Source organism: Panthera leo, chromosome D3 (genome assembly GCF_018350215.1).
Source record: "Panthera leo isolate Ple1 chromosome D3, P.leo_Ple1_pat1.1, whole genome shotgun sequence".
Classification (NCBI taxonomy): Eukaryota; Metazoa; Chordata; class Mammalia; order Carnivora; family Felidae; genus Panthera; species Panthera leo.
In genome coordinates this window covers 27,243,655-27,532,012 of record NC_056690.1, presented here as the reverse complement: position 1 = coordinate 27,532,012, position 288,358 = coordinate 27,243,655, and the positions used below count along the sequence as shown (strand labels likewise).

The window sequence follows — 288,358 nt, the reverse complement described above, 5'->3', positions numbered from 1 at the left end:
TCTAAAATAGGAGTGACAGTCATTCCAGTACCATCCTCAAGGGGTGCTTGTGAAGACAGAGAGAAGTATTATTCGCCTAAGGTCCTCGCAAGGTGCTTGTCCTGTTATCACTAAATGTGTGGAGGCCTGGCCCCGCATTACTGGGTCACGACCTCACTCATCAGGCCTGAGCCTCCATGCAGCTCTGAGGTCCATGCTAGGACCACAGTCACCACAGCTGTCACCCCCCCCCCCCCCATTGCCACAGCCAACCCCAAACTCTGTCTTTTGTGTCTGGTGTAAGAAAGTGGTCCAGGTTCATTCTTCTGCATGTCGCTGTCCAGTTTTCCCAGCACCGCTTGCTCAAGAGACTGTCTTTATTCTGTTGGGTGTTCTTTCCTGCTTTGTCACGGATTAGTTGGCCATACGTTTGTGGGTCCATTTCTGGGTTCTCTATTCTGTTCCATTGATCTGAGTGTTTTTGTGCCAGTACCAGTCAGCCTCTACCATGGGCATTCTTTTCTCAGTTCTATGTTGTGTGCCTGCCTTTTGTTTTCCTTAAAGCACAGATGTCTAGGGGCTGAATGTCTCTACTGGGGACATGGGATACGCAGTCGTGCTGTGGTGTCCCTGCCCTCCTGGCACGTTCATTGTACAGTCTCTCAGGTTCTTCCAAAGAACACAAACCCCCCCACACTCCATGCTCCCCCACATGTCCCAAGCACTTAACTGGAAATTGTCCATTTAATCCAAACTTGTAAAGTGAGTTTAGTCACCTCTGCATGCAGCCTGCCTGAAGAGAGGTTAGTAAATTCCTTGTCCAAAGCCAGGCAGAAAAGCCTGTTTAGCCCCATAGTCACTGAAGACATGGGATAAGTCATCAAGACAACTTCCTAAGGAACAGAACTCACACTTGAATCCTTAGTGGTCACTTCCTACGTCATTCCTTCAATGAACATATATCATTCTAAACAGACTCAAAGTTTTCCATCGAATGCAAGATGGTTCACTCCACAACTAACCGAAGCGGGCAAGCCGAACCATAATCCCAGAATGAGGTGAGCACCAAGAACTTCTGGGCATCACAGCTTCGGGGGCAGCACCAGGGAGCGGCTGATACCAGCCTGCACAGCACGGTATAAAGATGCTGCCCTGCCCAGTGCAAGATAGGGACCTCTTTGGCCAGGATGCCCCACCACTGAGATTCCTGGGACAGTGCAGACTGTGCCCAGGGCCCTGCAAGAAAGGCAGAGAGACACGGGGATGGTGAGGCTGTTGTGCCCTCAGATAAGAAGGAAATGGCCGGGCCTCCCCTGACTCATGGACAGCAGATCACCTGGACAGAGAGGGAGGAGGAGGGGAGGTGGGTTCTTAGGCTGTGATGGACATGCCCCTGGAGCTCTGCTTCCTGAGGAACCCACGTGCCCTATTCAATGGGACCTGCAGATCCTTCTCCTACCCTTGGAGGGAGCCCCATCTGAGATCTGAGACAGGACTGTGCCCCAGCGGCTCTAGCAGGGCAGGCCTACTACACCCCCTGCTGCCTGAGCGCCAGAGGCACCTACACAAAGGGGACCCTGGAGAGACAGAACTGCACCCCATGCTCTGTCCGCTGCCCCCTCTTCACAGTCAGGGGTCTCCTTACTGCCCACGAGCTTCCTCTTCAGGCTGTAGCCTCTTTTCCGTGGTGAAGCCCTGACCTCTGTGAAATGGCCTCCGTGGTGCAGAGCCCTGTAGAAGGGGGCCAGAGGGAAGCCGCGCTCAGACAGCACTTGTTCCAGATTGAGGACATTGGAAGGACAAAGGACAGTGATGGACTGGCCAAGACCAACCAGCTTCCCACTATGGCAGTCATGAGGGGTGGACGATCTTCACCTCACCCTGCGGTTCCTCCCACACTGTCATCCCTGATTGGGGGGAGGGGACAATGCAGGGATGTGTCCTCAGGGACAGAGAGACAGCTCTCAGTGTATTTCATGGGTGTTCCACTCTGGCAGATGTGAGCCCTCCTTGTAACAAGCCGGTTACCCTCAGCCTAAGATCGGACCCAGGGATCAACTGGGGCTACTGTTTGGGGGTGTACATATAGAACCAAGAGACTGGGAGTGAGCAAGAGTTTCGAGGGGAGAGCTTTTTCCCTAGGCAAGCTGGTCCTAGGAACTAAGGACAGAGTGATCTTCTGACCAAGAGCCCCAGACAGTGAGGATGGCTGAGTCAGCAGACCACACTCAGGACTTTAGAAATGGAGGTGCAGCAACACACCCAGTTCCAGGGGACCAGAAGAGAAAGGATGGCCATGCGTGACCCCCCCCCCCCCCCCCCCCCGCCCCATCCCACAGACACATCCCTGGAACTCAGCAGGCACCCACTAAGCAACAGTGACAAGGAAGGCTCTGGGCAGTGAATAGGTGCAGGCAGCCCATGGGTTTTAATCTCACTTCCTTGTGAGCCCTGAGCACAATGCAGGCCCCAAGCCACTGCCTCGTGCTGGGCAGTAATACTCAACCTCATCTCCAGGCTCAAGCTGCAGAGAGAGAGATGCTGGGTGGCCTAACCTGGAGCCTAAGAATCTCTCTGAGATCCCTTAAAATCTGTTATAATTCTGTGGGTCAGGAGTTTGGGAACATGGCCCAGGTGTTTCTACAACCAGGCTGCTCCCCGGTTGCCAACACTGTTGTTGTTTCCAGTGGAAGTGATGGTAGCCATCTGTCCTGGGCTCTTGGATACAGAGGGTGGCTGAGTCAGCCCTGCCTGGGCCACACACCCTGGCAGGGGAAGGCACAGGTAGAACAGAAAGCCAGGTGAGTGATGGAGTGGAACAGAGCTGAGAGGTCCCCCACAAATCTTCCACCCAGGGCAGGTCGGCTGTCACCTATGCAGACTGAGGAGGACAAGGGCGAAAGGAACACAGGACACGGTGCAGATACTCAAAAGACTTCTGCCCCCGCTGAGATTCCAGTGCCGCCCCCCCCCCCCACCCTGCACCGAGTGTCTCTTATTCTCTCCCTGGGTACCTATGAAGGGAGGGGTTTCTACATTCAAATAGTACTTGCTCCCAGACGCTCCTGGGCAATATTATCTGTGTCAGAATAATGCCCACCCCCCAAGATACTCATGTTCTAATCTTTGGAATCTGCCCAGATGTTGCCTTGTATGGGGAAAGGTAATTAAAGTTGTAAACTGGGGTGTGAGAGCAACCTGGCTGCCATATCTGCCACCCCATTGATCACCAGGGTTGACTCAGCTGGTCTGGCTGGCTGGACAGATGTCCCCTTCCTCCCTCACAACTCCATATGCATTCCTCCTCAAGCTGCACACCCGGTCCAAGAGGACGACCTTCCCTAATAGAGAAGAACCGTTCTTTGGTCAAGGCCTTACAAGTAGCTGCAATTTTCCTGTTAGAACCTCTCAATAAGCTCTCCAGGTCCCTTCATAGGAGAACTTGGGTGGTCAAGCTTCCAAGACTCCAGACATATCCAAATGAGGCACTGCATGTGGCAATCTGCCTTTCTTAAAAAAGAAATGAAAAAAGCTGCAGATGGAACTAAGGCTGCTAATCAGCTAACAAAATAGGGGGGAGGATCCTGGATTAGCTAAGTGATCCCAATGTCATCACAAGAGTCGTTAAAAGTAGAAGTGGGAGGGGCACCTGGGTGGCTCAGTCAGTTAAGTGTCCGACTTCAGCTCGGGTCATGATCTCGCAGTTTGTGGGTTCAAGCCCCACATTGGGCTCTGTGCTCACCGCTCAGAGCCTGGAGGCTGCTTTTGGATTCTGTGTCTCCCTCACTCTCTGCCCCTCCCCCACTTGCGCGCGCTCTCTCTCTCTCTCTCTCTCTCTCTCTCAAAAATAAATGAACATTAAAAAAATTTTTTAAGAAGTAGAAGTGGGGAAGAGGAGTCACCATTAGACAGGATGGGGGAATGAGCTAATCAGCCATTGCCAGCTTTGAAGTTGGTAGGAGCCATGGGGTAAGGAACAGCCTCTGGAAGCCAGAAAACACAAGAGACGCATTCTCTGCCAGCACTTCCAGAAAGGAATACACTGCTGACATGCTTAATTTAGCCCAGTGTGAGGCCCAGGTCAGCCCTATAACCTACAAAATGAAGATACCACATTTATGAGGTCTGAAGGCGCTAACTTTGTGGTAATTTGTTACAGTAATAGAAAGCTGACACAGCAATTCCCACATCAACAGGCTGAAAATCATGAACATTTCAATAGATACGGAATAAGCATTTGGCAAAATTCAACATCCATTCATGCTAAAGACTCAATAAATAAGAATTAATACTGTCAACTTGATGAAGGACACTTAAAGAATCTATAGTTTATGAAATAAATATCATAACAAATACCAGGGTCATCCCTCTAGATTTCCTTATGCTAGATATTGGTGCTATTTTCTTCTGTGTCTCACCATCTCCTCAATGCTGTTTAACATTCTGATATTTTGTCCAGCTCTTTGAGTTGTGCTCAGTGGGAGGTTTGATATATATATATTTATTAACTTTTGCCAGAGGAAGTTCATTTTTCTTACATATTGCATTGCTACTTAGGCCAAACCCATTCCCAAAAGACCTTTAATTAGTTCAACACCTACTCCGTAATACGTAATAGGAAACTCAGGCACAGTGATATATAAGTGGGATTTATAAGCTCTTGGAACAGTGAGGCTTTCTCCTAGAAATATTAACTACCAGCCTCCTTCACCTAATTTATAAAGTGCTAGTAAGCTAATAAAGTCAGATAGCACCTTAATCACAAAACTATTTCCATGTATCTTAGAAAACCAACAACTTCTTTTAGTCAGTAGATTAAGAAACTTAAGACCAGACTATATTTTTAAAGTAACAAGACCCTCTGTTAAGTTTCTCTAGATCCACATGTGAGTGAAAACATTTGGTATCTATCTTCCTCTGACTGACTTATTTCACTTAATACCCTCCAGTTCCATCCACGTTGCTGCAAATGGCCAGATTTCATTCTTTCTCATTGCCAAGTAGTATTCCATTGGAACAGAAGACCATGGGGGAGGGGAAGGGGAAAAAATGTTACAAAGAGTGAGAGGCAAACCATAAAAGAGACTCTTAAATACTGAGAACTGAGGGTTGATGGGGGGGGGGTGGGGGAGAGGGGAAAGTGGGTGATGGGCATTGAGGAGGGCACTTGTTGGGATGAGCACTAGGTGTTGTATGGAAACCAATTTGACAAGTTACATTAAAAATATAATAAAGTAACAAGACCCAATTTCAATGATTGTAACATGAATACCTTTATTACATCATTTTAAATTTATAAATCTTGAAATTTGTATATACTGTTATAAATAAATGATTTGTCTTGTACTTATGGGAAATGTTCAGAAAGTTTTAATAACTACTTTGAATTTGTTCTTTCCATTTTATATAGATCTCTAGAAATGTATTATCCTAAGTCAAAATCTAGCATCAGAAAAAAACATGTTACCTTAATTTATCTTTAATTATAGACCCATCCTCTATATTCTATTTATCATTATTGCCAATCCTGCTAGGTAAGCTATTACTTGGATTACAATATATTTCAAAATGACTTTTGTTTTAATTTTATTTCTTAGAAAACTGGTTCAAATTGCAAACCTAAACTGATTAACTTATGATCAAAGAAATTCTATTGTTTTTAAACATATCCTTTTTTGTTATGTCTGAAACAAATCAACTCCTTACTGCTCCCCAAAATATGATTCTATGTAGGAATATTTAAAAAAAAACAACAACAAATTTTCACATATTTCCTGAATCTATTTAAAGATAGTTTTAAGGGAAGAGAGAGAAAAAAAGTATCTGTTTTCGAGAAAGACACAATAGCTTCATTTTAACAAATTACTCAGGACCCTTTTGATTACAGTCCAGTTAACAATAATGTCCCACTTAGAACATGCACAAGAGAATGAATTAGTCAGAAGTGCTAATAGAGCTCTTCATTTTGCTTCTTTGTGGAAAAAGTGACAAAACATTTTGATGTTCCTAAGCTGTCAACTCTTAAAGCAAAAGGCTCTCCTCATTACATCTCTACCAGAGATACATTTCAAATTTCCACCCCAGTCCAAAGAGTAATCGATACTACATACATGTTATTTCTTTCATACAAAATTTTAATTAACACAAATCCCCATTTAATTTTGCCTTTTTTTTTTTTAGAGCTTTGCTGTTCTTTAAGAACTAAGTGTTTCAAAAAGCTTTATTTTCCAAGTACAATCTACCTGTGCACGTGACTAACATCCAGCCACTACACTGAGTACAGTAACTTGCTCAGAACACCAAGTGTTCAGGCATGGTCAATCATAAAGTCACTGTAACACATTTCAAAGGTGGATTGCAAGACAAAACCCTCACAGCCCATTTTCCTGCCTGGAAAATAGAAGGGTCATGTTCAGTCAGTGGTAGTATTGCCCAAAGCATGCGCCACTCTGAACCCTCATGTCTAACCAATAATGATTATAATTTAAAACTGCATCGAGGAAAGTATCTCAGAAGGACAGCTTAAAAAGGAAAAATAAGTTCACAAATGGTGGCTTTCAACAAGTCGTCAGGCTCTCTTCTGTGGGTCACAGGTAAAAGAGACGGCTTGCTAGGGAATAGTGTGGTTCTTGGTGGATACTCTGGCCCACAAGGTAAGCCAGTTTATGGGCATAGTGACAAGGAGCAGGGACTCGAATGACACCCTTTAGTGGGAAGAAGAACAACAACAAAAAAAATTAAGCTTCTCTCTACTTTCCCTAAATGTAACTTTTCAGAGATACCAATTCAAAGGTTCAGAAAGTATAGATTTAATTTCGAACAGTTTTACAGATCTATAGGAAAATCCATATCAAAAAAAGTACTTACTGACAAATTATAATACATGTGGCATAGTCTGTAAGTTAGACACTGTATTCCATCTGGGGTGAAGTGAACGGTGTCATGGATAACATTATAGTGAGTGGGAGTGACAGTACCATCTTTCACAGACTGGCTCACGATAAAAAAGTCATACCTGGAATCACACAACACAGGAATACAGCATGTCAGCTTATTTTCAGAAAGAAAAAACAACGTAGCAAACCTAGTATCTGACGTGACGTGAATGGACAGAAATCCATTCTATGGACAAGAGTTTCCTTTACATTTAGAAGCCTGCCTGACTGTTGAGCAATGATTGGGGAAAGCAAGTCTACAAAGGGCAGTGCAACCATCAATACAAGCAAACAAGTAATAATGCTCTCATGATTTCTACAAAAGCATCTGTGCTGATGCCCAGATGCAGAAACTTGAAGTTGGCATGTTGGATACGATCGTAGGGACACTGAATTTAGAGTTCCAGGGATGAACACCTTCTCCTCTTCCCAGAAAGTCACCAGAATCCATTCAAAGTCCCCAATGATAGAAATGGCAAGGTTCATCAACTTCTTGTAGCTCACGGGTTTTTATGTGTACTATGTTCTGCTTGGTGTTGATCTTACTTTCTTTCCACTTGCTTTTCTCTTCATTCTTTTCCTGCCCTCTCCTAGATTGATCGATGTTTGTCCTTCCTTAATCTTACTATGTTTCTCCCTGTCTGATGCTATGAAGGTCCTGTTTGTTTCCCATCCAGGGTTCTGCATAGTTCTTTCATTTGGCAGAATGGATGAGTCTCCATTTGACCAGGAGTCCTGCCATCCTTCCCAACAACTGAAGAATCTCAGAATGGTAAGCATATTTAAATTCTAGGAGAAGACAACTGAAGACAGAAACCTCTATAATCCCATGTGTATCTGTTTATATAATTTTTTCACCATCTTTAGGTCAATTCTTTCTTCTCCAAACCATGCAAACCTTTTTTTAGAAGAAAAAAAATAACGTTTCTGTTTGAATAAAAGGGAACATTTATTTAAATAAATAAAGGGATGGCTTACCATTGCCTCTTGGTCACCTCCACATCAATAACCGTTCCTGGAAGTGGATTTTGAAGTCTTCCTTGATACTCAGCAAAAAATCTGGTATTTATTCGTTTCTTCACCACAACGACAGTTAGTCGGACCCTTAAGAGTTACGATTGGTGTCACTAGGTGTGCCCCATAATCTCAGAAGCATTCAGAGGTTGAAACACCACAAAAAAAGACTGCTCCCCACACACCCCAATTTTACGGTCCTAGTTCTGTGTGCCCGACTCAAGCAGTAAAAGAGGTTCCTATTCACAGCCACCCACATCATAGGGGGAGGAACTTCTTCACAAGGTCAGGACCCCTCCTACCTATGCTGGGCACCAGGATTCACCCACAAACAGATGAGGCCAGAGGAGGCAGTTGAGAGGAATTCTCCAGCCCTCGACTGACACAACTCCAGAAGAAAGGAGTTGCATAAACACGAACCATCGACGAGCTACGTTCATGGATTTTAATGTATATCTGAGGTTAAGAAGCCCCCGCTACATGAAGGGTGGCAGGGAGATTAGGAAAAAGGAAAGTTCATGGGGGCTCCAAAGGAAGAACACAATCTGGAATGTTCCAGTTCTGCTCTGCACTCTTGGCTTGGGTGTGGAGCAGAATGTCAAAAAATCTGCATTTTACAACTTATATACTTAGACTCGTCGCCGTAAACAGATTTTAAGGAGGACCGAATCTGTGGTACTTCGTGTTCAATCAGTGCTTGAAGCTGACCGTCCCCCACTCCATCCCGATACACAATGATGGATTGTGGCAGAAATAGATTATGTTTATACCAGAGCTTCAGGGCAGCTGAAAGGAAACGAGAAACACAGATAAATAGACAGTAACTGGGAACAAACTGGCCACCGCTATTTGTAACAACTCCTAGGTTCAGTTTTTCAACACTGTAGCCTCCAGGACACTTTCACAGCTTTTAGGCCTTCAGGCTAGCTCAGGGTTTCTCAACAGCACCACTACTGAAATTCTGAGCCAGGTAATTCTTTGTGGTGGTGACGGTAGGTGTGTTGCTGTCTTCTGCATCATTCCTGGTCTCTACCCACTAACTAGATGCCAGTAGCACTTCCATCCCAGTTGTGACAACCAAGAGTGTCTTTAGGCATTGCCAAAAATCTCCTGGGGGATAATCTCTCCACTAATGGCCAACTAGTATATACAACTATAAAGTCAGGCACTCCAACCTCCAGGGGACACTGACCTTCCAAGCAGGCTTTCAGCCCACTCACAAGCTCCTGCCCCGCTTCTTGGAAGACACACTGAGAGAACCACCTGTTTGGAGAAACATAAGCCATTAGTTTGGCAAATAGGATTCTTAAGATTTCATCATTTTGATGCTGAGTTAATCTAGGACTTCCAAAAAAAAAAAAAAAAAAGTCACTATCAGTAGCTGAGGATCCATTTGAGGATCCATTCTTTTATTTCCCTGCAGAGATCAAAGCATTAGTCTCTTCTGGTATCTTAGGCATTTAATAATATTCTGAATGGACACAAATAGTGATATAGAATGGAAGCATTGATTAACATTGCTACAAATTATTCATACTTTCAAAGTGCTGACTATTGCTATCTCACCCACTGGTGGACACTACAAAATAAATAGACTGTTTTCCTGGAGATTCCTGCTTCCAGGCTGATGCCTTAAACAATGGTTCATCCATAATAATCTGCTTTGAAGGAGCAATCTGCTTTGGAATGGTAATAGCTACTCGACTGTGTCCCAATAGATCAATAGTTGTCTCAACGTTACTGTTTTTTCTTTTGTAAATATTTTGAGAGAGAGAGGCAGAGAGAGGCAGAGAGAGGCAGAGAGAGGCAGAGAGAGGCAGAGAGAGGCAGAGAGAGGCAGAGAGAGGCAGAGAGAGGCAGAGAGAGGCAGAGAGAGGCAGAGAGAGGCAGAGAGATAATCCTAATCAAGTTCCCCATTCACGAACCATGAGATAATGATCTGAGCCAAAATCAAGAGTCAGATAATTAACCAACCGAGCCACCCAGGCACCTCTGGTCTCAGTATTCTATCCCCTGTGATTTAATTAGTTCAAAGTATTACAATAACTTGACATGATACAACGTATTTGTTTGTCTGCCTCTTTTTCGGTATTTACATTCTATGAGAAGAGATGATGCTTTTGGGCACTACATTTTCACTGCTCTTTTCACAGCATTTGAACATAGCAAGTGCTCAAAAAGCTCTCTGAACCAGGGACACTGGGTGGCTCTGTCGGTTGAGCATCTGACTCCTGGTTTTGGTTCAGATCATGATCTCACAGTTCATGGTTTCAAGCCCCGTGTCAGGCTCTGCACTGACAGCATGGAGCCTGCCTGGGATTCTCTCTCCCTCTCTCTCTGCCCCTCCTCTGCTCACTTTCTGTCTCTCTCAAAATAAAATTTTGAAAATTATCTATGAACTGAATGAAAGCTTAATTTCCTCCCCATTATTTTCAAATTCCCTTCCCCACACAAAAAAAACAAAACAATGTTACCGTATGGAAATAGAGTATGACTGGGAAAAAAATGGTCATTTATGAAAATAAAGATGGATCCTCAAAAGAAAACTCTCGAATTATACCTAGTGGGTCACATTCATCATTAAACATAGCAGTGATTTGTGACGGTCATACATGTCCTAATGCTCAGGAAACTATAAAGTGTGTGCAAACTCATCTAAAGGTGGATTCTATTCTAAGCCCAGAAAACAGAAGTGTTCCTGGAGCAAAGGAGAAGCATGGGGTATGGAAGCAGGTCTTCTTTGGCAGGTGCATTATATATGAACGTATGAAGACAACATCCCATATCTATGGGTTACTGGTTGCATTCCTAGTCGGTCTTCCCCATGTACACCCTCAGTTCTTTCCCGTGGCTGATAGTCCCCATGCAGAGACCCACTGATAAGAGCCTTTGGTAGGCAGAATCCTACCTGTCCTAATCCCCAGGACTGTGACTATCAGGAGATATTGCCCCGTGATTATGTCCTGTGACACAGTTGACTTTATGATAAGGAGATTTTCCAGATGGACTGTATCTAATCTCATGAGCCCCTTTAAAAGCAGAGAGTTTTCTCTGGCTGATGGCTGAGGAGAAGGAGAGGTTTGAAGCAGAACAAGGACTCAAGGTGCCCTGGGGGATCAGGGCGTGCAAGAAGGAATGTGGATGAAATGCTAGGAATGGAGACTGGCCGGCAGGTGGCAGCCAGCAAGAAAATGAGGACCTCTGTCCTTGGTCTACAAAAAAAATGAATTCTGCCCAAAGGACGTGCCCTTGGATTCTCCAGACCAGAATGTGGCTTGGCTGACACTTTAACCTCTGCCCTATGAGGACCTGAGAGCCATGTGGTGCCAGATGGCTGACCCACGGACCTGCGTGCAGACACATGAGTGTCATCTTAAACTGCCATATTGGTCATCATTTGTTACACAGCTATAGAAAAATCATACAGAGGCTTCCACACAAAATGTTTTTGGAGCATAACCTTGCCAGAAGAGGAGCAGTACAAGGTGGCTAAGAACACATTGTCTGTGGACCTTGCTAACGAGCATTAGTTACGCCCACTCTCCTGCTTGTCCAGCCAGCTGCCAACTGAACCATGTCTGCCAGAGCCCACTCACTGCGTTAATTCCTGATTGACGCTGGACACGAAGCCTGCAATGGACTTCCGTCGATTTACAATATCGTGGAAACAGTCAATACCGACGAACATTGCATTCCGTAACTGAAAGGTTTAAGAAGGGAGTCCATTGAGTTAGGACAAAACGTGAGCAAAATTAAGCAATTACATGTTAAAGAGAGTCAAATACAGTCTTAGCGAAATCAATGAAACAACTCAAATAAAGAGAAGGCAAAGAAATCCAACATACTCCTGTTTCCACCTTCCAGAGGGCTCCTCCCATCTTGCAGTTCATCTGCTGGGCAATCTTTGTAGCAATGGTCATCAGTGTCTGGGGTTTGTCTAAGGTCCGTGCCACCACACACTGGCTTGGGATGGGGCAATTGACGCACAGGTATTTTTTAATGCCATCATACAGGTCTTTCCTGTCACTGGACAGCACACAAAGGACCTTGAAAGAAAGCAAAGATGAAACTGTCCAAGATGCAACCACAGTGACAGGAGAAATGGACAGGAGAAATATCAAGGAAGATATTTAGGTGGAACACTGATAAAGCAGAGTCCATTTATTCAATAGCTGATCTGTGAAAGGTCTGGAATCCTGTTACATTAAATAATTGTAAAGTGTGTAGAAGAGAGTCTGGGAGCCAGGCACAGGTGATACACATCGATTGTTTGAACTTGCAAAGTCTGTACATCCTGGTTATTCTGTTTCTAGGAGTTTATCATGAAGTTATCAAGGAAGGGTTAAAACACAGATTGAAGCATACCATTCTCAGGACAGTCACCACTTCCAGTTGCAGACTATGTGAGAAGCACTTGCCAAGCATTGTACTCAACTCAATTAATTCCTCAACAACCTACTGAGATGAATACTAGTATCCCCATCTTAACTCCAAGCAAACACGCTCAGGAGTTATGGGAACCACCAGATTCGCAGGCAGCAGAGCAAGGTTTCCTACATGTGCTCAAACCTCCAGCAGGACACAGAGCCATGAGGAAGAGCCATTACTGCTTGCTGCTTTCTGACTATAATGAGAAAATCCCCAATATATTATTTTTACCATGATGATGCCTTCAGCAAGATTTTTTTTGGCAAATATCCTTAATCAGATTAGGGAAATTATTGTTTTAATGTTTATTTTGACAGAGACAGAGAACAGGGGAGGGGCAGAGAGAGGGAGACCCAGAATCCAAAGCTGTCTCCATGCTCTGAGCTGTCAGCACAGAACCCGACATGGGGCTCGAACTCCTGAACCGTGAGATCATGACCTGAGTCAAAGTTGGATGCTCAACTGACTGAGCCACGCAGGCACCCCAGGAAATTCTTATTCTAGATTAAATGAGTTTTTCTTCTCACATAAGAAATGTGGAATTCTATCAAATGCATTATCTGCATTTTTTTTCAGTTGCAATCATTTTTCCTATAATTCACAATACTAACCAGCTAATTACTTCTCTTTCTAAAAACTGAATTTCAAGTTTTCAGATCTACTAGCACCCCCCTGGACCATGGTGTTCTCCTAATATTTTTTTTTAGCCTCCAAGGAATCTTAATCATGAACTCTCCTTGTTCTTAATGTTGTCAAGCCTCTTTTGGCCTCTTTTCTTCACACTTGATAACCTCAAGTTTTAATATTCTTGGCTTCAGATTTGTTGTTCTGTTTAGTTTCTGCTTTTTGTTATTTCCTCCTACTTTATTTTGGTTCATTCTGTTCTTAGCGCATTAAAATTTAGACTTCATTCCCAATGCATTCACCGAGGGCCAGGAGTCCCCCATTGTTATTAGTTTGCTGTTTTATACAGGTCTTGATACATACTACTTATATGGTCTAAGTTTTTTTTGTTTTTTTTTTTTTAACTTCCATTAATATTCTTCTTTTTTTAAGAAAAAAAAAAAAAACAACGTTTATTTTGAGGAGAGTGTGTGGGAGGGGAAGAGAGAGAGAGAATCCCAAGCAGGCTCTGTCTGCATTGTCAGCATGGAGCCTGATGCAGAGCTCAGACTCACAAACCTTGAGATCATGACCTGAGCCAAAATCAATTGGATGTTTAACCAACTGAGCCACCCAGGTGCCCTTCCGTTGATATTATTCTAATATAATTGCTACTTACAAGTAATTCTTCGGTTTTTAAATGTACGTGGACTAATGATTTCTACTTGCAGTGGACTGTAGTCACTGTGTGTGTTCGATAGTAATGTCAGTCCTTCATTATTGGTTTAGGATTTCTCCATGTCCATTGGGATCACTTAAGTATAAAGCTGAACTAACTTACAGATATGTTTTGAAAAGCACCTAATCTTTTGGGTACAGATTATACACACACACACACACACACACACACACACACACACCTTTCCTTCTTTATATGTATATATTTATATATTATCTGGTAAGTCAGGCTTTTAAATATGAGTTTAAAATCTTCTACATTCTAATTTTTATGTGATGATTTCTGAGTTTTCTGAGAGTGGTCAGCTAACATTGTCTCCTACAACCAGCTTCTGGAGTAGCATGGACCTGTCTCCTCCTGAGGAGAACTTGTTCAAGCTTATGAAAATATAGGGGCATGCCTGTTTATGGCCTTGTTAAACTGGCTGAGCTCTAAAGTTAACGGCAATAAAAAGGAATGAAATCCTGCCATTCTCAACTATGTGGATGGAACTAGAGGGTATTATGCTAAGTGAAGTCAGAGAAAGACAAACATCATATGACTTCACTCATATGAGAACATTAAGATACAAAACAGATGAACATAAGGGAAGGGAAACAAAAATAATATAAAAACAGGGAGGGGGACAAAAACATAAGAGACTCTTAAATATGGAGAACAAACAGGGTTGCTGGAGGGGTTGTGGGGGGGGGATGGGCTAAATGGGTAAGGGGCATTAAGGAATCTACTCCTGAAATCATTGTGGCACTATATGCTAACTAACTTGGATGCAAATTTAAAAAAATAAATAAAAAATTAAAAAAAAGATTTACAGAGTTAAGATAGGAGAGAAGTAGAGAGATGATCCCATCAAGTGGGGATGCTTTCTCCCAAAGTGTCTGCCCACCCTCTGAAAGGTTGGAGACTATGAACAGACAGCCTGAGAGAGAGAGAGGAGGACAGAAATTGAAGGCAATGCCCTGTCGAGGAAAGAGTACTAGAGATAGATTTTGAGTCTCTACCACTCAAAACTAAACAGATGAGCTTTAGAACACTACATATTAAGGCATGAAGCCACGGGAATGTTCAAGCTGATAGTTGTACCAATGTGCGCACCGACCATTTTGGAAAAGTGATAAGTAGCATCTAATGACAAGGGAACATTCTACTCCAAGGTAAATTGCCAACAGAAATGCATGTGCACAAAAGACATGTACTAAAGTATGCAAAACAGTACTCTAGATCATAGCAAAACTAGAGACATCCCACATGTCCATCAAGAATAGAATGGGTTAAGTGGAAAAAAAATGGGATACTACTAGGGCAAGAGAGCAAATAAACCACAGCTATATCCCACTAAAGGCAAAGCTCAAGGTTGAACAAAAAGAAAAACAGACCAAAAAGACTATGTAGGGACACCTGGGTGGCTCAGTCGGCTAAGCGTCTGACCTCAACTCAGATCATGGTCTCGCGGTTCATGAGTTCAAGCCCCGCTTCGGGCTCTATGCTGTCAGTTCAGAGGCCGGAGCCTGCTTCAGATTCTGTGTCTCCCTCTCACTCTGTCTCTCTCTCTCTCTCTCTCTCTCTCTCTCTCTCTCCCAAAAATAAACATTAAAAAAAGGACTAAATGGTGGACTCTTTAGGGGCAAAATTCAAACACACACAACACGAAGCTCTGGTGACAGCAGTCGGGGGTGGGTAGTAGATGCATTAGGAGAACAGTAAGCATAAAGGAAACAGTCTACTTCACAGGAGGGTAAAAGATCATAATCCATTAAATAAGAATCCATGAGTCCATGTTTACATAACTAAATAAATACATACTAGCACGAGTCAAGAAGAATGGAAAGGTCTTCCTAATAGAAAAACAACTAACAAACACAGAAGAGATGCCAAAAGCATAAAAAGCACTGACTGGGGAGCACCATAATAAGCACTATTTCAGGCACAAATCATCAATGGATGCTAAAACTGGGGAGTGAAACTTCACCGAGAAACAGGAAATGTGCATAGTCTCAAAACGTCTCCCCCCAATTAACTGATCAATTACAAAGGGGGTGGAAATTGTCACTTTAAAAATGGGGAAAACTACCAGACCTCATCTTGAATCAAATGATCCAAATTAAAATTACAAGTCAACACCACATGCTCCCAAACATGATGAGTTGAAAACAAGATGGCGTCGCTTCTGTGGTAATCCTGCAAGAGCACGTGACCTGACTCCAGCTGCAAAGAAACGGGCAAAGTCATACTGAGGACTGTTCTACAAAATAACTGACCAGCGTACTTTCAGAATGTCAAGGCCATAGATCTCAAAGGCAGACCAAAGAAATTTTCCAGATTAAAAGTAGACTAAAAAGACATGGCCATCAGATGCGTCAGGTGACTCGGGGCACTTTGGGTGGCTCAGTTGGTTAAATGTCTGACTCTTGATTTGGGCTCAGGTCATGATCTCACGGTTCATGGGATCAAACCTCATGTCAGGCTCAGCACTAGCAGCAAGGAGCCTGCTTGAGATTCTCTCTCTTTCTCTCTGTCCCTCCCCCGGTTGTGTTCTTTCTGGAAAATAAATACATTAATTTAAAACAAAATAAATTCTTAAATGCCTCAGGTGATCCTAGAAGGACCCAATAATTTGGTTTCCTATAAAGGAGATGGTTGGTAGAATCGGAATTAGGCGGGTAGATGGATGAATGGCTCAGGAAAACACACATACTGTTAATAATGACACACATGCATAAATGGACATATGTGTGTATGTTCTGTACATAAGGAGAGGGAGAGAATGATTTGCAGAAAAGGGGGTAGGTAGATGGAAAGGAGAGGGAGAGAGAGCAATTATATGGATGTGTTAGAATGTATTATTTGTGGAATCCAGATGATGGCTGTAGAGAGCTTAGTACTGTCTTTGCAACTCTTCCTGTAAGTCTGAAATTGCATTAAAATATAAAGTTAAAAGAACTTAAGGTTCTAAATATTCATGAGAACAGAAACTGGAAGTTTCAGATTGATGTGTAATGGTTATTTGGAAAAGGAACACAGTAAGGTTCTCTGTTTAAAATAATGGGGACAGTGTTCCCAGTTGGCACTTTTTACTGCAAATGTTTAATTTCCAGGAACCGGTTATTACAGGCAAGTGAATGTATTTTTATTCTTTTAGCCTTAAGTTTTTAACAAAATCCTAGATTTGTTTTTCACAGGAAGGAAATCAAACCAAAGAAATCCCCATAGCTTGAACACACTTTTATTTCCTGTTACTGCTGTACTCTTCCAACTCACACATTTATAGGAATTTAATTATTCAAACACTTGTGCTTCCTCATCATGCCTTGTTTAAACCAGTGAGCTATAGGGGGTTATCTGTATACACCATAAGGAGAATATATTCCCAAACTATCTGCGAATTGTTGGTAGTGTTACCACCAGTCCATATTGCATATCTGTGACGTTAAAATTTTATTTTAGATGTAATATAAATCTGTAGCTTGATGTCCTCTGGCCCCCCACCTTACTGCCACACAGCTTTGAGATTTGTTAGCCGCATGGCTTCACCCCTGTTCACATACATGAATTCCCTCTCTACTCGATCTATGGAGATTTCCATTTGCACTCAAAGACCATTTTACACATAATTGTCAATCCTTGTGTTATGTGGTCATCCCCAGTTGTGTGGCATGCATAAGAAGGACTGTAGACATGCTCCCCCCAACTCCATCTGACAGAATACCTTACAATATTGAAGGAGCTACCTTGAGTAGAAGATACTGTTCCAAAAAAGCAAAGTTAGGACAAATGACTCAAAGTGGGACAAGATCCCATTCAAGGGATAAAGACATCTTTTAAGACATTCCCACAATTAAAAAGGCAGTCTTGAGCTTTTCAGGCAGATGCTAAATGAGCAAAGAAATTCCTGTTTAGAGGATTTAAACAACTACCAAGGTTCTTCAACTCTGATTCTAACAAATGGAAACACTATGCTTTGCTGATTTCCAGTGAAGTCTTCCAGCTGAGGATCTAAGGCTGCAACACCGAAGAACAGAACAAAACACAGCACTCAACAAGGAACAGGAGGCAATACACAAAATTTAAGTACAATAGGATTTCAAAAATAAGACCTTTCATTTAAGAATGCGTATGGCTCATACAAGGTAGGCTTCAGAGTAGCCTAAAAGCCTCCTTAGTAGAAACTAAAAAGAGAAAAGTCTACCCTTTCTGTAAAGGACAATAGGAGAAACATCCTGGTTTCATGATCAAGAAACAAAGATCCCTTTAAAGATCATCCTGGAGAAGGAAGGAGGAATGCAAGATGGATTAGGAGAAAGAACCCCAGGAACGAAGAAGAAAAAAGTTGCCTTCGTAATTCAGATACAACATAATGACAACTTAGTCTAAGGCACTGGATGGAGAAAAGGTAAGGAAAAGTCCTCAGAAAAATGCCAAGCTAGAGAACACATGCTGGACTAGAATGAGATCATGGACTTCAAAGGGTACAGCTGGGGGTGGAGACAGGATGAATGTGATTACCATAATTCACCTTACTTTACATTTATATGGTGGTTTTCAGTTTGCGAGATGTTTATTCGTTTTTTAATGATTGAGACAGAGAGAGAGAGAGGGAGAAAGAGAGCGAGCGTGTGCACACAAGTGGGGGAGGGGCAGAGAGAGAGAGGAAGAGAGAGAATCCCAAGCAGGCTCAGAGCTGTCAGTGTAGAGCCCAACATGGGGTTCAATCCCATGAACTGTGGGATCACAATCTAAGCCAAAACCAGGAGTCAGACACTTAACTGACTGAACCATCCAGGCGCCTCTGTGAGATTTTAAAAAATAATAATTCCAAGTTCTCAAGCCTGAAAGAATTAGCATAACATGGTAACATTACCTAGTGGCTAAAACCCAACATTACCTAGTGGCTAAAACCAAAAGGCTGTATTCAGCTACATGAGAGGGGTAAATTTATATTTGTTTGCTAGTTTTGGAAACCACTGGCAACATTTCAAATTTAAAAATACATACAAATGCAGTTTTAGGATAGTCACTAAGTAGTGTGCATATGTATATATATAAATATATATATATACACATATATAATAGACACTTACCATCTGTGTTTTGGATGACACATGGTTTTCTAAGATGGTTGTATAGGATTGGACTGTATCATTTACTTCAAGCCTAGAAAATAAGTATATATACTCTATTCAAAAGGTGACAAATAGTGAACATGTAACATTTTATGCAACCAATGAAGCATGATGTAAGATAAAACAAGATACTATGTTAAGTACTTCAGTTGAAAGTTTGTTCTTAAAAATAAGGTCAATTTTTAGCTTCCTCAACATGTATCCCAATAGCCACAAACCATATATCACAAAAGCCTATTTTAATACCTGTTGACTAGGATAGACTTTTTTGTTTACAAACTTTCATTTTGATGAAGTGACTGATTCCTATAACTTAGTATCTTCTGATTTCAATTTTAGATTGATAACTGCTTTTAAATTTTTTTTTAATGTTTATTTTTTGAGAGAGAGAGAGAGAGAGAGAGAGAGAGAGAGACACACACAGAGTGTGAGCGGGGGAGGGGCAGAGAGAGGGAGACACCGAATCCGAAGCAGGCTCCAGGCTCCAAGCTGTCAGCACAGAGCCTGACGTGGGGCTCAAACTCACTAGCTGTAAGATCATGACCTGAGCCGAAGTCAGACACTTAACTGACTGAGCCACCCAGGCACCCCTTGCTGACAACTAATTTTTAAATTGGATATAATTTCTGCCATACTTACATTTTTGCGTCTCTCATAGCTATGCCCATGGTGGGTGTAACTTTCCGTAGGCTCTGTAGCAAGGACAAGGCTGCTCCATAATTTCTCCTAGGATATAGCACTAGCCAATGATCTAGTGACTTCACATTGAGTAAAGGTCCACTTCTAGTTTCTTTTGACCAATCTGCAAATTGTGGATGGGAGTTGAACTGGAAGAGAATTCCAAGACAGACAGACAGACAGACAGACATATATACATATATATTTTTTTAATGAAGTTTTATACATCATCGAAGAGCCTTTCCATCGTAAATCTGTGCTACTTCGTATTGAAACACTACAGTTTTAAACTTCAGTCATAACTGAATGATATCTTTTTCCTTAAGATAGAGGTTAGTAATACTGGAATTCCATCATGGGTCATTCTGGGCTGTTTTGGTTCTAGGTAGTTGACTCGTAAGGATGCATTTGGAAGATAATTTTGCCATGAGCAATGTCCACAGTACTAATAAAGATAAAACACAGTTTACTACATGCCAACCACGTTACATGCATTCTCATTGAACATCTGCTTACTGTCTCATAGAGAAAGGACAGGTAACCCAAGAAGAGAGAGTAGTCCCAGGTATTGACCTGAGTGAGTTCCTCTGCATTATTATTCACCTGACCTCAAATAACTAAATGAGTAAGTGAAACATGGCCACTTTGAAATGGTCTTACCGCTCTGCTTCCTTGAAGAATTCTTACTTCTTTCATAATTCTTCCTGAGAAGGACACGAAGTTGGGGTCAAATTTCAAATCCCAAAGTTGGAGTTCCCTTTGTGCACTCTTATTTCTGAAAGTTAAAATTTCCAAAAATCAATCCAAACGAAATAAGCAAAGGCAATGATCCACTTATAAAATTCTCCTCTAATCTAAAGATATCTTCTATTGTCCTCTGTGCTGACATGGTACAAAGAAGGTCCCTGGTACCCCGAAATCATGATGTCTTTGCTCTCACATTTGTGCAGGGTCTTAGGATCTTTCTATATCATTCTCCCCCTCCAGACTTCCCCTAACTTTGCATTGACAGAAAAAAATAGAGTTGTTTCCCCCAAGATATCGTCTTTGTCCCAACTGTCACATTTTAGTTGGAGAATCTGAGATGCCAGGGGTTCTACGCAGTCTCCGCTTCAGGACACACACACACACACACACACACACACACACACACACAGAAAAATAACACTTACTTTTGTACAATATTCATGAATCTTCGTAATTCATGCTGCCTTTTTTCTGGATCCAACCTTGTATGCATAGCCAAGTCTCTCATCACTCTGTAGTCTTTACGCATTTCATCTGTTAGACCTTTACAAAAAAAAAAGTTTAGAAAAGATATAGCTAAAGAAGCAAGAATAGATTTACACGAGAGAAGCCTTGACCACTGTATCTGCAAGAGGAAGAACCAGCAGAGAGAATGCAGCTCTGGGCCATATGGAGTATTATGAAAAGCCAGTACTTCTACATCCTAACACCTGGGGCTTAAAAGGGGTGGACTTCTCTGAAGACTGCATAAATCTGTAGTACCTGTCAGGTAGCATAGCTCAGGAACCAGCATTATAGGCTCATGGGGTGTGTCCTGTTGGCTCTTTTTCCATTTGCCTTTGCTGACCAAAAGTGGTTGAGTTAGGTCAGTAACCACTAGACCATGTTGCTGCTCAACAGAAACAAGAAAGAACACTGGTGTAACTATAAGTGAAGCCTCAGCAAAGTCACATAAATATGTATAGAAGTGCATTTTGGGGTCACCAACAGAGGCCTGGGGGTGTGCTGGTGATACGGTTTCCTCAAGTTTAAGAACGCATTAAAGATACCCTTAATATTCTCTTAGTTAGACGTCCCACAGATGGCCTCTTTTTTTCCCTCTATCAACACACGTAGCCAAGGAGAGAGGGATTCTTACAGACATTATATTGGGGGTCATTGTACCATCCTTTCACTACATATATGTAAACATATGACAGTCTCTTAGGATCTGTATTTCTCACTACAGCACTGTCTTAAAGATTCCTCAAACATACTTGAGAACTTTCAAGAGGATTCCCAAATGAAGGGGTGGACAACAAACCCAGTCAACTTTTTAGAGTTGCAATTCCACATCTATTCCCAACATGCCTCCTGCATCATTTCCCCTAAACTCTCAGTCCCTGCTTCCAGGAGGAAGAGATATTTGCCAAGACATCCTACCCCTGGGTTGCAATTTCCATGCCACAAACTGCCTTTACTCTCTAACACACAGCAATGGTTCTTCATAGATCCTTCCATGCCGATCAGCAAGGTCCTCATCAGTAAGAAGTTAGCCACATGAATTCTGGTGTTATCTGCCTGCTAAACATCCTGAGAACTCCAAAGGAGTTCCTACCTGAGACAAAACTTCACATCCAGTGTTCATGGCTCTTTTTCTCTTAAGCTGAACTATTGCTTTTAATTCTTATGATCTCATTGCAGACTATATATGGTTTTTTTTCCACCCTTACAGTGGTCTTTAGTTATTTGAAAGACAGCTGGGATTCACCCCCACTTTCCTGGTTCTAGAGTCTTAAGGCCCAAGCTTGTGCAGGTATCTACATGTGTGTAGAATCATGGCATCGTTTTAGGGCCTCATCTATCAAAGCCTTTGGACGAGCTATTCTTCCTGTCAAAAACTTTGGGAAACACACCTCTTATTTCCCATAGCTGCCATGCAACATCCTAGAAGGATCTCCTCCTCCAACATCAACTTCTGCACCTAAACAGGAGTTCTGTGGTCCTTCTTTGCAGCATTATGAAATCTTTTTTGAAGGCCAGGATTGTACTTTCCTTCTAAGGGCTCATCGATGGATTCCAGGATTTTTCTAGATCTCATGACAACAGGACAACTAAATTGCCATCTGTCATTAGACTGAGTTCCCACCAGGGCATCCCAAGACGACTCAAGTCGTTTCGAATATTTCAGCCCGTCTGGTTTTTTTCCTCAATTAAACCTGCTGAAACCACAATCTTATGTTTCTTTTACATCCAAGGCTCCTGCCTATCAACTCGTGCCAAGAAGGTAGTTTGTCTTCATGTGACAAATCCTCTAATTATTCCCAAACCCACTGCTCTGTGATGCCAGCATGTGTGAATTTACTACAACCTATATATATTTGAACTTCTATGTGCTAGTCATGGTGTAAGACAGAAGAGGTATTTACAAGGAGCAAAACCAACATTGTCCTGCCCTGGTGGAACTCTGTCTACAGAGAGGGGAGAGATTCGTAAAATAACCACTCAAATACAGAATTCCAAATTGGGATAGATGCTATGAAATGCAAGAGCACAACAGAACAGGGGGACCCCACAGAGGCCTGAGGTTTCAGGTTGGTGTGGGGGTGGGGTGGATGTACTCTGGATACCCAGCATGGCTCTTCTCAATCAATGACATTTAAGGTCAAATTTGGAGAATGAACAAGCAAATATCAGCCTGGTATCTCCATCTACCACCTCCATCAGAGCCTAAGTCAACCCAAAAATCCCTAATCTCCTCACACCGACTCCCCCGTTGTAGTAAATAACTCTGGCATCCACTCACTTCCTACCTCTCCCACCCTAATTCCGGTCACCATTATCATTGACCTAAAGTGACTTAGCCACCTCCTCACTGATGACTCTGCCTCCCTTTTTACCCACATACAGCCCATTCCTTGTAATTAGACACATATCTGTAAAATAAAATATATCACTTCATCCATCTGTATAACACCTCACAATATCTGATTTGTCTCCGTGGACAGAACTTTATACAACGTGGCCCCCACTTCATCCTCTGATTTCATATCCTACAACCCAAGGATGTCCTCCCCGCAACCATGTGCACTTCTTCACAGAATAATCTAGCCTTGTTTGGGATCTGGATACATCTTGCCCATCTGGAAAGTGGGGCCTTTTCTCTTCTCCCTCATTTGCACACAGCTTGCTCCTTTCAGACATTCACATACCAGCTTCTCAGAGCTTTCCATGACCTCCCACTCTGAACCACCAGACACTGTCCATAATACCTCTCAATTTTAATTATCTGGATATATCCCTCATAATCCTTAGAATAGTCTTGTCTGCTGTCTCTCTTCCTGCCATAAGGATGCAAGTTCCTTAAGAACAGACAACTCAGTGGTCTTACCAATGTATACCCAAGATGTGTAATGGGCACTCATTAAGTGCTTTTTTGGATTGAATGAACAAGAACTAAGTATGAAGCACAAGTGAGGATAATGTAATAGCACCATCCCCTTGAAGGGATGCCAGAGGGCTGTGTAGCCTTGGTGGTTCCAAGTAGCCATGGTTTGGATTCCAGTATAAAAATACAAGCTGTTTTTAAAAAAATATTTATAAGTTCTTTCCATTTGCTACAGATATCTGTAATTCCTTTTTCTCATCTGCCAAAGCTAGAAGACTAATCTCGTCAACTACTGTATCTTTGTGCACCAAACTAAGTTTACTTATGTCTTTGTGAACAAAGATTGAGGAATCCATGAGTTCTGAGATTCAGCACACAGCTGGCATCCTTCCAGATGGTAATTAGTCATTTGTTTCTTCTTTTCAAACCAAATTCTATAGGGCTCAAACTTCTATATAAGGAAAGTGTTCATATATGAAGTCTTGCCATATTCTATTTTCTACCCAATGATCCATCAACATGTTTCAAACTACCATAGCCTCTTCTTAGGCCCACGGTAGAGGCCATATTGGAGCCATTCTAATCATGTGACATTACCCTGTATATGAGGCACTCGAATGCATGGATAATAGATCTGTCAAGTTACAATACCTCTAAGGAGAAATTTTATAATAGATTATTATATATGTTATAGGTTAAAATAGTATGTTATATTATTATAACCTAACATATAAGACTCTATATTGCACATGTATTTTTATGAGACATATTTGACTACATAATAAGAAAAAAATGAGATTTAAATACATTGAAAGACAGGAGATTTCCTACCTCCTTGTAGTAGTCTACAAAGGTGATTTCCTCACCACCTGATTTCTTAAACGTACTTCTGGGAGTCTCCTCCCAATTAATAGCATCCACTCGATAAGTTCTATTGTTATACCTGTGGAATGGTCACAACATATAGTATTATTCCTAACATATTTATGGCATGGGATCATGTAAGAAGTGAGAAGCTTTAAATCCTACAAGAAATTTCAGGATATATCCACTTTAGTAAATTCATATGACATATAATTCACCTATGTAAGGGTACAATCCAATGGTTTTAGTATATTCACAGAGTTGTAAATCCTATACATTTGCCTACCCACCTTATTTCACATGAATTGAATGATACAGTATGTGACCTTTCCTGACAGCCTTCTTCCACTTAGTGTACTATTTTTCAAGGTTTATCTATGCCGTAGCATGTATTGGTATTTCATTCATTTTTGTTGCCAAATGACACACTATTTTATGGATATACATTTTTATTTTTCCATTTAGCAGTTGGTGAACATTTGAGTTGTTAACACCTTTGAGCTATTATGAATAATGAGGTTATGGACATTCATGTATCAATTCTGGTAGACATAGGTTTTCATTTCTCTTGGGTATAAAACTAGGAATAGATTTCTGGCTCATATGGTGACATTATATTTAGCATATTGAGAAAGGACCATCCTGTTTTCCAAAGAGACCACACCATTTTTACTTCTACCAGCAGTATGTGACTGTTGGTTCCAACTTTTTCACATCGTTGCCAACACTTAATCTCTGCCTTTTCAAATTAAGCCATCATAGTATGAACAGGTATTTGCTTGTGGTTTGACTTTGCATTTCCCTGATGGCCAATAATATTGAGTTTCTTTTCATGTGATTATTGGCCATTTGTGTATTTTCTTTGGAGGCTTGTCTATTCAGATCCTTTGCCCATTTTTTGAAAGTTGGGTTGAAAAAATAAATAAAAGTTAGGTTCTCTTTTAATTATTGACTTGTAAACATTTCTTACATATGGAGATGCAAGTTATTTAGGAGATATGTGATTTCAAATGTTCTCTCATTCTCTCCTTTTTTTTCTTTCTTTTTCTTTTTCTTTTTTTTTTTACTTTAAAGAAAGAAAGTTTTTAATTTGGTGAAGTCCAATTTATATTTTCCTTCTGTCATCCCTTCTCTGTTGGCATTTTATTTTATAAGGTTTTGCCTAACTCAAAGTCAAGAAAATTTACTCCTAGATTTTCTTCTAGGAATTTTATAGTTTTAACTCTTACATTTAGGTCTATTTTGAGTTAATTTTGGGGATAAATTGGAGTTAATTTTGTATCTTCTGTGAGGAAGGGCCAGGTGGATATCCAGTGGTCCCAGCAATATTTGAGGAAAAGAGTATTCCTTCCCCAAGAAAGCAGTCTTGACATTTGTTGAAAAAAAATCATGGACTGTAAATGTGAGGGTTAACTCCAGGATTCTCAGTTCTATTCCATTGATTTTTAGGTCTATCTTCATACCAGTACCCACTGTCCTGATTCCTAGAGCTTTGTAGTAAATTTTGAAATTGGGAAGAATAAAGTTGAGGACTCCTAAGATGATGCTGGCCAAGCAGTTTTACATCCACGCTCTTCAGCTTAAAATGTCTGGTCTAGAGGAAGATTAAAACACTTCCGTCAAGCGGAAATTTGCTAATGGATTATAATTAAGCCCTGATTTTTAAAAATAGTTAGGCACAAAGCAAGAGAAAAGAAATTTGGAAGGAGCATATTCTGTTACATGTGAGAGAGGGTTCAGAGCAGGTGACTGGATCAACATCAGGAATCACAAGAACAGCAAAATCTACAACTGAAACTTATCTTTTTCTCATGCTGTATAGCCAGATGAGAAAAGCATGGATGGATTCTCACCATTTCCATGCTATTTCTGCTTCTGATCTTTAATGTTTAGTGATTTGAAAACTATAGGACCATCTCTTATGGGGGGAAAAGTTCTCAGTGATTGGATAGGTTTTTAAAAAGCAGACTTACAGGACATGTGGGTGTCACAGTTGGTTAAGTGTCCGACTTCAGCTCAGGTCATGATCTCATGGTTCGTGGGTTCAAGCCCCACATCAGGCTCTGTGCTGACAGTGCAGAGCCTGGAATCTGCTTCGGATTCTGTCTGTCTCTCTCTCTCTCTTTCTGCCCCTCCCCCACTCTGTTTTTCTCTCCAAACAAACAAACAAACAAACAAACATTAAAAAATTAATTAAAAAAAATCACTTACTTTGTAAAAACAATTGATCCAACTAATTCTTTAGAAATTTCCTTAGCATCTTTCCTTTGGGATTTGTTATCAACATGCATTATTAGATCATAAGCAGTTTGCATTCGGAGCAGTTTATGGTTCACATCAGCACAGAGGGTAATGCTGGTTTCATACTCAAGAATAGAAGTACTATATCCAGGCCAGATTACCAGCCTGCAAACAGAATACATTAGATGTAAGGGTCAAAGTCCAAGCTCTGAACAAAGAAGCAAGTGTCCCAGGGTTGGAACTTGGGGTCTAAAACTGGTGCTTAGGAGTCAAGCAGTTTCAATTTCTTATTTTTAGTAAGAACTGATCTTTTAAAGGACCTTTCCAATAGAGATTTACCTGATGTGCTAGTTATAACTCTTACACCCTCTTTGTTAAACCATATTGTTATCACCCACAGGCTCACATACCTATATCCACACACGTACATACGTATGTGAGAATATATAGGATATAGGTGTATAAATTATAAACATATACACAATATATATACATACATACATGTAGCTATAATTACTATGAGTGGGAGAGAGCCAAAGCATAAGAGACTGTTAAAAACTGAGAACAAACTGAGGGTTGATGGGGGGTGGGAGGGAGGGCAGGGTGGGTGATGGGTATTGAGGAGGGCACCTTTTGGGATGAGCACTGGGTGTTGTATGGAAACCAATTTGACAGTAAATTTCATATATTAAAAAATAAAAAAATAAAAATAAAAAAAAAGAAAGTATTTAAGAGAAATTTATTATCCAAATTTTAGAAGATTTAGACTTCTTATGAGGTTTATATAACTACCGAATACCTCAAGGTTTATGCTTATCACTCTAGGATTGTAAGAGTGAATCTTTTCACTTCGATTCAAATTTACATTAAAATCTAACTTAATCGTTCATGGCCAGTGGGTACCACTGAAAAGACCATCACTTGTAAATCCTACTGCTTCAAATGAGAGTAACTTTCTCAAATGCTTCTATGGTCAGGTCTGTAGAATGTGAAACTTTCCACTGTGTACTTATGATTGAGGAACTCCGTGGCCTCATTCTCGTTGTAATAGTTGCGACCAACTTGCTTCAAATCCATCATCTTCAAAATTCTAGAAATTGGAAGAATGGATTTCATTGAAACCACAGTGAATATTATTAAGCATTTACTAACAAACACGGAGATACACTGGGGGAAAGAAATCTACAAGTGACTTTGTTTTACAAACAATTAACAGGAAGTGCCTGATACAACAAGTAAATGACATTGTAAGGTAGATATTAAAGCCCCTTGAACCTCCATTTTCCCCTCCTTTACATAATCTACAACAAAAGGTCATGGGAAGGTCATCAGAAGGTCCTTCATCCCCAGAAATGAACTGAAACCTCTTTTGCAGACTATGTGCCTCCAATTTTCATTTTCACTATTTGTGCATCACCATAAGTGTAGAACACCAAACAAATGTAGGGGTGCCTGCTTGGCTGAGTCAGTTAAGTACCAGACTTTGGCTCAGGGCATGATCTTGCACTGAGGGCTCAAGCCCCACACTGGGCTCTGTGCTGACAGCTCAGAGCCTGGATCCTGCTTCGGATTCTGTGTCTCTCTCTCTCTGCCCCTCCCCCCTCGTGCTCTATCTCTCTTACAAAAATAAACAAACACTTGGAAAAGAAAACAAATGCACATTTACCCCAGGGAGAAAGAGGCATCGCTGTGCACAGTTGACATCTGCCCCTCCCTAGACAGGGAGCAGGCATGTGATGTGGGGTAGGCAGGAAGAACAATGTCAACAATAAGCCACAGAACTCAAACAAAACTCAAATCTAGGTGAGGTTCAAGTGCTGATTCATCTCAAAGATCGCTTGCCCTCCCAGAACATGAGGAGACATCGAGAACACAAATTCTAGGACCAAACACCTATGTGCAGTGCCACTGACACACTAACATGCAACCAAATCTCAAGGAAACGAAATCTTACAAACACACTTTCTAAAGAGAATGTTGTAATAACGTAAGCAGTCCAGTGAGGTGGGTTTGAGTTCACTGCAGAATTCAATGGTGACCTTCACAATCTTTTTGCCCCATCGGCTGACCAGTTCTGTTTTCTGAGGTAAAGAAAAAACAAAAAGGTCTGGTGCTCCTTCCAAGGAGAGTATGCTCATTACTAGACCACAAATCAACAGGTCACTTGGATGTCTGGCAGGAGCAATCTTAACCCCCAGAGGCACATGCAGGTAGAAAATAGGATTTAGGAGACCCAAATGGGGGTCAGAATTAAATATTTACAATGATTTTTTTTTTAACTTAAACAAGCTCCTGTAAATTATGCACTTGGTAAATATAGAAGTTTATTGAAGTGGGGTGTCTGGGTGGCTCAGTCGGTTAAATGTCTGACTTGAGCTCAGGTCATGATCTCACAATTTGTGTGCTCTAGCCCTATACTGGGCTTTGTGCTGACAGCTCAGAGCCTGGAGCCAGCTTCAGATTCTGTGTCTCCCTCTCTCTGCCCCTCCCCTGCTCACACTCTGCCTGTCTCTGCCTGTCTCTCTCTCTCTCTCTCTCTCTCTCAAAAATAAACATTGGAAAAAAAAATTTTTAAGTTTATTGAAGAGGGTCACCTGGGTGGCTCAAGCAGTTAAGCCTCTGACTTTTCATTTCAGCTCAGGTTATGATCTCATGGTTCAGGGGTTTGAGCCCCACTTCAGGCTCTGTGCTGTGTCAAACCTGCTTGAGATTCTTTCTCTCTGCCCCTCCCCCAATTGCTCACTCTCAAAAATATTAAATTAAGGAAAAGAAATGGAATATTAAGTCCTTCCAGTTCTGTGTGTGCATGTGCATGCATGTGTGATGTATTGGAACAAGAAATAAAAACTTATTCAATACTTCATCAGCATTTGAGCCCTATTTGCCATTGAAAAGGTAAAAAATATATATTTTGCTCCTAAATTTATTTTAACCACCAAAATGAGGCATGAGGGAACATCAGTGATAGCCAAAAATGGCATGTGGGTTTTGTTACAAATCCTATGGGCAAGAGATCTTCAAGAGGTCTCCATGAACCATTGTATAAAAATGGTATATTTGCTATAATACAGGGAGAATGTGAGAGAAAGAAAGAACAAAGGTCAAGAAAATGTCCACTAACAGGAGTGCCTGCATGGCTCAGTTGGTTAAGTGCCCAACTCTTGACTTCAGCTCAGGTCATGATCTCGTGCTTTGTGGATTCAAGCCCTGTGGCCCTGCACAGTCAGTGCAGAGCCTGCTTGGGATTCTCTCTCCCTTGCTCTCTGCTCCTCCCCTACATGTGCTTTCTCTTTCTCAAAATAAGTGAATAAACTTAAAGAAAAAGAAAATATCCAATAACATTACTTCACCTGCTTTTGTAGTTTATGAGGCAGTAATAAAGAGTTCCCATCAAATATGTGACACTCTCCAATTACATGTTTATGCTGGCAAAGCAAATCTGTACGAACTTTTCCATCTTCAATCTCTGGCATGTAATCAATGTTATACTTATACGTGAGGAGTTCAGGGCGAGAGGTCACTCGGAAATGGTTGGTGAATAGCTTTACCACTCTACCTTGCGTTCCTGAAAAAAACAAGCCACATGTCAATAATGAAACAAGTTGACCAATCGCTCCCAAAACAATGTAGACACCAGGATCTTGAGAGCTTAAGTTAGGTCAAACAAAGACATGAACAAGTAATGAACACTTACACACACCTGATGCCCAGAATATGTACCAGCCTTTTAAAGGAATCCTCACACAAACATACATTTAGAGTTAAAATAGAAGATTAAAATATTAAATTAACAATAACAAGAGATCAAAAGAAAACTTCTTGTAACACAAAGCTTCTAAATGGGGAGGGTGAGTGGGGAGCCACTGTTTGTAATAGTGTTTAGCATAAAAAAAAAAGGCTCAACACAACCAAAGAACTGGGTCATTTGATTTTAGTTGCTATAAAAGGAAAAGAAAACTGGAGAATACATCCAGGTCCCAAAATAGGTCTCTATTTCTGCAAAGGTGGAGGTTATTACAACATGAGAAGGTGGGAAGGTACCTCCACTCACAGTGATGGGGTGAAGCTCTAAGACTCTCAAATACAAATGAACCTCAGAACAAGATCAACACGAACAATTCCATAACATTAGGTTGTTAAAGGCCAGCACACCTGTTGTGGAGTCTTTCACATGTTCCAAGTACTGTCGGGTATTCACCACCTGGTCTTGAAAAATGGCTCCAATACCTCTTTTCCCCTTCAGTGACAATGCCTGCAATCCAGCCCCCAGCTGAAGTTCTTCTGCACAGAAACAAATGCAAAAACCATGAATTTTATATAAAAAACAAATGGAAACGTAAACAAAGGACAATGTTAAGTACAACTTAAGTTGAGGTTGTTGGAGGTAGAAAACAGGGTTGTCAAAGGATCCAAACAACAGTAGTTCAGTAATGATCACCAGAAAAGGTGAATGTTACCCAGAAGCCTTTCCCAACAAGACCCCATTCCATGTCAGCGGCTACCCTAGCACCACGTTCATTGCTGCTATGGTGTTTGCCTCCTTTCATCCGGTATTTGCTCAGAGTGCAAGCTTCTTCAAATCAGAAACTTTGTCCTTTCTCTAACTTCTTTATAGGCTAATCACCTGATACCAGAGTGCCCTCTAGTGGGCATCATAAAATGCTGACTAAATAAACAGCCCTTTCAAAAAAAAAAAAAAAAAAAAAATGCATGAGAGGTGTTTGAGTGACCTCAGTGGATGAAGCTGAGGACTCTTGGTTTCAGCTCAGGTCATTATTTCACAGTTCCTGAATTTGAGCCCTGCATCAGAGCTCTGTGCTGACAGCATGGAGTCTGCTTGGGATTCTCTCTCTGCTCCTCCCCTGCTCTGGCTCTCTCCCTCTCTCTACATAAACAAACTAAAAAAAAAAAAATTGTTTATCAAAAGCCAGTTTCATGATTTTTTTTTAAAAAAACAACTGATCGATTTTTTTTTTAACAGCAACTGGGAAAGGCTCTCATGTTATTTTTATCACATTGTAATATTCATCTAACTATTTTAAAGGTCAATATTTGGAGCACAGTGCAAGGCAATCTTTCACATATTATGAAAGAAACCTCCATAAATGGGTAATACAGTCCATGCTTTGGGTTGCACAAACTGGTTTTCTTCAAAATGTTACTTCTGGAAGCTATTATCCCCAGCTTATGATGCTCTTATAAAAACACAGTCTGAATTTCCATAATAGAAAAACTTATTTCATTTTACACATAAAAATCATTTAAAAACTTATCAAACTCTCAATTCCTGACACACCCAGCAATCAAATTTATCATATTCAAACTTCAGTGAAAGAAAACAGCAAGCATCATTCATTAGTACTTGCTACATAACAATATACTTTACATAAAATATTAATAACCCCTGAGATGTGACAGGTGATAAAAATAGGTGTCTTAATATTGTATATTCATGTTTATAACTTCATCTTATGGGGTCTGGAATTTGTCTCAGTTTATTATAAACGTATTTATAACAGAGGATACCAAAAGCAGAGGCAACAGGAGCAAAAATAGACAAGTGGGAATTCAAACTAAATACTTTCTGTACAGCAAATGAATCAATCAACAGAATGAAAGGCAACTTATGGAATGGGAGAAAGTATTTGCAAACCATGTATCTGATAAGGGGTTAATTTAAAATACAATAAGGAACTTCTGCCACTCAATAGCCAAATACCTAATAACCTAATTTTTTTTTTTTTTAATGGGGAAAGGACCTGAATCGGCATCTCTCCAAAGAGGACATATAAATGGCAAACAGATATATGAAAAGATGCTCAAGGTCATTCATCAGAGAAATGCAAATCAAAACCACAATGAGCTATCACTTTCCATCCGTAAGTATGGCAATTATATCACACACACACACAAAGCACACGTGCACACACACAAAGCATGCATGCACACAAAGTATGCATGCACACAAAGTATGCATGCACACAAAGTATGCATGCACACAAAGTATGCATGCACACACGAAGAACCTCCCCCCCCCCAAAAAAAAAAGACAGCAAGTGTTAGTGAAGATGTCAAAAAACCTGAACCCTCTTAGAATACAAAATGATATAGCTGCTATGGAAAACAGTATGGAGATTCCCCAAACACTTAAAGGTAGAACCACCAATCCAGCAATCCCACTTCTGGAGGATTCTTTCAAAGAATTGAAATTAGAATCTTAAAGAGCCATGTTTGCTGCAGCCCTTGTTAAAACTAGCCAAGCCCTGGAAACAACCTGAATGCCCATCAACGACTGAATGGATAAAGTTAATACAGTATATACACACAGTGGAATATGATTCAGCCTTAAAAAGGAAATCCTGCAATAGGAGGCATGATCTTGAGGACATCATGCTAAGTGAAATAAGCCAGTCCTCGAAGGACAGATCCTGCATAATTCCACTGGTAGAAGACATCTAAAATAGTCAAAGTCACAGAAGCAGGTAGTAGAATGGTGCAATTCGGCGAGGGGAATGAGGAGTTGCTACTCAACAGGTGGAAAATTTCCCTTATGCAAGTTCTAGATAGCTGCCGTGTAACATTGTGCCACTAGTTCACAGTACTGTATTGTACACTTAAAAATATGTTACAGGGTAGATCTCATATTAACTCTTCTCACCATAATTAGTAAGAATTTAAAACTAAAATAGCAGCAAATCAGAGAATCAGATTTGAGGTGTAATTATATGAGCCAAATCCTTGGCAATCAGTATTAGGCTGCATGCACACCTGCATAATGATAACCTTTCACCTATGAAAATAAAATGAAGGTAAATGCTGAGATGCCCGATGAGCTGCCCAAGCATTCCATACAGTGGTTTACAGTAAGGTTTCTAGAGTTCTTAATTAACTTGGAGTTATTGTATACACATGCACTGTCTAAATCTGAAAAGCAATTCTTTTGAACAATTGGCTAGTCTGATTGATAATAGTCTCCATTTCTTTTTCCTAAACCTTAAAATAGAAGGGGACTAAAACACTGACAGGTAATTCATTGCAGAAATGAAAAATAGTTGCAAGCTGTACACTCTTCGCATCCTGCCAAAACATACTGAGGTTCTCTGCCTAGAGTTTTATGGCTGTGGTACACCCTCATGTATTAAACACCCCCCCCCCCCGCCCCCATATCCCTCTCTTTCCCTCTTTACTTGGAGGCTGAGGTGTTCTTCTTGGTCTTCTTCGTCGTGCAGGCTTGACCACTGGACTTTCCAGTGGCTGGAGGCCAGGCTGAATTTGACCAGTTTGCTGGGTCTGTATGTTTTAGGAGATAGAAATAAAGAGTGATAGTAACGGTGTTTGTTCATCATCCCTAAATGGCTTGCCTGCCAGGTGCCAGGCACTGCCAGGGCATGAAGCATGTTCCCTTGTAAAGGCTCACATGCCAGTGACAGAAAATAAAAGTCATGATTTCTCTAGGTTAGTGTGTTAATTGCTAAGGAATTGAAGAAATGTAGAACCAAGCAAAGTACAGAAAACTGGGTATTACCAGAAGGTGGGATGTGAGGGGGCTGGTTGAATTCACGGGGGACAAAGACCCTCAGTGAGAAGTTGCCAATGAATCAAAAACTGGAAAGAGGAGAGTGAGTTACAAGGTTATACGAGCCATAGGTAGAGGAAAGAGCAAATTTTCTACTGTAGAAACGTTCAAGAAAGAACAAGGTGGCCGATGTGACTGCTGCAAGGTGAGCACGAGGTAGAGAAGCTTAGGTCAGAGAGGTGGTGGGAGAGAGGCCATTTTTTTCAATGTTTATTTTTGAGAGAGAGAGGGAGGGAGAGAACAAGCAGGGGAGGGTCAGAGAGAGAGAGAGAGAGAGAGAGAGAGAGGAAGACAGAGGATCCAAAGCGGGCTCTGCACGGTCACACTTGGGGCTCAAACCTACAAACCGTGAGATCATGATTTGAGCTGAAGTCGGGGCTTAATGGAATGAGCCACAGGTGCACCCCAGGAGGGAAGCCATCTCAGATGTGCCTCTGACTAAGAAAATGGGAACCTTTACAGGATGTCAGGCAGAGGAACTGCATGGACCGATTTATATGGTTCTGTGTGCTGGGAAACAGGCAGAAGGAACGACCAGGGTGGAAGCAAGAAGACCAGTTTGGAGACCACTTGCCACGTGCAGCAAGGGATGCTGGTGGCTTGGACCAGAAGGTAATAACAGAGGTGGTGACACATTGTCAGATGGCAGATATTTTTTGGAAAATTGGGAGAGGACAGTGTTTCCTGGATGTTGGTGTGCAGGAAGAGTTTGGGGTCAAGAGAGGAATCTAGGGCATATTTGCATATGAGAAAACGCGTGAGAAGGAAGCAGTAGCTGAGGAAGATAAAGCATCTTTTGCACCAAAGAGAGTGAACAGGCCATTGTGCTCACCGCTGTGGCGGCTCCCGGCGGCGGAGGCGCGGCGGCTCCCGGCGGCGGAGGCGCGGCGGCTCCCGGCGGCGGAGGCGCGGCGGCTCCCGGCGGCGGAGGCGCGGCGGCTCCCGGCGGCGGAGGCGCGGCGGCTCCCGGCGGCGGGGCGGGTTGAGAGGGCGCCCGACCTCGCGCGCGGCCTCGGGCTCGGGTCCTGGCCCGACCTGACATTACTGTCCTGAAGGGGACAGACCCTGGAAGGGGACACAGTTATGTTAGACTTCTCTAGGTAGTTGTCTGGTCACCTTCTACAAACCAGGACTTTGAAGAAGGCATCAGGTTGCTAACTACACGTGTTTTCCAATCACACCAAAAAGACTGCTAGCTGCCAACTTGTCAGAGAAGGATCCTGTGGTAAAAGGGAACCTGGTAAAATATTCTTAGAGATGTGCAGAAAATTATTGACTAGGATTTTTTTCCCCCACACCAAGTGACAGGTCACTGTGGGTTACCCTGCTTGCTTGTAGGAGTCCAGTGCGCACGGAATTCACACCTACCGCCTACCCCCTGGCGCGCGCGCGCACACACACACACACACACACACCCACACACCCACACACACCACACCCCACACCCACAGGCACACACACCCAGGGCCACCGCCACCTGAATGGGTCACCCTTCCCTGACTCCGCTGACACAACTCACCTTCCTTCCTTCCTCCTGAAGTATTAGTCTGATCTGTGGGGTGTTAGTTGCCTTCTTTCATGCCCTGTAGCCTAGGGTTCCTCTTTCAGCCCCGCAGCGCCTGAGCGCTGACATCCGCTGGGTCAGAGGGGCAAAGCTCCTCTCTGAAAGGGTCAGCCTTTCCCGGGACTGGCCCTGTACCTCGCCACGGCCACCGAAGGGCAGTAGGTCTAGCCTGGCCTCCTTGCGGGACGCTCCCACAGTCAGCAAGGCCCGACCAGCCCCCACCCTCATTTCTATTTCAACCCTGCCGGCCCAACCCCTTCAGGCACCGCCTCCATCCGGGCCCAAATGAGGCCTACCTAGTAGTGCACCTGGCGGTTTCAAAGGTGCTCTGAGTCTCAGGGGGATGGGCGTGAGTGGTTCTGCCCGCACTCCTGCCCCACCCTACCTCCCCTACCAACCATCCCCCCCTTAACCTGCCAGGTGACTTCACCAAACGAGGTGCACATGGAGCTCCAGAAACTTAGGCCCTTACCACTTAATATTTTAACCAGTTCCCCACTGCTTCCAATAAAACTACATTGTAACCACTGTGACTATCTTTGGATCCAAATCTAGGCTCCTCCATCATCGTCTCCTTGGCCTAGATCCCTACAAGTGGGTTTGCAGTGATTTGTAAGCTTTTAAGTATTGGGGTAATTAAAAAATTTTTTTTTGTTGTTGTTGAATCAGGCTTTTTTGTCCATTGCTTCCAAGTTTCTATCATTCTTTGACTTTGCCACTTAAAATTGTTTTTTAATTCACTAATTCTTTAATTTTTGTAATTGCATTGTCTTGCATTTAAATCCTTGATGCACACACTGGATACCCATTTCATTGTTTAACTTTTTAATTTTAATTCTAGTTAGCATAACAGCATTCCATTAGTTTCCACTGGACAGTCATTTTAATTCAGAGAGAGTTATCTGACACCATTTCTAAAATAATCCTAACCTTGCCCCTGCTTTGAAGTCCCATGGTAATTCTGCAGAAACCTGTGTGTTCCTTTGGCTCTAATTCCAAACTCAGTTCTGCTTTGTCTGGTGTACCAGTAACATGATGTTTTGTTCCTTGACCTTGAAAGTATTCTAAAGACTAGAAAAGCCTAAATTGGCTAAGCACTTGAACATCCCTGGCTGTTCCTTCAAATGAGTTTTTGAGTCAGTGCATTAAGTTCCAGAATATAATAAATGCTGTTGCCTGGTGACTCTGAGGTTGGATTGAATTTAGACATCGATTTAGTTCTTCTGAGTTGCAGAGTCTTCACTAAGGTTTTCCCGGAAAATCCTTGTGCTCGTAAGTGATTCCAAGGAAGATGTTTGGGGGTATCCAGGTTGCTGTATAGAGAGCACCCTAGAAACTGGCTCAGGTGCCCTCTGAGGGGGCATGTGTACCCCCCATGGTGGGGGCCATGTGTACTGAGTGTTCTGGTTTCAGATTCTGGTTTGTCTGGTGGAGGGTAACCTGAGAGAGGGTGTAGGGAGAAGAAGAGGAGAAAACTCTGGAAGAGCAAATTGGATGAGACTCCCAGACATCACTTATGGACTTGGTGTCCTGCCCTGAGTCCAGCCCAGTCCTTGGGTATAGCAGGTTCTTAGTATTAAGCACACCTGAGATGCATCCTTCAGTAAGGAGCTGCCTCTTCATGGCACTTGGGACTCTTCCCAGTAAGTCTTCTCTCATGCCTTTCAGAAAAGTTGTACCATATTCTGCCCACTGGCATTAACGGGTCATGCACTGAATTTGTTCCTGAGCTCCATAGAGTCTACATCACTAATTATGACTGGTCTTTCACCAACAGAATAGAAGGGCCTCAGGGAAAGGATCTGTTCTTTCTCTGCTCTTTCTCCAATGGAGATAACAGTACCCGACCAAGACTAGGCACTCAATTCATATGTTAAGAGAGAATCGATGGATGCATTAATGATTACATTTAATGATGAATCCCTGGGAAGTCTGACTGACTTATAACTCTTTTTTTTTTCTTTAAAGTTTATTTATTTTTGACAGAGAGAGAGAAAGAGAGACAGAGAGAGAGAGACAGACAGAGCATGAGTGGGGGAGGGGCAGAGAGAGGGAGACACAGAATCTGAAGCAGATTCCAGGCTCCAAGCTCTCAGCACAGAGCCTAATGCAGGGCTCAAACTCACGGACCGCGAAATCATGACCTGAGCCAAAGTCGGATGCTCAACTGACTGAGCCACCCAGGCGCCCCTGACTTATAACTCTTATAAACAGCCCCAAATGCCACAGAGTTGATCTGATTATCATTACCTTCCTGATGACATGCAGGAATCTGCCAGTGTTCTTTCTGGGCAAAAAAAAAAAAAAAAAAAAGGAAAGGAGGGCAGTGGGAGAGAAGGTGGTATTTAAGTTGGAAAACTGGGGATACACAGTCAAAAAGCAGTAGATAACTAAATGTAATTTGGATATACAGTTTGTACATATACTGGATCTACACACACATTCTTGCATGAACTTACGTATGTATGTATTTATTTACACCTGAAATGAGAAGACACAATCACACACCAAAATAAACCTAATGGAAGAGGCTGACAAAATGGAAGGTGAAAAAACTAAGGTGGTTCTTTAAGAAATCAAGATAGCAGCTAAGCGGCTAAACCACCAAGAAGCCTAATGAAGACAAAAAGAAAGCGCCGAGAATCTTTGCAAAGATAATGAAGAAATGATCACAGAGAGGGAAAGGATGAGAAGAGGAATAATTAACAGGCCTCTGCAAAGTAATGGAGAAACCTGGGTAAAAGGGATGGTTGTCTACACCACCTTGCATAAAATCACATCAATTGCTCCCTCTCTGCTTCCTTCATGTTTCCCTCCCACACCTTGTTCCCACGCCTCTGCTTCCAGGAGATAGATCACATGCTACACGTTCCTACCCAAAGAAATAAATAACCACGAAAGAACACACATCCATTTCTGGAGGTGATGAATATGTTTAGTACCTTCGTTATAGTGATGGTATTACAGGTGAGTGCATAGGAGAAAATTCATCAAGATGTATACAATCAATGTGTGCAATTTGTTGTAAAAAGAGGGAGACAGAGAACATAAAGGTAATGCAGCAAATGTTAACAGTTGGTGAATCTCAGTTAACAACTGATGAATTGAGTTGATCAATATCAAGATGCTTTGTGCTGTGCTTGAATTCCTCCGCCCACCACCCCCACAGGTTTCAAATTGTATCAAAATGAAGAGGCCTAGAAGCTGTGAAGAAAGCATTTGTGCATTCCTACTTAGCGATGCACAATGTAACTCTGTCAACTGAGAGAAGAGGCAGAGCTGAAATAAAAACAAAGTTATTTATTTGGGGTCTCAGAATTGCAGTTTGGGAAAGACACATTTGGGCAGCAACCAAAATAGTGCCTCTACCCTCCCCACCCCCATCCAGGGAATAAAAGGAAAAGGTTTTTGAAGACAAAAGGGAATGCTTGTATATGTCATTTACTAAGAATTCTGATGACTAAGATTGGTGTTGGTGGCAGGAAACAAAACTTGGTGACCGTAACTGGTTTCTAAGGCTATCACTAAGCGGGGTCTCTTACTATAGCAAGCTGCAGGTGTTTGGGCCGAGTCCCTGGAAGAGTTGCAGTTTGGCCCGGTTCCAACATTTGTGGTTCTCCTACCGGTGAGGATGTGCATAAGGCCCATCTCCTTACTGGCCTCTGGCTCCATTTGAAAACCTGTTGACATAAGTGACTATTTTATTTCGCCTTTCACAATGTAATATATTGAAGAAGATAATATTAAGAGGCCAAAAGTGAAGCTTGGGCTTATGTCCGTGTTGTGTTGAAAGCAGGCAACCCAAACCCTAAAGCCCTTAATGCAGTGGCTGGCACACAGCAGGTCCTCAATATATGGTTCTAATATAATGGGGGGGGGGGGGTTGGCTACCAAGCAACCATTTCACATTCTCTGGGCTTCCCAGGGACTCTCATTGGAGATAGTGGGGTGGTGGGATTGTGACTGAGACTCCCGTTGCCCAGAAAGAAGCAGGCGTAGGTCTCAGGCCAGGCCAATAGGATGCTCCCTTCTTGGAACGGGAACCTCCAACAGCTGGAGCTCCTTCCACCTGAGTGGTGGCACCCTAACCACTCTGTCCTTGCCAGGCGACTATTCCCAAGGGTCTCTCTTTCTGGAGCTACCTTGCTTTCAACCCAGTCCTCCAGGCCCCCCTTGGACTCTGGGAATGCCCATTATCCTTCCAGCTTATTTTCTTTTCCCTAAGGTAGTCAAAATCATCTTCTCTGGCTTATGGCACTGACAAATGGAGAAAAGGGGACTCTGAATCCCCTCAGCAAGAGGGCGTGCTCTGAGCTGTGACAGGAGGGCTGAAACCCAGGGGGCTCTTGAGGGCAGGATGCAAGTCCTTTAAGTGGACTTCAAGGCCTAAACAGGACCTTGGAAGACTGCCAACCCTTCTTGTTCATGCCACTCCAGCCCCACTGGCCCCCTAGCTGTTTGTCATACCCAGTGGCACACTCCTACCTCAGGGCCTTTGCACTTGCTGTTCCCTTTGCCTGGAATGCTCTTCCTCCAGAAATCCCCCAATATACTCTTCTCTTCTTTGCTCAAATGGCATCTCCTCATGGGACCTCCCTCAAGCACCCTACTTCAAAAATACAAACCCCACCTGTCTCCTTTGCCTACTTCATTTTTCTCCAGAAACTTCCAACATACCACATCATCTGCTTATTTATTTTTCTGTCTACGTCCTACGCCCTGTGAGGGCAGGCTTTTGCCCATCTTGCTGACTTCTGTACCCTCAGTACAGTAACCTGGCATGTGGTGGGTGCTCAATAAATGTTTGTAAACCCGAGTTGCGGTCTGGGTGGACGCGGTCAGGAACTTGGTGGAATAAGCGTTGGTCGCAAAGAGTCTTGGAGATCCTGGCTGACAAGTGCCCTATCGGGGTCCTGGAAGGATCCCACTCTGCCACTCTCCCAGTGACCTGCGTGTGGGGGAGGGAGCCACGTAAGGCCTGGCCAATCTGGGTGGAGAGCCACTGTATCTTGGAAGACTCAATAATAATAATAATAATAATAATAATAATGACAGCTTTTATGGTTGCTGGTCTTTTTTCCTAGGTCTGTGTTAAGTGCTTTACATTCACTATCTCTTTTATGTTTGGTATCATTCTGATGAGGTGGTCCTATTACATCCATTTTATACACATAAATGTATTTTAATGTTTATTTATTTTAGAGACAGAGCACAAGCGGTGTCGGGGCAGAGAAAGAGGGAGACAGAATTGGAAACAGGTTCCAGGCTCTGAGCAGTCAGCACAGAGCCCAACGCAGGGCTCGAACCCACGAATCATGAGATCATGACCTGAGCCGAAATCGGATACTCAAGCGACTGAGCCACCCAGGCGCCCCTATTACATCCATTTTAAAGATGAGAACCCTGAGGCTTGCAGCCTGTCAATAACAGGCCCCACCGCCTCAGGCTACTTCCCTGCAGCCTGGCAAGGAGCGGATCTGGGAATGAACGATGCATTTCCGCCCTGCCCAATAGAGGGGAAGTGGGACCAGGGTCGCCGGGCATGGGAGGTGGGGCTTCCCGTGGAGGCGGGGCTGCTGGTGGTAGGGGCCCAGAGCGAAGGTTGGCCGAGGACCTTCCCGCCAGGGGCCAGGCTGCGCCGTGGCAGCGGGGGCGGCTGCGGGGTGGAGCCTGATGTCACCGGGAGCTCGGCACCGCCCCGCTGGGGCTGCAGCTGCGGAGCAGGAGAGCCGGCACCGCCGCCACCTGGGCTGGGAAAGCAGCACGTGCGGCCATGGCCTCTGGCACCGTGGCTAAGCGGGAGCAAGGTGCGGGGGCGGCGGGAGGGTAGCCCCGGCCCCGCCGCAGCGCTCGGCTGACCGGCTGACCGGCTGCTCCCTCATCTGGTCCCACAGAGGCGCACACTAGACAGAGGCTGCTGCGCACCATCAAGAAGGAGGTGGGTGCCTGAGGCGGGGGCGGGGGCGCGATCCTGGGGGAGGGGGCTTCCAAGCCACGCGGGGAAGGGTCTCTGAAGGAGAGGTGGCCGGTGGCGGCGGCGGGGACGGCCATTTTCGGTTTGGGGCTCACCTGGCTGGGTATTTACCTCCCCAGGGAACTGGAGGCGGGTGAGTTTGGGGGTTGGAGTATAGGGGGACTCTGGATGTTTTTATGCTGTGTGCAGGGGCGGGTGCAGCGGGAGGGCCCCCCCCCCCCCACCACCGGGTGTGGGGCACCCCTGGATATGTCTGGGTAGGACCTCCTCTTGTGGAGGAGCCGGTGGTTGCATCTCAGGAAGGTGAGGCAAGCGCCTGGGGGTGCTGACTGGGCGTATTGGGTGGTGGGGGGCTGAATGGAGCTGCAGAAGGAAGACCAGACTTCGGAAGGGGGGAAAGGTTCACTGTGGAAAAATGCCCCTCATCCCAGATCTCCTCTTTCCCGCAAATTCTCAGTGCTTGGAGCCACCCCCAGGAGCCAAGAGACTCCCCCTGCCCCCCCATCCCTGAAAGCCCCTGGCAAGTGGGTGACTCCATTTGTGGGCTTGTCCCCTGCTGTTTTGGCAGGTGGGTTTCCCTTACCCCGTACCCCACTCCCACATGCAGTAGAGTGAGAAGCGAGCAAGGTTCAACTGTCCCTCTGCTCCTTCCCTCTCCTTGGGGCCAACTGGGAACCCAGTCCAGCCTTTAGTTTGTAGCCCTGGACTGCCCGCAGAGGGGAGAATCCATAGTGGTTGGTTCCCGGGAAGCGTTTAGATGCTTGGACTGTGTGTGTGCGTGTGTGTAAAGCATGCACATGCCTATGTGGGCGAGGACATGTGGCTGTGAGTGCCTCTGAGCATGTCTGTGCATCGGTCTGGAGATATCCAAGTATATCTTCTTATTGCGTGTACATGGGTCTGTGTGTTTACGTGTTTTCGTGAGTATGAGGTGTATCTGTGTGATGCATGAGTCTCTGTGTACATGGGTGAGGCCGTGACCGTGTATGTGTGATTGTATGTGTGTCTATCGCCTTCCTTATGTCACTTCACATCCTGGGACCCCGTCACTGCTGAGCTGCCTCACCCCTGTATCTTGAGTCCTCAGCCTGAGACCACAAATGCCCTCAGACCTTGGGGGCTGGCCTCATATCTGTGCCTGTGTATGTGTGTTGAGGGTGTCCGCATGTGGTGTCAGCACTGAGCACCAAGAAGCCCCTCCCCGCCTGGTGGCAGACAGCCACCAAAGGACAGGCTTGAAGCCTGGACCTGTTGCTGCCCCTCCCTGCTCAGAAAGCTCGGGCATATGTCTGCGTATAGGTGTCTATGTGTGGCATGTCCTGCGTTGTTGAAAGAATCAGCTCCAGGGCTGACTGTACATTCTAGCATTTCTTTTTTTTTTTTTTTTTAATGTTTATTTAGTTTTGAGACAGAGAGGGACAGAGCACAAATGGGGGAGGGTCAGAGAGAGAGGGAGACATAGAATCTGAAGCAGGCTCCAGGCACTGAGACGTCAGCACAGAGCCCAACGCGAGGCTGGAACTCACAGACCGTGAGATCATGACCTGAGCCCCAGTCGGACGCTTAACCGACTGAGCCACCCAGGCACTCCTCATTCTAGCATTTCTGAATAAGGTGGGATGTGTGGAATTCCTCAGAAAGGCCCAGATGTTTTCAGTTTAGCCCTCTTAGAGGCCCTGTGGGGACCTGAAGAAAGGTCTATGTAGATGGACAACCTTCCAACAAAACATACAGACCTACAGTATTCTGATGACTGTGTTAGGGGAGGGTGTCTCTAGCACCTCCCCCAAATGCCTTCAGGTTAAAAACCTGCAGACTCTTTGTTCATTGTTTAACCAACCTAGCTGCAATATGTGCTCTGCAGATGTTTGCAACTGGAATGGCTGTGTTTTCAAGGAAATGGTTGGCTGTTCAACTGGGAGTGGGGGCCACAGGCAGAAGAATGTGTGAACAAGGCATCTGCCTCTGGGCAGGGCTCCAGCTGGGACCCTGGCCCCAGCTCTGCCAGCAGCTCCCTCGATGCCCTGGACAAGTCCTTTCCCCTCTCAAGGACTCAGTTTCCACATGTGGAGAAGGAGCGTCCTTGGAGGTCCCACCCATGTCAGTCTAGTTTGGATTATTGGCCGAGGGGTGGGGGTGGGGTGGGGTGGGTATATTTGCCCCTGGTGACCAGAGGTGTGGGCCTGCATCCTCTCTCCTGGGAGCAGCCGAGTTTGGGGCATGGAATGAGCTTTCTGCCTGACATGAGGCCAAGGCCAACGCCTGAACAGAGGGACCTGTGTGGCATCCCACTTGGTGCTTCAGGGGGGCAGGGACAGAACCTTGCAAATTTGGGCAAAAGGCTTCTAGTGCCCATTGACTCCAGATCTGCAGTCAGAAGGCACGGCTTACAGTAGTGAGTTGGTGGCTGATTCTGAATTCTGTATTTCTTGGGGTACATCGTTTCAGGAATCAGAACTTCCATTTCCTGGGGGCTACTCTGTGCCGTACCTTGTGTGTACAGGTCACTTTCTGAGGTGAGTGTGATTGTCCCCACTTTACAGACAGAGAACCCGAGCTTGGAGGGGAGGCGTGAGTTGCTCAAGAGCACACAGCCGACAGGGTGAGGAGCCAGGGACTTCACCCCCAGGTCTGTCTGACATCAGAGCCAGGCTTTTACCTGTCATAACCCAAATGTGTCCATCCACGTCTACACAGCACTGCAATGTCAGCATGTGTGGTGCCATGATTTCCATCGCATGGATCGCCTCCACTGTTGTCAACATGTTGCACGACAGTGGTCCATTTTTAGTAGTATATATTTTTCAGTTCCTTTGTTTAGTTTTGAGCGAGAGAGCATGCATGTGTGTGAGCAGCAAAGGGGCAGAGAGAGAGGGGAGAAAGAATGCTGTGCTGTCAGCACAGAGCCTGATGTAGGACTTGATCCCATGAACTATGAGGTCATGACCTGAGCTCAGATCCAGACTTGGACGCTGAACCAACTGAGCCACCCAGGCACCCTGACAACAGTGGTGCATTTTATATGGACACTAACTCATCATTTTCAGGCAAAGTTTGTAATTTGCAGTAGTGTTCAGCCTTGGTGTTATACGTTCTATGAGTTTTAACAAATGTGTAATGATGTGAACCACCTTTGTGGTATCGTGTCAAAGAGTTTCACTGCCTTAAAAGTCCTCTGTGCTGTGCCCCTTTATCCCTACATTCACCCCAACCCTTACCTCCATAGTCTTGCTCTCTCCAGAGTGTCATATAGTTAGAATCATACAGTGGATATCTTTGAATGTTTAGAAAATTAAATTCCCCTGTAATTGAATGTAGGCATTCAAGATATTCTTTGCCCTTTGTTTTGTTTTGTTGCTCATCAGTGGAGGATCTGATGATATATGCCTTCCATGAAAAAAAGCATGATTTCTCTAGATGTGTGTCACCTAATGGGGACATCATGAACCACTACATAGCACTCTCATTGGGATCATGCTCCTGTGTGATATGCGGTGGGTCTAGATAGACTCTCTAGCAATGGAAGGAGACAGGCTCAAGAGGTTAGAACTTTATCAAACTGGAATGCCAAATCCTTCTTCCTTAACTTCCCATTGGAAATAAGGCCAGGGAGAGTCGGTTTGCTATGGTTTGGCCATGCTGCAGAGTACAATAGCTATAGACCACACTTTGTGAGGGGGTGTTTCGTCCTAAAACTGAACAGTGTGTACTGAAGGGCTGGGGAAGTTCTGTTATCAGCTGTTATCAGAGATTTTTTTTTATCTGAATGCTATAGCTGTATGGTAGGGCAAACACCTAATTACCAAAAATCTGCTCTCCTTATTGTGCTGTGAATCACCTCCTCCCCTCTGAATCTCCAGGCTCCTATCCCATTCCTTAGCTCAGGATGGTCTATACGCAGCAACTCCTCAGCTTGCCCCTGAGTATCATATTTTCATGGTGCTCCCCATACATATGTAATTAAATTTCTTTTTTCCTGCTTATCTGTCATATGGTAATTTAATTATGAGACCAGCCAAATAATGTTGAAGGGAAGAAGGAAATTTTTTTCCTCCCCAATAATATGGTCTTATGAAATATTACAGGAAAAGAATAATATCTTAAAAGCGTTCAAAGGAAAAAAATAACTATCAGCAAAGGAGCAGAACCTAATTTGTATTAGATTTCATTATAGCAATAATACAAGAAGTCAGTAAAGCAAATTTCCAAAGTAGCCAATGAAAACAAGTTTGAATCTGATGTATATTTGAATCTAAACAACTAAAATACCCACCAATAACAGGATGATCAGATGAGACACATTAAAGTCATATTACATGCTATTAGTCAGCAGTTAAATATAATGCCGTCTCTAAGAGATTTTATTAGTGAAAAAGCAAGTTACAGAAATATATATGTCAATCATGGCTCAACTGGAGAAAGAGAATCAGTAAGAAATATATAATAAGAGATTTATTGCAAGGACTTGGCTTATGCAATTTTCAGGGCTGGCTAGGCAAGCCGGAAAATCATAGGGCAGGCCCTCAGGAAGGGAACTGTCTGCAACTGTCAGGCACAAACTGAAACTGCTTCCTGTAGACAGAATTTCTTCTTCAGGGAAGATGCAGGACTTCTGTTCTCACGACCTTTCAAATAACTCAATCAGGTCCACCCAGATTATCTAGGATAATCTTCCTTCCTGAAAATCAACTGGTTATGGACTTTAATCACATCTACAAAACACCCTCAAAGCAACACCTAGGTAAGTGTTGATGGAATAACTTGGAACTATATAGCCTAGCCAAATTAATGCATAGAACTGACTATCACAATCACATATATATGAATGTGTATTTACATTTGTATTATTATATAGATGTACTGTTAACACTCTGTGTGTGTGTGTACATAGAGAGTTCAGGAAGGATGCACACCAAACTGATAACAATGAAACAGTGAAAACTGGCAAGTTGAAAAGGGGAGTGGTGTAGGGAAAAGAGGAGATTCACTTTTTCTTCTTTATAGTTCTAGTGAGGGGGGTATTGATAATGAGGGAGACACATGTGTATAGGGGCAGGAGGCATATGAGAAATTGCTGTACCTTCTGTTTAATTTTTCTGTGGACCCAAAATTACTCTAAAAAATAAATTCTATTCTTTCTTTTTAAGATTTTATTTTTAAGCAATCTCTATACCCACGTTGGGCTCAAACTTACAGCCCTGAGATCAAGAGTCACATGCTCCACCGACTGAGCCAGCCAGATGCCCCTCTACTTTTTTTTTAATGTCACATTACCTACAAAACAACAACAACAACAACAACCAGCAATCAGCTTAGTAGCAGAGATCTCATCAGCAAAAATAAATGCCAAAAGGTAGTGGGAAAATATCTCTTATGTACCTAAAGAACTCCTAACCTAGAATTCTATACATAATAAAGTATCATTCAAGAAGAAAGAAAATTCAACATGTATTCAGTTCTGAAAAAATAAGAGTTTACTCCTCACTGACATTTGTGAAGAAATGTCACTACTGAAGAATATACATCAGCCATAAAACTGATTCAAAGAAGGAAGGAAGGAAATTCACATTTGAAAAACACAGTTAAACCAAATGAAGTACTGAGTGTGAAAAAAATAACCACAATAATTTCCATGGATGTATTCAGAAAAATCAGAATTAAAATTCTAGATAATGAGGAAAGCTGATGGCAAGGTGTTTCAACTTGAAATAAAAAATTATTTGGGGCAACTGGTTGACTCAGTCTGTTAAGCATCCGACTCTGGGCTTTGGCTCAGGTCATGATCTTGCAATTTGTGAGATCAACCCCACGTTTGGCTCTATGTTGACAGAGAGGAGCCTGCTTGGGATTCTCTCTCTCCCTCCCGCTCTGCCCCTCCCTAACTCATGCTCACTCGTGTGCACTCTCTGTCTCTCTCCTTCTCAAAATAAATACACTTTAAAAAATTATAAATATTTTTGTTGCTTTTGGAAGAGATCAGAATTAATAATTAACCTTAGAACTTGATGGAGAAATGTAAAACTAAGTTACATGTTAAAAATTTAAGAGCACCTTTTAAAGGAAGCCATGAGAATTTAGAAAAACAAAAGGAGCAAAGAATAAAAGTAGAAAAAGCAAGTGGGGATAAAAGCCTGGTAAACAGATAACGTAAGGGGCACCTTGGTGGCTCAGTCAGTTAAGCCTCCGACTTCGGTTCAGGTCATGATCTTGCGGTTTGTGGGTTGGAGCCCCACATCGGGCTCTGAGCTGACAGCCCAGAGCCTGGAGCCTGCTTCGGATTCTGTGTCTCCTTCTCTCTCTGCCTCTCCCCAACTTGTGCTCTGTCTCTATCAAAAATAAATGTACATAAATTTTTTTTAAAAAAACAGATGACATAAAATAGGATAAGTTCTAAGGAAATTAGTAATCTTTTGAAAATTTATCTTTAGAACACTATCTATCAAAACCTATAGAGTCATTAACCAAGTACTTAAGTGAAAAGTCATAGTTTGAAATGCATTTATTATAAAACAAAAAGCAGTCAACTTAAGAAGTCAGAAAAGAATTTCAAAAGTTGGAAGAAGGAAATAAAGGCAATGGAGAAATTAAATAAACAATGATCAAAGAATTTTAAAATAGAGTTAAGCTGCAAAATCAAAACCTGCTTCTTAAAAGAGTGGCAAATAGAAAAAAGCTTTAAAAGCCTTCCTAAGGAAAAAAATAGAGTAGGCACAAATTAATGTTAGGAATGGAAAAGGGCCATAAGTACAGATAAAGAACAGATTTTTTTAAATTAAAAAAACACATGAAAATGTTAGGACATTTTAAAAATTAATAATATAAACACATTTTTAGAAAAATTTTCAAGTTGGCTGAAGAAGAAATTAAAACCTGATTCACCCGATAGTATCAATAAAATTGAACTGGTTGTTAAACATTTCAATCTCTTAAAGGCACTAGGACCCAGATAAGTCACAGGAGAGATTCATCAATCTTTCATGAAACAGGTTATTTCTGGTTGGTTGTGAAGAGGGAGTAGGAGGACCCTAAGCTTGCCTCCCCCACTGGATACAACTAGACAATACTCACAGCAGTGCAACTAACCCAGATAATGACCTGAAGACTGGCAGAACAATCTCCACAACTACAGGTAGAGAAGAGGCCACATTGAAGAAGGTTGGAAGAGTGAAGACATGGTCTAGGAGCAAAACAGACCAAAGCCATACTTGGTGGAGAGGGAGCTGGTGGTGCAGACAAGGGTGTAAAACAGACTCTCACACTGGGGAGCCAACCGGCGAGGGGGACAAATCTCCATAACATTGCCTTTGAAAGAGAGAGGGGCCGAATTTCATGAGCTCTTACAACCAGGAGGGTCTTAAAACCTGGAGTTTTAAAAATTAGCAGGCTCCAGCCTTGGGCTCAGGGAGAGAGAGCACAATCAACAGCCCATGCAGATATAACATAGAAGCAGCAGTTTGAAAAACGCAGGGTGCAGACAGGAGGAAGAGTGATTTGCTCATATCCGAGTGTGGCCCAGAGAGACAAGGATCATGGAAAGACCCCTCCAAGAACAAAGGAGCAGGCAGGTGCCATTTCCCTCCCCTGCCCCCAGCATAAACAATGGCCATCTGTGGGGAACAGTGCTATGCTTATCCTACATAACTTGTCTGCACCGAGCCCTCAACCCCTCAGCTCTCCAGATCTTCCCTTCCCAGTCATGCAGGGCCCCTCCCCTGGAAGATCGGCCCAAACCCTGTCTACCCCATCTCTGGACCCACAGGTCTTGCAGGGCCTCGGTTCCTGCAGCAGCAGGGGCACGTCTCATTTTGCAAGGAGACAACTGCACACCTTGTTAAAATGCATTCCACTCCTGCTGGGGACCAAATACTGCTCACAATAGGCAAAGACAGACTTTGCAGACAACTGGACTGAAGAAAAAAGGAGGCCAAGACCCAACAGAAGAGCACATAGGCAACACACATAGGAGGCATTCCCTGACGCCCCAGGCCCTAGGGAAGAAGGGACACTGAACTGCAGGGCACTTCAGTACCTCTTCTTCATAAGGCTATTATTGTTAAGAGTAAGAGAAGTCGCTGATTTTCCTAACACGGAAGAATAGACACAATGAAGAGGAAAAAGTGAGAAGGCAAAGAAATATCTCCCAAATGAAAGGACAGAACAAAACCACAGTAAGATATCTAAGCAAACTGGATATAAATAATATGTCTGATAGAGAATTTAATGATTGTAAAGATACTCCCTGGACTTGAGAAAAGAGCATAGGACATCAGTAAGACCCCTTCACGCAGAGATAAACAGCCAATCAGAAGGCAAGAACACAATAAATGAAAATAAAAATACACTTGGTAGAATAAATAACAGGGTAGGTGAAGCAGAGGAATTAATTAATGACCTAGAAGGCAGAAGTAATGGAAAGTAATGAGCGAAGGAGAGGAAAGAAAATTATGCAAATTGAGGACCGTCTTAGGGAACTCAGCGATTCCATTAAGCATAAAAACATTTGCATTATCGTGTTCTCAGAAGAAGAAAAGGGGGCAGAATTTTATTTGAGGAAATAATAGCTGAAAACTTCCCTAATCTGGGTAAGGAAATAGACATCCAGATTCAGAAGGCATAAAGATCCCCCCACAAATTCAACCCAAGGATGTCCACACCTAGACACATAGTAATTAAAATGTCAACAATCTGGGTCACCTGGGTGGTTCAGTCAGTTACGCATCTAACTTCAGCTCAGGTCATAATCTCATGGTTTGTGAGTTCAAGCCCCATATTGGGCTCTGTGTTGACAGCTCAGAGCCTGGAGCCTGCTTCAGATTCTGTATCTCCTTCTCTCTGCCCCTCCCCCACCCATGCTAGCTCGCTCTCTCTCTCTCTCTGTCTGAAAAATATGTAAACTTAAAATTTAAACATAAATAAACAGTAAAAAAAATTTAATAAAAAATTCTAAAAAAGAATGAAATCTTGGCATATGCAACAATGTGGATACATGGATGAAGCTAGAGTGTATTATGCTAAGCAAATCAAATCAGAGAAAAACAAATATCGTATGATTTCACTCGTATGTGGAAGTTAAGAAACAAAAAAGCTGAACATAGGGGAAGGGGGTGGGGAAAGAGGCAAACCATAAGAGACTTTCAACTATAGAGAAAAAATTGAAGGTTGATGGAGGGAGGTGGGTGGCAGATAGGCTAAATGGGTGATGGGTATTAAGGAGGGCACTTGTGATGAGTACTGGATATTGTATGTAAGTGATGAATCACTAAATTCTACCCCTGGGGAAAAAAAGAGAATGGGTTTAAACTTAAGTGACCATCAACTTAATATAGACTGCTATATACAGAAGATGTTATATCCAAACCAAGAATCAAAACCCAGTGATAGACACGCAAATAAAGAGAACGGAATCCAAATATATCACTAAAGAAAGCCAACAAACCATGAAAGAGAGCAAGAGAAGAAAAGATTGGAGAAAATCTATGGAAACAACCACAAAACACTTAACAAAATGGCAGTCAGTACATATCTATCAATAATTACTTTGAATGTAAGTGGACTAAATGGTCCAATCAAACGACATTGGGTGACAGACATCCATGTATATGCTGCCTACAAGAGACTCATTTCAGACCAAAAGGCATCTGCAGATCCAAAGTGAGGGGATGGAGAAACATTTGTCATGCAAATGGAAGTCAAAAGAAACCTGGAGTAGTAATACTTACATCAGACAAAAGTGACTTTAAAACAAAAACTGTACCAAGAGACAAAAACATTGTATAATAAAGGGGACAATCCAACAAGAGGATATAACAATTGTATTTATGCATTCAAATACATAAATCAGCTAATAAAAAACATAAAGGAAATAATCGATAGTAATACAGTAATTGTAAGGAACTTTAACACCCCCCACTTACATCGATGGACGGATAATCCAAACAGAAAATCAAGAAGGAAACAGTGGCTTTGAATGACACGCTGGACCAGATGGATTTAACAGACATATTCAGAACATTCCATCCTAAAGCAGCAGAATACACATACTTTTCAAGTGCACACAGAACATTCTCCAGAATAGAACACATATTCGGCCACAAAACAAGCCTCAACAAATTCAAAAATATCAGGCATCTTTTCTGACCACAACGCTATAGGGGCGCCTGGGTGGCTCAGTCGGTTGAGCAGCCGACTTCGGCTCAGGTCATGATCTCCTGGTCTGTGAGTTCGAGCCCCGCGTTGGGCTCTGTGCTGACAGCTCAGAGCCTGGAGCCTGTTTCAGATTCTGTGTCTCCCTCTCTCTGACCCTCCCCCGTTCATGCTCTGTCTCTCTCTGACTCAAAAATGAAAAATGTTAAAAAAAGATTTTTTAAAAAAAGTATGGACTTTGAGACCACTGTACCTGGGTTCCTATCCCAGCTCTACCTCTTACTACCTGTGTGATTTGGGGCAAGTTACTTAGCTTCTATCGGTCACATTTTCCACTTGTCAAAGGGAGAAGATAGTACTTCACTCATGGAGTTCTTAGGATTAAATTATTTAATATGTGTGAAATTATTTAAAACACGTGAAATTCAATAAGGGCTATTATTATTAGAAATATTTTCACCATTGAATGGGACTTAAATGTTTTTAATGTTTACTTATGTTTATTTAATGTTTTTTTTATGTTTATCATGACCTGAGCTGAAGTCAGATGCTTAACCAGCTGAGCCACCCAGGCACCCCACCTGTTTGATTTTTTTAAAGACTCTAATCACTCTCTCCAGCCAATTAGTTACTAAATTATTTCCCTCCTTTTAAAGTCCTACTCCATAAGCTGTCCATTCTGGTTGTTGCTGCTGTTTTATCCTTTCCATATGTTGAGCGTGACCTTCAAGATCTCCTTTTTCCTCTTCTGTTTAATGTGTTCTCCCAAATTCCAACACTTCCATTAAGGAAATCTCTATTTTTCTTTTCTCCAGCATTTTCCATCTTGTCTTCTGCTGTTTCCTGAGCCATGTTTTTAGGTATTGCTATACTACAGAAAAGGAGAAATTCACCTTATTATATAAAAAGGAATTTAGGGGCACCTGAGTGGCTCAGTCCGGTGAGCATCTAACTCTTGATTTCCACTCAGGTCATGATCCCAGGTTCGTGGGGTTTAGCCCCACATCCGGCTCCACACTGAGCAAAGAGACTGCTTAAGATTCTCTCTCTCTCTCTTTCTCTCTCTCTCCCTCTGCCCCCTCCCCTGCGCTTTCTCTCTAAAATAAAATTAAAAATTTTTTTAGAAACTTAATGAAAGCCAATGATAAAGTACTTCAAAGAGTTTTACCATCAGCATTATGAACCCCAAGTCCATAAAAACCTGAGCTCTCTTGCTTCCAAGCCAATCCCAATGTACAAGAACTTATCAACCTTCGGCTGTATCACAGTTGCTAATGTCCCATTGGACCAAGTAAGTCACATAGCCAAACCCAGAGTCAGTGTGGGAGGGAACCATGACAAATCATAAATTCTGGGAGCCATGATTCATTGGAGACCATCACTATAAGAGCCTACCACCCTACCATAATATGTACATGCATCTTAACAATATGTTTCTTCTGCAACACTACATTCATGGTCAGTTCTTTCTGCTGCCTTTTCTTCAGTTTCTTTCTTAATTACTCGTGTTTCAGTTTTAGAGCTTCTTCACAATGACCAATCAATTTATTAAATCTTTACATTTCAGTTTAGAAAAGGAAAACTGAGGGACTCCATAATGCTCTGTGACAGATTATTATACAAGTTAGGAGAAACAGCTATACTGTGTTAATTTGAACAACGAAAAAAGGAAATGGCAAAAAGCTTAAGATAGGGCAGGGGAAAAGATGCAAAAAGATACCTCATGTCTCAGTGAGAACACAGGCATCTGAGCAGACCCTATGGGATCTACAGAATACATTTCAGCCATGATGTCTGCCATATTTGAATGAGATAATTTCTAGAGCTATGGAAAGATAAACAGGACCACCTAAGTTATGACTAACATTTGAGTGTCCTCTGAGTACCTCTGAGTAGGCAGGGATGAATGACACAGAGCTTCTCTGAGGAGCTCATGGTCAAGTGTAGGAAACAGATTATCATAGAACTAAAATACACAGTTAAAACAAAAACATCTTATAAATATTAATGGGCAAATTTTTTTAATAAAAAAATAAAATTCCCTTTATTTATATCAAACTCAGTTTGGCTAATGTGAGAGAATAGGTATTAGAAAAGGAGAAGGGGTGGGAAGCAAAAGAGAAGGGAGGAGAAGAGGAAACAAATGGAGCACAGGGGCTGCTGGGGAAGGACTGGGGAACAGAAGGAAATGGAATCTACATGGTGATAGAAGATAAAAGGAATGCTTTGTCTGCTTCGTTTTATCTAGACTGAAGGTGGAGAAGAAGTAGACTAGATAAAATTTTAAGTTCTAAACTATATTCTTGAATTCCCAATACCCATCCTCTCCTCATACAAAAGGCATTTTCTGAAGTATGGAGAATCCTATCCTGACACAGTAGACACCATTCTCAAATTGAAGGCCAGAGGGTCTTCCTGAATTGAAAGGAAGAGCCTTTAGAGACTTCCTTAATTAGAAGCCATGCCACTTCTAGGCCATGTGACAGCTTCACCTGGAGAAGTGTAGAGTTCTGAAACCAATCTTTCAGAGCCTTTCAGGCTTTGATAACTCAAAAATAGGCGATGAGCTCATTTTGGAAATGCTACATTCCTTTTATGAAATGATACAGAAAAACTGGTGGAAAATAACTAACAGTGGTATTTTTGATTGACATTCTAGACCCGCACAAACATTAGTAATCTAGATAACGAGATTAATAAAATTATCTGGAATCAATAATCTATAATTAAGAAACTAGATAAAATCAAATCCCAGGGTACATATTTTACTATAGAATTTATTCGCACTTCACAGTGCCTGATTTAGGAGCAATTGTAGAAATTTACTTGTGTTTTGAGATGAAAAACACACATTGATGTTGTGCTAGAGAAATACTTTGTAAAGATGGGCAGGAAGAGGCCCTGTGTTTGGATGTGTACATTATAGAGTACTTGTGAACACCTTCACCCTACCATTTCCTCTTAAATGTTTAGAACAGCTGAGCCATTCTCTCCATAACATAGACATGGTTCAACAAATGGAATTCTCAGGTCAGTTCCTCTATCTACAGACTTTAAATGTGATACAGAAGCCGCTAGCTTTATAGGACACCAGCGATGGACTCAAGATGTAGCTATAATTAGGACTTGGAAACACAGACGAAAGAGAGAAGGAATCTTCCGTTTCCTTTACCATAACTTTGAAAATAGAAACGGGTGCCATCTTGTGGTTATTTTAATAAGGTCGGTCTTAAACAATGACTTTCTGGAGAGGCAACTTAACAAAATCTCCTATTTCTTGCTCCTTGAAAATACGGTTAAAATTATCTTTCTTAAACTCTTGGACTTGGTACTCTTACAATCTGGAGATTTCATTAAAATGCTAGACCTACCCACATAAAAACACCATCACAATAATATTAGGTGACTACCAACCATGAAAAACATGGCAAGCAATTTTCGTAATTCTTCACAACCGCTCAAGACCTGCCTCTCGGTTGCGAGCATGTTAAAAGGTAGGTAAAGGTTTTCGTAAAAACTGTGACATGAACACAGGGGTCCCTCCATCCTGGGAACTGTGGGTGGAATAGATCCAAGATAAATACCGACTTTTCAGCCCACTTATTTACTTCTAACTTGTTACAAGAAGAATATATGTTATGTTTGTAGTTAACAAAACGAGTCACTAAACCAGGGGTACAAGGTTCACCTTACCCGAGAACTGTGTTACTGGATGCTCCCCGGAAAGGTGACACCACATTTGTGTGTGTGTGTGTGTGTGTGTGCGCGCGTAAGTCTTGTAGAAGAGGCACGCATCTTACCGTTAAGTAGTGTTTGTGTACTAACTTTCTGGGAGCATCAGGCATGCCACAGACAAATTTGGGGCTGGATGGGCTATGAGTCAAAACACGTGCTCCCCAATGGAAGCCTCCGGTATCCCGGCGCAAGCGGCCAGAACTCAAACAGACTTCCGCAGAATTTCTCCAGGAAACCGTTGTGTGGGGCGGAGACGGACGCTCGGTCCAGTGGCTGGTTTCTAATCTGCTGTCACGTTTGAGATTCTGGTCTTTCCTTCCCGGAAATGAGCCTTCGTCCCTGCAAGGTGGCGCCAGAGGCCTGGCCGGAGGCGGAGGCGCCGGCGGAGCGGGAGCCCAGGTCGGAGGCGAGGCGGGAACCCACGTCAGGGCCGGGCTCAGAGCTGCTCCGGGCCTCTAAGCACGAGTCAGAGCAGTTCTTCAGTGGAAGACAGGAACCCGAGATGACCTGGGCTTCGGGGCAGTTGCCAGAGCCCGCTGGGGCGCCCCATTCACATCCGGTGTCAGTGAGGGGGGATTCCTCGCTGCCCGCATCACCGTCGGAAAACCAGGTGTCCGAGAGACCCCGTTGCCACACCGACTGCCTGGAGGCGCCCCTCTCCTGCCTCTTCCGAAGGCTGGGATGCGAAGTGGGCGCGCACCCCTGGATCTTCCTGCTGGTGCCCATGGTACTGACGGCCACTCTGGGCACCGGTTTGATTTACCTGCCCAAGGATGTAGAAGAAAACCTCGAGGAGCAGTACACCCCAATAGGGAGCCCAGCCAAGGCCAAGCGGCGCTTTGTGCAGGAACGCTTCACTGCCAACGACTCTTACCGCTTCTCCATCTCCAGGAAGAGCACCGAGGTCAATTTCGCTTGTATTCGAGCAGTCTCCAACACCACCTCCCTGCTAGAACCAGCAATCTTATCAGAAGTTAGTAAAGTGGATGACGTGATCCAGGATCTGTATGCGATGGGGGAAAACGGAACCCAGATCCACTACAATCAGGTGTGTGCCAAGCACCAGGGTCTCTGCGTGTCTTCCAACCCACTCCTGTATGCCTGGCAGATGAACAGACACCTCGACCTGAGAAATGTCACTTTCCCAATCTACAACCACACCGGTCAGCCCATCTACCTGGCTGGCACCATTGGAGGAACCTTCTTAGGCGAGAGGATGGGAATGAACCAGTTACTCCTGGAAGCCAAAGCCATGAGGCTGCTCTACTACCTGAAAACTGAGGATGAAGAGGACAATGAGCATAGTAAGAAATGGTTGACCCATTTCCTGAACCAATTTAGCAACATTGAAAAGAGTCTGGTCTGGAAGAGGATCCAGGTATCTGGTGGCTGAGTTTTATAGGGAGACCAGGAGAAGGTGGGAGGGGTAAGAACACGTTTCCCAAGTAGTAGCACTCCTGGATTATTTGTTGGAGTCCTTGACTTGCAGCTGGGAGTGCTCTACTCTGTTTGGCACTTAATCCAACTTCCTTAATCTCACACACCAAAGGATGCCACACAGCATAAATCCTTAATAATATTCTGGTGGAAAACACAAATCCTACATCCTTAAGGTAGGTCTGCTCAGTGCAGACGTTGATCATCAGGTTTTCCAGTCAAATTACTTTAAAATCCTTACTCTTAAAGTCTTTGCTATTTGGGGGAACCCTCTGAAATGTGTTTGGGGTTCATTGGAATAAAAGCAACAAACTTTTAAGAAGTTCCATGGTATTATTGAAAAGAGAATTAGCTCACCGTTTACCAAGTAAGTTATATAGCCTAGTGCCAGGCACATGCTAGCTATTCTGTAACTAATAGTTGTGAATAAGCCTGGTCAAAGTGAGACAAGTATTGGAAAAATACCAGATCCTTCTGAAATACCGATGAAATTAAAATAGTAAAAGACAACGACCTACTAAAATTTTAGAAAAAGCCACAATTTCTGTAATTATGCATGGTTTCACAGTCTTAGGTAGACCTCAGGTTTTGTGTATTCAGGAGGTTTAAACCTTGGGTTTCTGAAAGAAACTTTGGAAAGCGTGCCACAGATTTGTGGGAAGAAGTACACCTATGTTAATCTTCTTTATTCTAAAATCACGATTCACATATTTTGATCTTTTACTAAATCTTAACATGTTTCAATCAGTAAGCTATATTGTTTCAATAGGGTTTGTAGCTCACACAAATATTGAAATGAAAAGTTATTTACTTGACTAAATTTTTGTGGCAGGTGGTCTACTTTACATCAATTTCTACACAACTGGAACTTGAAGCAACTTTGATGACAGTGATCCCTTTGTTTCACTTGGCATACCTTCTAATCATATTATTTGCAATCATATCATGCTATAGGTAAAATCGTTTCATTGTGTCTTAACTCTTTTTAACAGATATTTTTGGGTGGCAAAATACAGATAATTGATATAACATATGCCATTCTAATCATTTTTAAGTGTATATTTCAGTGGCATCTTGTATCCTGCAGCTTTGCTCAATTTGTTTATTAACTCTATTAGTTTTATTGTGGTTTCTTGGGAATTTTCATATATGAAATCATGTAATCTGTGAAAAGGGATAGTTATACTTCTTCATTTCCAATTTGGATTCCTTTTATTTCCATTTCTTATTTAAAATTCCTCTGGATAGCACTTCCACTTCAATGTCAAGTGTCATTGGTGAAAGTGGGCATCTTTATCTTGTCCCTGATTTTGAAGGGAAATCTTCCAGCTTTCACTTTGGATTATATTGTTAGGTATTCAGTTCTTATAATGGTGCCTATCATTTTGAGGAAGTTCCTTTCTATTCCTTGTTTTTTGAGGGTTTTTTTTTTAATCATAATTGGGTGTTGGATTTTGTCAAATGCCTTTTTTGCATCTATTGAGATGATCGTGTAGATTTTATCCTTTGTTCTATTAGTGTGATATGTTACTTGATTGATTTTTCCCATGTTGAACCACTTTTGCATTCCTGGGATAAATCCTAGTTGGTAATGATGTATAATCTTTTTAACGTGCTATTGAATTGGGTTTGCAGAATATTCTTAAGGACATTTGAATCTACATTCATAAGATATTGATCTATAGTTTTCTTCTTGTAATCTTTGTCTGGGATTGGTATCAGTATAATGTTGGTCTCATCGAATGAGTTAGAGAGTGTTTCTTCCTTTTCAACTTTTTGGAAGGACTTGAGAAGGATTGGTGTTACTACTTCTTTACATGTTTAGTAAAATTTACCAGTGAAGCCATCTGGTCTTGGACTTTTCTTTTTGGGTGGTTTTTGATTACTGATTCAGTCTTTTTACTTATTCAATGTCTGTTGAGATTTTCTCTTTCATCTTGAGTCAGTTTAGGTCATTTATGTGTTTCTAGATATTTGTGCATTTCATATAGTTTGTTGGCATAAGTTTATAGCATTCTTTATTTTTTTAATGTTTATTTATTTTTGAGAGAGAGTGCAGGAGAGGGAGAGAGGTGGCAGGGGGTGGGGGCAGAGGATCCAAAGTGGGCTCTGCACTGACAGCAGTGAGCCCCATGCAGGGCTCAAAACCATCAATCGTGAGATCATGACCTGAGACAAAGTCGGAGCTCAACCAACTGAGCCACCCAGACAACCCTATAGTGTTCTTTTATAATCCTTCATATTTCTCTAAGGTTAGTAGTAATGTCTTCAATTTCATATCTGATTTAGTTATTTCTGTCTTCTTTTTTCTTTGTCACTCTAGATAAGAGTTTTTCAGTTTGTTGATCTTTTTAAATAATCAATTTTTGGCTTTGTTGGTTCTCTGCATTGTTTTTCTAGTCTCAATTGCATATATCTCTATTCTAATCTTTTCATTTCCTTCCTTGTTAGCTTTGGGTTTTGATTTGTTTTATTTTGTTTCTATTTCTGCGATATGTCTAGTACCGTAAGGTGATTGAAGACCTTTTTTTTTCTTTTTTAATGTAGTATAAATTTACCTATGAGCACTGGTGTTGCTATATCCTGTAAGTTATGTTTTGCTGTGTCTTTATTTTCATTTGTTGCTAAGTATTTTCTAATTTCCCTTGTGATTTATTCTTTGACCCACTGGTTATTTGATAGTGAGTTGCTTAATTTCCATACATTTTGAATTATCCAGTTTTCCCTCTATTATTGATTTGTAGCTCCATTCCATTGTTGGTTAAAAAGATACATTGGGTAATTTCAATATTTTTACATTTTCAGACTTGTTTTGTGACCTAACATATGCTCTATTCCAGAGAATGTTTCATGTTCGCTTGAGAATAATGTATATTCTTCTGTCATTGGGTTGAGTGTTGTATATATCTCTGTAAGGTCTAATTTATTTAGTGTTGTCCATTTCTTCTGTTTCCTTACAGATTATTGGCCTAGATGTTTTATACATTATTGAAAGTGGCATATTGAATTCTCCATCTATTTCTGTCTACAAGTCTGTTAGTATTTGTTTCATTTTTGAGTCTCTATTGGCAGTGCATGTATGTTTGTAGATGAATCTTCTTGATGAATTGTTCTTTTCATCAATATAAAATGCCCTTCTTTGTCTCTTTTAACAGTTTTTAAAATAAAATCTCTTTCGTCTTACAGAAGTATATTCAATCCTGCCCTCCTTTGGTTATATTTATATGGAATATCTTTCTCCATCCTTTAGCTTTCAATCTATTTATGTCTTTGGATCTATAATGAGTCTCTTGTAGACAGCATATAGTTGAATCATGTTATTTTATCCCTTCTGTCAATTTCTACCCTTTTCTTCAAGAGTTTAATCCATTTACATTTAAAGTAACTGCTGACAAGGAAGGACTTCTGATATTTTGCTATTTGTATTCTGTGTGTCACACAGTTTTTTTGTCCCTCACGTCATCCATTATCCCTTTTTCTATGTTTAGTTTCTATTTTTCTAATGAGTTGTTTGATTCTCTTCTCATTTCCTTTTGCCATGATTTTGTGAGATTTTCTTTATGGTTACCATGGAGATTCATATAGTTCTAAGTTTAAAACAATCTACATTAAACTGATACCAACTTAACTTCAAAAACACACAAATCTGCTGCTTCTATACACCTCTGTCCCCCACTCTTTATGTTGTTGTTGTCACAAATTATGTCTTTATACACTCTATGCCCAATAACAGAGTTATAATTATTTTTATGTTCTAAATTCTGTAGGTAATAAAATGTAGGATTATAAACCAAAAATATAATAATACTTGCTGTTATATTTGACCAAGACCTATGTTTCCTCATATGACTTAGCATTACTTTTTATTGTTCTTTCTATTCAGCCTGAAGGATTCCTTTTACCATCTCATATAGGGCAGGTCTAGTTAACAAGCCCGCTTAGCTCTTGTTTATCTGGAATGTCTTAATTTCTCCTTCATTTTTGAAGGACAGTTTTGATGAATACAGCATTTTAGTTGATGTTGTTTTTTCTTTAAGCACTATAAATATCCCATTGTCTCCTTGCCTCCATGGTTTCTAATAAGCAATCAGCTTTTACACTTATTAAGGGTCCCTTATATTTGGTGAGTTGCTCCTCTCTCAGTGCTTCCAAGACTGTCTTTGCCTTTGGCTTTCAATGATTTGATTATAATGTTCTCAGTCTGGGTCTTTTTGAATTCATCCTATCTGAACTTCATTAAGCTTCTTGGATTTGTAGCTTCATGTGTTCTACCAAATTTGGGAAGTTCTCAGCCATTATTTCTTTAAATATTCTTCCTGCCTCCTTTTCTCTCTCTCCTGGAACTCCCATAACGTATATGTTGATCTACTGGCTGGTAGGCCCACAGATCTCTGAGGTTCTTCTCACTTTTCTTCATCCTTTTTTCTTTATGTCTCTTAGACTCCATACATTTCAATTGTCCTATTTTCAGTTCACTGATTCTTCTGCCTATTAGACCTGCTGTTGAATGCGTCTAGTGTTTTTGGGTTTGTGTTCTGTCATTTCAGTTATTGTATTTTTCAGTTCCAGAATTTCTGTTTGGTTCCTTTAAAAAATTTCTACATCTTTATATTATTATTTTGCTCATACATTGTTTTTCTTATTTCCTTGTCAGAGCTCTTCTTTAGCTCTGTAAGCATATTTAGAAAAGTGCTTATAGTCTTTGTCTAGTAAGTCCTAGCTCTGTCTTTCCTCAAGGATGATTTCTATGTATTTTGTTTCACACATAGTTTGAACCACACCCTCCTCTATCTTTATATACCTTGTGATTTGTTATTGGTGGTGTGGTGGTTGTGTAGAAAACTGGACATTTGGCTAACTGGAAATCAGATTCCACCTTCCCCAGGGTTTTCTGTTGTTTTCCTATGTGTTTATTTAAGATTAGTGGTCCATTTTCTTTGTGATTTTCCGAAACTATTATGGAAAGACTGTAATTATTGTTTTTTGTGGTCACTGAAGTTTCTGTACCTTAGCTAGTGTTTTGACATAGATTTCCTTGGATGCCAGGAGCTCTCCCAGTGTTTGCAAAATGGTTCTGTGCCTGGAACCTCCAACACTTACCAAGGCTTACACTGAAACCTAGGGATCAGCCCTAGGTGACAGCTTAGGGTCTTCTTAGGTCTTTTCTGAGCATACATCTTGCCCTGGGTAATTTTCTAAATTCCCCAGTATAACTGAGAGCTTTTTAGTATCCTAAATTCCCAGAGAAATGCTCCTCATCTTTTTCCATAGGCAGTCTTTTGTATTTTTGAGCTATAATCTTTTGCTCTATGCACATGAGGTTTGTTCATTCAACTTGTAGTGTTTCCAGCTTTCTCACCCTGAGTTTTGAGTTAGACAAAACAGAGGAGTGCCTTGCATCAGTCCTTCAGGTAGCCCCCAAATAAGTTAGAACAGACATATAAAATATTTTAGGAATAATCTCTGCTCTGCTTCCTCCAAAAACAGGGAAATGGCTCCACCATGGTAACATGAGCTGTTACCACTTTAAGATCCCTGCTGTCTTAGGGACAGTTTGGGACTGGGGCCACTTTAACACATCTGCCACATTATGATCACTGCCACTTTAAGACGACTATCACACTGGAGAGGGAGACAGGGCATGTAAAATCACTATAAAACATTCCTACTATTTTGAAGTACTCCCCTGATTTTCTTTCATTTAGCACTTGCTTAGTTGCTGTAAGCTTTTGATTGCTTTCCAGAGTTCACAGAATTCTGAAAATATATGCCCGTTTTTCTATATTTCTTTGTCGGGATGAGACTTGGGAAATTCCTACGCCATGTTTTGCTGATATCCAGCACTAAACTCTTATTTTTTAAACTTTCTTTTCTCCCCAACCCCCATTGGCGATAGTGTGCAATCAGATGGAATAGTAAAAACAAATAAAGAAATTATGGCCAGTTTTGTTTGATTTGGCATATGGTTTTTACTTTACATATTGTGCCAACTGCGATTAATTGTTCCATTCGGAAGCAGATATGCTGATAGAATTAAACAAGTCCTTATTTCTGTATAAATTTGAACTAGTACTTTTAACTATATAAAAAATCAATCTCTAATTTAATTGACTTGCGTGTCCCCATCGTTCAGATGTGGGGTTTACCTTGTTAAGCACTTAAAAATTGTTATCTAGGCATTAGGGTTAGTTTGAGCTCTTGTAATCAGAAAGCTAAAATATTGAAAATATCAGCAAACACCAGTATTTAGTTGTAGAAGTAACCCCATAGAATATATTAATTGAGTGATTCTCACAGCAGAGTTCCAGAGAGGACTCTACACCTACTTATTCTGAAGCCACCTATTGAATCAAGTCTCTGGGGTTTCAGTCTGAAAATCTACATTTCAAAAATGTCTTTATTTTTTTTTTAAATTTTTTTTTTCAACGTTTTTTTTTTTTATTTATTTTTGGGACAGAGAGAGACAGAGCATGAACGGGGGAGGGGCAGAGAGAGAGGGAGACACAGAATCGGAAACAGGCTCCAGGCTCCGAGCCATCAGCCCAGAGCCTGACGCGGGGCTCGAACTCACGGACCGCGAGATCGTGACCTGGCTGAAGTCGGACGCTCAACCGACTGCGCCATCCAGGCGCCCCTCAAAAATGTCTTTAATTGATTCTCCTGTATAGGTAGGCTTGGGAACAAATGATATAATTCAACTCTCTAGATTTTCAGGTAGAGAAACATAAGGCCCCAGTAGGTAGAGGCAGTTAACCATGATGGGTACCTCGTTAGAGGTAATAAACTACCTCACAACTTTGTTATTTTGGAAAGAAAGACCACATTCCCTAGAAAACAAAACAAAACAAAACAAAACAAAAAACTAAGAAGGAAGGATGAGAGGGAGGGAGGGAGAAAATAGGGGAGGAAGGATGGGAAGGAAAAAAGACCAAATTCAGTCTTGTTAAAGTCATTAGAGTATAAAAATAATGTTAACCTAGTGTGGAATCTCCAAGGTACCAACAATTGGCTTACAAAACTTTCCTACTAGGTAGTTGGTTCTGAAGATACACATTTATATCAATTAATAATAATTATGGACAGTGGTACAGAAAATCTTATACTGAAGGCAATTAGAAAATGATTTTTTAAATATTTATTTAATTTGAAAGAGAGAGCATGGTTGAGTGAGCAGAGGAGAGGCAGAGAGAGAGGGAGAGAAAGATTCCCAAGCAGGCTCTGTGCTGTCAGAGCAGAGCCCGACACAGGGCTTGAACTCACAAACCAGGAGATCATGACCTGAGCCAAAACCAAGAGTTGGATGTTTAACCGACTGAGCCAGCCGGACACCTCTAGAAAATGATTTATATTTATTTGTCTTTGAAGACTTTATGTTTATGTAACCAGCATATGAAACATATAGGACTCATGAGGTATAAACATAATGCAACTTTATTTTTGTCTCCCTTTGTTCCCTTTAAGTTTTGTGGGTAAGAGCAAGATCTTCCTCTGCCCCATGAAAACTCAGACAGGCTATGTGACTTTTGTGGTCATTAGCAGGTAGGACAAAATCCTCCAGTCAGAGTTAAAATGTCCATGTCCAGGTCCATGTAATAAACAAAATTGGTAACTTGATTTAAAGTTAAGGTGGCCTCCAGCACCCTTTGCTAGAGCATGCTGCATGGGATAGCCCTTAATGGGGAGAAAGGAGCTTACCAGTTCTCTTCTTTTTTTTTTTTTCCTGAGTATAATTTTTTGTCAAGTTAGCTAACATACAGAGGACACAGTGTGCTCTTGGTTTCAGGGTAGATTCCCGTGATTCTTCGCTGACATATAACACCCAGTGCTCATCCCAACAAGTGCCCTCCTCAATGCCCATTACCAATTTTCCCCTCACCTCACCCCCCCAAATCAGCCTCAGTTCTCTGTATTTAAGAGTCTCTTATGGTTTGCCTCCCTCTCTGTTTGAAATGATTTTTTACCCTTCCCTTCCCTAATGGACTTCTGTTAAGTTTCTCAGATTTGACATATGAGTGAAAACATATGATATCTTTCTCTGACTGACTTACTTCACTTAGCATAATACCCTCCAGTTCTATCCACGTTGTTGCAAATGGCAAGATTTCATTCTTTCTCATTGCCAAGTAGTATTCCATTGTATATATAAACCACATCTTCTTTTTTAAATTTTTAAAATTTATTTTTTAAAATTTACATCCAAGTTAGTTAGCATATAGTGCAACAATGATTTCAGAAGTAGATTCTTTAATGCCCTTACCCATTTCGCCCATACCCCCCCCCCACAACTCCTCCTACAACAGTAGCCCTCTGTTTGTTCTCCATATTTAAGAGTCTCTTGTGTTTTGTCCCTCTCCCTGTTTTTGTATTATTTTTGCTTCCCTTCCCTTATGCTCATCTGTTTTGTATATTAAAGTCCTCATATGAGTGAAGTCACACGATATTTGTCTTTCTCTGACTAATTTTGCTTAGCATAATACCCTCTAGTTCCATCCACGTAGTTGCAAATGGCAGTATTTCATTCTTTCTCATTTCCAAGTAGTGTTCCATTGTATACATAAACCACATCTTTTTTTTTGTAATTTTTAACGTTTATTTATTTATTTTTGAGATAGAGAGAGACAGAGCATGAACGGGGAAGAGTCAGAGAGAGGGAGACAGAGAATCTGAAACAGGCTGCAGGCTCTGAGCTGTCAGCACAGAGCCCGATGCGGGGCTCAAATTCACGGACCGTGAGATCATGACCTGAACCGAAGTCGGACGCTTAACCGACCAAGCCACCCAGGCGCCCCACAAAAAAAAAAAAAGAGAAATTTCTAATCTGTCTTTTTAACATCTCTTTTAGCCTGCTCTTGAGGTTCACAGATGATACTTTTGATCCAGAACTTGCAGCAATGATAGGTAAGCCTGTATTAAAAATTCAATAGAGGGGCGCCTGGGTGGCTCAGTCGATTAAGCATCCGACTTGGGCTCAGGTCATGATCTCATGGTTTGTGGGTTCGAGCCCTGTGTCAGGCTCTGCTGACAGCTCGGAGCCTGAAGCCTGCTTTGGATTCTGTGTCTCCCTCTCTCTCTGCCCTTCCCCTGCTCATGCTCTCTCTCTCTCTGTCTCTCAAAAATAAATAAATGTAAAAAATTTAAAAAGTTAAATTAATTTTAAAAAATTCAGTAGAAATGCCACATATTTTCTTGCCTTCAGTCTGTTTTATCTGATTCCTTCTATCCTTCATCTCACCACCCCATTGCTTCCATGTCTGTTGCTTTCATGTCTTCTTTATCTTTCAAGGCTCAACTTGGTTTCATTAAATTTCTGGAGCCTTTGTAGATCTCAGCAAGCAAAACTAACTCTATTTGTTGGTTCATGGCACTTTGTTTTATCACTGTGGCTATTATGATTATCTGTACACACATTTCTTTCTTGTACTATGCATTGTCTTTTATTTAGCAGCATATAATTATCTGACTATTTATTGTATGCCAGGCATTGTCCTGAGAGGTTGGGTTATAATGATGAATAATGCAGACTTGGTGTCTATCTTCATGGACCTAACAGTATCACCTACTAGCAGGCTGTGTTGCCTTTTTAGCATTTGCTACAGTATCCTGCATATGTTCTGAACTCAACAGGTTTATTGATATTAGTTGTTAAAGATTGTTAGAAGCACTAATACCTAAGTGGCTTTTTAAAATGAAATTTAGAATGCCTGAAAGTGGTTTGCTACACTAGCTTACTAGAATGCATGAGAAAAGAGAGCTAAATATTTTGGCGTGTCACATGTTTAGAGAGTAGATGACAATAGAAAAGTATCAAGAGACAGCATGCAGGATGTGAAAGAGCTGAGTCAGAGCAGGATAGTAGTCTTGGCTCTGCCTTGAACCAGTTGTCTAGATGTTGAGCAAGTCCTTTAACTTCACTGTTTTCAGAGCGATAATACATTTTTCTTACAGCTCTAAAATTTCATGATCTGCTGAGCAGAATGTAGTAAATACGATCCTAGCCTTATTTTTAGGAAAAATGAGTTTCTCTTAACTGGCTTTATTTGTTTTCATTTATTGTGTGTGTAGATTTATTTTTGTTTCCTTTTTTTTCAAATGTTAAATAATTTCATACTTAGAGAAAGGTTATAAAAATAGTACAAGAATTTTTGCATACCCCAAACATTAATATTTATGCTTTAAACGTATGCTTTATCATTCTTCCTTTACATACACATACCAGTATTCTTGGGTGTTTTTTGTTTCGTTTTTTTTTTTTTTTTTTTAATTGAGACTAAAACTGGAGACATGATTAACCTCTAAATACTTTGGTGTGTATTTCCTAAATGAAGATGGATACAATTCTACTCTATGTGGACAGATTTCATTAATTGTCTCCCTAATGTCTTATTTAGGAAAAAAAAAAAAAAGAAAAAACTATGTTTTGTTTCTGGTCCAGGATCCAGTCCAGGAACACACACAATTTCTCTCCAGTCATTCTCTCCAGTCTTTCTTTGTCTTTCATGGCTTTTACATTTTTGGAGTTCTTACAAGTCAGTTACATTGTAGAACATCCTTCAATTGCATTTGTCTAGAGTATCCTCATGGTTAGATTCAGGTTATGCCTTTTTGACAGGAATTCTTCAAAGTGTTTCTCAGAGCATGGTGGATATGTGTACCATTCCTGTGATGGGTTTTAGGTTACTTAAAGTGACATATGCCAAATTTCTCTACTATGAAGTGTCATTCTGTCATTCTAACTATGGTGGTTATCAAACAGTGATTTTTCAAATCCCATCATTCCATCTACATTTCTTATTTACAATTCTGTAAGGAGGAGGTCTCTTTTTTGTTTCTTTCTACCAATATGTACTCACGGTGCCTCTAAATGTTTAGTCAGTTATACCAAGCATTACTTAGCTTTTGTGTGGCATATTAACATTTACCGATTTACTTTTATGTGTGTGAAAAGGAGTCATTTAAAACACTAGTAATTTAGGGACACCTGGGTGGCTTAGTCGGTTAAGCATCGAGCCTTGGCTCAGGTCATGACCTCATGGTTCGTGAGTTCGAGCCCCGCGTCAGGCTCTGTGCTGACAGCTCAGAGCCTGGAGCCTGCTTCAGATTCTGTGTCTCCCTCTCTCTGGGCCCCTCCCTGGCTCACGCTCTGTCTCTCACTCTCTCTCAAAAATAAAATAAAAACATTAAAAAAAATTTAAAACACTAGTAACTTAAAATCCATTTTAATTTGGCTTTTATATATTACTTGTTCCTTTAAAAAATTGGTAGTAAAACTTCATTTCACTCAGAACATGCCTAACAATGGATAGTGAGGAGAAGGGTAGTAACTGGCAGGAAAATAAATTTGCCTAGAGTTAAAATTTTACGAAGGGAATGATCCACATATAATATAAAGCCATCTGTCCTCATTTCAAACGCAATTGGAATCTGGGGAGTCTGATAAATTATGTGTTGTCCTTCCTATTAAAAAGACTTTTTCTGTTTTAAAAACAAATACTGAGATTGTGGCATACTGATGAGTATATACATAATTTGTTCCCCAGATGGGCCCTAGGTCTTGAAAAGTATCTTTTACATTTAGGCATCAGATTATTTTCTGCCTTAGGTTATAACTAACATACACATGAGTTTTTAAAATAAAAGCAATTAGCCCATTTGCTATAATGACCTGGTAAAAATTAGTGCATTGTGGAAAATTAGTATCTTACCAATAAAATAGTAAGGAAAGCATACTTTTATCTTTCAGTAATATGGTGAGACACTCAAGTTTTTGTCTTGTATAAAATATCCTTTTAACATATTTGTTAGATTTTGAGTCTGAGGATGGTACAATAAAGTTGGCGTTTTCTCTTTTTCCTTTCTGGCAGTCGGCCAGAGTAACAACAAAGAGAGGGAAAAACTAAAACACATACGCTGTATTCCACTAAACTAGAAGAGAGCTAAAAACCCTAGGCCACAAAATAGGCGGAATGTCTGCCAAAAGCAGCGAGAATAAGCAGGCTGCATGTGGGAGGTGGAGCGAGGATGCCACAGCTATAGAGCTCGGAACCAGCAAGAGATGCTTCACGAAACCGAGAGGCCCACCCTGAGATGCAAAACCAAAATCCCTTGTTTGCAAAAGCAACGTGGGCTTTTAAAGCTGATGGCAGGAGTTTCCCTGTACCTGGTTTGATTCTAAGAAGTTGGGGCGATGAAGCCAAACAGCCTGTTTTTGTTTTTGTTTTTGGCATTTTTCTGTCTCTGTAGCAGTGGGGAAGAGATGTCTTTGCATCCTGAAAACCTCAGGGCTGCTTGTCTCCAGTGGCTGTTGAGAATTAAAAAAAAAAAAAAAAAAAAAGATTCTCATGGAAAACCCTGAATCAAGACAAAGTTTTTCTGGTCAGGAACTGCAGTCACTATGGCCTTCTTCATGAACCTCTTACCAATAGCTTATCCAAAAAACCCCCAACCTCCTTTAAAGATGAATGAACAAAAGGATTTCAGCTGAAGGCCACTCCTACCTTTCCAGAATCAAAAAGGAAGAAAGTAGCAGAAAAACCAAGGACAGATAAAGCATACTCAACAGAAAAAATACTGTAAGGGAGTTGAAAATCATGTCCAACCATTTTGTTAATTTAGAACACTTTTTGGAAGTATTTAGCACTGAGAGCACAAAGCAGTGATAGAAGAGGTCAGGGAGGAGATAGTGTAGCCACATGAGAAAATTCAATGTAAGCTGATTGAGCAGAAAGAAAAATAAGGTAAGAAAATAAAACCATCGCTGCAATGAAGGTGAAATTAGAAGGATCACAAGGGACAGTAGAGACTGGAAAACAAAATAAAGGACAGGGAAGCTAGAAATGGAAAAAGTGGGTGGCATTTATCAAAGTGAATACAAATGTTAAAACACATTAGAGAAAATGATGTGGAAAGCAGAAAAGGAGATTCAGCATATGTGTATTTGAATCTTAGAAGAAGAAATAGAATGAGGCAACAGATACAAAGGTATAACCCAAGGTAATTATTTCTGACATAAAAATAAATACACACACACACACAATTGTAAGAATATACTGAACAGGTTTTTTGTTTGCTACGTAGCGGTGTTTGAAAGAAAAAGGGATAAAGTTTCTTTTTCTGCTGTGGTGAGGCCATATGATGGTACTTAATTGGCTGCATAAATAGAACTAATTGAAATGTAAGCATCGGTTAGATCTTGTAGAAATTAGTTACACTAATTTCATATAATTTGATTACATGGGCAAAATTTGCTTCATGTTAAAGTTTTTATTTTTATTTTTAATTTTTTTAAGTTTTTGTTTTTTAATTTACTCTGTTTTAGGTGACTTACCTTTGAGTCGAAAAAGTGCTTTAAGGAAAAAATTAAGGGAAAGGTCAGCTATCTGTTTATTCAACGAAGTTTCTTGGTATAATTAAAAATTGGCCTCTGGTTTTTTCATTAAGTTTTATTTTAATTCCAGTAATAGCAACATCCAGTGTTATATTAGTTTAAGTTGTACAATATAGTGATTCACCAACTCCATGTTCACCCCGTGCTCATCACGACAAGGGCACTCTTTGATCCCCATCACCTCTTTCACCCCTCCCACCACTCACCTCCTCTTTGGGAACCATCTGTTCTCTGCAGTTAAGAGCCTGTTTCTTGGTTTGTCTCTCCCTTTTTTTTCTCCCTTTGCTCATTCATTATTTCTTAAGTGCTACATGAGTAAAATCATATGGTATTTGTCTTTCCCTGACTTTCCTTAACATACTACTCTAAGGCTCCATCCAGGTCATTGCAAATGGCAAGATTTCATTGTTTTATGGTTGAGTAATATTCCAGTGTGTGTGTGTGTGTGTGTGTGTGTGTGTGTGTATGTATCGATATACATACATACATACATACATACATACATGACTTCTTCGTTCACTATTTGCCCATGGACACTTGTGCTGGCTATTGGAAATAATGCTGCAATAAACACAGGGGTGCGTGTGTCCCATGGAATTCGTGTTTTTGTAATTCTTTTGGGTAGTATCCAGGAGTGCAATTACTGGATCATAGGAGAGTTCTGTTTGTAATTTTTTGAGGAACCTCCATACTGTTTTCCACAGGGTCCGCACCCATTTCCATTTCCACCAACAGTGCAAGAGGTTTCCTCTGTCTCCACATCCTCGCAAACACTTGCTTCTTGTGTCTTGGAGTTTAGCCATTCTGACAGGTGTGATGTGGTATCTCGTTGTAGTTTTGGGGAGGATCTTTTCAGGTGTCTCTTTACCATCTGTATTTTGTCTGTGGAAAAATGTCTGGTTATGTCTTCTGCTCATTTTTAAACTGGGCTTTTATGGAGGGGGAGGGATGCTGACTTGTATCCATATTTTACACATTGTGGATACTAACCCTTTACTGGATTTGCAAAACATTTGCAAATGTGTTCTCCCATCCCAGAGGTTGCCTTTTAGTTGTGACGGTTTCCTTCACTGTGCAAAAGCTTTGTAGTTTGATGTAGTCCCCATAGTTTATTCTTGCTTCATTTCCCTTGGCTCAGGAGACATAACTAGTAAAATGTTGCTACAGCCAAAGTCAGAGAAATGACGGCCTGTGCTCTCTTCATGGATTTTTTTTTATGGTTTCAGGTCTCACACTTAGGTCTTAAATCATTTTGAGTTTATTTCTGTCTATGGTAAAGAAATTGGTCCAGGTTCATTCTTTGGCATGTGGCTTGTCCAGTTTTCCCAACACCATTTGGTGAAGAGACTGCCTTTTCCCCACTGGATAGTCTTTCCTGTTTGTGGAAGATTAACTGCCCATACAGTTGTGGATTTCTTTCTGGGTTTTTGGTTCTATTCCATTGAGCTATGTGGCTATTTTTCACGCCAGTACCCACCATACTGATGGGATTACTACAGCTTTGGAATAAAACTTGAAATCTGAGATTGTGATCCCTCCAGTTTTCCTCTTTTGCAATATTGCTTTGGCCATTCAAGGTATTTTGTGGTTCTATACAACGGTTAGGATTGTTTGTATAGCTCTGTGACAAATGCTATTGGTATGTTGACAGGGACTGCATTACATCGGTAGATTCCTTTGGGCAGTGTACACACTTTAAAAATACGTATTCTTCCCATCTATGAGCATCGGAAGTCTTTCTCTTTCCGTCACCTTCCATTTCTTTGATCAGTGTTTTACGGTTTCCAGAGTACAAGTCTTTCAAAATTTGGACCCTGTTTTAAAACAGCTTTCAGTTCGCTATTTTGCCTCCACCTCTCCTAACCTGTGAAATCTCCAGGAAAGACACAGTCTGAGTTTCCGTAACCAAGTGTGACAGGCAGGGAATTCTCTGAAATGGTTGAAAATTAAATGTATAAAAGTTACCACAATGACTTCTCACCTCACATCTGTCAGAATGGCTCAGTTTCAACACACAGGAAACAACAAGGGTTGCTCAGGGTGTGGAGAAAAACAACCCTTGTGCCCTGTTCATGGGATGTAAATTGGTATCGCCACAGCGAAAGCCAGTATAGACGGGCCTCAACAAATAAAAAAAATACAAATACCATAGGATCCAGTAATTCCACTACTGGGTATTTATTTACCCAAGGGAAATGGAAATACTAATTTGAAAAGATATATGCAACCCTATCTTTATTATAGCATTATTGACAATAGACAAGATATGGAAGCAACCCAAGTGTCCACCAATACATGAACACACCACACACACACACACACACGCGCGCGCGCACACAGACACACACAATGGAATATTACGCAGCTATAAACCAGAATGAGAACTTGCCATCTGCAATATCATGGATATACCTAGATGGTATGAGGCTAAGTGAGATAAGTCAGAGAAACACAAATCCTATATGATTTCACTTCTATGTAGAATCGAAACAAGGGAACAAATGAACAAACAGAGAAAAAGCAGAAACAAACCCATAAATGCAGAGAATTGACTGTTGCCCGAAGGGAGGGGAGTTGGGTGGATGGACAAAATGGGTGAAGCGGAGAGGGAAGTTCAGGGTTCCAGTCACAGAATGAATAAATCACAAGGCTCAAAGGTATAGCATAGGGAATCTAGTCAGTGATATCGTAATAGCATTATACATTAACAGATGGAAGCTACCCTTAAGGCGAGCATGGTGGAAAATCCAGAGTTGTTGCATCACCTATTACATTATGTGTCCGGTAGACCTCCGTTTAAGTAAATATACCAAAGTGAAGGTTTCTATGTTATGAGTGGAAGTACCAACTAGAGATTAAAAGATTAAAAGTTCCCAAGGTCAACTTTGTTCCTACACTGGTCTTGCCTTATTTAGGTCCATAATAACTAGCAAGACCTTCCAAGCCTTCAGGGGCATTCAGCTACCCAAGGAGAGAGACTGCGATCAAAATGGTCCTGGGGGGCGCCTGGGTGGCGCAGTCGGTTAAGCGTCCGACTTCAGCCAGGTCACGATCTCGCGGTCCGTGAGTTCGAGCCCCGCGTCAGGCTCTGGGCTGATGGCTCGGAGCCTGGAGCCTGTTTCCGATTCTGTGTCTCCCTCTCTCTCTCTGCCCCTCCCGCGTTCATGCTCTGTCTCTGTCTGTCCCAAAAATAAATAAAAAACGTTGAAAAAAAAAAAATTAAAAAAAAAAAATGGTCCTGGTAGTTGTGCCTCTATTTCTCTATACACGGCCTGAATATTTTCTTCCCCATGAGCTCCCACTCCTACATCCCTCTTCGGCACGGTTCAGTGCCATTCTCCAACCTTTCAATTCTTTAGCCTAGGAAGGCACAGACTCCTACAACAAGGATGGGCTCAAATGACCGAGGGTAGGAGCCATGTCCTGCTCCTGGAGAACAAGTTAGTTGGGAGTCTCAGTCATCCACACAGTCACCTCAACTTAGGCATGTTATCACCTATCCAGATGAAGCTCCCTTACTGATTTGACAAGTCAGTCCTCCCCCTGCCCAGCCCTACAGGTACATGGGAAGGGCATCACAGATTTAGGAACAGAGGTGGAGTGAGGAGACAGCTTGCCTTGGGCCATACATCTCTGTAGTTCAGAATCTTCACCCCCCACCCCCAATTCCTTGAGAGGATCTAAGCCATCCTCCCTAAGTGGGGGCGGAAGTAGATGATATCCTATTTCTCTTTGCTGTAAACAGACTCTTCCCAGCTGCTCAAATGATTTTCAATCTCTCTCAACAGAAAATCTGAAGTATGCTCGCACCTTCGATGAAACCAACAGACACAAAAGCAGAAACCTGGTCAGGACCCTCTTGAACTCCCTATTTGAATATGCCTTTCTAAACAACTCCCCTAATCCTGGGTCCTTCATTCCTGTCATTCACCTTTATCTCACTTGGCATAAACTCCCATATTCTGACATCTTTTCTAAAACTCTTATTCCTATCCAGCTCAGTGTTGTTCTTCTTGAAACCTGGTCTCCTCTGCTAATTCGATTCTTACCCTCCTTCATTGTATTCATTAGACCCGCTCCCCAGCTTTCTACTATTAAAACATTTGCCTGCAATGTGAAGACAAAATACAAAGAAAGGAAAGAAAGAAAGAAAGAAAGAAAGAAAGAAAGAAAGAAAGAGAAAGAAAAAGAAATAAAGAAAGAAAGAAAGGAAGGAAGGAGGGAGGGAGGGAGGGAAAGAAAGGAAGGAAAGAAAGAAAGAAAGAAAGAGAAGAACCCGAATTTAAATCACATTTCTGTCACTTATCATATCCAAATAGGTCACTTCAATCTCTTTTGAGTTTCAAATTCTCCATGTAAACAACCATTGGGCAAGGAGGTTAAACATAGTTTGAAGTACCAGAGGGTATTTTGATGAATTAATCTCTGAGGTTCCCTCAATCTTGAGATTCTAAGTGCTTTTGATTTGGCCTCTGGAAAAATGGAGAGTACTTAGATGGCAGAAGTGGAAAAATTAATGGTAAAAAAAGAAATACCAAGAAAACCAGAGAAGAAAGTAAAAAGGCAAAAACACACTACAGAAAAGTCATGGGAAAAAACATCTCCAAAAAAAGAAAAAAAGCTTCCTAGAACAAGTCAAGGGTACTAGCCCAAAGGGAAACCAGACTGGGAACTTAGGCAACAGAGAATCATAGAGCAATATCCTCAAAACTGAGGCTGAATTTAATTAACGAAACATGGTCTACAACTAGATATCCTTCCCTTACAGAAAACTCATTTGTCTCAAGAAGAGGGATATCACCACATCTAAGGAGATGCCTGGCTAGAACTTATTATGTAAAAGCCGTGACACCATGGCCATAGCTGACATCCACCCTAAAATCTCTGATGGTAAAAACAAGGAACTAGTTACCACTGCACTAATTACTTTTGTTAGCACTAGTGTTCAAACATATAAGGGCAAATGCTTGGACTAATCTGGTTTCTTAAGAAAACCCTAAATTATCTGTCTTTCTCTGTATGGCTTATTTCACTTAGCATCACACTCTCCAGTTCCATCCATGTTGCTACAAAAGGCCATATTTCATTTTTTCTCATTGCCACGTAGTATTCCATTGTGTATATAAACCACAGTTTCTTTATCCATTCATCAGTTGATGGACATTTAGGCTCTTTCCATAATTTGGCTATTGTTGAGAGTGCCGCTATAAACATTGGGGTACAGGTGCCCCTATGCATCAGTACATATGTGGATCCTGAGAAACATAACAGAAACCCATGGGGGAGGGGAAGGAAAAAAAAAAAAAAAAAAAAAAAAGAGGTTAGAGTGGGAGAGAGCCAAAGCATTAGAGACTGTTAAAAAACTGAGAACAAACTGAGGGTTGATGGGGGTGGGAGGGAGGGCAGGGTGGGAGGGAGGACAGGGTGGGTGATGGGTATTGAGGAGGGCACCTTTTGGGATGAGCACTGGGTGTTGTATGGAAACCAATTTGACAGTAAATTTCATATATTAAAAAATAAAAAAAAAAAAACAAAAAAAAAAAAACCCTAAATTAGAGTTCCGACATCATTACCTTTGACATTCTGAGTTGATCTGCCCTAGGATCTGTGTCTTCATCTCAGTGCTGCTGAGGAACCAGAGAATGGATGTGGAAGCTACACAGGCTGATGGGCAAACCCCCGGGTCAGCTACTCATTAACTGTGGAATCATGGGTCGAGTAATCAACCTCCCTGAAACACAGCTGCCAAAGTAATAAAAAGTAGGCTATAATAACATAGCTACTTTGCAAAGCTATGCAATGACTGTATAACTAAACAGATGTTATGCATAGGATATAGTGTCTCGTCCAGGGTAGAACACTCAACAAATGCTTTTGTTGTCTGCGTTCCCTGAGGAAACACATAATTTTCAGTTCATTCATTTCATTACCTTTCCTTTCATTTTCCGTTTCCTTTCATTTCATTCCTTTATATTTTGAGAGTGAGTGCACACAGAAAGAGGGAAAGATACCACGAGGAGGCTGTCAGTGCATAACCCGACGTTGGGCTTGAACTCACAAACCTGAGTTGAAATCAAGTGTCACACGCTTAACCGACTGAGCCACCCAGGTGCCCCAACAAATGTCATTTTTACAAATCCATAAAAATCCTATCTGGTTATAGAGTCTTCTTCAGCATTCTTATCTGCTCCTAAAGAAGAAAGCAAAATACATGTTAAATCAACAATCGAAATATATAGGAAATTACAAGTGTACGGCTAATGATTTGTTAAAAAGTATTCCTTTGGGACCACACCTGGAAACCACACTACACTGAATGGTAACTATGCCATTGGTAGGCTTAAAACACTAAGAAATCTTACCCTCTCCTCTATATTGACCAAAAGCAAGAATAGGTTTTATCGGAATTTGACACCTACAGGTGAACTGATGTTTACAATGACCATCACTGACCGACTCTATGACGCTGGAGGAAAATGGTATCGTTAGGAGAATGATTATCCTAAGCTGACAATGTGAAACTGAAACTAGCATGATTTTTCTGGACTTCCACTACTAGAGGAGTTAAAAGAGAGTATGTTTATTTTTGCTGTAACGCGACAGAACTTCCCCAGCCCTTCAGTACAGACTGTTCAGTTTTAGGACGAAACACCCCCTCACAAAGTGTGCTCTATAGCTGTTGTACTTTGCAGCATGGCCAAACCGTGTCAAACAGACTCTCCCTGGCCTTATTTCCAATGGGAAGTTAAGGAAGAAGGATTTGGCATTCCAGTTTGATAAAGTTCTAACCTCTTGAGACTGTCTCCTTCCATTGCTAGAGAGTCTATCTAGACCCACCAGACATCACAGAGGAGGACGATCCCAATGTGAGTGCTATGTAGTGGTTCATGATGTCATTTTTCTCAACCCTCCCCATTAGGTGACACATATCTAGAGAAATTATGCTTTTTTTCATGGAAGGCATATATCATCAGATCCTCTACTGATGAGCAACAAAACAAAATAAAGGGCAAAGAATATCTTGAATGCCTACATTCAATTATGGGGATTTTTAATTTTCTAAACATTCAAAGATATCCACTGTATAATTCTAACTATATGACACTCTGGAGAGAGCAAGACTATGGAGGTAAGGGTTGGGGTGAATGTAGGGATAAAGGGGCACAGCACAGAGGACTTTTAAGGCAGTGAACTCTTTGACACGATACCACAAAGGTGGATTCACATCATTACACATTTGTTAAAACTCATAGGATGTATAACACCAAGGCTGAACACTAATGCAAATTAGAGACTTTGCCTGAAAATGATGAGTTAGTGTCCATATAAAATGCACCACTGTTGTCAGGGTGCCTGGGTGGCTCAGTTGGTTCAGCGTCCAAGTCTGGATCTGAGCTCAGGTCATGATCTCACAGTTCATGGGATCAAGTCCTGCATCAGGCTCTGTGCTGACAGCACAGGATTCTTTCTCCCCTCTCTCTCTTCCCCTTTGCTGCTCACACACGTGCATGCTCTGTCGCTCAAAACTAAAGGAACTGAAAAATATATACTACTAAAAATGGACCACTGTCATGCAAGATGTTGACAACAGGGGAGGCTAGGCGTGTACGGGAGCATGGTATGGCATATGGAGACTCTCTGTACTTTCTATTATATTTTGCTGTGAACTTAACACTGCTGTAACAATAAGGCTCATTAAATGTAAAAAACAACAACAACAAAACACGGTGTCCATTGAAGTTACTCTTGCCATATATTAACGCATGATACAGTCACCTTGAAAATTAAGATAGAGATCAAAGTAACACAATAGGGGTACTGTCTCCCATATGGAAGCATATGAAAAACATAAAGCAAAATACAAAAATACAAAAGTTATTTGTATACTTAGGAAAGAAAACAATTGGTGAATAGGATCAAATATCTTATAAACAGGGACTTAGCACTATAGGAATCAAACCTGGGTTTTCCATATAATTAAGAGATTTTATTCTAATTTTAAATCAAAAATCATTATGTTGATTGTATCTAAGAATCATAATGAAAACTTAATCACATCAAAGAAGATTATAATGACCTAATATTGCCCTAGTCTTTTTTGTACAAATACCTACTTCATATGCATGATGAAACTGAAACCAGTACCATCGTAACCGTCATATTACTTGCTAGTAAAATAAAATTTTAAGACACCACCAAATATTAAGTCAGGGCTATAATTCCTATGCAGAACAGGCCAAAGATGAACAGGCCAAATTCCAGCAGGCCAAAGATGGCTACCCTCAGAACATCCTACTTGAATGACTGGCCCTTGGTTGTTCCCTGGGATCGTGGATTTAAGGAGGGTTCCCACCATTCCCTACCTGGTCAAGAGTGGCTCACTGTGCCTAAGTGCTGGTAAAATCAATGTGCTTAAGGCCGTACACTTGATTTCCTTCTGGAAACCTGGAACTTTGGGACATGCTAAGGAGAAGATGCCTATGTGATTAGCATTTGATGAAAACCTTGGGCACGGAGTATCCATAAGCCTCGTACTGGCAGACAACATTTCACTTGCGCTGTCCTAATTTCGTGCTGGAGGAATTAAGCACATCCTGCTAACTCCATAGAGAAAGAATTCCTGGAAGCCTGCGCTTGGTCTCCTCTGGACTTCACCCCATGCACCTTTTCTCTGTGCTAATTGGCCTTTCTAGCCTGTCCCCATACCAAACCACAGGCATGAGTGCAACTATATGCTGAGTCCTGTGAGCTCTTCTAGTGAATAATCAAATCTGGGTGTCGTTGGGGTGCCTCTAACACAACTGCGTTATATGAAATTGTTATTATTTGTGTTGATATCTTACACGTGGTTACAGTCAGAAGGTTATGTCACAGAATACCTTTCCTGGAAACTCCTTTTCTTGGTATTTGGCTGGAAAATTCCTACATTCCTATATATCCATTTGAAGAAAGGTTTCAAAGCAATAGATGAAATCATGATGTCAGAAAGTGTGAAACAAGCAACAATCCTATTTTACCAGAAAAAAAAAGAGAATCCTGGTGACTGCCACTATGTTCTACCATATAAAAGTTCCTCTCAAATATGAAAAATCAGTTAATTTTCTCCAACTCACTAGGACTTAGTTCATTTTTCTGGCCAATAGGAATCAAGAAGTAACAGGGATTGTTCTAGAAAAAACAGAACTATCAGACCCAGTATAAAAACATACTACTGATTACAGGTTTTTTTTTGTTTGTTTCTTTTCCTTAATTTCTTAGAAAATTAAAAATATAGTTCACCTGTTAAAGGCACTTACTGCCAAAATAATCAAAAAGTCATGATTACTGTGTCTTCATTCCTGCTGCTCTCCTCTGTTCATCTGATAAAGTCCTACTCATTCTTCATGTCCAATTTAAATGCCGGCACACAACCTGGAAACCTCTGAATCTTCTGAGAGTTCTCTCTCACCCCCTAACTTTTTATATTCAGGAATCACAAATTTGTATTAACTATACTGTTTCTGTCTCTGCTTTATCTTTCCCCTGCCACTGCCCTAGTCAAACACAAGTTCTTAACTGATGATTTTCACAGGGAAAAAAAAACACCAAATATTAATGTTATTTCTTAAGTGAATAGAAAAAAATTTCAGCAAAACAAATGAGAAAGACACAAGGCCCAGAAAAAAAATTAATGGAATAATTTGAACCCCCTGACGTTTTCAATCTACACAGCTGAAAGTTTCACAATGGACTAATACCAGGCTAAGAAAACAAGAGCTTCCTTTGCCTCCCAGTCTCTTTATGTGGTTTCCTATAACCTATCCTCAATATGAGGGTTCAGCAAACTACAGCCACAGGCCAAATCCAACCTGCCATCTGGTTCTGTAAGTAATGTTTTATTGGGGCCTAGTCCCATGTCTTCACTTACATATTGCTACGGCTGCTTTCACACTACAAGGGCAGAGCTGAGAGACCACATCACCTAAAATATTCATTGGCTCTTTAGGAAAAAGGCTTGGTGATCTGTATTTTATGCCATAACCAGAGTGTCCTCACTCAAATCTAATCTTCTTAGTCTTCTGCTTCAAATTCTCCAAAATCCCTGCATCAAATACTGCTGCCTCCCTCCCTAAGAGCCATTCCATATTCTTCATTCTTGCTAGAGAATCACAACTTTATTTGGACATTACTGTCTCCATACACAAAGAAGGTGGTCTCACCCTGGCTTCAAAAAGAGAAAGGATTATTCTAAGCTAATCACAGTACCTGATTTACCAGGGACCAGTTTAGGAGTGAGTATGTGATGTAACCTAGTCTTTAAAATGCTAGAGGAAGTCTACTGCAAGCCTCTTCCTAGTGAAAAGAAACACCTAAAGAAAAGCAGTCCTTCCCACCCACTGGATGTTGCCATGTGAGAATATGATACCTGGAGCAGTTGCTAATTAGCCACCCCGGAAAGGAGAAATAAAAACACCACCAACTCCAAAACTGAACAAGAGACGACTGGGATCCTGATGACATCACCAAACCATCAAAATTTTTCTGGTTCCTACTGTTTTCATCACTGTTAGAAGTCACCTATTATTTGCCGCCAAAAGCATTCTACCGAAGAAACTTCCCAAGACCTATCGGGTAAGATCTACTCCTCTCTATAGCACTGACAAACTTCCATAAGCTTGTCTTACGTAGGTATTCACCTCATTCCCAACCATTCCCATAGCACACGTTTTCTACCAGCAAAACCCAACCGCTCATAAATCCTGCTAAGTTCACTCATACACCTTCGCCTCTGCACTGTTGTGTATTCAGCCAAACACGTAATCGTGATAGTTTACAAACATTGTCAAACATACAAATGTTGGTCCTGCCAAACATTGTCATTCTGCCTCTCTACCTGGCAAACTGAACTACTCACCCTGCATGCTTACTGTAGATTCTACCCAGTCTTTGAAAACTCTGATTCCTCACCATGAACTTACCGTAACTGGAACAAATGCCAGTACAAAGTAACAATGATAATTATAAGCTCCACGAGACTCTGGCACCTAGTAAGCACGAAAGGGAGTAATACAAATGACAGGGATAACAACAAACTCCTGGGGCGCAGAGACTGGTTTTTGAATGTTTGTATTCTACAACAACAGGATAACACTTAGTAGCTAAAAGGCACTTAAGAGTGACTTGTGAAGTGAACAAATGGGCGTGAATAAAAATGCTTCCTTTGAAAATTATTTTTAAAAACCACAGAAACTTTTCTGTTTCAAAAACCGCAGGGACAGCTCTATTCTGTTATGAGCACCTTCATGATCCAAACGCTGTCTGCTCGATCTTTGCCTTTCCTGTAACTTCAACTAACCTACAGAAGGTCTTTGGTAACATCTACCAAGTTAAAGCTTTCTTCCTACTTTTCAGATTGTACAGTGCACTAGTGTCTGGCTTTGGCTCAGGTCATCATCTCACAGTTTGTGGGTTTGAGCCCCACATCGGGCTCTGTGCTGACAGCTTAGTGCCTGGAGCCTGCTTCGAATTCTGGGTCTCCCTCTCTCTCTGCTCCTCCCTCGCTCATGCTCTGTCTCTCTTTCTCCTTCAAAAATAAAGAAAAACATTAAAAATATTTTTTAAATAGAAAAAATAAAAACCACTGACAAGCCAACAGTTCCAGAAAGAAGGGTGGGAGGTGTCTCTGGGCAAGGCTGTGACAGGCAGGGATGTGGCTCTTCTGAACCCAGAAAATGGGGAGAAGGAAGAGTTGACTTGACTCCTGGATTTCTAGGCAAAGAGCTTCCCTATGCCACTCCACTGGAGCCTGGCTCTCTGGTACTGGGGGGGATGCTCCCCAAAGAGGTGGGCAGAGAAAGGGAAGGAGAGAGGAAGTCGGCTTTGGTGGGACAGGGGCTTGTCGCCATGCCCTCAGGGGTCACCCGTGCTGAACAAAGGGCTCACAAACAGAAGACCTGAACTTGTCCTTTACTGGTTCTGTGCCCTTGGGACATCATTTATTCTCTCTGGGCCAGTTTTCACATCCGTGTGATGGAAATCATGGCACCACACGTGCTGACATTGCAGTGCTGCGTAGATGTGGATGGACACATTTGGGTTATGACAGGTAAAAGCCTGGCTCTGATGTCAGACAGACCTGGGGGTGAAGACCCTGGCTCCACACCCGTCGGCTGTGTGCTCTTGAGCAACTCACGCCTCCCCTCCAAGCTCGGGTTCTCTGTGTGTAAAGTGGGACCATCGCACTCACCTCAGAAAGTTACCTGTACACACAGGGTACGGCACAGAGTAGCCCCCAGGAAATGGACGTTCTGATTCCTGAAACGATGTGCCCCACGAAATACAGAATTCAGAATCAGCCGCCAACCCACTACTGTAAGCTGTGCCTTCTGACTGCAGATCCGGAGTCAATGGGCGCTAGAGGCCTTTTGCCCAAATTTGCAAGGTTCTGTCCCTGCCCCACTGAGGCACCAAGTGGGATGCCACACAGGTCCCTCTGATCAGGGGATGGCCTTGGCCTCCTGTCAGGCAGAAAGCTCATTCGATGCCCCAAACTCGGCTGCTCCCAGGAGAGAGGATGCAGGCCCACACCTCTGGTCACCAGGGGCAAAGTATACCCACCCCACCACCCCAGTCCCCTACCCCGCGGCCAATAATCCAAACTAGACTGATATGGGTGGGATCTCCAAGGACGCTCCTTCTCCACATGTGGAAACTGAGTCCTCGAGAGGGGAAAGGACTTGTCCAGGGTATCGAGGGAGCTGCTGGCAGAGCTGGGGCCAGGGTCCCAGCTGGAGCCCTGCCCAGAGGCAGGTGCCTTGTTCACACATTCTTCTGCCTGTGGCCCCCACTCCCAGTTGAACAGCCAACCATTTCCTTGAAAACACAGCCATTCCAGTTGCAAACATCTGCAGAGCACATATTACAGCTAGGTCGGTTAAACAATGAACAAAGAGTCTGCAGGTTTTTAACCTGAAGGCATTTGGGGGAGGTGCCAGAGACACCCTCCCCTAACACAGTCATCAGAATACTGTAGGTCTGTATGTTTTGTTGGAAGGTGGTCTATCTACATAGAGCTTTCTTCAGGTCCCCACAGGGCCTCTAAGAGGGCTAAACTGAAAACATCTGGGCCTTTCTGAGGAATTCCACACATCCCCCCTTATTGAGAAATGCTAGAATGAGGGGTGACTGGGTGGCTCAGTCGGTTAAGCGTCCGACTGTGGCTCAGGTCATGATCTCACGGTCTGTGAGTTCCAGCCTCGCGTTGGGCTCTGTGCTGACGTCTCAGTGCCTGGACCCTGCTTCAGATTCTATGTCTCCCTCTCTCTCCGACCCTACCCCATTCGTGCTCTGTCCCTCTCTGTCTCAAAACTAAATAAACGTTAAAAAAAAAAGAAAGAAATGCTAGAATGTACAGTCAGCCCTGGAGCTGATTCTTTCAACAACGCGAGACATGCCACACCTAGAGACCTATACGTAGACATATGCCCGAGCTTTCTGAGCAGGCAGGGGCAGCAACAGGTCCAGGCTTCAAGCCTGTCCTTTGGTGGCTGTCTGCCACCAGGCGGGGAGGGGCTTCTTGGTGCTCAGTGCTGACACCACATGTGGACACCCTCAACACACATACACAGCCACAGATATGAGGCCAGCCCCCAAGGTCTGAGGGCATTTGTGGTCTCAGGCTGAGGACTCAAGATACAGGGGTGAGGCAGCTCAGCAGTGACGGGGTCCCAGGATGTGAAGTGACATAAGGAAGGCGATAGACACACATACAATCACACATACATGGTCACAGCCTCACCAATGTACACAGAGACTCATGCATCACACAGATACACCTCATACTCACGAAAACACATAAACACACAGACCCATGTACACGCAGTAAGATATACTTGGATATCTCCAGACCGATGCACAGACATGCTCAGAGGCACTCACAGCTACATGTCCTCACCCACATAGGCATGTGCATGCTTTACACACATGCACACACACATTCCAAGCATCTAAACGCTCCCCGGGAACCAACCACTATGGATTCTCCCCTCTGCGGGCAGTCCAGGGCTACAAACTAAAGGCTGGACTGGGTTCCCAGTTGGCCCCAAGGAGAGGGAAGGAGCAGAGGGACAGTTGAACCTTGCTTGCTCCTCACTCTACTGCATGTGGGGGCAGGGTAGGGGGTAAGGGAAACCCACCTGCCAGAACAGCAGGGGACAAGCCCACAAATGGAGTCACCCACTTGCCAGGGGCTTTCAGGGATGGGGGGCGGGGGGAGTCTCTTGGCTCCTGGGGGTGGCTCCAAGCACTGAGAATTTGCGGGAAAGGGGAGATCTGGGACGAGGGGCATTTTTCCACAGTGAACCTTTCCCCTCCGAAGTCTGGTCTTCCTTCTGCAGCTCCATTCAGCCCCCCACCACCCAATACGCCCTGTCAGCACCCCCAGGCACTTGCCTCACCTTCCTGAGATGCAACCACCGGCTCCTCCACAAGAGGAGGTCCTACCCAGACATATCCAGGGGTGCCCCACACCCAGGGGGCCCTCCCGCTGCACCCGCCCCTCACACAGCATAAAAACATCCAGAGTCCCCCTATACTCCAACCCCCAAACTCACCCGCCTCCAGTTCCACGGGAGGTAAATACCCAGCCAGGTGAGCCCCAAACTGGAAATGGCCGTCCCCGCCGCCGCCACCGGCCACCTCTCCTTTGGAGACCCTTCCCCGGGTGCTTGAAAGCCCCCTCCCACAGGATCGTGACCCCGCCCCCACCTCCAGCACCCACCTCCTTCTGGACGGTGCGCAGCAGCCTCTGTCGAGTGTCTGCCTCTGTGGGAAGACACGAGGGGACAGCCGGTCAGCCAAGCACTGGGGCGGGGGCCTGGGGCTGCCCTCCCGCCGCTCCCGCGGCTGCGCCGGCTTAGCCGAGGTGCTAGAGGCCATGGCCGCATGCTCTGTGTTCTCAGCCCAGACTGCATGGGTGCCCGCTCTCTAGCTCTGCAGCTGCAGCCGTGGGGGCCGGGCCTAGCGCCTGGTGATGTCAGGCCCCGCCGCGCATCCGCCACGCACAGCCGCCCCGCACCTCCAGCCAGCAGCCACCGCACGCCGCCACTGTCGCCACCGCGCAGCCTGGCCCCTGGCAGGAAGGTCCTCAGGGCCTATGCATGCCCTGGGCCCCTACTACCAGCAGCCCTGCCTCCGTGGGAAGCCCCGCCTCCCACGCCTGGCGCCCCAGGTCCCACTCCCCCCCTATTGGGCAGGGCGGAAATGTATCGTTCATTCCCAGATCCGCTCCTTGCCAGGCTGCAGGGAAGTGGCCTGAGGCGGTGGGGCCTGTTACACGCTGCAAGCCTCAGGGTTCTCATCTTTAAAATGGATGTAATAGGGGCGCCTGTGTGGCTCAGTCGGTTGAGTGTCCGACTTCGGCTCAGGTCATGATCTCATGGTTCATGGGTTCAAGCCTTGCATCAGGCTCTGTGCTGACTGCTCAGAGCCTGGAGCCTGTTTCCGATTCTGTCTCCCTCTGTCTCTGCCCCGACTCTGCTTGTGCTCTGTCTGTCTCTAAAATAAATAAACATTAAAATATACGTATATGTATAAAAGGGATGTAATAGGGCCACCTCATCAGAATGATACGAGACATAAAAGAGATAGTGAGGGTTGGAAGATGGCGGCATAGGAGGACACTGGGCTCACCGCGCGTCCTGCTGATCACTTAGATTCCACCTACACCTGCCTAAATAACCCAGAAAACCTCCAGAGCATTAGCAGAATGGAGTCTCTGGAGCCAAGTGCAGATGAGAGGCCCACGGAAGAGGGTAGGAAGGGCGGAGAGGCGGTGCGCGCTCTATGGACTGGCGGGAGGGAGCCGGGGCTGAGGGGCGGCCTGCCGGCCAAGCAGGGCCCCCGAGTCTGGCTGGCAAAAGCGGAGGGGCCGGACGGACTGTGTTCCGACAGCAAGCGCGACTTAGCGTCTGGGAGGTCATAAGTTAACAGCTCTGCTGAGAAAGTGGGAAGGCTGGAGGACAAAGGGAGGGAGAGCTGCTGAGCCCCCGGACGACAGAGCTCAGTTTGTTGGGGAACAAAGGCCCTCGCCAGCGCCATCTCCCTCGCCCAACCCCCAGCCAAAATCCCAAAGGGAAACAGTTCCTGCCAGGGAACTTGCTCGCTCCACGCAAACACCCAACTCTGTGCTTCTGCGGAGCCAAACCTCCGGCAGCAGATCTGACTCCCTCCCACTGCCACAGGGCCCATCCTGAAGTGGATCCCCTAAGGAGAAGCGAGCTAAGCCTTCCCCTCCTGCCCCCGTGCACCTTGCCTACCCACCCCAGCTAATACACCAGATCCCTGGCACCACAAGCCTGGCAGTGTGCAAGTAGCCCAGACGGGCCACGCCACCCCACAGTGAATCCCGCCCCTAGGAGAGGGGAAGAGAAGGCACACACCAGTCTGACTGTGGCCCCAGCAGTGGGCTGGGGGCAGACATCAGGTCTGACTGTGGCTCCACCCACCAGCTCCAGTTATACACCACAGCACAGGGGAAGTGCCCTGCAGGTCCTCACCACTCCAGGGACTATCCAAAATGACCAAACGGAAGAATTCCCCTCAGAAGAATCTCCAGGAAATAACAACAGCTAATGAACTGATCAAAAAGGATTTAAATAATATAACAGAAAGTGAATTTAGAATAATAGTCATAAAATTAATCGCTGGGCTTGAAAACAGTATAGAGGACAGCAGAGAATCTCTTGCTACAGAGATCAAGGGACTAAGGAACAGTCACGAGGAGCTGAAAAACGCTTTAAACGAAATGCAAAACAAAATGGAAACGACGACGGCTCGGATTGAAGAGGCAGAGGAGAGAATAGGTGAACTAGAAGATAAAGTTATGGAAAAAGAGGAAGCTGAGAAAAAGAGAGACAAAAAAATCCAGGAGTATGAGGGGAAAATTAGAGAACTAAGTGATACACTAAAAAGAAATAATATACGCATAATTGGTATCCCAGAGGAGGAAGAGAGAGGGAAAGGTGCTGAAGGGGTACTTGAAGAAATAATAGCTGAGAACTTCCCTGAACTGGGGAAGGAAAAAGGCATTGAAATCCAGGAGGCACAGAGAACTCCCTTCAGACGTAACTTGAATTGATCTTCTGCACGACATATCATAGTGAAACTGGCAAAATACAAGGATAAAGAGAAAATTCTGAAAGCAGCGAGGGATAAACGTGCCCTAACATATAAAGGGAGACCTATAAGTCTCGTGACTGATCTCTCTTCTGAAACTTGGCAGGCCAGAAAGGATTGGCACGAGATCTTCAGTGTGCTAAACAGAAAAAATATGCAGCCGAGAATCCTTTATCCAGCAAGTCTGTCATTTAGAATAGAAGGAGAGATAAAGGTCTTCCCAAACAAACAAAAACTGAAGGAATTTGTCACCACTAAACCAGCCCTACAAGAGATCCTAAGGGGGATCCTGTGAGACAAAGTACCAGAGACATCGCTACAAGCATAAAACATACAGACATCACAGTGACTCTAAACCTGTATCTTTCTATAATAACACTGAGTGTAAATGGATTCAATGCACTGACCAAAAGACATAGGGTATCAGAATGGATAAAAAAAAACAAAATCCATCTATTTGCTGTCTACAAGAGACTCATTTTAGATCTGAGGACACCTTTAGATTGAGAGTGAGGGGATGGAGAACTATTTATCATGCTACTGGAAGCCAAAAGAAAGCTGGAGTAGCCATACTTATATCAGACAAACTAGACTTTAAATTAAAGGCTGTAACAAGAAATGAAGAAGGGCATTATATAATAATTACAGGGTCTATCCATCAGGAAGAGCTAACAATTATAAATGTCTATGCGCCGAATACCGGAGCCCCCAGATACATAAAACAATTACTCATAAACATACGCAACCTTATTGATAAGAATGTGGTAATTGCAGGGGACTTTAACACTCCACTTACAGAAATGGATAGATCCTCTAGACACACGGTCAATAAAGAAACAAGGGCCCTGAATGATACATTGGATCAGATGGACTTGACAGATATATTTAGAACTCTGCATCCCAAAGCAACAGAATATACTTTCTTCTCAAGTGCACATGGAACATTCTCCATGATAGATCATATACTGGGTCACAAAACAGCCCTTCATAAGTTTACAAGAATTGAAATGATACCATGCATACTTTCAGACCACAAGGCTATGAAGCTTGAAATCAACTACAGGAAAAAGTCTGGAAAACCTCAAAAAGCATGGAGGTTAAAGAACAGCTTACTAAAGAATGAGTGGGTCAACCAGGCAATTAGAGAAGAAATTAAAAAATATATGGAAACAAAGGAAAATGAAAATACAACAATGCAGACGCTTTGGGATGCTGCGAAGGCAGTCCTGAGAGGAAAATACATCGCAATCCAGGCCTATCTCAAGAAACAAGAAAAATCCCAAATACAAAATCTAACAGCACACCTAAAGGAAATAGAAGCAGAACAGCAATGGCAGCCTAAACCCAGAAGAAGAAGAGAAATAGTAAAGATCAGAGCAGAAATAAACAATATAGAATCTAAAAAAAACGGTAGAGCAGATCAACGAAACCAAGAGTTGGTTTTTTGAAAAAATACACAAAATTGACAAACCTCTAGCCAGGCTTCTCAAAAAGAAAAGGGAGATGACCCAAATAGATAAAATCATGAATGAAAATGGAATTATTACAACCAATCCCTCAGAGATACAAACAATTATCAGGCAATACTATGAAAAATTATATGCCAACAAATTGGACAACCTGGAAGAAATGGACAAATTCCTAAACACCCACACTCTTCCAAAACTCAATCAGGAGAAAAGAGAAAGCTTGAACAGACCCATAACCAGCGAAGAAATTGAATCGGTTATCAAAAATCTCCCAACAAATAAGAGTCCAGGACCAGATGGCTTCCCAGGGGAGTTCTACCAGACGTTTAAAGGAGGGATAATACCTATCTTTCTCAAGCTATTCCAAGAAATAGAAAGGGAAGGAAAACTTCCAGACTCATTCTATGAAGCCAGTATTACTTTGATTCGTAAACCAGACAGAGACCCAGTAAAAAAAGAGAACTACAGGCAAATATCCCTGATGAATATGGATGCAAAAATTCTCAATAAGATACTAGCAAATAGAATTGAACAGCATATAAAAAGAATTATTCACCATGATCAAGTGGGATTCATTCCTGGGATGCAGGGCTGGTTTAACATTCGCAAATCAATCAATGTGATACATCACATTAATAAAAAAAAGAGAAGAAAAAAATTAAAAAAAGAGAAGAATCATATGATCCTGTCAATCGATGCAGAAAAGGCCTTTGACAAAATCCAGCATCCTTTCTTAATAAAAACCCTTGAGAAATTCGGGATAGAAGGAACATACTTACACATCATAAAAGCCATTTATGAAAAGCCCACAGCTAACATCATCCTCAATGGGGAAAAACTGAGAGCTTTTTCTCTGAGAGCAGGAACACGACAGGGATGCCCACTCTCATCTCTGTTGTTTAACATAGTGTTGGAAGTTCTAGCATCAGCAGACAACAAAAGGAAATCAAAGGCATCAAAATTGGCAAAGATGAAATGAAGCTTTCGCTTTTTGCAGATGACATGATATTATACATGGAAAATCCGATAGACTCCACCAAAAGTCTGCTAGAACTGATACATGAATTCAGCAAAGTTGCAGGATACAAGATCAATGTACAGAAATCAGTTGCATTCTTATACACTAACAATGAAGCAACAGAAAGACAAATAAAGAAACTGATCCCATTCACAATTGCACCAAGAAGCATAAAATACCTACGAGTAAATCTAAGCAAAGATGTAAAAGATCTGTATGCTGAAAACTATAGAAAGCTTATGAAGGTAATTGAAGAAGATATAAAGAAATGGAAAGACATTCCTGCTCATGGATTGGAGGAATAAATATTGTCAAAATGTCAATACTACCCAAAGCTATCTACACATTCAATGCAATCCCAATCAAAATTGCACCAGCATTCTTCTCCAAACTAGAACAAGCAATCCTAAAATTCTTATGGAACCACAAAAGGCCCAGAATAGCCAAAGTAATTTTGAAGAAGAAGACCAAAGCAGAAGGCATCACAATCCCAGACTTTAGCCTCTACTATAAAGCTGTCATCATCAAGACAGCATGGTATTGGCACAAAAACAGACACATAGACCAATGGAATAAAATAGAAACCCCAGAACTAGACCCACAAACGTATGGCCAACTAATCTTTGACAAAGCAGGAAAGAACGTCCAATGGAAAAAAGACAGTCTCTTTAACAAATGGTGCTGGGAGAACTGGACAGCAACATGCAGAAGATTGAAACTAGACCACTTTCTCACACTATTCACAAAAATAAACTCAAAATGGATAAAGGACCTGAATGTGAGACAGGAAAGCATCCAAACCCTAGAGGAGAAAGCAGGAAAAGACCTCTCTGACCTCAGCCGTAGCAATCTCTTACTCGACACATCCCCAAAGGTAAGGGAATTGAAAGCAAAAATGAATTACTGGGACCTTATGAAGATAAAAAGCTTCTGCACAGCAAAGGAAACAACCAACAAAACTTAAAGGCAACCAACGGAATGGGAAAAGATATTTGCAAATGACATATTGGACAAAGGGCTAGTATCCAAAATCTATAAAGAGCTCACCAAACTCCACACCCGAAAAACAAATAACCCAGTGAAGAAATGGGCAGAAAACATGAATAGACACTTCTCTAAAGAAGACATCTGGATGGCCAACAGGCACATGAAAAAATGTCAACGTCACTCCTTATCAGGGAACTACAAATCAAAACCACACTCAGATATCACCTCACACCAGTCAGAGTGGCCAAAATGAACAAATGAGGAGACTATAGATGCTGGAGAGGATGTGGAGAAACGGGAACCCTCTTGCACTGTTGGTGGGAATGCAAATTGGTGCAGCCGCTCTGGAAAGCAGTGTGGAGGTTCCTCAGAAAATTAAAAATAGACCTACCCTATGACCCAGCAATAGCACTGCTAAGAATTTCCCCAAGGGATACAGGAGTACTGATGCATAGGGGCACTTGTACCCCGATGTTTATAGCAGCACTCTCAACAATAGCCAAATTATGGAAAGAGCCTAAATGTCTATCAACTGATGAATGGATAAAGAAATTGTGGTTTATATACACAATAGAATACTACGTGGCAATGAGAAAGAATGAAATATGGCCTTTTTTAGCAACGTGGATGGAACTGGAGAGTGTGATGCTAAGTGAAATAAGCCATACAGAGAAAGACAGATACCATATGGTTTCACTCTTATGTGGATCCTGAGAAACTTAACAGAAACCCATGGGGGAGGGGAAGGAAAAAAAAAAGGTTAGAGTGGGAGAGAGCCAAAGCATAAGAGACTGTTAAAAACTGAGAACAAACTGAGGGTTGATGGGGGGTGGGAGTGAGGGGCTGGTGGGTGACGGGTATTGAGGAGGGCACCTTTTGGGATGAGCACTGGGTGTTGTATGGAAACCAATTTGACAATAAATTTCGTATATTGAAAAAAAAAAGACAAAAAAAAAGAGATAGTGAATGTAAAGCACTTAACAGACACCTAGGAAAAATGACCAGCAACCATAAAAGCTGCCATTTTTATTATTATTATTATTATTATTATTATCATTGAGTCTTCTAAGATACAGTGGCTCTCCACCCAGATTGGCCTGGCCTTATGTTACTCCCTCCCCCACACACAGGTCATTGGGAGAGTGGCAGAGTGGGATCCTTCCAGGACCCCAATAGGGCACTTGTCAGCCAGGATCTCCAACACTCTTTGGGACCAACGCTTATTCCACCAAGTTCCTGACCACGTCCACCCAGACTGCAACACGGGTTTACAAACGTTTATCGAGCACCTACTACATGCCAGGTTACTGTACTGAGGATACGGAAGTGAGCAAGATGGGCAAAAGCCTGCCCTCACAGGGCATAGGACGTAGACAGAAAAATAAATAAGCAGATGATGTGGTATGTTGGAAGTTTCTGGAGAAAAATGAAGTAGGCAAAGGAGACAGGTGGGGTTTGTATTTTTGAAGTAGGGTGCTTGAGGGAGGCCACATGAGGAGATGCCATTTGAGCAAAGAAGAGAAGAGTATATTGGGGGATTTCTGGAGGAAGAGCATTCCAGGCAAAGTGAACAGCAAGTGCAAAGGTCCTAAGGTAGGAGTGTGCCACTGGGTATGACAAATAGCTAGGAGGCCAGTGGGGCTGGAGTGGCATGAACAAGAAGGGTTGGCAGTCTTCCAAGGTCCTGTTAAGGCCTTGGAGTCCACCTAAAGGACTCGCATCCTGCCCTCAAGTGCCCCCTGGCTTTCAGCCCTCCTGTCACAGCACAGAGAATGCCCTCTTGCTGAGGGGATTTAGAGTCCCCTTTTCTCCATTTGTCAGTGCCATAAGCCAGAGAAGATGATTTTGACTAGCTTAGGGGAAAAAAAATTAAGCTGGAACGATAATGGGCACTCCCAGAGTCCAAGGAGTGCCTGGAGGACTGGGTTGAAAGCAAGGTAGCTCCAGAAAGAGACACCCTTGGGAATAGTTGCCTGGCAAGGACAGAGTGGTTAGGGTGCCACCACTCAGGTGGAAGGAGCTCCAGCTGTTGGAGGTTCCTGTTCCAAGGAGGTAGCATCCTACTGGCCTGTCCTGAGACTTATGTCTGCTTTTTGCTGGGGAAGGGGAGTCTCAATCACAACCCACCGCCCCACTATTTCCAGTGAGAGTCCCCGGGGACCCCAGAGTTGTGAAATGGTTGCTTGGTAGCCAACCCCCCCCCCCTCATATCTTAGAACCATATATTTAGGACCTACTGTGTGCCAGCCACTGCATTAAGGGCTTTAGGGTTTGGGTTGCCTGCTTTAAACACAACATGGACATAAGTCCAAGCTTCACTTTTGGCCTCTTAATATTATCTTATTCGATATATTACATTGTGAAAGGTGAAATGAAATAGTCACTTATGTCAACAGGTTTTCAAACGGTGGAGTCCGTTTCCACAGAATATGAATATTAGTTGGGGGGGACCCCAACTTTTAACTGTTCCCTCTGTGGCTGCTGATTCTAGCTGTTGCCTTAGATGTTCTGAGGAAGCTATTACAAATGCTTTCCGGTACAGGTAGCTTGTGTGGCTCCTTCTACAGGATGCTGTATAGGCCAGATTTTGCAGTGATTTGGGCCCAGATGATGAGCCATGTCTTCCACTAGGAGCTGGAGGGATTTCCTTAAAGCTGCAGACTATGAAAATGTTTCATACAGCCTCCTAAGATTGTGAGATTGCTGTTTGAACTGCCTGATGACAACATGCATGTTGGCTACCCCAGATCCAAAACTGCAAACCCAAGCTCCTGTGTCAAATTCTTGGGATTCTTCCCAAGTCCCCAGGCTTCCTAGAATGGGCAGATCCAATCACTTATGCTGTTTACGCTGTCTCAATAGTGCAAAGATGGAAGAATCTTTTGATGGACATCATCAGAAGTAACTTAATGAGGCCTGCTATTCCCACTGAAGATTTCAGTGTGGCCACTGTTGCCTTTCACTGATCCAAGCTTCAGACCAGGAGCCCCCTATGGCTTGTTTCTTCCAGTGGTGTTTGCCAAGCAGGGTGTCCAATTCAGTGAGGTCTCCAGCAGACATTCCAATGCTGTGAGCCTCGATGTGCTGCACTCTTAATGGCTCAACAGGAGTCAAACAGATGCTCTCTAGGAGCCTTCCCTGCTGTCTCTGAGATGGTCTGGTGATGAGAGGAGCTGATCATCCATCTTGACTGACAATCATCTTGATGATTCCCCAGACTGTGGTTTGGCCTTCTAGTGCTTCATAAAGGAAATAATAAAAAACATTTCAGCTTTCATTTTCAAAATTAATTTGTAACGGTGACAGTGATGATAACTAAATAACGTAACAGTTTGTAATGAGTGTCAATATGGTGAATTGTGCTAACTCAGGATCAACAAAACATGGTTCTTACCTTCTCCCTTCCTTCCTATCTAGCATAATCATTCACAAATTTTGGAGTGAATTTAAGATCTGGGAAACTTGGGAGTGATGTCGCCAAAATAACAACGTAGGAGACCTCCATCCCATCACAACGATCAACAGACAGCTATCCATGAAAAAACAAAAAAAAAAAAAATGGCTCTGGAAGAGCCCAAGAGTCCTCCTAAGAAACTTCAGCGACACAGTGGGGCAAAACAAAACAAAAACAAAAACAAAAACAAAAACAAATTGAGAATAACTACACAAAAAGAAAAGAACACTTCATCTTGCCTGCATCATCTCATCCCTCAAGTTGGCACTGCTCAGTGCCAAGAGGGAAGTTCCCAGCTAACAAGAGTCCCACTTACCAGAAAAAGAAGAGCAGGGTGAGTGACCAGTTTCCCTTGCCTTTTGGAAGGTCCCACTTCAGTTTCACCCCACCCAGAGACCAATAGAGCTGACATGTACAGAGGAACAAGAAAGGCGTGCAGGAACTACTCATAGAAGCCACTCAGCAGGACCTACTCTCCAGAAAAACCCAGCAGCTTTTGCCACTGAAGGAATCAATGACCAACTTAGCCTCCATGGAACCCCTGCAGTTTTCATCAGCTTTCACCCCACAGGTGCTGGCATTCGCTGCTACCAGTTTCCTGAGTCTCTTGCCACGACCTCCCCTCTCCTGTTCCCATAAGGGCCTGGCAACTGCAGCGGCAGCCATCCCAGGTCTCTGTGGTTGCACAAGTGTAAGATGCCAGCCAGCCTAGGCCCTTGAGGCTGACCCACCACCAGGTGTGTACTTGGGGTTAGCCCACTCTGCTGTGCACTTGCACACAGCCAGCCTGCCAACTGTCACCGTCCTCCACTGTAGTGTGCATGCCTTGGGGGAAGGCTGTGGAGGCACAGGATAGGACACCAACAGCCAGGGTTTCTGCAAGTGCTTGTGGGCCTGAATTAGGCCCTGTCTTCTGTCACTTGCCTGTGCCACTATCATCACCTGCAGCTAGTCTCTCCAGCTGTGCACCCACACACCGCAGGCTTGATTTCTGTCAACAGTCTAGACTGTTGTGCACCCATGGCGATACCCAGCAGCCACAGTAGCGCATGCCAGTGACCTGTAGTGAGGTCCGTCCTTTCATGCCTACCCTGACCCCACCACTACATTGCATGTCCGAGTGGTACATGACACTACACAGGCACCTACAGCTGGACCCTGAAGCCAAGTATGTCACCACAAGCTCTGGCCACCACCACTACCTGCCTGCTCCCTAACCACGATATGTGGAGGTGCCACTGAGAACCCCAAGTGCCCTTTAAGCCACTATGGACCCCTCGAACGCTTGCCAAGGACCACAGGGTTGTAGATGCTGTGGATCCCAGTGGCCTGAGCAAAAGACCCAGTGTCATCCACACCCTACACTTGGGGTCCTGCATCAACATGCCCCCACTCTGAGGTGAAAGTCTTACCTTATCAAAGTCAGGCCATAAAGTCCAGAAGAGGTGACTACTTCTTCAAATGCACAGATGTACAAAATGCAATAGGAATCACAAAGAATTAGGGAAACATGACTCCGCCAAAAGAATAGAGTAAACTTCCAGTAACTGGCCCCAAAGACATGGAGATCCAAGCATTGTTCAACAAATCATTCAAAGCAGTTGTTCTAAAGATGTTCATGGAGCTATAAGAAAACACATATAAACAATTTAACAATATCAGGAAGACAACACAAGAAGAAACTGAGAAGGTCAACAAAGAGTTAGACACTATTTTTAAATACAGCAATAAGAACTGTGGGACCTGGTAGAATGCAGTAACTGAATAGTTCAGTAGAGAGCTTCACTCTCAGACTTGTCAAAGCAGAATAAAGAATCAGTGAGCTGAAACACAGATCATTTGAAATTATCCAAATAAGGAGGCGTCTGGGTGGCTCAGTCAGTTAAATGTCCGACTTCGACTCAGGTCATGATCTCGCAGTTTGCGAGATCCCCCATCGGGCTCTGTGCTGACGACTCAGAGCCTGGAGCCTGCTTTGGATTCTGTGCCTCCCTCTGTCCCTGCCCCTCTCCTGCTCGTGCTCTGTCTCACTCTGTAACAAATAAACATTAAATTTTTTTTTGAGAAATTATCCCAATAGGAGAGTAAAAGGAAAAAAGAATGGCAAAGAACAAAGAAAACCTATGAAACTTAAGGGCCCCACCAAAAAAACGAAAACATACAAACAAACAAAGAAACAAACAAACAATGTAAGTATCATTGGAGTCCCAGGAGGAGGCGAGAAAAAGGGATAAAAAAGCTTATTCAGAGAAATAGTGGCTAAGAACTTCCCAAACCTGGGGAGAGATTTGGACGTCCAAGTTTATGAAGCTAATGAATCACCACGAAGTTTCAATCCACAATAATCTTCTCCAAGACACATTATACAAAAACTGAATAAATCGAAGTCAAAGAAATAAGTTAAAAAGCAATGGGAGAGAAAACAAAACAAAACAAAGCAAAACAAAACTCCCATACCAGGTAAACCCCATAAAGCTAAAGCAGATTTCTGAGCAGAGAGCTTGCAGGCCAGGAGAGAATGCAGTGATATAGTCAAAGTACTACAGGAAAGAAACTGCCAACCAGCAAGACTTAACTGGCAGAGTTGTCTTCAGAAATGAAGGCAGAATAAAGACTTTCCCTCACAAAGAAAAGTTGAGGGAGCTCACCACCGCTAGACCTGTCTCGTAAGAAATGCTGAGAGGAGTCCTTCACGCTGGAATGAAAGGATGCTTATTACTAACATTAAAACACATGAAAATATAAAACACACTGGTAAAGACAAACATACTCTGATTCAGAATACTCCTACTCCAATATGATGGTGTGTTAACTACTTAATTCTAGTTTAAAGGTGAAAGGACAAAAGTGTTTAAAAAAATAGCTATAGGTACAATAATTTATTAATGAATATACAATATAAAAAGAAGTAAACTTTGACATCAAGAATGTAAAAGGAGGAGGCAAAAGGGTAGGATTTCTGTATGTGATTGAAATTTAATTGTCATCAGTATGAAATAGACTGTTATATAAGTAAGATGCTTCGTGCAAGTCTCATGGTAACCAGAAAGCAAAAACCTACAATAGGTTCACAATAAACAGAAGAGAATCAAAGCATACCACTAAAGAAAAACATCAGTTCAGAAAGGAAGGCAGCAAAAGAGGAAGAAAGGTAGAAGGGAACCACAAAACAGCCAGGAAACAATACGATGGCTTAAGCAAGTCCTTACGTATCAGTAAGTACTCTAAGTGAAAATGTATTGAAAGGATTCCTGGGTGGCTCAGTTGGTTAAGTGCCCAACTCTTGATTTCATCTCAGCTCACGATCCCAGGGTCGTGAGATTGAGCCCCACGTCAGGGGCTCCATGCTCACCATGGAGCCTGTTTGAGAGTCTCTCTCTTTCTCCCTCTACCTCTCTCCCCCCATCTCAAATAAAACTTGTTTAAGAAATCCATTAACTTCTCCCATGAAAAGACATAGAGTGACTGAATGGATAAATATACATAAGACCCAAAGTATGCTTCCTACAGGAGATTTACTTCAGCTTTAATGTCCATAGTCTAAAAGGGAAGGGATGGAAAAAGATATTCCACGCAAGCGGAAACCACAAGAAAGCAGGCAGGGGTAGCTATACTTACATGAGACAAAATAGACTTGAAGCCAAAAATGGTAACAAGGGGCAAAGAAGGTCATTACACAATGATACAGGAGTCAATTGATTAAGAAGATATAACACTCATAAATATATACACACCCAACATGAAGAACACCTACCTATATTAAACAAATACTAATAGACCTGAAGAGAAAAACAAACAATACAATAATGGAAGACTTTAATACCCTACTTTCCACAGAGGATAGGTCATCCAGACAGAAAATCAATGAGTAAATATTGGAAAAGAAGGGAAATAATAAAGATCAAAGCAGAGATAAAGACAGCAGATGGGGCACCTGGGTGGGTCAGTTGGTTAAGCATCTGACTCTTGATCTCATCTCAGATCATGTTCTCGTGGTTCGTGAGACTGAGCCCCATGTCGGGCTCTGACAGTGCGAAGCCTGCTTGGGATTCTCTCCCTCTCTCTCGGCCTAGATAGTTAGATAGATAGATAGGTAGGTAGATAGATAGATAGATAGATCAATAGATTAGATAGATAAACAAACAGCAGACAGACAAACCTGAAAGAAAGAAAGAAAGAAAGAAAGAAAGAAAGAAAGAAAGAAAGAAAAGAGAAGCCAGAAAAGCAATAGAAAAGATGAACAAAACTAAAAGCTGGTTTTTAAAAGAAAGGGTTGAGGAAACTTTGCACTGAAAAGAAAACAAAAGAAGACTCAAACAAACAAAATCAGAAATGAGTTTCTATTTCTTCCTGATTCAGTTTTGGAATATTACATGTTTCTAGGGATTTATCCATTTCTTGAAGGTTGTCCAATTTGTTGGCATATCATTGTTCATGGTATTCTCTTATAATACTTTGTATTACTGTGATGTCTTTTGTGACTTCTCCTATTTGATTTCTGATTTTATTTATTTGGGTCTGTCTCTTTTTTTCTTGATCACAATGGATCTGAAATAACTAAAGCAATCTTGAGAAAGAAAAACAAAGCTGGAGGTGTCACCATTCCAGATTTAAAGATATACTACAAAGCTGTAGTAATCAAAACAAGATGGTCCTAAAAAAGAAAAATAAATAAAAGCAGACAGACTCTAAAGTTAAAAGGAAGAAAAAGAAATAACAATGAGAATATAAAAAGTAAAAAAAAAATAAACACAACAGTATGGTGTTGGCACAAAAAAGACAGACAGATCAATGGAACAGAAAGTGCTCAGAAATAAGTATACACTTATTAGGTCAACTCATCTATGACAAAGGAGGCAAGAATCTAAAATGGGGGAAAAGATAGTCTCTTCAATACATGGTGATGGGAAAACAGGACAGCCAATTGTAAAACAATAAAACTGAGCCACTTACTGAAACTATACACAAAAATGAACTCAAAGTAGATTAAAGATCCAAATGTGAGACCTGAAACCATCAATATCCTAAAAGACCACATAGGCAGTAATTTCTCTAACATCAGTCATATCAACATTTGTTGAGATGTATCTCCTAGAGCAAGGGAAGTAAACATTCAAAAAAGAACAAAATCTTGCCATTACATGGATGAAACTAGAGACTATAATGCTAAGTAAAAGAGAGAAAGACAAATACTCTGATTTTACTCATATTTGGAATTTAAAAAACGAAGCAAATAAGCAAAGGGAAAAACAGAGAGAGACACCAAGAAACGGACTCTTAACTACAGAGAGCTGATGGTTACCCGAAGGGAGGTGGGTGGAGGGGATTGGTGAAATAGGTGATGGGGATTAAGGAAGGCACTTGTTATGATGAACACCGGCTCATTAAAATAAAAACTTTTTATTTTATTCTTTAATGTTTATTTTTGAAGAGAGAGGGAGAGAGAGAGAGAGAGAGAGAGAGAGAGAGGCAGGCAGAGCACAAGCAGGAGAGGAGAGGGGCCGAGAGAGAAGGAGACAGAATCTGAAGCAGACTCCAGGCTCTGATTCGTCAGCACAGAGCCCAGTGCAGGGCTCAAATCCACGAACCCTGAGACCATGACCTGAGCCAAAGTTGGATGCCCAACCAACTGAGCCCAAATAAAAACGTTTTTGAAAAGGCAACTTATGAAATGGGGAGAAAATATTTCCAAACCATAACCAATAAGAGGTTCATATCTAAAAACATATACGGAACTCATACAATGCAATAGCTAGCTAGAAAACTCAATTGAAAGATGGTCAAAAGACCTGAATAGACCTTTTTCCAAGACATAAAAATGGCCAACACATACAGGAAAATGTGTTCAACATCGCGGATTAACAGAGAATGAGACACAATTTTATACTTGTTAGGATGTCTATTATCCAAAAAACAAGAGGAGAGAAGGACACGCTCATATGCCTTTGGTGGGAATGTAAAGTGGTCCTGCTACCACTAAAAACACTATGGAGGTTCCTCAAGAAATTAAAAATAGAACTACATTGGGGCGCCTGGGTGGCTCAGTCATTTGAGCACCCGACTCTTGATTTCAGCTCAGGACATGATCTCAGGGTCCTGGGATGTAGCCTTGCATTGAGCCTGCTTAAAGATTCTCTTTCTCTCCTTCTGCCCCTCCTCCATCTCTCTCTCTCTCTCTCTCATAAAAAAAATATAGAACTACTATATGACCCATCAGCCCCATTTCTGAGTATATTTATCCAAAAGAAATTAAATTATTATTTCAAAGAGATATCTGCACTCCCATGTTCACAACAGCACTATTTGCAATAGCCAAGGTATGGGAAAAAAAACCTGCTTCCATTGATGGACTGAGGGATAAAGTAAATGTTACACACACACACACACACACACACACACACGCACACACACACTATGTATATATATGCACATCCCTGGTTGCCACGGATTAGAGAGTGGGGAAAATGGGTAGAGGTTGATAGAAGCAGATAAGCTTTTGTTATAACATGAACAAGGTTTGAAGATCTAATGTATGACATGGTGGCTATACTTGATAATTCTGTGTCCTATAATTGAAATTTGCTACCAAACTAAAACTTAAGTGTTTTCATATATATATATATATATATATATATATATATATATATATATATAGGGATTGAATATATTAATTGCTCAGCCCATGGAAATCCTCTCAGAATGTATACATATATCAATTCATCACATTGTACACTTTAACACTGAAAAACAAAAAAGGAGCTAAAGTGTAGTCATTCCCATTTTCTGACTTGTGATCCCTACCCTTATCCTTTACATCTTGTTAAAAGCACGTCCTCAGTAAATGATATAAAAGATATATTCTTCACAGAGTAAAAAACTATATTATTTGAATAGATTTTTAAATAAAGTTTACTTATTTATTTTGAGAGAGGGAGCATGAGCAGGGGAGAGGCAGAAAGAGAGTGAGAAAAAGAATCCCAAGCAGGCTCCATGCAGTCAGCCCAGAGTCCCACCCAGGGCTCAAACCCACACACTCTGAGATCATGACCTGAGCTGGAATCAAGAGTTGGATGCCTAACTGAGTGAGCCACCCAGGCACCCCTTTAGATGTGTTTAAAGACCCAAAGAAAACTGTTTTAAAGATGCAACAACCAAAATTTCCATAGACAGTAGATTGGATACAGCATAAATGACAATTAACAAGGAAAATAGAAGAAATAATTGAGAATATAAGAAAGAGACCAAAAACAAAACAACAACAACAAAAAAACAACCATGGATACACGAGAGAGGTTAAGTAACAGGGAAGCTAGATAAGAAAGTCTAAATATATTTAATCTGAGACACTAAATCACAGAATCAAAAAGCCAAATGAATTCAAATTACAAAATATTCATTGTTTATTAAGGTAAATAATAAGACATCAAAACCTAGACACATAATAACATAACTGCAGTAAACCCAAAACCAAGGTGGCTTAGTCAGTTGAGCATCTGACTTAGGCCCAGGTCATGATCTTGTGATCTGTGAGTTTGAGCCCCACGTCGGGGCTGTGTGCTGACAGCTTGGACCTGGGGCCTGCTTCAGATTCTGTGTCTCCCTCTCTCTCTGCCCCTCCCCCACTTGTGCGCGCGCTCTCTCTCTCTCTCTCTCTCTCTCACTCTCTGTCTCTGTCAAAAATATGTAAACACTAAAAAAAAAAAAAGTAAAATCGTAAAAGTAACCGAAGATTGTGCAGGAAAGGGGCATGGTGGGGAATAAATTATGTTCAAAGGAGAAACAGGTAACAGCTAATTTCTCAATAGCAACTAGGAAAGACAAAGGACAGTGGAATGACACTTCCTATATGATCAAAGAAAATAACTACCCACCTAGAACTGTCTATTCAGTGAAAATGAGTAGACAGTAAGAGGAAATAAAAACATTTCTTAAACAGAGATTCATTACCAGGCCATTCTCACTCATGAAAATTCTGAAGTATGTACATAAATGAACAGAAGAAAAATGGTCCCAGATAGAAATTCTGAGATGCAAGGAGAGGAAAAAAATAATTAAACATATAGGTAAATTGAAATGAACATTGGACGTATCATATCAGTTACAAAAATGTTGAGTATTTTTAAAAGACACAAGACAGAATTAAAACACAAAGCAACAACACACATAAGTGCAGAGCGATGTTAAGTGAAGTTAAAGTGTTCAAAATTCCTTGCATTATTATTATCCATAAATAGAGACAAGAAAATCCTCACCAAGATATTAGCATATGGAGAGTAGCAATGTATAAAATAAATGAATGAGGCGGAAGGAACTTCCAGAAGGGCGGGAAGCGCGTGGGGGCCGCCAGGGAGGCCGCCTGGGAGCCCGAAGCAAGATCGTGAGGGGCCAGAGTGTGAAGTGGTGGGCGCTTGGAGAACCGCTGGTGGCCAGATGGCAGGAGAGGAGACTCAAGAGGTGGGGAGAGCGACGACCATGGGAGTTTTAGTGCCCGCTGAGGGGGGCGAGGGAGGGGGAGGTTTACGCCCTGGACTTCCAGGGCCAGGAGTCACGGGGCCACGATGACTCTGGGCATATACAGCGATGGAGGGAGTCAGAAGGATACAGGTGGACAAAGCCCGTGCACCAGTGGCGGTATACTCTGGCCACCTGCACGGACACAGACCTGTATAGACTCGGTAAAAGGCCTAGCGCCATGCACGCACCACAATAGAAGCCCAGGCCTCTGCACACGATCATGGATGGGTGTACACGTAAGCACAGCTGCCCAGAGCCACGCACGCATACAGGCCCCAGAGGCCTCTCCACGCGGTCACGGACACGTGCACATAACCCCGGCTCAGGTACAGGCAGGAAGGGCCGCCAGGACCGGGCACACACCTTAACACAGATGTACACGCCCATGCACTCCCGGGAGCTGTAGGTCACACAGTCCCATGCACACAGCAGAACACGGGCGCACACATCCACGCACACACCAGAACCGGACACGCGGACCCTGGCACACGCCAGGCAGACACACACACACACACACACACACACACACACACACTTGATCGCGCACGCGGGAGGCGCGAAGCTGTGGCCAGAGACTGCAGCCAGAGGCGCCCCCAGGCCCTGCGCAGCGCAGCGAACGGAGGGGAGGGGGATCCGGTGGGGAGTGGGGCAGGGGCCTGAGACGCCAAGCCCAGCGGGAGCCTGCACCTCTGCTCGCCGCGCTCGGGCCTCGCCTCAACACACCTCTTTCCCCCGACGCGCGCCTCCCGGGGGGCCCCTCCCCCGCGCCTGTGCGCTCGCCGGCCCCCCGCCGCGGCCCCGGGGTGCAGCCAGGCGGCCGTGCGTGGACAGCGGGACGGGGTGGAGGTGGGGGTGTGGGGCGGAGATAGGGGCCGGGCCAGGGCCGCGCCGCCCGCGTTGCCTGGCGCCCGCCGCAGCCGCCGCCTGAGCCCGGGATGGGGCGAGAGGCTGCGGCGGACGCCAGCATCTCTTCGCTGGGGGCGGCGGAGCCGCCGCCGCTGCCGCCGCCGCCCCCGCCGCCGCCGCTGCTGCCCCTGCTGCTGAGACGCGGTGGGAGATGGGTGAGTTGACCCTGGCGTCCTGGGGAGCCCGCGCCGCAGCCCCTGCATCCCCGCACTCCTGGCCCTCCGCCTCCATCTCCCGGCTCACGGCGCACCAACCGCCCCCCGACCACGCCGTCACGGCTCGCACAGCCCCCTCCCTCCTGAGCGTGACTCTAGGAGTGGGAGTGGGAGCCCTGGGACCGGGGTTGTGGGCGTCGAGACAGGGAGGTGGGGACGGGATTCCAGGGAGACTACTGGGCTCTGACGCCCCCTTCCCCAACCTGGCTGGCCCCAGGACGTTTCCCAGGCCCCAGAGGGCAAAGCCTCATGCCTTAGATGCCCTCCCTAGGCCTGGGCGGGGGGCGTCCCCGAGGTGCGGGGTTCAAAAGGCGCTTTGTGCGCTGTGCCCCCCACCACCCAAGCCTCAGGCGCAGTTCCAGAACAGGGCGGGTGCGGAGGTTGGGAATGGGGCTTCTTGTGGGGACCAGGTGGAGGGGCATGGGGAGAGCACCCCTAGTTCTTTCCTTGGGGTTGGGGCGGGGGCGGGGCGCGGCGAGGCTCAGGCGCTTTTCACTGCACTGCCCAGGGTGGGGAAGGGAACCTGGCTGGGGGAGGGCCCTATCAATATCTGCAAATAGTGAGTTCTGGAAGCTGGGGTGGGGAGGAGAGCTTGGGTGTAAATGGGAACGGTGGCGTCTGAGCTGGGTGGCGCGCCACGAGAAGCAGAGGTGGGTCTCAGCCAGCCCTAGTAGCGGGAGGTCAGGTGACTCTCCTGGCTCTGGAAGACTCCCTAGAAGGCCTGTGGGCAGGAATACTACCCCAGAGAGACCCCCTCCATGGCGCCCCAGAAGTGGCACTGCCTCATCCCCATAGCACTCCTTGCCACTCCTGGGACACCAGTCCTGACCTGCCTTGATGGGGAGCTGTGGATACTGGCGGGTCACCTCCCCAGGCAGGGCAGGTACTGAAGATCCAGGCCTCCGGGTGCTGAGGAGATAGGCACAGGGTCTTGGGAAAGTTTGGAAGAGGTTCTGGCAGCCCAGGGAGGAGAGAGAAGTTGCTGGAAGAGTTGGCTTGCTCAGCACAGAAGGGAAGGGCACTCTAGGTAGAGGGAATGGCTGGAGCAGAAGCTGTGAGATGTGAGCGCCTTGTAGGGGTGGAGAGTTGTGGAAGGGGGGGGCTGGTCAGGCATGGGAGTGACCCACGTGACGAAGGGAAAGAGGGCCAGGTGGAGGTGAGGTGTCAGGCCATCCCAGCGAGCTGGCACAAGCAAGCTCCCAAGGACAGCGAGGCGCTGACGGGGCGGGCAGTGCTGGCATCTGGCACAGCAGGCCCTCTGGGAGTCTGCCCAGGGTCCCTGCTGTCGTCAGGGCTGCTTGGCCCACATCTGCCGGTGGCTGGACCACCCCAAGCAAGTCCGATTTCTGAGTCTCAGTGTCCACATCTGTCAAATGGGGAGACTCCTCCATAGGGTTGTGGGGAGGTCTGCATGAGGTGATGAGTGTAGGGAGCCCAGCACCTGAGAAAGCCTCGGGAAATCCTTGGCCGCTGTGCCAGTTTGCGTACCTGGAAAATGGGGCCTTGATGTCAGCTGGTGGGCCAGGCTCACTTTACCCGGTGGCGATGAGGATCCTGTGAGGGCTGGATGTGACGCGGGGAAGCCAGGGGCTGGGGGCACTGCAAGACCGTGTACTCATGCTATTCTGGAAGAAGAGAGAAGCAGTGGGCGGTGGCCGGGGCGGGGTGGTCCTCCTTGTGCTCCCATGGGCACCTTAGCCATTGCATTCAACGGACCCTGCTGTGTTCCCCAAGGCCAAAGCCTCTTTGTTCTCCATGCTGCACGATGCACCCCTTCCTCCTAGTCAGCCCTAGCCCTGCACATGGGGGACCAGGGCTCCCTTCCAGAAGGGTCTTCAGACACTGAGACCAACAAACACAATATCTTCCTGTGAGGGGCACTGTCATGGGCAGCCGGGTGGAGAGGACACAGACCTTAGCCCCAGGAGAATGGAATGTAGTTGGGCAGCAAAACCAGTCGGGTCTCCATGGTCTTGCTTAGCCCTGTGCTGGCTGCTTAAGGGTGTGTGTGGGGGGGGCGGGGGTGGGGGGGTTGGGAGTTGCAATAATTGCACCATGGGACAGTCAAGGGCAGAAGTGAAAAGCAAGGACTCCAGATCCAGTGGCCCAGGTTCAAATCTCAACTCTGCCACTTCTTACTGTGTGAACGTGGACTGGTGATTCTGCCTCTCCGTGCCTCTGTTTCCTTGCTTCTGAAATGGGAACGAGGCACACTAGTGCTATTTGAACAGCTTGGTTCAGTTTCTAGTGGGCATTTACACCCCCTTTTCCAGAATGGGTCTCCCAGTTCACCCCTGCCTCCTGGAAGACTACACAGCCTGCTCCAGTAGGCTATCGTCTTCCTTTTGTGTGTGAGTCCCTATAGGCGGGGGCCTGCCTTTCTGTGTCCGTTGCTTGGGCAGGGGACAATGGTGTGCTGGCAACAGGCCCTCTGGGAGAAAAAGGTACCTGATCAACAGCGTTGGCAGGTTTCCATGGTGCAAATCTTCCAGCAAGGCCCATTTGAGGCTACCAACAGCTTCACCATCTGGCAGTGGGAGCTGGTCCATGCCAGCTTTAGCACCCAGGCATTCAGTAGGTGCTTAATAAATGATGGTTGAATAAGGAGAGAAGGCTCCAAAGACTTGGAGAGCTGCCAGGCCATACTGTAGCTGAGAGAGGGAGGCATCAGACAGGCTGAGGCCAGGACAAGAGACCACTCTGAACAAGTAACCCGTGGTGAAATGGAGGGCAGAGGGGAAGGAGGACTGGTGTCCTCCCTTCCTGGGAACTTCTGCACCTCTGACCCTGCGTCACTTCTGCTCTGGATCCTCTTGACCTTGGCCTGGTTTGGGCTGTCTGCACAGAAGGACCTAGCTGGATCCCAAGCATTAACCTGACAGAGCTCTGAGAAATGGTCCAGACGGGTCTCAAACATCAGATTCTATTCCCTTGCTTATGCTGTTCCCTCTGCCTGAATGTCTGTTCCACCCACCTCTTCCTATGTGCCCTGAAACTCTGTCACCCTTCAAAAGCCTCCTCCACCCCAAATCCCACAGACCCTTCTTCCCTTCTGCTGTTTCTCTGGCCTTACAGCCCCTCTCGTGTGCACCCTGCCTGCCCATAAAAATATTAGTAGCTAACATTGCATCTGTACAGCAACCTGTGATAGAGGTACCATGATAATCCCTTTTGTAGATGGGGGAATGGAGGCTCTGTCTTGTTAACGATCACCCATCCTTTGCCTCTCGGCTTGAGCATCCGTTCGTTGTGCAAGGAGGCTCCTTGCTGTGGGCTGGGCAGAGCACCACTTCTCTTTCTTCAGTGTGTTTGCTGTGGCGTGTTCCACTTGGCCGTGAGTTCCCTATCCTATAGGAGCTCAAATGAATGAATGAATGAATGAATGAAAATGAATGAGTGAGTGAATGACTTTCAGCCCCAGGGAGCATCCCTGTTCTTTTACCCATTCCTCCTCCCTTTTCATCCCTGTGGGAGGAGACAGACCCTTCAGAGGACAGCCTCACACCATGGAGGGATGGTCACAGGGACCCTGCTTAGCCACACCTGCCTGAGGGAAGGGGAAGTGAGGCTTCGGGCGGGGCCGAAAGCAGGCATGGTAGAAGGGTAGTGGACCACCCTCCTGTGGTCTAGAGTGGGACTGACATGGGCCCACAGCCCTGCCTGTAACCCAGGAAGTTAACGGGGTCCCCAAATACTTTTTCTTGCACCGCCCCAAGTGGAAATTCCCCTGTTGGCCCACTTATTTTCGTTTTATCTAGAAAAATAAAGTTGGAAATAATCATTCACACACCCTAATTACTCCGTTGCTTTCTGAATTTAGAGCCGGTTTGGCTCTAGACTTTGGCTCCTGCTGAAGGAGGAATCCCCTGGGAGGGGCAGGGTGAGGGCCAAGGCAGGAGGCCAGGGTCTGCCCTCCAGTTGCCCTCTCCTAGCAGGCTGGGAACTTCCCAGAAGCAGCAGCCCAGATGGGGGTCTGAGCGAGGGAGGGTGGCCAGAGGCAGTCTCCAGGATTCTGGTTGACCGAGACCCATAATGGATGACTTCCCAGGCTGTTCTACCCCACCTCGACCTCTGAGTCATGATAATTTGCTGCTATATCGAGCACTTACTATGTGCTGGGCGCTGGGCCAAGCACTTTGTCTGCATCATCCCAGCTATGCCTGCTAACTTCCCTTGAAGCAGGTACTATTATTCTCCCCATTTGGCAGTTTGAGGGTGCCTGGGGGCCGGGAAGTGGCGGGGCTGGGATTGTATCCAGCCTGTAGGACCCCCAGAGCCTGAAGGGGCCCCTCAGATAGGCCCCTCAGTCACTCAAAAGGGAACGGTCTCTGAAGCCTGGATGCCCGAGACAACCATGTCACTGGTGTCCTGGCCTCCAGGCCACCCTCCTTGTGGCCCTGATTGCCACTCCCTTCTTCCCCATAGTCCTGGGGCTCTGCCTCTGGAAGCCCCGTGTAGCCTCACCTGGGCGGCTTGGGGAAAATACAGATTTCCCAGGCCCTGCCACACCCTGCTGAGTCAGAATCCCACTGCAGGAGAGGGGGCTGGAAACCCAGATTTTAAAATGTTGTCCTGGGGATACAGAGGCCTGTGGACTCCCAGAATCACTGCCCGGCCCAGTGGTGTTCAGGCTGCTTTAAGAGACTCCCTTGCCCTTAACCTAGATCCCTATGACCCTGCCCCCACTTGTGTTCTCAGCCTCTGCCCCCTGCTACCCTAACCCAGCTCTGCACACACCACACCACACTGACCCCCCACGCCCCAATTTGCCTTTATCCAGGCACCTGCTGCCGCTGTTTCCTTCTGGAAACAGGTCCCAGCTGGCCACAGACCCCACAGAGCTTGTGTAATACTCTGGACTGGTCGATCGCGGCCCCGCTCTTGCTAGCCCGGGCCTGGCACACAGCCTGGGGGAATCGTGGTGGGTGAGCGATGGTGGCCGGGGAAGGTGGAACAAGGGAGGGCTGCCCATGACAGGTGGGGCTTCTAGGCTGGGCGCACAGGCACTCTCTGGGGGCCGGCACCTTGCCTAACATGCAAAAGGCAGTTGATGACTGTTTCTTAACTGCTTAATGAATGGTGATGGGTCCTGTGACAGGTGAGAGCCACTTTCGGAAGCAGTGCAGATTGGCCGGTTTAGGCAAAAGATGGAGAAGGTGCCTTCCGGGCCATCTCTGAGGACCGTGAATATTAATGGTCCGAACTCATTTATGGCTCGGATGGGAGTGGGGCTGGTGCTTTCTTGCTTGATTTCATTTCAGTATCTCAGGAGCCCTGGGGGGGGGGTGCTGATGTAATCCTTATTTCGTTCAATGGAAACTGAGCCGTAGACAGGTGACTTTGTAGGGTCACACAGCTGGGAGGGGGTCCTGCAGAACGGAGCCTTGCCTGTTGTGCGAAAAAAAATCAATGAGTCCGTACTCTACAATTTATGAAGCAGTAACACCTTATCTCAGTTGGTTCCAGCTGTGGCTTGGAGGTTTGGCTCTACGTTTTCACCTATGCCCACATCCCAGCGTCAGAAAACCTGCATCCAGGGGCCTTCTGTGTCTGTAAGGGGCGGTGGTGGGAAGAGATCCCGCCTCCGTGCTGGCGGGAGAGAGAAACAAAGAGGCAGTGTTGGGGGCTCTGGCACATAGTAGGTGTTTGGGGACCCCTGTGGTCAGTTCAGGCAGAGCCAGCTCTGGTCCCATCTGGACCTTGGAACAGCCCAGATCAGTCTTCAGTCTTTGAGCCAAGGCCCACAGGGTGTGGGTGACGGGTCCAAGGTCATACCTGCCATAAGGACTAGAGCAGAGGGTGTGAGGCTCCTCCACCATGGCCGAGAGGTCCAGGGGAATGGGTCAGGGGGATTCTGTCTGTGCGGGATGACCTCTGTCAGAGCCAATCAACCACAGAGCCTGGCCCCAAAGGGTCCCCAGGCAAACCCCTCTCAGGGGTGTCCAGGACTGCTGTGGGGCCTGGCGTGTTATTGGTGTCACGGAAGTTCGGGGCCATACCTGAGTAGGGGCAGTGGTCCTGTAGCCACCAGTGGGGGATGTAACAGACTCTGTGGTCTGCCTCCAGGCACTGGCATGTGGGGAGGGCAAAATGCACCAGCACCCCACCCAGACTAGAAATCCAGGTGCTGGCTTCCCCCACACACACCTCCCTCACCCCCGCCCCGCCCCGCCGCTGGGCCTTTGCAGATGCTATCCCTCTGTCTGCAGTGGCCTTCCCCTCCTCTCCTGGAAGGTGCTGGCTCATCCTTTAAGACCCCTCCAGGAAGCCCTGCCTGACTCCCACCCCAAGGGCCAGGCTGATCTGCCCTGCCAGGATTTCCATCTGGCTGCTCCACAGGATGCTGAAAACCTTGAGGGCCTGGTCTGAGATGCCAGTGGAGTGGACAGGGAAAGCAGCTGTAAGGTGCAGCCCAGTTCAGGCGACTGTCCCTGCAGCCCAGAGAGGAGACCAGGCTGGGGAGCCTTGAGGCCAGATAGCTAGCCAAACATGCCCATTTCACAGAGGGAACGTTGAAGGCCCGAGGTCCTTGGGACTGACCTAGAGCACCCTGGGGAGTGGTTGGTAGTCCCTTTGTGGCTTGTAAGAGGAGAGCCCAGGGCTATGTGGCCGTACCCCTGCCCCACTCCGGTCCCCAGCTGGAGCATTTGTCTGCAGGATCCAGGTCAGGTCTGGGGGGGATGGGAAGAAGCCTAGGAGAGCAAAGTCCCCAGGGCTCAGGTCTGCACTCAGTCTTCCCATGTGGAGGACAAAGCTCCTTAGAGAAAATGCTTGCTGTCCTAAAGCTGGCAGGAAATGTACATCGATAGCTCATTCCAGCAAGAAGGTACGCGGGGGGGTGGGGGTTAGGCCTCAGGGCCCTCGCCTTCCCACCTCCACCTGGAAAGCCACCCCACCCCACCCCAGGCTGACCTCTGCCCCTCCCAGCCAGAGGTGGCCCTAGGGCTATTTGCTTCACCTCCATCTTGGTGCCCATGTGGGTGCGTAGCACTGTTGACTGCCTTCCTTACCGACTCCGGCCCCAAAGTGCCTTTCCAGGGGGTCCTCCTACAATGTAGTCAAGTTCGACCTCGTGGAAATGGTCTTTGGAATCACAGCTGAGCCTTGATCCTGGGTGAGGATTCGATCTCCGTCTCCCCCATGTACCTAGTACAGAGCACCCATTCATTCGGTCAGCTGTTATTCAGCCAAGTGCCAGGGCCCAGGCTACGTGCCAGGGGCACAGATCTGCTGACTTGAGGGTGTGACGTGTCTGTGTTTTTGAGCACGTGTTTTGTGCACATCACCTGCACGCACACACAGCGTGAGCATCTCTGTCATATGTGAACTCTGGTCTTTGAGGCTGTGACAGTGTGTAATCCTGCCGGGACTCTGGGCACACCTGGTTGATTCATTCTGCAAGTGTTTAACAGACACCCACTAAGGAAGTACTAGGCTCTGACCCCAAAGAAACATGACCCAAGGTCTCTGTCCTCGGGAAGTGCTATCTTGGAGGCTGTCGCAGTGCGGACTGGTGGGGGCAGAGGCCGGCAGGGCTGGGGGTGGTCAGAAACGTGGTCCTGGAGACACGGGGAAGGGTGTTCCTGCCCAGCTGTGAGGATGATCTCCAGTATCCCCTTCAGCCCAGTGACCTGGGGCCTGGGACAGGCCTCCCCAACCATTTTCATGCCCTAAAGCAGCCCCGAGGGCCGACGGAACCGGAGCTCCAGGTGGTGACCCTTGGGCCCCGACTGCTGGGGGCTGGGAAAGAATACAGGGAATGAAAATGAAGCCTGTTGGCTGGAGAACCTGCCTGGGCTGCAGACCTTTCTAGAGGCGAACTTGGGGACCAGGCACCGGAACACAGCACCTGGAAAGTAGAACCCCGTGATCCAGACCAGAGAAGCGGGATCACGGAACTTAGAGGAGGAAGACGGAGCAGCAGACCTAGAATGTGGGCCTTCTAGAACCTGGAACACTCACGTCGGCCGGAAGCTGGAAGACCCAGTCTGTGCCCCCGGTGGTCAGTGGGGGAAACTGAGGTCCGGCAGGAACGGGGAGGCCTTGAGCATTGGTGAGCTGCAGTGGCACGCACGTGGTCTCTGCTGAGCCAGGACCTCCCCACAGCTGGCTGCTGCCTGACCTCGGGCGAGTCCCGTCCCCTCTCCAAACCTCAGTTTCCCCCTCTGTGAAATGGTCACGTGACGGTGAGACAAGATGGAGTACTTCACCTGGTGCTCAGGCTCTCCCGGCAAGCTAGTGGCACGGCTAAGGCCTGGACCCTGGCCACCTGACTCCTGAATGACTCTGTCCCCTTGTGGTGATGGTCTGGTCACTGCTGTTCCTTTCTCTTCTTTCTCACACTCAGTGGGACATTTGGGCACTTGCGGCCCTCTTCCGGAATGCTCTCGGGATCTAGCAGAGGGAAAAGACTAACTAATCAGAGGAGCAAGAACAGACTGGCGGCTCCATAGGAGGGAGCAGGGGCCCGGTGCCTACAGCCCTGCATGGTGCCCTGTGCCATTTGGTGAGGGCTTCTTGAATGTCCCCCGGTGGAGACGGTCAGGTCCTGAGCCGAGGGTGCCACGGCCCCTCGAAGTCAGGGGTGGGCAGAAGTGGATTGGGAAGGGAAAGGAGAAAGGGCTCATTGTTCCAGCTCCACGGAGGCTCCCCAGGGGCACGTGCTCCAGGCCACCTCTCCTGAAGGAGGTGGATGACCTTGCTCGGGCTCCCAGAGAGCTGGAGCAGTGGGATCTGGGCCAGGAGCAGCCTGGTCACTTCCCCAGATCCCTTGAGGCGGCGCTACCAGCCCCCGCTTTTCTGCCTCCACGAGAGCAGGATTCCAGAGTTGGGGCGGGTGGCATTGGAGCCAGGGTTCCAGCCCATCCTTTGAGGCAGCAGCAGCCGGGCATGGTGCCAGGCACTGAGCACCCAGGTGGGAACCGAGATCCCTTCCTGTTTCCCCTCCTTCCTTGCCTGGTCTCCTCCAGACCATCAGCCATCCTGCTCAGAGCGCTTGGAAGGCTGGAGTCCTTCCCCGTGTCTCCGCTCTCCACCACTTCCCTCCCATTGTGGGGGACCCGTCGAGTTCCTGTACATGAGCCACCTCATCGGGGTGTGCCTTGCCCAGGCAGGACTAGACATTTTTGAACCCCAGAACAGTTCTGAGAGCCCAGCAGTACTGACTGCAGGTGCAGGTGTGTGGATTTGGGGGCGGAGGGGGGGTGTCGTTTATTCATTCAAGAGGCCAAGGTCAGCGCCTCCTTTGCATCAGGCTCTGTGCTGGGGCCCCAGGAGAGTTGGGCAGCACCGCCCAGTGTGGGGTGAGGCAGCTCAGTCCTTCCTCAGCCTGGGGGAAGTGCAGTTCAGCTGAGCCTCCCTGGGCAGGGAGTGAAAGATTACACAGAAACTTGGAGCCTCCTAGAGGATTTGGACTTTATCCTGGGATTAGGTGTTCGAAGCTGAGAGGGGCAGCATCAGATGTGGCTTTCGCTTGGCTCGTGGGACTCAAGCCAGGAGCCCCTTCCCTGGCAAGGCTGCTGCTGTTGTCCAGGTGAGCGTGGATGGTGGCGCAGGCAGCGTGGGACAGTGGCACAGGGGGCCGGGTGGGACGACAAGTACCTGGGCATGGAAGAGACATGCCTGGCGATGGGGAGCATGAGGTCAGCGAGAAGCCAGATTCAGGATGACTGCCGGGCTCCTGGCCTGGGAGACTGGGTGGATGGTCACATCTCGGGTTATCAGCTCAGGTTTCAGGAAGCACTATTTGAGCGAGTTCTTTGTGGCCGGTCTTGCGGCAGAGGGTCCCAGGCAGAATGGGAGCCGACTCTGTGCCCAGGCCTCTGCCCTGCAGCTTGGCCCAGACCCCGCCGGGTCTGCTCCTCTCTCTCCCTTAACCCTACAGGCACTTTAGCCTCTTGAGTGCAGGGCTGCACCTCGCAACTGTGCCCTGTCCACATGGGGGAGCGCCACTCCACTCCTGCTGCCTGGGTCCACGGGGACCACCCTCTGACCCGGCATGCCAACCCTGTTCTTTGATGTGTCTCATCCCCTCACTGTGCAAGGGCATCCCCCCCACGCCTCAAGGCCAGCTCCTGGGACAAAGCCTCTCCCCACTACAGCTTGAATCTGTCACCCTCCTGGCCCTGTGCTAGAGCAGGCTCCTTGAGGACAGGAGAAGGCTGGGGCACACCCTCCCCTCCCCTCCCCCACCTCAGGCCTGTGGGCTAGAGATGGAGCTGAAGCTGCGTGCTCAAGTGGCCCTTTGTACATTGTCCCCCTGGGGGAGGGGGGAGCCTGGTGGGAGGGGCTGGCACTGCCCGACCCCCTGTGCTGATCTCAGGGGCACTGAGGATCCAGGTGGGGAGTGCGGGGTGCGGGGGCGGGGCGGGTTCTCTGGGCCTGGGATCAGGGGAGAACACCCTGCCAGGTTGGGCTCGCACTGGCCGGGCCTGCCGCCCCACACTAGATGGTACTTGGCACTCAGAGTCTGTCATCACTTCTCAGGCAAGGTGTGTCTTCACGCAACAGTTGTTTAGGGAGCGCTGCTCTGGGCCAGGCTTTGTCCTAGGAGGTTGGGGGTGGGGCGCCACCGAGACCAGTGACCTGTGACTGAGGCTTATAGGCTTAAGATGACCCTGCTCTCCTGTTGACATTCTGAGCGCCAGGGTGTGGGTGGGGGAGACAGACCATGAACAGGTAAACAAGGAACCGGCTAGCTTCCGCTGTGAGTGCTGGGGAGCAGAAGACCCAGGCAGGGGACAGCCGCTGTAGCTGGAGGGCCAGGAGGGCCCCTCTGAGCAGGCAGCCACATTCCAGGCCAAGGAGCAGCCAGTGGGAGGACCCTGCGACTGAAAGGTGGGGACTGTGACTGGAGCCCTGTGGACGAGGTCGGGAGGGCAGCAAAGATTCGAGGACCAGCTTGGCGGGGTCTGTGCGCCCAGAGAAGAGTTTGCATTTCATTCTGAGGGAGACTAGTGTGCGGGTGGGATTGAGGGGAGGGGGGAGGTGGCCTGGTGGGGACTTTGCAGTGACAGAATTTGTGGGGCCCAGTGCCAAATGAAAATGTAGGCCCCCAGGGGCGCCTGGGTGTCTCAATGGGTTAAGCATGCGACTCTTGATTTCTGCTCAGGTCAGGAGTCCAGGGTTATGGGATTGAGCCCTGCGTCTGGCTCCACATCGAGCCCGGAGCTTGCTTAAGAATCTCTCTCTCTCCCTCTGCCCCCCTCCCCCACTCTTGTTGTGTGCTTGCGCTCTCTCTCTCTCTCTCTCCCCCAAAGAAAATAAAATAGGGGCACCTGGGTGGCTCACTTGGGTGACCACTTCTGCTCAGGTCATGATATCGAAGTTCGTGAGTTTGAGTTCTGCGTCGGGCTCTGTGCTGACAGCTCAGAGCCTGGAGCCTGCTTCAGATTCCGCGTTTCCCTCTCTCTCTGCCCCTCCCCTGCTCACGCTCAGGCTCTCTCTCTCTCAGAAATAAACATAAAAAAATAAAATAAAATAATGAAAAAAAAAACGAATGAAATGACAACTATATTCAGTTAATCTGAGAAATGCAAAGTTGGTTTAACATGAGCAAATAATGTAATTCCCCACAGTAACAAATACTTTATTTTATTTTTTTATTTTTACTTTTTTAGTTTAATTTTTTATTTTTTAGCATTTACATGCAAATTAGTTAGCATAGAGTGAAACAATGATTTCAGGAGTAGATTCCTTAGTGCCCCTGCCCATTTAGCCCATCCCCCCTCCCACTACCCCTCCAGCAACCCTCAGTTTGTTCTCCATATTGGTGAGTCTCTTCTGTTTTGTCCCCCTCCCTGTTTTTATATTATGTTTGTTTCCCTTCCCTTATGTTCATCTGTTTTGTCTCTTACAGTCCTCATACGAGTGAAGTCATATGATTTTTGTCTTTCTCTGACTGACTAATTTCACGTAGCATAATACCCTCCAGTTCCATCCACGTAGGTGCAAATGGCAAGATTTCATTCTTTTTGATTGCCAAGAAATACTCCGTTGTATCTAGATACCACATCTTCTGTATCCTTTCATCCATCGATGGACATTTGGGCTCCTTTGCATACTTTGGCTATTGTTGATAGTGCTGCTATAGACATGGGGTGCATGTGTCCCTTCGAAACAGCACACCTGTATCTCGTGGATAAATGCCTAGTAGTGCAATTGCTGGGTCGTTGGGTAGTTCTATTTTTCGTGTTTTGAGGAAACTCCATACCGTTTTCCAGAGTGGCTGCACCAGCTTGCAGTGCCACCAACAATGCAAAAGAGATCCTCCTTCTCCACATCCTCGCCAACATCTGTTGTTGCCTGAGTTGTTAATGTGAGCCATTCTGACAGGCGTAAGGTGGTAGCTCGGTGTGGTTTTGATTTGTAGTTCCCTGATGATGAGTGATGTGGAGCATTTTTTCATGTGTCGGTTGGCCATCTGGATGTCTTCTTTGGAGAAGTGTCTACTCATGTCTTTTGCCCATTTCTTCACGGGATTATTTGTTGTTTGGGTGTTGAGTTTGAGACGTTCTTGGTAGATTTTGGATACTAACCCTTTATCTGATATGTCATTTGCAAATACCTTCTCCCCTTCTGTCAGTTGCCTTTTCGTTTTGCTGATTGTTTCCTTCGCTGTGCAGAAGCCTTTTAGTCTGATGAGGTCCCAGTAGTTCATTTTTGCTTTTGTTTCCCTTGCCTCCGGAGACGTGTTGAAGAAGAAGTTGCTGCGGCCAGGATCAAAGAGGTTTTTGCCTGCTTTCAACTCGAGGATTTTGATGGCTTCCTGTCTTGCATTGAGGTCTTCCATCCATTTTGAGTTTATTTTTGTGTATGGCGTAAGCAAGTGGTCCAGGTTCATTCTTCTGCATGTCGCTGTCCAGTTTTCCCAGCACCGCTTGCTGGAGAGACTGTCTTTACGCCGTTGGATATTCTTTCCTGCTCTGTGAAAGATCAGTTGGCCATACGTTGGTGGGTCCATGTCTGGGTTCTGTATTCTGTTCCATTGATCTGAGTGTCTGTTCTGGTGCCAGTACCATACTGTCTTGATGATTACAGCTTTGTAGTATAGGTTGAAGTCTGGGATTGTGATGCCCCCTGCTTTGGTTTTCTTTCTCAAGATTGCTTTGGCTCTTCGGGCCCTTTTCTGGTTCCATACACATTTTAGGATTATATGTTCTAGCTCTGTGAAGAATGCTGGTGTTACTTTGATAGGGATTGCATTGAACATGTAGATTGCTTTGGGTAGTATCGACCTTTTAACAATATTTGTTCTTCCTATCCAGGAGCATGAACTCTTTTTCCATTTTTTTGTGTCTTCTTCCATTTCTTTCATAAGCTTTCTATAGTTTCCAGTGCATACGTTTTCCACCTCTTTGGTTAGATTTATTCCTACGTATTTTGTGGCTTTTTGTGCAACTGTAAATGGGATCGATTCCTTGATTTCTCTTTCTGTTGCTTCATTGTTGGTGTATAGGAATGCAACCGATTTCTGCGCATTGATTTTATATCCTGCAACTTTGCCGAATTCATGAATCCATTAGAGCCTTTTTGTGGTGGCATCTTTGGGTTTTCCATATAGAGTATCGTGTCATCTGCGAAGAGGGAATGTTTGACCTCCTCCTGGCCGATGTGGATGCCTTTTATTTCTTTGTGTTGTCTGATTGCAGAGGCTAAGACTTCCAATGCTATGTTGAGCAACAGTGGCGAGAGTGGACATCCCTGTCTTGTTCCTGACCTTAGGGGGAAACTCTCCCATTTTTCCCCACTGAGGATGATATTAGCGTCGGGTTGTTCATATATGGCTTTTAGGATCTCGAGGTATGCTCCTTCCTTCCCTACTTTCTCGAGGGTTTTTATCAAGAAAGGATGCTGTGTTTTGTCAAATGCTTTCTCTGCGTCTATTGAGAGGGTCCTATGGTTCTTGCCGTTTCTTTTCTTGATGTGATGAATCACGTTAATTGTTTTGCGGATATTGAGCCAGTCCCGCATCCCAGGTATAAATCCCGCTTGGTCGTGGTGAGTAATACTTTTCATGTATTGTTGCATCCGGTTGGCTAATATCTTGTTGAGAATTTTTGCATCCATGTTCCTCAGGAAAAGTGGTCTATAGTTCTCCTTTTTAGTGGGGTCTCTGTCTGGTTTTGGAATCAAGGTAATGCTGGCTTCATAGAAAGAGTTTGCAAGTTTTCCTTCCATTTCTATGTTTTGGAACACTTTCAAGAGAATAGGTGCTAACTCTTCCTTAAATGTTTGGGAGAATTCCCCCTGGAAAGCCATCTGGCCCTGGACTCTTGTTTTTTGGCAGAGTTTTGATTACTAATTCGATTTCCTGACTGGTTATGGGTCTGTTCAAATGTTCTATTTCTTCCTGTTTCAGTGTTGGTAGTGTATATGTTTCTAGGAATTTGTCCATTTCTTTCAGATTACCCATTTTATTGGCATACAATTGCTCATACTATTCTCTTATTATTGTTTTTATTTCTGCTGTGTTGGTTGTGATGTCTCCTCTTTCATTCTTGATTTTATTTATTTTGGTCCTTTCCTTTTTTTCTTTTTTGACCAGACTGGCTAGTGGTTTATCAATTTTGTTAATTCTTTCAAGGCACCAGATTCTGGCTTGATTGATCTGTTCAACTGGTATTTTTGTGGGGTTGTTTGTTTGTTTGTTTGTTTCTTTCGATAGCATTGATTTCTGCTGTAATCCTTATTATTTCCTGCCTTCTGCTGGTTTGGGGTTTTATTTGCTGTTCTTTTTCCAGCTCCTTAAGGCATAAGGTTAGGTTGTATATCTGAGATCTCTCTTCCTTCTTAGGAAGGCCTGGATTGCTATCTATTTTCCTCTTATGACCACCTTTGCTGCGTCCCAGAGGTTTTGGGTTGTGGTGTGATCCCTTTCATTGACTTCCATATACTTTTCAATTTCCTCTTTCACTGCTTGGTTGGCCCATTCATTCTTTTTTTTTTTTTTTTTTTTTTTTTTTAATTTTTTTTTCAACGTTTTTTTATTTATTTTTGGGACAGAGAGAGACAGAGCATGAACGGGGGAGGGGCAGAGAGAGAGGGAGACACAGAATCGGAAACAGGCTCCAGGCTCCGAGCCATCAGCCCAGAGCCTGACGGGGCTCGAACTCACGGACCGCGAGATCGTGACCTGGCTGAAGTCGGACGCTTAACCGACTGCGCCACCCAGGCACCCCGGCCCATTCATTCTTTAGTAGGATGTTCTTCAGTCTCCAAGTATGTGTTACCTTTCCCAATTGTTTCTTGTGGTTGATTTCGAGTTTCATAGTGTTGTGGTCTGAAAATATGCACGGTATGATCTCGATCTTTTTGTACTTACTTAGGGCTGATTTATGTCCCAGTATATGGTCTATTCTGGAGAACGTTCCGTGTGCACTGGAGAAGGATGTATATTCTGCTGGTTTAGGATGAAATGTTCTGAATATATCTGTTAAGTCCATCTGGTCCAGTGTGTCATTCAAAGCCATTGTTTCCTTGTTGATTGTTTTGATGAGATGATCTGTCCATTGCTGTGAGTGGGGTGTTGAAGTCTCCTACTATTATGGTATTACTATCGATGAGTTTCTTTATGTTTGTGATTAATGGATTTACATATTTGGGTGCTGTCACATGTGGCGCATAAATGTTTACAGTTGTTAGGTCTTCTTGGTGGATAGACCCCTTGATTATGACATCATGCCCTTCTGCATCTCTTGCTACAGTCTTCATTTTAAAATCTAGATTGTCTGATATAAGTATGGCTACTCTAGCTTTCTTTTGTTGACCATTAGCATGAAAGATGGTTCTCCATCCCCTTATTTTCAATCTGAAGGTGTCTTTAGGTCTAAACTGGGTCTCCTGGAAACAGCATATAGATGGACCTTGTTTCCTTATCCGTTCTGTTACCCTATGCCTTTTGATTGGAGCATTGAGTCCATTGACATTTAGAGTGAGTACTGAAAGATATGAATTTATTGCCATTATGATGCTTGTACACGTGGAGTTTCTGGTGGTGTTCTCTGATCCTTTCTAATCTTTGTTGCTTTTGGTATATATCTATCTATCTCTATCTATCTATCTATCTATATAGATAGATAGATATATATAGATACATACGCATACATATATATGTATATGTGTATATATATATATATATATATATATATATATGTAATTTTTTTTCATCTTTTCTTCCCTCAGAGAGTCCCCCTTAAAATTCCTTGCAGGGCTGGTTTAGTGGTCACAAATTCCTTTAATTTTTGTTTGTCTGCGAAACATTTTCTCTCTCCTATCTTGAGTGACAGCCTTGCTGGATAAAGAATTCTTGGCTGCATTTATTTTTTATTTTATTTGTTTAATGTTTATTTATTTTTGACAGAGAGAGAGAGAGAGAGAGAGAGAGAGCATGAACGGGGGAGGGGCAGAGAGAGAGGGAGACACAGAATCCGAAGCAGGCTCCAGGCTCTGAGCTGTCAGCACAGAGACTGACGGGGGGCTCAAACTCACAGACCGTGAGATCATGACCAGAGTGGAAATCGGACGCCTAACCGACTGAGCCACCCAGGTGCCCCCGCATATTTTTCTGATTCAGCACACTGAATATATCCCGCCACTGCTTTCTGGCCTGCCAAGTTTTTGTGGGTAGGTCTGCTGCAAACCTGATCTGTCTTCCCTTTTAGGTTAGGGAACTTTTTTTTTCCCCTTGCTGCTTTCATGATTCTCTCCTTGCCTGAGTATTTTGTGAATTTGACTATTATGATATGCCTTGTTGATGGTCGGTTTTTGTTGAATCTAATGGGGGTCCTCTGTGCTTCCTGGATTTTGACGTCTGTGTCTTTCCCCAGCTTTCGTACATGTTTTCCTCTATGATTTGCTCACATTACCCTAATGCCCCTATCTCTCTCTCGTCCGCTTCTGGGACCCCTATGATTCTGATGTTGTTCCTTTTTAATGAGTCACTGGTTTCTCTAATGCTTAAATCGTGCTCTTTTGCCTTAATCTCACTCTTTTTTTTCTGCTTCGTTATTCCTTCTAAGTTTGTCCTCTATATCGTGGATTCTCTGTTCTGCCTTGTCCACCCTTGCCGCCACTGCATCCATCTGTGATTGCAGCTCAGTGATAGTATTTTTAATTTCATTCTGGGTATTTTTTTACTTTTTTTTATCTCTGCAGAAAGGGGTTCTAATCTATTTTGGATCCCAGCTAATATTCTTATCGTGATTCTAAATTCTGGGTCAGACATCTTGCTTCTATCTGTGTTGGTTAAATCCCTGGCTGTCGTTTCTTCATGCTCTTTCTTTTGGGGTAAATTCCTGCTGAATTCTGTGGTTCAGGTTGTGCAGATTGTTGTGTTAGTCCTCCAATCAGTGTTCTAGGTGTGTAGGATGGTTTCATGTTGGCCTGGCTGTATTTCATGGGTGCGAGACACACACAAAACTTCCATGGTGTTCCGCCATCTTGGACCCTCCCCCCATTCACAAATATTTTAAAAACTTATCTCAGGGTGCCTGGGTAGCTCAGTCGGTTAAGCATCCAATTTAGGCTCAGGTCATGATCTGACAGTGAGTTTCAGCTCCACGTGGGGCTCGTATTGGGCTCGCCACTGTCAGCGCAGAGCTTGCTTCAGATCCTGTCTCCCTCTCTCTCTGCCCCTCCCCTGCTGGCTTGCTTGGTCTCTCTCAAAAATAAACAGTTAAAAAAACCTATCTCAATAGATGTGAAATAAACATCTGTTAGCATTCAATAGTCATTCATGACAAAACTTAGAAAACTAGTATTATAAGGGAACTTCCTCAATATACTTGTAGCAGAAAGACCCTAAGTGACCCCATAATATCTGCCCTTTAGCGTTGTCACCTTTTCTTTATAATTCTTTTCTCTTAAGATCTGTGACTTGACTCTAGCTATTGGAATATGGCAAATGTAAAGGACTGTTGCAGACATAATTCAGTTAATTCAGAGTCAACCAAAAGGAGTTTTATGCTAGGCAAACCTGATCTGATCACGTGAACACCCTTTAAGGAGGACTGAGCCTTCTCTGAAGTGACATTCTCCTTTCTGGCCTCCTAAATGAAGCGGCCATATCGAGGAAGTCTACGTGGCACGAACAAGGAACAGCCTTGCTCTAGGCTGAATATTTGTGTCCCCACTCACCGAAACTCATGTGTTAAATCTTAATGTTCAACGTGATAGTATTTAGAAGTGGGCGATTTGGGAAGTGATTAAGTCATAAAGGTGGAGCCCTCATGAATGGGATTAGTGCCCTTATAAAGGAGGGCTGTGAGAGCTCCCTTGGCCTGCGCCAAGCAGCAAGACCAGCGTCCATGAGCCAGGAAGCAGGCCATCGCTGGACACTGAATCTGCCAGTGCCTTCATTTTGGACTTCCCAGCCTCCAGAACTGTGAAAGATAAAATTTTTTTCATAAGCCTATGGCATTTTGTTAGAGCAGCCCAAAAGGACTAAGACAAGTGTCTGGGAATGCTTAAGACCTAAGCCTCCAACTAGCCGACAACTAGCAAAGAGCTGTGGAAATGAGTCCAGTCATACAGTCACAAGGAAATTCTCTTAAAAACAAACGCAATGGGCTTGGAAGCAGATTCTTCCCCATTGAAGCACCCAAATGGGGAAGGGCCGTCTAGCGGACACCTTGGGTACAGCTTTGTGAGAACCTGAACAAAGGACCCAGCTAAGCCATTGCTCAGCTTCTGACCGATAAAAATGTGAGATACATGTGTGTGGCTGTAAGACACTGTGTTGATGGTGATCTGTTGTAAACGGCAAGCGCAAACTAAGAGACTGATAAAAGATATACATTTTTAAAACCCCACTATCTACATAGTTGTAGAAAACTACTTTTACATGTTGCAATTTCAAGAAGACATGAACACTCACTATCCTCACATTTACTCAACGTCATTTTTGTAGTAGGAAAGAAAAAAAAATGAAAGCTCTAGGAATTGGAAAGAACCGAAAATGCCACTATTTATAGATTATATTTCGCTTCATGCCCCAAATCCAAAGGAATCTGCAGATAAAACACTCGAGTAAGAAACAATATATTGTGGGGAATAAGCTTAGACAATTAAAAGACTAGTTGTTTGGAAAAATCAGTATAAGAAATGTCTTTCCTTACAAACTATTAGCAGATTCAATGCAATTCCAATGAGAAACGGCTTTGGAGAGCTTGCCAAGTTGATTAAAGAAGACCTGTGGAGCCCTTCCTTCCTTTCTTCTTTCTCATCCCCAACAGTTTAGTTCCCAGTCCTAGAAACAGAGGCATGGAGTTGTGGGGGTCCAAAGTGAGGTGCTGGAGCTTAGACAGAATGGGGAAGGCATTACGTGTGGGACAGTCACCCTGCACAGTGTTGGAGCTCAAGTGAGAGCATCCCTGAAAAGTGAATGATATAGAATAATGAAGTATCACAGACTGGACAGGGTGGGGAGGCATCTGTACAGGGGAAGAATAGCCCAGCGTGGGTTTTCAGAACCTGCAGGGGGGCAAACCATCTGCAGAAGAGGTGGCCTGGCACAGGGTGTCTGAGAAAGGATATGTGTACATGTCTCAAAGTACTTCCCCACAAAATACTAATTGGAAAGTGGAAAGTTAACATTCCAGGCGAGAAACCTGGCAGATACTACCTCCGCTGGCCAACATTAACATCACCAGTATTGGGACAAATCAAAATTGTAGGTCACATGAGAGGATGCAATGAAAAGAGTAGGTTGTAGTGATACTCTTGCTAAAAATTATGATCTGAATTTTACCGTAAGGAAACCTAAGAAAAATCCACATTGAAAGACATTGCACATTACTGGAATTTAGTCGTCAAAAGGTTAAAAGTCATGAAAGTCAAGGAAAGACAAAGGAACTGTTCTAGAGTGAAAGAGACTAAGACACACAACTGAATTCAATACATGGCTCTGAACAGGACCTTCCTTGGTATTACGTATACTACAGATAAGTGAGCAAACTTAAAAAGAATTATGAGGAATAAATGATAGAATTATACTGAACCCTTGAACAAAAGAGTTTTGATGGGTGCACTGACTACACACAGATTTTTTTCAGTACTGGAAATGTATTTTCTTTTATAATTTTCTTCATGGTATTTTTTTCTGTAGCTTACTTTAAGAATATTGTACGATACATATCATATACAAAAGATCATTGGTAGTAGCAGTGGTTAAGTCTCTGGGGGTCAAAAGTTGTTCATGGCTTTTTGACTGTGGGGGGCAGGGGTCAGAGCCCTTAACCCCATTGTTCAAGCGACAAGTGTATTAGAGTTAATGTTCTGATTGTGAAGGTTGTATGGTAGTTATGTGGAATGTACTGACTTGTAGGATTTAAATGCTACAGGAATCAGGCATCCCGTTAGCAATTTACTTGCAAATGGCTCTGGGGCGGGGGAGGGGCAGTTCTTTTTTTTTTTTGTTTCTCTATTTTTTCTTTTCTCTAACTTTGTTTCCAAAAAGCAAATAAAAAATAACTAACTAAATAAATAGAAAAGGTGAAAAGCCTTATGCAAATTTTATTTCTCCATGTGGAAAGAGCTATGAATCAGTGTTGACAATTAAAATTATAAATAGGTTTTATGGCACTATAAAAAATTGTAATATGTACAAACATTGGCAATAGCCATAGCAGGAATACATCAAACTAATGTCTAAATCTTTAGGCCCACATATAGTGATAAAAATTGGAAAATACAAAAAAGCCATCCATGAACACTACTGAAGTATTAATGACAACTTGTTTGTTTGTGTGCTGTGCAAACAGCAGGGAGTGGAACAGTCTGATGTATGTCAAACCCTCTAGTGCTGCTTTCCACGTACAAAATGTGCTTAAAATTTAATGAGATGCCAAGAAACATAGTTTAAAATATTATACAGATTTTCATTACACACATGTGACACAAAAACATTTTCCTTTAATCAAGATTTTTCCATATAGTGGACAATGTTTTGTAAGCATCCAGTAAATTTTTTCTATTTATTTTTCAAATCATATAATTTTTGTTCAAAATCTGTACATATTCTCGTGACGCTTTCCATACTGGATCTTGATTTAGAATTGAATCATCAGTAGATACTAAAGGAGTTCTACAGGATCCTCGTTCAAATTCGGTAGCAGCTGAAAAGGAAAAGAAAGAAAGAATTATCTTCTTTCTCCAAAATACTTTTCACTACAAGTCCTTAAAAAAAAAGAAAGAAAAGAAAAGAAGAAAAGAAAAAGAAAAAAGAAAGTTGGGGCCTTTATGAAAAGGTGTTAAGAAAATTGAAAAATAACTACGTACAACTGCAATATGAAACCCAAGATTAGTATTAAATATATTTTGCTCAGGGTTGCACACTGAATTAATTGCTATTGTGGATAAATATCAGAGTTTCTGGTTTTTTCATTACAAGGTGAAATTACAAGATGAGGACACAGTCCACCCTGAACAATCAAACTGAAAAATCAAACAGGCATTTCCCAACATTTCTGAACAGGACCTTCCTTGATATACAGATGTAAGTGACAGGTATAAAACACAGCACTACTGGAACATACAGAAGGGACATCCCAGTTTTGCGTCAATATTGTCTGCTTTTTGGTGAAGGTGATATGTAATCTGACACCTGAAGGACAAGGAAAGAGTATGCTAGGTAGAGGGAGGAAGCACATACAAAGAGCTAGAAGTGAGGAAGAACACTTGTGCAATTATGAGTAGTTTAGTTTGAGAAGGTGCTAGAGCAAAGCAGCAGAGTAGGGAAATAGTGAGACAAGGCTGAATAATCTGGCAAGAAGCAAACTGATTTGGGTGTTTTCATTCCATGCTAAGGAATTTAAAGTTTTTCCCAAGGGCAAAAGCAATGACAAAGTCAATGAGTGAAGATTGAAACCCGTTACCTGTCAAGTGACAGCTATATGACCTCTAATTACTTAACCAAGCATTACTAAGACGACTTTGGCTTTTTGGGTCTTCTATCACTAGCGGAAACAACAATTTGATAAAGCACACCTTTTCTGAGACTTGTGCAGGTTGACAGTTCCATAGGGATGGCACCAGTGAAGGAAGATTATCGCCAGAAATAATAACAGATATATAGATTTAGGGAGATTGAAAAAAACTTCTTTAACGTTTATTTATTTTTGAGAGAGAGACAAACCACAAGCGGGCAGGGGCACAGAGAGAGGGAGACACAGAATACGAAGTAGGCTCCAGGCTCCGAGCTTTCAGCACAGAGCCCTGTGTAGGGTCTGAACCCACCTGAGCTGAAATCAGTCGCCCAACCGACTGAGCCACCTGGGTGCCCCTAGACTTTTGGGAGATTTTAAAAGAGCTATGAAACATGAGGACTAAATGAGGAAGAAGTGTGTTCTTCATTATGCTCATGTTTTTACATTTTTTATTAGATATGTACAAAAAAAATGTGAGTGCAGTATCCATTATCCAAACAATGGAAAGGGATGCCGTTTACTATTTATAGTTTATTTCAGAAATCAATGATATCTAACTTCATACATTTTTGGCAACATACCTTCTTCTGGTGCTCTGGTTACTGCTTTCTCCAACTCCTGCTGCATCTGAAATAAGTCAAATATTATTTAGAATGTGTAAGGTAAACAAAAGACATTGTAGGAATTATATATAGCTTACGACATGTGGTCTTGAAACAATACTTGTAGAGATTAAACCGAAGTTAGGGATTGCTTACATAGAAAGACAATCACATGAATAAAATAAATTCCTACCTATTTTATGTTAGTTTTAGATAATTGAGAACAGATACATACATACATACATACATACATACATACATACATACATACACACACACGTATATATGTGTGTATATGTGTGTGTGTGTGTGTGTATACATATATATAATGCCATTTAAGTGAATCTGATAAAAAGTACAATTAATATTGATCTATTGAATGTGTATAATCTCTGAAAGGTGATGTTTGATCTTACTGGTACAAAAAAGTTTAAACAAGAATCATATTGTATACTGAATTATTACTGGGAAATGATTAGAAAACCTGCCATTTATGAAAGTTCAATCAGTTTTTTACCTTAATGAATTGTTCCTTAAAATGGGCTTTCCATTCTTTCACTTTTAGAAAAACAAAATTTGAAGGAATGCTTTTGCTATTAATTTTTCAGGACTGACTCTTAAATACATATAAAATGAAGAATGTGGGACTGTCATACTGTCATGTGGAAATTCTACTGGCAAAATATTGAGTAATAATATTTTGCTATCTGTATTATGACTAAAACACTTATTTCTTTTCATATGGACACAAAGATTTCAGAAAATCTCTTTGAAGAAAGGAAAAATAGAGGGTTACAACAGTTTTCAAACTTAGCTTCTGATTTATAACTTTCTCAATTAGAGACAAGGAAAACAATATGCAATTTTCAATTGTAACTTTGTTTCCTTTCTCCAAATTAGGACCAAGTTTGGAAACACTTGACTTATTAAAGTTATGGTTATCTACTTACTTATGAAATGTGTACGAATATTTCCAACTACAGGTGACCCTTAAATAACACAGAGGTTGCAGTGCAGACAAAAACCTGCATATAATTTTTCATCCCCCCAAAACTTAATTACTAATAGCCTACTCTTGACCAGAAGCCTTACCGGTAACAGAAACAGTCGATCCATACATGTTTTGTACAGTAGAATAAGCCAGGGCAAAAAAATGACATTGAGAAAAACAGAAGGAAGAGGAAATACACTTACAGTACTATACAGTATCCAAAAATAATCCATGTGTAAGTAAAGTAGACCCGCACAGTTCGAAACCATGTTGGTCAATGGTCAACTGTATATTACAACTGTTCCTGTCTAGAATGTTCTTATTTAGATCTTTCTTATATAAGGTAGCCTCTCCCTGAATGCCCCAAACGGGCTCCAAAATAGTGTACTGAACATAATCAACACTGGTGATAAGGATTCCAATGTCTTTACAAATGTAGGTGTGAGGACAAATGTTTTGGCTGACATGTTTCCCAATATTTTCAGAGACTATTTTCCCTAATACCTTTTTTTAATTGAAGTATAGTTGACAGACACTGTTACACTAATTTCAGTATACAAATTCAGATTGGACAATTGTAGACACTATGCTATGCTCACTACCGTACGTGTAGTTACCCTCTGTCACCATACAACATTAATACAATATTATTGAGGATATTTCATATGCTGTATTCTTCATTCCTGTGACTTACCTATTTTATAACTGGAATTTGTACCTCTTCCTCCTCTTCACCTATTTTGTCCTTACTCTCTACCCACCTCCCCCCCTACCAACCACCAATGTGTCCTCTGTAGTTATGATTCTGTTTGTTGACTTGTTTAGTTTTTTTATATTCCACATGTAAGTGAAATCAGATGGTATTTATTTGTCTTTCTCCAATTTATTTCACCTAGCATAATACCCTCTAGGTCTATCAATGTTGTCACAAATGGCAAGATCTCATTCTTTTTGATGGCTGAGGTATATTTCATTGTATACATATTACACATCTTCTTTATCCATTCATCTATCGATGGACACTTAGGTTGCTTCCATATTTTGGTTATTGCAAACAATGTCTCAATAAATATAGGGATGCACACAGCTTTTCAAATTAGTGTTTTCATTTTCTTTGGGTAAATACGCAGTAGTGGAATTAATGAATATCTATTTTTAAGTTTTTGAGGAACCATAACACTTTTTTGACAATAGCATTATATTCTGGCAGTATAAAATGAATGGGACAACTTTACTATACCAGACTTATAAAATTAATAACTCAATACCAGATGATGGGGAAGGCTTTATTCAAACAACTTTATATTACCATTAATAAATACGATATAAAATATAAACCACGTTTTTTACATGACATGACTTAAGGAACTACCAAGGTAATGTTGCATCTTTTCCCCAAAAGCTCTTTTCCTAAATATTTACCTCTGTGACCTTCATGTTTATTTCTAGGTGAAAACTGTGTTTCGATGGTGAAAATAGCTTTCAAGTCCATGAATAAGGACACATGTGTACTTTTATGTATACCTTTCCATTTATCAGAAATATAAGAGGGTGAGAAAATTTTACACAGAAAAACTATATATCAGCAAATTTTAATTTAAAGAACATTTTTAAAGAATTTTTAATTAGAAGGATTTTCTCATTACTGTTAGCATTCAAATATGGCCCATAGAAATCTAAGGTTCGGTTGGGGACACTGCAGGATTGAGGGACAAGGAAGTCACAGCCATAGTCTCCATCTCTCCTTTAGTTAGACAGCTCTACTTCTCTCTGTTTTACACAATACAGTTAATGCAAAAAAAAATTACATTCTATTCTTTGAAAACAAAATTATTTTGAAGGTATAAAAGTCACTAATTTAGTCAAAATCCCGAATTTTGCGTAATAGACAAAAAGGGCTCAGAGAGAGTGTACTTTGCCTGAGGTCATGAAACCAACTAGATGCAGACCAGGAATAAATACACTTCTGGTCTTACCAAGCCTAGAGTTCTATGCCAGTTACTTCCTCATAGTCAGGAAAAATATGTATATTTTAAGTATAACTCAGAGAAAATGAATACATAAAACTTTGTCATGTGGCTCAATAATGTTTAGGTATGAGGCACACAATAGTAGCTCTCTAACTAAATTACAAATTTTAAAGTCATGAATAAAAATAAAGGAACAGAAATTATGTTAACTCCTTTTAGTAGCAGTCAGTTTTTAAGCACAACTTTTTTAAACCACAGGACAGAGAACTTCAGAGAGAGAAGCTTTAGGTGAAGCAAGCAAGCTGAAACTGAGGAAATTCTTCCTGAAAGAATGATTTATTTCTTCCCAAGAAATTTTGGTTTATCAAAATCAATCAACAAATGAGGGAACCCATGGTGTGGTTATTTACAGCAAAATTTAAAAACCAACAGATTTCTCTTTCCCATCTAGCATGCTTCTGTCTAACCTCTCATCATTAGTTGGTATGTACAAAAGACACAATTCACTTTATTTATAATTTAAATCCGGTCAGAAATAATAGGTGAACCTTCACTTCTCACATTTGGACTTATCTCTCTCTCCCTCCCGACAGGAAGGGAGACTTACCTAACGGGTGAAGTTGGGAGAAGGAGCTAAGCAGTGCTTATGTGTTTCTGAATCTCCTCTTTGAAAAGATGTGCCTGCCCACAGTAACATGAATTTGGGTCTGCTCTCAGCTCTGGGGTAAGCACCCGGCCCCCGGGGTGGGGGTCAAGCATTTGTTTCCTCAATTTACAACTGTGTGGGGAAGTGCCCAATTTGGGAGGAAGCCCAATGTGGCTAACATAACCTAAATCATATCCTCCAATTTGTTAGTGTGTATTAGTAATAAAGCTACTAAGTTTCTCTCCATCTCCCTGTCTCCTGTGTTCTGAATTTAGAAAGAGAAGAGCAGTGTTACTTGCCGCCTACCCAGTGTCACCTGTCACAGCTCCACCAAGAAAAATGACTAGACAACACTTACAGAAACATTCTCTTCTTCCTTGGCTTCATAACCAATGTACATTGTTCAAAAGCAACGCCCACTCAAAAGAGAGAAAAAATTGAAAGAAACCATTTTAGAAACAAACATAGAAAGTCAGACAAACTGAGGACACAGAGGAATACCTTCCAAATGAAAGAACATGACAACACCTAAGAAAAAAAAAACTAACAAAACTAAGAAAAAAAACTAAGAAAAAAAAACACAGAGATAAGTGATGTACCTCATAAAGAGTTCAAGGTAAAGGTCATAAAGATGCTCAGTGAACTTGGGAGGAGAATGAATGGATCCAGTGATAACGTCAACAAAGAGGTAGAAAATATAAAAAATAACCAATCAGAGCTGAAGGATACAATAACAGAAATGACAAATACACTAGAGGGAATCAGCAGCAGGTAGAAAGATGCAGAAGAACAGATCAACAATTTGCAAGACAGGGTAGTAGAAATCATCCAAGATGAAAAACAAAAAGAAAAAAGAACTTTAAAAGTGAGACTAGGTTAAGGGACCTGTGGGACAACATCCAGTGTAATAATACTTGCATTCAAGGGGTTCCAGAAAAAGAAAAGAGAAAGGGGCAAAGAACTCATTTGAAGAAATAAAAGCTTAATTTTAAAAATTCAAATATTTTCTTGATTTAGCTATTTATAAAATGCTCTACAATCGTTCATCAAGAGCGATTCAATAAAAATTGAAACAAAGGTGCTATAAGTCAAAAAAAAAGGAAAAAGAAAAAAGAGTGCCATAAGTAAGAAAGCAATTAAAGATGTATTCTCATGTAAGAAAATACAAAAATTTAACTTAAAAGAGAAATTAACCATTTTAGTGTTACAAGTTGATTTAATTCATAAAAAGGACTTACCATGGATTCTTTTTTTTTTTTAAAGTAGCCTCCATGCTTAGTGTAGAGCCCAATGCAGGACTTGAACTCATGACCCTGAGATCAAAACTGAGCTGAGATCAAGAGTTAGATGCTGAAATGACTGAGCCACCCAGGCACCCCCTTGGATTCTTTTAAATAGTAAACATTCATATGTCGTTAAGTGTTTGGAGGACGATCATTTACTGACATACAGGGGTGCAAAAACTGGATGATAGCAAAACCTTCAAATGTTTATGAACCACTGCCAACTGAAAATAAGTCCAAGCATCTAAGTGTACCTGTGGTCAGCAGGCAATAACATTTACTTTCTAAAATCAAATTTAAATGAAAGCTTTTCAAGAAATTTAACATGGGTCAGTTTAGTTATATTTATTGAATACAGTTAATACTAGGTGTCTCTTGTGGCGCACCTGGGTGGCTCAGTTGTTTTCAGTGTCCAAATCTTGATTTTGATTCAGGTCATGATCTCATGGTTTTGAGACTGAGCCCCACATTGGGCTCTGTGCTGAGCATGAAACCTGCTTGGGATTCTCTTTCTCCCTCTGCTTTTGCCCCTCCCCTGCATGCACTCACTCATTCTCTCGCTAAAATAAAATAAAAATAAGTATCTCTTGGAAATGAGACAACAAGGGACTAACATATATATATATATATGTTATATATAACATATATATATATATGTTATATATAACATATATATATATATGTTATATATAACATATATATATATATATATATATATATTTATGTGTGTGTGTGTAATTTACCTCAATTCTTTCTTAGCACATATAATTATGACTTTTACTTCGTATGTATTAGTTACTTAAACAACTCAGAATTTCACCAAATTAAAAGCAACAATTATATCAGATATCTGAACCCCAAAGTAAAACAGATAATATAACTAACCTTCCACAAGGAAGTCTCCCAGTGGTCATATGATGGTCGTGGGGTTAAGGTAGGAATCACCAAGTTTCCTCTTGGAGTAAGGTTTCCATTGAGCACTGAATTATTTTCAAAATGTCCACAATAAGGTGTTTCCAGGCCTGGGCTCATAGTAAGAGTCCTGAGTAAAGTTTGATGCTGCTGTCTCTCCGCAAGAAGTTTTGTATTGCTCTCTGACAGTCTCTCATTAGTCCTGTGAAGATTAAAAAACACAAATACATTTTCTTTTTCCCTAAATCATTCCTAAATGACTTACATCTTTTTAAGTTTCCATAATAGTAAATAGCATTTGCCATTGAACAGTGTTTTAACACTGAACATGTGACAGAGCACACCTACTATCTAAAATTATACTTTTAAAATTGTTCTAAAGAAATACTTATGTTTCCAGGGGGACCCCTAACGAACAATTCAAATGAGGGAAGGGAGAGAAGTGGCTATCAGTGATGTACACGGCTTAATGAATAATACTTGCTGTCTTCTGGAATGGCTGTACCGGCAGGATCCTTCAGGATGCCATTATATATACATACTTATATTTCGTAAACCTGTTTACAGATATAAAAATAAACCATCCCTCAAAGTCATTTTCAAGCATTTGCTTTCACCACTCTTGCACATTTCACTTACTATCTCAAAGAAACTGAGCATTTGACACCGAGGAATCAGTGAGACCAACAAGCTCTAGGGGAGATAGTAGATGGCAGAGGTGTGATCAGAAAGAACTAAAACAGCTACAGAGGCAGTTAGCTTATAACAGTTACCAAGGCACTGGAGGCAGAATCTGCCCTTTCTGTCTTCAGTCTTCCACACACCTCCCTCCCAGCATGGTGCTCTTTTTTGCCACTTTGGGAATTATACTCCCCTTCAGCCCTGTGTGAGTCCTTCTGTATTTCACATATATGCCATTATGTAAAGTAGAAAAAACATAAAGGATAGTTTGTCTCAAGGCCCACTCTAGTAATAATACCAAAGTTCACAATCAAGAGAATAAATGTACCAAGGTGCCAGGATGAGTAGTAGTAGTAGTACTTGAGCTTTTAGGTTAAAGATGTCATCTTCCAAAAATGAACTCATCGACATTTCTATTTAGGGTACTTCTGGCAAGCAATTTTATAATAATATACTTCTAAATGAGAAAGCTTCAAACAATGCACTTAAAGACTAGCAGATCCGATCAATGGAAAATATACAGGGCGGGGGGTGCGGGGGGGGGGTGGGTGGGGGAAGAGGTCCTGTAAAACCAAAAAGAACCAAAAAGAAGAGGAGGGATGCAAACTGTCCTGGACTAACATTTCAAAGGTAAGTTCACTTAGAAACATCATTTTCCAAAATTACACGATCTAGTTGGCTTTCACTTCCTACTCATCTCATGATCTTGGCTCCACAGAAATTATGCTTTAGAGGCAAATTAATAAGCTAAATTTCTTGTCTATGATTCTGTTTTGGCTTACCTGTTCAGCTTATTTCTCAAGGACTTTCTAACTTTTAATTCTTCTAGGTAGAGTTGCCTGTAGGTTTCCAACTCTGTTTTAGTAGATTCTTCTTGAGACGTCTTCATTGTAGAGACCTGAGATTCCAGATCTTTAATTCTAAGTTCCATTTGACTTCTCGTTGAAGCATGAGCATTTTCTCTTAACTGGTCCAAGTTTTCTTGAGCTGCTGCTTGTGCCTAAAGCAAATTAATGGGATAGTTTTAAAATAGCTATAATCTGAATAATTAATTATACCTGTTTCCTTTAGTTCTGAGTCAATGATTCAGAGAGCAATTTTAAATGAAAAAAAAAGCTCAAGTGTAAAATATTTATCATCAATGTCAACTGAATTAAATATGATTTATAAAATTAAAGTTCAATCATTCTTGTATTAGTATTCACGCAATCTGATAATTCATATAATAGAATCAATGACAAAATTTTTAAAGTCGACAATAACCTTAAGAATAATCCAAGTACAGTGCAATTTTTAAATCATAATTTTTCTTTTCCTCTTAATAGCGAGACTAGTCGTTTAAATCATCATTTTTTCTTATCCTCTCGATTTAGTAGGAACAATGATGAAAACTGAACTCGTTAAAGGGAGGAACAAATGCCTCCAGAAGTCTACAAATTACCATAAAGCAAGTAGAGGAAACCCATACAACACATCTATCCAAAATGGAATTTGTAGTGAAATGAATGAAAGCACATTACAGATCAATCAATTAACCTGTAAAAACAGGTTGACTTCGTGTAATTTTTCTACCATGTCCAGTCGTGCTCTTTCTTCAATCTCCCGTTTATACTGTTCCACTTGACTGCGCTCTACCATATTCATTTCCATAAATTGTTTCAATTTTACTACTTCTTGTTGTAACTTCTTGTTATCGCTCTCTAGTTTTTCACGTTCTTCCTCGAAAGCTTTCATTGATAATAACTCTTGTTGAAGAATTTGATTTTTTGCATCCAGGTGTAGACATTTTGAAGATGTAGTTTCCAGTTGTGTTGTAAGGACATCAGCCTGCATGAATAAAACACTATAGTTTGGAAGTGGAGTGAAAAGACTCTAACCCAAAACTACTATCAAATTTTTTTTCAGATTTTAAGTAACCTCTAAGCCCAGTGTGAGGCTTGAACTCACAATCTCAACATCAAGGGTAACTGAACCAACCAGGCACTCAAAATGTTAAATAAACTCATTTGCAATAAAATGTTCCCTGTCTTAGAATGTGGACCCTTAAACAACTCAGAAAATCAAGAGCAAAGTTAAAGCCATCAGGTGTTACTGAAATAGATCTTTGCTATCATTGTCTTTACTACACAACATTTGCACTTGATTCTATACTTTTATTTTTCTATCATTCTTTCATATCTTTCTTTCATAAAATAAGTCCCCTCTTAGGAGAAAGTCTCTTAGCCCTTCCCCGATCTTAACACTCCATAATTTTTAAAGAAGTTTTAGCAATATCATATTGACTTATGTATGCCCGAGTTCAAAAATACGTCCCAAGATAAGACTCTGAAAATAAGACTCTAATTCATGAATCTACAAGTAATGTTTCTAATGCCACGGCCTTTTTTGGAGCTGCAAATGTTTTAATGCTAATTTGAACTGCGTTCCCGGGAGAAATGATTCTCCAGGTTAAGAAATCACATCTCCCAGTATAAAACTTTAATTGGATAATCCACATATTTTTTTGAGACAAAAAAATTAATTCAATACTGTTATCTTGTAATCCTTTGTTACTTTCTAGGAAATAAGAGATCATACTAAACAACAACAACAACAACCACAACAACAACAAAACTGGCTGGAGTTTCAGTGATGCTGAGTTGGGAAGGTCTTCCATTCATTATGTATGATTGGTAAGACAAGGTGAGTGGATGTGGTCGTTTTATAAATTTGTTGATACTTCTGTGAAAATCCTGCCCCTTAAATATATGCTGGCTTCAGTAACTGGTTTCTAGTGAGCAGAATATGCAGAACTGCTGTGATTTTTAACGTTTTATTTATTTTTGAGACAGAGAGAGACAGAGCATGAACGGGGGAGGGGCAGAGAGAGAGGGAGACACAGAATCGGAAGCAGGCTCCAGGCTCTGAGCCATCAGCCCAGAGCCCGACGCGGGGCTCGAACTCATGGACCGCGAGATCGTGACCTGAGCCGAAGTCGGCCGCTTAACCGACTGAGCCACCCAGGCGCCCCACTGCTGTGATTTTTAAGGCCAGCTTGGAAAATGTGATACAGCTTCCATCTCACTTTCTTTCTCTAGGGAAGCTCACCCTTAGAACCCAGCCACCACGTTGTGAGGAATCCCAGGCTACCTAGTGAGTCTTCATGTAGATACTCCAGCTGAGACTAGCCAACGTCCTAGCCAAAGGCCAGCTTCAACAGCCAAACACGTGCATGAACAAGCCTTTAGATGATTCTAGTCTCCAGCTTCCAGTTATGCCAGCTGATGCCAAACGAAGAAGAAATGAGTTGCCCTACTATGCTTTGCCTAAACTAAAGATTGGTGAACAAGATAAATGCTGTTTTGAACTACTAGGCTTTGAGGTGGCTTATTATGCAGCAGTAAATTACTACCACAGATACTGATACTAAAAATGGTGTGCTGCTATTCAAAAAACCTAAAACTAAACTTCCTTTGAACCAGGAGGTAGGTGGAACCTGGAAAGATGTAGAAAAGCATAAGAATGAGACCCAAAAAGGGCCTCCACGAGACTCTTAGTGGAAGCCTGATGGCCTGTGAAGAGGCTGACAGCAAGGGTTTCTAAGCAAGTGAAGAAAATGACACTGGAGGAAAGGGAAGTCATGCTACAAAATACCTGAGAGTAAAACGGATAGGAAAGAGAAACTAAAGAAAGACTATACAACTGAAAGGAACCAGGACTTAGTGGGTTCAAGTATCTGTTTCTCATTTACAGCCTCTCTACATGTGGAACTGTCAAATAATGCTGACATGAAGAAATGGCTTTTGGGTTACGAGAAAATCCAGGGTGCTACCAGGAAAACAGAAAGATTTAAGGTATGCCTCCAATTTCTTTAGGGATCTTAAGAGTATAAGATTTTTTTTTTTTTAAAGTAGGTTCCACACCCGACATGGGGCTTAAAGTCAGCACCCAGAGATCAAGTGTCACATGCTCTACCAACTGAGCCAGCCAGGAGCCCCGAGAGTAGACGAATTTTAAAGGCATCGTCATATAAGAGCTTCACAGGAAACCTGAAGTGAAAAGCTGATCTCAAAAGGACTTGGGAGGGTCGCTTTGCTAAAACACGGCATGAAATCCAGTAATAATTACAGAAAACTAAAAAAAGGTAAGAGATTTATAGTAGCAAACATACTATTTGCTAGCTTGGACTAAAAGAGACCAAATCGTGCAAAATGAAAAGAGGCCTTTGGGTCTTAGAAGTCCCACAGGGAGGAAGCAGGATGAAAAAACAGCTGCAAATACAGGTCATTCCTTATGAAAAGGAAGGAACCAAGAGCTCAAAGAGTAAAGAAAGGGAAGAGACATGGAGAAAGTATTCCGTGGTTAGGACTAAGTCCTAACTTAAGAACTGACAGCATGCATCAGGCTATATTTCAAAACTCTTATGGACTAGGGTGCTTCCCATCTTCTTTTTCTGAATGGGAGAGTCTTCAGCAGTTGACCAGAATGTTGCATTTGTGAGTGGTAAATAACTGTCTCTTTTGTTCTCAAGTCCTCATATTGAGAACACTTGCACTCAAGGGGCTATACTTTAGATACCATAACCCAGGCAGCTTATCCCCACTGCACCTGATTAAGATGGTAAGATCTTGGACTCAAGCCTTGAACCTGATGCCATGATAACTGAAACTTGCAGGAGGTATTGGAGGGGGAGGGGAGTGAATGTATTTTTCAGGTGGGAGGAATACAAACATTTGTGGCCAGTGGGTAAATTATACTGCTTTTTAAAGGTGTCCATAGGTTTCAAATATTAATTCCATAAAAAAAAAAAACCATGGTACAACCTTAGTGACTTGCTCCTAATGAACAGAATATGTGACTATGATGCTGTGTGTATTCCAAGCCTAGGTGACAAAAGGCGATACAGCTTCTGCCTTGCTCTGTATCTCAGGCTGCTTACTTGGAATCTAGCTCCCCATCTAGTGAGGAAGTCTAGGCCACAAAGAGGGTCTAGGTGTGTCAGTTTAAGTGTTTCTGCTGCCTCCTGAACTGCAGTCCCAGGCAACAGCCAGCATCAACAACCAGACGTTAGTGAACAAGTCTTCAAATGGATCCAGCCCCAAACCTTTCAGTTGCCCCACCTGAAGCTGAGTGGGGCAGACACTAGCTGTCCTGGCACACTTCTCCTAACAGATTTGTGAACCAAAGAAATCTAACCTTTGGGGAGTTTGTTAAGAAGAAACAAAAATGATAAATGGAACAGTGGATGAAAAAAAAAGAGATAAGACACATAAACTTGTATAGGAGAAGTTGGTCTCCATTAAAGTAGGTTGTAATAAATGTTAAGATTAATTTATTAACAACCCACAGTGCTAATGAGAAGAAGCAGATAACTAGAAGCAAGATCTAAGAAGTTTTTCTCTCAGTTTTTCCCCAGTTAGGATCATATTAGCTGTTCATTTTCCATATATGGCCTTTATTATGTCGAGGTATGGTTCCTCTAAGCCTACTTTGTTGAGGTGTGCTGCTATTCAAAACATCCATCATGACCATATGGTCCTGTCAATCGATGCAGAAAAGGCCTTTGACAAAATTCAGCACCCTTTCTCAATAAAAACCCTTGAGAAAGTCGGGATAGTGGGAACATACTTAAAGATCATAAAAGCCGTTTATGAAAAGCCCACAGCTAACATCATCCTGAATGGGGAAAAACTGAGAGCTTTTTCCCTGAGATCAGGAACACGACAGGGATGCCCACTCTCACCGCTGTTGTTTAACATAGTGTTGGAAGTTCTAGCATCAGCAATCAGACAACAAAAGGAAATCGAAGGCATCAAAATTGGCAAAGATGAAGTCAAGCTTTCACTTTTTGCAGATGACATGATATTATACATGGAAAATCCGATGGACTCCACCAAAAGTCTGCTAGAACTGATACATGAATTTAGCAGAGTTGCAGGATACAAAATCAATGTACATAAATCAGTTGCATTCTTATACACTAACAATGAAGCAACAGAAAGACAAATAAAGAAACTGATCCCATTCACAATTGCACCAAGAAGCATAAAATATCTAGGAATAAATCTAACCAAAGATGTAAAAGATCTGTATGCTGAAAACTATAGAAACCTTATGAAGGTAATTGAAGAAGATATAAAGAAATGGAAAGACATTCCTGCTCATGGATTGGAAGAATAAATATTGTCAAAATGTCAATACTACCCAAAGCTATCTACACATTCAATGCAATCCCAATCAAAATTGCACCAGCCTTCTTCTCGAAACTAGAACAAGCAATCCTAAAATTCATATGGAACCACAAAAGGCCCAGAATAGCCAAAGTAATTTTGAAGAAGAGGACCAAAGCAGGAGGCATCACAATCCCAGACTTTAGCCTCTACTACAAAGCTGTCATCATCAAGACAGCATGGTATTGGCACAAAAACAGACACATAGACCAATGGAATAGAACAGAAACCCCAGAACTAGACCCACAAACGTATGGCCAACTAATCTTTGACAAAGCAGGAAAGAATATCCAATGGAAAAAAGACAGTCTCTTTAACAAATGGTGCTGGGAGAACTGGACAGCAACATGCAGAAGGTTGAAACTAGACCACTTTCTCACACCATTCACAAAAATAAACTCAAAATGGATAAAGGACCTGAATGTGAGACAGGAAAGCATCCAAACCCTAGAGGAGAAAGCAGGAAAAGACCTCTCTGAACTCAGCTGTAGCAATCTCTTACTCGACACATCCCCAAAGGCAAGGGAATTAAAAGCAAAATTGAATTACTGGGACCTTATGAAGATAAAAAGCTTCTGTACAGCAAACGAAACAACCAACAAAACTAAAAGGCAACCAACGGAATGGGAAAAGATGTTTGCAAATGAAATATCGGACAAAGGGCTAGTATCCAAAATCTATAAAGAGCTCACCAAACTCCACACCCGAAAAACAAATAACCCAGTGAAGAAATGGGCAGAAAACATGAATAGACACTTCTCTAAAGAAGACATCTGGATGGCCAACAGGCACATGAAAAGATGCTCAACGTCACTCCTTATCAGGGAAATACAAATCAAAACCACACTCAGATATCACCTCACGCCAGTCAGAGTGGCCAAAATGAACAAATCAGGAGACTATAGATGCTGGAGAGGATGTGGAGAAACGGGAACCCTCTTGCACTGTTGGTGGGAAGGCAAATTGGTGCAGCCACTCTGGAAAACACTGTGGAGGTTCCTCAGAAAATTAAAAATAGACCTACCCTATGACCCAGCAATAGCACTGCTAGGAATTTCCCCAAGGGATACAGGAGTACTGATGCATAGGGGCACTTGTACCCCAATGTTTATAGCAGCACTCTCAACAATAGCCAAATTATGGAAAGAGCCTAAATGTCCATCAACTGATGAATGGATAAAGAAATTGTGGTTTATATACACAATGGAGTACTACAGGGCAATGAGAAAGAACGAAATATGGCCCTTCGTGGCAATGTGGATGGAACTGGAGAGTGTGATGCTAAGTGAAATAAGCCATACAGAGAAAGACAGATACCATATGTTTTCACTCTTATGTGGATCCTGAGAAACTTGACAGAAACCCATGGGGGAGGGGAAGGGAAAAAAAAAGAGGTTAGAGGGGGAGAGAGCCAAAGCATGAGAGACTCTTCAAAACTGAGAACAAACTGAGGGTTGAGGGGGGGTGGGAGGGAGGGGAGGGTGGGTGATGGGTATTGGGGAGGGCACCTTTTGGGATGAGCACTGGGTGTTGTATGGAAACCATTTTGACAATAAATTTCATATATTGAAAAAAATAAAATAAAAATAAATAAATAAGATGAAAAAGAAAACATCCATCATGAATGGATGTTATAGTTTGTTCTAGTTTGTCAAATTATTTTTCTGCATCTATTGCAATGATATGATTTTATGTTTTTGAAAATTAATATGAGGTATCACATTCATTGATTTGCAAATACTGAACCACCCCTGCAAACCAGGGATAAATCCCATTTGGTTACACTGAATGATTTTTTTTAATGTTTATTTATTTTTGAGAAAAAGCACAAGCAGGGGAGGGACAGAGAGAGATGGAAACACAGAATCTGAAATAGGCTCCAGGGTCCAAGCTGTCAACAGAGCCTGAAACTGGGCTCAAACCGACGGACCATGAGATCGTAACCTGAGCTGAAGTTGGATGCTTACCTGACTAAGCCACCCAGCTGCCCTTGCCCCTGGTGAATGATTTTTTAATGTATTGTTGGATTCAGTTTGCTTATTTTCTTGAAGATTTTTGCATGTCCATCAGAGATGCTGGCCTGTAATTCTCTTTGCGGTGTCTTTATCTGGTTTTGGTATCAGGGTAAAGCTGGCATAGAATGAATTTGGAAATTTCCCTTCCTTTTATGTTTTTCTGGAACAATTTGAAAAGGACAGGTGAAACTTTATCTTTTTTCTTTCTTTCTTTCTTTCTTTCTTTCTTTCTTTCTTTCTTTCTTTCTTTCTTTCTTTCTTTCTTTTTGGTATTAGCTCTTCTTTACATGTTAAAATTTACATCTGAAGTCATCTGGTCCTAGACTTGTGTTTGTTGAGAGTTTTTTGATTCCTGATTCAGTTTCCTTGCTGGTTATTGATGTTTTTTTTTTTTTTTCAAATTTCTATTTCTTCTTGTTTTAGTTTGGTAAGTTATATGTTTCTAGGAATTTATTCATTTCTTCTAAGTTGTCCAATTTGTTGGCATACAGTTTTTCACAATATTCTCTCATAAATGTTTGTATCTCTGTGGTGTTGGTTCTTATTTCTACTCTCACATTTGTGGTTTTATTTATTTTGGTCTTTTCTATTTTCTTGTTGATTACTCTGGCTAACGCCTTATCAGTTTTATTAATTTTCACAAAGAGCCAGCTCTAGGTTTCATTGATCTGTTCTAGTTTTATCTGTTTTTTGTTTGTCTATCATTCATTTCTGCTTTAATCTCTTTTTTTAATTTTATTTTGAGAGAGACCACACATGAGTGGGGGATGGGCAGAGAGAGAGAGAGAGAGAGAGAGAGAGAGAGAGAGAGAGAGAGAATCCCAGACAGGTTCCATGCTGCCAGCAGAGAGCCTAACACGGGGCTCGATCTCACTACTGTGGGATCATGACCTGAGCCAAAATCGAGAGTCAGACACTTAACCAGTGAAGCCACCCAAGGGCCCCCTGCTCTGATCATTATTACTTGCTTTCTTCTGCTGGCTTCAGGCTTCATTTGTCGTTCTTTTTCTAGCTCCTTTAGGTGTAAGGTTAGGTTGTTTGAAATTTTTCTTGCTTCTTGAAGTAGGCTTATATTGCTTTGTACTTCCCTCTTAGGACTACTTTTGCAGCATCTCAAAGGTTTCAGACCATTGTTTTCTCATTTCCATTTGTATACATGTATTTTTTAAAATTTCTTCTTGTATTTCCTGCTTAACCCATTCCAGTGTAGTAGCACGTTATTTAACCTGCCTGTATTGTTTTTTAATAATTAAGGCCTGTTTTTTGTTTGTGATCCATTCTTGAGAATATTCCATGTACACTTGAAAACAACGTGTATTCTGTTTTAGGATGGAACGTTCTGAAAATATCTCTTAAATCCAATCTGGTCCTCTCTGCCATTCAAAGCCATTCTTTCTTTCTTTTTTTTTTTTTTTTAATATATGAAATTTATTGTCACATTTGCTTCCATACAACACCCAGTGCCCATCCCAACAGGTGCCCTCCTCAATACCCATCACCCACCCTCCGCTCCCTCCCACCCCCCATCAGCCCTCAGTTTGTTCTCAGTTTTTAAGAGTGTCTTATGCTTTGGCTCTCTCCCACTCTAACCTCTTTTGTTTTTTCCTTCCCCTCCCCCATGGGTTCCTGTTAAGCTTCTCAGGATCCACAAAAGAGTGAACACATATGGTATCTGTCTTTCTCTGTATGGCTCAAAGCCACTCTTTCTTTGGTGATTTTCTGTTAAGATGTATTTTTTGGTGATTTTTTTAACTAATATCTATTGATGTAAATGGGGTGTTAAATTACCCTAGTACTGTATTATTATCAATTAGTTCTTTTATGTTGGTTATTGTTTTATGTACTTGAGTGCTCTCATGGTGGGTGCATAAATATTTACAATTGTTAGATCTTCCTATTGGAATTATTATGATATAGTGGGTGGGTGCATAAATATTTACAATTGTTAGATCTTCCTATTGGAATTATTATGATATAGTAGCATTCTTTGGCTCTTGCTACAGTCTTTGTTTTTGGTTAAGTTTATTTATTTTGAGAGAGACAGAGTTGGGGAGGGACATAGAAAGGGGGGGAGAAAATTTCAAGCAGCCTCCATGCTGTCACCACCTCCATGCTGGTGTCAAAGCCACCAGCCATAAGATCATGATCTGAGCCAAGACCTAGTCGGTCGCTCAAATGACTGAGGCACCCAGGTGCCCCACAATGTTTGTTTTAAGGACTCTTTTGTCTAACAAAAGTATCGCTTCTTTTTCTTTAAACGTGATAAATTTTTCTCCATCCCCTCGTTTCCATTTTTTTTGAATAGAATTTATTGTCAACTTGGCTAACATACAGGGTGTACAGTGTGCTCTTGGTTTTGGGGGTAGATTCCTGTGGTTCATCACTTATAGACAACACCCAGGGCTCATCCCAACAAGTGCCCTCCTCAATGCCCACCACCCACTTTCCTTTCTCACCCACCGCTCCCCCCATCAACCCTCTATTTGTTCTCTGCATTCAAGAGTCTCCTATGGTTTGCCCCTCTCCTTCTCTGTTTGTAACTACTTTTCCCCTTCCCTTCCCCCACGATCTTCTGTTAAGTTTCTCAAGTTCCACATATGAGCGAAAACTTATGATATCTGTCATTCTGTGACTTATTTCATGTAGCATAATACCTTCCAGTTCCATCCACATTGCAACAGATAGCACGATTTCACCCTTTCTCCTTGCCAGGTAGTATTCCAGTGTATATATACACCACATCTCTTTACCCACTCATCAGTTGATGCGAATTTAGGTTCTTTCCACAATCTGGCTGTTGTTGAAAGCACTGCTTTAGACATTGGAGTACATGTGCCCCTATGAATCAGCACTCCTGTATCCTTTGCATAAATTCCCAGTAGTGCTATTGAGGGGTCATAGGGTAGTTCTATTTTCAGTTGTTTTGAGGAACCTCCGCACTGTTTTCCAGAGCGGCTGCACCAGTTTGCATTACCACCAACAGTGCAAGCATCCCCTCACTTTTAATCTGCAGGTGTCTTTATGTCTAAAATGAGGTTTTTATAGGCAGCATACAGATGGGTCATGTTTTTTAATCCATCCTGTCACCCTAGGTCTTTTGGTTGGAGTGTTTATTGCATTTATATATAAAATAATTATTGACAGGTATCTATTTATTGTCATTTTACTACTTGTTTTGTGGTTGTTTCTGGAGATTTTCTCAAATCCTTTATTGTTTTTCTCTCTTTGATGTCTTTCTAATTTGCTTTAATGATATATTTGGATTTCTTTCTCTTTATTCTTTGCATGTTTATTAGTGGGTGTTGGTATATGATAAGCATCAATTTGTATATCACCTCCTCTGCGTGTAGCAGTCTATATTAAGTTGATGGTCAATGAAGTTAGAACTCATTTTTTTTCTCCTCCCCATGGTTTAGATAAGCTATTATATTGTACATCCTTTTTGGGGGCATTCCTTGACTGATTTTTTTACAGAAATATACATTTTTACTGCTTTTACATTTTCTGCCTTTATACTGTCACTTTTGATCTCTCCTTTCCACTCAGAGTTCCCGATAATATTTCTTACAGGCTGATTTAGTGGTCACAAACTCCTTCCATTTTTGTTTGTCTGAGAAGTTCTTTATCTCTCCTTCTATTATGAATGATAGCCTTACTGGATAGAGTATATTTGGCTGCAGATTTTTCTCATTCAGCACTTTGAATATATCATGGCTTTTCCTTATGCCTTGCAAAGTTTCTATTGAAAAATCTCCTGCTAGCCTTGTGGGTTTCTCCTTGGAAGTTAATGACTTGTTTTGCTGCTTTTAAGATTTGTAGCAGTGGGGCGCCTGCGTGGCTCAGTCGGTTAAGCATGACTTGATCTTAGCTCAAGTCGTGACCACGCAGTTCCTGGGTTCAAGCCTCCAGTGGGCTCTGCACTGACAGCACAGAGAGTGCTTGGGATCCTCTCTATTTCTCTCTCTCTCTCTCTCTCTCTCTCTCTCTCTCTCTCTCTCTGCCCTTCCCCTGCTTGTGTCTGCGTTCTGTCACAGAATAATCAAAAGCAAAAACAAAACAAAACAAATAACAAAACACTAAAAAAAAAGATGTTAGCAGTATATTTTGCAAATTTAATTACAACATGTCTTGGGTGTTGATTTTGATGGAAGTTCTCTGTGTCTCCTAGATCTCAATGTCTGTTTTCTTCTCCACATTAGGGAATTTTTCAGTTATTTTGTCTTCAAATCAATTATCTGTCCCCTTCTCTCTGTCTTCTTCTTCTGGGACTCCTATCATATGAATGTTTTTACATTTGACGGACACACCGAGTTCCTTAAGTCTATTCTTCATTGGATAATTCTTCTTCGTCTTCTTCAGCTTCATTGTTTTCCATTACTTTGTCTTCTAGGTCATTAATTTGCTCCTCTGCTTCTTCCAGCTTGCTGTTCATTTTACTGCACTCTTCATCTCTGATCCTTGAACTCTTTTATGTCTGTGGTAAGGGTCTCACTGATGTCTTCCATTCTTTTCTCAAGTCCACTGAATATCCTTATGATCATGGTTTTAAATTCTCCATTAGGCGTGTTATTTACATCTGTCCCATTTCGGTGTCTGGCCATGGCCTTATCCTGTTCTTTCATTTGGATAAATGCCTCTGTCTTTTCATTTTGTCTAAGTATCTGGCAGCTTCTGTGTCTTAAAGAAGCCAGTTATGTCACCTGCTCCCGAAAGTAATGGACTGAGGAAAAAGACGTCATGTAATGCCTAGGGTCTAGCACTTCAGGGAGTGTCACCAGTGTGTGCTGCATGTGTCCTGCTGTTGTGTTCCGGCTATGCTATCCTTCAGGCCAGTCGTCTGCAGAGGCTCTCCTTGCCTGGTCTGGTGAGTGTTTGGTCCCTGGCCTGAATGTAGTGAGTTTTAACTAGGTGTGCTCTGGTCTGCTTAGGAAATGAGACCTGTCACCACCTCTACTGGAACTGAGGCCAAGGGAAACTCTCTGGTTGGGAGATGTAGTGTGGGCAGGTGTTTGTCCTGGTCTTTTGGGGGAGGGGTCTGCTGTGCTGCAACTCAAGCAAGAGTGATTGAGAAGGGTAGTTCCACCAGAGGGCAAGGGGGTGGTGCTTGGTGTAAGCAAGTTAGGTAGCCAGTGTTAGCAATGCACTGCTTCCTGCAGGTGGCTTTATGTTTGTGGTGAGGGGCAGGAGAAGGAGATGGTGCCAGCCAGCGGCTTTGTTCCTACAGACAGGTCTCTCTGAACTTTGCCTCTGAGGGACGTGCTCTGAGAAGAGCAAATAATCTCCCCACTGTGTGCCCCAGGCACTCTTCAGATCACTGTATCCATGCTGTATGCTCCCACGTTGTTTGCCTGCCCTCTGCCCAAGAGCAGTGCAGTACCTCAGGGCTCTATCCCAGCTAAACCGGATGCCCTTTAAAACTCCAGACTTTAAGCACTACTGGTGGCAAGAACTCACGCAATTCAGTCCCTCTTGTTTTCCAAGCCAGTGGGTATGGGGAAATGTTCTCTTTGTGCGTTCCCCTGTGCGTTCCTCTCTCTCACCCTTATCCACAACCTCGACTCCCTCCCCTCTGCAGCAGCCAGGATCGGTTTCTCTTCTAGACGACATTTCTGCATCAAGGACCTTCTTTGATGTGGCCTCTTCTCTCCCTTTTGTTGTGGAGTTTGTTCTGTCAGTCTTCAGGTCGATTTCTGGGGTATTTAGGGTGAGCTGATTGTTATCTAGTTGTATTCGTGGGATGAGGCAAGCCTAGAGTCCTCCTACTCCTCTGCCATCTTCCTGTGTCTAAGATAGTTTCCTAAGATTCCCTTCACTTACAACAATTCTTACAAGTAGGCAGGAATGCCTCTTTAGAATTTCCCCTCAAGTGAAGGTAGAAGCACAGAGACATATGATTTGAAGCACAATAGTTGAAAAACTACAAAGAGTCAATCTGATATCCAAAATTGGGCCTTTGATCTGATTTCAATTAAAGGGAATAGGCAGCTTTGAGTATTTTTTAATCCATTGAATACTCAATCTTCATTCTCCTTCCCTCAGTGAGGAAATAAAGAGAATGTTATGAAATCATTTTTCATCTTCTCAGTAGCACAACAAATGTACTGTCCTTTAGCACTACTTCAATTAACTGCACATTCTCCTTTACCTTACTCCAACCTTGTTTGTGGGAGGAGGTAAGACCATTTCATCTCTGTGTTGTCCCACAATGCTTCTCCATATCATACAAGTTGGCTTCAAAAATTTTTTGTCATTCAAATTACCAATCTACTATTTGTCTCTGATAAATCAACTTAATACTACCTCACTTTGTACAGCTGAATTATTTGAATGATGTAATGTATATTCCATTAATTATACGCTGAGCTATAACACATAGCTATGCATATCTTTCTATTTAAGTGAAAGAAAGCCATACAGGCTACTGTGTTTTCCAAGAATGTAGGATCTGTGCCAAGAATAGGATTAACACCAGTGTTACACACAAGAACCAGGTCAGAAGAGGATCTCATTGTGAATTGCAAGATGATGGATTAGCAAGATTGCTTAACAGGAAAGAGGAATAGCCCAGAGTTAATCTTTTCCTTCCTAGATGGTGAAAAGTATGGGTGAGTCTATGCATTATAATGAGAGAATAAAATATAATGAAGTAAGTGGTAGACTGAGTCAAGACATCCTATGGCCAAGATTTGATGGAAATGAAAGTTGACAGCACTGACTGAGAGACTAAAAGTTTGCACAGGCAGGGAACATGGGTGGCTCAGTCAGTTGAGCCTCAACCTCTGAGGTCATGATCCCAGGATCATGGGATCAAGACTCCTGTCAGCCTTCACACTAAATGTGAAACCTGTTAAAAATTATCTCTCTTCTCTCTTCTCTCTCTCTCTCTCTCTCTCTCTCTCTCCCACACACACACCCACATCCTGCTTGTGTATGCTCTAAAAAACAATAAAATAAATAAAATAAAAATATAAAAATAAATAAGTAAATAAATAAATAAATAAATAAATAAAGTCTGAACACACTAAAGAAAGAGCATTTTCACTTTTTGAGCCTGACTTCACATCGAGTCATGGGGTCAGCAAGGCATAGGCTGGCGAAAGGGTCCTTCAGGAAGCAAAAATCTCTATAGGAGCAAAGTTACGTTCTACTACGTTGACTTTTTATTATTACATAAGTGACTGGTAATTTGCAAGATAACTAGGAAAAAGTTTTCATAAAATTTGATACGGTACTGGCATAAGGACAGACATATAGACCAATGTATTAACATTGAGAATCTAAAAATAAACTCTCACGTTACAGTGAACTGATTTACCACAAGGGTGCCAGACAATTAAATGGAATGAGAATAGTTACAGTATTGTAACAATTGTAACAAATGGTACTGGGACAAATGGATATCCACATGCAAAGTAATAAAATCAGACCTCTACCCCATAGCATATATACAAAATTAACTTAAAATCTAAGAGCTAAAATGATAAAATTCTTAGACAAAAGCTGACGTGTATATGTTTGTGACTGGATTTGGCAATGATTTCTTAGACATGACACCAAAAGACAAAAGCGGATTAAGTTTACTTCATCAAAATTAAAAACTTCTATGCTTCAAATATCACCATCAAGAAAGTGAAAAGGCAAGTGACTAAATAGGAGAAAATACCTGACAATCCCATATCTGCTAAGGGATTGGTATGTAGGCTATTTAAATAACTCTTCCAATAATGAAAAGACAATCCAATATAAAAACGGGCAAAAGAATGGATTAGTTCTTTCAAGATGATATAGAAATGGATAATAATCACGTTCAAAGGGAGATGTTCGGGGTGCCTGGGTGGCTCAGTCAGTTAAGCTTCTGACTTGGGCTCAGGTCATGATCTCACTGTTCGTGGGTTCGAGCCCCGCATCGGGCTCTGTGCTGACAGCTCGCAGCCTGGAGCCTGTTTCAGATTCTGTGTCTCCCTCTCTCTCTGTCCCTCCCCTGCTCACACTGTCTCTCTCAAAAATAAAAGAGACATGTTCAACATCATTAGTTATAAGAAAATGCAAACCAAAAACCACAAGATGCCATTTCATACCCACTAGAATTGCTATCATAAAAGCAACAGATAATGACAAACATTGGCAAGAACCAGGAAAATGGGAACTCTCAAAAACTGCTGATGAAAATGTAATGTTGCTGCCACTTTGGAAACAGTCTGGCAGTTCCTCAAAAGGTTAAACTAGAAAAACAATTTTTCTAAACATATTTGAGAGAGAGTGCACAAGTGGGGTAGAGGGACAGAGGAGAGGGAGGGAGAGAATCCCAAGCAGGCGCCAGGCTCAGGGCAGAGCCCAATGTAGGGCTCGATTCCACAACCCTGAGATCATGACATGAGCTGAAATCAAGAGCTGGCCACTCAACCGGCTGAGCCACCCAGGTGCCTGCCCCTCCTCAAAAGGTTGAAAAAACAAAAGAAAAACAAACAAACAAAAAAGGTTTATTTAACAGAGTTACCATATGAACCAGCAACTGTATTTATAGGTATATACCCAAGAGAAATCAAAACATGTTCACATAAAAAGTTGTTCATTACACAGAAAATAACCTCAAAATGGATGAAAGACCTCAATGGAAGACAGGAAGCCATCAAAATCCTCGAGGAGAAAGCAGGCAAAACCCTCTTAGATCTTGCCTGCAGCAGCTTCTTATTCAAAACGTCTCCGGAGGCAAGGGAAACAAAGGCACAAATGAACTAGGGGGACCTCATCAAAATAAAAAGCTTCTGCACAGCGAAGGAAACAATCACCAAAACGAAAAGGCAACCGACAGAATGGGAGAAGGTATTTGCAAATGACATATCAGATAAAGGGTTAGTATCCAAAATCTACAAAGAATTTCTCAAACTCAACACCCGAAACACAAGTAATCCAGTGAAGTAACGGGCAAAAGACATGAATAGACACTGCTCGAAAGAAGACATCCGGATGGTCATACAAATCAAAACCACACTGAGATACCACCTTGCGTCTGTCAGAATGGCTCACATTAACAACTCAGGCAACAACAGATGTTGGCGAGGATGCAGAGAAGAGGATCTCTTTTCCATTGTTGGTGGCAATGCAAGCTGGTGCAGCCACTCTGGAAAACAGTATGGAGTTTCCTCCAAAAACCAAAATTAGACCTACCCTACCACCCAGCAATTGCACTACTAGGCATTTATGCAAGGGATACAGGTGTGCTGTTTCAAAGGGACACATGCACCGCCATGTTTATAGCAGCACTCTCAACAATAGCCACAGTATGCAAAGAGCCCAACTGTCCACTGATGGATGAATGGATAAAGAAGATGTGGTATGGGGCGCCTGGGTGGCTCAGTCGGTTAAGCGGCCAACTTCGGCTCAGGTCATGATCTCGCAGTCTGTGAGCTCAAGCCCGGCGTCGGGCTCTGTGCTGACAGCTCAGAGCCTGGAGCCTTTTTCAGATTCTGTGTCTCCCTCTCTCTGACCCTCCCCTGTTCATGCTGTCTCTCCCTGTCTCAAAAATGAATAAAACATTAAAAAAATTAAAAAAAAGAAGATGTGGTATATAGATTCCATGGAGTATTACTCGGCAATCAAAAAGAATGAAATCTTGCCATTTGCAACTACGTGGATGGAACTGGAGGGATTACGCTAAGTGAAATTACTCAGTCGGAGAAAGACAAAATTCATAGGACTTGCCTCGTATGAGGACTTTCAGAGTCAAAACAGATGAACAAAAGGGAACGGAAACAAAAATAATATAAAAACAGGGAGGAGGACAAACAGAGGAGACTCATAAATATGGAGAACAAACTGAGGGTTGCTGGAGGGGTTGTGGGAGAGGGGATGTGCTAAACGGGTAAGGGGCACTAAGGAATCTACTCCGGAAATCATTGCTTCACTAAATGCTAACTAATTTGGATGCAAATTTAAAAAAAATAGAAACTAAAGATACAACAAAAAGAATAACGCCCCCCGCCCACCAAAAGTTTCTCAACCCAGGAAGCCTCTGGTTTGGGGATTCAGGAGATAAGGACCTTCTAGAGAAGTCAGAGCTATGGAATGAGTTGGCTGAAAGCTATCTAAGTATTTGTTTCCCAGGGAAGACTTTAAAGTGGCAGATAATTTCATGCCATAACCCTAATTCCTTTCTATAGGCATCTACAGAAAATCCCTCATTATTCTTTACTAAGCTTCATCAGTATCGGATATTCTTACAAATTTTAGTTTTAGAGACCTTAAAGATTTCTTTAGGACACAGCAGCAGGATGACGCCTGGCACTCTCATTCATAGAAGACTGATCAACAGAGTGTCATGTTACTCGCATGAGAAGTTCCCTAATACAATGTGACTCATTGATAAGAGGTCTAGAAAAGAAAATAATTTTCAATGTCTCTTCAGCCACAAAAAGGACCAGTCAACAGAATGTTCTAGTTCCCCTGACGGGTATAGCTGTCCAATGAAACTTGCATGTATATTATATAGCTTTTGTGACTGACAGAAACGAGTTGGTCAGTGTATCTACCTCATTGCTCCCACTTAGGATTTACAATGTGAGTCCTACAAAGGAGGGTGAGAGTGGGATGACATTAACTGTTCTGCTTGGAAAACATTTGGGGTTTCACTACACATCGATAAATTAGAATCCTGAATGGCACATTAGTCTTTTCTGAGATTGAATTGTGAAATCTCTGAAAGGCTGATCAACTCAAGTGAATGGAAAAAAAAAAGAGCTTCTGAACTTGCAATGGTAGGAGCCCTATGTTTCTAGGTAAGGCCCTGACTGAGCAGCCATTTCTAGTTTTTCACTGGCATTTCTTTTCCTTTACAAAATCCAACAAGGAGAAAAGTCCATTCCTTTGAGAAGGACGTTTGCGTAATGACCTCTAGTCATTGTTGATGAAGAGAATAAATCGCAAATTTGTAATTACAAATTACAACAAATCATCATTAAAATAACCCAACTCAAACTCTCACTGAAGGGATGAGATTACAAGAGGAAGTCAGAATTCAAGATGAAATGATCACTCAAAGATTGGGGACGTTTGAAACACGCAGAGAAATATTACCAGGGACTCGCACATCTGTATGCCAACGTTCACAGCAGCATTATTAACAGTAGCCAAAGGTGGACTAAACCAAATGCTCACTATGGTATATACAAAATGTTGGTTTTTTTAGACTCTCACAATGTTTTTTTTATGAAAATCTCACTATAAACATCATTACTTTATGAATTCAATCAACTTCATCTATATAGAAGAATTACATCACTAGTAGCAAGTAGGAACAATATGAACCTACTGTTTTGATCTGTGAGATTTTTCATATGATCCAAAACATTCTTATGTACCACTAGTGAAATAAGGATTCCTTTTCAGTAGGATAGACATTAAGAGATCGACTTACCAAACTTGTCTTTATCACGTTGCTCTCAAGATCTTGAATTTGGGCCACTTGATGTTTGATGGTTTCTTCTTGCCTGGCATTTTTCACCTGTAGCCTAAAATGCAGATCTTGAGATAATTATGCTCACACATAAATTTAAAACAACACCGTATAATTTCTGAACAAATGAGGGTATTACATAAATTCTTAAAATGGTGTCAAGAGGAAGATTTGGGAATTGTGCCATTTTTCTCATTGTGTTTTGTGGACAAGGTGCAACATTGAGAGATGAGATGCCACAATTCTGCATTTCAAAATAGCTCAAAGCTGGAATTTGTATCCAGCTGAACAATGATATACTGGCATAAGTAATACATTTCCCATACTACACTGCTTATCTGCTTTATAAGTAAACAAGTTATTTTCTGTGAGGTTTAAATTATACTTTTGCATATGATCTTTCATCTCCTCAGCATATCTTACGGCCTCTGCATGTCGTTCCTGTGCTTCTTGCAACTAAAATAAAGAAAAAAATAATTTTAACTTCTGAAAATCTCGTAGAACACCATCACCTGTTTCTGTAACTAAACGTTTTTTTTTTTTTTTTTTGACTTGACTTGACTTGAGAGAGAGACAGAGAGAGAGCATGCAGAAGTGGAGAAGAGAGGCAGAGGGAGAGACAGAGAAAATGGTAAGCAGGCTGCAAGCTCAGGGTGAAGACTGATGTGGGGCTCGGTCTCATGACCGGTCTTATGACCGGTCTCATGATGTGGGGTTTGGGATCATGACCCGAGTGGAAATTAAGAGTCAGGACGCTCAAACAACTAAGCTGCCCAAGTGCCCCTGTAACTAAAATCTTTTTGGAGCCAGCCACACTCTCCTCTACATGCTGATTGATGGCTACTCTGAGGTCATAACAGGAGAGTTGAACTGCTACACAGAGACTATGGCCGACAAAACGAAATGTTTCAATACTCTTACAGAATAGTTTACTAACCTTACTCTCCTACAAAACATAACATTGTTAATGTTTTTAAATTATATATGATCAGATAAATGTACAAATGTATCTATTGGTCAAATGGAGGAAATATAGGAATTTACCTTGTGGTAAACATTTCTATTTTCATATTCGAAGCACCACATCAACTATGATTTTATATATTCACATAGGTGTTGACGTTGCTATTCTCATGATTATAAAACTGAACATGCTGCCTTCAGTGACAACAAGATATTTCATGGAAGAATTTGAGAAGCAATATCCTAGTAGGGGCCAGAATGCCTGGGTCTGAATTCCCAGTTCTGCTCGTTATGAGCTGTATGACCTTGAGCACACTACCTAAAACTTCCATGTCTCAGTCTCTGCATCTGTAAAATGAAGGTAGTAATAGCACCTACTGGGACACCTGAGTGGCTCAGACGGTTCAGTGTCTGGCTTTTTTTTTTTTTTTTTTTTTTTTTAATTTTTTTTTTCAACGTTTATTTTATTTTTGGGACAGAGAGAGACAGAGCATGAACGGGGGAGGGACAGAGAGAGAGGGAGACACAGAATCGGAAACAGGCTCCAGGCTCCGAGCCATCAGCCCAGAGCCCGACGCGGGGCTCGAACTCACGGACCGTGAGATCGTGACCTGGCTGAAGTCGGACGCTTAACCGACTGCGCCACCCAGGCGCCCCAGTGTCTGGCTTTTGATGTCAGCTCAGGACATGATCTCAGGGTCATGTAATTGAGCCCCACATTGAGCTCTGCATGGACAGCGAGGAGCCTGCTTGGGATTCTCTCTCCCTCTCTCTTTCTCTCTCTCCCTTTTTCTCTCTCTCCCTACATGCCCTTCCCCACAATCTCTCTCTCTCTTTCTCTCTCTCAAAACAAAGGCCCTTAAAAAAGTGATCTCAAAATAAATACTAATAGTATCTACCCCACTGGGATGCTGGGAAGATTAAATTAGGAAATAACAGATGAACAACTTAGAAGGGTACGTGGCACATAGTCAGCTCTAAGTGTCTGCATTTAGCATGATTACTGTTGCTGTATTTTGCGTTCCAATACAGTGTGATAGTTTAGGCAGGTGGCCTGCCAACACAAGTGTTCCCCTATACAAATTATACTGAAGTTATTCTTCATTCCCCCGCGAGTGGCAGCAAATGGGGAGCATGAGGCCCAGAATCTCTCTTCAGTACTTCACACAACTTTCGCCAATGCCACTAGCCAACAGTACTTTTTCCATTTATAATCCTTTTAACTTACTTCCTCTCTATACCATTCAGTGGACAATGCTCACAGACCAAGGTACAAATAGCACCTCCTTGACTGAGTAGTAGATCCTTTACATGACCATCAGAGGCAAGGGAAAGCCACTGACATGGAAATAATCGAGTCTTGCTAAACTAAAGTTCCTCAATCATTTCATGTCCGTATATACTGTTTACGTTAGGCTGCTTTAACATGTACTCTGATGAAGACATTAAGGCTTTGTGGTAAAAGCATATCAGAAAAGCTGTACCCAGATCTTTGCAGTTGGTAAAGTGTTATAAATCTGTAAATCCCAGTTCTGGCTGTGTAAGGAAGAAAGACAAATTTAGAGAGCTTTCTCATAGTGAGAGGGAAAAAAAACCCAAACATTTGATTGAACATTTCTCCTCTATTTGATTAAGTGCTTTTATTAATAATTTTACTTATATAAGTGTGTGTGTGTGTGTGTGTGTAGATATACACACATTTTTTTAACATTTATTTTTTGATAGAGAGCACGAGTCTGAGTGACGCAGAACGTGAGGGACACAATGGATCCAACGCAGGCTCTGCTGACAGCAGAGAGTCCGATGCAGGGCTCAGTCTCAAGAACGTGGAGATCATGACCTGAGCCAAAGGCAGACTCTGATAGGACTGGAGACAGCCAGGCACCCCTCAATTTTGTATTTCATTTCTTAGCATACATTTAGAATAAAAGCTTTGTTATACCAATGTTTCCAAGAAGAATTTATTGATACGGTATAAAGTACTTAATTTTATCGGAAAAACTGTTAAGTTAAAATATTTTCAATTTATACAAGGATAAGTACCACACGTATCAAATATTATTATCCCTTCAATTTATACTTAGGAAGACGAAATTACCTGTCATAAAAAAATAAAAACAACATCGAATAAAGGACTAAATTGTTCTGCGCAGGCTAGATGACAAGTGTCAAGAGAGTTAAGGCTAATGGGAGTTAGAACAGTCAGAGAAAGTTCATAGGAAAGGAGACTGTGAGACAAGTCTGAATAACATAGGTTTAGGCAAGAGGAACAGAAACTAAAAAGACAGCATGAGTAAACGGCAGAGAGATGGTGAAATCAACTCAGTTAACTCGGAGGATAAAATCTGATGACAGAGACATTAAAAACAGGTGTCCACACAAGAACTACGTGAATGTTCATAAGCAGCAGTATTAACAGGCAAAAAGTGGACACAACCCAAAGGTCCATCAACTGATGAATGGACAAGGGCCTTAGCCCACAATGGAGTACTGTCTGACAATAAAAAGAAATGAAGCACTGATATAAGCTGTAACCAACACAGATGAACCCGGAAAACATTAAGTGAAGCTAGCTAGTCCCAAGGGACCACACGTTGTGTGACTCCATTTATATGAAATATTCACAAGAGGCAACTCCAGTGAGAGGCCAAGTAGTAGACTGGTGGTTGCCTGAGGCTGGGGGCAACGGGTAAGGGTTTCCTTTCAGGGTGAGGAAAGCATTCTACTTGATGGCAGTGATGGTTGCACGAGCGTACACAGAGACAGTGAACTGTGCGTGTCAAATGGGTGACTTTTATGGGATGTGTATTGGACCTCAAAAAGGCTTTAAAAAAACCCAATGGCAGGACACAGATAATGTCCTTAATTCTCGCTTTTGGGCGTACATACTATACATGATCTGAATATTTCCGTGCTTTGACAACATGTCTAAAAGGCAAAGAAAATGAAGGAAATGCCTAAGTTCAAGTGGTTTGTTAAGTGATCTTTCTGTACAAGTCATCCTGAAATCAATACAGATTCTTCCCGAAAGTAAAGATGAGAACTAAGACAATTATCTGAAACATTCCATTAAACATTTTCTTCTGATTTTATCCAGCTTGCCTCATCATGGTTATAGAGATATCATTAAAAAACATTGTTTAGCAGGGGACAAAAGTCTCTTGGGGCATCTGGGTGGCTACGTCAGTTAAGCGTCCAATTCTTGCTTTCAGCTCAGGTCATGATCTCACGGTTCATGAGACTGAGCCCCACCTTGGCTCTACACGGACAGCATGGAGCCTGCTTGGGATTCTCTCTCTCTCTCCTCTCTCTGCCCCTCCCCTGTTAACATGCACGCACACACTCTCTCTCGCTCTTTCTCTCTCAAAATAAATAAATCAACTGTAAAAAAAGTTTTACATTAAGGAAAGAAAGAAAAAAGTCTCTCAATTTCTGTGAGGAAGGATACAAAAGCCTCAACTTTCCTAAGTATTATAAGAAAAAAACGTATAACGCAAATAGTAGAATGAAAGTCAGAGTTTACGAAATAAATGTATTGGAAAGATACTAAAATCATAATAAATTAATTATAATGAAAATACAAAAGAAAGCGGTCCATGGAAATTAGTATCCTAAAACACCTTATATTATTTAACCAGCTGTAAGTTAACTGTTGACAGGTTACATTTACTACATACCTGACTTCTGATTCGACCTAATTTCTTCTTGAGATCCCGTGTCTCATCTTCCAGACGAAGATGTGACGTAACCTCGGGGAAGCCTCTGACATAGACTGTTTCTTCAGAGTATCAGCCAGTCCTTGTTGAAGTTGTCTCACAACTACCTAATAAGACATTTCTGTTACTGATTTTCTAAATCATCTTATTATTAAATTATGTTAATAATAGACAACTCTAACATGCGTACTTTGAGAAATATCACCACATACATCAATTCACCTTCTTTTATTTTTTTTTAATTTTTTTTAACGTTTATTTATTCTTGAGACAGAGAGAGACAGAGCATGAACAGGAGAGGGGCAGAGAGAGAGGAAGACACAGAATCTGAAACAGGCTCCAGGCTCTGAGCCGTCAGCACAGAGCCCGACGTGGGGCTCGAAATCACGGACCGTGAAATCATGACCTGAGCCGAAGTCGGACGCCTAGCCGACCAAGACACCCAGGCGCCCCAATTCACCTTCTTTTAGCGACACATACACTTTCCTGTTCACTGAATTCAGTTAAAGAACAAAAAGTGTTATCTCCCTGCCTAGTCAGGATGATGTCACTTAGATAATGAATTCAGCCTCACTATCCATTCTCCACTGGTGAATTTGCAAAGCTTCATAACCTATGGAAGTCTCAAAAAGAAATGGGGACATAGTGGGCACAGCAGTCGTACATTCTTTATTATGAAAGGTTTTCTCTCTTTTTTTATGGCAGGCTTAAGTTACCATCAGAGTTCCTCACATATCCAATCCTCTGCTCTTATCCTTCTAATAGACTCCTATCTCGGAACCAAAGTAAAGTCATTCCAATGGCCCCTGCTTCCACCCCCCTCCCCTGACCTCAGCTCCTACAGCTCTCTCCCCTACTCACTCCATTCCTGCTAAGCAAGAATCCTGCAACCCCTCCTTGGTCTGAAAATGGAGATCCAATGCCAAATTAATAAATCACAGAGAGATACAATTCTCTTTGTACTGGACAAACTTATGCCCACATGACAGTAACTGAGCTTCGAAATGAGCAAATTATTTGTAAAAATATTTAAAATAAGTTATAAACAGCAGTGGGAAGATTACTCAAACATGGCTTTCCTGACACTCCCCACAGTTGTCCCAAATTATGATTTAGTGAAAAGTAGATACCTTTAAAGAATTAGGAGGTTGTAGGAACACATGATTTGAGACTGAAAATTGAAATTTATGTGAATAAAAATAAAATCATACCAACTTAAAATGTATAAAAAGCTACCAAAGGAAAAGTACTACCAGAAAGAGCACCTACACTTCATTTCATCTGGGAAATCTGAAGTGACTGTCCAGTTAACTCAATTAATTGAATCTAAGTTTCAAAATACTCATTTTACCTTTCAGCATTTTCATTTACCAGCTCACCACAGTAATAAAATGCGGTGGCAAAGATTACAATTATTATTGTAGGGGTGCCTGGGTGGCTTTCTCGATTAAGCAAGCAACTCTTGATTTCGGCTCAGGTCATGAATCTCACAGCTCCTGACTTTGAGAGTCCTGTGTCGGGCTCCACGCTGGCAGTGCAGAGCCTCCTTGGCATTCTCTCTCTCTGACCCTCCCCAGCTCATGTTCTCTCTCCGACTCTCTCTCAAAAGAAACTTAAAAAAAATATTATTATAGCAGTATAAGACTAGTAACAGTGTATAACTTAACCTCTTAAAGTTTCATAGGTGACATAGTATCTGTACTCAAATCAAAACACCTCTCAGGTCTAATTTTTATTTGCTGCATATGAGTTATGCTTTTTGTTGATTTATAGTCTTTTTTTTTAATATTCAACTAGATTCACAAGTCAGCCATAATCAAATATTACCTGAGTTTTCTTTCTGGAAATCTGAAAAATTTTTATCTTTCTGGATACTTACTTTTAATTTTGCTTTCTCATTTTTATACTTATACATTCTTTCTTTTAAGTGTTTACATTCATCAATTAACTCTTTATTTCTTTCTCCCAGCATAAGACCTTGTTCTCCACGTTTAGCTTTAAGGTTTTTTTGGATATTCTGAAACGGGTCTTGGATATTAATCCCTAGCTTTTCTTTACTGTCAGCTTCGTTGTGAGCATCATCTAGTTGCTGTCTAAGCAACACATTTTCACTTTGTAGTTGAGATAACCTTTCCTCGAAGGATTCCTGCTTTGCAATGTAGTTATTCACTTTACTTTGTTCCTTCTGATACATGTGTTCAATTTCCATCTTCTGGCATTGTGTTTGGCTTAGGTCCCTTTGTACACATTCTAAAAGTAAAGTCTTTTCTCGGAGAGCATCTTTTATGTGACGGAGCTCAATTTCCAGGGCATTGAATTTACTTTCATCTTGAGAAAGTTGCCGAGAAAGAACTTCATTGTTATCTTGTAGTTTAGACACATCAAAATTCATCTTGTCCTGTAAGTGAAACCATTCATCTCTTGCTCTCTGGAAAGCAAGTTCTAGGTCTCTTCTTGATGTCTGACTCTGATCATGATCGTGTACAGCAGTAGCCAGTCTAGCACGGTATGATTCAACTTCTGCTTCCAGGCTCTCTTTGTTTTGTTTTTCATTCTCCAGTTTAGACTTTAGCATCGTAATCTCAGCAGTCAGAACATTAAGCTGTCCACTATATCGGAATATTGTTTTTGATAATGTTTCCTCATTCTGTTTTATGGTCTTTTGAAGGTTGTCATTCTTTTCCTTTACACTTTCAATGTCTTCACAATATTTCCTTTCCTTTCTCTGGTTCTGATTTTTTATGGTGTCTCTTTCCAGTCTTAGCATGGCGATTTCATCCTGCAACATGTAGTTTTTATGCAACAGATCTTGTATTTTCTCACGACTATCAGAAAGCTAAGTAAAACAAAGGACATTTTCAGATCACATTCAATAAAATGACATTATCATGCTTTTCTTTGAAATTAAAGCATAATCTATGTTTAAACAATGAAAAGGTTACAGGAGGTGCCAGGGTGGCTCAGTTGGTTAAGTGTCTGACTCTTGATTTTGGCTCAGGGAATGATCTCACATTCTGTGGGTTCAAGCCCCACGTCAGGCTCTGTGCTGACAGTCAGGAGCCTGCTCAGGATTCTCGCTCTCCCTCTCCCTGCCCCTCCTCTGCTTGCATTCTCTCTCTCTCTCTAATGAAAAAAGAATCATAGGAAGGAAGGAAGGAAGGAAGGAAGGAAGGAAGGAAAAGAAAGATTACAGTAAGTGAATATCCAACTGGAAAAAAATGAAGTTGGCTCCAAATCTCAAATTTTATACAAGCATAAGTCCCCAAAAGTTCAGAACCTTAACTGAAGATAATGAAGGCATAAAAGTAAAAAAGAATTCGTGAGAAGTTTTCAGAATCTCAGAATTGGAAAAGCCTTTCTCTGATTTACAACAAACCAGAAGGCCTGAAATAAAAGATTAATAACTCTGACTACACTTAAAAATTGAGTTTACAGTAGATATCAAAAACACAGCTACCCCACAGTAAAATCGTTAGCTCTGCATCTACTTGGACAGATTACATTTCCTAAAATTCTTTTCTTCCTGAGAATATTTCATAGATATCTACTTTGCTAACATTTCTATAGTCAGTTATAAGAATAGATCTATTGATAACTGACAAATCTAGGCAATGTATTATAATATAAACACTTCTCCATATATCAAAGAACTCATTTGGTTATCACAATTCTAGAATGGAGAGATTAAAACGGTGAGCTGCAGGACTCTCCCCAGGTCTTCTCACTCCACAACTAGTGCTCTTGCACCAACCACTGCTACTTCTCTAGTGTAAATACACAAATATGAAAGAAGTCTTGGATTTCAAACTGCTGACAGGAAATAAGGTGAAATTTATACATCTCTTAGAAAATCATGAAATTATTTACTGCTGCAATACCTTGTATTTCCTCTTCATGTTGAAAATAGTAATAAATATAAAAGAGGGGAGAGACACTCCACTATTTTATTAGGAATAAAATACCTATCAATAAATTGTCATCAAGTGTATACTGTAGCATACCATTGTTTTCAAAAGTTCCTTGTAATGAAAGAGGATGCTACTTGAAGCAAACTGTTACTTTTCTCAAAAGTAGGAGAGTTGATACCGACAATATGATCTGGGAACTGGCTATATTCATCCTCCTGTCCATTAGCGAAAGTGTTCAACTGATCTATTAATATATCAAGGCAGTGAAGTAACTGTTCAAAACCAAAACACATGTTGCTAGTAGCAATAGTTTTGAGATTAGGGAAAGCTCATCGATTCCTACAGAAAGTAATAAAAGCCTCTCCTTTGGGTGAGGACATTATGAATGTCACTAGTTGTTGCAGACAAATGCATTTAATCAAGAATATTATTTTATCTGATGAAACAAAAATGCCACCGTCCCCCATGCCCCTCCCCAAAAATATATGTGCTCTTAAAACCCTCTGTAGTTTCCATGATGTACAGTGTTGGGTTTTTAAAATTTATATATACATACGTGGAGAAAAAGTAATAATAATTAAAAAATAGAATGTATACAAATACATACACACATGTACTTCAAAATGACTAAAGAAGATATTTCAGAATTCGTTTTCTTATGAGCCATTTCTAGCACCTTTTGCTTGTAAAAGTGATTGTTTAGACTTCCATCTTGTAATACTCTGGCCTTCTGATCTGGAGAAAGTTGCCACTGTCACTGCGCTTTTCTACAACCTGGAGGTACATTTCATCACGATTTTGGTCTCATACCGTTAAAAAAAAAGTCAAAAGCTGAAGAGGAAAGCTTTAAACAAATGTTCCAAGGAACATGATCCCATGTTTTAATTTATTTTAAACCTAAATAATATATATTGAATCAAAAGGATACCATAAAATATACGTATAATACACTATATAATATTGATGGAAATATACAATTTTTTATCAAAAACTAATTTACCTGATTCAAATTATCTTTTGCGGCCTTCAATTCCATGTTTAGTGTTCTAAGAGTGAGTTCAAATTCTTGTTTTGCTTCAACTTCTTCCTTATATTGGTCTTCCATTCTTCTTAACTTCTCCCTAATTTTTTCATACAACATATCAGCATTTCTTCTTTTTTCTTCCTCTTGTTTTAAAGTAAGTCTGCAATTAAATGTGCTCATTTTAAAATTTGTTTTGATAGAAATAAAAAGTTCCTCTTATGATCTGGTTCCACATATGTTGGCTTACTGTCCAAATGAAATTTCTATGTTTTCAAGTTTTTTTTTTATTCCTTTCTAGGGCTCATGTTTTTAATTTGTCACTTCAATCTCTTCCAAAACATATATACCATTGAAAAGAAGCAAGGACAAAGCATTATGCAACTTAGTTACTTTTAGTCAGTAATAACTCTGGTAGATGTTGTAGGAAAGAAGTTTGAAATTATTCAAGAAAGTGAGAGTTGAAAATTACCCCTTTTCCCACAGGTATAATTATTCCTCCACAGGACAGATAATTCAGTTACTCATTAAAAAGAGAAGTTGCTGTTTATAAACAAGTTTATCAGTTCACTGGAAATACAATTTCCACTTGACGAAACATTACAGGTACCTCCAAAAATGATGTGCAGTGTAAGAGAGCATCTGCAGATGTTGTTTACACAACATACACATGCAGATTACTGTCATCCAAGTCTAGGCTAGCAAGTCTAATATCTGTTGCCCTATACATTTTGTTTCTTCTTCCCAACACTTGCAACTTACCTTGTTGATGATTACCTACTTTATGAATCACTTAAAAATCCCTTCTAGAACAACACAGGATACATATCAATTAAGTAAACAATAGAGAGTAATATGAGCTTTCAGCATACACTTTTGAATTAATTTTATCTACCTATGACAGACATGTTGGAAAAACTTATCAGTAATCACTTTCCGTATTACTTTTTTAAAAAATGTTTATTCATTTTTGAGAGAGAAAGGGAGAGCTCATGCAAACAAAGGAGGGGCAGAGAGAGAGAGAGAGAGAGAGAGGGAGACAGAAAATCCAAAGTGGGCTCTGCACTGACAGCAGAGAGCTCAATGCGGGGCTCGAACTCACGAACCCTGAGATCATGACCTGAGCCAAAGTCAGATGCTTGAATGACTGAGCCACCCAGGCACCCCCATTTTCCTTTGTTTAAATTTTTTCTTGAGGGAGAGATGACACAAGTGAACGAGGGCAGAGAGAGAGAAAGAGAGACAGAATCCCACGAGGGGCAGAGAGCGACGGAGAGACAGAGAGAGAGAGAGAGAGAAGAGGGGCTCACCCGAAGTGGGGCTCGTGCTCACCCCAAGCAGGGCTTGAGCCAACCCAAAGCTGGGCTCAAACTCACGAGATCATCACCTGAGCCGAAGCCAGATGCTTAACCAACTGAGCCACCCAGGCACCCCCACTTTACCTTTTAACCCCTGCATGTTAAGAATCAAATGGAATCAATTTTCGGGAATTTTACTGTCTTGAGAAAAATGACCACTTTGAGAAAAATGACCTACTCTGTTGGTAGGTACAGAAATTAATATAAGGTTTCCTGAGAACAATTTAAAAATATGGATCAAAGACCTTTTTTAAAATTTTTATACTTTAACCAAATTATATTACATTGAAGAATTTATTCCAAGTAACCAGAAATGCAGAAACAGATTTATATAAAAGACATTCTTGACAGCACTAATTAAAATACAGAAAGATGAAAAACAAGCAGAATTCAATCGGTTAAATAATGATGTTTCTTGGACTATGGTGGACTTTTCCATGGCCATTAAAATTGTGATTTGGAATAGACATTAAATTATTAGAAGTATTCACTGTTAAGAACGTGCTGTGTTATTTCCAAGAATCTCACACTTCACAACACTAAAGAAGGTTTCTTTCCTGGAAAATCCTATAAGGTTAAGTTTGCAGTTACAAAACTGCCCCTACACATCTGTCGTACAAAAGTAAAGAGTTCAAATATTTCTTTAAAACCGACATGCTATACCTCAAACTGCATACTTCATGTTCCCATTCCACTTTTTGATGCTCTAACCGTGATATCACGTCTTTGGCTTCTCGTAGCTCGTTTTGTAGTGCACTAACCGTTTTTTCCATTTTTTTAATTTTTCCGGTAAGTAGTTTACAGTGATTTTTGTTACGTTTCTTTAATCTTTCATAGGAAACAAGTATATTTTGGATATTTAAGAAGCCAGCAGAATCTGCATCAGAGGAGAAACAGAAACAGAAATAAAATATATGAGTACTTCTTGCATATACAGGACGGTGCATCTTCAATTCACTCATCCACACGTTGAATAAATATATACCTTCAATGGAAGACATTATAGTCAGCTCTACAGATACACTAGAGAAGACCCCTGGTTCTCGATTAGCTTAAAGTTTAGTGAAGGAGAAAGAAAACTCAAATGATAAGTCTAAATTCAGATAGTTCCTATTAGAAAACAGAGTTTTGTGATCATAACTTGATCCAGATTGGGCCCAAGAAAGATAGATTTCCCTGAAGAAGAGGTAACTATACTGAGGAATGAAGGATGAGCAGGAGGCAATTAAGCAAAGGAGGAAGACAAGCACTCTCGACAGTCTAGAGCATGTGCCGAAGTTCCACTGTAACCTGCTTCTGGCCGACATGGAGTAACACGTACTGATTGATCTTCCTACCTGAAGCAGGCAAAACCAAAACAGACAAATTACAATTTTAACATGATTTTCAAGACACAGAACTTCAGACAATGAAGGACAATGATCCCTGAAAACAAAACACGTTAGCCTAACACATGCCCAAGCTCACTGCCTTGAGAGAGTTTTCAGGCTACGACCCAGGAGACATAAATGATTTAAATAGACTCCACCAGACTCCTTGAGTCGAGGTGACGAAACTGAGAGTCTGGTGAATTCAAGGCACATAGAGATGACAGGTCAGCATCCAGGAGAGGAGAAAGCAGAACACAGAAAGAACCCTGGACATCTGCAGAGGGTCCCCTTTGGCTACTCAGCAGAGTAACAACCAATGCATACATGGAAGGAAGTCATCAAGGGAAAAAAATCTGAAAAGATAGAGGAAACACTGCCTGGTGCTCCCACAGCACTAGAGACAGTATCTATTCACATTAGCTAGGATAGAAAAACTCATAATTTGCTTTAGGCTGATCACCTCTCTGGATTCATCCAATAATTCGTAATAGCAACACTAAAGGATCCATCTGTTTGTAAGTAACCTAACTATATCTCCAAACAAAGCATGAAAAGATAACTAGAGGCATAGAAGCTACTGTTTTAAAAACCAAATAGCACTTACAGAGATGTAAATTATGTTAGACATGAACAATACGATGGACAGGAATAAACACATGTTAGACATCACAAAACAAAAGACTGAAGTTTAACATTGGAAACCTGGGAGAAAACTTCAAAGGGGAAATACACAATTGCCCAAAGAGGCAGGGGAAAGGGACAGGGAAAAAAAATGGCCCAAATATTCCTAAACCTCATGAAAACGATAATCCCACCGACCCAGGAAGGATCTGTCTAGGAAAGAAGAAATGGAAGTCAACTCTTGTAATTTTCCTAAACTATATACGATGTGGTATAACATTAATGGAAGCTAGACTGTGTTGTTTAACCCACAGACTATAAAACCTAAACCAACCACCACAATAGCAAAACTGAAAAGTTCTAGCTAGGAAACCTAAATAAATAAGTGAATAAGTGAATAAGTGAATAAATAAATAAATAAGAAATGGATAAAACTGAATCATAAAAATGACTCGATTAAAAGAAAGCGGAAAAAGAAGAGAACAGGAACAAGGAGCAGATAGGACAAATGCAAATGCATTCAAACAGCATGATGACAGATTCAGATCAAACAAATGCAAATCAAACAGCATGATGACAGATTCAAATCAACTATATCAATAATCAGAGCAAATGAAAACGGTCTAAAAGCCTCAACTAAGACGCAGAGTGTCAGAATGGATAAAAAAGGAAGACTCAGCTATATGCTACCTATACAAAATGCACTTAAAATGTCAAGACAGAAATTTGTTCAAAAGGCAGAAATATGATATAGCACACTAACACTTGACCAAAGAAGGCTGAGCTAGAGTGACTATATGAATACCAGACAAAACAGTTTCAAAACAAAAAATTATTACCAGCAATAAACAACAGGTCATTGTATAATCATAAAAGGGTCAATGAATAGCAATCTTAAATGTTCATGGCTCTGTTAATAGCTTCAAAGTACCTGGAGCAAAAATTGATAGAACTGAAAAGCGAAATAGGCCAATTCACAATTATAGTCTGATATTTCAATAGGCACAACATCAGCAAGGACACAGTAGACTTGACCACCACTATTCTTCCCAAGGATCCATGGAACACTTACCAAAAGAGACTATACTCTGGGTCATAAAATAAATCTTAATAAAAGGAAGAAGAGGCCTGAAGTCATAAAAGTGTGTCCCCTGACCACAAAGCAATCAAATCAGAAATCAAGAACAAAAATATCTCTGGAAAATACTCAACTATTTGCGAACTACACAACACATCGAAATATCCCCTGGGTCAAAGAAGTAATGAAAAGAGAACAAAATTAGAAAGGATTCTGAACTGAATGAGAATGAAACCACAGTAGAATTTGTAGAGTCCTGCTTTAGTAGCACTCACATGAAGACTGATGGCACTGAATGTATACATTAAAAAAGAAGAGGGAAGTGCGATGCTCCTTGCTGCCTTTGTGGCTCCTCCGCTGCTTCCCAGGCGCCCCTCCCCACCCTGCCCCTGTGGCAGCTGGAGAGCTAGAACTTTGTTCACCTGCCCACAGAGCTGGCTTTCAGCCTGGTGGGGGCGGGGTGCGCCACCTGCCCAGAATTGAAGGTGGGGGAGTAGCTGCAGGAGGCGACCACCCTACCCTGAGGTGGGCAGGGGACGGACCCCCCTGCCCCCCACTCCACCAGGCCCCGCCACCCCCCCCACCACTCCCCACCCCCACCACCCCGCCAGCGCCAACGCCCGCCCCCGCCACCCTCCCCCCTTCTGCTGGAGCCCAGGCGGCGACAGTGGCAGAGGCATGGGCCCTTCTGGAAGGGAGAGCCCAATGTCTGTGCACCTGTCTCCCCTCCCTTCCTCTCCACCCCTGCCATGGGTTTTGTGTTCTAGCTCCCATCTTTTTCTGATTACCTACATCATCACCCTTCTTCCAGCCGGCCTCGTTTCCCAGCTTCTTGCCACAGTTTCTCTCACTTAAGCCTCAGTTACTCAGGCTCTTTTTACCCTAGTCCTGCCAGAGACTTCGCACAACCAGCAGCACTTAATAGTCTCTTTCATGGGATGTCCCCGTCCTTCCCCTCTCCCCACATCCTATTCGGGGCTGATGGCAGCCAGAAATCCTTCCTATTGCGTTTACCGGCAGTTTCCACCTGGCCCTGAGGCTTGGCGCAGATCAAGTCCACCACGCCCACGCCCACGCTGCGAAGGACCCCTAGGAGAACCACTTGTCCCATGGTGGTATTGGACAAGATGTTCTCTGTTTTCCTGGGGTTGTTTATTTTAGTCTGAATACTTGTTACTCTCCACCGCTATACTTTACAAAGGTATGTTCTGGTTGCATGACAAGGAGTTAGAAATGAGCCAGAGACCATTTGCAGGCAAGGAGAAGACTTCGACATTTAGGATTAAAGGAAGAAAGGGGAAACAGAATGTTAAGAAGGTTAGATTTCTCAAAGTATTTTGATATCTTTTGTGATCTGAGGAAGTGCAGATTACTGACCCTACACAGATTGACACTTTGGGAGAAAATTTCATGATGCTTGATTCGCTCTTGGAGTAACGTAAACACAAGTTCTCAAACCTGCATATTCTCTCAGCTGGAACCAGCTGTATATCTGAATGTTCACTTCCATCAGAACTTGTATAAGAGAAAGAATGGGAGTCTGGTTCAACAAAAATGACTACGTCTGGGACCTGAAAAGGGTCATTCTGGTTCCTAATAGTGTATATGGACATTTTAGTGGGCACAGATCGGGATTTTTACAGTTTACTTGGAGTATCCAGCACTGCAAGCAGTAGAGAAATAAGACAAGCTTTCATGAAATTGGCATTGAAGCTACATCCTGATTAAAAAAAGAAAAAAAAAAAACACAAATAACCGGGGGCGCCTGGGTGGCTCAATCAGAGCGTCCACCTCCTGCTCACTCGGGTCATGATCTCACAGGTCGTGGGTTGGAGCCCCGCGTCCTGCTCTGTGCTGATGCCTTGGAGCCAGGGGCCTGCTTTGGATTCTGTGTCTCCGTCTCTCTCTGCCCCAACCCACTTGCATTCCGTCTCTGCCTCTCTCAAAAGTAAATAAACATTAAAAAAATAATAAATAAATAAATAAATCAACCATACAAACAAATGAATAACCCTAAAGTACGGAGTGATTTTTCAAAAATAAATAGAGCATATGAGGTACTCAAAGATGAAGATCTGTGGGAAAAGTATGACAAATATGGAGAAAAGGGACTTGCAGATAATGCAGAAAATGGCCCGTATGAAAGCTGGGATTATGGTTGTTATGACTTTGGTATTTATGACGATGATCCTGAAAGCAGAACATTGGATAGAAGAGAACTGGATGCTGCTGTTAATTCTGGAGAACTGTGGTTTGTGAACTTTTACTCCCCAGGATGTTCACACTGCCATGAATTCGCTCCCACATGGAGAGACTGTGCGAAAGATGTAGACGGATTACTTCGAACTGGTGCTGTTAACTGTGGTGATGATAGACTGCTTTGCCGAATGAAAGGAGTCAACGGATCTCCCAGCCTCTTCCCTTTCAGGTCTGGAATGGCCACAGTGAAATATCACGGTGACAGATCAAAGGCAAGTTTGGTGAGTTTACCCATGCAGCGTGTTAGAAGCACAGTGACGGAATTATGGACAGGAAATTTTGTTCACTCCATAGAAACTGTTTTTGCTGCTGGCGTTGGCCGGCTGATCATTTTTTGTTGCAAAGGAGGAGATTGTTTAACTTCATAGACACGACTCAGGCTCAGGGGCATGTTGGATAGTGTTGTTAATGTAGGACAGATGGACTGTGCCACCCAGGACAAACTGTGTAAAAGTTTGGTATTATGACAAGTATTACTGCCTATTTTCCTCCTGGCGCCACATTAAATAACAGAGAGAAAAGCAGCGTTTTGTTCCTTAATTCATTGGATGCTAGAGAAATATATTTGGAAATCGTGCATCGTCTTCCAGATTTTGAACTGCTTTCGGCAAATACACTAACAGGTTGATTGGCTCGTCATTGGTGGCTCTTATTGTTTAGTTTTGGAAAACATGAAAATTCAAGTGATCCTGAGTTGAAGAAACTCAAAACTCTACTCCAAAGTGAACATATTCAAGTTGGCAAGGCTGACTGTGCCTCTGCACCAGACATCTGTAGTAATCTCTCTGTATTTCAGCCATGTCTAGCAGTATTTAAAGGACAAGGAAGCAAAGAATATGAAATTCATCACGGAAAGAAGATTCTATATGATATACTGGCCTTTGCCAAAGAAAGTGGTAATTCTCATGTTGCCACGCCTGGACCTCAAATTTTTCCTGCCGATGACAAGGAACCGTGGCTTGTTGATTTGTTTGTGCCATGTTGTCCACCATGTCAAGCTTTATTGCCAGAGTTACGAAAAGCCTCAAAGCATCTGTGTGGTCAGCTTACGTTTGGTACACTAGATTGTACGGTTCACGAGGGACCCTGTAACACATAAAGCATTCAGGTGGATCCAACAACAGTGGTATTGAACCAATCCAAGGTTCATGAGTATGAAAGACATCACTCTGCTGAACAACAGATCTTGGAATTCATAGAGGATCTTAGGACTCCTTCAGTGATCTCCCTGACGCCCACCACTTCCAATGAACTAGTTAAACAAAGAAAACATGATGAAGTCTGGATGGTTGACTTCTACTCCCCATGGTGTCATCCATGTCAAGGCCTAATGCCAGAATGGAAAAGAATGGCCCGGACACTAACTGGACAGTTACTGTGGGCAGTATAGACTGCCAACAGTATTGTTCTTTTTGTGCCCAAGAAAATGTTCGGGGATACCCTGAGATAAGATTTTTCCCCCCAAACCAAATAAAGCTTTTAAGTATCACAGTTACAATGGTTAGAAGAGAGACTTGGTGTCTAGGATTTCTACCTCAAGCATCCACAGATCTAATGCCTCAGAATTTCGATGAAAAAGTTATGCAAGGGAAAAATCACTGGGGGATTGAATTCTATGCTCCTTGGTGTGGACCTTGCCAAAATTTTGCTCCCGAGTTTGAGCTCTTGGCTAGGATGATGAAAGGAAAAGTGAAAGCTAGAAAAGTTGACTGTCAGGCTTACGCTCAAACATGCCAGAAAGCTGGCATCAGAGCCTATCCGACTGTTAAATGTTATCCCTACGCAAAAGCAAAGAGAAACATTTGGGGAGAGCAAATAGATGCCAGAGATGCAAAAGCGATCGCTGCCTTAATATATGAAAAACTGAAAAATCTCCACACTCATGGAAAGAGAGATAAGGATGAACTTTAATGATGTGAAGATGAAGAAAAAAAAGAAAAGGAATTCTAACACATGACATCAGAGGATCAACTTTGTAGGATGTTGCTACATTCTGGGTCGGAATAAAGGAACATTATCTCAGAAGTGGAATCGCACCATCTGAATTCTGTACAACATTGGTATAAATGAAGGGTCTGCAAGCTTTTTCTGTAAAAGGCCAAACTGTAAATATTTTAGGCTTTGTAGACCATGTACATTTGTCACATAGTCCTTTGTTTTTGCTTTGTTTACAACCCTTTAAAAAGTCTGAAAACTTTTCTTGGCTCAGGGCCATACACAAACAGGCCAAGCCACATTCAGTCCATGGGCCATAGATTGCTAAGCCCTGGCAATGATACTAAAACTGCCTGGCTCAAACAGGAGCCTGCTCTGTCATGTACATATACGTCTAGGGTCTATTCCTTAAAGTTTTGTGGCTGGCCTGAAAGGAAATAACTTGGTATTTAGTTACCTGTCTTAAAAATTGTGTGAAATGGCCACCATGTGGCCAGCAGATACCTGATTTTCATGCTGTATTTTAGTGAAGAGATTTTCTTCTTCTTTCTTTCTAAAGGTTGAAGAACTGAATTTAATTTTTCACAATTGAGAAAAATTTTGGTAACATAACTCCAATAGATTTCTACAGCATCTGGAAGAAGAAGGAGAAGAAAGAAGAAGAAGAAGAAGAAGAAGAAGAAGAAGAAGAAGAAGAAGAAGAAGAAGAAGAAGAATGGGAGGGGGACGAAGAAGGAGGGGAGGAAGAAGGAGAGGAAGAAGAGGAAGAAGAAGAAGAGGATGAGGAAGAAGAGAGGTCTGTTGGTTCCACCTTTAGAAACTAGAAAAAGAAAACAAATTAAAGCCAACCAAGCAGACAAAAGGAACTAATAAAACTCAAAGACAAAATCACATGAAAGAAAGCAGAAAAATGATAGAGAATAACCGATGAAACTAAATGCTTTCAGGAGGTGAAAAAAGGGATAAATTTCTACCAAGACTGATCCTGAAATGAAGAGAAACAAAGGAAATATTAACAATATATGAGAAATTAGTAATGTACCATTACTAGAGATTCACAGATACAAAAAAATAACAAAGTAATGTTATGAACTTTATATAATTAATTCGACAACTCAGATGCAGTGGGTAAATCCCGTGGAAGACAGAAATTAGCAAAGCTCAATCAAGAATAAGGGGTACCTGGCTGGCTCAGTTGGTAGAGCATGTGACTCTTGATCTCTGGATTGTGAGTTCAAGCCCCATGTTGGGTATAAAGATTGCTTAAAAATAAAATAAAGTAAAATGAAATGAAATGAAATGAAATAAAAAATAGAATAAAGGAAAAAAAAGAATAGATTAGCTAACTAACTCTATAACTATAAAAGAAACTAAAGTCTTAGTTAAAGATCTTTCCACACAAAACAATTCCAGGGCCACGTGGCTACTCTGGTAAATTCAACCAACATTTTAGGAACAGATGTCATCTATTCTACACAAAGTCTCCCCCAAAAATGGAGGGGAGAAATATTTCTCCCCTCATTCTATAATGCTAGCATTACCTGAAACCAAAACTAGACAAAGATACTATAAGAAAGAAAATTCTGTCATAAACATGGGAGTAAAATTTCTGAAGAAACCATCCACAAATCAAATCTAACACTACATTAAAGAGGGGGTGAGTCAACATGACAGAGAAGTAGGGGGACGTGAAATTACCGCATCCCTCAAACACAGCAGTGAGGCAAGAAGATGTGGAAATATAGGAATCCGGGCTACAGAGTGACATAAACATCTCCAGGGGCCCAGGGGGACAACTTGCCAGGTCATGGAGATTTTTAATCTATATTTTCTGCACCTCTTCTGTATCTCCTTCTTCTTTACTTTCCTCTCTCTCTCTCTCTCTGTCTCTCTCTCTCTTCCCTCCTTGGATTAAGTTGTATAGTTTCTCTGATTCTCTGCCTGGTCAATTTTTTGTCTTCTTCTCTTTTCCCTTGCCCCTGTCATTTCTCCCTTTGTATGGGATAAGACATCTTCCATCACCACCGCCCCACCCCCACTCTTTTTTTTTTTTTTTTTTTTTTTATTTTTGGGACAGAGAGAGACAGAGCATGAACGGGGGAGGGGCAGAGAGAGAGGGAGACACAGAATCGGAAACAGGCTCCAGGCTCTGAGCCATCAGCCCAGAGTCTGACGCGGGGCTCGAACTCACGGACCGTGAGATCGTGACCTGGCTGAAGTCAGACGCTTAACCGACTGCGCCACCCAGGCGCCCCCCACCCCCACTCTTTAAATTCTTTTCCAAGGTTACATTATGAAGAAATCTAAGCACACCTAGTGGAATGGCCAACCCACCAATAGGAGTAGGGAAATAAAGCAACCAGAGTCACAACAACAGAGAGTATGAAACACACTCCAAAAATACCTGTTGAAGGGCCAGGCCCTGGACAGTGTATGACCCCTTTTTAAAATAGTAGTGCTCTCAGGTGCAGGACACATGACAAGTAGGAAAACACATAAAGTACTGAACACTGATGAAATGGAAGAATTCTCATCAAAAGAAACTCCAGGAAGAAATGACAGCTAGAGAACTGCTCAAAACAGATATAGACAATAAATATACTGGTTCAAGAATTTAGAATAATAGTTGTAAGATTAACAGCTGAGCTTACAAAAAAGCATAGAAGACAGCAGAGAATCTATTGCTGCAGGGATCAAGGAACTAAGAAATAGTCACAACAATTAAGAAATATTGGAAATAAGATGCAAAATAAACTAGATGCAGTAATGGCAAGGATGGAGGAAACAGAGGGGAGAATAAGTGACATAGAGGATGAAATTATGGAAAATGATGAAGCCAAGAAAAAGGGTGATAAGAAAATATTAGACCATGAGGGGAGTATTAGAAAACTAAGTGATTCAATGAAACGTAATAATATCCATATCATCAAAGTTCCAGCATAAGAGAGAGAGAAAAGGGCAGAAGGTTTACTTGAACAAATTATAGGTGACAACTTCCTTAATCTGGAGAAGGAAGCAGACATCCAAATCCAGCAGGCACAGACAACTCCCTTCAGATTCAACAGGAATAGGTCTTCTCCACAGCATATCATAGTGAAACTGGCAAGTTACAAAGAGAAAGAGAGAATTCTGAAAGCAGCAAGGGACAAACGGGCCTTAACATGCAAGGGTAGACACATATGGGTAGTAGCAGACCTGTCCACTGAAACTTGGCAGGCCAGGAGGGGATGGTAGGAGAAAGTCCATGTGCTGAATAGGAAAATATGCAGCTAAGAATCCTTTCTCCAGCAAGGCTGTCATTCAGAATAGGAGAGAGAAGATTTCCCAGAAAAAAACTAAAAGGGCTCATGACCACTAAACCAGCCCTGCAGGAAATCCGCAGGAAGACTACGTGAATGGAATGTTGCCAAGTGTACAAAGGACCAGAAACATCACCACAAGCATGAAACCTACAGACAACACAATGACACTAAATCCATATCTTTAAATAATCACTCTGAATGTGAATGGACTAAATGCCCCTATCAAAACACACAGGGTATCAGAATGGATTAAAACAACAACAACAACAACAACAACAACAACAACAACAACAAAATCCATCTATATGCTGTCTACAAGAGACTTATTTTATTTTATTTATTTTTTTTAATTTTTTTAAATGTTTATTTTTGAGACAGAGAGAGACAGAGCATGAACGGGGGAGGGTCAGAGAGAGAGGGAGACACAGAACCGGAAACAGGCTCCAGGCTCTGAGCCATCAGCCCAGAGCCCGACGCGGGGCTCGAACTCACGGACCGCGAGATCGTGACCTGAGCTGAAGTCGGACGCTTAACCGACTGAGCCACCCAGGCGCCCCAAGAGACTTATTTTAGACATGAGGACACCATTAGATTGAAGGTTAGGGAATGGAGTACCATGTATTATGCGACTGGAAGTCAAAAGAAAGCTGGAGTAGCCATACTTAGATGAGACAAATGAGATTTCAAACTACAGACTCTAACAAGAGATGAAGAAGGGCAATATGTCATAGTTGAGGGATCTATCCATCAAGAAGAGCTAACAATTGTAAATGTTGGTGGCCCCAACTTGAGACCCCACAAATATATAAATCGATTAATCACAAACATAAGCAATCTTATTGATAATCATATGGAAATTGTAGGTGACTTTAATACTCCCTTACAACAATGGACAGATCATCTAGGCAGAAAATCAAGAAAGAAAGGCTTTGAAGGATACACTGGACCAGATGGATTTGACAGATCTATTCAGAACTTTTCATCCAACAGCAGCAGAATACACATTCTTCTCGAGTACACGTGGAACATTCTCCAAAACAGGTCACACAGCAGGTCACAAAACAGCCCTCAATAAATATAAAAGAACTGAGATCATACCATGCATATTTTCAGATCACAACACTATGAAACTTGAAATCAAACAAAAGAAAAAGTTTGGAAAGCCTCTGAACGCATGGAGGTTAAAGAACATCCTATTGGAGAAAGAATGGGTCGACCAGACGATGAAAAGAGAAATTTAAAAAATATGGAGGCAAATGAAAATGAAAACATGACAGTCCAAACCCTTTGGGATGCAGCAAAGGCATCCCTAAAAGGAAAACGCATTGCAATCCAGGCATTTCTCAAGAAATAAGAACAATCCAAAATACAAAATCGAACCTCACACCTAAAGAAACTAGAAGAAGAAGAGCAAAGAAACCCTACAGCCATTAGAAGAAATAATAAAGATTAGAGCAGAAATAAACACTATAGAATCCAAAAAAAACCCCCAAAAAACAAAACACAAAACACAAAAGGGTAGAACAGATCAGTGAATCTAAGAGCTGCTTTTTTTTTAACGAAGAAATAAACTTGATAACCCCCTAGCCAGCTTTCTCAGAAAGAAAAGAGAATCCAAAGAGATGAAATCATGAATGAAAGAGGAGAGATCACAATCAACACCACAGAAATTCAATTATTAGAGAATACTACGAAAATTTATATGCCAACAAACTGGACAACCTGGAAGAAATGGACAAATACCTAGACAACCACACACTACCCAAACTCAAATGGGAAGAAATAGAAAATTTGAACAGACCCATAACCAGCGAAGAAATCCAATCAGTTATCAAAAATCTCCCAATAAATAGGAGTCCTGGGCCAGAAGTCTTCCCAGGGGAATTCTACAAGACATTGAAAGCAGAGTTAATACCTATACTTTTCAATCTGTTGAACAAAGAAATGGAAGAAAAGCTTCCGGACTCACTCTGTGAAACTAGCATTCCCTTGATTCCCCAACAGGTAGAGACCCCACTAAAAAGGAGAATGACAGGCCAATGTTCCTGATCAACATGGATGCCAAAATTCTTAACAAGATACTAGCAAATCCAATTCGGCAGTGCATGAAAGAACTCTTCACCATGATCAAGTGGGATTCATTCCTGGGCTACAGGGCTGGTTCAATATTCGCAAATCAATCAAAATGATACATCACATTAATAGAAGAAAGGATACGATCATCCATATGATCCTGTCAATAAATGCAGAAAAAAACATTTGACAAACTACGGCATCCTTTGTTAAGAAAAACCTTCAAGAAAGTTGGGATAGAAGGAACATACCTTAACATCATAAAAGCCATATATGAGAAGCTCGCTGCTAATAGCATCCTCAATGGGGAGAAACAGAGAACTTCCTGCCCCACCCCCACCGGAGATAAGGAACATGAAAGGGATGTCCACTTTCACCAGTGTTGTTTACCATAGTGTTGGAAGTCCTAGCCTCAGCAATCCCAACAAAATGAAATAAAACTCATCCACATTGGCAAAGAAGAAGTTAAACTTTCACTTTTCGCAGATGACATGATACTCTACATGGAAAACCTGAAAGACTCCACCAAAAAGCTGCTCGAACTGATACATGAATTCAGCAAAGTCACAGGATACAAAAATCAACACACAGAAATTGATTGCACTTCTATATACCAATAATGAAGCCACAGAAAGAGAAATCAAGAAACTGAGCTCATTTACAATTACACCAAGAACCATAAAATACCTAGGAATCAACCTAACCAAAGATATAAGAGATTTGTATCCTGAAAACTATAGAAAAATATCAAAGAAATTGAAGAAGACACAAAGAAATGGAAAAACATTCCATGCTCATGGACTAGAAGAAGAAATATTATGAAAATGTCGATATGACCCAAAGCAATCTACACATTCCATGCAATCCCAATCAACATTGCACTGGCACTCTTCTCAGAGCTAGAACAAACAATCCTAAAATTTGTACGGAACCACAAAAGATCCCAGATAGCCAAAGTAATGTTGAAAAAGAAAACCAAAGCTGGAGGCGTCACAATCGCAGACTTTAGCCTCTACTACAAAGCTGCAATCATCAAGAGAGTATACTATCGGCACAAAAAGAGACACAAAGGCGAATGGAACCGAATAGAGAATCCAGAAATGGACCCACAAATGTATGGCCAACTAAACCTTGGCAAAGCAGGAAAGAGTATCCAATGGAAAAAAGATAGGTTCTTTAGCAAATGGTGCTGGGAGAGCTGGACAGCACCATGCGGAAGAATGAAACTGGACCAGTTTCTTACGCCATACATAAACTCAAAATGGATGAAAGACCTCAATGTGAGAGAGGAAACCATCAAAACCCTAGAGGAGAACACAGGCCACAACCTCTTTGACCTTGGCCACAGCAACTTCTACTCAACACATCTCTGAAGGCAAGGGACATAAAAGCAAAATTGGACTATTGGGACCTCATCAAGGTAAAAAGCTTCTGCACTGCAAAGGAAACAATCCACAAAATTAAAAGGCACCAGTGGGACGGGAGAAGATATTTGCAAATGACATAAAGGATTAGTATCCATACTCTATAAAGAATTTACCAAACTCAACACCTGAAAAACAAATAATCCAGGGAAAGAATGGGCAGAAGACATGAATAGACACTTTTCCAAAGAAGACATCCAGATGGCCAACAGGCACATGAAAGGATGTTCAACGTCGCTCATCATCAGGGAAATACAAATCAAAACCACATTGAGATACCACCTCACACCGGTCAGAGTCGATAAAATTAACAGCTCAGGAAACAACAGATGTTGGTGAGGATGTGCAGAAATGGGAACTCTCTTGCACTGTCGATGGGAATGCACAGTTGGTGCAGCTGCTCTGGAAAACAGTGTGGAGGTTCCTCAAAAAAATAAAAATAGAATTACCCTACAACCCAGGAATTGCACTACTAGGCATTTATCCAAGGGATACGGGAGTGCTGATTCAAAGGGGCACATGTACCCCAACGTGTATAGCAGCACTATCAACAATTGCCATATTATGGAAAGAGCCCAAATGTCCATCCACTGATGAATGGGTAAAGAAGACATGGTTCATATATACGATGGATATTACTTGGCAGTGAGAAAGAATGAAATCGTGCCATTTGCAACAACATGGATGGAATTGGAGGGTAGTATGTGAAGTGAAATAAGGCAGTCAGAGAAAAACAGATACCATGTTTTCACTCATATGTGGATTTTGAGAAACGTAACAGAAGAACATGGGGGAACAGAAGAGGGAAAAATCATTTCAGACAGGGAGGCAAACCATGAGAAACACTTAAATGCAGAGAACAAACTGAAGGTTCATGGAGGGTTGGGTAAAGGGGAGAATGGGTGATGAGCATTGAGGAGGGCACTTGTTGGGATGAGCACTGGGTGTTGTATGTAAGTAATGAATCATGGGAATATACTCCCAAAGCCAAGAGCACAATGTATACACTGTATGTTAGCTAACTTGACAATAAATTATATTTAATTAATTAATTAATTAAACTATAGCCGTGTGTGTGGGGGTGGGGGTGGAATCTAACAATACACTAAGGGAAAATTTGTTATGACCAAATGGTTTTTATCCAAGAAATGCAGAGTTGGTTTAAGATTCAAAAACCAATTAGTGTTATTCACCATATTAACAAACTTTTAAAAAAGGAAAATTATATGATCATCTCCGTAGGTTAAATAAGTCCCTTGTCAAAATTCAACATCGCATTCCAGATAAAAACTTTCAGCAGTCCTGGAATACAAGGGAACTTCAATATGATTTAAAACAAAACAAAACAACTCATGATAACTCTACAGCTAACGTTACATGTAATGGTAAAAAACTGAATGCATTTAGAAGATCAGGAAGAAGACAAGTAGGACATTCACTGAATGACTTCTTCTCTTCAGCACTATACTAGCAGTTCTAGCCAACGCAATCAAACAAGAGGAAGCAACAAAGGACATCCAAATAGAAAATGAAGTGAAACTGTCTCTATAGCAATGCCATGGTCACAAAATAGAAGTTGGCAAACTCCCACCTGTGGGCCACGTTACTTGTTTTGGTAAATTAAATTTTATCAAAATACATCCATGTCCATTAATGTATGCAGTATCTATTGACTAACCTTACAGTACAATGGCAAAGCTTTTTAGTTGCGACAGAGAATGTATTAGCCACAAGTCTACAATATTTACCATTGTTAGTAAAATAGTAATTAAAAATGAATTTTAATGAACTTTGCTTATGTAGAAAATCTGACAGAATTAAGAAAAATGCTACTAGAATTAATGAATTTATAGCGGTACATGGATGACTCAGTCGGTTGAGTGTCTCTTGATTTCAGCTCAGGCTATGATCCCAGAGTCATGGGATGGAGCCCTATGACAGGCTCGCACTGAGCATGGAGACTGCTTAAGATTCTCTCTCTCTCTCTCTCTCTCTCTCTCTCTCTCTCTCCACCCCTCTCCCCTGCTCATGTACTCTCTCTAAAATTAAATATATGTATACATATAAATTTATCAAGGTTGGAAGATACAGAATCATTACACAAAAATCAACTGTATTTCTATATACTAGCTATAAAAAATCAAAAATTAAAATTTCACGGCGCCCGTGTGCCTCAGTTGGTTAAGCGCTGGGCTCTGGCTAAGGTCATGAGCTCAACGTTGGTGAGTTCAAGCCGCACGTCGGCTCTGCACTGACAGCTTGAGCCTGGAGCCTGCTTCAGATTCTGTCTCCCTCTCTCTCTGCCCCTCCCCAACTCATGCTCTGTCTCTCTCTCAAGGGTAAACAGTACAAAAAAATTTAAATTTAAGATATATTATTTACAACTGCACTGAAAATAAAAAATAATCACAGTTAATATCATAAAAGACAGAAAGACCTATACATTAAAAACTACAAAATATTACTGAGAAAATTTTAAAAGACCTATATCAAGGGAGAGATATATCCTCTGTTCAGGGGTTAAAAAATTCAATATTGTCAAGAAGTCAATTCTCCCCAAATAAATCTGTAGATTCAACAATCTAAACTTCATTTCCCGGAGACCACCAGAGTTGGGTTTTTTTTGTTGTTGTTGTTTGTTTTTTTAAGAAACTGACAAACTGATTCTAAAATTCACATGGAAATGCAAAGGATCCAGTGTAGCAAAAGAACACTGAAAAGAACCAAGCAGGACGACTAACACTACCTGATTTCAAAAATTCTTATAAGCTGGCAGTGATTAAAACAGCATAATATTGGTCCAAAGATGGCCAAAGAGATCAATGAGACAGAATAGAGCCCATAAATAAACCCACACATATATGGCCAACTGATTATGACAAAGGAGCAATGGCATAAAGTGGAGAAAACACAGCCTTTTCAATAAACGGTGCTGGAACAACTGGATATCCATATGCAAAAGAATGAACTTGTATCCATACTTTACATCATAAAAAAAGAATATAAAATGGGTCATAGATCTAAATGTGAGACCTCAAACTATAACACTTCTAAAAGAAAGCATGAGAGAAAAACTTTGTGACCTTGTGCTAGGCAAAGATTTCTTAGATATGGAAACCAAAACCTACAATCATACAAGAACAAACGAATGCGTAAACTGGACTTCACCAAAAAGAAAAACTGCTCTTCAAAAACACTGTTGAGAGAAGGAAAAGTCACAGACTGGGACAAGAAAAACCTTGCAAAAAAAAAAAAAAAAGAGAGGTGATAAAGGAACTGTATCTAGCTCTTTCCACCATCTTTCTGTGCCACCATCATGATGCATGTGGATGTCATGGCAGATGCTCCCCAAAGCATAACAATACTGAAAAGAGAAGCAAATGCCAGGTTCTTACTAGGCCGTGCTCCAAAAACATTGTCCACTTTCTAACTGTGATGATGAAGCATGGTTACACTGGTGAATTTAAAATCATTGATGATCACAGAGTTGGGAAAATTGTTGTGAACCTCATAGGCAGGTTAAGCAAGCATGGGGTGACTGGCCCCAGAACTGATGGACAATGCAAAGATCTAGAAAAATGGCAGAATAATCTGCTCAGTTTGATTTCATTATACTGACCACCTCAGCTACAGTCATGGACCATGAAGAAGCAAGATGAAAACACACAGAAGGGGAAATCCTGGGATTATTTTCTAGGGATGTAATACGTATGTGCAAATAAAATGCCTCAATGGAAAACAAAAACAAAAACAACCACAAAAAAAAAAACAAAAAGAAAACAAAATAAGAAGGAACTGTGTCTAGAATATACAAAGAATTCTGAAAACTCAACAAGTAAGAAAACAAACAAATTTTTAAAATAAAAAACGATTTGGACAATTCAAAGAAGATATACAGATGGCAAGCAAGCATGTGAAAATATGGTCAACATCGTCAGTTATTAGGAAAATGTATATTCAAACCATAATGATATATAAAATATCCATCCGAATGGCTAGGATTTAAAAAGCTGACAATACTAAGTGTTCATGAATATGTATGTAGGAATTGGTGCTCTCACAGACTGCTGGTGGGAATGGAAAACGGTACAACTCCTTTAGAAAACGATTTGGCAGCTTCATAATAAGGGAATATAAAGGGACATGAGATTTTTAAGGGTGATGAATATGTTAACTGTCTGGATTGCGGTTATCGTTTCATACGTGTAAACATATGTCAAAACTATCAAATGACACACTTCATATATGTGCAGTTTACCTAACTAAAGCTGTTGGAAACGAAAAGCTCTTTCACAGGAAGAAACGTCTAAAACAGTGGATAAGACACAGACGGAAAGAAGGATGTCAAACAATGCAAGATGAAGCCAGAGGACTGTGGCCTTTTAACCTAATAGCAATGAGAAGTAACAGCTAAGCTTTAAGCAAGGAGGTAACATGAAGAAATACACATTTTTAAAAAAATATATAATGATTATGGTTGCAGTGCAGACCAAGGTCCTGGGAGGTTGAACGGCAGGGAAAACGGTCCTGAGGTTATCTCAGTCATCTAGGAGAAAAATAATGACCTGACCTGGGTGAAGGCACAGAAGAGAAGCAGAGTTAACAAACACGTTAGATGTGCCATTTCCACTAAGAAAGGTACAGTAGAAATGATGACTCTTTGGCTGAGAGGATACAATAGTTCTCCTTTTATTTTAATATAAAACATATTTCTGAGATGAGCAGCTCTACAATACAGCAGTGTTCTATGGTGCAGTACTAGGCAAGGTGTGCACATATCACTACAGCCATATACGTAAAAAGCCTTCCTACCTTTACAATCCATGCCAAGTTGTTCAATCAGCAACATGAAATTCTTAGAGTAAGGCAACTCACAATCCTCTGAGGCTGTTTCAGATTCAGATGACTGAATGAAGTCGACAAGGTCATCCATAGAAGTAATTTGCTTTTTGACCTACAAATAAAGAATACCATTTCAAAATGTCCCCCAAATATTTATAAAATATACAAGGTGTAGAGAAGCGATAAATACCCATCTTTTTATAAAAGCAAACACAGGGGCACCTGAGTGGCTCAGTCGGTGGAGCATCCGACTCCATTGTGGCTCAGGTCATGACCTCAAGGTTCCTGAGTTTGAGTCCCACGTTGACCTCCACAATGTCAGCATGGAGCCTGCTTGGGATTCTCTCTCCCCCTCTCCCCCTGCCCCTCCCCCACTTGTGCGTGCTCTCTCTCAAAATACATTTTAAAAATAAGTGAATAAACATTTAAAAGCGAAATCACAGAGACTTTTTAAAAGAACGGATTTTTATCAAAAAGACACCGTTATCAATAGCTAGTATTTCTAAGTAACTTTTTCACAGCAAATGTCTCTACAACAAAGGAAGATTTTCTATTTTTTCACTACATCTTTCATAAAGTATTTTTTTACCACCGAACAATATCTCTAATAAATATTTATCAAAATAATATAATAAAATAAAAATAAAATAAATAAATAAAATAAAATTACATTGTCTATTTTTCTTACCTTGTTCTTTTTCTTAGAAATTTTCTTTGCAGGTCTGAAAAAAACCCAACAATTCTTTTCAGGCAAATATTAAATACTTAAAATACAAAGAATACTTAAACCTATTGTTTCTGATATAAAATCTCTGCATTTGAAACTAATTTTCTACAAAGGGGATTAAACAATAGAGTAACATTAAACAGCATAGAAAATATACTACTACTAATATTAACAAAGGATTAGACGTATCCAGTTGTAATATATGTGCTGCTGAAGCGAGAACAACAAAGTACTAAATTTAGATAAAAACTAACAAAAGCAAAGGAAAATCCTAAGGCTACTTGCATTATTTGATAGGCATGATACCATTGTTTTTGTTGTTGCCATTTTACTAAAAATAAGCTTTTACAAGCACTAAAACCTATTTGGAAAGTGCAAGTTAAGTCCCTATATGAAAGGACCCCTTTTTAACAATCGTGATATTAACGTGTTGAAGACTCACTGTGCAACTACTCTCTAGGCATTACTATGAGCACTTTACATGTCTTCAAGGTATTTGAAGCCCCACAACAATCTTATGAAGTAGGTTATTATAGTCGGTATTGTACACAGGAAGAAAATGAGGCACAGAAAGTCGAAGTGACTTGCCCAAGAAGCCCTAATCGCTGGCCAAGAACACACCCTGAATTCAAACCCAGGAATGTGCCTTCAAAGCATGTGTTTGATAACATGTGGTTAAAGTAATACTTAAGTGTTTCTAACTAATATAATAGCAAATGAATCTACATTATTATTCTATTTCTAGCTATAGCTGTACATAACAATTTCTGAATCTTACACATTCTTTTAAGAGACTTTATGCCTAGGCAATATTGGAAATCTACTTTCAATAAACTGCAGATTTGCTTCTTCTACAGAAGTTCATCAACAGGCATTCATTTGTTCATTCAACTGTTTATTCCCACATTCAACACATACTTCTTGAACATATAATCTGTGTCAATGACACTGTTGGTACAGGAAGCATGGCTTTTGTAATTTAGAGCTTTCCAGTCCAAAAGGAATAATCTGTGATGGGTTACTAGTTTATTTTCCAATTGTAAAGAAACAAAATCTTCCCCTTTCCCCAGAAAGTAAATAAATATTAACTTGATATAACCAGATACTTTCAAGTCCCTAACAAAATCATAGCTATTCATGACGCTATCAAAGGCACTGAATATCTAAAATCATCAAGGAAGGATTAGTTCTGTTCAGAATGGCCTCAGTGTTTGCATACATTTATTATAAGTGTGAGTGTGTGTGTGTATGTATATATATATATACATACACACACACACACATATACTTATATATACATATAGAATTTATACACAGGTATACATATATATATATACTTGCATAGATACATATATATATTTTTAAATCTGCACATTCAATTATAGGAGAATACCCCATTGTGGAACCAATTCTGAATAAACCAACTTCTTCCACAAAATTACATGAATAGGAGTACTAAAGACAGTTACTATAATCTTTAAAAGATACTGTAATACACTCAACAAACTTCCTAATGTTTGGAAACGCAAACAAAATTAAATTAACTAACCATGTCTATCTCTATTGATCATTTCCAACAGCATACATACTCTAAAAGCTCCCATCTTAAAATAAAAAGAGCAAGAAAATGCCTTTGCAACTCACATTCTTTTTCAGTTATCATCCATTTCTCTATTACCTTTCCCAATTAAAATGCTCTAAGGAGTTGTTTACACTTACTCATCTTCCACGCTTCCATGGTGACTACTGAAACTGCTCCTTGACAAAGTCACTTACCCTCATCACAACTTTTCAAGCAGTGTGTTTGATATGTTGAGTTATTTCTTGCTTTAGCTTGGACCTACCTACACTACAGCATCTTATTTCCACAAAAGGTAATCACTGCTAAAATTCCTTCACAGGCACATAAAGAATTTATAGATTTCACCTGCTTTCATGCTGATCCTTTTCACTGAAATGGCTGCCATCATTCTTTTGTAGTGGACCACCAGTTAGGGAATCGGCCTTCTTCAACACTGGTGTGATCACAGATCCTTTTGATGTCCCTTTTTCATTTTCACCTTCCTTTAACTTCTTCATATGTAAACCAGGTTCACTCCTTAAAAAAAAAGCCATTAAAAAGCCATAAAAAAGCCAATGTTTTCTAATAATTTTGCTGATAAAGAATAAAAAGACAATTTTCATCAAGTTCTGAATTTTACCATTCTGACTTAATTTATTAATTCAGAGGACAGTGCTGAAATACCAACCACATACAAGGAAATGCTCATCTGTTGCTTCAAACACAGATAAATATACAATTATAATACAATGTGATTTGTAAGAATTGACATGTGAAAAGCTGTAAGTGAGAACAAGAAAGGCTTTATTGAAGAGGGAAAGGAAACAGGAGAGGTCACCAGGAAAAGAAACGGGAGAAAACCATTTTCTTAGAGATTAGAATGTAAGCACAAAGATTACATAGATGTCATCTAGGTGCCTTGAAAGGAAAAGTATACTTTTAGGAACTTGGAAAAAAAGCATAAGATACATGGAACCAAGTAGTAAGAGTCAGGAAAGAAATTCTGACTCAGACGTGGGAGTAATAACTAGATTTGTGCTATATTTTCGGCTTTTGTTTTAAATATAAAAATGCTTCATTTCAACAAAGTTTTGAAATAGCATGAGGTCCATATAACATGAAAGAAGAAATCAGGGAAATATCTTAGGGGCAAAACTACTTTTAAAATACCCATATGTCAGAGCGATATCAGTATCATAGCTGAGTAAGATGTACCTTGTTGCGTCTCCCCACCTGCAACAAACTGGCATCTTATCCACCCAAGGGCAAAACTACCTTTGCAGGAGCTGTGGGAATCTAGCACCATATTCCGAGGGACCGAGGAAAAGTCTTGCCTACCCGTGCATCAGGTAACAGGCATACATACTACAGTCTAAACTGTGGACCTAGCAATAGCCCATAAAGTGCCTCCAGTCCCTCCCTCTCAGCCACATCTGGGAGTCCCTCCCTAGAAAACACTGTCTAGGATAATCACCCGCGGATGAGAGAGCCTTTTTTGGAAAACCAGGTGTCCTGCAGAGAATTTCCAGCATACCACTGGAGCAAAAAAATCAGGGTTGGACACACTGAAGAGGTAGTCATTAAAGACTGGAGGAGGTGACTGCTACTTCAAATGCAAAGACAGCAATGCAAAATTGCAAAGAATATAAAATATCAAGGAAATATGATACCATCAAAGGATCACAATAATCTTCCAGTAATCAATCGGAAACACATGGAAATCTATAATTTGTTCAAAAGAGAATTCAAAAACAGCAGTTTTCAGGAAACTCAGTGAGCTACAAGAAAAACACAAAAAGCCAACTCATTAAAATCAGAAAAACACTCTATGAATAAAATGAGAAGCTTAACAAAGAGCTGGAAATAGTAAAAACTGACTAAACAAAAATCCTGGAGCTGAAGTGTATAATGAAGGAGATGAATAAAGCAAGAGTGATCACTGACAGGAAATGGATCAAGCAAAAAAAAAAAAATGTGAATTTAAAGACAGGAACTATCAAATTATCCAGTCAGCAGAGAACAAAGTGAAAAGAATGAAAAAGAGTGAGGGAAGACTATGTGACTACAAGTGAACCCTCATAAGGCTACTAGCAATTTCTCAGCAGAAACCTTACATACCAGGAGGCAGTGGGATTATACATATTCAAAGTGCTAAGAGAAAAAAGACTACCAATCAAGAATACTTTACTCAGCAAAATTACCCTTCGGAAATCAAGTCAAATAAATACATTTGATACACTGCATTAACAGGATAAAAAAATCATATGATCATCCCAGCATGTGAGGAAAAAGCATTTGACAAAATTCAACATCTTTTCAGGATAAAAACTCTCAGTAAAGTGGGTACTGAATTATCACACCTGGACATAGTGAAGTCCAATATGATAAGCCCATGGCCAACATCATATGCAGTGGTAAAAAACTGAAAGCTTTTACTCTAAGTTCAAGAACAAGGCAAAGTTGCCCACTTGACCACTCCTATTCAATAGGATACGGGAAGTCCTAGCCAAAGCAGTCAGGCAAGAAAAGGAAATGAAAGGCATCCAAATCAGAAAAGAAGACATAAAACCGTCTTTGTTTGCAGATGATATGTTCTTATATATAGAAAATCCTGAAGATACCACCAAAAAGCTTTTCTTTTCAAAGGATGAAGAATACAAAATTAACATAAAGATGCAGGGGTGCCTGGGTGGCTCAGTCAGTTAAGCTTCTGACGTCGGCTAAGGTCATGATCTCGTGGTTTGCGGTTCAAGCCCTCTATTGGGCTCTGTGCTGACAGCTCAGAGCCTGGAGCCTGCTTTGGATTCTCTCTCTCTCTCTCTCTCTCTCTCTCTCTCTGGCCCTCCCCTGTCCACACTCTGTCTCTTTAGCCTCTACTACAAAGCTGTGATCATCAAGACAGTATGGTATTGGCACAAAAACAGACACACAGACCAATGGAATAGAATAGAGACCCCAGAAGTCTCTATTCTGGGGTCACAAATGTATGGCCAACTAAGCACTGACAAAGCAGGAAAGAGTATCCAACGGAAAAAAAAAAAAAGACAGTCTCTTTCTTCTGGGAGAACTGGACAGCAACATGCAGAAGAATGGAACTAGACCACTTTCTTACACCACACACACAAATAAACTCAAAATGGATGAAGGACCTGAATGTGAGACAGGAAACCATCAAAACCCTAGAGGAGAAAGCTGGAAAAACCTCTTTGACCTCTGCCGCAGCAATTTCTTACTCAACACATCTCAAAAGGCAAGGGAATTAAAAGCAAAAATGAACTATTGGGACCTCGTCAAGATAAAAAGCTTCTGCACTGCAAAGGAATCAATCAACAAAACCAAAAAGTAACCGACAGAATGGGAGAAGATATTTGCAAATGACATATCGGATAAAGGAAGGGCTAATGTCCAGAATCTGTAAAGAACTCACCAAACTCCACACCCACAAAACAAATAATCCAGGGAAGAAATGGGCAGAAGCCATGAATAGACACTTTTCCAAAGAAGACATCCAGATGGACAACAGACACATGGAAAGATGCTCAATGTCACTCCTCATCAGGGAAATACAAATCAAAACCACACTGAGATACCACCTCACGCTGGTCAGAGCGGCTAAAATGAACAAATCAGGAGACTATAGATGCTGGCGAAGATGTGGAGAAACAGGAACCCTCTTGCACTGTTGGTGGCAATGCAAACTGGTGCAGCCACTCTGGAAAACAATGTGGAGGTTCCTCAAATGATTACAAATAGAACTACCCTATGACCCAGCAATAGCACTGCTGGGAATTTACCCAACGGATAAGGAGTGCTGATGCATAGGGGCACATGTACCCCAATGTTTACAGCAGCACTTTCAACAATCGCCAAATTATGGGAAGAGCCTAAATGTCCATCACCTGACGAATGGAGAAAGAAGATGTGGTTTATATATACAGTGGAATACTACTTGGCAATGAGAAACAGTGAAATCTGACCATTTGCAACAACGTGGATGGAACTGGAGGGTATTATGCGAAGTGAAATAAGTCAGGCAGAGAAAGACAGATACCATATGTTTTCACTTATATCTGGATCCTGAGAAACTTAACAGGAGACCATGGGGGGGTGGGGCAGGGGGGAAATGTTACAGAGAGGGAGGGAGGCAAACAATAAGAGACTCGTAAACACTGAGAATCAACTAAGGGTTGATAGGAGATGGGGGAGAGGGGAAAGTGGGTGATGGGCATTGAGAAGGGCACCTGTTGGGACGAGCAGTGGGTGTTGTATGGAAACCAATTTGACAATAGATTATATTTAGTAAAAAAAATTACGAAATCAACATCAAGAAATCAGTTGCATTTCTACACACTAACAATGAAATAGCTGAAAAAGAAATATAAGGAAAAAATCCCCTTCCCCCAAACATCAAAAAGAACAAAATACTTTGGAATAAATTTAATCAAGGACTTTCTGAAAGATAGGTACAGTAAAGACTACAAGACATTGGAAAAGAAACAGCAGAGACACAAACAAATGGGAAGATACCCCGTTGTTTATGGATTAGAAAAATTAGTATCATTAAATATCCACATTACCTGAAACCACCTACAGAGTCAATGCAATCCTTGTCAAAATTCCAATGACCTTTTTCACAGAAATAGGAAAAGCATTCCTCAAATGTGTAAGGAACAAAAAAGACCCCAAATAGCCAAAGCAATCCTAAGAAAGAAGAACAAAGCTGGAAGCATCACACTTGCTGGTGTCAAACTATTACAAAGTTATGGTAATAAAAACCGTATGAAGTTGCACAAAAACAAACACAAACATGAATGAAACAGAATCAAGAACCCAGAAATAAACCCATGCATGAAGTCAACTAAAAACCCATGCATAAAGTCTCTTTGTTAAGAGACCCGAGAATACTCACAAGAGAAAAGGTAATCTCTTCAATACATGATGCTGAGAAAAGTGGACATTAACATGCAACAGAATAAAACTGTGCCTCTACCTTACACCACTCACAAAAGTTAACCCAAACTCAAATAACGACTTCCATATAAAATCTTAAATCATAAAACTCCTAGAAGAAAACACAGGATAAAAGCTCCTTGGCATAGATCTTACGAATGATTTAGGATAGGACATCCAAAGTACAAGCAATAAAAGCAAAAACAACCGATGCAATCAACAATGTTTCCGCACAGCAAAAGAAACAAGCAACATGACGGAAAGGCAACCTATGGAAAGGATGAAAACATTCGCAAGCTACAAATATGAAAAACGTCAATATCTAAAATGTGTAACGAATTCGTACAACTCAACAGCTAAAAACAAATATAATTAAAAACTGGGCAAGGCACCTTCATAGACGTCTCTCCTCAGAACATATTCAGATGGCCAAGGGTACACAAGAAGGTGCTCGATATCACTATTCATCAGGGCAATGCAAATCAAAACTGCAGTATATAGATATCACTTTGCCCTATTAAAATGGCTATTGTCAAAAAGACAAGAGATATCGTTGGCAAGGATGTACAGGAAAGGAATTCCTTGTACTGCTGCAGGACTGTAAATTGGGACAGCCGCTATGTAAAACAGTATGGTGGCTCCTCAACACACTAAAAATAGAACCTCCATATGAGCCAATAATCCCATTTCTGGGTATATATCTTAAAGACATGACATCCTTACCTTGGAGAGATAGCTGCAGCCCTCTGTTTATTGCAGCATTATTTACAATAGTCAAGAAACAACCTAAGCATCCATCAATGGATCCATGCATTAAAAAATACGGTATATATTTACAATGGAATACTTTCAGCCACAAGCAAGAAGGAAATCCTGCCATTTGTGACAACATGAGTGAAACTTGAGGGCTTTATGCTTAGTGAAAAGAAGTCAGACACAGGAAGACAAATACTGTATGATCTGACTTATATGTGGAATTAAAAAAAAATGCACGGAAAACAGAACAGACTGGTGTTGCCAGGGTTAGGAGGCTGTGAGAAATGGGTAGATATTGGTCAAAGGGTACAAACTACCTGTTACAAGATTAATAAATTCTGGGGATTTAATGTGCAGGATGGTGATTACAGTGGACAATACTGTATCATATCATTTGAAAGTTGCTACAAGAGTAGATCATCACAAACAAGAGAGGATAATTATGTGAGCTGATGGAAGTATTAACACTATTGTGGTAATCATTTGACAATATAAAAATGTATCAAATTAATACACGTATACCTTACAGTTACACAGATGTATGTTACTTATATCTCATAAATCTGGAAAAACTTCAAAAATTCAAAAGTACTCATATTGGCTGAGTCCATTAAGTGTATGACTTTGGCTCAGTTTGTGATCTAAGGGTTTGTGGCTTCGAGCCCCACATCGGGCTGTGTGCTGACAGCCCAGAGCCTGGAGCCTGCTTCGGAACCCTCCCTCTGCCCCTCCCCCACTCTCACTTTGTCTCTCTCCAAATGAATAAACGTTTAAAAAAATTTAAAAAAAATGATTTGGTAACTTTTGTATACTTTTAGCCTAATATCTAGTCCTGATAGAAAACACTGGGAGATTCACCAAAAAGAAAATTATAATTCTTTTTTCATGGGCTAAATGCATGCAACAGAATATTATTACCATACAGCTACGTACATTTCCAAAAAGAATGAAATTTCCCACAGATTATTTAGGACTTAAACATGAGCCCCGAAGAGCACCAAAAACAAAAACAAAACTAGCAATTGTGTTTTTTTCAAAAAACTGTTATACAGATAACTTTTCTTGTTGAAATAACATCCAAGAAAAGAAGAATCTTTCTGAAAGCAATTATCAAACAATTCCTCTCGACCCAAACATCAAAAATGAATCTGTAATTATAGAATTTAAAATGGCTTTCATTTTGAACCCAGTCAATACAAGCAACTTTTAAGTAGAAAACATCTGGTGAAAGCCACCGCAAACTTAGAAAAACACAAAACAAAACAAAACAAAACAAAACAAAACCCCCCTAACACGTAGCCATGGTAACAAGAAGCCACCAGAATCAGTTTTAAACGTGTTAATCAATGCCCACCAGCCCTACTCACCAACCAATCCATTTCAGCTCCTTCCTTCTGAAAGACAGCCAATAAAGGACAAAAACCACTCCAATACACATGCTTCAGCGTGTGCTGCCAACCAATCCACAACAGTCTCCAAGCACCCGAATAAGCATGGTGCTTCAAATGATGACAAACCATTTAATTTTCTGAAAGTCCCCCAATCCTTAAACTCCACTCTTCCCCAAACCCTGTATAAGAATAGCAGACTCCTCTGTTAGAAAAGACTATACCTAACCAGCATAGCTCGCTCTTATTTGTAAGCGATAAATGCCAACTTCATCTTTTTATTTCAGATCTTGAGGGCTCAGAATCCTTTGGCAAGAATCTTTAAAGTCGTATAATAATTTGCCACCATATTTTAGTTTCCTTAATAAATATAAAGGAAGTTTGCTATTCCTTTGATACATTTCACCATAATTAAAACTAACATAAATACAACTAAAAGAATAAGTAGCAAGTAAACACAATATTGGGCCGCCCAAACCCCCCCCCCCCAAAATGTATACAACTGGCAGGTTTAGTTGTCAGAATGAACCCATGCCAAACTTTGTAAAAGTGAGGACTAGTATTATGTTAGAAACAATACACACAGGTTAAACTCCGTTCACTCAATAAACATTACCGAATAAGTGCTATATAGACTAGAACATTTTCTAGGCACTGAGGACATGGCAATGAACAGATAACAATCCTACTCATGAGTGAAGTAAACCTACAATAACAATAAGCTACACAGGCCAAACATACAGTATTAGAGGAGAAAAACTAAAGCAGAGAAATCACATTTTGAGGTGTTATAGGGAAAAGGGGAGTTGCAGTACTAGTCAGGATGGCCAAGAAAGGCCTTGCTGAGAAAGTGACTTTTAAGCAAAAACCTGAAAGAAAAAACAAACAAAAAAGGAAAAAGCAAGCCATGAGGTATCTGAGGGAAAGCATTCCAGATAGAGTCAACAGCAAGTACAGAAGTATGTCCAAAGTACTGAAAGAGTAGTGAGAAATTCAGTATGGCTGGACAGAATGAAAGGGGTAGAAAAAAGTTCAAATCAGAGAGAGAGAGGAGGAGACACCTGATCATATATAGGCCTTGTCGGCATTAGGAAGAGTTTTGGCATGTACTCTGAGTGAAATGGGAGGCAATTAGGCTTGAGCAGAGGAAGGACACAATCTGACTTACGTTTTACTAGATCCAATGTGTTTAGAATTAACGGAAACAGAGGAAAAACAAAAGAAACAAACAAACAAGAAGACCAGTTAGTTACCTAGTACTCCAATATAAACAACAGATGATAGTCTCTTGGCCATGGAAGATGTGTTTGGATTCTGGATATATTTGAAGGAAGACCGGACAAGATTCGCTGACAGATGAGATGTGATGTGTATGAAAAAGAAAAAGAAAAGAGAAAGAAAAATAGAAAGAAAAAGAAAGACAGGACTCAAAGATAATACCAAGTTTTTTAGCAGAGCAACTCATAGAACTGTTATTAACCCAATTAGGAAAGACATGAAAGGCAAATATTAAGAAAGAATATCAGGAGTTCAATTTGGGACATGTTAAGTTTGCAATAGCTATCCAGAAAGAGGTATCAAATAGGCAGTTTGATATACAGGCCTGGAATTATGGAGAGAGATCCGGGCTGGAGATATAAACTTGAGGATCATTAGAATATACAAGATAGTAAAAGTCAAGAGAAGGAAAATCAAAGGCCAATTCCTGGAAGACATCAATGGGTTAAAAGGTGGGGGACGAGGAGAAACAAGCAAATCAGGCTGAGGTGTACAGACTAGAAAGGCAGCGGCAAAATCAGGTGAGTGAGTGATCTCCTACAAGCAACATGGAGACAGAACTTGGGAGGAGAGAGTTTTCCATTGGGTGTAATATTTCTGAAAGGTTAAGTCAAATGAGATGTATGAAATTAGGTTTAGATTTAGTAAAGTGAAAATCGGTGGTAACCTTGAAAAAACAATTCTGGAGGAGTGAGAGGGAAAATTGCTGCAATGAATTCAAGAGTGGATGGGAGGGAGGGAAATCAGGATCAAAGAGTGAAGAAGGCTCTTGAAGGATTTCATAGCTAAGTGGAATGGTCATGGTTGATCTAATTTTCTATTATTGCTGTAGTTTTCAATTGTTACATAATGATTAGGTAGTAATTTGTAATATTTGGAAGTCTTAAAATTGCATATATGTAACACTAGTTTTTTTGTGTGTGTTTTGCTTTTTTTAAATGCCACACCAAGGTACTAAATAACTCACAAAATTATACAATGAGAAGAATCCTTAAATTTTTTCTAGATATATAATATTATATAAGCTGATTACCATTTTTCTCATGCTTAGAAAGACCACGGAAAAACTAAGTTTCAAGGGCAGTATTTTGTGCTTGATAAAAATTATGGAACTCTAAGGGCACCTGGGTGGCCCAGTCCATGAAGCATCCAGCTCTTGATTTCGGCTCAGGTCATGATCTCTAGGATCTCTAGCATCGAGCTCTGCACTGACAGCACGGAGCCTCCTTGGGATTCTCTCTCTCCCTCTCTCTTTGCCCCTCCCCCACTCATGTGTGCATGCTCGCTCACTCTCTCTCTCAAAATAAACAAACACTTTTAAAAAAGTCACCTAACTCCAGGCTATTACATACTATCCAAAGTAATTAGTCCCATTAAAATTTTATACACAGAAGTAAAAGGGGGTGGGAATGCAGAAAATAGTCCTACTTTGGGAACTGAATTGTCATCAATTGTATAACATGAAGGCACTGTTGAAAAATTGGTGTGGTGCATGTTGAAATATATTCTCTAAAAAGGCAGGATAATGGAATGCAAGCAAGGTACCTTTATGAAAACGATTCATTGCATTATCAGCATCTTGGTTTATAGCACAGGGGTCATGAAATGTTTATATAGAATATGAGACATGTTGCCACGTGAAACCTCTTGGCAATATTCAGATTAAGCTGAGGGTCCAACATTGGAGCACTCATGCACTGGGAAACAAAACCAAAAATCTAATAGCTAGCAATTTTGTTGGTAATGAAGTAGACTGCCAGTGTAGCAGGGAACTTCCTTTTGCAATTCAGTAGATATTAAAAGTATTCTAACAAAATGTGCATAAGACATGACATCAAACCAAACCAAATGCTTTAAATATACTTTGTTAAACCAGCAGGACACATAGACCTAAATTCATTTTTTAAAATGGTCACCTATTCCATTACTTTAGAGAAGTGAAACTTAACTTCCTTATTAATGAATGGATATTTCGCCTATCTCTGGGGCACCTAGGTGGCTCAGTCTGGTGAGCATCCGACTGTTGATGTTGGCTCAGGTCATGATCTTGTGGTCGTGAGATCGAGCCCTGTGTTGGCCTCTGCACTGTTAACGTGGAGTCTCCTTGGGATTCTCTCTCTCTCCCTCTCAGTCTCTGCCCCCCCTCGATGCTTGGGCTTCTGAGTGTGCACATTCTCTGTCTGTCTCTCAAAAGAAGTAAATAAGCATTTAGACTGTCTCCAAATGTTTGATATGGGAATGCTATAATAAATATCCTTCACATATACATGTAACATATTTATATAAGTAACCTTAATATATCTGTCCTATTTTGTATATGTAATAATATATAATAAATGCCCTTACAGTGTGTGTGTGTGTGTGTGTGTGTGTGTGTGTGTGTGTGTGTTTGCACGCACAGGCGCACGCCCTTGCTTGTAGAAGTCACGTATTTCAGAAGGACCCAGTCCTGGCAACGAAACCATTGGAATAAAGGGATGACCTACCTGAAATATTTTTCTCATGTTATATTATTTATTTTTGACAGTGACAGAGACAGAGCACAAGCAGGGGAGGGGCAGAGAGAGAGGGAGACACAGAATCTGAAGCAGGCTCCAGGCTCTGAGCTGTTAGCACAGAGCCTGACGCAAGGCTCAAGGTCGTGAAGTGCAAGATCATGACCTGAGCCGAAGTTGGACGCTTAACCAACTGAGCCACCCAGGTGCCCCGACATATTTGAAACTTTGAAATACACCGTTAAATCACCTTTCCAAAAGGAGTTACCAATTTCATCCAGCCACAGTGTCTAAGAATGTCATTTTCCTCACATTTCGTAACTTTGGTTATTTTTTTAATAAAATATTTATCACTATGACTGCAAAAAATGGTATCTCGTTGGTATTTACATTTTTCTCATTAGCACGTAGGATGAAATATCTCCACGAAAAATACGAAATTTGTTCATCGTGAACATTAGCTCAAACTAGAAAAGTTTGTTGCATAGGAAAATAACAATGACCTACTATTTAAACATTGCTATAGGCTTACCTATCGGAATCTTTTTTTTCTCCAATAGGCAATTGATGGTTATCAGTTTTTCCATTCTGTCTTTGTGGAATTAATCCAGCAGCCGCAGCATCATGTATGTTTTCTGATACTTCCATGTCACTTCCTCTGTGCTTCTTTTTTTCTTCAACCTTTAATGGAACTTGATACTAAAGCTAATTGTTACTTTAGTCAATAAAAAGAAGTTTTTTCATTAGTTTCACAGTTGACACTTAGTTTGTCATAAATTCAATGGAGGAAAATATTTTGTGTTTACTTTATCATTACAAGTAACTGTAATTTTTATAAACTCTGCTTCATTTCTGTTGAAATTTAAAAAAAGCAAAAGTTACCAATATTTCTAAAAGGGCTTTCTTAATTTTGCAGTCTTATTCATATCCACACTTTGCTACCGAGAATTCCCCACCCACCCCCACCCCATCTGACCAAGAGATACAAAGAAATAAAAAGACAAAAGACAAAATTTGTCCTTTGCTATCCTTACCACCTGGGTTTTACACAACAGCCAGATTTAAAACATGGGACATGGAGGTGCTCCAGTAACAAAAACAGGGAGCTTTTCCTCTTTCTGCACGGAGCTTTTCTTTCCCTTTTTCTTTCGGATCCTAAGGTTCTCAAAAACAGTGACAGTGTCCCCTAAAATTTATGAACCAAAGTTTGCCACAACACAAAAGGAACAAAGTGAAACGGACGTTAGGGTGGAATTCTGGGACATTAGTAATGCTCTCCGAATCTCACATTCAATAACCATAACATTTTATAGGGAGAGGGTATAAACGTAATGGTCACCTTTAATTCCATTTGCTACTGATAACGCGAGTAAAACTCGAAAAGGTTAAATGATTTGTCCCAAGTTCCTAAAGTGGCATTACCTAGCATTCTATGGCGCCAAAAGAGATGATACAATTCTTGAATGCTGACTCAGAGAAATGACCACAAATTCATTAAATTAATGAGATGCATGAAAAGTGTGCCTTTGGCACAGTAAATTAATACCTTGATAGAGGACGAGGGGATTAGCTACTTATTCTTCTAAAGGAGGGTATCTCTAGGTTTTGTCTATTTCTAAACTCCACACATCTCAAAACTCAGTTTTCACCCTTGGAGTTCAATACTGAAGCTTTGCTGAAGGTTTGTGCTACCTACATGGTAAAAATCATACAGGCCAAAAGGTATCATACTTTATTGAACATAAAGTGAAGGGTTGACTCAACAGAAACATCTGAGAATGATGATTTTAAAAATGTGGGGAAAAAAGCAGTGATAATACAAATAGCTGTTATTGAGCCTATCTCAAAGGGGTCCTGTTGAAATTCTAAGTTCCAAGATTGTGAGTAAAGCAGACAAGACTGCATATATTTGTGGGCAATAAGCTTAGGAATTCCCTGAGCCTGCACTGATGGGTTAACCAGGCATAAAATATTACAAAGCCATAGGATGCTCACACCCAAGTTTGGGTAGACAAGATTAGGTAACTAAGTAGAGAGAGGGCGGGGCAAAGGCTCCAAGACAAAGGTGTGTGAGGGAAACCAGATTAGATATGCAGGAGGACACACTCCCCAATTTAGTACTATGGCAGAAAGCTGCTTTCACAGGAAGGAAGGACCAAATTAGGTAAACAGGTAAATAGGGCTATAGGCTGTAGGCTGCAGGGTGAAGATGCCCAGAGGGGAGCTAATTAGCAAAAGAAAGGTGCCTTGTGGATCCTGAGGTAGCATCCCTCTTCTCCCCTAGACTAGCTAAGATAAACAGAGAAGCTGCCTCAGGTCTGCTGTTAACAACCATCTGCCAGGCGCCAGGATTTTGTTTTATATTGACCCAAACCCCCAACACCCTGTATCTTCAAACCCCCTTTCCCTCATGCCCATGAGTTCATGTTCACAGATTGATTGTCTCTTTGTGCACGTCCATCACCATGTTTGGAAGCCTTCTGATCCTAATAAAAACAGAGCAAGGACCCTTAATCCGGGCTCCTGTGTTCTCGGGGACATTAGCTGTCTCTCCCATTGTAACCCTCCATCCCGCTGCTGTCTTGCTAGACAAGCAAGAACCCTAGACCCAGAGTCTACAGACACATACTGAAGCAATAAATAGACTGCTTTAGCTGGGAACATTTGTGTATATTCCTTCTCTTAGTTATTGCTTCTTTCCCATTTTATTGTTTACGGAAATGCAATTTATATTTAAGCCAATATGTTTTGTAAAAAACCTGAAGATTATTATGTTTTTTAAGCAGTTTCTTTATTGGTTATTCTGGTTCATGAGGTCACATGGCACTTACATAGCTAAGTTGGTTTCCCAGTTCATATACTACTTGGAAGACTGACACAGAAACTTTAAGGAAAACAAATCATAAGAATGTTTTCCTGAACTCCTATTTGTTAGATAGCAGAAATAATCTATTTCCAGACACAATTACTTATTTAGACAATTCCATTGTATGCACACTCTTGTTCTCTTGAGTGGAAAATCAGAATGGATCAGATACTTGCTAAAGAGAAAAAACAAGAGTAACAGCAAGGCGGACCTCTATCTCTTTTGGAGGTTGAACTTTCTCTCTTTCCAAAGACAGGAACTCTACTTGTGACATGCCTATCTCATTCTTTTTTTTTTTTTTTTTTTTTTTTTTTAATATATGAAATTTACTGTCAAATTGGTTTCCATACAACACCCAGTGCTCATCCCAAAAGGTGCCCTCCTCAATACCCATCACCCACCCTGCCCTCCCTCCCACCCTGCCCTCCCTCCCACCCCCCATCAACCCTCAGTTTGTTCTCAGTTTTTAACAGTCTCTTATGCTTTGGCTCTCTCCCACTCTAACCTCTTTTTTTTTTTTTTTTCCTTCCCCTCCGCCATGGGTTTCTGTTATGTTTCTCAGGATCCACATAAGAGTGAAACCATATGGTATCTGTCTTTCTCTGTATGGCTTATTTCACTTAGCATCACACTCTCCAGTTCCATCCATGTTGCTACAAAAGGCCATATTTCATTTTTTCTCATTGCCACGTAGTATTCCATTGTGTATATAAACCACAATTTCTTTATCCATTCATCAGTTGATGGACATTTAGGCTCTTTCCATAATTTGGCTATTGTTGAGAGTGCCGCTATAAACATTGGGGTACAGGTGCCCCTATGCATCAGTACTCCTGTATCCCTTGGATAAATTCCTAGCAAGTGCTATTGCTGGGTCATAGGGTAGGTCTATTTTTAATTTTCTGAGGAACCTCCACACTGCTTTCCAGAGCGGCTGCACCAATTTGCATTCCCACCAACAGTGCAAGAGGGTTCCTGTTTCTCCACATCCTCTCCAGCATCTATAGTCTCCTGATTTCTTCATTTTGGCCACTCTGACTGGCGTGAGGTGGTATCTGAGTGTGGTTTTGATTTGTATTTCCCTGATAAGGAGCGACGTTGAACATCTTTTCATGTGCCTGTTGGCCATCCGGATGTCTTCTTTAGAGAAGTGTCTATTCATGTTTTCTGCCCATTTCTTCACTGGGTTATTTGTTTTTCGGGTGTGGAGTTTGGTGAGCTCTTTATAGATTTTGGATACTAGCCCTTTGTCCGATGTGTCATTTGCAAATATCTTTTCCCATTCCGTTGGTTGCCTTTTAGTTTTGTTGGTTGTTTCCTTTGCTGTGCAGAAGCTTTTTATCTTCATAAGGTCCCAGTAATTCACTTTTGCTTTTAATTCCCTTGCCTTTGGGGATGTGCCGAGTAAGAGATTGCTACGGCTGAGGTCAGAGAGGTTTTTTCCTGCTTTCTCCTCTAAGGTTTTGATGGTTTCCTGTCTCACATTCAGGTCCTTTATCCATTTTGAGTTTATTTTTGTGAATGGTGTGAGAAAGTGGTCTAGTTTCAACCTTCTGCATGTTGCTGTCCAGTTCTCCCAGCACCATTTGTTAAAGAGACTGTCTTTTTTCCATTGGATGTTCTTTCCTGCTTTGTCAAAGATGAGTTGGCCATACGTTTGTGGGTCTAGTTCTGGGGTTTCTATTCTATTCCATTGGTCTATGTGTCTGTTTTTATGCCAATACCATGCTGTCTTGATGATGACAGCTTTGTAGTAGAGGCTAAAGTCTGGGATTGTGATGCCTCCTGCTTTGGTCTTCTTCTTCAAAATTACTTTGGCTATTCGGGGCCTTTTGTGGTTCCATATGAATTTTAGGATTGCTTGTTCTAGTTTCGAGAAGAATGCTGGTGCAATTTTGATTGGGATTGCATTGAATGTGTAGATAGCTTTGGGTAGTATTGACATTTTGACAATATTTATTCTTCCAATCCATGAGCAGGGAATGTCTTTCCATTTCTTTATATCTTCTTCAATTACCTGCATAAGCTTTCTATAGTTTTCAGCATACAGATCTTTTACATCTTTGGTTAGATTTATTCCTAGGTATTTTATGCTTCTTGGTGCAATTGTGAATGGGATCAGTTTCTTCATTTGTCTTTCTGTTGCTTCATTGTTAGTGTATAAGAATGCAACTGATTTCTGCACATTGATTTTGTATCCTGCAACTTTGCTGAATTCATGTATCAGTTCTAGCAGCCTTTTGGTGGAGTCTATCGGATTTTCCATGTATAATATCATGTCATCTGCAAAAAGCGAAAGCTTGACTTCATCTTTGCCAATTTTGATGCCTTTGATTTCCTTTTGTTGTCTGATTGCTGATGCTAGAACTTACAGCACTATATTAAACAACAGCGGTGACAGTGGGCATCCCTGTCGTGTTCCTGATCTCAGGGAAAAAGCTCTCAGTTTTTCCCTGTTGAGGATGATGTTAGCTGTGGGCTTTTCATAAATGGCCTTTATGATCTTTAAGTATGTTCCTTCTATCCCGACTTTCTCAAGGGTTTTTATTAAGAAAGGGTGCTGGATTTTGTCAAAGGCCTTTTCTGCATCGATTGACAGGATCATATGGTTCTTCTCTTTTTTTTTGTTAATGTGATGTATCACGTTGATCGATTTGCGAATGTTGAACCAGCCCTGCATCCCAGGAATGAATCCCACTTGATCATGGTGAATAATTTTTTTTATATGCTGTTGAATTCGATTTGCTAGTATCTTATTAAGAATTTTTGCATCCATATTCATCAGGGATATTGGCCTGTAGTTCTCTTTTTTTACTGGGTCTCTGTCTGGTTTACGAATCAAAGTAATACTGGCTTCATAGAATGAGTCTGGAAGTTTTCCTTCCCTTTCTATTTCTTGGAATAGCTTGAGAAGGATAGGTATTATCTCTGCTTTAAATGTCTGGTAGAACTCCCCTGGGAAGCCATCTGGTCCTGGACTCTTATTTGTTGGGAGATTTTTGATAACCGATTCAATTTCTTCGCTGGTTATGGGTCTGTTCAAGCTTTCTATTTCCTCCTGATTGAGTTTTGGAAGAGTGTGGGTGTTTAGAAATTTGTCCATTTCTTCCAGGTTGTCCAATTTGCTGGCATATAATTTTTCATAGTATTCCCTGATAATTGTTTGTATCTCTGAGGGATTGGTTGTAATCATTCCATTTTCATTCATGATTTTATCTATTTGGGTCATCTCCCTTTTCTTTTTGAGAAGCCTGGCTAGAGGTTTGTCAATTTTGTTTATTTTTTCAAAAAACCAACTCTTGGCTTCGTTGATCTGCTCTACAGTTTTTTTAGATTCTATATTGTTTATTTCTGCTCTGATCTTTATTATTTCTCTTCTTCTGCTGGGTTTAGGCTGCCTTTGCTGTTCTGCTTCTATTTCCTTTAGGTGTGCTGTTAGATTTTGTATTTGGGATTTTTCTTGTTTCTTGAGATAGGCCTGGATTGCAATGTATTTTCCTCTCAGGACTGCCTTCGCTGCATCCCAAAGTGTTTGGATTGTTGTATTTTCATTTTCGTTTGTTTCCATATATATTTTAATTTCTTCTCTAATTGCCTGGTTGACCCACTCATTCGTTAGTAGGGTGTTCTTTAACCTCCATGCTTTTGGAGGTTTTCCAGACTTTTTCCTGTGGTTGATTTCAAGCTTCATAGCATTGTGGTCTGAAAGTATGCATGGTATCATTTCAATTCTTGTAAACTTATGAAGGGCTGTTTTGTGACCCAGTATATGATCTATCTTGGAGAATGTTCCATGTGCACTCGAGAAGAAAGTATATTCTGTTGCTTTGGGATGCAGAGTTCTAAATATATCTGTCAAGTCCATCTGATCCAATGTATCATTCAGGGCCCTTGTTTCTTTATTGACTGTGTGTCTAGATGATCTATCCATTTCTGTAAGTGGGGTGTTAAAGTCCCCTGCAATGACCACATTCTTATCAATAAGGTTGCTTATGTTTATGAGTAATTGTTTTATATATCTGGGGGCTCGGGTATTTGGCGCATAGACATTTATAATAGTTAGCTCTTCCTGGTGGATAGACCCTGTGATTATTATATAATGCCCTTCTTCATCTCTTGTTACAGCCTTTAATTTAAAGTCTAGTTTGTCTGATATAAGTATGGCTACTCCAGCTTTCTTTTGGCTTCCAGGAGCATGATAAATAGTTCTCCATCCCCTCACTCTCAATCTAAAGGTGTCCTCAGATCTAAAATGAGTCTCTTGTAGACAGCAAATAGATGGGTCTTGTTTTTTTATCCATTCTGATACCCTATGTCTTTTAGTTGGCGCATTTAATCCATTTACATTCAGTGTTATTATAGAAAGATATGGGTTTAGAGTCATTGTGATGTCTGTATGTTTTATGCTTGTAGTGATGTCTCTGGTACTTTGTCTCACAGGATCCCCCTTAGGATCTCTTGTAGGGCTGGTTTCGTGGTGACAAATTCCTTCAGTTTTTGTTTGTTTGGGAAGACCTTTATCTCTCCTTCTATTCTAAATGACAGACTTGCTGGATAAAGGATTCTCGGCTGCATATTTTTTCTGTTTAGCACACTGTAGATATCGTGCCAAGCCTTTCTGGCCTGCCAAGTTTCAAAGGAGAGATCAGTCACAAGTCTTATAGGTCTCCCTTTATATGTGAGGGCACGTTTATCCCTTGCTGCTTTCAGACTTTTCTCTTTATCCTTGTATTTTGCCAGTTTCACTATGATATGTCGTGCAGAAGATCGATTCAAGTTACGTCTGAAGGGAGTTCTCTGTGCCTCTTGGATTTCAATGCCTTTTTCCTTCCCCAGTTCAGGGAAGTTCTCAGCCATAATTTGTTCAAGTACCCCTTCAGCACCTTTCCCTCTCTCTTCCTCCTCTGGGATACCAATTATGCGTATATTATTTTTTTTTAGTGTATCACTTAGTTCTCTAATTTTCCCCTCATACTCCTGGATTTTTTTATCTCTCTTTCTTTCAGCTTCCTCTTTCTCCATAACTTTATCTTCTAGTTCACCTATTCTCTCCTCTGCCTCTTCAAGCCGAGCCATCGTGGTTTCCATTTTGTTTTGCATTTCGTTTAAAGCGTTTTTCAACTCCTCGTGACTGTTCCTTAGTCCCTCGATCTTTGTGGCAAGAGATTCTCTGCTGTCCTGTATACTGTTTTCAAGCCCAGCGATTAATTTTATGACTATTATTCTAAATTCACTTTCTGTTATATTATTTAAATCCTTTTTGATCAGGTCATTAGCTGTTGTTATTTCCTGGAGATTCTTCTGAGGGGAATTCTTCCGTTTGGTCATTTTGGAGAGTCCCTTGCGTGGTGAGGACCTGCAGTGCACTTCCCCTGTGCTGTGGTGTATAACTGGAGTTAGTGGGCGGGGCCGCAGTCCGACCCGATGTCTGCCCCCAGCCCACTGCTGGGGCCACAGTCAGACTGGTGTGTGCCTTCTCTTCCCCTCTCCTAGGGGCGGGATTCACTGTGGGGTGGCGTGTCCCGTCTGGGCTACTTGCACAATGCCAGGCTTGTGTTGCTGGGGATCTGGCGTATTAGCTGGGGTGGGTAGGCAAGGTGCACGGGGGGTGGAGGGGCAGGCTTAGCTCGCTTCTCCTTAGGTGATCCACTTCAGGAGGAGCCCTGTGGCAGCGGGAGGGAGTCAGATCCGCTGCCGGAGGTTTGGCTCCGCAGAAGCACAGAGTTCAGTTTGCGCGGAGCGAGCAAGTTCCCTGGCAGGAACTGGTTCCCTTTGGGATTTTGGCTGGGGGATGGGCGGGGGAGATGGCGCTGGCGCCTTTGTTCCCCGCCAAGCTGAGCTCTGCCGTCCAGGGGGCTCAGCAGCTCTCCCTCCCTTTGTCCTCCAGCCTTCCCGCTTTCCGAGCAGAGCTGTTAACTTATGACCTCCCAGACGCTAAGTCGCGCTTGCTGTCGGAACACAGTCCGTCCGGCCCCTCCGCTTTTGCCAGCCAGACTCGGGGGCTCTGCTTGGCCGGCGAGCCGCCCCTCCGCCCCGGCTCCCTCCCGCCAGTCCGTGGAGCGCGCACCGCCTCGCCGCCCTTCCTACCCTCTTCCGTGGGCCTCTAGTCTGCGCTTGACTCCGGAGACTCCCTTCTGCTAATCCTCTGGCGGTTTTCTGGGTTCTTTAGGCAGGTGTAGGTGGAATCTAAGTGATCGGCAGGACGCGCTGTGAGCCCCGCGTCCTCCTACGCCGCCATCTTCCCGCCTATCTCATTCTTAAACCTTTGCATATCTTGATGTAATTCTTCACTTAGATATACTTCAGATGCTGGAAAACGAGATGCTGAAGAACAACTCACAATTTCTAATTCAGAATCAATACTTTTATAGTTATGAGTACTGGCATTATCTGTATATAATGGCTTCTGGAAAAAAGTCTTGTACTGGTTTGTTTTCTCGTAAGTGTTTGTGACAGCAGAAATATCATCCCTTTTTGTTTGAAACGTGCGTTTCATCACATCGCAGCAGGCAAGCCACAAATCAAAAAGGCTCTCTGAATCACTAGACTGAGGTCTAATTTACAATCGGTGGTATTTGGGTCCATATTTTTTGCCATTTGCATGTCAAACTCTTGGCCTTCTTTCACTTTAAATGTAACTAGTGGGTTCCTTGCTTTTTTTATTTTCTATATCATTTTAAAAATCCTCATTGTTGTTAAAAAGATGCTCAATGTCTGGTTTGTTCTCATTTTCATAGTCTGATTACTTTCTTTCTTTCTTTTTTTTTAATATGAAATGTATTGTCAAATTGGTTTCCATACAACACCCAGGGTTCATCCCAACAGGTGCCCTCCTCAGTGCCCATCCCCCACCCTTCCCTCCCTCCCATCCCCCATCAATCCTCAGTTTATTCTCAGTTTGTAAGAGTCTCTTATGGTTTGGCTCTCTCCCTCTCTAAGGTTGTTTTTGTTGTTTTTTTGTTTTTGTTTTCACTTCCCCTCCCTCATGGTCTTCTGTTAAGTTTCTCAGGAACCACAAAAGAGTGAAAACATACGGTATCTGTCTTTCTCTGTATGGCTCATTTCACTTAGCATCACACTCTCCAGTTCCATCCACGTTGCTACAAAAGACCATATTTCATTCTTTCTCATGGCCAAGTAGTATTCCATTGTGTATATAAACCACAATGTCTTTATCCATTCATCGGGTGATGGACATTTAGACTCTTTCCATAATTTGGCGATTGTTGAAAGTGCTGCTATAGGGGCACCTGGGTGGCTCAGTCGGTTAAACGTCCGACTTCAGCTCAGGTCATGATCTCACAGTCTGTGGGTTCGAGCCCCACGTCAGGCTCTGTGCTCACAGCTCAGAGCCTGGAGCCTGCTTCGCATTCTGTGTCTCCCTCTCTCTCTGCCTCTCCCCTGCTCATGCTCTGTCTCTCTCTGTCTCAAAAATAAATAAAAACGTTAAAAAAAGAAAAGAAAAGAAAAGAAAAAGAAAGTGCTGCTATAAACATAGGGTTACAAGTGCCCCTACGCATCAGCACTCCTGTATCCCCTGGGCAAATTCCTAGCAGTGCTATTGCTGGGTCATAGGGTAGATCTATTTTTCATTTTTTGAGGAACCTCCACACTGTTTTCCAGAGTGGCTGCACCAGTTTGTATTCCCACCAACAGTGCAAGAGGGTTCTTGTTTCTCCACAATCCTCGCCAGCATCCATAGTCTCCCGATTTGTTCATTTAGCCACTCTTGACCGGTGTGAGGTGATATCTCAGTGTGGTTTTGATTTATATGTCCCTGATGATTTGCTTTCATTTAAAGAAAGCTTAGAAGATGACTGGCAAGCATATTCTGGGGACCCAGAGTATGAATGAGAGAGAATGACATTTTCAAGACTAGGCTCTTTTTGTTCAGGAAATGCCTGAAATACTACCGAGGCAGACACTCCAAATGCATCTTCTTCCGTATTTGTCCAATTCGAAGGTATTTCCTTTCAGTTGGTTCCTTGTTAGAGTGACCCTGTGGTGGTTCTTCTTCAAGATGAGTAGGAATGCTGTATTGTTAACAAATTTCACCAAACTTCTGCTTTCACTCACTGGCGATGAGTTTTAAGCTCTTTTTCCAGTCTAATTTGCCTTATTTGATCCACATTTCCTCAAAGTTTTGCATAGAAGCATGTCTTAAATATACAGATATATCATTCTCCCTATCACATTCCTTATCCATTGCTGGTCCTTGAGTCACTTTTTGCAGTTGCAAAAATGGATGGTTAATTTCCTTGTTTTGATTTTCACATGAATTTTCTGCCAGGATACATGTTTGTAAAAACACCTTATCCTTAAGTAATCAAGTACGGACAAAGAAAAATGAGAAAATAATTACAATTTTACTGTTAACTTTCTTAATCTATGTTTAGTTGTTCCCAAAGTCACTGGATTGTAACTTCCTGTAAGAAGTGAAAACTAACTTGCCTCAGCCTAAGACAGAAGAAAAATATGAACTCATAAACTTAAGCTTGTCAGTTTTTGGAATTGGACAATTCATTACATGTTAAATCGACCAAAAAATTAAGTTAGATGGTTTTTAATGTTACAAACCTTAAAAACTATTTAGCTTACCATCCCTTATAACAAGCACTAAAGTGCATTTGAGTACTTTTTAAAGATTAATAACGAGAGAATTGGATAACTTTAAATTATTAGCAGCCAAATCAACTAATATCAAAGAGAAAGAAATGCGCTGGCAGTGTGAATCGGCTTAAGATTCTCTCTCTCACCCTGCCCTCACCTACCCACGTGCTCTGTCCTCACTCTCTCTCTCAAAAGAAATAATGAAAAGAAAAAGAAATCATAAGGCACAGAAAATACATTTACAGGATGGCACTCTATTTACTGAAAAATATCTGTGTGTAAGTGGACTCCCACAGTCCAAACCCATCTGGTTCAAGGGTCAACTGTATACCTATATGATGTCTCCACTAAGAGACTACAGGAACTTCACATAGCCCCAGATTAGAAAATCAAACACCCATTCCTACTTTCCCATTCTTTTCTGGACACTACTGCCATTTTATTGGCCTTCAGACATCTTCACATTTAAAACAAGTATTCTTGGCGGGCCTGGGTGACTTAGTCACTTAGGCGCCCAACTTTGGCTCAGCTCGTGTTCTCACAGTTCATGAGTTCAAGTCCTGCATTGGGCTCCTTGCTCTCAGTGCAGAGCCTGCTTCGGATCTTCTGTCCCCCCACCCCCTCTCAACACTAAACAAACATTCACCAAAAAAAAGTATCCTCAATATTTACTAAGTCAATATATGCCACTGTGATCATTTTGTCTTCTATTTCTATAGCACCCTTTACAGGTTACAAAACGTTGCCACATTTGTTCATTACACATAACCAAGAGGTGGGTACTAGTGCCATTTTTAGGAACGAGGTCATTGACATTCAAGCAAGTTTTTCCAAGGTCCCACAGCTAGGAAGTGACGGAACCAAGATGCTAGCATGTCTTTTGATTTCAAATACAGTGCTTGCAGCATTATGCAGCAGCTGCCTGGGCCTAAGAGATCAGGACCTTTTTACCTCCTTCCCTAGTTGTCACCTTAGAATAGGTCATCATTACTTTACTTATATTACTACAAGTATGACTGCGATGTTATTTTAATTATCCAAAAGTCAAAGTCAAAGCACCTCGTGGACGTTTTACCATCACTCCTCCATGCTTATACTTAAAAATAAGAAGAAGACAGTACCTCAGGAAGAGAAGGTGATTCTACATCTTCCTCTTCTCCCAATTCTAATGCTGACATCATATCTATAGGATACGGTCACAGATAAATTAATGTGTTACAGGAAAAATATGTGTTACTATGAATTTTAAACACAGACACATGTCTATCTCCGTTCATGACTATTTCAATAAAATAAAAGCAATAGCAGAAAAGATGTTCAGGGGGTTCAAGAGTTTCCGGAAGCAAAAGGGGGCAGTACCTGGGATACTTATAAAGAAAGATAGCAACAGAAAAATATCTTCAAGAAAAAAGGATAATATATTTGGATCTACATACTTTCAGATTTTTCTCATACTGGCATTTAATCATAGGAAAACAACTCACAGAGATTCGCTAGCTTACCACTTCTGTAATTTTCATGCACTCCACCAGCAGAAGTCAAACTGTCATTAACTGTTTGCTCTGGTGGCACATTTTCAATAATACCAACACCATCTTCCTTTGCTTCCATTGCTGACTTTGCTGTTCCTTCCTAGAAAAACAGCACAAAACAAAAACCCAACTTCAGAAAAACATCACATTAATTCTTTTTCACGCACTCACCCACTCAGAAAGACAAGCACATACTGTATCTGTCAAGTCATAGCCACGATCCGGGGACGAGCTGGAAATATAAATAAAAGACAGAGTCTGTTCTATATGCTAGTAGCGGTAGAGACGCATGAAAACAGGTAAGGACAGAACAATACCATCCACTAGTTCTGCAAGGGAAGTGAATCACGTACAGTGAACGCACAAAGGAGAAAACACTTACATTTGGGAAGCTCAGCAAACTTCCCAGCTCAGCTGGGAAGATAGGGCTGTATCTTAAAAGACAGACAAAGTACACGGGGAGGGTGTGAAGGGCATTCTAGAATGAGCAAAAGGATCAACTATGAAATAATATAGTAAGTGACAACACCTATGCAATATGGCAAAACTGGAACAGAGTTATTGGGAATGAGATAGATAGAGAGATATTACTGGAACATCAGGACGAAACCAAAAAAAAAAAACAAAAAAACAAAGAGCAGTGTTATGCTAGAACATGAATTTTCTCCTTCAGGTAATGGGGATGCATTGAATAAGCAGAGGAGTGACATCGTCACAAGTATATTTTAGAAAGGTCACCCTGGCAGCAATGTAGGATGAACGTAAAGGAAGCAAAACCAGAAGAGTACTGCAAAATTATAGGTGAGCGAGTGAATTACAGGAATAACATATGAAAAATGGTCAGCAGGTACAAAATATCGAATGTGGTGAGTGACTGGATGCGGTCATTTCAGGGCAGTTCAGAGTCCAGGACTTTTCCTGTTTCAGGGCTGCTATTTTTTAGGCTAGGGAACACAAAGGACAGAGCACATTACAGTCAGGAAAGAGGAAAGGGAAAGGGTCAGAAACAATGTCTTGAAACTAGGGCATATTAAATTTAAAGTGCCCAGGGGACTTCCAAAGAAAATGTTAGGGCCGCCTGAATGCCTCATTCCGTTAGCACCTGACTCTTGATTTTGGCTCCAGTCATGATCTCACAGTTCAAGGGTTCAAGGCCCCCGTCTGGTTCTGCGCTGACAGTGCAGGGTCTGCTTGCGATTTTCTCTCCCACCCTCTGTCCCTCTACCCCTCCCCACGTGTGCTCTCTCTGTCTCTCCAATTAATAAATGAATAAACTTTAAAAAAACAAAAAGAAAGTTCAGATCAATGAATTTCAAGTAAGAAAAGGCCATCTGAAATATCTATAAAACATATGAAACTGATATAATAATGCAATCCTACACAGAACTGTGAAATTGTGAAAAGGAAAGTAAAAGGAGGCGGGAGGAGTTAGGATGGCAGAGGAGGGGGATCAGAATTTCCCTTGTCCCTCAAACACAGCAGTATTGAGGTCACAACACTTGGAATACCAGCAATACAGGCTGCAGAGGGACAGGAAAATCTCCACAGGTGCAAAGAGACAGCGTGGCAGGACAGAAGGGTGTGTATGCGAATTGGCAGAAATAAAATGGACAGCTCAGGCATGGAGTGGGGGAAGTCCTTTGGTGGAACAACGAAAGGAAGAGAGAGAGAGGCTGTGGGAAGTGTATTTGGATATGAGAAAACCTGTCCGGACCACAGACCAAGGAGATGTCCAGAGAGCCAGTTTCTACTTTGCAAAACAGCCTTAGAAGCTAAAAAAAAAATTTTCAAGGCTGCCAGACTTTCTCTGGACCAGAGCTGCCACCTCCCATGCCTGGTGGGGAGGGAGTCGCCCGTAGGCTCTCAGGGCAACACTGGGAGAGAACACCTTGAGTATGGTGGAAAGAGGAGGTATTGCCCTCCCCAAGGGAAAAAGAACCTGCAGGCACGACCCAGAGGCCCTTTGTCCACTGCGCAGAGTGGCGCTATTCCAGAACCAGGTCTGAGCAAAGCGGGATCCTACAGGGTTTTGAATTCCAGCTCAGCGCTCAGGGAGCACAGGAGACTGTGCAGCAAGGCAAGCTGGCCCCCCAGGCTATTCTGTGAGGACGGCCTAAACAGTGAGTTTTGAGACACCTCGTGTGGGCAGGAGAGACTGGGGTGTCGCCATTTCTCTCCCCATGACCAACATCGTGGGGCTTCAGGGGATGGACAGTGAGCCTCAGTGGAGGCAGGCCCATGACACCAAACCTTGCCTCTCTGTGCCTGGTAACTGCTTCTCTATGGGAGTGAGACTGACACTGATGGGACCAGACAGCCCCTCCCCTAGACCAGCACAGCCACCAGTCCCAGCCACCAATAGAAAACGCTCCTCTGGTTTTCTATCTTAGTTTCTTAGTTAGTTTGTTTGTTTGTTTTCATTTGAATTATTATTCTTTTTTCTTTTCGTTTTGAATGTTTATTTCTTTATTTGGAGAGAGAGAGAGAGAGACAGTGATCACGCAGGAGAGGTGCCGACAGAGGGAGAGAGAGAGAATCCGAGCAGGATCCATGCTCTCACTGCAGAGCCCGATGGGTGTTTCGAACCCACCTACAGCGACAACATGACCTGAGCCAAATTCAAGAGTCAGACGCTTCACCAACTGAGCCACCCAGGAGCCCATCTTTTCTCTCCTTTTCTTTCCCTTTCTTCTCTTTTCCCTTTTTTCTCTTTCTACTCTCCTCTTTCCTCTTCTCCCTTGGGAATCAGCCCAGTAGTCTCGGGTTGACTTTGGGTCAAAGCTATTTATATGTATTTATATTTCCCCTCTGTTCTTCTGTTCTGGTTCTTTGTTGGTTTCATCGGGGACGTTCTCTATACTTTTCCAGATCTCCTTCTTCATTTTCCTCCCTCTGTTTCTGGATTAAGCCCTATAGCTCCTTTGAGTCACTGCCTGGTCTCTTTTTCCACTCCTGTCATTTCTCTCTTGTTTGGGCTAAGGATTCTTCACCACCCTCTTCTCCTTTTTTTCCAAGATTACTTCAACAAACAAATCAAAGCACACTGGGTGGAAGGCCCAAACCACCACTCCAAGTAGCGAGAAAAGCAGCCAAAGACGCACCAACAGAGTGCACACGACACACTCCAAAAACACGTGTTCAACTGTCAGGCCCTGGAGAGTGTAGGACCCCTTTGTAATATAATAGTACTCGCAGGTGTGGGACACAGAACAAGCTAGTAAAACACATAAAGGACAGGAAACTAGCCAAAACGACAAATCAGAAGAATTCTCCCCCCCCCCCAAAAAAAAAATTCCAGGAAGAAAGACAGCCAGAGAAGTGCTCGAAAGAGACAGAAACAATATATCTCATCAAGGTTTTGGAATAACACTCAGAAGACTCATAGCTGGGCTTGAAACCAAGCTGCTTCAGAGATCAAGGACCTAACGAATCATCACGATGAATGCTGAAAATGAAATGTTGTAAAGGAGATACAAAATAAACTAGATGCAGTGACAGCAAGGATGGGAGAAGCAGCAGACAGAATAGGTGAAATAGAAGATACAATTATGGACAAAGATGAAGCAGAGAAAGGAAAGAAAGGAAATTACTAGACTACGAGGCAGGTACCAGAGACCTAAGTGATTCGGTGAGATGAAATAATAGCCACATCACAGGAGCCCCAGAAGAAGAAGAGTGAGAGAAAGGGGCAGAAGGTTTATTTGAACAACTTATAGCTGAGACCTTCCCTCATCTGGGGAAGGAAACAGGCATCCAAGTCCTGGCGGCACAGAGAATTCCCTTCCAAATCAACAAAACCAGGTCAACACCACGACATGTCATAGCGAAACCGGAAAACTACAAAGATAAAGAGCGAATTCTGAAAGCAGCTAGGGACAAACGGGTCTTACTTAATCTACAAGGGAAGACACATAAGGGTAGCAGGAGACCTGTCCCATGAAACTTGGCAGGGCAGAAGGGAGGGGTAGGAAACGGTCAATGTGCTGAATGGGAACATATGCAGCGAAGAATCCTTTCCCCAGCAAGGCTGTCATTTAGAATCGAAAGAGAGAGAAAGGCTCTCCCAGACAGACAAAACCTAATGGAGTTCATGACCACTAAACCAGCCCTGCAGGAGATCCTAAGGGGCGACTCTGTGAGTGGAAAGCAGCAGAGACTAAGAAGGACCAGAGGCCTCACCTAAAGCATGAAACCTTCAGATAACACAATGACACTAAATCCGTATCTTTCACTAATCACTCTGCATGTGAATGCACTCAATGCCCCAATCAAAAGACACAGGGAATCAGAATGGATAAAACACAAAACAAAACCAAAGAACAAGATCCATCTACATGCTGTCAACAAGACACTGATTTTAGACCCCAGGACACCTCCAGATTCAAAGTGAAGGTAATGGGAGCCACCTATCATGCTACTAGAAGTCAAAAGAAAGCTGGAGTCGCCATACTTCCACCAGACAGACTAGATTTTAAACCAAAGACTGTAGTAACAGATTCAGAAGGGCATTTAATCATAATTAAGGGGTCTATCCATCAAGAGGAGCTAACAATTGCAAATGTTTATGTCCCCAAAGTGAAAGGCCCACACAGATGAATCCATTAATCACAAACATGAATAAATGTATACATACAAATACCATGGTTGTAGCCGACTTTAAGACTCCACGCATGGCAATAGGCGGATCATCAAGGTAGAAAATCAGTAAGGAAACACAGATCCAATGTGTCATTGGACCAGATGTATTCAGATATACATAGATATATATTGGACTTAACATATGCATTTAGATACATGGATATCAATACAGATGTAGTGAGATCTTTTCATTTAACAGCAGTAGAATGCACATTCTTCTTAAGTGTACATAGAACATTCTCCAATATCAATGACATCCTGGGTCGCAAAACAGCCCTCCACAAATATAAAAGGACTGAGATCATACCTTGCATATTTTCAGATCACAACAACGAGCACTTGCTCATTCTTTCCCTCTCTCCCTCCCTTTCCAAGAGAAATACAAACATTACAAAAACATTTAGCTCAGCTCCTTCCAACAAAGAGGAAAGAAGAATAATAAACCTTGTGGGGCAATGAGTCATGGACGAAAACCACACACAGACCGTAGAATTCCATAACCAATATGTTGACAAGGGAGTTGACAGAAAGTGATGTACTAAAAGAACAGACACTAAAGAAATGGTTTCTGCAAGGAAATATTAGGCTACGGGTAAACGATTAAAAAAGAGCATGGTGGGGGAAACACATAGGTGGCTCAGTCAGTTCAACGTCCACCTTAAGCTCATGAGTCATGATCTCACGGATTGTGGGTTTGAGCCCCATGTATATATATCTATATATCTATATATCTATATATATATATATAGATATATAGATATATATAGTGTATACATAAAACAGAGTCTTTGATTCACAGATACCCCTGATAATACTGACTTTTATCACTCTACAGTTATCTGGTTATAAATACTGTAATAAAGAATTTAATTTTTTTCACTCTAAAAGAAATTGTTCAATTACTGGCATCTATCACTTCCTAAGAGCTATAAATTATTACTACACTAACAAAAGAACAGAACAAGAAAGGTTCCTAACACATCAACTTTCACTATGGAGAAAGAATTGGGAATGAGAATTCTAGGAAGAAATGTGAACCTTCAAAGGATGTATGTAATGGGACACAGATGGGGTTAACAAAACAAAGGCTGAGGAGTTTTTCTCTGCAATTCTAAGCTCACAATGGGAGGATACTAAAAATATACTGTAACCTTCTTTCTTATGTAACTGCTGATTTCCTCAATAGAATTCATTTGCGTTTTTACATATAAAACACCAAAACGGAATATAAACTGAAGCCTTACTTTTTAAATTCACATATTTAATTGTGATATATCATGTGTATTTCGTTACTTTTCAAATCCCATTCTACGGAATTCCATTTCCCTACTCATTTATTCACATTCAAAAACTATGACATTGCTTCTTCCAAGCAAGACTTTATTCTAGGAGCTCCACGAGTCAAACAAGTATGTTTCCTAACCTGCAGTAGCTTCTAATGATTTAGGGGCTTTGGAATGAATATTTAAATAAATATCAGATGTCTGAAACTTTAAATTTTAGAATCTGACACAAGGACTAGGAGGAGATAGTTTTAAAAGCTAGAATAGGAAAGATTTCTGAAATTAGAAATTTGACAACTTGGCTATGAAGAGCCTCTGCTCATAGAGCTACTCTCTTCAGCAAAATACGTATTCTTCAGGGAGATGCACAATTGTAACTTACTCTTCCTGGAGTTATTTCAAAAATACAGGGGAACACTTTTGTAAGGTAAATGTTGAGAAATAAGGTAAACACCTAAATTTCTACATTTTCTAATATTATTTTAGTCTAAATGTAGAACAAAGGATAGAGACAAGGGAAAATCCTGTATCTCACCAAAATAAAAATTGCCTGGGGCGGAGCGCAACCTACAATAGATACTTGGATCCAATAAGATTTCATTTAGTCATGAGTATTATCAGTCATGTTAGTATCACAGTAAGAATCCTTATCCTTAACCAAATGTCATATTTCCTCCATTATGGGAAAGCTTTTCCCAATATAATTGCACGGTCATTATATATTTTCCAGCCCATTCTTTGATCAGCCTCCACCTCTAGGATTTACCAAAGGAAAACCAAACAAAACAAAACATTCAACGCGTCATGTATCTGTAAAGTGGTTTGTTCTTGCTAACTTTCCGTTACACACGTAAAATGATGATACACAGGCTACTGTTAAATTTTCAGAGTAAGTAAGAGAGAAAACTAAATTCAGAGCAGGAGAGTGAGTTTCACAGGAGGGTACTTTACCTCGGTACCAAAATCGAAGTCTTGGCTAGCTGATGTAGGCCATGAATCATCAGGACCAGGTTTCTCGGAAAGCCTTTAGAGCAAAAATATACAACAAAAACATGTTCATTTATTGAAAAACAAAATTTCAAAAATTAAGGGAAAGGTCGGCTATCTGTTTCTTCAACCAAGTTTCTTGGTATAATTAAACGTTGGCCTCTGTTTTCTTCATTAAGTTTTACTTTAATTCCAGTAATAGTAACATCCAGTGTTATATTAGTTTATGAATATAGTGGTTCACCAACTCCATACTCACCCTGTGCTCATCATGACAAGGGCACTCCTTCATCTCCATCACCTCTTTCACCCCTCCCACCACTCACCTCCTCTGGGAACCATCTGTTTGTTCTCTGCAGTTAAGAGCCTATTTCTTGGCTTGTCTCTCCCTTTTTTTTCTCCCTTTGCTCATTTGTTGTTTCTTAAGTGCTACATGAGTAAAATCATATGGTATTTTTCTTTCCCTGACTTTGCTTACCATACTACTCTCGGGCTTCAACCAGGTCATTGCAAATGACAAGATTTCATTGTTTTATGGTTGAGTAATATTCCAGTGTGTGTGTGTGTGTGTGTGTGTGTGTGTGTGTGTGTGTGTACGGATATACTTATACACACACATACATAAATATAGGACTTCTTCGTTCACTCGTTTGTCCATGGACACTTGTGCTGCCTATTGGAAATAATGCTGCAATAAACACAGGGGTGCATGTGTCTCATGGAATTCGAGTTTTTGTATTCTTTTGGGTAGTATCCAGTAGTGCAATTACTGGATCATAGGATAGTTCTGTTTTCAATTTTTTGAGGAACCTCTATACTGTTTTCCACAGGGGCCTCACCCATTTGCATTTCCACCAACAGTGCCAGAGGTTTCCTTTGTCTCCACATCCTCGCAAACACTTGCTTCTTGTGTCTTGGAGTTTAGCCATTCTGACAGGTGTGAACGGGGTATCTCGTTGTAGTTTTGGGGAACATCTTTTCATGTGTCTGTTGACCATCTGCATGTTGTCTTTGGAAAAATGTCTGGCTATGTCTTCTGCTCATTTTTAAACTGGGCTTTTTTGGAGGGGGGTATGTTGCCTTGTATCAATTTTTTATACATTGTGGATACTAACCCTTTACAGGATTTGCAAAACATTTGCAAATGTGTTCTCCCATCCCAGAGGTTGCCTTTTAGTTTTGACAGTTTCCTTCACTGTGCGAAAGCTTTGTAGTTTGATGTAGTCCCCATAGTTTATTCTTGCTTTATTTCCCTTGGCTCAGGAGACATAACTAGTAAAATGTTGCTACAGCCAAATGTCAGAGAAATGACGGCCTGTGCCCTCTTCAAGGATTTTTTATGGTTTCAGGTCTCACACTTAGGTCTTTAATTCATTTCGAGTTTATTTCTGTCTATGGTAAAGAAATTGGTCCAGGTTCATTCTTTGGCATGTGGCTTGTCCAGTTTTCCCAGCACCATTTGGTGAAGAGACTGCCTTTTCCCCACTGGATAGTCTTTCCTGTGTGTGGAGGATTAACTGCCCATACAGTTGTGGATTTCTTTCTGGGTTTTCGGTTCTATTCCATTGAGCTGTGTGGCTATTTTTTACACCAGGACCCACCATACTGTTTGGATTACTACAGCTTTGGAATAAAACTTGAAATCTGATTGCGATACCTCCAGTTTTCCTCGTTTGCAATAGTGCTTTGGCCATTCAAGGTTTTGTGGTTCTATACAACGTTTAGGATTGTTTGTCTAGCTCTGTGGCAAATGCTGTTGGTATGTTGACCGGGATTGCATTACATCGGTAGATCGCTTTGGGTAGTGGCGACACTTTAAAAATATGTATTCTTCCCATCTGTGAGCATCGGATGTCTTTCTCTTTCTTTCCGTCATCTTCAATTTCTTTCGTCAGTGTTTTACGATTTCCAGGGTACAGGTCTTTCATACTTTGGACCCTGTGTTAAAAAAGCTTTCAGTTCGCTACTTTGCCTCCACCTCTCCTAACCTGTGAAATCTCCAGGAAAGACCCAGTCTGAGTTTCCATAACCAAGTGTGACAGGCAGGGAATTTTCTGAAATGGTTGAGAATTAAATGTATAAAAGTTACCACAATGACTTCTCACCTCACATCTGTCAGAACGGCTCAGTTTCAACACACAGGAAACAACAAGGGTTGCTCAGGGTGTGGAGAAAAAAAACCCTTGTGCACTGGTCATGGGATGTAAATTGGTATCGCCACAGCGAAAGCCAGTATGGAGGGGCCTCAGCAAATTAAAAACTCAAATACCGTAGGATCCAGTAATTCCACTACTGGGTATTTATTTACCCAAGGGAAATGGAAATACTAATTTGAAAAGATATATGCACCCATATATTTATTATAGCATTATTGACAATAGACAAGATATGGAAGCAACCCAAGTGTCCATCAATACATGAACAGACCACGTACACACACACCCATACACACACACACACACACACACACACACACACACACACACACAAACACACACTGGAATATTACGCAGCTATAAAACAGAATGAGATCTTGCCATCTGCAACATCATGGACATACCTAGACGGTATGAGGCTAAGTGAAATAAGTCAGACAGAGAAAGACAAATCCTATATGATTTCATTTCTATGTAGAATCTACAAAGGGGAACAAATGAACAAACAGAGAAAAAGCAGAAACAGACCCATAAATGCAGAGAATTGACTGTTGCCAGGAGGGAGGGGAGGAGGGGGGGATGGACAAAATGGGTGAAGGGGAAAGGGAAAATCAGGGTTCCAGTTACAGAGTAAATAAATCACAAGGCTCAAAGGTACTCCATAGAGAATCTAGTCAGTGATATCGTAATAGCATTATACATTAACAGATGGGAGCGACACTTATGGCGAGCATGGTGGAACATCCAGAGTTGTTGCATCACCTATTACATTGTGTGTCCGGTAGACCTCCGTTTAAGTAAATATGCCAAAGTGAAGGTTTCTATGTTATGAGTGGAAGTACTAACTAGAGATTAAAAGATTAAAAGTTCCCAAGGCCAACTTTGTTCCTACACTGGTCTTGCCTTATTGAGGTCCATAATAACTAGCAAGCCCTTCCAAGCCTTCAGGGGCATTCAGCTACCCAAGGAGAGAGACTGCGATCAAAATGGTCCTGGTAGTTGTGCCTCCATTTCTCTCTATGCTGCCTGAATATTTTCTTCCCTATGAGCTCCCACTCCTCCATCACTCTCTGGCATGGTTCAGTGACATTCTCCAACCTTTCAATCTTTAGCCTAGGAAGGCACAGACTCCTACAACAAGGATGGGCTCAAATGACCGAGGGTAGGAGCCATGTCCTGCTCCTGGGGAACAAGCTAATTGAGAGTCTCAGTCATTCACACAGTCACCTCAACTTAGGCATGTTATCACCTATCCAGATGAAGCTCCCCTACTGATTTGACAAGTCAGTCCTACCCCTGCCCAGCCGTACAGGTACATGGGAAGGGCATCACAGATTTAGGAAAAGAGGTGGAGTGAGGAGACAGCTTGCCTTGGGCCATACATCTCTGTAGTTCAGAATCTCCACCCCCCCACCCCCAATTCCTTGAGACGATCTAAGCCTTCCTCCCTTAGTGGGGGTGGAAGGAGAGGATATCATATTTCTCTTTGCTGTAAACAGACTCTTCCCAGCAGCTCAAATGATTTTTAATCTCTCTCATCAGAAAATCTGAGGTATGCTCGCACCTTCAATGAAACCAACACACACAAAAGCAGAAACCTGGTCAGGATCCTCTTGAACTCTCTATTTGAATATGCCTTTCTAAACAACTCCCCTGATCCTGGGTCCTTCATTCCTGTCATTCACCTTTATCTCACTTGGCATAAACCCCCATATTCTGACATCTTTTCTAAAACTCTTATTCCTATCCAACTCAGTGTTGTCCTTCTTGAAACCTGGTCTCCTCTGCTAATTCAATTCTTACCCTCCTTCATTGTATTCATTAGACCCACTCCCCAGCTTTCTCTTATTAAGACATTTGCCTGCAAGATGAAGACAAAACCAAAGAAAGGAAAGAAAGAAAGAAAGAAAGAAAGAAAGAAAGAAAGAAAGAAAGAAAGAAAGAAAACCCGAATTTAAATCTCATTTCTGTCAGTTATCATATCCAACTAGGTCACTTCAATCTCTTTTGAGTTTCAAATTCTCCATGGAAACAACCATTGGGCAAGGAGGTTAAACATAGGTTGAAGTACCAGAGGGTATTTTGATGAGTTAATCTCTGAGGTTCCCTACATCTTGAGATTCTAAGTGCTTTTGATTTGGCCTCTGGAAAAATGGAGAGTCCTTAGCTGGCAGAAGTGGAAAAGTTAATGGAAAAAAAAAAGAAATACCAAGAAAACCAGAGAAGAAAGTAAAAAGGTAAAACCACAGTACGGAAAAGTCATGGGGAAAGAAATCTCAAAAAAAAGAAAAAGTTTCCTAGAACTAGTCAAGGGTACTAGCCCAAAAGGAAACCAGACTGGGAACTTAGGCAACAGAGAATCTTACAGCAATATCTTCGAGATAGAGGCTGAATTTAATTAACGTAACATGGTCTACAACTAGATATCCTTCCCTTACAGAAAACTCATTTGTCTCAAGAAGATGGGATATCACCACATCTAAGGACCTGCCTGACTCGATCTTGCTTATTATGTATAAAGCGTGACACCATGGCCATAGCTGACATCCACCCTAAAATCTCTGATGGCAAAAACAAGGGACTAGTTACCACTGCACTAATTACTTTTGTGAGAACTAGTGGTCAAACATATAAGGGCAAATGCTTGGACTAACCTGGTTTCTTAAGAAAACCCCAAATTAGAGTTCCGACATCATTACCTTTGACATTCTGAGTTGATCTGTCCTACGATCTGTGTCTTCATCTCAGTGCTGCTGAGGAACCAGAGAATGGATGTGGAAGCTACACAGGCTGATGGCCAAACCCCCTCAGCTACTCATTAACTATGGAATCATGGGGCGAGTAATCAACCTCCCTGAACCACAGTTGCCAGAGTAATTAAAAGTAGGCTACAATAACACAGCTACTTTGCAAAGCTATGCAATGACTATATAACTTAACAGATGTTATGCATATGATATAGTGTCCAGTCAAGAGTAGAAGACTCAAAACTGCTTTTGTTCTCTGCGTTCCCTTAGGAAACACATAATTTTCAGTTCATTTCATTTCCTTTCCTTTCATTTTCCGTTTCCTTTCATTTCATTCCTTTATACTTTGAGAGTGAGTGCACACAGAAAGAGGGAAAGATACCACGAGGAGGCTGTCAGCGCAAATCCCGATGTGGGGCTTGAACTCACAAACCTGAGTTGAAATCAAGAGTCACACCCTTAACTGACTGAGCCACCCAGGTGCCCCAATAAATGCCATGATTACAAATCCATAAAAATCCTACCTGGTGATAGAGTCTTCCTCAGCATTCTTATCTGCTCCTAAAGAAAAAAGCAAAATACATGTTTAATCAACAATCGAAAAATATAGGAAATTACAAGTGTATGGCTAATGATTTGTTCAAAAGTCTTCCTTTGGGACCACACCTGGAAACCACACTACACTGAATGGTAATTATACCATTGGTAGGCTTAAAGCACTAAGAAATCTGACTTTCTCCTCTATATTGACCAAAAGCAAGAATGGGTTTTATCGGAATTTGACACTTACAGGTGGACTGATGTTTACAATGACCATCACTGACCGACTCTATGACACTGAAGGAAAATGGTATCATTAGGAGAATGATTATCCTAAGCTGACAATGTCAAACTGAAACTAGCATGATTTTTCTGGACTTCCACTACTAGAGGAGTTAAAAGAGAGTATCTTTATTTTGCTCTAACACGGCAGAACTTCCCCAGCCCTTCAGTACAGACTGTTCAGTTTTAGGATGAAACACCCCCTCACAAAGTGTGCTCTATAGCTATTGTACTTTGCAGCATGGCCAAACCATAGCAAACAGACTCTCCCTGGCCTTATTTCCAATGGGAAGTTAAGGAAGAAGGATTTGGCAGTCCAGTTTGATAAAGTTCTAACCTCTTGAAGACTGTCTCCTTCCATTGCTAGAGAGTCTATCTAGTCCCACCGCACATCACAGAGGAGGATGATCCCAATGATCCCAATGCTATGTAGTGGTTCATGATGTCATTTTTCTCAACCCTCCCCATTAGGTCACACACATCTAGAGAAATCATGCTTTTTTTTCATGGAAGGCATATATTATCAGATCCTCTACTGATGAGCAACAAAACAAAACCAAGGGCAAAGAATATCTGGAATGCCTACATTCAAGTACGGGGGAATTTTAATTTTCTAAACATTCAAGATGCCCACTGCATGATTCTTACTATATGACACTCTGGAAAGAGCAAGACTATGGAGGTAAGGGTTGGGGTGAATGTAGGGATAAAGGGGCACAGCACAGAGGACCTTGAAGGCAGTGAAGCTCTTTCACACGATACCGCAAAGGTGGATTCACATCATTACACATTTGTTAAAACTCATAGAATATATAACACCAAGGCTGAACACTAATGCAAATTAGAGACTTTGCCTGAAAATGATGAGTTAGTGTCCGTATAAAATGCACCACTGTTGTCAGGGTGCCTGGGTGGCTCAGTTGGTTCAGCGTCCAAGTCTGGATCTGAGCTCAGGTCATGACCTCACAGTTCATGGGATCAAGTCCTGCATCAGGCTCTTTGCTGACAGCACAGGATTCTTTCTCCTCTCTCCCTCTGCCCCTTTGCTGCTCACACGCATGCATGCTCTCTCACTCAAAACTAAACAAAGGAACTGAGAAAAAGATACTACTCAAAATGGACCACTGTCATGCAAGATGTTGACAACAGGGGAGGCTAGGCGTGTACGGGAGCATGGTATGGCATATGGAGACTCTCTGTACTTTCTATCATATTTTGCTGTGAACTTAAAACTGCTGTAACAATAAGGCTCATTAAATGTAAAAAACAACAACAACAACAACAACAAAACACGGTATCCATTGAAGCTACTCTTACCATATATTAACGCATGATACAGTCACCTTGAAAATTAAGATAGATATGAAAGTAACACAGTAGGGGTACTGTCTCCCATATGGAATTATATGAAAATACATAAGGCAACATACAAAAATACAAAAGTTATTTGTATACTTAGGAAAGAAAACAATTGGTGAATAGGATCAAATATCTTATAACTATACACAGGAATTCAGCACTATATGAATCAAACCTGGGTTTTGCATATAATTAAGAGATTTTATTCTAATTTTAAATAAAAAATCATTATGTTGATCGTATCTAAGAATCATAAGGAAAGCTTAATCACATCAAAAAAGATTATAATGACCTAATATGGCCCTAGTCTTTTTTGTACAAATACCTACTTCATATGGATGATAAAACTGAAACCAGTACCATGGTAACCATCATATTACTTGCTAGTAAAATAAAATTTTAAGACACCACCAAATATTAAGTCAGGGCTATAATTCCTATGCAGAACAGGTTTCATCCAGCAGGCCAAAGATGGCTACCCTCAGAACATCCTACTTGAATGACTGGCCCTTGGTTGTTCCCTGGGATCTTGGACTTAAGGAGGGTTCCCACCATTTCCTAGCTGGTCAAGAGTGGCTCACTGTGCCTAAGTGCTGGTACAATCAATGTGCTTCAGGCCGTACACTTGATTTCCTTCTGGAAACCTGGAATTTTGGCACATGCTAAGGAGAAGATGCCTATGTGATTAGCGTTTGATGAAAACCTTGGGCACTGAGTATCCATAAGCCTCGTACTGGCAGGCAACATTTCACTTGTGCTGTCCTAATTTCATGCTGGAGGAGTTAAGCACATCCTGCTAACTCCATAGAGAAAGGATTCCCGGAAGCCTGCGCTTGGTCTCCTCTGGACTTCACCCCATGCACCTTTTCTCTGTGCTGATTGGCCTTTCTAGCCTGTCCCCATACCAAACCACAGGCATGAGTACAACTATATGCTGAGTCCTGTGAGCTCTTCTAGTGAATAATCAAATCTGGGTGTCGTTGGGGTGCCTCTAACACAACTGTGTTATATGACATTTTTATTATTTGGGTTGATGTCTTACACGTGGTTACAGTCAGAAGGTTATGTCACAGAATACCTGTCCTGGAATCTCTTTTTCTTGGTATTTGCCTAGAAAATTCCTACATTCCTATATATCCATTTGAAGAAAGGTTTCAAAGGAATAGATGAAATCATGATGTCAGAAAGTGTGAAACAAGCAACAATCCTATTTTACTCAGAAAAACAAAAGAGAGAGAATCCTGGTGGTTGCCACTACGTTCTACCATATACAAGTTCCTCTCAAATATGAAAAATCTGTTCATTTTCTCCAACTCACTAGGACTTAGTTCATTTTTCTGGCAGATAGGAATCAAAGAAGTAACAGGGATCGTTCTAGAAAAAACAGAACTATCAGACCCAGTATAAAAACATACTACCGATTATATTTTTTTTTGTTTCTTTTCCTTAATGTCTTAGAAAATTAAAAATATAGTTCACCTATTAAAGGCAGTTATTGCCAAAATAATCAAAAAGTCATAATTACTGTGTCCAAATTGTCAGGGGAATTATCCACTCCACCCTGAAAACAGCAGATTTGAGAATTAAAGATCAATAGGACCCTTTTGGGGGAAGGCAAAGTGAGTTATCTTATATATAATTGGTTCAAAACTTGGTATTCCAATTGGGCATGTATTCTTGTTAAGTCACAGCTTACCAATTTCTGAAAAAAATATTAAAGCAGTTCACTTTAAAACTGTACCCTACAAAAATTTCTACCTGACGATCCAGAAAATGCTTTCAATCCTGACAGAGCATCATCACTGACACTATCACTATCACTGTGTGTACAGGTAGAAAGTCGTTTTGCCTAAGAAACTCATAAAGATGACACGAACTTGAGATTAGGTAGACCAATGCCTTAGAAGGAAACATACATATACGTTCAACATGCATATGGTGGAAATGTATTCTAATAGTAGCAGATTCCAAGACAATTTTCCTTAGAGCTTTCTTTAGGGATGAAATTCAGAAAGGCAGACTAAAAGGAGAGATATCAGAAGAAGGCCAATCAAAAGAAAATAAAGAGAGACAGCACTAACAAAATACAGTCAGGTATTCCAACATAACAAAAAAGACACAAGCAAAAATAATCCCGTATTGACTTTTTTACTGACATCACTAGAATTCCCAAACTACTGAGAACTAGTAGGTTCAGCGCATCACCTGACATTTTCTCCTTGTTATGATATTAGTTTTCTGCAATAACATATTGACACGAGGTCAGTTTCTCCAACCTGCTGCTCTGGAAACTATTTCTGATCAAAACTTCAAACTATTAAAAATACAGCTGTCTCGGGATTCCATTCCAGAGACAGGGCCTGACAGTGGCTTCCAGCTGTTGCTGCCAGATTTTTGTCTCAGTATGCATCCAGAAGAGTTATTCAAAGACTTGAGGAAAACCTCAAGTACTCCCACAAGAAGCATGTAAGAACGACAACACTTTTCCTCACACTTGACTCCTAGGTTTTGACGATTATGGAAAAACACTGGGCAAGTATACTCACCAGGCTAGACCATTTTCCCTTGACCCTACCTGGGTAGGTGTTGCATTTACAAAAAGTTAGATAGGACCTTGGTGGATATGTTATTTTTCCACATTTGGACACCGAAAGCACCAACCACGTAAATAAAAGGCCTTACAACTCACAAATTGTTCTTTTGAAAAGGTTACCACCAGAGAACTTTTAAAAGTTAAATCCAACTTTCTTGGTAGTAATTTGATAAAATACTCCTGCTTGAAATTTTTAAAAGTTTTCTCAACATCACTTCCTCTAATTCCTCGCCTACTTTTTCCCTAGCACTCCTCAGTCTTCTTTACTAACTGCCATTCTTCCATCCATTCTCTCTAAATTGGTATTCCCAGGGTTTGTTCACTGGCCTTCGCATTCTCCATGTTCTCCATCATGGTCAAGTTCAATCTTTATCCAAGCTATGACTCTGCCTAATAATTCTCAGCAGATTATTTCAAATCTGCACCTCCAATCTTGAAGGTCTATCTCCAGCTGGAAACTCCTATTATTCAATTATCCAATGACTGAGAATATCCTACATGGATATTCCCTCAAAGTCAACATATACAGAAAACTACTGGTCTTCCTCATTCCTGCTGTTCTCCTCTATTCATCTGATAAAGTCCTACTCATTCTTCATGTCCAATTTAAATGCTGGCGCACAACCTGGAAACCTCTGAATCTTCTGAGAGTTCTCTCTCACCCCCTAACTTTTTATATTCAGGAATCACAAACTCATATTAACTGTACTGTTTCTGTCTCTGCTTTATGTTTCCCCTGCTACTGCCCTAGTCAAACATGAGTTCTTAACTGATGATTTTCACAGGGAAAAAAAAACCACCAAATATTATTGTTATTTCTTAAACGAATAAAAACTTTTCAGCAAAACAAATGAGAAAGACACAAGGCCCAGAAAAAAAAAATTAATGGAATAAACTGAACCCCCTGACGTTTTCAATCTACACAGCTGAAAGTTTCACAATGGACTAATACCAGGCTAAGAAAACAAGAGCTTCCTTTGCCTCCCAGTCTCTTTATGTGGTTTCCTATAACCTATCCTCCATATGAGGGTTCAGCAAACTACAGCCACAGGCCAAATCCAACCTGCCATCTGGTTCTGTAAATAATGTTTTATTGGGGCCTAGTCCCATGTCTTCACTTACATATTGCTACGGCTGCTTTCACACTACAAGGGCAGAGCTGAGAGACCACATCACCTAAAATATTCACTGGCTCTTTAGGAAAAAGGTTTGGTGATCTGTATTTTATGCCATAACCAGAGTGTCCTAACTCAAATCTAATCTTCTTAGTCTTCTGCTTCAAATTCTCCAAAATCCCTGCATCAAATACTGCTGCCTCCCTCCCTAAGAGCCATTCCATATTCTTCATTCTTGCTAGAGAATCACAACTTTATTTGGACATTACTGTCTCCATACACAAAGAAGGTGGCCTCACCCTGGCTTCAAAAAGAGAAAGGATTATTCTAAGCTAATCACAGTACCTGATTTACCAGGGACCAGTTTAGGAGTGAGTATGTGATGTAACCTAGTCTTTAAAATGCTAGAGGAAGTCTACTGCAAGCCTCTTCCTAGTGAAAAGAAACACCTAAAGAAAACCAGTCCTTCCCACCCACTGGATGTTGCCATATGAGAATATGATACCTGGAGCAGTTGCTAATTAGCCACCCCGGAAAGGAGAAATAAAAACACCACCAACTCCAAAACTGAACAAGAGACGACGGGGATCCTGATGACATCACCGAACCATCAAAACATTTCTGGTTCCTACTGTTTTCGTCACTGTTAGAAGTCACCTATTATTTGCCGCTAAAAGCATTCTACCGAAGAAACTTCCCAAGGCCCATCGGGTAAGATCTACTCCTTTCTATAGCACTAACAAACTTCCATAAGCTTGTCTTACCTAGGTATTCACCTCATTCCCAACCATTCCCATAGCACACGTTTTCTACCAGCAAAACCCAACTGCTCATAAATCCTGCTAAGTTCACTCGTACACCTTCGCCTCTGCACTGCTGTGTACTCCGCCAAACACGTAATCGTGACACTTTACAAACATTGTCAAACATACAAATGTTGGTCCTGCCAAATATTGTCATTCTGCCTCTCTACCTGGCAAACTGAACTACTCACCCTGCATGCTTACCGTAGATTCTACCCAGTCTTTGAAAACTCTGATTCCTCACCATGAACTTACGGTAACTGGAACAAATGCCAATACAAAGTAACAATGGTAATTATAAGCTCCACGAGACTCTGGCACCTAGTAAGCACTAAAGAGAGTAAATAATACAAATGACAGGGATAACAACAAACTCCTCGGGTGCAGAGACTGGTTTTTGAATGTTTGTATTCTACAACGGGATAACACTTAGTAGCTAAAAGGCACTTAAGAGTGACTTGTGAAGTTAACAAATGGACGTGAATAAAAATGATTCCTTTGAAAATTATTTTTAAAAACCACAGAAACTTTTCTGTTTCAAAAACCGCAGGGACAGCTCTATTCTGTTATGAGCACCTTCGTGGTCCAAACGCTGTCTGCTCGATCTTTGCCTTTCCTGTAACTTCCAAAACTGACTTACAGAAGGTCTTTGGTAACAGTCTACCAAGTTAAAGCTTTCTTCCCACTTTTCAGATTGTACAGTGCACTAGGTGCCACAACTAGGGAGCAACAGTAGCATTTGTGTGTGTGTGTGTGTGTGTGTGTGTGATTGTGAAACATCTTTGTGCTTTTATTATAATTCCTGGAGCCCAAGTTGCCCTACTTGAATACTTATGAAGATAAAATTTTGACTAATGGCAACGGAGTATCTGATTCTAACAAAATTACAGTGTCATGACAATTCTCCAAGAAACAGAAGAAAACATTGTTCTAATGAAGTCAACATATCTCATTCTGGATTTGTTGTTGTTGTTGTTGTTTTTAAATGTTTATTTATTTTGAGAGAGACAGAACATGCATGTACAGGGGAGGGGCAGAGAGAGAAGGAAAAGGGAAAATGCCACACAGGCTCTGAGCTGTCAGCAAAGAGCCCGACAGAGAAGTCTGACACAGGACTCCAACTCACCAACTGTGAGATGATGATGACCTGAGCTGAAATCAAGATTTGGACACCTAACCGGCGCAGCCACCCAAGCACCCCTCTCTTTCTGTTTTGATTTATGAGGAGCGAAGTTGATAATGGTGAGACCTTGTTGATACAGTATGTGAAATAACCTATGCCTCTCAACAGGGCATTGCTTTTCTTCGGTACTACTGGCAGCTATCTGTAAAAAACAATCTCGTTGGCATTGCTGCGCACTAGCTAAGTTTTGCAGTTCTTATGATTTGCCATTTGTTTATGGTACCAGGAAAGTACTGTAGAATTCCCAGTTTTAGGGCTGGTTCATTTTTTAATGAGACAAATCACTAGGTAACAATATTTACTAAATATAATCCATTTGTAAACATTTTATAAAAGATCCATTTTTATAGCAAGTGCAATTTGTTATAATATGTTTATGGAGGAAACATAAAACATACTAACTTAAAAATCTTTTTTCCTCTGGGCACCTGGATGGCTCAGTTGGTGAAGCATCTGACCTTGGCTCAGGTCGTGATCTCGCAGCTCACGAGTTCGAGCCGCACATTGGTCTCTCTGCTGTCAGTGGTGGAGCCTGCTTTGGATCCTCTGTCTACCTCCCTCTGCCCCACTCCTGCTCGCTCTCTCTCTCTCTCTCTCTCTCTCTCTCTCTCTCAAAATTAAATACACAGTTAACAAAGCATTTTCGTATTTATTACACAAAGATGTCACATGGTATTTTAGGGGTCATGACTAAAATAATGAATTTCTTCTCAGATAATACTGCCTCATATTTTCAATTACCTACAGTTAACTTCTTAAATCATTCTGAACATTAGACTCTAAAGAAAGAAATTAAGAAAGAAAATAAATACACATGCAATTTACACATTGGTGTTCTTTTCTTCATTGTTCTTTCATTATCAAAACACCCTTACTCTGACTTTACCTATGTTAGGACCACCAAGAGCAATTCACTATGTAAAGTCTTACCTGGATTGCTGTTTTGCAAAGAATTTTTAAGCATGATTTCTTCTTTATGGTGGCAAATTATTTCGTAACTGCTATGTATAAAAAAGGGTGATAAATAATATTACTATTTTAATGCTGACATGAAAAACATTTACCAAATACATCAAATTCTTAGAGTATTTCAAATAATATCAGAGCAAATACCAAAACTTGAATTACCCCATATACTTCAAATTTGTACATTCTGGAAGCTTTTCATTAAGTCTGTACTTAAAGAAGAAAAAAACAGGAAGATGAGCCAGTCATGAATTGAGGGCATTCTAGCTTAGTAAATTAGAACTAGCTTGCCCGGGGCACCTGGGTAGGTAAGCGCCCAGCTTTAGCTCAGGTCACGATCTCACGGTTTATGCCTTTGAGCCCCACGTCGGGCTCTGTGCTGATAGCGCAGAGCCTGGAGCCAGCTTTGGATTCTGTGTCTCCCTCTCTCTCTGCAACCACCCCCCACCCCAGCTCGTACTCCATCTCCCTCTATCAAAAGTAAATACACATCAAATAGTAATGAGAATAATTAGAATTCGCTTGCCAGAATGGAAAGTGTTTGGAACTCAGAAGTCCTAGCTCTATAACCTATAGCTATTTGTTCTTGGAGAAGCCACTTCTCTTTGGCTCAAAATCTCCCTCTATAAAACAAGGGAAATTACTGCCTTAGTTTACAAGGTTGATAAGAGGATTTAATGAGATATTATACCCAAAACATGGCCTGTCAGGCCATGGCCTCTTAGGTGATGCTCTTTACTCTGGGAAGGGCAAGATGAGACCTTCCATGACCTCAGAAAAGATGCTCCACAGGATTTAAAGCGGTGGTCCAGGGGCACCTGGGTGGCTCAGTCCGTTGGGCATCCAACTCTTGATCTCAGCTTGGGTCTTGATCTCAGGCTCGTGAGTTCGAGCCCCATGGTGGACTCCACGTTGGGCATGGAGCCTACTTAAAAAAAAAAGGCAGGTGTACAGATCTACTAACAAAGGAGAAAGGGAAGTCCGATCTCTTCCTGCAGCATCATTTGAACCTCTCTGACAGCTTAGAATGGTCCCAACTAACATCTTCTGGCCAAAAAAAGACAAACAAGATCCTCAAAGGGTAACTCATAAGGAAAGTCTAGGCTAAGGTATGGGTTCCACATAAGGTCTTTGAGCGTGGAGGGACAGGGGCGTATGGCAAAAGCCAGGAGGCCCAGCTGCCCCAACAGGGTGCTGGTGCTTTGGGATAGCTGCTGAGCATATGTGCATGTGCAGTGAACAAAAGAAACTTTGTAACTTTGAAATCTAAGTGTGGATCACCATGAAGACTGAAAAATCTGGATCAGCCAGGGAATCCTGGGAGCAAAGGTCAATCACGACCAGACTGCAGCACCAGTTTCAACGGCAATGCCGCAGAAACAGAATCAAACAAAACTGTAGAATGATCAGATGCCCTTTTGTCCCCTCCAAATGACTTGTGAAAGAGGACTGTCTCTTTGGTCTTAGGGTGCTCCTTAGGTTCTTGGAAAATTCAAGGGACAGAGTACAGGAGATAGCCCTCAAAGGAAAGTATAGGGTCTTCTACAAAACTGAACATTTCAAGACCCAGGTTACTAGTTAGAAAACACAGAGATGTAACATTATTTGTGCCCCATGCAGAGGGGTTATACTTGAAATGAAATGCATAATCCTGGAGGATAAAGGTCTCAAAAGTCCTGAGATAAAGAATCCTGCACACATTCCTACTTCCAACTAGTCTAGTGCTTTGCTTGATTTCTGGCTCATGTTGTGGACTAGCCGACTGCCATTCCAAAACTGCCTGACCAAACTACGAAATCCCATCTGTTACATACGAAGATAACAGTTAAATTATTTTAAACCTCAGTTTAGTAATAACTAGCATTTTAATACAAACACTTACAGATTAAAACCCTTAATATAAGCATATTCATCTGCAGCCCATCCATATACATCTTGAGGAAAAGGGTCAATACCTTGCTGAAGAAGAAGCCTGACTACATTTGTTGAGTCATAATTTACAGCAAGCATGAAGGCTGTTCTAAAATAACAGAGATAACTCCACTCTTAGGAATCTAGAGTTGTTTAAACAGCTAATTTGATACACTTTATCAGGTTAATATCTTGCCTATCTGTTCAGAATCGACCATTTACATGTTTCAGTGTTCATCTTTGTAAATGATCTCCAAGGCTAAAATGAAGGGACAAAAAGGAAGCTTCTTGTCCCACTTGGGTGATGTATTATAGAGCTGCTAATTTAAAGTCCTTTGATAAACAAGAAACTATGCTGAGGTCACTTATCCGAATAGGTAAAGATTTTAAAAACGAATTCCCCATGTCTTCCTTAATCTGATACAGTGCACTTCAAAGCCATCTAGAGGTCACGTAAGTATAGAAACTATCTGCAGGCTTAAAATGATAATATTTTAATGCGAATGCTAACAAAATAGGCATAATTATAGTTAACAATGCTGATAAGCGTATGGTAGGCACTAAGTTAAATGCTATGTATATAAAATATTATTTACGCACAACCGCCCTTGAAGGATATATTATCATCATCCTTTTCATATCAGGAAACATATCTAGTGATGATACGTAACTCTCCCAAGGTCACAACACCTAGCCAGTAGGAAAGCTCTGAATCAACCTAGTCTTGTGTGAATCTAAAGCACATCTCTTCCTTCTTTATCACCCACCTATAACTTATCCTCATTAAAGGAAAAGTCTATTCAGTTAAAGTTATCTTTCATCTTTCTACTCCTACCAATTAAAAATAAAATCAAAAATACATATACTGGACATGAAAAAGGGTAAAACCTGATGAGACCTGGTAATAGCAATTAATCATCACTTAGAGATCACCTAACGACATCAGTATTCCTCAAAAAAGAAAAAAAAAAGCAATTTAAAGAAAAGCGTCATCCAAAAGACAAAACAACTCCTATTTATATTTAATACGCATCTTTTTTCAGACATTTATTTGCTTTTGAGAGACAGAGCTCAAGCAAGGGAGAGGGAGAGAGAGAGAGAGGGATACACAGAATCCAAAGCAGCTCCAGGCTCCGAGCCGTCAGCTCAGAGCCCGATGTGGGGCTCAAACCCACGAACCATGACACCATGACCACAGCCAAAGTCATAGACTTAACCAACTGAGCCACCCAGGCACCCCAATATACATCTTTGAAGGAAAAATCTATATGAAGTAGAAGTTCTTTTTGTTTTAAGTTTATTTACGATTTATTTTGAGAAAGAGAGAGAGTGCACGCGAGAATGTGGGCAAGGGGCAGAGACAGAGAGAGAGATAGAGAGACAGAGAGACAGAGAGAGAGATTGAGAATCTGAAGCAGGCTCTGCACTGTCAGCACAGAGCCTGATGTGGGGTTCAACCCACGAACCATGAGATGATCACCTGAGCCAAAGTTGGATGCTTACCTAACTGAGCCACCCAGGTGCCTCTATGAAGTAGAAGTTTAAAACAATACCATAAAAGGGTTAAGAAGGCCAATATTGTGTCATAAAGTAAATTAAGAGCTGAGAGTCCACCCTTTATAAAACTAATATGAAATCCCTTTAGTTAACACAAAATCATGTGGCAGAAAAAACAAACACACAAACAGAAAAACCCACTGCAGGAGCAACTGGGGGACTCAGTTGGTTGAGCATCAGACTCCTGACCTCAGCTCGGGTCTTGATCTCAGAGTCATGAGTTCAGGCCCAGCGTTGGACTCCAGGCCGAGCATGGAACCTGCTTAAAAATAAACACTGCAAATGACACGAGTCAACATCATCAAGGAATATGAATTCTGCTATACCCTGTTCTTCATGTGGCCCAGTCAGAATAATTGCTTTCTGCCTAACTGGTGATGTGTTGACAGTTTTCACTATATAATTATAAATTAATCTTCTTCTTCTGAAGTTAATCTTCCTGACTTGAATAATTATTACCACTCTAGAACCATACTAAGGTTTAAAAGAAAACTACTGCACCTTTTTGATTTATCCTCTGCATGTATATTTGCTGCCTTTTCTACTAAAACTTCCACTATTTGCTGTTTGTTTTCATTTACAGCAACTAGAAGTGGTGTGAAGTTATCCTGTAAAAGAGCAAAAACAATTTAGAATTTACAAAATTACACCTTTCCATACGGAATTTTAAAACATACAAAAGATCCTCTAAACTTAAACATATAATACAAAAAGTAAATAAAAAATGGCCTCTTCCTTCCCACCCCTGTGCTTTCACCTGCTGCTGCTCCTCTTTAAAACAGCCCTCCTCCACTGGGGCACCTGGGTGGCTCAGTTGGTTAGGTGACCAACTGCAGCTCAGGTCATGATCTCAGGGTTTGTGAGTTTGATCCCTGCATTGTGCTCTATGCTGACCACGCACAGCCTGTAGCATGTTCCAGATTCTGTGTCTCCCCCCCCCCCGCCCTCTCTCTCTCTCTCTCTCTCTCTCAAAAAGAAATACACATTAAAAATTGTTTTTAATAAAATAGCCCTCCTCCACCTTCTTCAACAGATTATATGCAGTCATTCTCCCAAACTCACTTCAAACACTGACTGGTTCCAAGATCGTTGCTTCTATCACAGTACTTATGATGGTACACTGTAGTTATTGTTCCCTGTCTAAACCAAGAGCTTCTTGAGAGCAGGGGCTATTTCTTATCTCTATATCTCCAAACTCCAAAACACAGCAGTAAATGCTTTAAGTACTTTTACTGAACTAATAACCTAAATGATGATCTTTGGAGTTGTGTTTCTTAAATTATCTTCCAAAGAATACATACTTTGCCAGAAGGTAAGTACTATGTCCCAATGGAAAGATTTCATGATCACCTATGTTTGAGAAATATTATAAAACTGCATTATATGTCTGGCATTACAGAAATCCATTTAAATCTGCTCAATCCCCATTTGACAATCCTTTTTGTGGCAAACATTCACATTTGAGGAATCAGAGTTTCAGGGATATAGTTTGGAGAGCTTTCCGATAAAGGTGAAGCTTTTCCCCAAGTTATACAAACTTGCTTGTCTTCTGTCAGTGGTATCAGGATCCACTGACATCCGAGATGTCAACGTAAGGCATTCCTGCTCCAAATGGGTCACTAAGGAGATGGGCTCAGAACTCCAAGAGATAAGCTTCAAATGAACTTTGATTCCTTAACATTAAATAGCCCCTGGGCTTTCTCCTATTATAAAATGCTAAAGTTTTATCTTAACTGTTAGGAAGCTCAATATGAAATTTTATTCTCAATTATAATAATCCTGGGACCCTAATGCATATCTACTTCTAAAAAAAAACTGTTTGTATCCTAGCGGTATTCCAGTTTCCACTGGAATAGCTACTTACTTTATATTTTAGGCAAAATATAAATCGGAAATAAAAATATAATGGCTTATCAATAAAAATTCAAACACTGGTTTCTACAGATCATTTTTAGCATAATGAAAGTGACTACATTATTTGCATTTTTAGGGAACAATGATGAGGAGAAAGAGAATATTGCCTGCAATAGGCATAACCTATTCAACTGTAACCATGATTAATGTAATACGGTTTGCAAATATTCCAATAGGAATACGATTATTCAAATTTTGTTTCTGTTAATGTTTATTTATTTTTGACAGAGAGAGAGAGAGACAGAGCATGAGCGGGCAAGGGGCAGAGAGAGAGGGAGACACAGAATCCAAAGCAGGCTACAGGCTCTGAGCTGTCAGCACAGAGCCCCACACGGGGCTCGAACTCACAGACCACGAGATCATGACCTGAGCCGAAGTCGGACGCTCAACCGACTGAGCCACCCAGGCGCCCAGGAATATGATGATTTACAGTACACAGAAGGAAAAAGTGTCTTGTTTTCAAACTGACTTATGGGGCACCTGGGTGGCTCAGTCAGTTAAAAGGCCGACTTTGGCTCAGGTCATGATGTCATGGTTTGTGAGTTCAAGACCTGCATTGGGCTCTATGCTGACAGCTCAGCCTGGAGCCTGCTTGGGATTCTGTGTCTCCCTTTCTCTCTGCCCCTCCCCCACTCATGCACGTGCTCTCTCTCCTTCAAAAATCAATAAACATTAAAAAAATAAATACAATACAAAAACAACTTAGAAAGTCTAACTTGGAAAATTCAATCCTATTCCGAAGACATTAACATAAAATACAAAATATATATTAGAAATCAATATGGATTGCCTTGAAAACCTTGAAATCTTTATCAAAATAGACCATAAAACAGAGGCGCCTGGGTAGCTCAGGCGCCTGGTAGCTTAGATATATACATATACATGTATATGTATGTATATGTATATACATATGTATATATGTATATACATATGTATATGTATATACATATATACATATGTATATACATATACATACATATACATGTATAGGTATATATGTACATATATATGTATATATGTATATACGTATATATATGTATATGTGTGTGTATATGTATATGTATATGTATATAGATAGATAGATCATAAAACAGTAATTGCAAACGCAATGCTTATGGAGGCAAAGTAGGTGACTCGAGTAAGTGAAGAACCTAAGTGGGGACAGTAGCAAACTGGAGACACACACGCCTCATATAAAAAGGCAGCCACTGGAATGCATACCAAACAGTAGTATGGGCTCAAAGTACCAGGTATAATTCTATAAGAAAAGTCTGAAATCCAGATTTCTGCATGAGTGCCATAATTTGTAACGTTGACTCAATTTATGGAGGAAACTAAACACATCCAGGGGCCAAATTTAGTCAATAGCCCACGGGTATTTTGGTTATGCATAAAGTAAATATTTGTATGTAAATCTTTCCTGAAGTATCAGTATCACGTTTTACCAAACACTTAGGCCCCAACATGTAATAAAAATTGCTATTCAGACTCATAAGAGGGGAGCCTGGGTGGCTTAGTCAATTGAGCATCTGACGCTTGACTTCAGGTCAGGTCATGATCCCAGGGTTGTGGGCCTGAGTCCTGCATCAGGCTTGGCACTGAGCTTGGAGCCTGCCTGAGGTTCTCCCTCTCTCCCTCTGCCCCTCTCCCCCACTCACACTCTCTCTGTCTAAAAGAATCACAACAAAAAGACTCGTAACACCCACTTTAAGATTTTTTCCAACGCTTATTAAAACTGCAATCTATCTGTGTTTAATTCTCCCAGACTGTTAAATAGACAAATTAGTTCACAACTATGCTGAAACTAAATTATTAAAACAATTCCCAACTCTATTGTCACTAACTACATTTCCATGTTTAAAACTACCATTTGGATTATGCCAGGGCTATATGAACTTGTAACAGACATCATAAGACAGTCTGTCACATAACTTCAACTAGTAAAAAAGATTCAAGATTTTCTCCTATTGCAGTCATGAAAACACTGCTTGTAATAACCAAATGGCTATGAATATAAGAGAGAGAGAGAGAGAGAGAGCAAGTGTGAGCGAGTGGGGGAGGGGCAGGGAGAGAGACTCATGTGTCTCTGCACCATCAGTGCAGAGCCCAATGTGGGGCTCAAACTCACAAACCATGAGAGCACAACCTGAGTGGAAGTCGGACGTTTCATCAACCGAACAACCCGGGTACCCCTCCCTTCAGTAGTTAGCTTTTTTTTTTCTTTTTCAAATGTCCACTTATTTGTGAAAGAGAGAGAAAGAGCACCAGCAGGGGAGGGGCAAAAAGAGAGGGAGACTACAGAATATGAAGCAGGCTCCAGGCTCTGTCTAAGCTGTCAGCACAGAGCCCAACACGGGGCGAGAACTTGTGAACCGTGAGATGATGACCTGAGCCTGAAGTCAGACGCTTAACCGACTGAGCCACCCACACACTCCAGTAGTTCTTAACCAAGAGTTGTAGCACAGTCTCAAAAAAAATATTTCTAAATATCCATGTCTATGTATACATGTTACGAGATTTACTCAAACTCTTCAGGGGAGAGTTTAGGCTTGTAAAAAAAAATTGCAACTTCCCCAGGGCACTGGGATTCACCACCACGATTCCAGGTGAGAGCTGGTGCAGCAGCCAATCACATCAGTCTCATCTATGTGGCCAACTCCCTCTATCATTTGAAGATTTAGCCAAAAGAATGACTTATCAAAACTGCCTTTAATTTCCCTGAGCAGAGGGAGAACAGGGACTAAATGTAAAGACAAAATGCAGCTTGATTTCATTACTTTTAAACTTCTTACTTCCCACCAAGATATTCTAGATTTCAGAACAGAGTTTAGACTCTTATCTAAGTGGCTGTTTCTGCCAGAATAGGATTATATGACAGTTAATTATTTGTTCTTTCCTCTCCTTGCCCACTTCATCAACCACCTGTTCACTGCCAATCTGATTGCCTCTGAGTCCTCTTACACTTGGTCTCTAGGCAGGTTTACAACTCACTCTTTCCCTAAGTAACAATTATTCCCCTCGAAAATTGAAGACTCCTTGACTAAACATATAAACTGAAGGGAAAAAAAATAATAAAACAAACAGCCTCTTCTTGTTATTTTCTCTCACTTGCCAAATTTCCAAATTGGCCCACTTAGTTCTTACTGCTCCCTCCTTTCCCCTTTTTCCTCTTAAGCCTTGGCCAATAAAAGATAAATCCCATTTTTATAAATCACTTTTTTATCAAATGTGAACTTGTCAACAGCAGCAATATTTTTTATTGTAAAATGCATTTGTTTTCTTTGAGTTTTAAGACAAAGCCTAGGGCAAATTTTGCTTTCCTGTGTTGTTTTTCACTAATAAAAAAAATTGGATGGGAAAAAATATTTGAAAACAAAATAAGTTTTACCTTTAGCAAATATATTGTTTTCATAAATATTTGCCATAAATACATAAAACAAAGCAGTATTCTCTAATGTTTCTTTAGAAGTATCCTTATTTAAAATGAAATCTTAGGGGTGCCTAGGTGGCTCAGTTGGTAGAGCATCCAACTTCGACTCAGGTCTTGATCTCACGGCTCATGAGTTCATGACCTGCATTGGGCTCTGTGCTGACAGCTGGGAGCCTGGAGCCTGCTTCCGATTCTGTGTCTCCCTCTCTCTCTCTGCCCCTCTCCCACTCTTGTTCTGTCTCTGTCTCTCTTTATCTCAAAAACAAATAAAAAATAATAAGAAGGAAGAAAGAACAAAAGAAAGAACGAAAGAAAGAACGAAAGAACGAAAGAAAGAACGAAAGAAAGAACGAAAGAAAGAAAGAAAGAAGAAATCTTAGATAAATAAGTTGTTTCCAAATAGTTTCATTCAGGGAATACTTGAACTTCCAAATACGTAAAATTGACCCTACCCGTGTCAACCAAGGGTGTTCCTTCAGGGGCTTCAGCAGTGAGAGGTAATGCATGTCAAAGAAAAGGCAGGTGGGCCAGCAAGTATGGCCATCATCTACTCCCCATGTACAGCTACAACCCTGCTGAGGAGCTACACAAGGTTGAGCGGGAGCTACTCTCTGAAGTGGGACACCCCAACATGGTACATGGCTGGCCGAGTGGCTACCAACACAAGTAGATGCCTTGCTGGATGTCAAGACATGACCTGACTCCAATGCCCTCATCTTCAGAGCACCGGGGCCTGCAGTGCCCAGCACCTACAACCTGTTGCTTTCTCCTCCCGCTTGCACACATCCAAGCTCTCCCTGCTGGGTCTGGGTCTCCATTCCTCCTCCCACCTATCCCCAGCAGCACCCCTTGCCTAAGCCCCTGCATAGCACCCAGCCTCCATCATCACCTCACTCCCCTCACTAGACCTTTAGTCCTTTATGGGCTCTGAGACTACCATCCACTTATAGGCACTAATGGAAACATTTTCTTTCTGGGGTGGAACGGTGGCTGGGAGATACAACTTTGCCCTTTCTGTGGGCACTACCTTTTTCTAGCCCTCCCTGACTTGGCATTGGAGTTATTTCTATGATGACAGGGCCTGATGGATAGAATTCAGTGAGTGAGTGTGTATGTGTGTGTGTGTGTGTGTGTGTGTGTGTGTGAAATAAAACATTTTGAGGGTAAAATATTCATGTATATATATATATATATATATATATATATATATATATATATATATATATATATATATATAAAATTTCAAATAATGTATAAATTAGTTCTTTACCTCATTTCTTGCTTCAGTATTCGCATTGTATAGCAGCAGCGTCTCTATTATGGATATATTATCACCAAAGGCCGCATAGTGGAGAGCAGTGTTGCCACTCACATCCCTAATATTTGGATCGGCACCATTTTCCAATAGTATGTTTACACATTTCTCTTCCTGGCACTGTACGGCCTGTCAGTGATATGCCAAGAAACAGAGAATTTAAAGTAAGCATGCCACAGGTTTCACCGATTCGTTTTGTTTGAAGGCAATAAGTTCATTTCATTCTAAGTAATGACATCAAATCCATCTCAGGCAGACATAGCTGCTACTACACACCTTCATGAGAGCTGTCCTGTTTTCATGATCACAGAGGTTAAGATGGCATTTCCTCTCTACTAGGAGGGTCACCACTTCTGGATGGCCATTGGCACAGGCCAAATGGAGAGCAGTCCTAAAAAAGTGAGAGGACTTTTTAGGAAATGATAGTGCACTCTCTCAAAACATGCAGTTAATTCAGGAAATTGTAAACATTAAGTAGCATGTTATTCCTATGCCTCCAAAACAAAGATTCAGTTTTCCTCTGGAGAAAGTACAATATTTAGTAGTGATGACTCCTCACACTAATAAAAGAGCAGCCTGTTTGAAGAGAAAGAGCATGACCTCGGGATTCAGCTCCACTAGGGTTTCAGTCCTAGTTTAACTCTGCCACTCACTAGTTATTGCTTAGACTTATCCTCAATGTCCTCAACAAAAGGGGATAAAAATAGTCGTTGTCTCGGGTCACCTGGCTAGCTCAGTCTGAAGAGCATGTAACTCTTGATCTCAGGGTCGTGAGTTTGAAGCCCCACGGTAGGTGTAGAGATTACTAAAAAAATAAAAATAAAAAAAATAACAAAATAAAATAAAATGAAATAAAATGAAATGAAATAAAATAAAATAAAATAAAATACATAGTAGTTATCTCACAAGACCTCGTTGTGATGCTTAAGTGAGGATCTATGCAAGTATTTAGAACACTTCCTAGCACAAATAACATCTCAATAGTTGTTGGATAATATAATTTTTACCATTACTACTGCTTTACATAGACAACACTTCAATTAGGTACCTTGATACAATTACACCTACTTTGCAGACATGTTTTAAGGATTAGCAAGAATACTGCATTCCAATGATTCTAAGATGCTCATTTTGTCACATTTTAATATCTCTGACATTGGAATGCAATTTATAACTCACAATGTCTTACAACTGTAACTGGCAGGACTTTAAAAAAAAATTATTGGTACATAGAATAGTGGGACACCATAGAATCTTGGTGCCTTCCGTTATGTGAAATGATGGTATATACAATAGGTCTATTGCAGTTCTAGTCATATGATTGGCATTTAAATAAATTTTAGTTCTGAAAAGCATTATAGGAAAAGAGGACTAAATTAACAAAAGGAAAACATTTTTAAGGACTTCTTACTTTGCCTCTCAAGAAAGTTTAAGCCAAAGGAAACTCAGGATTCCAATGACCAGGAAGAGCTCATTTTATTAAATATTGAGGTCTACAGATTGTACGAAAATCAAGTATTTCCAATGATCAATATTAGTACTTACTCCTCTCATAAATTTCAAAAGGGCAGGTAAAGGTTATCTTTTACAATTTCCTAGCTTCAGAAACTTTGAAAGGAAGGAGGAAAACTTCCATTGAGATTAAGTCCTAATACTTCAATGTAAAATTTCTCATCTTAGGGGTGCCTTGCCGGTTCAGTCAGTAGAGCATAGGACCTTGATCTCAGGGTTGTAAATTCGCCCCACGATGGGTATAGACACTACTTAAAAATAAAATCTGGTGCAGAGCCTGCTTTCGATGCTCTGTCCCTCCTCTCCCTGTCCCCCTCCCCCTGCTCATGCTTTCACCCTCAACAATAAACAACACTTAAAACATAAAGTAAACAAGATAAAAGCTGGGGCACCTGCTGGGTGGCTCAGTCTGTTAAGCGTGCAGCTCTTGATTTGGGCTCAAGTCACGAGCTCATGTTCACTGGCTCAAGCCCCGTGCTGGGACTCTTTGAAAAGTGTATTGGAAAAGTTCCTGCTTTCAGCACGGGGTCTGCTTGGCATTCTCTCTCTGTCCCTCCATTCCCCCCACCCCCCACCCCCACCCCACCCCTCTCAAAAAATAAATAAATAAAGAAACTTAAAAAAATAAAATCTTTAGAAAATAAATCAATAAAATTTCTCATCCTGCTCATACTGTGCAAAATGAAGTCTTTGAGAACAAAAGGATCTCGGGTAGAGCATGTCCGCTATATAATATATGTGCAGGTTCTAGTTGATAAATAAATGGATGGAAAGAGTGGATAAATACAGTTGGAGAGTTCAATAGTTTTAAAGAAAAGGTATATAAAGGAAAGCATACTTCTGAAACAGTAAATAATCACTTATATTTGCTAGGGCTTATTTTTTTTCATAAGCACACAACTAATATATTTTATTTTCATGATTAATATAAATCATTTACCTATTACATGTAATAAAGCTACCTATAACAGAAAACATATGTATATGCTTAATATATGCATAATAAAATCTGCAAGTGCAAATAAAAATACTCCCTTTACTTCTGAAGAGGCCAAAAGTTGTCCAGATATGCCAATCCTCAAAAGACATTTTAATTAACTCATTTTTCTTATTTTACATCCAAAAATATTTTGTAACACAAAGTGAGAAATTATTTTTATGTATATAAGATTCATATTCTTGCTCTTCTCCAGGATTACTTCAACGATAATAAACCCTTTCTGTTGATAATAAACTTTTAATAGGACCTTTATACACCTTTTCCTGTAGAAAGCACAGATTTTCTTTGAAGGAAAAGACAAATGCATGTAAATACAAAGGTTCAGAAATCACAAATGTCATCACATTTTGTGCATTTTTGGGCTTAACATAAAACCATAGTCTGCTTGTGTGTACCTATGATCACACTGATTTTTGTTCTCACTTGATGATCAACTAAAGCACAGCTCTGCGTCTCTGTGTATATCTATTATCTATGCCACCTTCAATGATCACATATCCATCTTATGGATGTAATGCCATTTACTTATAAAAGCCATTATACGAGTTCTTCTTAATACATTGCTACTTTAAATAGTGCTGAGAAAAGCAAAGTGTATGTCATTTATCCCTAGTGATTTCTTAAAGATATTTTAGTAGAAATAAAATTGATGGGTAAAAGGAATACATATTTTTTAAATGTGGTACTTACACCAAATTGTCTATTGGAAAGCCGAAAACAACTTAAACTTTAAGCGGCAGTATAAGCACCATCACTCTATTTTCACAAAGGTTGTAGATGGAAAACGGTATTTCAGTCCCTTTTTAACTTAAATTTCTTTTTTCCCAGGGACACTATATTTCCCTATGTCCACTGGCCCCTTGTAGATATGCAAAGAAGTACTTTGCACGATTTCAAATTACAGATTTTTTGTTCGTTTTGATTTCAAAGACTTCCCTGTAAAACGAAGATATACCCTGTTGTCTGATACAAATATGTTGTAAATATTTGCAAGTGCATTGTCTTTTATTTTAATAATATTATTTTCTGATAGAGGCTTTTAGGTTTTTATGTTGCTAAACCAATCTCCAGAATTCTTGATTTAAATTTTTTTTAATATTTATTTATTTTTGGGAGACAGAGACACAGCGTGCAAGCAAGGGAGGGGCAGAGGGAGAGGGAGACACAGAATCTGAGCTGTCAGCACAGAGCCTGAAGCGGGGCTCGAACCCACAAAGCACGGGATCATGACCTGGGCCAAAGTCAGACCGCTCAACCGACTGAGCCACCCAGGGGCCCCGATTTTTTTTTTTTTTTTTTTTTGAGAGAGAGAAATAGAGAGAGAGAGAGAGCGGGAGGGAGAGAGAGAGAGAGAGAAGGAAAGAGAGAGAGAGAGGCCAAACAGAATCCCAAGCATGCTCCACATTGACAGCAGGGAGCTCGGTGAAGGGCTTGAACCCACGAACCCCTGAGATTATGACCTGAGCCGAAATCAAGAGTCAGAGGCTTAACTGACTGAGCCACCCAGGCACCCCCCGAAAGTCTTGCTTTTCAAGTCATTTTTAGGATGGGTAAAGAGGCATTTGTGGGTGTTTTTTCTGTTACTTTTCTTATTTTGCATATTACAATTTTTAAATTTATATCCCATCTGGAACCTATTTTAGGGAGATAAAATTCTAACAAGTTTTCTCCAAATCGGCTGTTTTTCCACTACTTACGAATAATTCACCTTTTCCTACTAATATGAAAGGTCACCAGTATCAAATTCTAAAGTCTTATGTATATTTGAGCGTTGGTCATGTTCTACTCTGCACCACTCCTTTATCTGTCTTTTCAGCTGTTTGTAAATGAATAATTTGTGGAAATTTCAGGTACATTTGGATATCTGGAAGGGCAAATCTACCTCCTATATAAAAACATAAGTTCTTAGGTTAATTCCAGTTCGTTAACATACAGTGTTCTATCAGTTCCAGATGTACAAGACAGTGAGTCCAAAAATTTCCTTAATGACATCACAAGAAGAGCCTGTGTAGCTCAAAATTCTTAAAACCAGGATGCTTTCATTTGCTTTACCTAAAACTGACAAATACAGGAAGGGTACACATTTTGAGAAAAAGGAGTCCTCCTATTCAGAGCCATCTTCCACTTCAAAAGGTCCTTCCAAGGCCCCTCAGTAAACAGCACACATACCTAAGTGTACACAGACATAAACTGGATACTGGATTCTGTCCCAAGAATTTCTAGCCCAGGAGTTGATTACAGGAATTATTTCTCCCATCACGCACTTTTCTATGTATGACATTATGGTATGAAAATGAGTCCATTAAAAACAACATGTTGCCGACACTTAATTTCGTGTGTATTACTATTGAAATTTGGGTAAATCACGTCAAACTTGAGAGTCAAGTGGTCTATTCAGGAATTAACGTGTACGTGCCAGGGCAGCTGAAGATTTTGTTTTTGCCGCTCACGCTGTCGGCCTGGGTGCTAGACCACGTAGGGTTCCCACGACCGAGGGGCAGCAGGACCTCAGGAGGGAAGAGAACCCAGATCCCCGAGGGAGGGCTCGGACGCACAGGTAGAGCTAGGCCAGGTGTGCTCTTCTCCCAGGTCCGTCCCGCCTCCTCCCTGCCAGCCTCCAAGCCCCTATTACCTGTTCATCTTGTCTCTATCATCCACGCCATTTTCCCCCAAGAACAGAATCTGCTGCACTTGCGCTACGTTGCCCACGCAGGCAGCCTTGTGGATCTTTCTGAGATCTCCGTCTCGGACGTGGTAACCCAGCAGCGAGTTGTCAATTCTATTATTCTTCTGCCCAACGCCCCCGCCCTGCCTCGGCAAGCCAGAAGCGGAGCCCAAGGGCGACGGGCCTTTCTCCCTCCCGAACCCCGAAACCCTCTTCATTGCGAAGCCTGCGGGCTCCCCAGAGACTTCACCCCGCCCTCCCTTTCCACTACCTCCCGAGCCCAACACTAGCGCCGGAGATAGGCCAAACCCGCCTGGCCACAACACCCCAGCAGTGAGGAGCCGCGTTTGGTTAGCTGCCACTTCTCAGAAACCCGCCGCAAGCAATACCGCCAAACACAAGCGCGCTTGCGCACTTCAGAAGAGGCAGTCACTGCGCGTGCGCACAGAGGCCTAACTGTCAACAGTACCCACAGCCCCGACGCCCACCCCCCCACGCCCAGCGCGGCGCAGCGAACGGAGGGGAGGGGGCTCCGGTGGGGAGTAGGGGGTGGGGCGGGGGCCCAGGCCGCGGAACCCAGCGGGAGCCAGCACCTTGCTCGCTACGCTCCGGTGTCACCTCGGCACACTTCTCGCCCCACGCGCGCCTCCGGGGGGCCCCTCCCCCGCGCCGCAGCCCGGGGTGCAGCCAGGCGGCCGTGCCCGGACCGCGGGAAGGGGTGGAGGTGGGGGCGTGAGGCGGGGATAGGGACCGGGCCCGGCGATGCCCGCGAAGCCTGGAGCCCGCTGCAGCCGCCACCGGATCCCGGGATGGGGCGAGAGGCTGCGGCGGAAGCCAGCATCTCCCAGCCTGGGGCTCCGGGGCCACGGAGCCAACGATGCCGCCGCCGCCGCCGCCGCCGCCGCCGCCACTGCCTCCACTGCTGAGACCAGGCTGGAGATGGGTGAGTTGACCCTGGCGTCCCGGGGGACCCGCGCTGCAGCCCCTCCATCCACGCACTCCTGGCCCTCCGCCTCCATCTCCGTGCTCCCGGCACAACCCCCACCCCACGCCGTCAGGGCTCCCACAGCCCCCTCCCTCCCTGAGAGTGACCCCAGGTACGGCAGCGGGAGCGGGAGTCCCAGGCCCTAGGGTTGGGCGCTTCGAGACAGGGAGGTGGGGGCGGGATGCCAAGGAGACTACTCAGCTCCGACGCGCCCCCACCCAGGCCCAGCGCAGTGCAGCGAACGGAGGGGAGGGGGCTCCAGTGAGGGGGGGGGGGCAAGCGGCGGAACCCAGAGAGAGCCAGCACCTCTGCTCGCCGTGCTTGGGTCTTGCCTGGGCACCCTTCTCGCCCCACGCTCGCCTCCCAGGGGGCCCCTTCCCCACGCCGCGTCCCGAGGTGCAGCCAGGCGGCCGTGCCTGGACCGCGGGAAGGGGTGGAGGTGGGGGCGTGTGACGGGGATAAGGGCCAGCCCGGGGCGCGACGCCCGCGATGCAGGGCGCCAGACGCAGCCGCCACCAGAGACTGAGATGGGGCAAGAGGCGGTGGCAGATGCCAGCATCTCTCTGCCGGGGGCCCTGGGGGCTGCGGAGTCGCCGCCGCCCCCGCCGCTTCTGCCTCGGCTGCTGAGACCAGACTAGAGATGGGTGAGTTGACCCTGGCGTCCCGGGGGACCCGCACTGCAGCCCTTCCATCCAGGCACTCATGGCCCTCTGCTTCCATCTCAGCGCTCCGGGCCCAACACCCACCCCGCCAAGCCGTCAGGGCTCCCACAGCCCCCTCCCTCCTGAGCGTGACTCTAGGGGTGGGAGTGGGAGCCCCGGGACCGGGGGTTGTGGGCGTCGAGACAGGGAAGTGGGGACGGGATTCCAGGGAGACTACTGGGCTCTGACGCCCCCTCCCCCAGCCTGGCTGGCCCCAGGAAATTTCCCAGGCCCCAGAGGGCAAAGCCTCATGCCTTAGATACCCTCCCTAGGCCTGGGCGGGGGGCGTCCCCGAGGCGCGGGACTCAAAAGGCGCTTTGTGCGCTGTGCCCCCCACCACCCAAGCCTCCGGAGCGGTTCCGGAACAGGGAGGGTGCGGAGGCTGGGAATGGGGCTGCTTGTGGGGTCCAGGCGGAGGGGCGTGTGGAGAGCACCCCTAGTCCTTTCCTTGGGGTTGGGGCGGGGGCGGGGCGCGGCGAGGCTCAGGCGCTTTTCACTGCACTGCCCAGGGTGGGGAAGGGAACCTGGCTGGGGGAGGGCGCTATGAGTATCTGCAGATAGTGAGTTCTAGAAGCTGGGGTGGGGAGGAGAGCTTGTGTGTAAGTGGGAACGGTGGCGCCTGAGCTGGGTGGGGTGCCAAGAGAAGCAGAGGTGGGTCTCAGCCAGCCCTAGTAGCGGGAGGTCAGGTGACTCTCCTGTCTCTGGAAGACTCCCTAGAAGGCCTGTGGGCAGGAATACTACCCCAGAGAGACCCCCTCCATGGCCCCCCAGAACTGGCACTGCCCCATCCCCATAGCACTCCTTGGCACTCCTGGGACACCAGTCCTGACCTGCCTTGATGGGAGCTGTGGATACTGGCGGGTCACCTCCCCGGGCAGGGCAGGTACTGAAGATCCAGGCCTCCGGGTGCTGAGGAGATAGGCACAGGGTCTTGGTAAAGTTTGGAAGAGGTTCTGGCAGCCCAGGGAGGAGAGAGAAGTTGCTGGAAGAGTTGGCTTGCTCAGCACTGAAGGGAAGGGCACTCTAGGTAGAGGGAATGGCTGGAGCAGAAGCTGTGAGATGTGAGCGCCTGGTCGGGGTGAAGAGTTGTGGAAGTGGGGCGCTGGTCAGGCACGGGAATGACCCTTGTGAACGAAGGGAAGGAGGGCCAGGTGGAGGTGAGGTGTCAGGCCATCCCAGCGAGCTGGCACAAGCAAGCTCCCAAGGACAGTGAGGCGCGGATGGGGCGGGCAGTGCTGGCATCTGGCACAGCAGGCCCTCTGGGAGTCTGCCCAGGGTCCCTGCTGTGGTCAGGACTGCTTGGCCCACATCTGCCGGTGGCTGGACTACCCCAAGCAAGTCTGCTTTCTGAGTCTCAGTGTCCACGTCTGTCAAACGGGGAGACTCCTCCACAGGGTTGTGGGGAGGTCTGCATGAGGTGATGAGTGTAGGGAGCCCAGCACCTGAGAAAGCCTTGGGAAATCCTTGGCCGCTGTGCCAGTTTGCGTACCTGGAAAACGGGGGCCTTGATGTCAGCTGGTGGGCCAGGCTCACTTTACCTGGTGGCGATGAGGATCCTGTGAGGGCTGGATGTGACCCGGGGAAGCCAGGGGCTGGGGGCACTGCAAGACCTTGTGCTCATGCTATTCTGGAAGAAGAGAGAAGCAGTGGGTGGTGGCCGGGGCGGGGTGGTCCTCCTTGTGCCCCCATGGGCACCTTAGCCATGGCATTCAACGGACCCTGCTGTGTTCCCTAAGGCCAAAGCCTCTTTGTTCTCCATGCTGCACGATGCACCCCTTCCTCCTAGTCAGCCCTAGCCCTGCACATGGGGGACCAGGGCTCCCTTCCAGAAGGGTCTTCAGACACTGAGACCAACAAACACAATATCTTCCTGTGAGGGGCACTGTCATGGGCAGCCGGGTGGAGAGGACACAGACCTTAGCCCCAGGAGAATGGAATGTAGTTGGGCAGCAAGACCAGTCGGGTCCCCATGGTCTTGCGTAGCCCTGTGCTGGCTGCTTAGGGGTGTGTGTGGCGGAGGGCGGTGGTGGGGGGGTGGGGGGCTGGGAGATGCAATAATTGCACCATGGGACAGTCAAGGGCAGAAGTGAAAAGCAAGGACTCCAGATCCAGTGGCCCAGGTTCAAATCTCAACTCTGCCACTTCTTACTGTGTGAACGTGGACTGGTGACTCTGCCTCTCCGTGCCTCTGTTTCCTTGCTTCTGAAATGGGAACGAGGCACACTAGTGCTATTTGAACAGCTTGGTTCAGTTTCTAGTGGGCATTTACACCCCCTTTTCCAGAATGGGTCTCCCAGTTCACCCCTGCCTCCTGGAAGACTACACAGCCTGCTCCAGTAGGCTATCGTCTCCTTTTGTGTGTGAGTCCCTATAGGCGGGGGCCTGCCTTTCTGTGTCCGTTGCTTGGGCAGGGGACAATGGTGTGCTGGCAACAGGCCCTCTGGGAGAAAAAGGTACCTGATCAACAGCGTTGGCAGGTTTCCATGGTGCAAATCTTCCAGCAAGGCCCATTTGAGGCTACCAACAGCTTCACCATCTGGCAGTGGGAGCTGGTCCATGCCAGCTTTAGCACCCAGGCATTCAGTAGGTGCTTAATAAATGATGGTTGAATAAGGACAGAAGGCTCCGAAGACTTGGAGAGCTGCCAAGCCATACTGTAGCTGAGAGAGGGAGGCATCAGACAGGCTGAGGCCAGGACAAGAGACCACTCTGAACAAGTAACCCGTGGTGAGATGGAGGGCAGAGGGGAAGGAGGACTGATGTCCTCCCTTCCTGGGAACCTCTGTACCTCTGACCCTGCGTCACTTCTGCTCTGGATCCTCTTGACCTTGGCCTGGTTTGGGCTGTCTGCACAGAAGGACCTAGCTGGATCCCAAGCATTAACCTGACAGAGCTCTGAGAAATGGTCCAGACGGGTCTCAAACGTCAGATTCTATTCCCTTGCTTATGCTGTTCCCTCTGCCTGAATGTCTGTTCCACCCACCTCTTCCTATGTGCCCTGAAACTCTGTCACCCTTCAAAAGCCTCCTCCACCCCAAATCCCACAGACCCTTCTCCCCTTCTGCTGTTCCTCTGGCCTCACAGCCCCTCTCGTGTGCACCCTGCCTGCCCATAAAAATATTAGTAGCTAACATTGCATCTGTACAGCAACCTGTGATGGAGGTACCGTGATAATCCCTTTTGTAGATGGGGGAATGGAGGCTCTGTCTTGTTAACGATCACCCATCCTTTGCCTCTAGGCTTGAGCATCCGTTCGTTGTGCAGGGAGGCTCCTTGCTGTGGGCTGGGCAGAGCACCACTTCTCTTTCTTCAGTGTGTTTGCTGTGGCATGTTCCACTTGGCCGTGAGTTCCCTATCCTATAGGAGCTCGAATGAATGAATGAATGAATGAGTGAATGAATGAGTGAATGAATGAAAATGAATGAGTGAGTGAATGACTTTCAGCCCCAGGGAGCATCCCTGTTCTTTTACCCATTCCTCCTCCCTCTTCATCCCTGTGGGAGGAGACGGACCCTCCAGAGGACAGCCGCACACCATGGAGGGATGGTCACAGGGACCCTGCTTAGCCACACCTGCCAGAGGGAAGGGAAATGAGGCTTCGGGCGGGGCCAAAAGCAGGCATGGTAGAAGGGTAGTGGACCACCCTCCTGTGGTCTAGAGTGGGGCTGACATGGGCCCACAGCCCTGCCTGTAACCCAGGAAGTTAATGGGGTCCCCAAATACTTTTTCTCACACCGCCCCAAGTGGAAATTCCCCTGTTGGCCCACTTATTTTCGTTTTATCTAGAAAAATAAAGTTGGAAATAATCATTCACACACCCTAATTACTCCGTTGCTTTCTGAATTTAGAGCCGGTTTGGCTCTAGACTTTGGCTCCTGCTGAAGGAGGAATCCCCTGGGAGGGGCAGGGTGAGGGCCAAGGCAGGAGGCCAGAGTCTGCGCTGACACTGGGGCCTCCTCAGGGTCTGCCCTCCAGTTGCCCTCTCCTAGCAGGCTGGGAACTTCCCAGAAGCAGCAGCCCAGATGGGGGTCTGAGCGAGGGAGGGTGGCCAGAGGCATTCTGTAGGATTCTGGTTGACTGAGACCCATAATGGATGACTTCCCAGGCTGTTCTACCCCACCTCGACCTCTGAGTCATGATAATTTGCTGCTATATCGAGCACTTACTATGTGCTGGGCGCTGGGCCAAGCACTTTGTCTGCATCATCCCAGCTATGCCTGCTAACTTCCCTTGAAGCAGGTACTATTATTCTCCCCATTTGGCAGTTTGAGGGTGCCTGGGGGCCGGGAAGTGGCGGGGCTGGGATTGTATCCAGCCTGTAGGACCCCCAGAGCCTGAAGGGGCCCCTCAGATAGGCCCCTCAGTCACTCAAAAGGGAACGGTCTCTGAAGCCTGGATGCCCGAGACAACCACGTCACTGGTGTCCTGGCCTCCAGGCCACCCTCCTTGTGGCCCTGATTGCCACTCCCTTCTTCCCCATAGTCCTGGGGCTCTGCCTCTGGAAGCCCCGTGTAGCCTCACCTGGGCGGCTTGGGGAAAATACAGATTTCCCAGGCCCTGCCACACCCTGCTGAGTCAGAATCCCACTGCAGGAGAGGGGGCTGGAAACCCAGATTTTAAAATGTTGTCCTGGGGATACAGAGGCCTGTGGACTCCCAGAATCACTGCCCGGCCCAGTGGTGTTCAGGCTGCTTTAAGAGACTCCCTTGCCCTTAACCCAGATCCCTATGACCCTGCCCCCACTTGTGTTCTCAGCCTCTGCCCCCTGCTACCCTAACCCAGCTCTGCACACACCACACCACACTGACCCCCCACGCCCCAATTTGCCTTTATCCAGGCACCTGCTGCCACTGTTTCCTTCTGGAAACAGGTCCCAGCTGGCCACAGACCCCACAGAGCTTGTGTAATACTCTGGACTGGTCGATCGCGGCCCCGCTCTTGCTAGCCCGGGCCTGGCACACAGCCTGGGGGAATCGTGGTGGGTGAGCGATGGTGGCCGGGGAAGGTGGAACAAGGGAGGGCTGCCCATGACAGGTGGGGCTTCTAGGCTGGGCGCACAGGCACTCTCTGGGGGCCGGCACCTTGCCTAACATGCAAAAGGCAGTTGATGACTGTTTCTTAACTGCTTAATGAATGGTGATGGGTCCTATGACAGGTGAGAGCCACTTTCGGAAGCAGTGCAGATTGGCCGGTTTAGGCAAAAGATGGAGAAGGTGCCTTCCGGGCCATCTCTGAGGACCGTGAGTATTAATGGTCCGAACTCATTTATGGCTCGGATGGGAGTGGGGCTGGTGCTTTCTTGCTTGATTTCATTTCAGTATCTCAGGAGCCCTGGGAGGGGGTGCTGATGTAATCCTTATTTCGTTCAATGGAAACTGAGCCCTAGACAGGTGACTTAGTAGGGTCACACAGCTGGGAGGGGGTCCTGCAGAACGGAGCCTTGCCTGTTGTGCGAAAAAAAATCAATGAGTCTGTACTCTACAGTTTATGAAGCAGTAACACCTTATCTCAGTTGGTTCCAGCTGTCGCTTGGAGGCTTGGCTCTACGTTTTCACCTATGCCCACATCCCAGCGTCAGAAAACCTGCATCCAGGGGCCTTCTGTGTCTGTAAGGGGCGGTGGTGGGAAGAGATCCCGCCTCCGTGCTGGCGGGAGAGAGAAACAAAGAGGCAGTGTTGGGGGCTCTGGCACATAGTAGGTGTTTGGGGACCCCTGTGGTCAGTTCAGGCAGAGCCAGCTCTGGTCCCATCTGGACCTTGGAACAGCCCAGATCAGTCTTCAGTCTTTGAGCCAAGGCCCACAGGGTGTGGGTGACGGGTCCAAGGTCATACCTGCCATAAGGACTAGAGCAGAGGGTGTGAGGCTCCTCCACCATGGCTGAGAGGTCCAGGGAATGGGTCAGGGGGATTCTGTCTGTGCGGGATGACCTCTGTCAGAGCCAATCAACCACAGAGCCTGGCCCCAAAGGGTCCCCAGGCAAACCCCTCTCAGGGGTGTCCAGGACTGCTGTGGGGCCTGGCGTGTTATTGGTGTCACGGAAGTTCGGGGCCATACCTGAGTAGGGGCAGTGGTCCTGTAGCCACCAGTGGGGGATGTAACAGACTCTGTGGTCTGCCTCCAGGCACTGGCATGTAGGGATGGCAAAATGCACCAGCACCCCACCCAGACTAGAAATCCATGTGCTGGCTTCCCCCACACACACCTCCCTCACCCCCGCCCCGCCCCGCCGCTGGGCCTTTGCAGATGCTATCCCTCTGTCTGCAGTGGCCTTCCCCTCCTCTCCTGGAAGGTGCTGGCTCATCCTTTAAGACCCCTCCAGGAAGCCCTGCCTGACTCCCACCCCAAGGGCCAGGCTGATCTGCCCTGCCAGGATTTCCATCTGGCTGCTCCACAGGATGCTGAAAACCTTGAGGGCCTGGTCTGAGATGCCAGTGGAGTGGACAGGGAAAGCAGCTGTAAGGTGCAGCCCAGTTCAGGCGACTGTCCCTGCAGCCCAGAGAGGAGACCAGGCTGGGGAGCCTTGAGGCCAGATAGCTAGCCAAACATGCCCATTTCACAGAGGGAATGTTGAAGGCCTGAGGTCCTTGGGACTGACCTAGAGCACCCTGGGGAGTGGTTGGTAGTCCCTTTGTGGCTTGTAAGAGGAGAGCCCAGGGCTATGTGGCCGTACCCCTGCCCCACTCCGGTCCCCAGCTGGAGCATTTGTCTGCAGGATCCAGGTCAGGTCTGGGGGGGATGGGAAGAAGCCTAGGAGAGCAAAGTCCCCAAGGGCTCAGGTCTGCACTCAGTCTTCCCATGTGGAGGACAAAGCTCCTTAGAGAAAATGCTTGCTGTCCTAAAGCTGGCAGGAAATGTACATCGATAGCTCATTCCAGCAAGAAGGTACGCGGGGGGGTGGGGGTTAGGCCTCAGGGCCCTCGCCTTCCCACCTCCACCTGGAAAGCCACCCCACCCCACCCCAGGCTGACCTCTGCCCCTCCCAGCCAGAGGTGGCCCTAGGGCTATTTGCTTCACCTCCATCTGTGTGCCCAGGTGGGTGCGTAGCACTGTTGACTGCCTTCCTTACCGACTCCGGCCCCAAAGTGCCTTTCCAGGGGGTCCTCCTACAATGTAGTCAAGTTCGACCTCGTGGAAATGGTCTTTGGAATCACAGCTGAGCCTTGATCCTGGGTGAGGATTCGATCTCCGTCTCCCCCATGTACCTAGTACAGAGCACCCATTCATTCGGTCAGCTGTTATTCAGCCAAGTGCCAGGGCCCAGGCTACGTGCCAGGGGCACAGATCTGCTGACTTGAGGGTGTGACGTGTCTGTGTTTTTGAGCACGTGTTTTGTGCACATCACCTGCACGCACACACAGCGTGAGCATCTCTGTCATATGTGAACTCTGGTCTTTGAGACTGTGACAGTGTGTAATCCTGCCGGGACTCTGGGCACACCTGGTTGATTCATTCTGCAAGTGTTTAACAGACACCCACTAAGGAAGTACCAGACTCTGACCCCAAAGAAACATGACCCAAGGTCTCTGTCCTCGGGAAGTGCCGTGTTGGGGGCTGTCGCAGTGCGGGCTGGTGGGGGCAGAGGCCGGCAGGGCTGGGGGTGGTCAGAAACGTGGTCCTGGAGACACGGGGAAGGGTGTTCCTGCCCAGCTGTGAGGATGATCTCCAGTATCCCCTTCAGCCCAGTGACCTGGGGCCTGGGACAGGCCTCCCCGGCCATTTTCATGCCCTAAAGCAGCCCCGAGGGCCGACGGAACCGGAGCTCCAGGTGGTGACCCGTGGGCCCCGACTGCTGGGGGCTGGGAAAGAATACAGGGAATGAAAATGAAGCATGTTGGCTGGAGAACCTGCCTGGGCTGCAGACCTTTCTAGAGGCGAACTTGGGGACCAGGCACCAGAACACAGCACCTGGAAAGTAGAACCCCGTGATCCAGACCAGAGAAGCGGGATCACGGAACTTAGAGGAGGAAGACGGAGCAGCAGACCTAGAATGTGGGCCTTCTAGAACCTGGAACACTCACGTCGGCCGGAAGCTGGAAGATCCAGTCTGTGCCCCCGGTGGTCAGTGGGGGAAACTGAGGTCCGGCAGGAACGGGGAGGCCTTGAGCATTGGTGAGCTGCAGTGGCACGCACGTGGTCTCTGCTGAGCCAGGACCTCCCCACAGCTGGCTGCTGCCTGACCTCGGGCGAGTCCCGTCCCCTCTCCAAACCTCAGTTTCCCCCTCTGTGAAATGGTCACGTGACGGTGAGACAAGATGGAGCACTTCACCTGGTGCTCAGGCTCTCCCGGCAAGCTAGTGGCACGGCTAAGGCCTGGACCCTGGCCACCTGACTCCTGAATGACTCTGTCCCCTTGTGGTGATGGTCTGGTCACTGCTGTTCCTTTCTCTTCTTTCTCACACTCAGTGGGACATTTGGGCACTTGCGGCCCTTTTCCGGAATGCTCTCGGGATCTAGCAGAGGGAAAAGACTAACTAATCAGAGGAGCAAGAACAGACTGGCGGCTCCATAGGAAGGAGCAGGGGCCCGGTGCCTACAGCCCTGCATGGTGCCCTGTGCCATTTGGTGAGGGCTTCTTGAATGTCCCCCGGTGGAGACGGTCAGGTCCTGAGCCGAGGGTGCCACGGCCCCTCGCAGTCAGGGGTGGGCAGAGGTGGATTGGGAAGGGAAAGGAGAAAGGGCTCATTGTTCCAGCTCCACGGAGGCTCCCCAGGTGCACCTGCTCCAGGCCACCTCTCCTGAAGGAGGTGGACGACCTTGCTCGGGCTCCCAGAGAGCTGGAGCTATAGGATCTGGGCCAGGAGCAGCCTGGTCACTTCCCCAGATCCCTGTGAGGCGGCGTTACCAGCCCCCGCTTTTCTGCCTCCATGAGAGCAGGATTCCAGAGTTGGGGGCGGGGGGCATTGGAGCCAGGGTTCCAGCCCATCCTTTGAGGCAGCAGCAGCCGGGCATGGTGCCAGGCACTGAGCACCCAGGTGGGAACCGAGATCCCTTCCTGTTTCCCCTCCTTCCTTGCCGGGTCTCCTCCGGACGATCAGCCATCCTGCTCAGAGCGCTTGGAAGGCTGGAGTCCTTCCCCGTGTCTCCGCTCTCCACCACTTCCCTCCCATTGTGGGGGACCCGTCGAGTTCCTGTACATGAGCCACCTCATCGGGGTGTGCCTTGCCCAGGCAGGACTAGACATTTTTGAACCCCAGAACAGTTCTGAGAGCCCAGCAGTACTGACTGCAGGTGCAGGTGTGTGGATTTGGGGGCGGAGGGGGGGTGTCGTTTATTCATTCAAGAGGCCAAGGTCAGCGCCTCCTTTGCATCAGGCTCTGTGCTGGGGCCCCAGGAGAGTTGGGCAGCACCGCCCAGTGTGGGGTGAGGCAGCTCAGTCCTTCCTCAGCCTGGGGGAAGTGCAGTTCAGCTGAGCCTCCCTGGGCAGGGAGTGAAAGATTACACAGAAACTTGGAGCCTCCTAGAGGATTTGGACTTTATCCTGGGATTAGGTGTTCGAAGCTGAGAGGGGCAGCATCAGATGTGGCTTTCGCTTGGCTCGTGGGACTCAAGCCAGGAGCCCCTTCCCTGGCAAGGCTGCTGCTGTTGTCCAGGTGAGCGTGGATGGTGGCGCAGGCAGCGTGGGACAGTGGCACAGGGGGCCGGGTGGGACGACAAGTACCTGGGCATGGAAGAGACATGCCTGGCGATGGGGAGCATGAGGTCAGCGAGAAGCCAGATTCAGGATGACTGCCGGGCTCCTGGCCTGGGAGACTGGGTGGATGGTCACATCTCGGGTTATCAGCTCAGGTTTCAGGAAGCACTATTTGAGCGAGTTCTTTGTGGCCGGTCTTGCGGCAGAGGGTCCCAGGCAGAATGGGAGCCGACTCTGTGCCCAGGCCTCTGCCCTGCAGCTTGGCCCAGACCCCGCCGGGTCTGCTCCTCTCTCTCCCTTAACCCTACAGGCACTTTAGCCTCTTGAGTGCAGGGCTGCACCTCGCAACTGTGCCCTGTCCACATGGGGGAGCGCCACTCCACTCCTGCTGCCTGGGTCCACGGGGACCACCCTCTGACCCGGCATGCCAACCCTGTTCTTTGATGTGTCTCATCCCCTCCTTGTGCAAGGGCATCCCCCCCACGCCTCAAGGCGCAGCTCCTGGAACAAAGCCTCTCCCCACTACAGCTTGAATCTGTCACCCTCCTGGCCCTGTGCTAGAGCAGGCTCCTTGAGGACAGGCGAAGGCTGGGGCACACCCTCCCCTCCCCTCCCCCACCTCAGGCCTGTGGGCTAGAGATGGAGCTGAAGCTGCGTGCTCAAGTGGCCCTTTGTACATTGTCCCCCTGGGGGAGGGGGGAGCCTGGTGGGAGGGGCTGGCACTGCTCGACCCCCTGTGCTGATCTCAGGGGCACTGAGGATCCAGGTGGGGAGTGCGGGGTGCGGGGGCGGGCGGGTTCTCTGGGCCTGGGATCAGGGGAGAACACCCTGCCAGGTTGGGCTCGCACTGGCCGGGCCTGCCGCCCCACACTAGATGGTACTTGGCACTCAGAGTCTGTCATCACTTCTCAGGCAAGGTGTGTCTTCATGCAACAGTTGTTTAGGGAGCGCTGCTCTGGGCCAGGCTTTGTCCTAGGAGGTTGGGGGTGGGGCGCCACCGAGACCAGTGACCTGTGACTGAGGCTTATAGGCTTAAGATGACCCTGCTCTCCTGTTGACATTCTGAGCGCCAGGGTGTGAGTGGGGGAGACAGACCATGAACAGGTAAACAAGGAACCGGCTAGCTTCCGCTGTGAGTGCTGGGGAGCAGAAGACCCAGGCAGGGGACAGCCGCTGTAGCTGGAGGGCCAGGAGGGCCCCTCTGAGCAGGCAGCCACATTCCAGGCCAAGGAGCAGCCAGTGGGAGGACCCTGCGACTGAAAGGTGGGGACTGTGACTGGAACCCTGTGGACGAGGTCGGGAGGGCAGCAAAGATTCCAGGACCAGCTTGGCGGGGTCTGTGCGCCCAGAGAGGAGTTTGCATTTCATTCTGAGGGAGACTAGTGTGCGGGTGGGATTGAGGGGAGGGGGGAGGTGGCCTGGTGGGGACTTTGCAGTGACAGAATTTGTGGGGCCCAGTGCCAAATGAAAATGTAGGCCCCCAGGGGCGCCTGGGTGTCTCAATGGGTTAAGCATGCGACTCTTGATTTCTGCTCAGGTCAGGAGTCCAGGGTTATGGGATTGAGCCCTGCGTCTGGCTCCACATCGAGCCCGGAGCTTGCTTAAGAATCTCTCTCTCTCCCTCTGCCCCCCTCCCCCACTCTTGTTGTGTGCTCGCTCTCTCTCTCTCTCTTTCCCCCAAAGAAAATAAAATAGGGGCACCTGGGTGGCTCACTTGGGTGACCACTTCTGCTCAGGTCATGATATCGAAGTTCGTGAGTTTGAGCTCTGCGTCGGGCTCTGTGCTGACAGCTCAGAGCCTGGAGCCTGCTTCAGATTCCGCGTTTCCCTCTCTCTCTGCCCCTCCCCTGCTCACGCTCAGGCTCTCTCTCTCTCAGAAATAAACATAAAAAAATAAAATAAAATAATGAAAAAAAAACGAATGAAATGACAACTATATTCAGTTAATCTGAGAAATGCAAAGTTGGTTTAACATGAGCAAATAATGTAATTCCCCACAGTAACAAATACTTTATTTTTTTATTTTTACTTTTTTAGTTTAATTTTTTATTTTTTAGCATTTACATGCAAATTAGTTAGCATAGAGTGAAACAATGATTTCAGGAGTAGATTCCTTAGTGCCCCTGCCCATTTAGCCCATCCCCCCTCCCACTACCCCTCCAGCAACCCTCAGTTTGTTCTCCATATTGGTGAGTCTCTTCTGTTTTGTCCCCCTCCCTGTTTTTATATTATGTTTGTTTCCCTTCCCTTATGTTCATCTGTTTTGTCTCTTACAGTCCTCATACAAGTGAAGTCATATGATTTTTGTCTTTCTCTGACTGACTAATTTCACGTAGCATAATACCCTCCAGTTCCATCCACGTAGGTGCAAATGGCAAGATTTCATTCTTTTTGATTGCCAAGGAATACTCTGTTGTATCTAGATACCACATCTTCTGTATCCTTTCATGCATCGATGGACATTTGGGCTCCTTTGCATACTTTGGCTATTGTTGATAGTGCTGCTATAGACATGGGGTGCATGTGTCCCTTCGAAACAGCACACCTGTATCTCGTGGATAAATGCCTAGTAGTGCAATTGCTGGGTCGTTGGGTAGTTCTATTTTTCGTGTTTTGAGGAAACTCCATACCGTTTTCCAGAGTGGCTGCACCAGCTTGCAGTGCCACCAACAATGCAAAAGAGATCCTCCTTCTCCACATCCTCGCCAACATCTGTTGTTGCCTGAGTTGTTAATGTGAGCCATTCTGACAGGCGTAAGGTGGTAGCTCGGTGTGGTTTTGATTTGTAGTTCCCTGATGATGAGTGATGTGGAGCATTTTTTCATGTGTCGGTTGGCCATCTGGATGTCTTCTTTGGAGAAGTGTCTACTCATGTCTTTTGCCCATTTCTTCACGGGATTATTTGTTGTTTGGGTGTTGAGTTTGAGACGTTCTTGGTAGATTTTGGATACTAACCCTTTATCTGATATGTCATTTGCAAATACCTTCTCCCCTTCTGTCAGTTGCCTTTTCGTTTTGCTGATTGTTTCCTTCGCTGTGCAGAAGGCTTTTAGTCTGATGAGGTCCCAGTAGTTCATTTTTGCTTTTGTTTCCCTTGCCTCCGGAGACGTGTTGAAGAAGAAGTTGCTGCGGCCAGGATCAAAGAGGTTTTTGCCTGCTTTCAACTCGAGGATTTTGATGGCTTCCTGTCTTGCATTGAGGTCTTCCATCCATTTTGAGTTTATTTTTGTGTATGGCGTAAGCAAGTGGTCCAGGTTCATTCTTCTGCATGTCGCTGTCCAGTTTTCCCAGCACCGCTTGCTGGAGAGACTGTCTTTACGCCGTTGGATATTCTTTCCTGCTCTGTGAAAGATCAGTTGGCCATACGTTGGTGGGTCCATGTCTGGGTTCTGTATTCTGTTCCATTGATCTGAGTGTCTGTTCTAGTGCCAGTACCGTACTGTCTTGATGATTACAGCTTTGTAGTATAGCTTGAAGTCTGGGATTGTGATGCCTCCTGCTTTGGTTTTCTTTCTCAAGATTGCTTTGGCTCTTCGGGCCCTTTTCTGGTTCCATACACATTTTAGGATTATATGTTCTAGCTCTGTAAAGAATGCTGGTGTTACTTTGATAGGGATTGCATTGAACATGTAGATTGCTTTGGGTAGTATCGACCTTTTAACAATATTTGTTCTTCCTATCCAGGAGCATGGACACTTTTTCCATTTTTTTGTGTCTTCTTCCATTTCTTTCATAAGCTTTCTATAGTTCCAAGTGCATACGTTTTCCACCTCTTTGGTTAGATTTATTCCCACGTATTTTGTGGCTTTTTGTGCAACTGTAAATGGGATCAATTCCTTGATTTCTCTTTCTGTTGCTTCATTGTTGGTGTATAGGAATGCAACCGATTTCTGCGCATTGATTTTATATCCTGCAACTTTGCCGAATTCATGAATCCATTCGAGCCTTTCTGTGGTGGCATCTTTGAGGTTTTCCGTATAGATTATCGTGTCATCTGCGAAGAGGGAAAGTTTGACCTCCTCCTGGCAGATGTGGATGCCTTTTATTTCTTTGGGTTGTCTGATTGCAGAGGCTAAGACTTCCAATGCTATGTTGAGTAACAGTGGCAAGAGTGGACATCCCTGTCTTGTTCCTGACCTTAGGGGGAGACTCTCCCATTTTTCCCCACTGAGGATAATATTAGCGTCGGGTTGTTCATATATGGCTTTTAGGATCTCGAGGTATGCTCCTTCTCTCCCTACTTTCTTGAGGGTTTTTATCAAGAAAGGATGCTGTGTTTTGTCAAATGCTTTCTCTGCGTCTATTGAGAGGGTCCTATGGTTCTTGCCCTTTCTTTTCTTGATGTGATGATTCACGTTTATTGTTTTGAGTTAATTGCTTGAGTCCAAGATCTTACCATCTTTTTTTTTTAATTTTTTTTTAACATTTATTTATTTTTGAGACAGAGAGAGACAGAGCATGAACGGGGGAAGGGCAGAGAGAGAGCGAGACACAGAATCGGAAGCAGGCTCCAGGCTCTGAGCCATCAGCCCAGAGCCTGACATGGGGCTCAAACTCATGGACCATGAGATCGTGACCTGAGCTGAAGTCAGACGCTTAACTGACTGAGCCACCCAGGCACCCCATGATCTTACCATCTTAATCAGGTGCAGTGGGGATAAGCTGCCTGGGTTATGGTATCTAAAGTATAGCCCCTTGAGTGCAAGTGTTCTCAATATGAGGACTTGAGAACGAAAGAGACAGTTATTTACCACTCACAAATGCAAGATTGTAGTCAACTGCTGAAGACTCTTCCATTCAGAAAAAGAAGATGGGAAGCAGCCTAGTCCATAAGAGTTTTGAAATATAGCCTGATGCATGCTGTCAGTTCTTAAGTTAGGACTTAGTCCTAACCACGGGAATACTTTCTCCATGTCTCTTCCCTTTCTTTACTCTTTGAGCTCTTGGTTCCTTCCTTTTCATAAGGAATGACCTGTATTTGCAGCTGTTTTTTCATCCTGCTTCCTCCCTGTGGGACTTCTAAGACCCAAAGGCCTCTTTTCATTTTGCACGATTTGGTCTCTTTTAGTCCAAGCTAGCAAATAGTATGTTTGCTACTATAAATCTCTTACCTTTTTTTAGTTTTCTGTAATTATTACTGGATTTCATGCCGTGTTTTAGCAAAGCGACCCTCCCAAGTCCTTTTGAGATCAGCTTTTCGCTTCAGGTTTCCTGTGAAGCTCTTATATGACGATGCCTTTAAAATTCGTCTACTCTTGGGGCTCCTGGCTGGCTCAGTTGGTAGAGCATGTGACACTTGATCTCTGGGTGCTGACTTTAAGCCCCATGTCAGGTGTGGAACCTACTTTTAAAAAAAATCTTATACTCTTAAGATCCCTAAAGAAATTGGAGGCTTACCTTAAATCTTTCTGTTTTCCTGGTAGCACCTTGGATTTTCTCGTAACCCAAAAGCCATTTCTTCATGTCAGCATTATTTGACAGTTCCACATGTAGAGAGGCTGTAAATGAGAAACAGATACTTGAACCCACTAAGTCCTGGTTCCTTTCAGTTGCATAGTCTTTCTTTAGTTTCTCTTTCCTATCCGTTTACTCTCAGGTATTTTGTAGCATGACTTCCCTTTCCTCCAGTGTCATTTTCTTCACTTGCTTAGAAACCCTTGCTGTCAGCCTCTTCACAGGCCATCAGGCTTCCACTAAGAGTCTCGTGGAGGCCCTTTTTGGGTCTCATTCTTATGCTTTTCTACATCTTTCCAGGTTCCACCTACCTCCTGGTTCAAAGGAAGTTTAGTTTTAGGTTTTTTTGAATAGCAGCACACCGTTTTTAGTATCAGTATCTGTGGTAGTAATTTACTGCTGCATAATAAGCCACCTCAAAGCCTAGTAGTTCAAAACATCATTTATCTTGTTCACCAATCTTTAGTTTAGGCAAAGCAGAGTAGGGCAACTCATTTCTTCTTCGTTTGGCATCAGCTGGCATAACTGGAAGCTGGAGACTAGAATCATCTAAAGGCTTGTTCATGCACGTGTTTGGCTGTTGAAGCTGGCCTTTGGCTAGGACGTTGGCTAGTCTCAGCTGGAGTATCTACATGAAGACTCACTAGGTAGCCTGGGATTCCTCACAACGTGGTGGCTGGGTTCTAAGGGTGAGCTTCCCTAGAGAAAGAAAGTCAGATGGAAGCTGTATCACATTTTCCAAGCTGGCCTTAAAAATCACAGCAGTTCTGCATATTCTGCTCACTAGAAACCAGTTACTGAAGCCAGCATATATTTAAGGGGCAGGATTTTCACAGAAGTATCAACAAATTTATAAAATGACCACATCCACTCACCTTGTCTTACCAATCATATATAATGGATGGAAGACCTTCCCAACTCAGCATCACTGAAACTCCAGCCAGTTTTGTTGTTGTGGTTGTGGTTGTTGTTGTTGTTGTTTAGTATGATCTCTTATTTTCTAGAAAGTAACAAAGGATTACAAGATAACAGTACTGAATTAATTTTTTTTGTCTCAAAAAAATATGTGGATTATCCAATTAAAGTTTTATACTGGGAGATGTGATTTCATAACCTGGAGAATCATTTCTCCCAGGAACGCAGTTCAAATTAGCATTAAAACATTTGCAGCTCCGAAAAAGGCCGTGGCATTAGAAACATTACTTATAGATTCATGAATTAGAGTCTTATTTTCAGAGGCTTATCTTGGGAAGTATTTTTGGCCTCGGGCATACATAAGTCAATATGATATTGCTAAAACTTCTTTAAAAATTATGGAGTGTTAAGATCGGGGAAGGGCTAAGAGACTTTCTCCTAAGAGGGGACTTATTTTATGAAAGAAAGATATGAAAGAATGATAGAAAAATAAAAGTATAGAATCAAGTGCAAATGTTGTGTAGTAAAAACAATGATAGCAAAGATCTATTTCAATAACACCTGATGGCTTTAACTTTGCTCTTGATTTTCTGAGTTGTTTAAGGGTCCACATTCTAAGACAGGGAACATTTTATTGCAAATGAGTTTATTTAAAATTTTGAATGCCTGGCTGGTTCAGTTACCCTTGATGTTGAGATTGTGAGTTCAAGCCTCACACTGGGCTTAGAGGTTACTTAAAATCTGAAAAAAAATTTTGATAGTAGTTTTGGGTTAGACTCTTTTCACTCCAGTTCCAAACTATAGTGTTTTATTCATGCAGGCTGATGTCCTTACAACAGAACTGGAAACTACATCTTCAAAATGTCTACACCTGGATGCAAAAAATCAAATTCTTCAACAAGAGTTATTATCAATGAAAGCTTTCGAAGAAGAACGTGAAAAACTAGAGAGCAATAACAAGAAGTAGTAAAATTGAAACAATTTATGGAAATGAATATGGTAGAGCGCAGTCAAGTGGAACAGTATACACGGGAGGTTGAAGAAAGAGCACGACTGGACATGGTAGAAAAATTACACGAAGTCAACCTGTTTTTACAGGTTAATTGATTGATCTGTAATGTGCTTTCATTCATTTCACTGCAAATTCCATTTTGGATAGATGTGTTGTATGGGTTTCCTCTACTTGCTTTATGGTAATTTGTAGACTTCTGGAGACATTTGTTCCTCCCTTTAACGAGTTCAGTTTTCATCATTGTTCCTACTAAATCGAGAGGATAAGAAAAAATGATGATTTAAACGACTAGTCTCACTATTAAGAGGAAAAGAAAAATTATGATTTAAAAATTGCACTGTACTTGGATTATTCTTAAGGTTATTGTTGACTTTTAAAATTTTGTCGTTGATTCTATTATTTGAATTATCAGATTGCGTGAATACTAATACAAGAATGATTGAACTTTAATTTTATAAATCATATTTAATTCAGTTGACATTGATGATAAATATTTTACACTTGAGCTTTTTTTTCATTTAAAATTGCTCTCTGAATCATTGACTCAGAACTAAAGGAAACAGGTATAATTAATTATTCAGATTATAGCTATTTTAAAACTATCCCATTAATTTGCTTTAGGCACAAGCAGCAGCTCAAGAAAACTTGGACCAGTTAAGAGAAAATGCTCATGCTTCAACGAGAAGTCAAATGGAACTTAGAATTAAAGATCTGGAATCTCAGGTCTCTACAATGAAGACGTCTCAAGAAGAATCTACTAAAACAGAGTTGGAAACCTACAGGCAACTCTACCTAGAAGAATTAAAAGTTAGAAAGTCCTTGAGAAATAAGCTGAACAGGTAAGCCAAAACAGAATCATAGACAAGAAATTTAGCTTATTAATTTGCCTCTAAAGCATAATTTCTGTGGAGCCAAGATCATGAGATGAGTAGGAAGTGAAAGCCAACTAGATCGTGTAATTTTGGAAAATGATGTTTCTAAGTGAACTTACCTTTGAAATGTTAGTCCAGGACAGTTTGCATCCCTCCTCTTCTTTTTGGTTCTTTTTGGTTTTACAGGACCTCTTCCCCCACCCCACCCCCCCCCCCGCACCCCCCGCCCTGTATATTTTCCATTGATCGGATCTGCTAGTCTTTAAGTGCATTGTTTGAAGCTTTCTCATTTAGAAGTATATTATTATAAAATTGCTTGCCAGAAGTACCCTAAATAGAAATGTCGATGAGTTCATTTTTGGAAGATGACATCTTTAACCTAAAAGCTCAAGTACTACTACTACTACTCATCCTGGCAGCTTGGTACATTTATTCTCTTGATTGTGAACTTTGGTATTATTACTAGAGTGGGCCTTGAGACAAAGTATCCTTTATGTTTTTTCTACTTTACATAATGGCATATATGTGAAATACAGAAGGACTCACACAGGGCTGAAGGGGAGTATAATTCCCAAAGTGGCTAAAAAGAGCACCATGCTGGGAGGGAGGTGTGTGGAAGACTGGAGACAGAAAGGGCAGATTCTGCCTCCAGTGCCTTGGTAACTGTTATAAGCTAACTGCCTCTGTAGCTGTTTTAGTTCTTTCTGATCACACCTCTGCCATCTACTATCTCCCCTAGAGCTTGTTGGTCTCACTGATTCCTCGGTGTCAAATGCTCAGTTTCTTTGAGATAGTAAGTGAAATGTGCAAGAGTGGTGAAAGCAAATGCTTGAAAATGACTTTGAGGGATGGTTTATTTTTATATCTGTAAACAGGTTTACGAAATATAAGTATGTATATATAATGGCATCCTGAAGGATCCTGCCGGTACAGCCATTCCAGAAGACAGCAAGTATTATTCATTAAGCCGTGTACATCACTGATAGCCACTTCTCTCCCTTCCCTCATTTGAATTGTTCGTTAGGGGTCCCCCTGGAAACATAAGTATTTCTTTAGAACAATTTTAAAAGTATAATTTTAGATAGTAGGTGTGCTCTGTCACATGTTCAGTGTTAAAACACTGTTCAATGGCAAATGCTATTTACTATTATGGAAACTTAAAAAGATGTAAGTCATTTAGGAATGATTTAGGGAAAAAGAAAATGTATTTGTGTTTTTTAATCTTCACAGGACTAATGAGAGGCTGTCAGAGAGCAATACAAAACTTCTTGCGGAGAGACAGCAGCATCAAACTTTACTCAGGACTCTTACTATGAGCCCAGGCCTGGAAACACCTTATTGTGGACATTTTGAAAATAATTCAGTGCTCAATGGAAACCTTACTCCAAGAGGAAACTTGGTGATTCCTACCTTAAAACCACGGCCGTCATATGACCACTGGGAGACTTCCTTGTGGAAGGTTAGTTATATTATCTGTTTTACTTTGGGTTTCAGATATCTGATATAATTGTTGCTTTTAATTTGGTGAAATTCTGAGTTAAGTAACTAATACATACGAAGTAAAAGTCATAATTATATGTGCTAAGAAAGAACTGAGGTAAATTATATATATATATATATATATATATATATATATATATATATATATATATATATATGTTAGTCCCTTGATCTCTCATTTCCAAGAGATACTTATTTTTATTTTATTTTAGTGAGAGAATGAGTGAGTGCATGCAGGGGAGGGGCAAAAGGAGAGGGAGAAAGAGAATCTCAAGCAGGTTTCATGCTCAGCACAGAGCCCAATGTGGGGCTCAGTCTCAAAACCATGAGATCATGACCTGAATCAAAATCAAGATTTGGACACTGAAAACAACTGAGCCACCCAGGTGCGCCACAAGAGACACCTAGTATTAACTGTATTCAATAAATATAACTAAACTGACCCATGTTAAATTTCTTGAAAAGCTTTCTTTTAAATTTGATTTTAGAAAGTAAATGTTATTGCCTGCTGACCACAGGTACACTTAGATGCTTGGACTTATTTTCAGTTGGCAGTGGTTCATAAACATTTGAAGGTTTTGCTATCATCCAGTTTTTGCACCCCTGTATGTCAGTGAATGATCGTCCTCCAAACACTTAACGACATATGAATGTTTACTATTTAAAAGAATCCAAGGGGGTGTCTGGGTGGCTCAGTCATTTCAGCATCTAACTCTTGATCTCAGCTCAGGTTTTGATCTCAGGGTCATGAGTTCAAGTCCTGCATTGGGCTCTACACTAAGCATGGAGGCTACTTTAAAAAAAAAAATCCACAGTAAGTCCTTTTTATGAATTAAATCAACTTGTAACACTAAAAAGGTTAATTTCTCTTTTAAGTTAAATTTTTGCTATTTTCTTACATGAGAATACATCTTTAATTGCTTTCTTACTTAAGGCACTCTTTTTTCTTTTTCCTTTTTTTTTACTTATAGCACCTTTGTTTCAATTTTTATAAAATATCTTGCTGAGCGATTGTAGAGCATTTTATAAATAGCTAAATCAAGCAAATATTTGAATTTTTAAAATAAAGCTTTTATTTCTTCAAATGAGTTCTTGCCCCTTTCTCTTTTCTTTTTCTGTAACCCCTTGAATGCAAGTATTATTACACTGGATGTTGTCCCACAGGTCCCTTAAACTTGTCTCATTTTTAAAGTTGTTTTTTCTTTTTTGTTTTTCAGCTTGGATGATTTCTACTACCCTGTCTTGCAAATTGTTGATCTGTTCTTCTGCATCTTCTTATCTGCTGTTGATTCCCTCTAGTGTATTTGTCATTTTTGTTATTGTATCCTTCAGCTCTGATTGGTTCTTTTTTATATTTTTTATCTCTTTGTTGATGTTATCACTGGATCCATTCATTCTCCTCCCAAGTTCACTGAGCATCTTTATGACCTTTACCTTGAACTCTTTATGAGGTACATCACTTATCTCTGTTTTTTTTTTCTTAGTTTTTTTTTTTCTTAGTTTTGTTAGTTTCTTTTTCTTAGGTGTTGTCATGTTCTTTCATTTGGAAGGTATTCCTCTGTGTCCTCAGTTTGTCTGACTTTCTATGTTTGTTTCTAAAATGGTTTCTTTCAACTTTTGCTCTCTTTTGAGTGGGCGTTGCTTTTGAACAATGTACATTAGTTATAAAGTCAAGGAAGAAGAGAATGTAAGTGTTGTCTAGTCATTTTTCTTGGTGGAGCTGTGACAGGTGACACTGGGTAGGCGGCAAGTAACACTGCTCTTCTCTTTCTAAATTCAGAACACAGGAGACAGGGAGATGGAGAGAAACTTAGTAGCTTTATTACTAATACACAATAACATTGGAGGATATGATTTAGGTTATGTTAGCCACATTGGGCTTCCTCCCAAATTGGGCACGTCCCCACACAGTTGTAAATTGAGGAAACAAATGCTTGACCCCCACCCCGGGGTCCGGTGCTTACCGCAGAGCTGAGAGCAGACCCAAATTCATGTTACTGTGGGCAGGCACATCTTTTCAAAGAGGAGATTCAGAAACACATAAGTACTGCTTAGCTCCTTCTCCCAAATTCACCCGTTAGGTAAGTCTCCCTTCCTGTCGGGAGGGAGAGAGAGATAAGTCCAAATGTGAGAAGTGAAGGTTCACCTATTATTTCTGACCGGATTTAAATTATAAATAAAGTGAATTGTGTCTTTTGTACATACCAACTAATGATGAGAGGTTAGACAGAAGCATGCTAGATGGGAAAGAGAAATCTGTTGGGTTTTAAATTTTGCTGTAAATAACCACACCATGGGTTCCCTCATTTGTTGATTGATTTTGATAAACCAAAATTTCTTGGGAAGAAATAAATCATTCTTTCAGGAAGAATTTCCTCAGTTTCAGCTTGCTTGCTTCACCTAAAGCTTCTCTCTCTCAAGTTCTCTGTCCTGTGGTTTAAAAAAGTTGTGCTTAAAAACTGACTGCTACTAAAAGGAGTTAACATAATTTCTGTTCCTTTATTTTTATTCATGACTTTAAAATTTGTAATTTAGTTAGCGAGCTACTATTGTGTGCCTCATACCTAAACATTATTGAGCCACATGACAAACTTTTATGTATTCATTTTCTCTGAGTTATACTTAAAATATACGTATTTTTCTGACTATGAGGAAGTAACTGGCATAGAACTCTAGGCTTGGTAAGACCAGAAGTGTATTCCTGGTCTGCATCTAGTTGGTTTCATGACCTCAGGCAAAGTACACTCTCTCTGAGCCCTTTTTGTCTATTACGCAAAATTCGGGATTTTGACTAAATTAGTGACTTTTATACCTTCAAAATAATTTTGTTTTCAAAGAATAGAACGTAATTTTTTTTTTGCATTAAACTGTATTGTGTAAAACAGAGAGAAGTAGAGCTGTCTAACTAAAGGAGAGATGGAGACTATGGCTGTGACTTCCTTGTCCCTCAATCCTGCAGTGTCCCCAACCGAACCTTAGATTTCTATGGGCCATATTTGAATGCTAACAGTAATGAGAAAATCCTTCTAATTAAAAATTCTTTAAAAATGTTCTTTGAATTAAAATTTGCTGATATATAGTTTTTCTGTGTAAAATTTTCTCACCCTCTTATATTTCTGATAAATGGAAAGGTATACATAAAAGTACACATGTGTCCTTATTCATGGACTTGAAAGCTATTTTCACCATCGAAACACAGTTTTTACCTAGAAATAAACATGAAGGTCACAGAGGTAAATATTTAGGAAAAGAGCTTTTGGGGAAAAGATGCAACATTACCTTGGTAGTTCCTTAAGTCATGTCATGTAAAAAACGTGGTTTATATTTTATATCGTATTTATTAATGGTAATATAAAATAGTTTGAATAAAGCCTACCCCCATCATCTGGTATTGAGTTATTAATTTTATAAGTCTGGTATAGTAATGTTGTCCCATTCATTTTATAAGCCTGAATATAATGCTATTGTCAAAAAAGTGTTATGGTTCCTCAAAAACTTAAAAATAGATATTCATTAATTCCACTACTGCGTATTTACCCAAAGAAAATGAAAACACTAATTTGAAAAGCTGTGTGCATCCCTATGTTTATTGAGACATTGTTTGCAATAACCAAAATATGGAAGCAACCTAAGTGTCCATCGATAGATGAATGGATAAAGAAGATGTGTAATATGTATACAATGAAATATACCTCAGCCATCAAAAAGAATGAGATCTTGCCATTTGTGACAACATTGATAGACCTAGAGGGTATTATGCTAGGTGAAATAAATCGGAGAAAGACAAATAAATACCATCTGATTTCACTTACATGTGGAATATAAAAAAACTAAACAAGTCAACAAACAGAATCATAACTACAGAGGACACATTGGTGGTTGGTAGGGGGGAGGTGGGTAGAGAGTAAGGACAAAATAGGTGAAGAGGAGGAAGAGGTACAAATTCCAGTTATAAAATAGGTAAGTCACAGGAATGAAGAATACAGCATATGAAATATCCTCAATAATATTGTATTAATGTTGTATGGTGACAGAGGGTAACTACACGTACGGTAGTGAGCATAGCATAGTGTCTACAATTGTCCAATCTGAATTTGTATACTGAAATTAGTGTAACAGTGTCTGTCAACTATACTTCAATTAAAAAGAGGTATTAGGGAAAATAGTCTCTGAAAATATTGGGAAACATGTCAGCCAAAACATTTGTCCTCACACCTACATTTGTAAAGACATTGGAATCCTTATCACCAGTGTTGATTATGTTCAGTACACTATTTTGGAGCCCGTTTGGGGCATTCAGGGAGAGGCTACCTTATATAAGAAAGATCTAAATAAGAACATTCTAGACAGGAACAGTTGTAATATACAGTTGACCATTGACCAACATGGTTTCGAACTGTGCGGGTCTACTTTACTTACACATGGATTATTTTTGGATACTGTATAGTACTGTAAGTGTATTTCCTCTTCCTTCTGTTTTTCTCAATGTCATTTTTTTGCCCTGGCTTATTCTACTGTACAACACATGTACGAATCGACTGTTTATGTTACCGGTAAGGCTTCCGGTCAACAGTAGGCTATTAGTAATTAAGTTTTGGGGGGATGAAAAATTATATGCAGGTTTTTTACTGCACCGCAACCTCTGTGTTATTCAAGGGTCACCTGTAGTTGGAAATATTCATACACATTTCATAAGTAAGTAGATAACCATAACTTTAATAAGTCAAGTGTTTCCAAACTGGGTCCTAATTTGGAGAAAGGAAACAAAGTTACAATTGAAAATTGTATATTGTTTTCCTTATCTCTAATTGAGAAAGTTATAAATCAGAAGCTAAGCTTGAAAACTGTTGTAACCCTCTATTTTTCCTTTCTTCAAAGAGATTTTCTGAAATCTTTGTGTGCATATGAAAAGAAATAAGTGTTTTAGTCATAATACAGATAGCAAAATATTATCACTCAATTTTTTGCCAATAGAATTTCCACATGACAGTATGACAGTCCCACATTCTTCATTTTATATGTATTTAAGAGTCAGTCCTGAAAAATTAATAGCAAAAGCATTGCTTCAAATTTTGTTTTTCTAAAAGTGAAAGAATGGAAAGCCCATTTTAAGGAACAATTCATTAAGGTAAAAAACTGATTAAACTTTCATAAATGGCAGGTTTTCTAATCATTTCCAAGTAATAATTCAGTATACAATATGATTCTTGTTTAAACTTTTTTGTACCAGTAAGATCAAACATCACCTTTCAGAGATTATACACATTCAATAGATCAATATTAATTGTGCTTTTTATCAGATTCACTTAAATGGCATTTTATGTACGTATACACACACACACACACACACACACACATATATATACACACACATATATACGTGTGTGTGTGTATGTATGTATGTATGTATGTATCTGTTCTCAATTATCTAAAACTAACATAAAATAGGTAGGAATTTATTTTATTCATGTGATTGTCTTTCTATGTAAGCAATCCCTAACTTCGGTTTAATCTCTACAAGTATTGTTTCAAGACCACATGCCGTAAGCTATATATAATTCCTACAATGTCTTTTGTTTACCTTACACATTCTAAATAATATTTGACTTATTTCAGATGCAGCGGGAGTTGGAGAAAGCAGTAACCAGAGCACCAGAAGAAGGTATGTTGCCAAAAATGTATGAAGTTAGATATCATTGATTTCTGAAATAAACTATAAATAGTAAATGGCATCCCTTTCTGTTGTTTGGATAATGGATACTGCATTCACATTTTTTTGTACATATCTAATAAAAAATGTAAAAACATGAGCATAATGAAGAACACACTTCTTCCTCATTTAGTCCTCATGTTTCATAGCTCTTTTAAAATCCCCCAAAAGTCTAGGGGCACCCAGGTGGCTCTGTCGGTTGGGCGAATGATTTCAGCTCAGGTGGGTTCAGACCCTACACAGGGCTCTGTGCTGAAAGCTCGGAGCCTGGAGCCTACTTCGTATTCTGTGTCTCCCTCTCTCTGTGCCCCTGCCCGCTTGTGGTTTGTCTCTCTCTCAAAAATAAATAAACGTTAAAGAAGTTTTTTTCAATCTCCCTAAATCTATATATCTGTTATTATTTCTGGCGATAATCTTCCTTCACTGGTGCCATCCCTATGGAACTGTCAACCTGCACAAGTCTCAGAAAAGGTGTGCTTTATCAAATTGTTGTTTCCGCTAGTGATAGAAGACCCAAAAAGCCAAAGTCGTCTTAGTAATGCTTGGTTAAGTAATTAGAGGTCATATAGCTGTCACTTGACAGGTAACGGGTTTCAATCTTCACTCATTGACTTTGTCATTGCTTTTGCCCTTGGGAAAAACTTCAAATTCCTTAGCATGGAATGAAAACACCCAAATCAGTTTGCTTCTTGCCAGATTATTCAGCCTTGTCTCACTATTTCCCTACTCTGCTACTTTGCTCTAGCACCTTCTCAAACTAAACCACTCATAATTGCACAAGTGTTCTTCCTCACTTCTAGCTCTTTGTATGTGCTTCTTCCCTCTACCTAGCATACTCTTTCCTTGTCCTTCAGGTGTCAGATTACATATCACCTTCACCAAAAAGCAGACAATATTGACGCAAAACTGGGATGTCCCTTCTGTATGTTCCAGTAGTGCTGTGTTTTATACCTGTCACTTACATCTGTATATCAAGGAAGGTCCTGTTCAGAAATGTTGGGAAATGCCTGTTTGATTTTTCAGTTTATAGTTTACGATTGTTCAGGGTGGACTGTGTCCTCATCTTGTAATTTCACCTTGTAATGAAAAAACCAGAAACTCTGATATTTATCCACAATAGCAATTAATTCAGTGTGCAACCCTGAGCAAAATATATTTAGTACTAATCTTGGGTTTCATATTGCAGTTGTACGTAGTTATTTTTCAATTTTCTTGACACCTTTTCATAAAGGCCCCAACTTTCTTTTGTTCTTTTTCTTTTCTTTACTTTTCTTTTCTTTTCTTTTCTTTCTTTTTTTTTAAGGACTTGTAGTGAAAAGTATTTTGGAGAAAGAAGATAATTCTTTCTTTTCCTTTTCAGCTGCTACCGAATTTGAACGAGGATCCTGTAGAACTCCTTTAGTATCTACTGATGATTCAATTCTAAATCAAGATCCAGTATGGAAAGCGTCACGAGAATATGTACAGATTTTGAACAAAAATTATATGATTTGAAAAATAAATAGAAAAAATTTACTGGATGCTTACAAAACATTGTCCACTATATGGAAAAATCTTGATTAAAGGAAAATGTTTTTGTGTCACATGTGTGTAATGAAAATCTGTATAATATTTTAAACTATGTTTCTTGGCATCTCATTAAATTTTAAGCACATTTTGTACGTGGAAAGCAGCACTAGAGGGTTTGACATACATCAGACTGTTCCACTCCCTGCTGTTTGCACAGCACACAAACAAACAAGTTGTCATTAATACTTCAGTAGTGTTCATGGATGGCTTTTTTGTATTTTCCAATTTTTATCACTATATGTGGGCCTAAAGATTTAGACATTAGTTTGATGTATTCCTGCTATGGCTATTGCCAATGTTTGTACATATTACAATTTTTTATAGTGCCATAAAACCTATTTATAATTTTAATTGTCAACACTGATTCATAGCTCTTTCCACATGGAGAAATAAAATTTGCATAAGGCTTTTCACCTTTTCTATTTATTTAGTTAGTTATTTTTTATTTGCTTTTTGGAAACAAAGTTAGAGAAAAGAAAAAATAGAGAAACAAAAAAAAAAAAGAACTGCCCCTCCCCCGCCCCAGAGCCATTTGCAAGTAAATTGCTAACGGGATGCCTGATTCCTGTAGCATTTAAATCCTACAAGTCAGTACATTCCACATAACTACCATACAACCTTCACAATCAGAACATTAACTCTAATACACTTGTCGCTTGAACAATGGGGTTAAGGGCTCTGACCCCTGCCCCCCACAGTCAAAAAGCCATGAACAACTTTTGACCCCCAGAGACTTAACCACTGCTACTACCAATGATCTTTTGTATATGATATGTATCGTACAATATTCTTAAAGTAAGCTACAGAAAAAAATACCATGAAGAAAATTATAAAAGAAAATACATTTCCAGTACTGAAAAAAATCTGTGTGTAGTCAGTGCACCCATCAAAACTCTTTTGTTCAAGGGTTCAGTATAATTCTATCATTTATTCCTCATAATTCTTTTTAAGTTTGCTCACTTATCTGTAGTATACGTAATACCAAGGAAGGTCCTGTTCAGAGCCATGTATTGAATTCAGTTGTGTGTCTTAGTCTCTTTCACTCTAGAACAGTTCCTTTGTCTTTCCTTGACTTTCATGACTTTTAACCTTTTGACGACTAAATTCCAGTAATGTGCAATGTCTTTCAATGTGGATTTTTCTTAGGTTTCCTTACGGTAAAATTCAGATCATAATTTTTAGCAAGAGTATCACTACAACCTACTCTTTTCATTGCATCCTCTCATGTGACCTACAATTTTGATTTGTCCCAATACTGGTGATGTTAATGTTGGCCAGCGGAGGTAGTATCTGCCAGGTTTCTCGCCTGGAATGTTAACTTTCCACTTTCCAATTAGTATTTTGTGGGGAAGTACTTTGAGACATGTACACATATCCTTTCTCAGACACCCTGTGCCAGGCCACCTCTTCTGCAGATGGTTTGCCCCCCTGCAGGTTCTGAAAACCCACGCTGGGCTATTCTTCCCCTGTACAGATGCCTCCCCACCCTGTCCAGTCTGTGATACTTCATTATTCTATATCATTCACTTTTCAGGGATGCTCTCACTTGAGCTCCAACACTGTGCAGGGTGACTGTCCCACACGTAATGCCTTCCCCATTCTGTCTAAGCTCCAGCACCTCACTTTGGACCCCCACAACTCCATGCCTCTGTTTCTAGGACTGGAAACTAAAATGTTGGGGATGAGAAAGAAGAAAGGAAGGAAGGGCTCCACAGGTCTTCTTTAATCAACTTGGCAAGCTCTCCAAAGCCGTTTCTCATTGGAATTGCATTGAATCTGCCAATAGTTTGTAAGGGAAGACATTTCTTATACTGATTTTTCCAAACAACTAGTCTTTTAATTGTCTAAGCTTATTCCCCACAATATATTGTTTCTTACTCGAGTGTTTTATCTGCAGATTCCTTTGGATTTGGGGCATGCAGCGACATATAATCTATAAATAGTGGCATTTGGGGTTCGTTCCAATTCCTAGAGCTTTCATTTTTTTTTTCTTTCCTACTACAAGAATGACGTTGAGTAAATGTGAGGATAGTGAGTGTTCATGTCTTCTTGAAATTGCAACATGTAAAAGTAGTTTTCTACAACTATGTAGATAGTGGGGTTTTTAAAAGTGTATATCTTTTATCAGTCTCTTAGTTTGCTCTTGCCGTTTACAACAGATCACCTTCAACACAGTGTCTTACAGCCACACACATGTATCTCACATTTTTATGGGTCAGAAGCTGAGCAATGGCTTAGCTGGGTCCTTTGTTCAGGTTCCCACAAGGCTGTACCCAAGGTGTCCGCTAGACAGCCCTTCCCCATTTAGGTGCTTCGATGGGGAAGAATCTGCTTCCAAGCCCACTGCGTTTGTTTTTAAGAGAATTTCCTTGTGACTGTATGACTGGACTCATTTCCACAGCTCTTTGCTAGTCGGCTAGTTGGAGGCTTAGGTCCTAAGCGTTCCCAGACACTTGTCTTAGTCCTTTTGGGCTGCTCTTACAAAATGCCATAGGCTTACGAAAAAAAGTTTTATTTTTCACAGTTCTGGAGGCTGGGAAGTCCAAAATGAAGACACTGGCAGATTCAGTGTCCAGCGATGGCCTGCTTCCTGGTTCATGGACGCTGGTCTTGCTGCTTGGCACAGGCCAAGGGAGCTCTCACAGCCCTCCTTTATAAGGGCACTAATCCCATTCATGAGGGCTCCACCTTCATGACTTAATCACTTCCCAAATCCCCCACTTCTAAATACTATCACGTTGAACATTAAGATTTAACACATGAGTTTCGGTGAGTGGGGACACAAATATTCAGCCTAGAGCAAGGCTGTTCCTTGTTCGTGGCCACGTAGACTTCCTCGATATGGCCGCTTCATTTAGGAGGCCAGCAAGGAGAATGTCACTTCAGAGAAGGCTCAGTCCTCCTCAAAGGGTGTTCACGTGATCAGATCAGGTTTGCCTAGCATAATCCTCCTTTTGGTTGACTTTGAATTAACTGAATTATGTCTGCAACAGTCCTTTACATTTGCCATATTCTAATAGCTAAAGTCAAGTCACAGATCTTAAGAGAAAAGAATTATAAAGAAAAGGTGACAACGCTAAAGGGCAGATATTATGGGGTCACTTAGGGTCTTTCTGCTACAAGTATATTGAGGAAGTTCCCTTATAATACTAGTTTTCTAAGTTTTGTCATGAAAGACTATTGAATGCTAACAGATGTTTATTTCACATCTATTGAGATAGGTTTTTTTAACTGTTTATTTTTGAGAGAGACCAAGCAAGCCAGCAGGGGAGGGGCAGAGAGAGAGGGAGACAAGATCTGAAGCAAGCTCTGCACTGACAGTGGCGAGCCCAATGCGAGCCCCACGTGGGGCTGAAACTCACACACTGTCAGATCATGACCTGAGCCTAAGTTGGATACTTAACCGGCTGAGCTACCCAGGAACCCTGTGATAAGTTTTTAAAATATTTGTGAATGGGGGGAGGGGCCAAGATGGCGGAACAGCATGGAAGTTTTGTGCGTGTCTCACACCCATGAAATACAGCCAGGCCAACACGAAACCATCCTACACACCTAGAACACTGATTGGAGGACTAACACAACAATCTGCACAAGCTGAACCACAGAATTCAGCAGGAATTGACCCCAAAAGAATGAGCATGAAGAAACGACAGCCAGGGATTTAACCAACACAGATAGAAGCAAGTTGTCTGACCCAGAATTTAGAATCACGATAATAAGAATATTAGCTGGGGTCCAAAATAGATTAGAACCCCTTTCTGCAGAGATAAAAAAAAGTAAAAAAATACCCAGAATGAAATTAAAAATACTACCACTGAGCTGCAATCACGGATGGATGCAGTGGCGGCAAGGAGGGACAAGGCAGAACAGAGAATCCGCGATATAGAGGACAAAGTTATAGGGAATAACGAAGCAGAAAAAAAAAAGAGGGAGATTAAGGCAAAAGAGCACGATTTAAGCATTAGAGAAACCAGTGACTCATTAAAAAGGAACAACATCAGAATCATAGGGGTCCCAGAAGCGGACGAGAGAGAGATAGGGGCATTAGGGTAATGTGAGCAAATCATAGAGGAAAACATGTACGAAAGCTGGGGAAAGACACAGACGTCAAAATCCAGGAAGCACAGAGGACCCCCATTAGATTCAACAAAAACCGACCATCAACAAGGCATATCATAGTCAAATTCACAAAATACTCAGGCAAGGAGAGAATCATGAAAGCAGCAAGGGGAAAAAAAAAAGTTCCCTAACCTAAAAGGGAAGACAGATCAGGTTTGCAGCAGACCTACCCACAAAAACTTGGCAGGCCAGAAAGCAGTGGCGGGATATATTCAGTGTGCTGAATCAGAAAAATATGCGGGGGCGCCTGGGTGGCTCAGTCGGTTAGGCGTCCGATTTCCGCTCTGGTCGTGATCTCACGGTCTGTGAGTTTGAGCCCCCGGTCAGGCTCTGTGCTGACAGCTCAGAGCCTGGAGCCTGCTTCGGATTCTGTGTCTCCCTCTCTCTCTGCCCCTCCTCTGCTCATGCTGTCTCTCTCTCTCTCTTGCTCTCTTTCTCTATCAAAAATTAATAAACATTAAACAAATAAAATAAAAAATAAATGCAGCCAAGAATTCTTTATCCAGCAAGGCTGTCACTCAAAATAGGAGAGAGAGAAAGTTTCCCAGACAAACAAAAATTAAAGGAATTTGTGACCACTAAACCAGCCCTGCAAGAAATTTTAAGGGGGACTTTCTGAGGGAAGAAAAGATGAAAAAAATTACATATACATACATACATATATATACATATACATATATATATATACACAGATACATATATGTATCCGTATATATATACCAAAAGCAACAAAGATTAGAAAGGACCAGAGAACACCACCAGAAACTCCACGTGTACAAGCATCATAATGGCAATAAATTCATATCTTTCAGTACTCACTCTAAATGTCAATGGACTCAATGCTCCAATCAAAAGGCATAGGGTAACAGAACAGATAAGGAAACAAGGTCCATCTATATGCTGTTTCCAGGAGACCCAGTTTAGACCTAAAGACACCTTCAGATTGAAAATAAGGGGATGGAGAACCATCTTTCATGCTAATGGTCAACAAAAGAAAGCTAGAGTAGCCATACTTATATCAGACAATCTAGATTTTAAAATGAAGACTGTAGCAAGAGATGCAGAAGGGCATGATGTCATAATCAAGGGGTCTATCCACCAAGAAGACCTGACAATTGTAAACATTTATGCGCCACATGTGACAGCACCCAAATATGTAAATCCATTAATCACAAACATAAAGAAACTCATCGATAGTAATACCATAATAGTAGGAGACTTCAACACCCCACTCACAGCAATGGACAGATCATCTAATCAAGACAATCAACAAGGAAACAATGGCTTTGAATGACACACTGGACCAGATGGACTTAACAGATATATTCAGAACATTTCATCCTAAACCAGCAGAATATACATCCTTCTCCAGTGCACACGGAACGTTCTCCAGAATAGACCATATACTGGGACATAAATCAGCCCTAAGTAAGTACAAAAAGATCGAGATCATACCGTGCATATTTTCAGACCACAACACTATGAAACTCGAAATCAACCACAAGAAACAATTGGGAAAGGTAACGCATACTTGGAGACTGAAGAACATCCTACTAAAGAATGAATGGGCCAACCAAGCAGTGAAAGAGGAAATTGAAAAGTATATGGAAGTCAATGAAAGGGATCACACCACAACCCAAAACCTCTGGGATGCAGCAAAGGTGGTCATAAGAGGAAAATAAATAGCAATCCAGGACTTCCTAAAGAAGGAAGAGAGATCTCAGATATACAACCTAACCTTATGCCTTAAGGAGCTGGAAAAAGAACAGCAAATAAAACCCCAAACCAGCAGAAGACAGGAAATAATAAGGATTACAGCAGAAATCAATGCTATCGAAAGAAACAAACAAACAAACAAACAACCCCACAAAAATACCAGTTGAACAGATCAATCAAGCCAGAATCTGGTGCCTTGAAAGAATTAACAAAATTGATAAACCACTAGCCAGTCTGGTCAAAAAAGAAAAAAAGGAAAGGACCAAAATAAATAAAATCAAGAATGAAAGAGGAGACATCACAACCAACACAGCAGAAATAAAAACAATAATAAGAGAATAGTATGAGCAATTATATGCCAATAAAATGGGTAATCTGAAAGAAATGGACAAATTCCTAGAAACATATACACTACCAACACTGAAACAGGAAGAAATAGAACATTTGAACAGACCCATAACCAGTCAGGAAATCGAATTAGTAATCAAAACTCTGCCAAAAAACAAGAGTCCAGGGTCAGATGGCTTTCCAGGGGGAATTCTCCCAAACATTTAAGGAAGAGTTAGCATCTATTCCATTGAAACTGTTCCAAATCATAGAAATGGAAGGAAACTTGCAAACTCTTTCTATGATGCCAGCATTACCTTGATTCCAAAAGCAGACAGAGACCCCACTAAAAAGGAGAACTATAGACCACTTTCCCTGAGGAACATGGATGCAAAAATTCTCAACAAGATATTAGCCAACCGGATCCAACAATACATGAAAAGTATTACTCACCACGACCAAGCGGGATTTATACCTGGGATGCGGGGCTGGTTCAATATCCGCAAAACAATTAACGTGATTCATCACATCAAGAAAAGAAAGGGCAAGAACCATAGGACCCTCTCAATAGACGCAGAGAAAGCATTTGACAAAACACAGCATCCTTTCTTGATAAAAACCCTCAAGAAAGTAGGGAGAGAAGGAGCATACCTCGAGATCCTAAAAGCCATATATGAACAACCCGACGCTAATATTATCCTCAGTGGGGAAAAATGGGAGAGTCTCCCCCTAAGGTCAGGAACAAGACAGGGATGTCCACTCTCGCCACTGTTACTCAACATAGCATTGGAAGTCTTAGCCTCTGCAATCAGACAACCCAAAGAAATAAAAGGCATCCACATCTGCCAGGAGGAGGTCAAACTTTCCCTCTTCGCAGATGACACGATAATCTATACGGAAAACCTCAAAGATGCCACCACAGAAAGGCTCGAATGGATTCATGAATTCGGCAAAGTTGCAGGATATAAAATCAATGCGCAGAAATCAGTTGCATTCCTATACACCAACAATGAAGCAACAGAAAGAGAAATCAAGGAATTGATCCCATTTACAGTTGCACAAAAAGCCACAAAATACGTGGGAATAAATCTAACCAAAGAGGTGGAAAACGTATGCACTGGAAACTATAGAAAGCTTATGAAAGAAATGGAAGAAGACACAAAAAAATGGAAAAAGTGTCCATGCTCCTGGATAGGAAGAACAAATATTGTTAAAAGGTCGATACTACCCAAAGCAATCTACATGTTCAATGCAATCCCTATCAAAGTAACACCAGCATTCTTTACAGAGCTAGAACATATAATCCTAAAATGTGTATGGAACCAGAAAAGGGCCCGAAGAGCCAAAGCAATCTTGAGAAAGAAAACCAAAGCAGGAGGCATCACAATCCCAGACTTCAAGCTATACTACAAAGCTGTAATCATCAAGACAGTACGGTACTGGCACTAGAACAGACACTCAGATCAATGGAACAGAATACAGAACCCAGACATGGACCCACCAACGTATGGCCAACTGATCTTTCACAGAGCAGGAAAGAATATCCAACGGCGTAAAGACAGTCTCTCCAGCAAGCGGTGCTGGGAAAACTGGACAGCGACATGCAGAAGAATGAACCTGGACCACTTGCTTACGCCATACACAAAAATAAACTCAAAATGGATGGAAGACCTCAATGCAAGACAGGAAGCCATCAAAATCCTCGAGTTGAAAGCAGGCAAAAACCTCTTTGATCCTGGCCGCAGCAACTTCTTCTTCAACACGTCTCTGGAGGCAAGGGAAACAAAAGCAAAAATGAACTACTGGGACCTCATCAGACTAAAAGCCTTCTGCACAGCGAAGGAAACAATCAGCAAAACGAAAAGGCAACTGACAGAAGGGGAGAAGGTATTTGCAAATGACATATCAGATAAAGGGTTAGTATCCAAAATCTACCAAGAACGTCTCAAACTCAACACCCAAACAACAAATAATCCCGTGAAGAAATGGGCAAAAGACATGAGTAGACACTTCTCCAAAGAAGACATCCAGATGGCCAACCGACACATGAAAAAATGCTCCACATCACTCATCATCAGGGAACTACAAATCAAAACCACACCGAGCTACCACCTTACGCCTGTCAGAATGGCTCACATTAACAACTCAGGCAACAACAGATGTTGGCGAGGATGTGGAGAAGGAGGATCTCTTTTGCATTGTTGGTGGCACTGCAAGCTGGTGCAGCCACTCTGGAAAACGGTATGGAGTTTCCTCAAAACACGAAAAATAGAACTACCCAACGACCCAGCAATTGCACTACTAGGCATTTATCCACGAGATACAGGTGTGCTGTTTCGAAGGGACACATGCACCCCATGTCTATAGCAGCACTATCAACAATAGCCAAAGTATGCAAAGGAGCCCAAATGTCCATCGATGCATGAAAGGATACAGAAGATGTGGTATCTAGATACAATGGAGTATTCCTTGGCAATCAAAAAGAATGAAATCTTGCCATTTGCAACTACATGGATGGAACTGGAGGGTATTATGCTACGTGAAATTAGTCAGTCAGAGAAAGACAAAAATCATATGACTTCACTCGTATGAGGACTGTAAGAGACAAAACAGATGAACATAAGGGAAGGGAAACAAACATAATATAAAAACAGGGAGGGGGACAAAACAGAAGAGACTCACCAATATGGAGAACAAACTGAGGGTTGCTGGAGGGGTAGTGGGGGGGGGGATGGGCTAAATGGGCAGGGGCACTAAGGAATCTACTCCTGAAATCATTGTTTCACTCTATGCTAACAAATTTGCATGTAAATTCTAAAAAAAAAAAAAAAATTAAAAAAGTAAAAATAAAAAAATAAAATAATTTGTTACTGTGGGGAATTACATTATTTGCTCATGTTAAACCAACTTTGCATTTCTCAGATTAACTGAATATAGTTGTGATTTCATTCGTTTTTTTTCATTATTTTATTTTATTTTTTTGTTTATTTTTGAGAGAGAGAGAGCCGGAGCGTGAGCAGGGGAGGGGCAGAGAGGGAAACGCAGAATCTGAAGCAGGCTCCAGGCTCTGAGCTGTCAGCACAGAGCCCGACGCAGAGCTCAAACTCATGAACTTCGATATCATGACCTGAGCAGAAGTGGTCACCCAAGTGAGCCACCCAGGTGCCCCTATTTTATTTTATTTGGGGAGAGAGAGAGAGAGAGAGAGAGAGAGCGCGCACAAGAGTGGGGGAGGGGGGCAGAGGGAGACAGAGAGAAATTCTTTTTTTTTTTTTTTTCAACGTTTTCTATTTATTTTTGGGACAGAGAGAGACAGAGCATGAACGGGGAAGGTGCAGAGAGAGAGGGAGACACAGAATCGGAAACAGGCTCCAGGCTCCAAGCCATCAACCCAGAGCCCGACGCGGGGCTCCAACCAACGGACCGCGAGATTGTGACCTGGCTGAAGTCGGACACTTAACCGACTGCGCCACCCAGGCGCCCCAACAGAGAGAAATTCTTAAGCAAGCTCCGGGCTCGATGTGGAGCCAGACGCAGGGCTCAATCCCATAACCCTGGACTCCTGACCTGAGCAGAAATCAAGAGTCGCATGCTTAACCCATTGAGACACCCAGGCGCCCCTGGGGGCCTACATTTTCATTTGGCACTGGGCCCCACAAATTCTGTCACTGCAAAGTCCCCACCAGGCCACCTCCCCCCTCCCCTCAATCCCACCCGCACACTAGTCTCCCTCAGAATGAAATGCAAACTCCTCTCTGGGCGCACAGACCCCGCCAAGCTGGTCCTCGAATCTTTGCTGCCCTCCCGACCTCGTCCACAGGGCTCCAGTCACAGTCCCCACCTTTCAGTCGCAGGGTCCTCCCACTGGCTGCTCCTTGGCCTGGAATGTGGCTGCCTGCTCAGAGGGGCCCTCCTGGCCCTCCAGCTACAGCGACTGTCCCCTGCCTGGGTCTTCTGCTCCCCAGCACTCACAGCGGAAGCTAGCCGGCTCCTTGTTTACCTGTTCATGGTCTGTCTCCCCCACCCACACCCTGGCGCTCAGAATGTCAACAGGAGAGCAGGGTCATCTTAAGCCTATAAGCCTCAGTCACAGGTCACTGGTCTCGGTGGCGCCCCACCCCCAACCTCCTAGGACAAAGCCTGGCCCAGAGCAGCGCTCCCTAAACAACTGTTGCGTGAAGACACACCTTGCCTGAGAAGTGATGACAGACTCTGAGTGCCAAGTACCATCTAGTGTGGGGCGGCAGGCCCGGCCAGTGCGAGCCCAACCTGGCAGGGTGTTCTCCCCTGATCCCAGGCCCAGAGAACCCGCCCCGCCCCCGCACCCCGCACTCCCCACCTGGATCCTCAGTGCCCCTGAGATCAGCACAGGGGGTCGGGCAGTGCCAGCCCCTCCCACCAGGCTCCCCCCTCCCCCAGGGGGACAATGTACAAAGGGCCACTTGAGCACGCAGCTTCAGCTCCATCTCTAGCCCACAGGCCTGAGGTGGGGGAGGGGAGGGGAGGGTGTGCCCCAGCCTTCGCCTGTCCTCAAGGAGCCTGCTCTAGCACAGGGCCAGGAGGGTGACAGATTCAAGCTGTAGTGGGGAGAGGCTTTGTTCCAGGAGCTGCGCCTTGAGGCGTGGGGGGGATGCCCTTGCACAGGAGGGGATGAGACACATCAAAGAACAGGGTTGGCATGCCGGGTCAGAGGGTGGTCCCCGTGGACCCAGGCAGCAGGAGTGGAGTGGCGCTCCCCCATGTGGACAGGGCACAGTTGCGAGGTGCAGCCCTGCACTCAAGAGGCTAAAGTGCCTGTAGGGTTAAGGGAGAGAGAGGAGCAGACCCGGCGGGGTCTGGGCCAAGCTGCAGGGCAGAGGCCTGGGCACAGAGTCGGCTCCCATTCTGCCTGGGACCCTCTGCCGCAAGACCGGCCACAAAGAACTCGCTCAAATAGTGCTTCCTGAAACCTGAGCTGATAACCCGAGATGTGACCATCCACCCAGTCTCCCAGGCCAGGAGCCCGGCAGTCATCCTGAATCTGGCTTCTCGCTGACCTCATGCTCCCCATCGCCAGGCATGTCTCTTCCATGCCCAGGTACTTGTCGTCCCACCCGGCCCCCTGTGCCACTGTCCCACGCTGCCTGCGCCACCATCCACGCTCACCTGGACAACAGCAGCAGCCTTGCCAGGGAAGGGGCTCCTGGCTTGAGTCCCACGAGCCAAGCGAAAGCCACATCTGATGCTGCCCCTCTCAGCTTCGAACACCTAATCCCAGGATAAAGTCCAAATCCTCTAGGAGGCTCCAAGTTTCTGTGTAATCTTTCACTCCCTGCCCAGGGAGGCTCAGCTGAACTGCACTTCCCCCAGGCTGAGGAAGGACTGAGCTGCCTCACCCCACACTGGGCGGTGCTGCCCAACTCTCCTGGGGCCCCAGCACAGAGCCTGATGCAAAGGAGGCGCTGACCTTGGCCTCTTGAATGAATAAACGACACCCCCCCTCCGCCCCCAAATCCACACACCTGCACCTGCAGTCAGTACTGCTGGGCTCTCAGAACTGTTCTGGGGTTCAAAAATGTCTAGTCCTGCCTGGGCAAGGCACACCCCGATGAGGTGGCTCATGTACAGGAACTCGACGGGTCCCCCACAATGGGAGGGAAGTGGTGGAGAGCGGAGACACGGGGAAGGACTCCAGCCTTCCAAGCGCTCTGAGCAGGATGGCTGATGGTCCGGAGGAGACCAGGCAAGGAAGGAGGGGAAACAGGAAGGGATCTCGGTTCCCACCTGGGTGCTCAGTGCCTGGCACCATGCCCGGCTGCTGCTGCCTCAAAGGATGGGCTGGAACCCTGGCTCCAATGCCACCCGCCCCAACTCTGGAATCCTGCTCTCGTGGAGGCAGAAAAGCGGGGGCTGGTAGCGCCGCCTCAAGGGATCTGGGGAAGTGACCAGGCTGCTCCTGGCCCAGATCCCACTGCTCCAGCTCTCTGGGAGCCCGAGCAAGGTCATCCACCTCCTTCAGGAGAGGTGGCCTGGAGCACGTGCCCCTGGGGAGCCTCCGTGGAGCTGGAACAATGAGCCCTTTCTCCTTTCCCTTCCCAATCCACTTCTGCCCACCCCTGACTTCGAGGGGCCGTGGCACCCTCGGCTCAGGACCTGACCGTCTCCACCGGGGGACATTCAAGAAGCCCTCACCAAATGGCACAGGGCACCATGCAGGGCTGTAGGCACCGGGCCCCTGCTCCTTCCTATGGAGCCGCCAGTCTGTTCTTGCTCCTCTGATTAGTTAGTCTTTTCCCTCTGCTAGATCCCGAGAGCATTCCGGAAGAGGGCCGCAAGTGCCCAAATGTCCCACTGAGTGTGAGAAAGAAGAGAAAGGAACAGCAGTGACCAGACCATCACCACAAGGGGACAGAGTCATTCAGGAGTCAGGTGGCCAGGGTCCAGGCCTTAGCCGTGCCACTAGCTTGCCGGGAGAGCCTGAGCACCAGGTGAAGTGCTCCATCTTGTCTCACCGTCACGTGACCATTTCACAGAGGGGGAAACTGAGGTTTGGAGAGGGGACGGGACTCGCCCGAGGTCAGGCAGCAGCCAGCTGTGGGGAGGTCCTGGCTCAGCAGAGACCACGTGCGTGCCACTGCAGCTCACCAATGCTCAAGGCCTCCCCGTTCCTGCCGGACCTCAGTTTCCCCCACTGACCACCGGGGGCACAGACTGGATCTTCCAGCTTCCGGCCGACGTGAGTGTTCCAGGTTCTAGAAGGCCCACATTCTAGGTCTGCTGCTCCGTCTTCCTCCTCTAAGTTCCGTGATCCCGCTTCTCTGGTCTGGATCACGGGGTTCTACTTTCCAGGTGCTGTGTTCTGGTGCCTGGTCCCCAAGTTCGCCTCTAGAAAGGTCTGCAGCCCAGGCAGGTTCTCCAGCCAACAGGCTTCATTTTCATTCCCTGTATTCTTTCCCAGCCCCCAGCAGTCGGGGCCCAAGGGTCACCACCTGGAGCTCCGGTTCCGTCGGCCCTCGGGGCTGCTTTAGGGCATGAAAATGGTTGGGGAGGCCTGTCCCAGGCCCCAGGTCACTGGGCTGAAGGGGATACTGGAGATCATCCTCACAGCTGGGCAGGAACACCCTTCCCCGTGTCTCCAGGACCACGTTTCTGACCACCCCCAGCCCTGCCGGCCTCTGCCCCCACCAGTCCGCACTGCGACAGCCTCCAAGATAGCACTTCCCGAGGACAGAGACCTTGGGTCATGTTTCTTTGGGGTCAGAGCCTAGTACTTCCTTAGTGGGTGTCTGTTAAACACTTGCAGAATGAATCAACCAGGTGTGCCCAGAGTCCCGGCAGGATTACACACTGTCACAGCCTCAAAGACCAGAGTTCACATATGACAGAGATGCTCACGCTGTGTGTGCGTGCAGGTGATGTGCACAAAACACGTGCTCAAAAACACAGACACGTCACACCCTCAAGTCAGCAGATCTGTGCCCCTGGCACGTAGCCTGGGCCCTGGCACTTGGCTGAATAACAGCTGACCGAATGAATGGGTGCTCTGTACTAGGTACATGGGGGAGACGGAGATCGAATCCTCACCCAGGATCAAGGCTCAGCTGTGATTCCAAAGACCATTTCCACGAGGTCGAACTTGACTACATTGTAGGAGGACCCCCTGGAAAGGCACTTTGGGGCCGGAGTCGGTAAGGAAGGCAGTCAACAGTGCTACGCACCCACATGGGCACCAAGATGGAGGTGAAGCAAATAGCCCTAGGGCCACCTCTGGCTGGGAGGGGCAGAGGTCAGCCTGGGGTGGGGTGGGGTGGCTTTCCAGGTGGAGGTGGGAAGGCGAGGGCCCTGAGGCCTAACCCCCACCCCCCCGCGTACCTTCTTGCTGGAATGAGCTATCGATGTACATTTCCTGCCAGCTTTAGGACAGCAAGCATTTTCTCTAAGGAGCTTTGTCCTCCACATGGGAAGACTGAGTGCAGACCTGAGCCCTGGGGACTTTGCTCTCCTAGGCTTCTTCCCATCCCCCCCAGACCTGACCTGGATCCTGCAGACAAATGCTCCAGCTGGGGACCGGAGTGGGGCAGGGGTACGGCCACATAGCCCTGGGCTCTCCTCTTACAAGCCACAAAGGGACTACCAACCACTCCCCAGGGTGCTCTAGGTCAGTCCCAAGGACCTCGGGCCTTCAACGTTCCCTCTGTGAAATGGGCATGTTTGGCTAGCTATCTGGCCTCAAGGCTCCCCAGCCTGGTCTCCTCTCTGGGCTGCAGGGACAGTCGCCTGAACTGGGCTGCACCTTACAGCTGCTTTCCCTGTCCACTCCACTGGCATCTCAGACCAGGCCCTCAAGTTTTCAGCATCCTGTGGAGCAGCCAGATGGAAATCCTGGCAGGGCAGATCAGCCTGGCCCTTGGGGTGGGAGTCAGGCAGGGCTTCCTGGAGGGGTCTTAAAGGATGAGCCAGCACCTTCCAGGAGAGGAGGGGAAGGCCACTGCAGACAGAGGGATAGCATCTGCAAAGGCCCAGCGGCGGGGCGGGGCGGGGGTGAGGGAGGTGTGTGTGGGGGAAGCCAGCACCTGGATTTCTAGTCTGGGTGGGGTGCTGGTGCATTTTGCCATCCCTACATGCCAGTGCCTGGAGGCAGACCACAGAGTCTGTTACATCCCCCACTGGTGGCTACAGGACCACTGCCCCTACTCAGGTATGGCCCCGAACTTCCGTGACACCAATAACACGCCAGGCCCCACAGCAGTCCTGGACACCCCTGAGAGGGGTTTGCCTGGGGACCCTTTGGGGCCAGGCTCTGTGGTTGATTGGCTCTGACAGAGGTCATCCCGCACAGACAGAATCCCCCTGACCCATTCCCCTGGACCTCTCGGCCATGGTGGAGGAGCCTCACACCCTCTGCTCTAGTCCTTATGGCAGGTATGACCTTGGACCCGTCACCCACACC

At 42.5% G+C, this 288,358-nt stretch overlaps 4 protein-coding genes, 2 long non-coding RNA genes and 1 pseudogene across 8 annotated transcripts; 4 read left to right on the top strand and 3 right to left on the bottom strand.

The window, feature by feature from the left end:
- Positions 1 to 5,777: 5,777 nt before the first annotated feature.
- Positions 5,778 to 39,503, bottom strand: PIWIL3 (piwi like RNA-mediated gene silencing 3). The gene is made up of 21 exons (XM_042909671.1): positions 39,479 to 39,503; positions 35,124 to 35,316; positions 33,903 to 34,005; positions 30,868 to 30,967; positions 30,066 to 30,280; positions 28,678 to 28,796; positions 27,725 to 27,805; positions 26,686 to 26,880; positions 24,442 to 24,553; positions 21,006 to 21,132; positions 20,669 to 20,786; positions 20,157 to 20,271; positions 19,458 to 19,645; positions 18,777 to 18,849; positions 11,774 to 11,974; positions 11,525 to 11,628; positions 9,121 to 9,191; positions 8,564 to 8,714; positions 7,893 to 8,018; positions 6,847 to 6,994; positions 5,778 to 6,683 (listed from the first exon to the last, which is right to left on the bottom strand). Exons 1-21 carry the CDS (start codon positions 39,501 to 39,503, stop codon positions 6,567 to 6,569), a joined length of 2,682 nt encoding a protein of 893 aa, XP_042765605.1. The 3' UTR covers positions 5,778 to 6,566.
- Positions 39,504 to 55,961: 16,458 nt separating this feature from the next.
- On the top strand, positions 55,962 to 57,490 carry LOC122203730 (patched domain-containing protein 3-like). Its single transcript, XM_042910788.1, has one exon. It carries the CDS (start codon positions 56,033 to 56,035, stop codon positions 57,098 to 57,100), a length of 1,068 nt encoding a protein of 355 aa, XP_042766722.1. The 5' UTR covers positions 55,962 to 56,032; the 3' UTR covers positions 57,101 to 57,490.
- A 62,543-nt stretch (positions 57,491 to 120,033) lies between these two features.
- LOC122203212 lies at positions 120,034 to 130,938 on the top strand. 2 transcript variants are annotated; one of them, XR_006195086.1, is made up of 3 exons: positions 120,034 to 120,176; positions 130,325 to 130,455; positions 130,653 to 130,938. It is a non-coding gene; the product is annotated as an uncharacterized LOC122203212 (long non-coding RNA). The 2 variants fall into 2 exon arrangements; XR_006195087.1 differs by lacking the exon at positions 120,034 to 120,176 and adding an exon at positions 129,211 to 129,312.
- On the bottom strand, positions 125,136 to 245,311 carry LOC122203209 (ankyrin repeat domain-containing protein 62-like). Its single transcript, XM_042909797.1, is given in 26 exon segments — positions 125,136 to 125,358; positions 126,750 to 126,795; positions 132,546 to 132,774; positions 134,036 to 134,253; positions 134,790 to 135,080; positions 152,891 to 152,984; positions 153,315 to 153,385; positions 157,570 to 157,646; positions 157,649 to 157,715; positions 159,488 to 160,444; positions 162,517 to 162,700; positions 164,559 to 164,772; positions 182,770 to 182,911; positions 183,488 to 183,521; positions 185,454 to 185,624; positions 196,487 to 196,653; positions 208,552 to 208,613; positions 208,933 to 209,062; positions 215,835 to 215,907; positions 220,726 to 220,779; positions 221,298 to 221,334; positions 229,579 to 229,649; positions 233,584 to 233,690; positions 239,697 to 239,870; positions 240,018 to 240,132; positions 244,886 to 245,311. Coding segments are annotated over 26 exon segments (4,170 nt in total). The 5' UTR covers positions 245,137 to 245,311; the 3' UTR covers positions 125,136 to 125,224.
- On the top strand, positions 168,497 to 171,134 carry LOC122203211 (annotated as a pseudogene).
- Positions 245,312 to 263,424: 18,113 nt separating the features above from the next.
- On the top strand, positions 263,425 to 273,281 carry LOC122203630 (ankyrin repeat domain-containing protein 26-like). 2 transcript variants are annotated; one of them, XM_042910615.1, is made up of 5 exons: positions 263,425 to 263,702; positions 264,238 to 264,455; positions 265,719 to 265,947; positions 271,605 to 271,650; positions 273,059 to 273,281. In XM_042910615.1, exons 1-5 carry the CDS (start codon positions 263,589 to 263,591, stop codon positions 273,190 to 273,192), a joined length of 741 nt encoding a protein of 246 aa, XP_042766549.1. In that variant the 5' UTR covers positions 263,425 to 263,588; the 3' UTR covers positions 273,193 to 273,281. The 2 variants fall into 2 exon arrangements, with proteins under 2 accessions (XP_042766549.1, XP_042766550.1); XM_042910616.1 differs by lacking the exon at positions 263,425 to 263,702 and adding an exon at positions 263,885 to 263,975.
- LOC122203631 lies at positions 267,038 to 272,951 on the bottom strand. The gene is made up of 3 exons (XR_006195272.1): positions 272,661 to 272,951; positions 267,953 to 268,083; positions 267,038 to 267,758 (listed from the first exon to the last, which is right to left on the bottom strand). It is a non-coding gene; the product is annotated as an uncharacterized LOC122203631 (long non-coding RNA).
- Positions 273,282 to 288,358: the final 15,077 nt, after the last annotated feature.

What these genes read in the sequence shown, in the direction of transcription:
- PIWIL3 (XM_042909671.1), bottom strand. Translation starts at nt 39,503, where the DNA reads ATGGGCCTTATGCACATCCTCACCG. An exon ending in ACGGAGTTCCTCAATCATAA is followed by an intron (nt 26,881 to 27,724) that starts GTACACAGTGGA and finishes TTCTGTTTGCAG; the next exon opens with GCTGGTAATCTGGCCTGGAT. An exon ending in TTGTAGACTACTACAAGGAG is followed by an intron (nt 21,133 to 24,441) that starts GTAGGAAATCTC and finishes TCTGTTGAGCAG; the next exon opens with CAACATGGTCTAGTGGTTAC.
- LOC122203630 (XM_042910615.1), top strand. Translation starts at nt 263,589, where the DNA reads ATGGAAATGAATATGGTAGAGCGCAGTCAAGTGGAACAGTATACACGG. An exon ending in AAGTCAACCTGTTTTTACAG is followed by an intron (nt 263,703 to 264,237) that starts GTTAATTGATTG and finishes AATTTGCTTTAG; the next exon opens with GCACAAGCAGCAGCTCAAGA. An exon ending in GGGAGACTTCCTTGTGGAAG is followed by an intron (nt 265,948 to 271,604) that starts GTTAGTTATATT and finishes GACTTATTTCAG; the next exon opens with ATGCAGCGGGAGTTGGAGAA.
- LOC122203730 (XM_042910788.1), top strand. Translation starts at nt 56,033, where the DNA reads ATGAGCCTTCGTCCCTGCAAGGTGGCGCCAGAGGCCTGGCCGGAGGCG.